General features: G+C 43.3%; 28 protein-coding genes and 2 long non-coding RNA genes across 36 annotated transcripts; 19 read left to right on the top strand and 11 right to left on the bottom strand.

The window, feature by feature from the left end:
- Positions 28,504 to 31,422, top strand: LOC110431828. Its single transcript, XR_002449293.1, has 3 exons — positions 28,504 to 28,870; positions 29,592 to 29,766; positions 30,220 to 31,422. It is a non-coding gene; the product is annotated as an uncharacterized LOC110431828 (long non-coding RNA).
- On the top strand, positions 34,129 to 38,000 carry LOC8057201 (tubulin beta-3 chain). Its single transcript, XM_002466670.2, has 3 exons — positions 34,129 to 34,688; positions 36,615 to 36,884; positions 36,975 to 38,000. Exons 1-3 carry the CDS (start codon positions 34,295 to 34,297, stop codon positions 37,646 to 37,648), a joined length of 1,338 nt encoding a protein of 445 aa, XP_002466715.1. The 5' UTR covers positions 34,129 to 34,294; the 3' UTR covers positions 37,649 to 38,000.
- On the top strand, positions 56,886 to 58,542 carry LOC8056758. Its single transcript, XM_002466668.2, has one exon. It carries the CDS (start codon positions 57,120 to 57,122, stop codon positions 58,398 to 58,400), a length of 1,281 nt encoding a protein of 426 aa, XP_002466713.1. The 5' UTR covers positions 56,886 to 57,119; the 3' UTR covers positions 58,401 to 58,542.
- Positions 66,632 to 69,090, top strand: LOC110436315. The gene is made up of 4 exons (XR_002454159.1): positions 66,632 to 67,028; positions 67,401 to 67,686; positions 67,875 to 67,926; positions 68,945 to 69,090. It is a non-coding gene; the product is annotated as an uncharacterized LOC110436315 (long non-coding RNA).
- LOC8057198 (alpha-amylase/trypsin inhibitor) lies at positions 69,878 to 70,958 on the top strand. Its single transcript, XM_002466667.2, has one exon. It carries the CDS (start codon positions 69,944 to 69,946, stop codon positions 70,637 to 70,639), a length of 696 nt encoding a protein of 231 aa, XP_002466712.1. The 5' UTR covers positions 69,878 to 69,943; the 3' UTR covers positions 70,640 to 70,958.
- LOC8056757 (protein P21) lies at positions 76,837 to 77,731 on the top strand. Its single transcript, XM_002466664.2, has one exon. It carries the CDS (start codon positions 76,942 to 76,944, stop codon positions 77,614 to 77,616), a length of 675 nt encoding a protein of 224 aa, XP_002466709.1. The 5' UTR covers positions 76,837 to 76,941; the 3' UTR covers positions 77,617 to 77,731.
- LOC8056756 (trafficking protein particle complex subunit 1) lies at positions 80,926 to 86,461 on the bottom strand. The gene is made up of 5 exons (XM_002464075.2): positions 85,916 to 86,461; positions 83,075 to 83,189; positions 82,128 to 82,246; positions 81,505 to 81,566; positions 80,926 to 81,216 (listed from the first exon to the last, which is right to left on the bottom strand). Exons 1-4 carry the CDS (start codon positions 86,164 to 86,166, stop codon positions 81,515 to 81,517), a joined length of 537 nt encoding a protein of 178 aa, XP_002464120.1. The 5' UTR covers positions 86,167 to 86,461; the 3' UTR covers positions 80,926 to 81,216; positions 81,505 to 81,514.
- On the bottom strand, positions 90,776 to 99,155 carry LOC8057195 (threonine--tRNA ligase, mitochondrial 1). The gene is made up of 20 exons (XM_002464074.2): positions 98,762 to 99,155; positions 98,308 to 98,545; positions 98,109 to 98,168; positions 97,911 to 98,000; positions 97,592 to 97,666; positions 97,349 to 97,477; positions 97,169 to 97,258; positions 96,574 to 96,662; positions 96,375 to 96,471; positions 96,197 to 96,283; positions 95,990 to 96,074; positions 93,827 to 93,921; positions 93,690 to 93,722; positions 93,328 to 93,414; positions 92,516 to 92,608; positions 92,158 to 92,250; positions 91,846 to 92,067; positions 91,452 to 91,523; positions 91,227 to 91,298; positions 90,776 to 91,083 (listed from the first exon to the last, which is right to left on the bottom strand). Exons 1-20 carry the CDS (start codon positions 99,076 to 99,078, stop codon positions 90,988 to 90,990), a joined length of 2,220 nt encoding a protein of 739 aa, XP_002464119.1. The 5' UTR covers positions 99,079 to 99,155; the 3' UTR covers positions 90,776 to 90,987.
- LOC8057194 (type IV inositol polyphosphate 5-phosphatase 7) lies at positions 114,803 to 119,777 on the top strand. Its single transcript, XM_021453512.1, has 14 exons — positions 114,803 to 115,802; positions 115,901 to 115,988; positions 116,288 to 116,353; positions 116,513 to 116,600; positions 116,700 to 116,804; positions 116,920 to 117,393; positions 117,551 to 117,686; positions 117,866 to 118,059; positions 118,147 to 118,255; positions 118,349 to 118,497; positions 118,604 to 118,877; positions 119,029 to 119,143; positions 119,270 to 119,304; positions 119,401 to 119,777. The coding sequence occupies exons 1-11, from the start codon at positions 115,773 to 115,775 to the stop codon at positions 118,833 to 118,835; spliced, it is 1,671 nt and encodes a 556-aa protein (XP_021309187.1). The 5' UTR covers positions 114,803 to 115,772; the 3' UTR covers positions 118,836 to 118,877; positions 119,029 to 119,143; positions 119,270 to 119,304; positions 119,401 to 119,777.
- LOC8057193 (putative cyclin-dependent kinase F-2) lies at positions 121,745 to 122,959 on the top strand. The gene has a single exon (XM_002466662.2). It carries the CDS (start codon positions 121,745 to 121,747, stop codon positions 122,828 to 122,830), a length of 1,086 nt encoding a protein of 361 aa, XP_002466707.1. The 3' UTR covers positions 122,831 to 122,959.
- Positions 127,237 to 132,960, top strand: LOC8056755 (nuclear poly(A) polymerase 1). Its single transcript, XM_002466661.2, has 12 exons — positions 127,237 to 128,118; positions 128,226 to 128,303; positions 128,392 to 128,499; positions 128,815 to 128,877; positions 128,948 to 129,109; positions 129,384 to 129,497; positions 129,584 to 129,646; positions 129,750 to 130,079; positions 130,687 to 130,851; positions 130,928 to 131,866; positions 132,385 to 132,458; positions 132,603 to 132,960. The coding sequence occupies exons 1-12, from the start codon at positions 128,014 to 128,016 to the stop codon at positions 132,652 to 132,654; spliced, it is 2,253 nt and encodes a 750-aa protein (XP_002466706.1). The 5' UTR covers positions 127,237 to 128,013; the 3' UTR covers positions 132,655 to 132,960.
- On the bottom strand, positions 133,868 to 136,176 carry LOC8057192 (globulin-1 S allele). Its single transcript, XM_002464073.2, has 3 exons — positions 135,423 to 136,176; positions 135,260 to 135,340; positions 133,868 to 135,166 (listed from the first exon to the last, which is right to left on the bottom strand). Exons 1-3 carry the CDS (start codon positions 136,086 to 136,088, stop codon positions 134,162 to 134,164), a joined length of 1,752 nt encoding a protein of 583 aa, XP_002464118.2. The 5' UTR covers positions 136,089 to 136,176; the 3' UTR covers positions 133,868 to 134,161.
- LOC8057191 (non-specific lipid-transfer protein-like protein At5g64080) lies at positions 139,732 to 140,758 on the top strand. The gene has a single exon (XM_002466660.2). The coding sequence runs from the start codon at positions 139,910 to 139,912 to the stop codon at positions 140,558 to 140,560; it is 651 nt and encodes a 216-aa protein (XP_002466705.1). The 5' UTR covers positions 139,732 to 139,909; the 3' UTR covers positions 140,561 to 140,758.
- On the top strand, positions 143,910 to 145,097 carry LOC8056754 (classical arabinogalactan protein 4). The gene is made up of 2 exons (XM_002466659.2): positions 143,910 to 144,538; positions 144,651 to 145,097. The coding sequence occupies exons 1-2, from the start codon at positions 144,196 to 144,198 to the stop codon at positions 144,962 to 144,964; spliced, it is 657 nt and encodes a 218-aa protein (XP_002466704.1). The 5' UTR covers positions 143,910 to 144,195; the 3' UTR covers positions 144,965 to 145,097.
- LOC8056753 (protein CDC73 homolog) lies at positions 145,227 to 149,287 on the bottom strand. 3 transcript variants are annotated; one of them, XM_021451472.1, is made up of 5 exons: positions 148,190 to 149,287; positions 147,126 to 147,208; positions 146,934 to 147,035; positions 146,822 to 146,831; positions 145,227 to 145,556 (listed from the first exon to the last, which is right to left on the bottom strand). In XM_021451472.1, the coding sequence occupies exons 1-3, from the start codon at positions 149,157 to 149,159 to the stop codon at positions 146,949 to 146,951; spliced, it is 1,140 nt and encodes a 379-aa protein (XP_021307147.1). In that variant the 5' UTR covers positions 149,160 to 149,287; the 3' UTR covers positions 145,227 to 145,556; positions 146,822 to 146,831; positions 146,934 to 146,948. The 3 variants fall into 3 exon arrangements, with proteins under 3 accessions (XP_021307147.1, XP_002464117.1, XP_021307148.1); XM_002464072.2 differs by lacking the exon at positions 146,822 to 146,831; XM_021451473.1 differs by lacking the exon at positions 146,822 to 146,831 and having other exon boundaries at positions 145,227 to 145,462.
- Positions 156,196 to 157,246, top strand: LOC8057189 (uncharacterized N-acetyltransferase YoaA). Its single transcript, XM_002466658.2, has one exon. The coding sequence runs from the start codon at positions 156,293 to 156,295 to the stop codon at positions 157,085 to 157,087; it is 795 nt and encodes a 264-aa protein (XP_002466703.2). The 5' UTR covers positions 156,196 to 156,292; the 3' UTR covers positions 157,088 to 157,246.
- LOC8056752 (uncharacterized N-acetyltransferase YoaA) lies at positions 157,325 to 158,412 on the top strand. The gene is made up of 2 exons (XM_002466657.2): positions 157,325 to 157,880; positions 157,984 to 158,412. The coding sequence occupies exons 1-2, from the start codon at positions 157,482 to 157,484 to the stop codon at positions 158,182 to 158,184; spliced, it is 600 nt and encodes a 199-aa protein (XP_002466702.1). The 5' UTR covers positions 157,325 to 157,481; the 3' UTR covers positions 158,185 to 158,412.
- LOC8057188 (protein MARD1) lies at positions 160,278 to 163,899 on the bottom strand. Its single transcript, XM_002464070.2, has 3 exons — positions 163,408 to 163,899; positions 162,385 to 163,273; positions 160,278 to 160,747 (listed from the first exon to the last, which is right to left on the bottom strand). The coding sequence occupies exons 2-3, from the start codon at positions 163,245 to 163,247 to the stop codon at positions 160,666 to 160,668; spliced, it is 945 nt and encodes a 314-aa protein (XP_002464115.1). The 5' UTR covers positions 163,248 to 163,273; positions 163,408 to 163,899; the 3' UTR covers positions 160,278 to 160,665.
- On the top strand, positions 186,830 to 188,322 carry LOC8057187. The gene has a single exon (XM_021459874.1). It carries the CDS (start codon positions 187,672 to 187,674, stop codon positions 188,164 to 188,166), a length of 495 nt encoding a protein of 164 aa, XP_021315549.1. The 5' UTR covers positions 186,830 to 187,671; the 3' UTR covers positions 188,167 to 188,322.
- LOC8056751 lies at positions 190,277 to 194,650 on the top strand. 3 transcript variants are annotated; one of them, XR_002450145.1, is made up of 7 exons: positions 190,277 to 190,497; positions 190,589 to 190,664; positions 191,091 to 191,198; positions 191,288 to 191,386; positions 192,531 to 192,656; positions 193,876 to 194,072; positions 194,175 to 194,312. XR_002450145.1 is itself a non-coding variant. In XM_002466655.2 (6 exons), the coding sequence occupies exons 1-6, from the start codon at positions 190,354 to 190,356 to the stop codon at positions 194,306 to 194,308; spliced, it is 687 nt and encodes a 228-aa protein (XP_002466700.1). In that variant the 5' UTR covers positions 190,284 to 190,353; the 3' UTR covers positions 194,309 to 194,650. The 3 variants fall into 3 exon arrangements, 2 of the variants coding, with proteins under 2 accessions (XP_021309528.1, XP_002466700.1); XM_002466655.2 differs by lacking the exon at positions 193,876 to 194,072 and having other exon boundaries at positions 190,284 to 190,497; positions 194,175 to 194,650; XM_021453853.1 differs by lacking the exons at positions 191,288 to 191,386; positions 193,876 to 194,072 and having other exon boundaries at positions 190,279 to 190,497; positions 194,175 to 194,650.
- Positions 196,515 to 212,657, bottom strand: LOC8056749. Its single transcript, XM_021464165.1, has 3 exons — positions 211,898 to 212,657; positions 211,590 to 211,783; positions 196,515 to 196,844 (listed from the first exon to the last, which is right to left on the bottom strand). The coding sequence occupies exons 1-3, from the start codon at positions 212,655 to 212,657 to the stop codon at positions 196,515 to 196,517; spliced, it is 1,284 nt and encodes a 427-aa protein (XP_021319840.1).
- LOC8057186 (11S globulin seed storage protein 2) lies at positions 215,691 to 217,446 on the bottom strand. Its single transcript, XM_002464067.2, has 3 exons — positions 217,132 to 217,446; positions 216,282 to 217,026; positions 215,691 to 216,180 (listed from the first exon to the last, which is right to left on the bottom strand). The coding sequence occupies exons 1-3, from the start codon at positions 217,355 to 217,357 to the stop codon at positions 216,024 to 216,026; spliced, it is 1,128 nt and encodes a 375-aa protein (XP_002464112.1). The 5' UTR covers positions 217,358 to 217,446; the 3' UTR covers positions 215,691 to 216,023.
- Positions 218,957 to 223,070, bottom strand: LOC110436346. 2 transcript variants are annotated; one of them, XM_021463225.1, is made up of 3 exons: positions 222,284 to 223,070; positions 220,456 to 220,566; positions 218,957 to 219,285 (listed from the first exon to the last, which is right to left on the bottom strand). In XM_021463225.1, the coding sequence occupies exons 1-3, from the start codon at positions 222,593 to 222,595 to the stop codon at positions 219,253 to 219,255; spliced, it is 456 nt and encodes a 151-aa protein (XP_021318900.1). In that variant the 5' UTR covers positions 222,596 to 223,070; the 3' UTR covers positions 218,957 to 219,252. The 2 variants fall into 2 exon arrangements, with proteins under 2 accessions (XP_021318900.1, XP_021318896.1); XM_021463221.1 differs by having other exon boundaries at positions 220,456 to 220,546.
- Positions 223,534 to 230,751, top strand: LOC8057184 (ARF guanine-nucleotide exchange factor GNOM). Its single transcript, XM_002466653.2, has 2 exons — positions 223,534 to 224,589; positions 226,945 to 230,751. The coding sequence occupies exons 1-2, from the start codon at positions 223,861 to 223,863 to the stop codon at positions 230,449 to 230,451; spliced, it is 4,236 nt and encodes a 1,411-aa protein (XP_002466698.2). The 5' UTR covers positions 223,534 to 223,860; the 3' UTR covers positions 230,452 to 230,751.
- Positions 230,936 to 235,269, bottom strand: LOC110432913 (switch-associated protein 70). Its single transcript, XM_021454128.1, has 10 exons — positions 235,050 to 235,269; positions 234,846 to 234,950; positions 234,132 to 234,193; positions 233,961 to 234,044; positions 233,837 to 233,868; positions 233,639 to 233,720; positions 232,781 to 233,012; positions 232,046 to 232,273; positions 231,677 to 231,969; positions 230,936 to 231,554 (listed from the first exon to the last, which is right to left on the bottom strand). The coding sequence occupies exons 1-10, from the start codon at positions 235,071 to 235,073 to the stop codon at positions 231,194 to 231,196; spliced, it is 1,503 nt and encodes a 500-aa protein (XP_021309803.1). The 5' UTR covers positions 235,074 to 235,269; the 3' UTR covers positions 230,936 to 231,193.
- On the top strand, positions 240,385 to 242,694 carry LOC8057183 (trihelix transcription factor ASR3). The gene is made up of 2 exons (XM_002466652.2): positions 240,385 to 241,669; positions 241,770 to 242,694. Exons 1-2 carry the CDS (start codon positions 241,063 to 241,065, stop codon positions 242,243 to 242,245), a joined length of 1,083 nt encoding a protein of 360 aa, XP_002466697.1. The 5' UTR covers positions 240,385 to 241,062; the 3' UTR covers positions 242,246 to 242,694.
- On the top strand, positions 253,287 to 257,300 carry LOC8056748 (ras-related protein RABF2b). Its single transcript, XM_002466651.2, has 7 exons — positions 253,287 to 253,572; positions 254,076 to 254,153; positions 254,232 to 254,399; positions 255,129 to 255,177; positions 256,070 to 256,143; positions 256,709 to 256,802; positions 256,920 to 257,300. The coding sequence occupies exons 1-7, from the start codon at positions 253,531 to 253,533 to the stop codon at positions 257,024 to 257,026; spliced, it is 612 nt and encodes a 203-aa protein (XP_002466696.1). The 5' UTR covers positions 253,287 to 253,530; the 3' UTR covers positions 257,027 to 257,300.
- LOC8057182 (transmembrane protein 56-B) lies at positions 257,542 to 261,606 on the bottom strand. Of its 2 annotated transcripts, none has more exons than XM_002464066.2 (9): positions 261,276 to 261,606; positions 260,472 to 260,608; positions 259,433 to 259,521; positions 259,202 to 259,337; positions 259,014 to 259,088; positions 258,709 to 258,830; positions 258,539 to 258,614; positions 258,058 to 258,117; positions 257,542 to 257,960 (listed from the first exon to the last, which is right to left on the bottom strand). In XM_002464066.2, the coding sequence occupies exons 2-9, from the start codon at positions 260,586 to 260,588 to the stop codon at positions 257,832 to 257,834; spliced, it is 804 nt and encodes a 267-aa protein (XP_002464111.1). In that variant the 5' UTR covers positions 260,589 to 260,608; positions 261,276 to 261,606; the 3' UTR covers positions 257,542 to 257,831. The 2 variants fall into 2 exon arrangements, with proteins under 2 accessions (XP_002464111.1, XP_021309872.1); XM_021454197.1 differs by lacking the exon at positions 261,276 to 261,606 and adding an exon at positions 260,691 to 261,110 and having other exon boundaries at positions 257,566 to 257,960.
- Positions 272,398 to 273,262, top strand: LOC8056747 (protein REVEILLE 8). The gene has a single exon (XM_002466650.2). The coding sequence runs from the start codon at positions 272,544 to 272,546 to the stop codon at positions 273,111 to 273,113; it is 570 nt and encodes a 189-aa protein (XP_002466695.1). The 5' UTR covers positions 272,398 to 272,543; the 3' UTR covers positions 273,114 to 273,262.
- On the bottom strand, positions 274,325 to 278,282 carry LOC8056746 (BTB/POZ domain and ankyrin repeat-containing protein NPR3). The gene is made up of 4 exons (XM_002464065.2): positions 277,248 to 278,282; positions 276,316 to 277,084; positions 275,496 to 275,681; positions 274,325 to 275,058 (listed from the first exon to the last, which is right to left on the bottom strand). The coding sequence occupies exons 1-4, from the start codon at positions 277,812 to 277,814 to the stop codon at positions 274,784 to 274,786; spliced, it is 1,797 nt and encodes a 598-aa protein (XP_002464110.1). The 5' UTR covers positions 277,815 to 278,282; the 3' UTR covers positions 274,325 to 274,783.

The following is a 283,174-nucleotide window of genomic DNA, read 5'->3' as shown; positions in this document are numbered from 1 at the left end:
AGAGGCCAGACGCGGGTTTAGGAAGCTGCTGCTGCCGGCGCCGTCGTTCGTCAACGGCGGATCTTGGGGGGCGTCATCCATGGTGGCATCATGGACGCCGAACACCTCTTCGTCGGCGTAGTGACCACCGGTGAAGCAGTCGCCGTGGGATCCGTCCATGGATTCGGAGGATGTGGCCGACAAGCGGGGCGACGGCGTGGATTGGGCGGCTAGGGTTTGTTCGCGGGGGAGATGGGAGGATGGCGAGACGGGAGGAGACGGGACGAATGCGGCTAGGGTTTGCGGGAGGATGCGGAAATGAGGGGGCCGCTGGCGGATCTGGATTAAAAGGCGGATTGGTGGGAGTGAGTAAGGAGAGGCAAGGGACCCCCCTAGGACATCATATTCTCTCAACACAAATCAATACAACCAGACGCAGGACGTAGGTATTACGCCAACTTGGCGGCCGAACCTGGATAAAAAGCTTGTCCGTGTCTTGCGTCACCATCGAGTTCGTAGTTCGCGCACCGTCTACCGATAAACTACTACCGTGGGTATACCCCAAGGTAGACTGCCGACCAGATTTCGTCGACAGTGGCGCGCCAGGTAGGGGGTGTGCGTGCAACTTCTCCGGCGAACAAGATGGTCACAATCCCAGCTTCCGCGACCGTGCCCGGAGGCCTCACGTTCACCGTCGGCCAGATCACGTGGACGACGCGTGGTGGTGGCCTAACGACCACGGTTTCGAAAGAAACTCAGATCCAATCTGAGATCACGTCATCTCCGACCACCCGGATGGCAGCACCGAGCGCCCGACCACCGTTCCCGCTCTACAAGGGAAAGAAGATCGACTGCTCGGACCTTCTCCAAGCGCTCGATCGCGCTGATTCCAAGCTACTTGAAGCCTCCCAACTAGTAGATGGAATCCTGCGCCAGCCTGGTCAAGCCGCTTCAATGGATTTTTTCAAATCTCGCCGGCCAACTCGTGTCGTTACACACGAACGGCTGGGAACGTCTCTGACGATAACCTCAACTCCATCAGGACGGACCGTCAAGCTCAAGGAGGAAGATTATCCTTGCGGCCTGAACAACTCGGCCTCTCTCTACTCACGGCACATCCAATCCATTTTCAGCAAGGCAGATTGGCCGCCGAAAAGGAACGATCGACCTGCTCGTCACTACATCAACATGGTGACGATCCGAGAGCCACGGGACGGTCAGGCTTCCAGCACCAACTCGAGCACCAGTTCCGTCCCCACCGAAGTTATAAACTCCGAAGACGAGGACTACAACCTGGATTCACCTTCACACCCTCCGGGTTTTCCTCGTTTCCCGGTATTTCCCCCCCGGCGAGGGGACATTGTTTTCAACGTCAGCGCCGACGAGCCGGTCGTTGATGGAGAAACGGACGAGCAGAGGCAGCTCCGCGAGCAGCGCAACGCCGATCGCGCCCGACGACGCGCACATGAACAACGACAAATTCCACCGCATAACCTCAGCGACGCTTTTGACATGGTCGGGGACCAGCCAGTCTACAAAACGCCAAGCGCCAACGTGGCTGTCGCCATGGCTAATCTGGATCGGCTTCTTGATACCCCTGAGTGCCAGGGAGTCCGAACCAGCGTCCGAGCGCACCTGATTGCCGTAATGGGACAGACAGCCACTCTGCTCAAGAGAGTCCAGGACGTCTCTTATACGGAAGCCACCTCCGACCAGACTAATCGTAGCCGGACCTCACCGCCTCCCAGCAGGCATCACCGCAGCCGCTCTCCCGACAACCATCGAAAAGATTCATAGCGTAACGATGGTGGTCGGGATACTGACGGTCACCGCAAGCGCGGACAAGAAGTAAACCAGCACAGGGATCTCCGATACAACATCCCTCCCAAAGATGCCCGGGACCGCATCAACAGGCGCGCCACAGAGAGGGCAGTCCACGAAAACCTGCGCCGTATCGAGTACGATGCAACGCACGGCCCCCCGGGCCTAAGACAGTTCTCCTCACACCTCCGCCAGGTCGTGTGGCCCCGCAATTTCAAGCTTGAAAAACTTAAAAAATACGACGGCAAGGAAAATCCAGAGAATTGGATCACTCTCTATGAAATCGCCGTCCGATCAGCAGTGGGAGATGAGCACGTCATGGCCAACTACTTTCCCGTAGTCCTCGACCAGGCCGGTCATCAGTGGCTCCTTGGCTTACCTGAGGACTCCTTCGACTCTTGGGAAGAACTACGCCAGGCTTTCATCGACAACTTCATCGCCACATGCGAGCAGCCTGGAAACAAGTATGACCTCGAAAGGATAAGAGACAGGAAGAATGAACCTCTGCACGATTACATCCGACGATTCTCGGATATGCGCCTTAAGATCCCGAAGATTTCCCACGACGAGGCCATCTCCGCCTTCATCAAGGGCCTGCGTTTCCATGAAGCGCTGAGGAACAAGCTGTTGCGCAAACGGCCAACAACGGTGACGGAGCTCCTCGCCACGGCTAAAAATTACGCCGATGCCGACGATGCGGAGAAACTAATCCGAGACGATGCGAGAGGTCCCGACCAGCCTCCCCGGCGAGATGACGGCCGCGGTCGCTACGACAACAGGAACCACCGCCGCCCCGACAACCGCGATCACAGAGAAGGTTGGGATCGGCGCCGCGACAATCGCGACGATTTCAGAGGAAAGCGCCCCCGCGACTACGACCATGAAGTGAATACGGTCAAGCGTCCCAACGGGCGGCGGGACTACCAACAAGACTACAACAAAACATTGAAGGGACCGTGCCAACTGCATCCAAAGTCTAATCATACCATGGAGGAGTGTCGTGTCCTCAAGAGCATCTACACACGGCGGGCCGCCCAAGACGACTCCACCAAGAAAAATGGCAAGCGAGACGGGCACGACCACGAAGACGAGGACGAGGACCAAGATAGGGACCCCCGACACCAATACGTTAGCCCCACTGACGTGGTCCACTCCATCTTCGGGGGCAAGGTCTCCATCGAATCTAAGCGAGAATGAAAGCTATTAAAGAGAGCCTGCCTCAACATAGACAGCACGGACGGGCTGATCGCAGACCCAAAATTTCCCCCGTGGTCGCACAGAGAGATCTCATTCAGCAGGAAGGATCAGTGGGCCGCTATCCCAGAGCCAGGTCGTTTCCCTTTGATCCTAGACCCTTGCATCAACAGCATCGGATTCGAGCGCGTGCTCGTAGACGGGGGAAGCTCCATCGACATCCTCTTCCGCAACAGTCTGCCCGCTCTCAAGATATCTCCTGCACAACTAAAACCCTACGATGCTCAATTCTGGGGGGTTCTGCCAGGTCAGAGTTCAGTGCCCCTCGGACAGATAACATTGCCTGTCCAATTTGGCACACCCGACCACTTTCGGACAGAGTTCATTAACTTCGTGGTCGTAGACTTTGACGGCACCTACCACGCTATACTAGGCCGACCGTCGCTGACGAAGTTCATGGCAGTCCCGCACTACTCATACCTGGTCCTTAAAATGCCTACGGAGAAAGGTGTCCTAACCGTCAGAGGCAATGTCTATACCGCGTATACCTGCGAAGAAGAGAGCTTCAAGATTACCGAGGCAATCGACCTCTCAATCCGCATGGCAGAAACAACAACTCAAGCCGCGCAGCTGCCTCCCGACCAGCTCCGATTACCCGAGCAGGAGACCGCCAGGAAGAATTCAAAATCCAAGGAGTACAAAGAAGTACAGCTGGTCGACGGCAGCCCCGAGAAGACGGCCCTCATCGGGGCCAATCTGGACCCAAAATAGGAAGACGCGCTCGTCAGGTTTCTAAGGGACAACGTGAGCGTTTTCGCATGGAAACCCGCAGACATGCCCGGCGTCCCACGAAACCTGATCGAGCACTCCTTAAATGTCTCGAAGACCGCAAGACCAATCAAGCAAAAGTTGCGACGGTTCGCTCGTGACAAAAAGGAGGCTATTAGGACAGAAATAACACGGCTTTTAGCAGCCGGATTCATAAAAGAAGTGTATCACCCCGATTGGCTCGCCAATCCGGTCCTTGTACGCAAAAAGAATAATGAATGGAGAATGTGCGTTGATTACACTGATCTCAATAAACACTGTCCTAAAGATCCTTTTGGTCTCCCTCGCATCGACGAGGTGGTCGACTCAACGGCCGGGTGCGAACTCCTCTCTTTTTTAGACTACTACTCTGGTTGTCACCAGATTTCGCTAAAGGAAGACGATCAGATCAAAACATCTTTCATCACTCCTTTCGGCGCATATTGCTACACGACTATGTCATTCGGACTCAAAAATGCCGGAGCCACTTATCAACGAGCTATACAGCAGTGCCTCCACGACGAGATTCGTGACGACCTCGTCGAGGCCTATGTAGATGACGTCGTCGTCAAAACAAGGGACGCAAGCACCCTAATTGACAACTTAGACCGAACTTTAAAGGCGCTTAACAGGTACAAGTGGAAGCTTAACCCCAAGAAGTGCATTTTCGGTGTTCCTTCCGGTCTATTACTCGGCAACGTCGTCAGTCGTGACGGCATACGGCCGAATCCCTCCAAAGTGAAAGCAGTACTCGACATGCGACCACCTAAAAATATCAAGGACATTCAGAAACTCACCGGATGTTTGGCCGCCCTAAGTCGCTTTATCTCAAGACTAGGAGAAAAAGGCCTCCCTTTCTTCAAACTCTTGAAAGCGTCGGAAAAATTCTCTTGGACAGAGGAAGCCGACGCCACGTTCACCCAGCTTAAGACTTTCCTCACTTCACCACCTGTTCTTACAGCGCCTCAGCCCAATGAAGACCTACTCCTTTACATTGCTGCAACCGACAGGGTTGTTTCCACGGCAATATTGGTCGAACGAGATGAGCCAGGTCATGTCTACAAGGTCCAGAGACCCGTTTACTTCATAAGCGAAGTCTTAAACGAGTCCAAGGTCAGGTACCCACAAATACAGAAGCTCATATACGCCATTCTAATAACATCAAGAAAGCTGAAGCACTACTTCGACGGCCATCGAGTCTTGGTGACCACCAGTTTCCCTCTCGGGGACATTCTGCGCAATAAAGATGCCAATGGCAGAATCGTAAAATGGGCGATGGAGTTATGCCCATTTTCCCTGGAGTTCCAGAGCCGCACCACAGTTAAGTCTCAGGCCTTGGTCGATTTCATTGCTGAGTGGACGGATCTCAACGAGCCTCCCGTTCCCGATGTCTCCGACCACTGGTCAATGTTCTTTGACGGATCCTTGAACATCAACGGTGCCGGCGCTGGGATACTGTTCGTGTCGCCTAACAAGGACAAACTGCGTTACGCCCTTAGGATCCTCTTTCCGGCGTCAAACAATGTCGCCGAATACGAAGCATGCCTGCACGGCATAAGGCTAGCCGTTGAGCTGGGAGTCAAACGCCTCTATGTTTATGGCGACTCTGCTTTGGTTATCAACCAGCTCAACAAGGAGTGGGACGCAACCCACGAGAAGATGGATTTTTACTGCAAAGAAATTCGCAAATGGGAAACCAACTTCTACGGCATAGAGTACATCCACGTGGTCCGGGATAAGAACCAGGAAGTAGATGCGTTGTCAAAGTTAGGGTCATCTCGGGCCCAGATCCCGCGGGGTATTTTCGTCCAGGACATCCATGAGCCTACCGTAGGCTCCGGCCCAGTCGAAAAGCAACTCACTGAGGCAATGCTCATAGACGATGCCACTCCGACAACCAGTGGTCGTCAGGCTTTCAGGACAAAACAGAGAACGAGCGCCTCATTCGACGGTCAAAGAACTACATCCTGGTCGACGGCAAACTCATGCAAAAAAATGCAAGTTCTGAAGTACTGCTCAAGTGCATATCCCAAGATGATGGTATCAAGCTCCTAGAAGACATACACGCTGGATGCTGCGGCAATCACGCCGCATCTAGAACGCTGGTCGGGAAAGCCTTCCGAGCAGGTTTTTATTGGCCAACCGCGGTAAATGACGCAGAAAAACTGGTCCGACACTGCGAGGGATGTCAGTTCTTCGCTAAAAGGACCCACGTACCTGCTCATGAAATTCAAACCATCCCGTCATCCTGGCCCTTTGCCTCCTGGGGGCTTGACATGATCGGGCCATTTAAACCAGCTCCCGGCAACTTCAAGTTTGTTTTCGTGTTAATCGACAAGTTCTCCAAGTGGATCGAATACATGCCTCTGGTCAAAGCAACCTCCGAGAAGGCTGTGGAGTTCCTCAATCAAATCATACTTAGATTCGGCATCCCGAACAGCATAATCACCGATCTGGGTACTCAGTTTACTGGCACCACATTTTGGGACTTCTGCGATGACAGGGGCATAGTCATAAAATATGTGTCAGTGGCTCACCCACGGGCGAATGGTCAAGTTGAGCGCGCAAACGGAATGATCATTGACGCCCTAAAGAAACGGCTGTACACCGAGAACGACAGAGCACCCGGTCGATAGATGAAAGAGTTACCGGCCGTGGTCTGGGGCCTCCGAACTCAGACCAGTCGGAACACAGGAGTGTCTCCCTACTTCATGGTTTACGGCACTGAGGCAGTCCTGCCGTCTGACATAACCTTCGGTTCTCCTAGGATTGAAAACTTCGACCAGTCAACAGCCGACAATGCCAGAGAGCTTGAAATCAACTGCATGGAGGAAAAGCGTTTGAATTCTTGTCTCCGAACAGCAAAGTATCTCGCGGCCGTCAGGTGATACCACAACAGGAACATCAAGGACCGTTCCTTCGTGGTCGGCGATCTGGTACTTAGGTGGAAAACAAGCCAAGAAGGAATGCACAAGCTATCCACTCCCTGGGAAGGACCCTTCGTGGTCGCCGAAGTCACACGACCCACGTCCTACAGATTGGCATACCCAGGCGGAACACGCGTGCCAAACTCTTGGCACATAGACAAACTGCGACGATTTTATCCATAAGTTCCAATAACTTTCGCTTGTAAATATCTTATAGCTGTCAATAATAAAGGTTTCTATTGTTTGCCTATACTTTGTTACACGCAGAACTCGGAAAGCCTTCTGTACCGGAAGCTCTTAGCGACTACAAAGTCAAATACAGTGGCACGTCACTCAGATAATTGTACAACGCTCAAAATACCAGTCATGACAAAAGCAAACTTTATTACAAACTTTACATACAAAGTTTACAATAAATACCCTGACGGGCAGATGCTAGTCTATTCCTACAGACTACCCTATTGGCCTACTGCTCGGGCTGATCCCCCGCCTGGCCCTGCTGCCCGGACGAAGGGTCGGGGCCACCGGCGCCTGGCTGGTCGAGACCGCAGGCGTCGACCGCCCATCTCCCGCAATGGAAGCGCTTGATAGCTCCCTGGCCGACCTGTCTGAACCTGGCTAGTCGGGGGGAGTGGCCGTTCCGCATAGATTGATGTCGCCGATCACCGTCGACGACAAGTCCAGCAGACCCCCCGAAGCTCGTCCGCCTCCTGCGGGCCGACCTCCTTGGGGTACCCCTTCTCCAGCCTGGTCAAGTCGACCAGGGGGTAGTGGGCGCGCACCATGCTAAGGACATGCGCGCCAGCAAACTCCCCGGCGTCCTTCACAAATTGCTGGAGCCAGTCCCACGCCCGTTGTGCCTTCTCCACTGGAGTCAACCTCGGTGCGCAGGGCTGGCTCTCCGGGAGCTCGGGACTGATCAGATCCAGGACCGGGGATACTCCTTTCCAGATCTTACAACAATTGACCTTCCAGGAGTCCCGGTCCCTGACCAGCTCATCCAGGTGTTTCTTGGCGTTCGCCTTGAGCACTGCAAATCAAGGAAGATGTTAACCTCGGCATATCAAACAAGAGCGGTAAGAAGCAAATAACAGAGGCAGCGCGCGATACCAGACAACTCCCGGTCCCTTTGGCCCAGCTCCTGCCCTGCGCGACGACTGGCCTCCAGTGCCCCAGCTAGCTCTCGACCGAGCTGCTCCTTCTCTTGTCGGAGGCGCGCCACCTCCTCCTCCAAGCCTACGTGAATCATAACCTGATCAACAAAGCCAACTACACAGCTACACAAAGCTGCTCGGAGCGCGTGACTGACCTGATCGCTGCCGGTACTGGTCGGCCAAGCGACGGGTAAGCTCGAGACGATGCTCCTCCTGGGCATTCATCTCGGCCACCTTCTCCCCAACCTCCGACCGCAGCCGGTCTACCTCCGTGGACAAGGCCTTATTCTCGGCCACGATTCCTTCGATCTGGTCGAAGCACCGTTTCCGGTACTTCGCCGTTCTCATTGCGCCCTGCAAAAAAGAACACATGTCGAATACAGGAACACTGCACAAAGTTATCCAAGCAACACACAGGACCACCTACCTTAACCTCGTCCACGAGGCGTTTAGCCACGCGCTCCGCCCTCGCGGCCTCCTCCGTCTCTGCGAGCTCCTCGTGACCAATAAAGTGGTCCCCGCGCTGGCGCCACACATAGACGTGCTGGCGACCATCACGGGGACGACCCTGGACCTCCTCCACGTCGTCATCGGAGGCCTCCTAGGGCTTCTCGTTCGCCGCACTGCCTCCGGCTGCGGTCGAGGGCATCACCGGTCCCTGGTATGGGCCAGGGGAGCCCACGGGCGAAGAAGCCCCTGCTCGGGGCGGTGTCGGCACCCTCCCTTCTGCTGGAGGGGTCGGGACTCTGCTCCCCTCCTCTACAATAGTACTCGGGGGAGGGGTCCCTGTTGCCTCCCCACCCCTCGGCTGAGTGCTCGGCGCGGCATCAGTCGGGGCAGATTGATCTTCGGCGCCCGCCGCGGCTGCAGTTTGCCCTGTGACCTGCGGTGCGGCGTCTTCAGCAGCGGCAACCGGAGCGGTCATCCCCTGTTCTGCGGTCTGGTCGGGGTTGACGTCCGACGTCGCGCTACATAACGGAGTGATATTTTCAACAATAACTCAAAAAAAATATAAAAAATGGCCAAAAATACGTAAGTCGAACACTTACAGGTCCGATCGACGGTGGGCCGCGGTGAACCTCCTTCTTGCCCGGCCGGTTGGCACCTGTGCCCCCATCTCCTCCATGCGAGGCGCAGGAGGGTCGCTGGCCACCCGATCAGCAGTCGGCGTACAGCTATGAGGCCTCCGGACCAACGACGGTACGGCCTCCTCCTCCTCCTCGTCGTCGTCGATCCGAACAAACCGACGACGCTTTGACACTCGGCTGCTCTCTGCCAGCAGCGTCGGTGCCGGCGACGGATCCGCGGGCATTGGCCTTTTCCCCGTCACTCTGTCCTCGGTGGTCGGGACGGGGTGGGCCTGGTCTTCCTCACTGCTGGTGTAACGAGTACACCGAGCAGCGTCTTCCTCTGGCGGATCTTCTCCCGCAGGATTCTCCATTTCCGGTGCCAGTGATACATACACTGTGCACCGGTCGACATCTCCGATCTGCAAAAGTAACAAAGATAAGTTAGCTGCAGACAATATACGGATGCTAAAGCGAAGTAATCAACAACATACTTTAGGCGCTGGTCGCCCCAACTTGAAGGCTTGCACCCGATCACTGCCACGGATGAAGCCTCCGTCCGCGAAGTTGAACAGCTCGTTCAGCAGCTGCTGTACCTCCGCCTTCTCCAAGATTTCAGGTCGCATCCTGGTCGAGTCCACGCTTCCGGCATACTCGTACGCCGAGTGCCCCCTCTTCTGACAGGGCATCACCCGACGACAAATGAAGTTGACGACCACGCCAAGCCCGTCCAGGCGCGACCAGTCGATCAGCTTCATGAGATCCGCCACTTGACCGTCGAACTCTGGGCGGTCGGTCCAGCTCACCCTCTTCTCAGGGATGTATCCCACGTCGCAGAACGTGGAGCTGCCCGGTTCCTCCCTGATGTAGAACCACTTCCTGTACCATTCGGTCAGGGAAGTGTTCCATGGACAGTGCAGGTAGCGGTTCTTCATTCCGTCGCGAAGGTTGAGGTATACTCCACCAGCAACCTTGGAGCCTCCAACTGCTCCCTTTTTTCTTAAACAAAAAAGATAGCGAAAAAGGTCGAAGTGTGGCTCTATGCCAACATAGGCTTCGCACAAATGGATAAAAGTAGAAATAAGAAGGATTGAGTTCAGGTGCAGATTGCAAATCCCGATCTCATAATAAAGAAGAAGACCCTGAAGAAAGGGATGAACAGGAACCCCAAAACCCCTCTTAACGAAGTCTTCAAACACCACGATCTCACCGGCACGGGGGTCGGGGAAGCTCTCTCCTTCCGGCGCTCTCCAGCCGCCGAGCTTCGGGCCGTGCAGAAGCCCCATATTGACGAGGTCACCGAGAGACTTGGCGGTGCTGCGGGATTTCTTCCACTCCTTGGCCATCAGCTCGGCCCTTTTCTTGGAGTCGCTCTTCGCCATTGGAGTTGGAGAAGTGGATTCGAGTTTGGAAGTTGTAGATGATTGAAGGAGGCAAGAGTGGAAGGCTTGAAGGCAATGGCAGGGTAAGCAGTAAAGGGAGAACTGTCGAGCTCTTATAACCCACAACTTCACCCCTCCCACTTCCCGCATCCTCGGGAAGTGGGCGGGCCATACGGCGGATGCGGCGTTTCGGTTTTCAATGATTATCGACAATTAATGTGGCGGAGTTTTCGTACAAATTGATGGTTTCCTTTTCTCAAACCGCGCAAAGGGCGGCTGTACAGTTGCCAGGCGCAACTTTTCATGCATCCATCTGACATCCCGTCAGAAGGACTCGTCACGTCAACTCTTTGTGTGGAAAAATTTTCAAAACAAGCAAACAAAACTGGTAGGGAGTCAACAATCCGAAGACTGCACCGACCACCGAGCACTTGATGCTCGGGGACTGGTCGCGCAGTCTATCGACTAGGAACTTCAAAGACTGCACCGACCACCGAGCACTCGATGCTCGGGGACTGGTCGCCCAGTCTATCGACTAGGAACTTCAAAGACTACACCGACCACCGAGCACTTGATGCTCGGGGACTGGTCGCCCAGTCTATCGACTCGGAACTTCAAAATATCGCACCGACCACTGAGTGCTCGATGCTCGGGGACTGGTTGTCCAGTATAGCAACGCAGAATTTTAAGAAGTGCACTTGGCGTTTGGGTTCTGGCGGACATACTATTGTACACCCGGGGACTGGTCGATTAGTTTATTCAATTGCAGATGGACTGGTAAATTTAATTTTTTAGACCTTGCTACAAGGCTCATACTTCGCCTTCCAGCAAGCTCGGGGACTACATCGGTACGATGCATCTGGCGATGCATCTCAGTTACAGAATTTCTTTGAAGACTTTTCTTTTGACCCTGGCACCACGTGCCTATGTCACCTACTACCAGGCTCGGGGACTAAGTGGGCACACTTCACCTTGCGGTGAATATGCTTGCTTTTTAAAAGACTATACTTTTCAGAAAAGTAAAGTGGGCACACTTCACCAGGAAAGAAATCTTTTTTGATTAAGAGCACCATGCATTCTTCGAACAACCTGCTTCTTCGATGTCAATGTTGATCAACTGTCTTTTGAGTTGGTCAAAATACCGTTGCAACTGTTTGGGCGACTTTCCTACTTATTGAAGACGTCAAGCCTCACTAATCGAAGAAGCTCAAGACGGCGTGTTACATCACAATACATGGTGCTCGGGGACTAGCTGTGGGGGTATAAACCCCTATACCCTTACGGCTAGACTTAGGCCAGGAGGCTTGGCCCATTACGAGACAAGCTCGAGGTTTGATCTGACAGCTCGGAGTTTCGTGCAAGGAAACGAGACGTGGAGATCAAACAGGATTCTAGTCGGTTAGAATAGGAATTGATATCGAACTATATATGGCAATTGTAACCGACTAGGATTAGTTTCTGGACCTGTAACCCTGCCCTCTGAACTATATAAAGAGAGGCAAGGGACCTCCCTAGGACATCATATTCTCTCAACACAAATCAATACAACCAGACGCAGGACGTAGGTATTACGCCAACTCGGCGGCCGAACCTGGATAAAAAGCTTGTCCGTGTCTTGCGTCACCATCGAGTTCGTAGTTCGCGCACCGTCTACCGATAAACTACTACCGTGGGTATACCCCAAGGTAGACTGCCGACCAGCTTTCGTCGACAATCATAGACCAGCTAGGCTCAAAAGATTCATCTCTTAAATTACAGTTAAACTATGCAATTAGTTATTTTTTATCTATATTTAATACTCCATGCATGTACCACAAGATTCGATGTGACGTGGAATCTGAAAAATTTTGCAGAACTAAATAAGGCTTGGACACAGACTAAGGCCTTGTTTAGTTCTAAAAAATTTTGCAAAATTTTTCAGTTCTTTCATTAGATCGAATCTTTAGACATATGCATGGAGTATTAAATATTTATAAAAAAACTAATTATGCTGTTCACCTACAATTTGCGAGATGAATCTTTTAAGTCTAGTTAGTCTATAATTGGGTGTGACTGATCAAATATAAACAAAAAGATTAATTTATCTATTTGTAAAAAAAGTTTAGAACTAAACAAATCCTAAAGCGAAAATCTATTTTTAATAAACGACTGACCCAGCGCGATCAATATCGGTGCATCAAACAGAAAACTGGCGGCGCGGGCCTGCTGCCGGCGACGAGTTAATGAGCAAGCGAGCCCGCGGGCGTGTTGCCATCACCGGATCGTTTCGGAGGTCGCACACGCACGCACGCACGCACGCACGCACTGGGCGCAGCGGGCAGCGGCAACTCATAAAGGCGAGGGCCGGTACGTGGCCGGCGGCTGCGGGCGGTGGCGCAGACGAGGTGGCTGGTCACGGACTCACGGGCCGGCCTCGGTATAGAGATCATGCAGCAGGAGGCCGAGGCCGAGGCCGAACCCGCGCAGCCGGCAGCCGCGTTAATGCGGCCATGGGGGCCACTCCGAGCGGGCCAGACTTGTCATCAATTGGGCCAGGTCGCCGGAGGCACTTGCGTCTCCGCAAAGCAATCATGCGCGCGGCGTTTCTGATCTGTGGGAGTACGTAAAAAAAAAAAAAAAAACCTTGCATTCATGCGTGGTGGCTGCTGGGTGGGCCTGGGAGGTGAAAAAATCGAGCGGCGTGCGGCGCACTTGGGTGGGACGGTCCATCAATCAGGTAGGCTAGCGATAGCATCATCCTGTATCCCTTGTCAACGCCAGCCAGAGCCGAGAGGTGCAAGCTACCTAATCAATGCAATGTGTCAATGTTAGGTCTTGCGAAATTTTTTTGGATTTGGGCCTTGTTTAGTTCCAAACTTTTTTTACAAAATAGGAATAGTAGCACTTTCGTTTGTATTTGACAAATATTGTTCAATCATGAACTAACTAGGCTCAAAAGATTCGTCTCGTCAATTCCGACCAAACTGTACAATTAGTTTTTATTTTTATCTATATTTAATACTCCATGCATACGTCTAAAGATTTGATGTGACGGGGAATCTGAAAAATTTTGCAAAATTTTTCGGGAACTAAACAAGGCCCATATCGTAGTATATTTTAATTTTATTTAGCAATTATTATCCAATCATAAACTAATTAAGCTCAAAAAATTTATCTCACTAATTATATGTAAATTGTACAATTAATTATATTTTTATTTATATTTAATGTTTATATATGCGTTTAAATATTAGATGTGATAGGATAAAAATAATTTTTTTAGAAACTAAACATAGCCCTAGTCTAGGTAATTGGATTGTGGATGAAACACTCGTGGACACCGGTGGGCACTTGCTACAAATTAATCATCGTTTTTGTTTGTTTGTTACAAATTTAATCTGATCTGTAAAAATACATTATAATATTTATATTTTTCAAATAAAATTATTAAAAAACTGGATTTCAAAATTTTTTTAATGATATATATATTTAGTCAAATTTATTTTTCAGAAAACAAAAAGGATAATTACTTTTGGGACGGAGAGAGTATGCTTTTACCATATTCTACACCGTGGCCATGAACAGGGTGACATTTTATTATATTTTAAGATAGATTAGCACTCGTGACAAAAAGAGTTAAGGATACTCCTAAGGCCTTGTTTAGTTCCAAAAAATTTTGCAAAATCGACATTGTAGCACTTTCGTTTGTATTTGATAAATATTGTCCAATCATGGACTAATTAGACTCAAAAGATTCGTCTCGTTAATTTCGACCAAACTGTGTAATTAGTTTTTATTTTTGTTTATATTTAATACTCCATGCATGCGTCTAAAGATTCGATGTGACGGAGAATCTGAAAAATTTTGCAAAATTTTCTAAGAACTAAACAAGGCCTTAAACCTAGAACCACGGATAGTTTTCACAATATTAATACGCCGTCATGTCATATGAAAGGTGATTTAATAAGAAAAGAGAGGGCAAGTTGAGGAAATCATTTTCTCCGTAAGAAACGATCTCGGCTCAAGGTGTGACGACGCAATCGAGCCGTTTGGTGGTTGGGGGCGAAAGACTCGTTTCTTTAAGGAGATCATTTTCTTCCTCATCACGGCATTCCACACTTGGCTAGCTCTTCGTCAGTAGCCCCGCTTTGGCATGCTATAATAATCATAGAAACTACTTCCTCCATTTTCAAAAATAAAATAAATCTTGCTTCACTTGAAATCAAAAAGTTCTAATTACATCATAGCTATTTTTGTTGATATGTAACTGTATATTGAATTAAATAATTTTCTACATAATTAGCCTAACTTGAGATTGTTTATTTATTTTTTTTATTTTTTTTGGGGGGGGGGGGTTGTTTGGAAGCGACGTTTATATTTTTCTTTTTAAAATGGAGGAAGCATAGTTCTAGAGTTCAGAACTGCTCTCATGTAACCGAAGATGTTGAAGCACTTGGGCCCGCCTCCACGTCGAGCCATGAGCGTTCGTAACGTGGATACACGTGTATTAACGACCCCGTTGCCGTGGTACTATGACTGCTGTACACCACGGCGTACCAAAGGGGGGAGTCCGGCCGGGTGAATGCCACGCAACGCACTACCCGGTGGCCGTTGTCGAGGGTACGTACTACCGTGTGGCCCGGCCAGCACAGGGCACAGCAGCGGTGCCGTGGACCGACATATTTCTGTTACCTTAAAAATGCTAATTAGTGTCTATTTTGCCAAAAAATTTAGAACTAAACGAGGCCCAAGTTGAGAGCGTTCGCACCGCTGGATATACTCTGATGACGCAGTTTGCAGTAGGCGGAGCCGTTGTGTATTCGTATACAAACATCCTGATTAATGTACGGGCCGGGGGTACGTACACAGCCATATTTCGTGAAATCATTTACACCCCGTACTACGTCGTGTACCTCCGAGTACTCCGCACGTTACTCCAGCATCAAAGGCGTTGTACTGGCGCTAATGTAGCAGGGGAGTATCACTATCCACAGCTTTAAGAGTGCGATCACAAGTACAGATATGAAGCACAGAGGTACTAAATGGTAAACGCTAGAGAGTACTCGTAGCACCGCAGAGCAATAATCCAATCACCACGGCATAGCTAGCCTGGCGGTAAGAGTAGTTATGGTTTTACTCCATCAACTGGAAAGGAAATACTAGCAATTCTAATGTGAAATCATTTGTCCGTTTTTTTAATCTTGAACATCGTATCAATTTATGGAAAATCCTCAGTCAAATTTAGGAGAAGTTGATTTGACTGAGCACCCGTAGAATCTACTACTGGTGTGAGTCACATCACACTGTGTGACAATTAAGGTTCCAGCTTTGGGCCTTGTTTAGTTCCAAAAACTACCAAAAATTTTCAAGATTCCCCGTCACATGGAATCTTACAACACATGCATGAAGTATTAAATATGGATAAAAATAAAAACTAATTACACAGTTTACCTGTAAATCGCGAGAAGAATCTTTTGACCCTAGTTAGTCTATGATTGGACAATATTTGTCACAAACAAACGAAAGTGCTACAGTACCCGAAGCCAAAAAATTTTTGCAGCTGAACAAGGCCTTGATTGGCAGCGTCAATGCCTTGTTTAGATACTAAATCTTTTTGGATTTCGCTACTGTATCACTTTTGTTTGTTTGTAGCAAATATTGTTTAATCATAGATTAACTAAAGTTAAAAGATTCGTCTCACGATTTACAGGCAAACTGTGTAATTAGTTTTTATTTTCATTTATATTTAGTGTTACATGCATGTGCCGCAAGATTCGATGTGATGGAAAATCTTTAAAACTTTTTGAATTTTGGTGGGAACTAAACAAGGCCATAATAATGGACGGACCGCGAGACAAGGGCAGGAGGGACACGAGAGTCATCAACCTGCAGGCGTGTGGTCTGGGAGGTCATGTTTTTTTGTTTTTTGACAACAGAACAGGGAGGTCATCGTTTTTCTGCTGGGCCTTGTTTAGTTTCAAAAATTTTGTAAAATTTTTCAGATTCTCTGTCACATCGAATCTTTAGACGTATGCATTAAATATTAAATATAGATAAAAATAAAACTAATTGCACAGTTTGGTCGAAATTAACGAGACGAATCTTTTGAGCCTAGTTATAATTGGACAATATTTGTCAAATACAAACAAAAATACTACTATTTATATTTTGTAAAATTTTTTGGAAGTAAACAAGGCCCCGGAAGTGCGCTGTGCGGCAACAGTGCAGTGCAGTGCAGCAAGCAGTGAGATCGATCTCCCGGCCCCGGCCCCCGGCTGCACTTGAATGCATGCATGCGCCCTGGGGCCTGGAACTCGTGACTCGTGCCAGCACCAGCACCAGCAGCAGGAGTCGAGAGATCTCACGGAATCCATGGCCGATCTGGCGACTGGCGTCCGCATGCATGCTATGCTACTGACGCTTTTCGGCTTTTGGCCGTCCAGCGATCCTGTTTTTTTTTTCTTTTTCATCAGCGGTAGTACTGTCTTTTTTTTTTTGACAGGAGCACGGAAAGATACCTGTCGCTATAGCGAGCTCAGTTATTATTCGTGCGACCAACGCAGGATCGGACTTGAACACGTCCATTGATTGCACTTGCACATCCATTTAAAGAAACGGTTTGGATTGAACATGAACTACTACTACGTGGGCTGGCCTTAGGCCTTGTTTAGTTCCGAAAAAATTTCGGATTTCACTATTATAGTACTTTTATTTGTATTTGACAAATATTGTCCAATCATGAACTAACTAGGATTAAAAGATTTGTCTCGCGATTTACAGACAATCTGTGTAATTAGTTTTTGTTTTCGTCTATATTTAATGCTTCATTTCGAGGTGAAAATCTTGAAAACTTTTTGGATTTCGAGGTGAACTAAAACAAGGCCTAAAACACATTTCCAGGCACTGCCCTAGGCCTTGTTTAGTTCCGAACTGTAGCATTTTCGTTTGTTTGTGACAAATATTATTCAATCATGGCCTAACTAGAATCAAAAGATTCGTCTCGTGATTTACAGCTAAACTGTGTAATTAGTTTTTGTTTTCGTCTATATTTAATGTTTCATGTATGTGCCACAAGATTCGATGTGACGGAGAATCTTTAAAAAATTTTAGTTTTCAGGGTGAACTAAACAAAACCCTAGTACAAATCGAGATGTGAAACCAGCCACACCTTCCATTCCAAAATGATTCAGCGCATGAGCCTGCATTTACTGCTTCAAAATCTCAAGACCCATGCATCCATAGAGATTGCAAACTCAGCTGCGATCGATCCCAGATAGAAACGCGATCTGGAGTAGTTCTCCTCGCTCGATTATATGGTGTTGCTGAACTAAGATACGAGGTTGTACGATTGTGCGGAACCGAACGCCGGCAAAGGTCGTGAAGCCGACGCCGTGGTACTCGCTGCCCGTATCCGCCGGCCGGAAGAAGTACGTGACAAGGACGCTGAATTCCATTCACAATAATCACATTCGGTACAGCATGCACCAGCTTATATATGTACCGATGACGAACGGCCGGCCATCGGCCGGCCGGCGGCCGTTCGACGTCGTTGTTGCACGGGTGGGCGGCCGCCCGCTCAGGGCGTGACCGCCTACGTGACGCCCCTGCAATGCTAAAACTACACACCGTTTCTATATTTATTAATTTCTATAAACACTATATATAGAAACTATAGTTTCAATTGATAGTTTTTGTAAAATATTTTTTATCTAATCACATTCATTCTTTCTATTTTCAGCCAATAATATCACTTCATGTTTTGGATTTCGTAGACTCAGTTTCTATGATTTTTACTTTCTCTTATTAATAACTACCTTGCCACATCAGTAAAATTCTTAAATGACAATACAATTAATATCTATAAAAACCATGATAATTTTTGCATTAGGAGTGCCCAGAGCAGCTCCATCTCTCCGCTAGTGGTCTCGTGTACTACTACTCCCACTGGCGCATGTGTGTCCCGTGTTCTAATCTTCGATGATATATATATATATATATACACACAAGTGGTAGTGCAGTTGCTTATCTTATTTTGCTCCTCCATTGGCCGTCGCTTTCTTTTTATCACGTGGAGCACATGGTCCACGTACACCAATGCAACGTTGTTTGCCTGCTCCAACTGAACAATTCTCGTACGCACAGTACTCGTCTGATAGATGGATGGGAGTAGTATACTCGACGACTAGCCCATACGCATCATGCGTCGTCTCATCATATCATAGCTAGCTGTTCTACTTGCGCAGGCACGCAGCAATGCAATGGCTGCTGCAAGAAGATTCAATTCCGTGATGTAGAGCTCACACGCTATCAGCAGCACGCTTCTTCTTTTCTTTTTTTTTGGTTGTTACGGAAACAGCTTGTTTGATTCATTGGCTTAAGAAATACTTCATCCGTCCCCAAATACTGCTATTTTTAGCAGATTTCAGACAGATTAGTGTGAGAACAAAAGACCATTCTACCCTTAATTAATTTAGGTTCCACCATTTAATCATGCACGTTAAGCCATGATTCTCTAGTTCCAACGAGTTGCATTTAATGTCAACTGAATAGACTCAACCAATTACCATGCGCCAAATTACTACTCCCTAGAAGAAATTAAATTAGTTGGTGAACCACGCAAGTTCCGAGGATAATTAAATGGGCTGGTGGACTGAGGGCCTGTTTAGATTTGAAGTTTTTTTGCCCAAAGAGAAAAATTTTTGTGGAATTGGGGCCTAAGAACTAAACAGGGCTAAAAAATTTTGGGGCCAAAATTGACGGCAACAATGCACGCACTTCCATAGAAGCCCATCAATGACAACTGCAACTGTATGCAGCTCAAATTGTCATTGGTGGGCTTCTATAGAAGTGCGTGCACAGTTGCAGCCTAAAATTTTGGCCCCAAATTTTTTTGGCCCTGTTTAGTTCTCAGGCCCCAATTCCACAAAAAATTTTCTCTTTAGGCCAAAAAATTTCAAATCTAAACAGGCCCTGAGTATGCTAGTAGAAATAGCAGTATTTGTGGACAAAATTTTCTCCTAAAAATAGCAGTATTTAGGGACGGAGGGAGTATACTACAGTGCTACTAATCCTCAGTTCCTAATCCCGATCGACGGATCGAGTGAACGGAACCACCTCTCACAACAAAAATGACTAACACTGATTCTTTTTAAAAATAAAAACATTATTAGCTGACCATAAAGATACTATGGCCTCGTTTAGTTCCGAAAAAAATTCGAATTTCGTTACTGTAGCATTTTCGTTTTTATTTGATAAATATTGTCCAATTATGAACTAACTAAAATCAAAAGATTCGTCTCGTGATTTACAGACAAACTGTGTAATTAGTTTTTATTTTCGTCTATATTTAATGCTTCATGCATGTGTCGTAAGTTTTGATAAGACGGAAAATCTTAGCCTTATGTACTACTACTACTCCTACCTGTCGCTAGCTTAGGTCATTAATATCTGCCACCATACTACAGAATTAAACATGCCTCATTAGTTTCACACCGTTTAAAGTCACGGCTTGGCTTCAATGCGCGAACTGACTTGTTTTCATTTCCGAGGGGACTTAATGACCCAACAGTACGTCTCCAGGTTCTAGTACAAAGCAATGATGAATTAAAAATAGTTTTTAAATATGTAAATACAATTCTCAGATTTTAAGTAGTCAAAAAAATACAGTTCTCAGATTTTAAGGAGTCAATAAACTTCGACTAAATTTATATTAATTTTTTATAATAATTTTGAAATATATTTAGTATCATTATCAGATTAGTTATAGATATATTTTCATAATAACTTTTTAGAGTATAAAGTTGGGTAATTTTTAGCTCGATTAATCGGCACAAATATCATAATTGCATTTTTTTTTCTTTTGGATGAGAGAGTAGCACTACAGCTAGCTGGACCATATACGGAGTACATGTACATGAGAGTAGTACGTGCAGAGTACTTCGCTTACAATTACAGTAGTGTTTTGAGGACAAACTCAAATACGCAAATTTCATTCATTTCCACACTGGGCCACACACTTGCAGTGTTGATGATATTTTATATGTTGTTCATATCCCCAGAAAGAGCACGATTCAAGTAGTCAAGATTTCATTCATACCCACAGAAAGAGCGCACGATTCAAGTAAGGCAAGATTTCATTCATTCTATACTTTGACTGTTAAATAATAAAACAATATAGATATACGGGCAACTTATGATCATCTCCGTAAATCTATTTTACTTGGCCAGCAAGCTGGCAACAATGCTAGTACGGCGGTGCTTATCCTATGGATCAGCTGTTTAAACTCATACTTGAAAATACTGTTCACCTATTTATTAAAGCATGGTCAATAATAGAGCCAAGTGCTTGGCTATAAGCCAAGTGATTAGAGCCAAATTATACAACAAGTTGTCTCATGTTTGTCTCTAAAACACATTCTCTTTTCTATTCCTTCTCACAACACTTGTTATTTAGAGCCCACCACTACCTATGTATCCATGTCGCAATTTTTTACTTTTTAGTCTTTGTTTTGAAAAAAATTCATATTTAGCCCCTTCTGAAACTTAAACTCATGTTTGGACCTAGTGGGTCAGCGTCAGGATTCGTGGCTCCGAGGTTACACATCTCGGCGCCACAGATCTTGGCTCCGAGCTCGGAGCCAAGATCTGTGGCTCCGAGGTACCAGCCACGTCATCGCCACGTATGTTGTCACTTTGTACGTGAGTAACCACCTCGGAGCCAAGATCTATGGCGCCGAGATGTGTAACCTCAGAGCCATGAGTCCTGGCGCCGACCCACTGGGTCTAAACATGAGTTTAAGTTCCAGAGGGGGTTAAATGTGATTTTTTTTAAAAAAAAAGGCCAAAAAGTAAAAAATTAGGTATCCATGTCTAGCTTGGTGCTTATATAAGAGCCAAGCTATCATCTCTCATCTTATCTCTCATCCACATCAGCATTAGTTTAGCTATAAACCCATTATTATACCTGCTCTTATTAAAAAATATTGATAGTCAAAAAAAATATATGATTTATAAGAGAAACTATCGGAGCCGAAGTTTTAGGATATGATGCTGACGCAACCTCGCAACCGCAAGCAAGTCGATAACAAGCATATGGACATGTAATTGAAGTTTAGTAGCTATTTATTTTGTTTCTTTACGATTCAGACCAGACCAGTTGTTTAAACCCCCACCCCTCTTCAACAATGCATTATCACAAAGTCTGATAAGGCTGATCTCAATGTATATTTTATGAGTGTGTCATGCACATTAAATAGGGTGCCACATAAGCAAAATTGTTGACTTGGCGGAGTCATTAAATAAAGAAGTTTCATTAGATGAGAGAGGAGTTTCATCCCTATAAAATTCATATGGCGGAGTAATTTATAGTCTTGGTAACTGTGTCATGAAACTATGCATTGAGACTGAAGCTAAGGCCAGTCTTAGTGGTGAGTTTCATAGCGTTGTTTCCAAGACTGTCATGTCTGAAACTTGAATGAAACACCCACTCTCAATGGAGAGTTTTATTTCATAGTTTCATGAGCATTTAATTTTAAGACTTATAGAGAGTTGGTAATCGTGCCAAGAGAGTTTCATCTAGATAAAACTTATTTCTTCTCTCTTTTCTTAAATACACCGGCATGTCACCAAAAGAGCCTATATGGCAACTTATTTGATGTAAATAAAACTTATATAAAATTCTTATTGAGACGGACCTAAGGCCGCCATGGGTACTGCTACGGTTGTGCTTATTAACTCGCCACTATTATTGCTGATGCGGCATGCATAGCCCACCAGCTGAAACCGTGGAAGTGAGTGAGCAGAACTGGCTCTGAATCGTTGTTGAACTATATCCATATATCGATGCTATGTTTGAATACAAGTATTAAATATAAATAAAAAGAAATTAATTATACATTTATATGTATTTTATGAGATAAATTTTTTAATCTAATATTCTAATTACCTATGATTAGACACTAGTTACTATAGTTATATGTGTTATACTATTCAAAAAACTTTTTCTTTTCACAAATTAAACACGACCAAAACTACTCACATCATAGGCCTTGTTTAGTTCATCATGAAAACCAAAAAAATTTTCAAGATTCTCCGTCACATCGAATCTTGTGGCACATGCATGAAACATTAAATATAGACGAAAACAAAAACTAATTACACAGTTTAACTGTAAATCACGAGACAAATCTTTTGATCCTAGTTAGTCCATGATTGGATAATATTTGTTACAAACAAACGAAAGTGCTATAATACCGAAATCTTTTTATTTTTTGGATAATATTTGTCACCATAGTCATACTGCAGGTCTGGTGAAGAAACCAAGGACAATAGTGCAGTACAGCATGAATGCATGATGACGAAGAGCAGAGCGCGAGCCCAAGCGCACCTCGACGTCGTCAGTGGCGCCATGACGGACAAGACCGCGGGAGGGAGATGGGATGCGCCGGGCCGGGCCGGGCCGGGAGCAAAGGCCTTGTTTAGTTTCCCGCCCAAAATTTTTTCATCCATCTCATCGAATCTTTGGACATATACATGGAACATTAAATGTACATAAAAAAATAAACTAATTATACAGTTTGGTTGAAAATCACGAGACGAATCTTTTAAGCCTAGTTACTACATGATTAGCCTTAAGTGCTACAGTAACCCACATATACTAATGACATATTAATTATACTTAATAGATTTGTCTTGCAGTTTTCTGATGAGCTATGTAATTTGTTTTTTTATTAGTTTCTAAAAATCCCTGCCGACATCCTTCCGACACATCCGATGTAACATCCAAAAAATTTTTATCTCCAATCTAAACAGGCCTAAATCCTTGGTGCGGTACTTGTTGCCGCCAACACCGACAGTCCTTGAATGATGACCGTTTGAGGCGGGCCACACGATCACCCGACGTGATCCGTCAGAAAAAATATTGACCTGGCCCAACTTTGTAGGCCTTATTTATTAGTTCCTGATTTAAAAAAATAGTTTCTAAAAATTTTGTAAAATTTTTCAGATTTCTCGTCACATCGAAAATTTAGACGTATGTATAAAGTATTAAATATATATAAATAAAAACTAATTATACAGTTTGTTCGGAATTGACGAGACGAATTTTTTGAACGCAGTTAATCCATTATTAAACAATATTTGTCAAATACAAACAAAAATACTATAGTGTCGATTTCCAAACTAAACAAGACCTTAACGTACTCGTGCATTGACACATTGGTGCACTCCAGCCATCACCAAGATACTCGGCTTTAGTTCGGCTTGTAATGTATAAAAGACGCATAACTGCGGTACAGTACCGGGACTATGTGTAGCACGGGCAGCTAACAAATTGAAAATGATAGGACAGTAATATGTGCACACGCGTACATGCGGTACGTTTACAAAACTGTGGCGAGCTGCCGAGCTGTACGGCTGTAGTAACTGAAAATTAAATGTGTGCTTCAATTCTTTGTGTTTAAAGGTTACCGGCCGTTCAATTTAGGCCTTGTTTAGTTACGAAAAATTTTGGAAAATGGACACTGTAGCATTTTCGTTTGTATTTGACAAATATTGTCAAATCATGGACTAACTAGGCTCAAAAGATTCGTCTCGTCAATTTCGACCAAACTATGCAATTAGTTTTTATTTTCGTCTATATTTAATACTTCATGCATGCGTCTAAAGATTCGATGTAACAGAGAATGTGAAAAATTTTGCAAAATTTTCTGGAAAGTAAACAATGCCTTAAGAAGAAAGCCTAGAGATGGAGTTAATTAAAGGGAACTTTGCTTTTTCTAAACGGGACCAAGAGTATCTCCACCAAATTGAGAATACTCGAACCGCAGATCCTCTTTCTCAATCATTTTTTTCTCAACCTCTCAAAGAAAGAAAAAGAAGCATGGATTTTTCTCGATCCCCTTTCTCTCCTCTTCTATCACTGAACTCTAGGGCCCACAACAAGTAGGTCTTGCTGAGGTAGGAAGCCTCCACCACCGTGCCGTGCGTCGGCCACGTGGTGCGTGCCAATTGGGACTTCGCCGCCAGGGCTCTGTCCTTGTGTCCAAAGTTTGACTGGGCGCTAGATATGAGCAACGGGCTGGCCCGGCCCGGCCCGGCACGACCCGATAGGGCACGGGCCCGTATGGCCCGCAGGCCACCGGCCCGTGCCTCCACAGGCCACCGTGCCTGCCTGACGGCCCAGGCACGGCCCGTGGGCCGATTTTCGGGCCGGGCCGGACCGAAAAGCACGAGGCCCAATAGTCCTTCGGGCCGGCCCGTGGCTCGCTATATGAAAAATACCAAATTTAATACAGAATTTAACAAAGCATAAGTACATTACATTCAAGTCATAGATATTAATACTTCACAATTCACATAACACAATATACTCTCAGATCATATTTCACTTGCCAAAAGTCACAAGTTTCACATGTCACAGAACCTGATACTTCAAAATTCACAAATTTCCTAATACCGGGCCATTACCGTGCCTACTGTTAAAAACGGGCCGTGCCATGCCGGCCAGCGGGCCGAGGGGTCGGCCCAAGCACGGCCCGCTACGTGCTTCGGGCCGGCCCGGGCCCAGTTAAGATCGGGCCGTGCCGTGCTCGGGCCGGGCTAAATCACCGTGCATTGGGCCGTGCCTTTGGCCCACGGGCTGCATGCTCAACTTTACTGGGCGCTAATGCTTTCGGACTTCTGTGTGGCATGAGAGAAGACGAGGGGGAGAAAGTATTAAGGAAGAAGAGGAATTTTCAGCTCATGACATATGGATCCTACGTATATAGGAAATAGATTTTTTTTCAATCTACTAGTTAATCTCCTGTACTAGGTTTTAGGGGATTGAGGAAAAACGAGATATGGTGAAGATGCTCTAACAAAACATTGCTGTAACTCAAAAGGCAGTACTACGTATTATTTATCAGTACTATATCTACATACTCCATGAATAGGAGTATACGATCGATCGATCGCGTAAAAGATGAACAACAGGGAGTGAGAAGACTAGTCAGCGAATCATGTCACGATACGTCCACATCAGGGCTGTGCAGCAATGAACACTTGGTCTGCTTTTTGATACTGTAGTATACAAGTGCAATGAGCTGCAAAATTAAATCCGCAATCATCAATTAATGACTCTGCATGGTGCATGCATGCAACCATATCGAATTATCGATCGTACGCCAGTACTCCGCACACACTCGATTCAATGATAGTAATAATTAACACGATATGATTTGAGTGACTCGTACCGTACGTATGCGGCAAACACCTGTCAGTACTGTCTGAGTGTCTGTCTACACTGTCTACGTGCAGTACGTAGGAGCCGGCCGGCTGCGTGATGTTACATGCACATCGAGCGATAAGTGTGACAAGCATATTAATTTATTTTATAAATCGTGCTTTTTACTAAGTAAATTATTTTTTTATAATAAATTAGTAAACAGTATTTTCAGATGTAACTTTTCAGCGAGAGACAATGGCTGAGCGATGGAAGCATCCGACCGTGAGACATCTGATAGCATGCATGCTTGCATTCAGGCACTGTTTGTGACGCAGTTTAGTTTGACGACGGACGAATCAAGTAATGGTCGGATGTCCCCAACAGCTGAGGAGCAGTAGGATCTGTGAACTGTGAGGGCGGGAGTAGTGCACGGCCGGCCCGATGGATGGCCGGCCGGCTGCGGGCTGCATGCCGTCCACGGACCACGGAGAAGCATATGCTCGCAGTGAGCCGTCCGCGGCTCCAGGCTGCGCTCAGCTCAGGGCAACCTTAAGTAGCAGGACCAGTCCCTGATCGACTGCCAGTTGAATGCACAGTTTATGCACTGGTATGTATGAACAGGCATTTGCATTTGCAGTTACTGCTGTAGTAGTACGTCATAGTGGTGGTGACAGACTGTCAGGATGTTTGTATATGTCACTCCTTCCTGACATTCACAATTTTTTTTTACTATTTAATTATTTTTTATTACCTCACTCTTCACTCTTCAGGCCCAGGCGCCCAGTAGGGTGTTTGGTTGAATATGTTAAAGTTTAAGAGTTATTGTTCTATTTTTGTCTTATTTGGCAATCAATGTCCAATCATGGGCTTAAAAGATTTGTCTCACAAATTACTCTCTAACTGTGTTTTTAGTTTCGTAAATAATCTATATTCAGTACTCTATGCATATATTTAAATATTTAATATCACAGGAGTTAAACTTTACCAATGCCCCCTTACATACCTTGAGCACAGTAGGCATGCAGATGCAGTTCGGTTTGGTGGTGTGGTTTCGAGACTGCTTGGAAACGGGCCTCGCTGTGTTCTATCACTTCTGGTACCGCAACGGCAGCGTCATCTTCCAGGCCCACAATCAAATTTGGATGCACAGCTACATATGACTGGCCCAGCAGTCCAAAAGGAACTAGGCCGGCGGCCCAAGGCATGCGCCTAAGCCTCCAAAAAATATGTAGCCCAGCCTCTTTGCCGTCTTGCATACTCCGCGGAAGCCCATTTGTTTCTGTTTATATTAGAGAAGGAAAAGAAAAAAGAAATCCTATTTACCTCCATCTACTATTGCAATTGTCCAATTTTCTCTCTATTTTGACCTTCCTCAACTTTAGAAACCGTTATTTCCTATCTTAGGTGGTTTCATGGTGGTTTTGCTTATGTGGCGCCATGTTAGAGACGGTAAATCGAACTTAAATGTTTTTCAGAAAGAAATCCTAGAAATAAGTTTTGAAAATCTTAATATTTTTACATGCAAAAAATAATACAATTAAATATCTTACAATCTGATTTGATCTTAGTAAATTTGTTTAAAGTCATGCTCTATCTTATAATGTCTAGCTTGAAATTGTTTTATTTTTTATAGACTCGTTTTGATGCTTATTTACTAGTACATGCTCTCGCTATCTATTATATTAGTTGATGTTGATCATCCAAACTACATAGAAGTGCCAGTTGAGCATCACCTGGACCGCGTGTGCGACAGGGTTCATGTAGCTATGCAAGTATGCATGCTAACATAACTATTTCAAAATTTATCAAGTGCAGCGACCAGCGCTCACCCTACCATACATACGTAACCCTAACGACTCTCCACGGGTGCTTCTACGATGTCGAATAATCTACATCGACTAACTATAATAGATAATAACGAGAGCTACTACTAGCAAATAAGCACCCAATTAAGCCTATCAATTCAAGCAATTTCAAATTAGGCACCATGAGATGCAACATTTTTTTTATAAAAAATAAAACAAGTTTCATAACTTTTCGAGCTAAATAAATTTTCCATGAATTTTCTAATATGAACCAAAATTTTATTACGTTCATTTTTATTATTTTCCATGTAAATATACTTGGATATTTTTTTACAAAATTTTTAGATACTTTTAAAAAAGATATCTGCAGTCTGAATTTTCAACTTCGTCCAATCTACCCCCTCTAACATGGCATCACGTCAGTAAAATCACCCAGGGTGGAAAAGCAAACCATTTTAAATGTTGAGAGATTAAAAAGAACTAGTTTTACAGTTCAAGAAGAAAATTCAAACTATCGTTGTAAATTGAGAGGTAAATTGGACTTCCTCTAAAAAATGATAAAGAAATGGATACTGTGCTGAACGGCCCCCCTTCCTTTTCAGCCGTATGGGTCCACGAGTGGCCCTCATGACCCCTCTTTTTATACAGCTCAACGGCTCCATCCATTAGTCAGGCATCCTATTCATCTGGTGTTGTTTCGCTTTTGATTGGAGAGGGTGAAGATAGGGAAATGCAAAAAAAAAAGATACTGAATGGGAGATAATTACCTTGGTGGCTTGGTGTGGAGTTTAGTACTCTTTTTATTTATTTGCAAATCATAAGACATATACATACTATACAATATACTCCTACCTTGGAGTTGGTTGGTCCAAATCAGACAGAGCATGTGGTTGTGCATGTGGACTCGCTGGGTTCGATCGTATCGGCAGAATTATTGGTTGGTGGTACTCCCCATTTGATCACTAGTATAAATGATTGACGACGATATATATCTCAAGCTGAAGAACACAAGAATATAATATCTACCTGGCAACATTGCTAATGCTACCTTCAATCTCCTATACAACTAAAAAGACTAAAGAGGGGACATTGTTTTGGTGCGGCATTTGGTTTCGTCCTGCCGTGCTCGGTCGTGCGTCCCCTGCGTCTCCCAGCGTCTAATCTAAACTTGGAAACCGGCGTCCCCTCCCCATCCCCTCCCCTCCCCGATCCCCTTCCCCTTTCCACCGTGAGCAGCCCCTCCGAGGACAGCGGGCATCGCAGAGGCATTCTCCCCCTCGCCTTCCTCCCGAGACGCAGCCTCTTCGCCCTCCGCCGCACAGGACGACGCTTCCGAGCACACTCTCCTCCCACGCACCGGGACTCCCCTGCGCCTCAGTGCCCTGAGAAGTGGCGACCTCGCCTCGGCACTCGCAAGCGCAACCCTTGTCGCCACAGTCACCGCCAGTGGCCTCTTGGCAGCAGGAGGCAGCGTCCATGGTCGGGGGCGTCGATGGGAAGGAGAAGCTGCGCCACGGAGGAGAAGCTGCGCCAGCGGCAGGCCGTCTCAGGTAATATCTGTACTCGCAATTTGGTCTCCATTCCAATTTACAAAAGAGCAGTGGTCGGAGGAAAGGGGCGAAGAGCAGTCGCAATTTGGTCTCCATTCCAGTTTTTATTTTTTTATTGAGGCCTCTATTCATCTTAATAATGATCAGTGGGTCAATGTAGAGATTAATATTACTTTTGATTTTGGGCAAATTTATTGAGGCAATTTAATCATGATTGTTTCGATTTTCTCCTGGGATTATTACATTTTAATTGATGCTTTACGATGATAGGAACTGTAGTTTCATATGTTGCAGACTGTATAACTATAATTGGTTAGGATGGGAATCAGATTCATTAGGACCTTATATGTTTTTTACCGGAACTATGGATTGTTCAGAATGCGTATATCATTCTTTAGTACTATATAGATGCTTTTCTACAAATGAGACTGACAGTGAAGGAACAAAAACGCTATAGTAAGAAAACTAACAGCTTACCTGCTTGAGCAAATTAGTAGAGCACGATACAAAAAAGTGAGTATGGTCTTGTTCTAACTCAACCTACCCTGGTACTTGCTTCCCTGATTGTGCAAATCAGTAGATGGTTTCTCAAAGAATGAGAAGGTATACTGTAGCTCAGTCTAATGCATTTAGAGGCTTGATTCCTGAGAATATTGTGTATGATCTAAATAAATATGGTTATGGATATTTCACTTGCACATTCTGGATTCCTGCTCTGCAGATAAACACAATTCATCCCCCGCCATCCTCACCCTTGCCATCATGTGCTGCCCTCACCCTTGCCATGGAGCCGGCGGTGCCTGCGCTGCTGGTGGGGCTCGGCAAGGACGACCACCGCGAGGGGCTACACCCGACGCCGAAGCACATCGCCAAGGCCTTCCGTGACGGCAACCAAGGTATGGCAGACGCACGGCTTCCACTTCCACTTCCTCCTCCCCTGACTTCTTGGATCCGTTAATAACAACCGTCTCAGTGCTTTGCGTGAAATACCGCTACAATCTGGTGAACCAACGCCACAACCCGCTCATGTGCATATGGACTCGATCTTGTAGTGTTCCTCCCCAAGGACTGCAGATTCATGCCTGTTCATTTACCCCTAATCTTTCATCATATGTCAGTTGTGGTTGTTGTCAAATAAGAAAAAGAATAATTTCAAAAGCTTATCAGGAGCCTGCAATGTGATTTCTTGGCCATAGATCTCGTTTTTTGATGTCTTGCTCGTCGTGGATTTGTGTTTTCTTGTTCATTTCTTTTGTTTTTGTTGGATTGCACGCTCTGCAATATGCTTTTCTTGCAGATCCTTTTAGTCTTCTGTCACTCTTTTGCTAACATGGTGAATTGATTTTCAGATCAAGAGTTGGAGATTGTGCTGCTCTGCTAAAAGTTTGAAGAAGGTGAAGTTGTGGTGTTTTGCTTGTTAGAGTTTGCACTTTGAGTTTCTGTTCAACTGCTCCTATGCGATTGTTGTCTTCTCAATCTGTCTCAACAACCATGGCTGGGCAAACAGGCAAGGTAATGAAATGAAATATGATAGATAAGAACTCAGTAGGTGAAGCAACAAAAGAGAAGCTACTGGCGTCTTATCAGCAGCAAGAGTCTCCAGCTTCTGTGATGGTCTGATACTGATGGACAATGATTCTTCAGTTGTCTCTTTACTTCTTTAGTTTCTAATAATGATGAGTCACCGGTTCTAGATGGGGACTCTGATGAGTTCAAAGTGGAGGAAAACTTGGATGGTAATGGGAATAAGGAAAAGAAAACGTCTTAGAAGATCAGTACAGGTGACGACTTTGCTTCTTCATAAGGCCATTTTTCATCTAAAAGGTACTTTTACCATCTCGTCACTGCTCTCGATAATACTTGTTAGCCTGTACTCTATGTTTAGCCTATGCCATCTTATCATTGTTTCAGAATAACTATTTTAATATTTTCTTTTATGCTCGTGTCTCTAATATTTACATAATACACAATTCCTTGAATTTGTCACAAGATAGTTATGAGACTCCAGGAATGCTGCTCCACCTGTAAAAGTGACAAATACTTATACTGATGTCCTACTGGGCTGTCTCAAACTTAGTCATGCCTATCACTTATCTGCATTCATTTGCTTTCAAGTAACATTACTTGTATTCTTGATATATAAACTTGTTTACTTATCAGTTGGAACTGGGCTGCTTGTATCCCTTACAACTTCTTATTCCAGCAACAAATCAAAGGAGAAACTAGGTCAAAAGGTATTAAAATTCTACACATTCACTGAAGCGATATCTGATGATTTTTGTTGTTACAGTCTGGCGTCTGGCCCGAAACCGTGAAGCTGCTAGGAAAAATAGTCTAAGAAAAAAGGTAGAAGAGAAGCAATATTACCCATGTGAGAGGCACATATATTTGAATCTGTATATAGGATGATATAGAGATATGATGGAACTTATTCGTAGAATTATTAGTGCACGAAAGAAATAGATATACTAGAGAAAGATTACAGTAGAGTTTGTGAGCCTACGACATCGCACTCTCTGTGACTATATTAATTTTACGAATTTTGTTTTTTATTAAATGTCACTTTAATAATGATATTTAATTTCACTATATTATTATCTTATTATGCGACCCACATGTTTTTAGTATAAATGTTTTGTTGTCCCGTAGCAACGCACGGGCACGCTACCTAGTCAAATGAAAAAAAAAATAAGCAATTTCAGTGTGACAGTGCTAGCGATCGAATGCGACCATGGGCAAGCGACATCCAGCTTACCAATTGGCCTGTCGTGTGTACACCAGCTGTCTTTGTAAGTACGTTAGCCCATGCAAGTCAGGCCATTTTGGAGATATTATGTTATATGTATGTGCAACGATCTCTTTTTTACATTATACACGTGACAGGACGCTAGTAGGATCATTACTGCCATTTGCCCTTTTCCAAGGGGGCTTAAACAAAAGAAAATGAAAATTTGTACACGCCGACGACGGTGGTTTGGACTTTGGAGTTGGACAATTGCTTGGCAATGTTGGCAACCAATTGACCATCCAGCTCTGGAATGCATCCTCGTCTTGGCTCGTGTTTGCTACCAGCAGCACTGCTAACAATGACCAAACAAGTAACCTTTTGGATAGTTCATATATAATTTAGGAAAGTTTGGTTGGCCAAATTCGGCATGCAAAAAGCAAGCTAGCTCTCAACATAGTACTGTAATCTCCTTTCCTTTTCCGGTGGATCTCTCTTGCGTTTGACGATTATCATTTTCATGCACCCATGATTAGGCGATTAGCTTACGCATTAGGAGGCATGGTCCCATGTTTTTGTAGAATGTTATTTTCTTTGACAAATTTAATTATCAAACAATCATTTACTTTAAGACAGAGAGAGTATCTTCTAAGTGCTCCCTCCATTTTAAAATATGAGTATAAGGATTCTAAAAGGACACTAGAGTGTGCTATGCCATCAAAATTTCTTACAATATATCATTATTTACTACAAATCAATGTCATAAAGATCTTTGGAATACTAAAATGTCCACATATTTCGGTACACTAAACATACATATGATTTGAGTAATTGTTAGTCAAAATCTAGAAAAATTTGATATTTTAAAATCCTACAATAAACCTAATAAAATGAATGGAGGTAGTACTCCACTACGTGTACTCCTCTATTGCGATTGTTAACACTTACCACCGAATTTAGAGTGTTCTACTTCTATCTAGAGATGTTGTGACCACTGCCACCACTTGTTGAAAAATGGAAGATCAAATATGTCTCATGTATAACTATTATATTGGAAAATACCACAGCAATAATGTTTATGAACACTATAGTTGTCATATCGTTTTGGTTTTGGAAAAAAATATAACCCCATTGCCGTTAATTTTTTTTTATGATTTTTACTTTCGTAATAAGTCAAAATGTTCCTCACTTTGATCAAAATTATGGATACGTGTATCAACAACTATGACACCAAAAAATGCACTATATATCAATACATATTTTATGGTGGATTTAATGAAGCTAAGCTAATATTTTGTTGTATAGATTGGTGCATTTTTCCAAAATGTGATAAAAGTAAAGAAGTTTGATTTGTGACAAAACTAAAATTGATAACCTACGTTTGAAAATTGAGGGTGTGTCCCCAGGTAGAAGTTGTGCTGTCATCTTGAATTGGAAGCGTTTCTATTTTAGTTGTGAATTGTAATGGTAACTGTCTTTTGTTTTTTCATGTGTGTAAGTGTGTTTATTACAAAAAGTGGAAAGTGTTTGCTTCTACCATTTAAGCGGCTTTATGTTGGGTTCAAATTAGTTAATGTCAAGTTGGAAACGTTAATGTGCATTCAAATGCACATACTACTGTACTATCTTTTTTTTTATCTGGCTGGAAACGAATAGCTATAAATGGAAAGTGACCCTTGCGAGGAATGTCAACGTGAAAAGGTTGGGGGGGGGGGGGGGGGTCATTAGTACTCTTGCTAATCTATTACTTTTTCCATAACTAAATTTTGAAGCATTTTCTTATGGAATGTTGACCCTTGCGAGGAGTGTGAACGTGAAAATGTTGAAGGGACATTAGAACTATTGCTGATTTACTTCTTTTTTTTTTCCATCACTAAAATTTGAAGCATTTTCCTTGGGTTGTCTTGATAAAGTTTTAATTTGAACATGAAACTTATCTTCCATTCTTTAATTTTTTGTGACCCGTGTTTGTGGTTCTAATTTTGAGGTCAACTATAGCACTACTGTATTCTTCTTCGTTTGAGGCACAAACCAAAAGTTGATTGGACATATAATCTCAAAAAAAATGGTTGCACACACTATACAACGTTTGAAAAGGTGATTATTTTATATTTTAAAATTTAAATCAGTGTGCTACATGAGAATCGCACCAGTCTCAATTATTCGATGACCCACAAGAAGAAAAAAAAAGCCGAGGCACGAGGAGGACAGCCAAACGTTGGCGTACCCCACCCGCAGGTCTCTGTTGGACCCACCTGCAGACACCATGTCTACGCTCCCATCTTGTATATTCCACACACCTGGGCCCACGGCTCCACGATCATGATCTGAAGCGCAGTTTTCACAGCGGTTCCGAATGGCATGGAATGGAAAACCGCACCAGCAGCGAAGAAGCTGTAGATACACCTGGTCCATGCACAACCGACGGGGGGGAGGACGAGCTACAGATACCGACAGGTGGGACCCAGACGACGTTCCGATCCCTCCAAACCGGGGGTGGCCAACTGGCCAATATAACTGACCTCCTCCCCACGACGCCCTCCGTCCCACCCGCTTCGGCTGGCTTCTCGCTCGATCGCTCGCTCCCACGCCCCTCGCCTCCCCTCCACAAACCACCACCACCACCGCCGCGATCCAAGACCGCATCCGCGGCGCATCGCGAGAGAGAGAGAGAGGGGTTCGGCAGGTCGGGGGGCAAGATGAGGGAGATCCTGCACATCCAGGGCGGCCAGTGCGGCAACCAGATCGGCGCCAAGTTCTGGGAGGTGATCTGCGGGGAGCACGGCGTCGACTCCACGGGCCGCTCCTCGGGGACCTCCCCGCAGCAGCTCGAGCGGATCAACGTCTACTACAACGAGGCCGGGGGCGGCCGCTACGTGCCCCGCGCCGTGCTCATGGACCTGGAGCCCGGCACCATGGAGTCCATCCGCGCCGGACCCTTCGGCGGCATCTTCCGCCCCGACAACTTCGTCTACGGCCAGTCCGGCGCCGGGAACAACTGGGCCAAGGGACACTACACCGAGGGCGCAGAGCTCATCGACTCCGTACTCGACGTCGTGCGCAAGGAGGCCGAGAACTGCGACTGCCTCCAGGGTATGATATGCACTTATACCGACCTACCTACACATCAATCAATCCCACGCTAGGCTTGGCTAGGTGTTCGGTGTTCCTTTCGTCGATCTCGTGTTTCCTCCGTGGATCGGTCGTGCTCTGTTTCGTGCGTCAACTCTGCTCCTTATGGCATTGCCTGTTTCTGGAATCTGTTTCATAGATCAGCCATTTGAGCGTGGTACTACTTAGAAAAAAGGAATACAAATGCAACGAACACCCGATTTCGTTCCAAATCTGTCACACTAGTTTTTTTATTTGTCACGTAAATTGTAAATCTGCAATCATCCTGCATTTCCGCCTCTTATAGCCATATAGAGGGATCAGAGATGCACGCGATCGTTGGATCAGTCAATGCTTGATCCCTTCTCGTGAGGACAGGAATAGCACTAACACTAATACGCCGGCTTAGCAGCATGTACAGACAGGCCTTGATAGGTAGCAGATCGTCCAGTACAGTTGGTGTCAATTTGGTGAATTTGAACTCTTCAAGGAATATAGATTCAAGGAAACTATATATTTTTATATCGATTTATTGACTGTATCCAAAGAATACCTGGTTTAGTAGCAGGATTCATTGAAAGATCAATATCATTTTTCCTTTTCTGATCATTCTTACTGCAGTAGTACTGTTCAACTGATAATTCCATTGAGATGGTTCAGCATTTATCTGCATTCATCTTGGATGCTTATGATCAGTTGAATGAAATTACTGAAGCTTTGTGATAAGGAGCCAAATATGACAATTTTCTAATTGTTTGCTAGACACACCCACGGACTTAATAATTGCAGATTTGAAGTAGAAACTCGATGCTACACAACATTCATAATATTAGATGAGCTCTGTCATTCTTTTTTATCTTAATTGACCAGTTGACAGTTACATTTGTGTGTGTCGGTGTAGCTATTTTTTAACCAAAAGTAATCATGAGGTTATTGCTTAATAGTTCATACACACACTGCAGTTCTGAAAAGAAGTTAGATTAGACCTGTCTCACCTGTTGCTCAGTTTTTCTCTGCAATCTGTGTACTGCAACTTTGCTAGTGGCAACGGGGCCATGTGTTTTCAACTAAAATATTTATCAGTGGGTACATAGAAACATGATCATGGCCAAGCGGAACTTATTGCCATGCATTTGTTGTCCTCGTACCAAGCTATGACTAGTTAAGCACAGATTTAGCTGGCCAAGTGCCCTGTCTGTGAATGTTAGTTTCATCGCTAGCTATATGTGAAATTTTTACTGAACATAAAAAGACACAAATTGCTGATTGTAAAATTTACTCCTCTGTTTTCTAGACTAGAGACTAGAGATATGGGTTTCAGTACTTTCAGGTACTAATGACCTGGTTTGTCTCGGTTAGAAACCAGTTTTCAGTACTGAAGCATGTTACATCACATGTCAACGTCTTCTTAGGCTGGTGAAAGTTCTTGAGATTATCTCAATAACACACTAATAATGGTATTATCATTCTCTGATTAATGACAATGCTGTACGACCTACCAAAATAAAAAAAGCAAGTATCTAGATCTGCTGCTACTGTAACAGTGTCGGTGGTGGTTGCAACGAATGAGACACTGAGACAGGCTGTACCCAGTGGGCTGGTGGTTGGGAGGATTACTCATGTGTTGCTTACTTGCTTAGTGTATATACTTGCATTATTGCATTTGGACTTGTATGAGGTGAAATGGATTTTAGCGCATCTAATCAAAGCAGCATGATAAAAAACATAAAGTCAGTTATACAATACATAACTTGACACTGTACTATATGATTATTGAGATCAAGTTTCCTGCGGTTCATGCCTTTTCGATGGGCTTTGTACATGATCGAAGTTTGCACAGGTCACAGCGTATCCAGAACTCAAACTGTACGTCTGCCATTGACCTGACATTGCTCGCATATTTGACAGGGTTCCAAGTATGCCACTCCCTGGGTGGCGGCACTGGTTCTGGCATGGGCACGCTGCTCATCTCCAAGATCCGGGAGGAGTACCCGGACCGCATGATGCTCACCTTCTCCGTGTTCCCGTCGCCCAAGGTGTCCGACACCGTCGTGGAGCCCTACAACGCGACGCTGTCCGTGCACCAGCTCGTGGAGAACGCCGACGAGTGCATGGTCCTTGACAACGAGGCGCTCTATGATATTTGCTTCCGCACCCTCAAGCTCACCAACCCTTCATGTAAGCATTATCTCGTTCGCTTTCATGCATGCTGCCAAAATGCCAACGCGCTAACAATTGCCGACGGATGGATCCAAAATGAATGTGCAGTTGGTGACCTGAACCATCTGATCTCAGCGACCATGAGCGGCGTCACGTGCTGCCTGCGGTTCCCGGGCCAGCTGAACTCGGACCTCCGCAAGCTGGCAGTGAACCTGATCCCGTTCCCGCGGCTGCACTTCTTCATGGTCGGGTTCGCGCCGCTGACGTCGCGCGGGTCGCAGCAGTACCGCGCGCTGACGGTGCCGGAGCTGACGCAGCAGATGTGGGACGCCAAGAACATGATGTGCGCGGCGGACCCGCGGCACGGGCGGTACCTGACGGCGTCCGCCATGTTCCGGGGCAAGATGAGCACCAAGGAGGTGGACGAGCAGATGATCAACGTGCAGAACAAGAACTCCTCCTACTTCGTGGAGTGGATCCCCAACAACGTCAAGTCCAGCGTGTGCGACATCCCGCCCGTGGGGCTGTCCATGGCCTCCACCTTCGTGGGCAACTCCACCTCCATCCAGGAGATGTTCCGCCGTGTGAGCGAGCAGTTCACGGCCATGTTCCGGCGCAAGGCCTTCTTGCACTGGTACACCAGCGAGGGCATGGACGAGATGGAGTTCACCGAGGCCGAGAGCAACATGAACGACCTCGTCGCCGAGTACCAGCAGTACCAGGACGCCACCGCCGAGGAGTACGACGAGGAAGAGCAAGACGGCGAGGAGGAGCACGCCTGATCGGAGGCCAACTGATCGATGCAAAGGACTTCAGAGACTTCGCTCCTATGGTACACCAATCGAGACTACACATTCCTACAATCCTACTACTACGTACCTTAAGTATGTACATTCAGTACTGCCGTATTTCCGTTACTGCTGCTAGCTTGTGTGTGTATCTACAGTCGTGTCACTCTCGTGTGTGTTAGTGTTTTGTGAACTTGTGATATACTGTCACCGTTGTCCAGGTTTTGTGCGTATGTTTATTCATATGATGGGATTGCTCTCTGTTCTTGTACGTATATGTTAGGAATATTCATTTCATTGGAAGATTGTTTTGCCTGTACTCGTTATTTACACTCATTCTGAAGTACACGTCCGATTGTCTCTACTCTACTATCTTGCTTTAATTTGGACGCTAAATTGCTCAATGCGCGATAAGTTCTTCACTTTTTAGATAAAGGAACAGAAGGTGCTAGCTGAGGCTCGTGCCTAGCTGTGTATGATAGCTCTTATTTTGACAGCTCGGTGAAGGACTTAATTAAGGGATATTCAGAGGTTGACGAGTGGGTTCAGTTTTTTCGAGTAATATGTAGATAGTATGTTTTAAAGATCAATATAAGTTGATCTTCTAGTTCTCGCAAATATCACCTACACACAACATACTTAGGCCTTGTTTACTTTCACTTCAAAACCTAAAATTTTTCAAGATTCCCCATTACATCGAATCTTTAGACACATGCATGGAGTATTAAATATAGACGAAAATAAAAACTAATTGTACAGTTTAGTCGGAATTTGCGAGACGAATGTTTGAGCCTAGTTAGTCCATGGTTGGACAAGAATTACCACAAACAAACGAAAGTGCTATAGTGTCTTTTCCTTTTAGAAACTAAATACGGCCTTAGGGCACTCACAATGCAAGACTCTATCACAGAGTCCAAGACAATTAATTACATATTAGTTATAGTATTTTGCTGATGTGACAGCTTATTTATTGATGAAAGAGTTAGAAAAAATAAGACTCCAAGTCTTATTTAGACTCTAAGTCCACATTGTTCGAGGTAATAAATAACTTTAGACACTATGATAGAGTCTGCATTATGAGTGCCCTTATTGACCTTTAGGAATGAACACCCGACCAAATCAAGGGAAACTAGTTTATCCTACTTTCAAACATGACTAGTCCTATTTTAGCAAATTTCATCCTACTAGTAATTTTCAGAAAAAGGTAAACCTTAACAAGCCCTCCAGATTTTGTGAAATTCTGCACAAAGCTTCCATACCACATGGTGAAGGTCTTCCCACAAGACTTGCCGAACATTTGGGATTATTAAGAATTTTGAAATTACTCTCTTGGATCAGGGTTTTGCTATGAAAATTGGAAAGCACAAATTCAAGGTGCTCATGGAAAATCTTCACTTGCGCAAATATAGATATATTCTCTTTATATCATATCAACCTAGGCCTTGTTTAGTTCACACCAAAAACCAAAAACTTTTCAAGATTTCTCATCACATCGAATCTTGTGGCATATGTATGGAGCATTAAATATAGATGAAAATAAAAACTAATTACACAGTTTATCCGTAAATCATGAGACGAATCTTTTAAGTCTAGTTACTCCATAATTAGACAATGTTTGTCAAATAAAAACAAAAGTACTATAGTGTCGTTTTCCCAAAAAATTTTGGAACTAAACAAGGTCTAGATTGATCATAAGAAACAACTACGACCACCGAAAAGAGAGTTTTTTAAAAGGCGGCAAGAACCTTGCCAGATTTTTATTAGATGAGAAAAAAAGAAAAACAAGGTTTACAAAGAAAAACACAGGCTAAAGGCCACAACTAACATGGCACTGAAGCTAACCAACCAACTGCAAACTACTAGCAAAATTGGAAAAACAACCGGAGCTATCTACTCTAAACTCACAAAAAAGGGCCTGAAAGACACCCTGGTCCATAGATACAAGAATGAAAATCCCCTCAAAACTCAACTAAAACTAACCGTCTTGACCATTTGATCAATTTTCCAACTAGTTTTGTTCTATGTCCTTTGCCCAGGAGTGCAACTTGTCTTGGTTGCAAGGCCGTGTTCTGAAAAGTTCTTCTATTTCTTTTCTTCAAATATTCCACCAAAAATAGATCATAATACCGTCAAAAGCTTTTCTCTAGCTAACTTCAATCTTAGAGTGGCGCAAATTTTCTCTGGCTAACTTCAATCTTATAGTGGCATTTGCGCCAGTGTTTTATGTAGGGATTTGTTTTGTGCGACTGAATCGAGTACTGAAAGACCAAGCCATTGCTTCAAGATAGACCAAACTTGATTTGAGAAGAAGCAATCTTTGCATAAGTGTGTCGGAGTCTACGGTTCGCATCCATAGAACTTGCAAATTGGGTCGCGCGGCCAATGTCGTTTCAGCAAGTTGTTGACGGTAAGAATCTTCTTATGTAACAAAGTCTAGGCAGAAAATCTACATTTGGGTTCCGCCTTCGCCTTCCAAATTGGCATAAGTTTCAATTTACTGAAGATGGTGTAAGCGCTCTTAGCTGTATATTCTCTATCTGACATCCAACGCCAGTAGATACTATCTTCTCTGTTATCAACCAATTGAATTTGACCGATGACTTCCCACAACGACACATCTTAATTTATTTCTTGTGGAGTTAGTAATGGGGTGATGTGAGATATCCAATTGTTAACCTATAAGGCCTTTTATACCGTAATATTTTTCCTTTTCTCTTTTTTGAACAATGTCGGCGCAATATTCTTGGGAGTACGCCCATCGACCCAAGATGATGTCACGAATAGTTCCTTATCTCTGTTGTTACAAGGAAGATTGAATTTATTCTAAGGACTTCCCCTTTGTTTCCATCTTAGCCACAGCCAGTGCAACCACATCGCCCTTGCAAAAGCGTTCTAGGTCCAGTACCTCTAAGCCACCTTTCTCATTAGGTCTTTAGGTTGGTAGGTCGTCGGCACGGAGTGACCCCCATAGACCCTATTTGGAGTTTTTCCCCTCCAAAGGAAACTCTGTCTTAGGCGGTCAATTCTCTTTATTAGCCACTTGTATTCCTCTAAGCTGAGAGCATGGTTTTGACAAGAGTCTCTCTTCTGGCTATGGACAAGAACCAACCTTTCCTCGAGGGAGCCTAGCTCCTATATTGTCGATCAGAGGTTGCCAGAAGAGAGTTTTTAGAGCGAGAAACTTAGTTCTTTCAACAAAGAGTGAGAAACTTAGGAGTTAAGTGTTCGGCTTCAAGACATGATAGGACTAAGTTCTAAAAGGGCCCAAAACACCAAAAGCATATCAAAATATCAGCTAAAGCATCAGATCAAAATCCACCAAAAGAGGATATGAAATAAAAAAGGAAGTATTGAATTCAAGAGTGGTAGAGATAGAAACACGGAACTGAAAGTTCAATTCAGCCATGACGAATTCACCTATACATCTCAGGTTTAGCCTTCTCCTAGTATCTCCCACGTCAAATCAAAATTCAATGGTGGAGCTTGTGTAGCACGTCGTTTCATCAGCTCAGTGCTATTAACTACAATCGATTGCTTTGTTAGTTTATATTACATGCCATACTTTAACTATAACCCCCCCCCCCCCCCCCACCACCCACCCACACACACACAAGACACGCTAGAGCCTTTTTGCCAACCGAAATGACACTAGAAAAGGTACTCCATAAGATGAGCTGAGTCGGCGCCATTTTAGGAGGGGTCAGAGTTCTGTCAAACTGACTCTTAGATTCTGCCAAATTAGAGGTTAGATATTCGAGAGGAAAGTACCTTGGTACCTTAAGGTTTTTTTCACCTTTTTCTATTTTTAAGTAACTAATTGAAAAATAAAGAGAGTATTTTGATAATTGAGATGTGCCATAACTACTGACTTCGACTCGACACTCCTCCCTATAGAGGCTAGTTCATGACTCATGACTCATGAGCAACACGATTACATTGACGTGGTACATAACTAACATGAAAATTCACAAAATTTTCTGCTATAATCTTCTTTAAATTATGCACCAAACCGCCAACCAAAGAGGATGTTTGGTTAGGGATGTTAAAATTTAACAAGTACTATAACATTTCCGTTTTAATACATATGTCTAAACATTCGATGCGATGGAAGTTAAAAAAAATCCGAAGAAACCAAACAGGGCCAAAGTCAGTCTGAATTCATCGCCATGCACCGCCCAAACCACCTGCTGCGCGTCAGTTTTCAAACACAGATCGTGTATGCCCAGGGACACAGCCGCTTTCACCCTCTCCAAACACGCCAAGATTTCTCCATCTGCGAAGGACTGCTGGCGAAGCACAGACGCCCTGAAGCTGACTGAAGTAGTGTATACTGCTGCTTTTGTGTAAAAAACTAAAATGTAGTGTATGTAGCGCTTCTCATCGGATTTTTTTTTTCCTGAGCAGATCTCATCGGACCTATATGTGTGGTGGATCTCAGCCCTTGGGCCTCGGCCTAAGATCTAAAGCCCATAAAAGTCAAGGGATGAAGGGCCCAGGAAAGAAAGACGCAGTGCAGCCCAACCTTGAGCTTGGCCTGTCTCCAGGTCTGCACCAGCTCGCCGTCGTTGTCGTTTTGGCTGAGGCCATCTATCCCACTACGAACTGCCTCACTGTCACAAGAACTGCACTCATTTTCCCAGTGACACGTTGTAGTTTATCCGCCAGTGGCATGCACGTCCATTCGTTAAAGTTTCCGCACTCAAGCTAGTGCAGATGTGATGTCCAGGAGAGATCGGCAGATCGAGCTGAAGGTGTCACCGAAAGAACTGGTCTGCCCTACACTGCACTGCACTGCACTTCCAATGGCCAGGACTTGCAGGGCCTTGCATTGCTGCCATTTGCTGAGCTGCAGTGTTGCTTCTTTGTCCCTATCACGGCACAAACAAAAAGACTGGGGCCTTGTTTAGTTCACCCAAAAACCAAAATCTTTTCAAGATTTTCCGTCACATTGAATCTTACGCCACATGCATGGAGTATTAAATATAGACGAAAATAAAAACTAATTGCACAGTTAACCTGTAAATCCCGAGATGAATCTTTTAAGCCTAGTTACTCCATAATTTGATAATGTTTGTCAAATAAAAACGAAAGTGCTACCGTTCCGAAAACTTTTCAGTTTTCGGAACTAAACAAGGCCCGGGTCTTAGTGCTCCATGCACTAGTGTTTTCCTTTGTTGTTGAGCAGGTCATCACTGGGTTTATTATTTATTTACGCGCCAATGCAACTTCTTCAGTAAGACGTCACCAAAACAACTCATGGTGTGTTTTAGTGTTTATTTAGCCGTGAAGCCTTCATTTCCTGATTTCTTTTGTGTGGTCGCCTTATATATGTTTGGACCGAACGGTATCTTCTGGAACCAGATATAAAATTTCCACGTTGTGCAGACCTTTTCTTCCCTTCCTTCCCGGTGCTGAAACTGAAAGTGAAATTTGCTGAACAGGACCTGCAGTTATCCGGTGCAATCCCCCCACTACTAATCTACGCACCTTACCGACAACCAATTATTGTCCTTTCTAATCTGCACTCAAGATTCAAGATCAACAGTACAAATTGCTAATCTTTCCCATGGTTCATGAGCTGTTTGAAGATACTTTTGCCCTACGGGGCTGAAGCTTTTTTTTTTTTTTTGCCCTACAAATTGGCATACGAGGTCAAATCTTACTCTCATATGGGAATCTCATTAAATCTCGTTCTCACATAGGAATAGAGTGAAATGAAACTAAAAATAATAAATTTTCATAGCTTCACCTATCACTTGTGGCCCCCGGCGTGTGTGGATACTGAATTTGCCCTAACGTGAAGGACCCCGACGCCGGTCGCCGGGCCAGGACGGGCGGGCACAACCACCACGGCGCTGGCAAGCAAGATAATAGGAGCACATTGGCTTGACCGCCGACGCGGGCAGCCACGGTCCGAGGCTCACACGAGCATGGCCATGGGGATGGGGGTGCATGTGACAATCGTGCATTTTTCTTACCAACTACTCAGCACCCATTTTAACTGAATGGAAGACTCGAATTATGTTCTAGATCCTAACTGCTTATATTTTTTCGGATGATTTATGTTCCAAATAAACCACATAGAGAAATGCTTTACCACTGCATTTTGGTGATCTGTGTGCCAAATCAGAAATTGTGCATTTGGGGTCATTTGTGCCGACACACATTTGGGGTGATCTGTGCTTGTTCGGCTGGAACAGAAATTGTTAGCTGACCGGCTATTTTCAGTTATTTTCTAACTTTATTCCATTCTCTTCATTATAAGTCTTTTGCCTTTTTTTAGAGTTTAAGGACCTCAGCATGATCCGAAGGCACTCGCGGTGCTGAACAGCCTGCTGCTCATGCAGGAAGGCTGCAGGAAGGCGAGCCACGTGTCCGACATGGCAACCAGTTCGGAGAAGAAAACCTAGGCTGCTCAAGGATGCTGCCCCAAGCGTGCCGTGCACAAGGAAGAAGAAATAGGGCCTTGTTTAGTTACGAAAAGTGAAAAGTTTTCGGCATTGTAGCAATTTCGTTTGTTTGTGACAAATATTATTCAATCATGGACTAACTAGGATCAAAAGATTCGTCTCGTGATTTAAGCCAAACTGTATAATTATTTTTTGTTTTCGTCTATATTTAATTTTCATGCATGTACCACAAGATTCGATGTGACGGGGAATCTTGAAAACTTTTTAATTTTCAGGGTGAACTAAACAAGGCCTAGAGTTTTGTTTATCAAAAAGTTTTGCAAAATCTTTTAGATTCCTCGTCACATCGAATTTTACGTTACATGTATGAAGTATTAAATATAGATTAAAAAATAAATAATTGTATAGTTGACTGTAATTTGCGAGACAGATATTTTAAGCCTAGTTAGACCATGATTACACAATATTTATTAAATACAAACGAAAGTGATACAGTGTCTATTTTGTCAAATACAAGGCCTAGGAAGAGGAGGGAAAAAGAGTATTAGAGTCATTTCAATCTTTGGTCTACCATTATGAGCTAGTTTACCGAACAGTCTATCAGAACAGTTTCATCTCTACCAGTACAGTCTCACCTCTACTAGTAGAGTCGGTCATATAGAGCTAATAAAGGAAAAAAAACGCGTTTTTTCAATATGCCAAATGGGTCTTAATTAATTATCGCTTGTGATCTGTTTTCATTAAGCTACACCTATCTTTGAAGGAGATGATAATGATACCTAGTCTGTCCTTCATCAATTTTTATTAATGCAATTCCTGATTCCCCTTTCATTCTGGAAAAAAAAAAGGAAAAAGAATGGAAAAGCTGCACGAGCGGCACAAAATGCAGCCACGCGCCAAGCTGCGAAGTTGCAATGGACCCAAAAGTCGCTCCCGATTCCGGAACAAACACCTCCCCGGCAACGCAATGTATGGATCCATCATCCATCACCGCTTTCGCGAGGTTCCTCCGAAACGTGGACGGCTTCAGATTCAGAAGCCGCGGTTGAAACGCGAGGGCGATCGACATGACGCAGCAGCTCGGTACCCACGTACTGCTGCGGTATTTTCCGCCCGGCCGGCGTCCAACAAGTTTGGTTGAGGAACCTCGCACCGGCTTTTCCAGGCGTGATCTGGTCACCGGCTCACCGTCGGCAAATGTTCCTCACGACCTCGACGTACCTCAACCGGCCAACCGTACCGTGATGTATTCCATAGACTCTTGCAGGCAGTGGTGGCCAAACCAATCGCCCATTCGTCGCAGGACGGGTCACAAGTTTCTGCTGAGATTTTCCTGTGGAAACAGCTAGAACCTTTCCGCTGAGAATTTCAGTGACAGGAACAGACCAGAGGGATCAGGGAATAATAAGAGAGCAAAGGAAGATGGCATAAAGTGCAACGCGAGTATTCACATGTCTAGTGGAATAAATACTTCGAATGATCGTATTGTATCGCCTCGCTGCTATACAAGTACTGTACAGGTACAGCTCTGCTACGACTGCATTGACAAAATTTGAGATATTTGCGGTGGCGTTCTATGAACGCGATATTTGTCGAAAGCATTTTGTGCGCTCAAAAGGTGGGGAAACAAATAAAAGGAGCAAATAAGTGTACCTGATGTTTTCCCTTTTGTTTTAGATGTGACAAAAAGCAACAGAGAAAAGAGGCAGCAGATTTAGTACACTCGAGTTTTACTTTTTTGCTGCCCTCCAAAGTTGTCCCTCGATCAACATCAAGATAAATGCTCCCTGTACGTGTCTTGTGCCTCGCCGTCGCAGCTCGTTTTTGACAAATGATGCGCTGCCGTGCTGTGCTGTTCTGCGCGAGTGCCTGACTGACTCACAACTGGACAAATGATCGCAAGCATGCACATTGCAGCATGCGAAGTACTCTTAGCAGGTTAAACCATAATACGTACACCACAGAAAGGCAAGGCATAGATTAATGTTAAATGGCTTGGGCATCGTTTGTTTGTGGCAAATATTATCTAATCATAGACTAACTAGGATCAAAAAAATTCGTTTTGCGATTTACCGTTAAACTGTGCAATTAGTTTTTATTTTCGTCTAAATTTAATACTTCATGCATGTGCCGAAAGATTCGATGTGACAGAGAATCTTGAAAAGTTTTTGGTTTTTAGATGAACTAAACAAGACCTTAGTACTAGTAGGATGATATATAGACAGCTGAAATCATGGGGAAGTTAGGGGCCGTTTGGTGTGGCTTCGGCTTAGCTGTTTAGGGCCTTCTATCCTCCCGCTTGAAGATATTCTAAGACTTGCGATTTCACCTTTTTTTCCGCTACGATTATGAGGGGGCGCAAGTGCAGGTTCCATCTTAGTCATTCTTAAGTTTAATTTGCCAGCCCCACGAGAACGCTTATTTTTATAGAATAATGAGGAATGCTTGTAGCCTGCCTGGTAGTAAAGCAAACACACCTTAAGGGCTTGTTTGCACTATGACTAGTTAGCGTCATCTACTATTCTAGGTGTCTCATTTTGAATACTTTAAGTTGTGTTTAGTTGGAGGGACTAGGTGGAATAGAATGTGATAATCCATCTCTAAAGGTGTTGGGTTGGGAGACTGAGCAGGATGAAGTCACCCCCACAGGAAATATTCACTGAGATTCGAGGATGACCATGCCCCTAGAAAAAGCACGGACCAACTCATCCCTGTGTCATGGGTGTGTTCATCTATTAGGCTTTGTTTGGATGTTGTCAGATTCACCTCAATCCACATGTGTTGGAGTGGTTTGGGGTAGAATTTAGTTCAAGTTCCACTCCAATCCACCCCAACACATGTGGAATGATGTGAATCCGACTACATCAAAACAAGGCGTTATTGGGTGATGGTGGCGGGGGCACGGAGCCTCGCAGTTTGAAGATGGTAGCCACGGTGGGCAGAGCTTTGCGGTTGGACGACCCGAACAACCTCGTCAAGCGAAGCAGGAGGCTATGGAGACAGCTATGTCAAGCGGAGACATAGTTAACGAACTGATAGGTAGTATCATACTACTAGTTAGCAGGTCAGATCGACGACAAGTGGCTCACCAAATCAGGTGGACTACACTGCTTCCCCGTAGGCTATGTGGTGGTGAGGGCTCCATCTCCAGCGAGGGCCGCAAGCTTTATATGAGGTGGTCATGGGGGTGCCTTCAGAGCATAGGGATGCAACAACCATGGTCTGGTCTCTAGAGTGGCGCAACTAGGGCTCCCTGCGCAGTTGGCCCGCCTAGACGCTGGCGCGCCTCGTCCTATTGCTAGCTAGCCTCAACGCCAATCTCCCTAATTCAGGCCTTGTTTAGTTCAAAAAAATTTATAAAATTTTTTAAATTCGTCGTCACATCGAATCTTGCGACATATGTATGGAGCATTAAATTTAGATAAAAGAAATAACTAATTGCACGGGTTACCTGTAATTTGCGAGACAAATCTTTTGAGCATAGTTAGTTTGTGATTGAACAATATTTATCAAATACAAACGAAATAGCTAAAGTATCGATTTTGTAAAAAAAAAATTGGAACTAAACAAGCCCTCAATAGCGATTTTATGCTCTAGTGGCAGAGGGGGAAGAAATGAGTAAACATATTTGTTAACAGGAGCTAAACGGGGACTTGTTTCTTTTTCCCATCCCTTCTACAAAAGCAAGGACCATTCCATGTCCTCAACCAAACGATGCTTGTCTGGTAAACAATGTCCGGTAAGGCTAGACTCCATCCAAACAGGTCCTGATAAAGTGCCTGCATGTCACGTGTCAAGCAAGTGCCTGGCTAGTAAAAAAAACAAAAAGACTTTGCGTTCGGATAATTAACCGTCATTTCATTCGCACCTGTTGTTGGGTGACCGATGTTGAGAAACTTGACATTTCCTTGCGTCGACTCACGTCACGATGGAGTCGGTTGATTGAGCGCGTGGCTCAGAATTCTCTTTACCTGACCTGCACTGCACGTACGCCGCACGGCATGGCCCTGTACCAAAACCGACTCGCGAGGGCTCAGAGTCGCTGCCCGTTATGTCACGAGACCCGCGTGATTGAGACGGGACGGACTTGGAACGGGTAGACAAGTCACAACCTCCATCCGTCTACACTTAGACTAGTCTCAATATAATTTCGTCAAAATTTTATGAATCAAATATATTGATTTGGTATTATTTTAATAAAGTGAGAGATGATAAAAATTTAAGGAAGCATAGAGATAAAATTCTTCTACACCGTTTCTAAAATAAGATGGGTTGTAAACTGGAACATAAAACTCTCTATTAAAACTGGTCTTATAAGGTCAATCTTAATGGATACTGTCAGTTTCACATACCAACACGTCATCAAAATTGAAATAAAACAATCTATGAAATAACTAGGCTCAAAAGATTTGTCTTATAAATTATAAATAAATTGTTTAACTAGTTTTTCTTTATCTATATTTTATAATACTATAGTTAGATTTAATGTGACGATGAATTTTGAAAAAAAAATAGATTTTAATTGTAACTTGACAAGGCCTCAGTCGAGAATCGCCCAGAGAGGCCAGAGGTTGCTTGCAGTTGCCGCAGAATCGTCTCGCTACGCGGCCAGCAGCTCCCACCCAGTCCAGAGAAGATCTCGTGATAATAATAATAATAATAATAATACTGAGTATAAGTACGGGTGGTATGTAGTACGATTAGTTAGCACATCGAATATTGAACATCGTCCTCGTTATTCGTCAACATACTCCACGAACCCCTGATTCTCTGTCGAAATCCACATTATTTTAGAGGATCGCGAAGCATATTAGTACTTCCCTGTATGTCAACCTGCCATCGTGTCTTTCAGATAAAGAGAACCACACAACTGCCCAAGATCTTGTTCGGCTTTCACGCGCAAGCATCCATGTGACGGCCCGGCTTAAAAAAAAACTGCATTGACTTCCTTTCACCACTTTCAGGAGTTTTCTTTTTTAGAGTTCCATTCCACAACATGCATTGCTTAAAATGTAAAAATAATAAGAAGAACATACCCACTAAACGCAATTGCATCTGTGCTGTGTGGTTGTATGCTAGTCACTTTATCCCAAATTATAAGTTACTAGCAAATATGCCCGTGCTTTGCAACGGGAGGAAAACATCAAATGGCCATAAAAAGTGATGATATAATGTTACATATCTATTTATATTTACCTTTTATATAAAATTTAAAGTTGTACAAAGATAGTGGAAGCATCCTTAAGCATAAATTTAGGTAAATTAGTAAATCAATAAGATATGTAGGAATGGTGCGAAAACTTTTACCATAAATCAAGCATCACATTAAATAGGCCACCATAAAATTTTCATAATAATTAGAGTAAGATAACTACAATTTCAATTTTACACTAAAAAGCATAGGCAAACATCTTCAGCAAAAAAAATGTACTAAAATTTGTGATATTTTTTGTTTACTGCGTGGATCTACATATGTGGAGCTGAATAAAATTTATTTTGTAATTTTTAAATTTTTGTATGAATTACTATGCATTTATCAATTTTCAACCGATCAATTTTACACTAAAAAGCATAGGCAAGCAACTCCAACAAAAAAATATACTAAAATTTGTGATATTTTTTGTTTACTGCATGTATCTACGTATGTGGAGCTGAACAAAATTTGTTTTATTGGTATTCAACTTTTTTTTCTAGCTCAAACAAGTTCAGATAATACAGCAAACTATCTAGTTAACTTTATGCCTTCAGATGATATTAACACTTTATAGACAATGTCTAGCAACAATTTATGATATCTGAACTTCTGAAGAACTATGTGCCATTGTAAGTAAAAAATTCAGATAGTGCAGTAACTATTCAAAGAACTTGGTACCATTCAAGTCGGATAGTGTCATTATAATAGGTAAAAAGAATCAGTAATGGCAATGCTGTTACTTCACAGAAATCAATCTCCCTAGGAGAACTTTGCAAAGCACAGTGATAAATTCATACTTGCGCTCTTCTCCAAGATCGAGATACAGAAAACTTCCATATAGACAGATACAAAACAGAAACAATTCTTCCCCAATATACAGTTCTTCACCAAAGTCAGCAAGAACATCAGAAAAAAACAGGAGCAACTTCTCCCAATCCACACTTCTTCCCATCCCAATCTTGTTTTCCCCTTCTCCCAACTCAACATCTCCATCTACAGTACCTTTGGGCGCAGTGGGCAGCAATTCAAAGGCTCCTCTCTCACCCCCAACACCGTCTCATTCGTCCCGAACCTCTCTTCGCTGCTAGACCCAAGCTCTTGCATTAGGAGGATATATCTTTCTCTAACGACTCCGACTTCGAGTGCTTTCCTTCTCCGTTTTTGAAGGCATTGCGCCGGTATCCCTCGGGAGGGCCTGTGTCGCTCCCCTAGAGTAGGAAAATGTCTCGACTGCCTGTGTCGGATTGGAAGGTTATAGAGCTTGAGCTGTTGAGGCCCGCCGGCCGCGATTCATCGTCCTCTTTTACCGCCTCATATTTCATCGCCTCTTTTGCTTGCTTCTCTCGGGGCCCTACTCATCGTGTCGCGGTGTCGCCCGTCTTTACTCATCTCCCCTACACGGAGATGCAGCCTGCTTGTGTCATTGCATCGTCGAGAGGTACATTTTGAGCGTCAGCATTTTTTTTCTTAATTTTGTGATGAGATACAGAAACCGATTGGGCTTGGACCAGTTGACGAATCACCCAGAGGTTGCTTGCAGTTGCAGCAGAATCATCTCGCTATGCGACCAGGTTGCTGCCACCGGGTGAAAGAGAAGATTTCGTGGATAATAATTATTATTTTAGAGGATCGTCATCCTCGTTATTCGTTCACATACTCCACGGACCCTGCCTGATTCTCTGTCAAATCCAGATTATTTTAGAGGATCACGAAGTATATTAGATTATTATTAGTACTTGCATGTATGTCCTGCTTTCACGCGCAAGCATGTGACGGCCCGGCTTAAAAAAACTGTGTTGACTTTTTCAACACGAAAGTTTTTATTTCTAAATTTCAGGAGTTTATTTTTCGCTTAAGGTAAAAATAACGAGAACACACCCAGTAAACGCAATTGCTTGTGTGATATGGTTTTGTTATCCAATTGTTCAGGTGTGAATTTTTTGTAATTTGACACTTTTTTGAAACTTTTTTCACAAAAAGATCCCTGGCGAAACAATTTTCAAAAATAGATCGTTTTTCGGCGTCTTGTAACAGTACGCCGAGGGTCCGCGGGTCGGCGTTGTGTCAGTTGACGCCAAGGTAGTGCCACGTCATCGACGACCATGGTCGTCGGATACACGTGGCCGGAGCCTCGGCGTTAACTAAGCTGACGCCGAGCCACAGACCTCGGCGTGCTGTATTAGGCCGCGCGGGGCTGGACGGCCCATTTTGGCCTGGCGGCTCAAACAGCTCGGCGTGCTGCCCTTTATCGTCGAGCCCCAGACCTCGCCGTTGAGTCGGGTGACGCCGAGGTCTAGGCTATACAGACCCGCGCGCGGCCTTCTTCCTCCTCCTTCCATTCAGTCTTGGCTCTTCCCAACTCTCTCTCTCTCTCCTTACCCCGCCGCCCCCTCAAACCCTAGCCACTAGGGAGTGGCTAGGGGCCCAAATCAGCCCCTTGAAGTTGCTCCCGAGGTAATACTCCTTCCCCTCTTCTATTCTATCCGTTTAGATTTTGCTGTATTGCTTGTTTTCGTTGGAAACCTAGGATGAAGGTGGTGGGTATTCATTTGGTCATGTATGTTCCTTGTATGAGTTTGATTGAAATGTACATGCTTTGGTGTTGTGGAGAACGTTAATTAGTATGTTGTTATGTTCAAACCTTAATTGGTATGGCTTATAGCGTAGTGTTAGGGTTTCTTAGTTTTTGATATTTGTTTTTAATGAAGTAGATATTTATATGATGATATATATATATGACAATATTTCGATGTGTGATGGTTGTAGATGGATAAATTAGTGAGGTTGCATCATGGAGGTCGTGTTGTTAGGACAAGAGATGATAGTGTCAAATTTGAGAAAATGAGTGAGCAATTGTTGATTTTTGGTGAATCGCCCACATTGACCCAATTGTTAGAGGAAGTGAAAGTAAAGTTAGGTTGGAATGATGTGGATTTTATTCAGATTCAAGGCGTGATAGATGTTGGGTCGGCAAATGGTCCATGTATCAAGCGGTTGTTGCCAATATCAAGTGAGTTAGAATGGAATCATTACAAAGCGGTTGTTTTGGCCTCTGAAGTGCGTTCTTTGGATTTAGTTGTTAGCAAGGACTCATTGGATAAAAGGCATTTCACAAATGACATGAAGCAAATCATGAATGACATATTCCATGAAAAATCCACCACTACAACAAGATCCCAATGGATAAAAGGGAAGAGGGGAAGGAGTAGTACCTTAGGAAACAGTTAAAAGCCTCGATCCGACACCTCTATGCCCGGTTTTAGGATTTAGGGTTCGTGGAAAGAGAGAAAAGAGGATGGGCACAAAGAAAGAATGAAGGTAGAAGAAGGGGCCTTGGCTCGGGCTGATAAGCCCCAGAGCTCGGAGTCGAGTCGTGTGACGCCGAGCTACGTGGCTCGGCGATAAAGGGCAACACGCCGAGGTATGTGGGCCGCCAAGCTAAACTGGGCCGGTCCGTAATACAGCAGACCTCGGCGCTTGATGACTTGACGCCGAGGTCTGTGGCTCGTGTTAGGTCATTTAACGCCGAGGTCCGGCCACGTGTTTTCGACGACCATGGTCGTTGATGACGTGGCACTACCTCGGCGTTCTCTGACACGACGTCGAGCCATATACCTCGGCGTACTGTATGAGGACGCCAAAAAACGGTCTATTTTTGAAAATTGTTTCGCCAGAGGTCTAATTGTAAAAATTATTTCAAAAAAGAGCCAAATTTCAAAAAATTCACTGTTCAGGTCCAAAAAAAAAATCTTTTAAAAGGCTATTGTATGGGATTTCGCATGTACTACGCGCTTGTATTGGCTTATCTTCTAGTTTTTGCATTTCCAGTGAGACCACAAAGGCCTTGTTCCCAAAAAAATTACAAAATTTTTTAGATTTTCCGTCACGTCGAATCTTGTGGCACATGCATAGAACATTAAATATAAATAAAAGAAATAACTAATTGCACAGTTTACCTATAATTTGCGAGACAAATCTTTTGAGTCTAGTTAGTCTATGATTAGACAATATTTGTCAAATACAAATGAAAATGTACAGTGTCCATTTTGCAATAATTTTTAGAACTAAACAAGGCCAAAGAAGAAGATTGGTGGGCCTTGGGAGCTGAAGAAGCATGGTGAGTATACTGTTAAATCGGCATATAGGAAATTAATTTCACCCCAAGTCTCCCAGGATGGGGCGTTAGGTGATGTTTCTTGGAAAAGAATTTGGAGGCTGCAAGTGCCACCAAAAGTAAAAGTCTTTTGGTGGAGAGTCCTACGTGAATTCATCCCAACAAAGGATAATGTTCTCCAGCGAAGGCACATTGAACCATTGGGTTTCCGTGACATTTGTGGGGCTGATAGAGAATCTATCAAGCATACGCTGTTAGAATGCACGATTGCCCGAATATTTTGGCAAGAGATGAGGATTTTGTCAGGTGCCAAGCTGCCACACTACACCCTCATACTTGGGCAAGTGACCTACTACAACCAGGCTTATCTTCGGATCATGACCGTGCTGTATTTTGCATAGGCATGTATGCCTTGTGGCTTCAGAGGAACAAGCACTGACACGGTGCTTATCGACTGCCGGTGAAGGAAATAGTGCAATGGACTATTGATACTGTGCACGACCTATACCTATTGAATAATGCGCTGAAGCCGAAGGGTGCCGCTGTCATTAGAAAATGGAGTGCGCCACCTGACGGCTAGATCGATTGTAATACTGATGAAGCATTCTACATGGACGAAGGATAGGGAGCAACTGGGGTGGTTCTCAGGGACCATGCCGACACTTTTAGAAGAGGAAGGGCGCAGTGGTACCAGCACAGGCTCAATGCTCTATCGATGGAAGTTGATGCATGTCGGAATGGCTTGGCCTTGGCTGGGGAGATGAATTTTCGCCGAGTGCAGGTTGAGACAGATAGCCAAGAACTGGTGAAACTCTGGGAGATGGGTGCGCTTCAGAGATCCTGCATTTCACCGATCATTTGAGAAATAAGAGAGCTGAGTGTTATTTTCCTTGACTTTTCTCTGGTGTATATCATAGAGTTTGTAATTCAGTAGCTCATACTCTAGCAAAGCAAGTCTCAGAGGGCAACATGATGGGTGAGTGGCAATTAGCCCCATCTTGTATTGCTGACCTGTTGACTGAAGATTGTAATCATGTTTCCCCCTAATTAATTGAAGTATCAAGTCACAAAAATGTTTAAACGTGTGTCATGACGTTGTTGTATGCTATTTTTTAATGCTCCTATTAATGCTTTTAAAAATCTCACCGACATATTTTAAGATTGATGAAGTTAATAGGAGTACATAGTGACAAACTAATTTGAACCCAAGTAGGTCTTTAGGTTAGGATGATAGAGCTCTTGAGTGATGGTATTTGAGATGAAATCTTCATTTCAACAATATTTGTTTGTACATTAGTATAAAGTAGCCGTCAAGTAGCTTTGAAGTTACATTTCTTTACAACATAACTCATGATTACATTTGGAATCACGATAAAGCCAACGTTGTTACTCCCTCCGTCCTAAATTGTAAGACATTTCAAGAACCTTAGAGTGTCAAACATCTTAAGTTTGACCAAAATTATAAAAAGAATCACAACTAATTATGACATCAAATAGATATATTATGAAATATAATTAATGAAGAACCTCATGATATTTAGTTCGTATTATAAATAATATTATCTTATCATATAAATTTAGTTAAGCTTGAGATGTTTTGACTCTCCAAAGTTCTTGAAACGGTTTATAATTTGGGATGGAGAGAGTATATCTCATAGCTATGATAGAACAATATGTTCCGTAGTAGCATTGCAATATGCATAGAGCAAAATAATTAGCTTCAGATGTAGATGGTAGAAAGGTAAGAGCTGAAAATAGCATTACAAATGAGTAGAACCACGTCTATGAAAAAAATTAAGCATGTCAATACATTGCACTACTACTTGTGCTATAATATTCCTATATTATACATAGAAATGAGAAACTATATTTGTTTTGCATAGACCAGGAACGACTTTGCTAAACTTTCATCTATATACCTGATGTGGCGAGATAGGACTTAGTAATTCCTCGACCAAACTATATAAAAGGTTTAGGTCGGATATTGTCTCTGTTGCAGATTTGGTAGGGGCAATTTTTACCAAACCTTTTTAGGCCTTGTTCAGTTCGCAAAAACTTTGGATTTTTGGCACTGTAGCACTTTCGTTTTTATTTGACAAATATTATCCAATCTTGGAGTAACTAGGCTTAAAAGATTCGTCTCGCGATTTACATATAAACTGTATAATTAGTTTTTGTTTTTATGTATATTTAATGCATCATACATATACCGCAAGATTCGATGTGACGGGAAATGTTGAAAATTTTTGGGAACTAAACAAGGCCTTAATTGATGCTATTTAGCTAATTGAATATACGACCCAAATATGTTAGGATCTCTAGCGTTACCAAGTAGCAATACCAAACACAATATGGAAAACTACATTAGAACGTGAACCTAAAAACAGTAGTACATAACAAAGGAAGATGACGAAAGGGTAATAAAAGGGTCTCAGGTATGTATCTCTAATTCTCTGTTATACTCCTTTATTCGGTCTTTTAGGAAGAAGTTTGAATTGATATCATGAATTACCAAATAAATAACTCAAATATGTATGGATCTCTGGTGTTACCATGTGGTATCAGTCAATCCTTAGCACAACTGTGCTTTAGTCAACTATTTTCTATTGTGGAGCACACAATTATTACAGTGCTCACAACTTCACTCTCTGCATGAGTCTTGGGAGCTTGCAAGGTAACAAGATTGATATAAATGGTTAGTTAGAGCACGAATCTCAGGAGCGTGGACGACGGTGCAATCGAACCATGGTAAATTGTGGCATGGGGAAGCCACAACACGAGCCGGTGCAAGGTGTATCGTGAGCTGTTGCACGAGGGTAATTTGCGAGGCACGATGTAGGTGGTAGTGTGGGGTTGACAAAACTCGGACCAATGTCAGGCATGGTGTAGGTAGTGCAGTGTGGGGTGTAGGTGGCCTCGGTTGCACATCCTCCTTGCCGAGAGGACTCCCCGTAGGGCATCGTGGGGCACTCCTATGGTCGAATTTACATGGAGGACGACTTCATATGGGAGCATGGTTCATCCTAGCGGCTCGAAGGCAAAGCTTAGAGGGAGGGACAAATTTGCCATTATGAGAAAAATTAGTAGTCATCCAGTCAAAAGAAATGTTAAACCTAACAGTATTAACGATAGTGGTACAAAGGTCACGCGGAAAAGTTGACGATGGTATGGTAGATACGGCAATTTTTGTAGTGGCAGTTACCAATTCTTGATCTTTTAGAGTGCCTTTTATAATGGCATGTACCAAAATTCATCCACATAATTCTGACATTTAGACCTATTAACATGTTTATGAGCGACATGCTGTTTGTTAGGAAATAGCATAAACGCGTGTTCCATGTTCTCTTCACAACACCGTGTTCTTCCTCAACCGCTCCCAGCAAAACCCTCCCAAACACGCTTCCCTTTCATCCATTTCAAACTTAGCCAATCACAAAAACCCGCCTCCATTTTACTTTCTTTTTCTAAGAGCCCCAAAAATAGGAATAAGACAAAGAAAAGTTGAAAAGAAAACAAAAAACCCACTGGGCACTCGCGCTCGCCGTCGCGCCCCTTGCTAATTCCCCCACGGTCTCCGCACGCCCCAAAAGCGGAGGACGACGACTGCGGACACGAACTCGGCCACCCACGGCAACCAACCCAGAGAGGAGACAGCACCAAACCGCACCGAAAAGCCAAGAACCCCCCCCTCCCAATCAACCGCCCCCGGCGTCCTCCTATGCTCTCCGTCGACGGGCGCGGCCGCCGATGCCCAGCCCGCCGAAGGACCGCCCCTCCGGCCGCCTTGGCCGCCTCCTCGCCGCGCTCCGTCCCTCCCGCGCCGGCCCCCTCCCCGTCCAGACCGGCTTCCCCACCTCCCTCGCCGACCTCGTCGTCAAGAACCATGGCCGCCTCAAGAAGCAGCCGTCCCCGTCCTCCAAGCGCGGGAAGCGCGGCGCCGCCGCTTCGACTTCGCCTTCGCTTTCCCCTTCCACTCCCACCTCGCCCGCATCCCCGTCCCCGCCGCCCGCCTCTCCGCCTCCGCCGGCGGCCGCCGTCGGAGTCTCATCGTCGGATCAGCCCAGGCCTGACCTCCCGCCGGCCCAGGACCCACGCCGCGGCGGCAAAGGCGGCGGCTTTGGCCTTGGCCTGGGCTTCCTCGCGGTCAGCGGCGTAGTGTCCCTCGCGCTCCTCGTGATCTGGAGCAAGAAGGTGGTTGCGGCCGTCACCGTCGCCTCCTTCTCGCTCTACCTCCTCGAGTCCGTGAGGTCGTTGTTCTCGCTCGGACCCAGGCGGCGGCCCCGGCCCCGGCCGGCGGTGACCGAGAGGCGGCTTTGCCTGGAGGACGGACGCGGCCGCGTCTCGCCGATCCGGGAGGTCGACGCGGACACCGAGCCGTCGCGGCCGAGCTGCTCGGATTCCGACAGGGGAACCGACGCCTGCATCCTGGCCGTCGAAGTCGAAGAAGAAAGCAGCGGCGGCGTCCTGGACGAATCAAGCAACCCGAAGGCGAAGGCAAAGGCAAAGAAGAAGTCCTGGAAGAAGCTGCTCGCGGCCAGCGCCAAGAAGCTGCACAGAGGACGGATGAGTAAGGATGCGGGTTCGTCAGGTTCCTCTTTCCGCAGCGAGGGCGACCGAGCGGATGACGATGCCACGGCGCGCGGCGGCAATGCCAAGGCGGTGGATTCCTCGAGCTCCCGCCGTGGCTCCGCTAGTCGAACCGGTGTCGCCGCGGAGGACGCAGACGCCGCTGCCAAAGAGGCGGATTCTTCGAGGGGTTCTCGCCGCAGCCAAGGCACCGCGCCCGTGGAAATCGATGCGTCGGTGGACGACCTCGACGAGGAGGAAGAGTTGGAGGAAGAGGAGCAGGCAGGGATCCGGTTCCCTGCTCTAGTTCTGGTCGCCATCGTCCTCATCGGCCTGGTCGCCGGTAAGCTCCTGGCCCTGACGCTCACGGTGCTCTGCGCCGCGTTCCTTGGCTCGGTTCATAGATCACCTTGCGGGGGCGGCGGCGGCTCGCAGGAGAGGCGGTTGGAGCTTTCCATGTAGTAATTATTGTAAATTAGTGGGGGATCAAATCAAATTTAAAGAGAGGAAAGATAGTAGTACTTGATGTTTGTTCAGTGGCCGTCATTGCTGTTGTTGCAATTCCATGTTCTATCCGACCAACAAGTGCGATCATTTAACTCAACTCGCCGCTCTAAATTCGTGGTGATTGGATTCGATGTACTCTAGTAGTCTCCAGTTACAATCTGCCGCCATTGTCGAGTTGACGGTTCTTCCGTGCACTTCCACCCTCGAGACCTCGGCAACCCATGCTCCAGTGACTGCACTGCCGCATTCTCCCTCCAATCCAGCGAAAGGCAAACTTTGATCATGCTCTTGCATTGGATGTTCGGTTCCCCAAGATGAACAGAGGCCATGGACTGTTGATGCTCGGCTGCCGGGCTCGTTCGCCCGACCAGAGCACCAGTACGTCGTGGCACAGCAGCAGCAGCAGTCAATCAGCGGGACAAGCAGGAGCTGCGGCCGCGTGCGTTGTCCGCGCCAAAACTTTGGATTCTTCTCCCTTTGGCCTTGTTTAGTTGCAAAAAATTTTGCAAAATGGGTATGTTTGTATTTGATAAATATTATTCAATCATAAACTAACTAGGCTTAAAAGATTTGTCTCGTCAATTCCGATCAAACTGTGCAATTAGTTTTTATTTTTTTAACTAAACAAGGCCCTTGTTCCGCCCGGGCGCTCGCCGGTGGACCACCATGAAGGTTGCAGGCGGGCAAAGCCTGATCTGACTGACCTGACCGAAGTTGGAGGGGCGCCATCATTCAATTCGAGGGCAGCAGACACCGGCAGCGGCGGCACTGCGGAAGGCCGCAGAAGCAGGCCCCCGAATCATGCGTTCGGCGGCGCCACTCTGCTTGGGTCTGCTGCCTGCGGCGTGCCCCCGCCGACCCGCACTCGGGGGCCACGTGAACCGTGTCGGCCCACTCCGCCACGTCTCGGCTCGCCGGCGAGGCCGCGTCCACTTTCCTGGCATGGCATTATGGGGGCCTTTTGGCATGGCTAATCATGGAACCGAACCAGATGTGCCGCGCCACTGTGGCGGTTTCATTGCCCTTTGCCCTGGCAGAAATAATAATGCGCAAGTATCGCGGTATGCTACTGTTGGGGGAACCTGAAACGTATTTCTCCTGCTGCCCTGTGGCTCCGCAAGATGAGACGCACGCGGCATGCGTTGGCGTGTAGTACTAGAGTGTGAGCCCAGCATTTGCGTCTGAGCGCAGCGGGTTCACGACGGGAACTGAAAACTGATAAGTAGTACATACCCAGTAGTGCAGCCATGCCATGCCGTTCTTGTGAGGAGAGATGGCTCTCAGTCAGGGACTGTGGACTCAAGGGGTCAGTCACCGCACCGGCGGGGGCGGGGCGGGGCGTGGTAGGCTAGCGTCTTTGAATTCCTCGCGCGGAACGCGTCAGGCCCGGGCCACGGACCACGCGCCGGAAGCTGGAATACGCCGTAGTACGTATCTGCCTGCTGCATCAGTAGCTGCCTCTTGTACTACTACTCTCCTATGGGTACTCCTGTAGAGCTACTTGTAAATTTTTTTTTTAAAAAAAAATCCTTGTAGCTATTCGGAGCTTTGAGCCAAATTTTCCTGCACATGATCTGGTCAGACGCGCATAGGTACCTGTAGGATGCTGTAGCCCTTTCGTTTTCGTGCCGTCAGCGTCTGAGCGAGCGGTGCAAATGCAAATGCTTCAACTGAATAAACGGTCGCTTTCCTTCTAGTCATTTTCAGAATCACAAGGTTAGTTATTCGCTGTAGCCTATAAAATCAAATCAAATACTTCTAATCGAAACCTATGCTGTTCTTAGTTTGCAACTAGCAAGTGGATGAGTACTATATGTTTATAAGTCTTTGATTTGATTTTTTTTTTGTGCGCTTACCTAAAAAAAAATCGCCGAAGTGTCTTCGTTGGCTCATCAAATGTTATGTGCTGAAAGAGTCACAGTTACGTAATACGAGCACTAATCTTCTTCTGGAACAAGAAAAGAAGTGGTGAAAACTGACTAGTAGGTAGGGATGAAAACGGTACGGATATTTTCCGACCGTATTCGAGACCGAATTCGTTTAGAGGGGTTTAGATCTATCCGTATTCGAGTCCCAATATTCAATATCCGATACCGTATCCATATTCGAATACTTAAATAGTATATTTGTGATGTCGACGTCCAATCATATCTTATCCGATCCGTTTTCATCCCTACTAGTAGGACAAGGCACCTGAAGAGCTTGGTAAGTCAGTGGCATCTGGCGTGAGGGGGGCGGATCGCCAACCAATGTCCAACCGGTTTGCAACCTATCAAGGCGAGCACGGCCCAAGTAATTTTTTTTTTGGAAAAAGGCGGCCCAAGTAGTAATACTCTGGAGTCTGGAGGTCTGGACGCAGTTATTTTTTCTATATAGAACAGCCGTCGTGGGTTCAGGTTGCATGGCCAAGCGAGGTGGGATTAGCCAGCCAGCAGGCGCACGAACGACACGACACAGCCAACACTTGAGGAGCCTAGGGCATATGCTGGCCCATAGGAGAGAATACAGAACCGTAGGAAAAGCCCATGCACGTAGCACTTTTCTTTTCTTTTACAAGTTATTTTGTTTTCTTTTTTTTTATAAATTTCAGATGATCTTAATTAGCTGTCGCCACCTAGAATTTGGACACCTATGGATTTATTTATTTAAAAACCTGCTGTTATCAAACCGTGATGCGTGGATGATGTAGACACGTCATCACCTCTCTCATGTGTATGCTTATAATAATGACTATATTATTTTCGGCCTCGGATCAAGCCGTGTTGGACAACCCCATCTGGCCACAGCCTAACTAAAAGGACCCATAATGAGCCCAAAATGTTGTTGGGCTTTGGGGCAAATTGAAGCAGCTAGAGGGCTGGCCGGCCTGACGTGCCTATTTAGTAGCAAGCACACAAGTAGCGGTGATTAGCTAACACTCTCAATCATGCATGAAGGCTACAATATATTAAATCAGTCCTCTCCTCTATACCTATTTATTATATGTCCATTGTTCTTTTCTCCAAAACTTTTATTGAAAAACTTAATTCTATTATGAGAAAATTCTGGTGGGCAGGTGTGCAGGAGGAAAATCAGACCACTCCTATTCCCTTTCGTTCGTGGGAGGACATCTGCAAACCTACTCAGCAAGGTGGTCTTGGGATCAGGGATTTGGAACTGGTTAATCAGAGTCTTCTCATTAACTCAGCTTGGAACATTGCCACTGAAAAAAAAACCCTTTGCTTTCTGATATTCTTAAGGCCAAATACTATCCTTCTACTTCCTTCTGGAAAGCCAGTGCTAATGTCTCCAAATCCATATATTGGTCTTCCATTCTCAAAGTCAGACACCACCTCAACTCCAATGTCATCTACCAAATTCACAATGGCAACACCTCTATTTGGTCTCAGCCGTGGTGCTCCATGTGGGAAAATATTCATGACTCCCTATCCTTGCCTATTGTTAACAACCCTTTGCCAGCAAAAGTTTCTGATCTTTGGAATCAGAACACCCAAACCTGGAATCACCATCTTCTTACCACCACTTTCTGTGACCGGGCTGTTCACAATATTGAATCTACCCCTATTGTCCCTCATACTGATAATGATATTCTCAGGTGGGCTGCAACCAAAGATGGAATTTGTACTACTAAAACTGCATACTCCCATCTATGTTCTTTGCAGATACACCAGCTTCCAAACCAAGGACCCAGAAGCATATCAGAGCAAGCCAACAAAATTCTTCATAGCACCTAGAAGTGTAAGTTAATCCCTCCAAATATCAAAACCTTTGCTTGGAGACTTATTAGAAGAGCTATTGCCACTGCGGTAAGAACTGGTACTTTCTCTATCCATATAGATATGAACTGTGCTTACTGTGGTCAGCAGGAGACAGATCAGCATCTCTTTTTCAAATGTATTGTGCCAGCCCAAGTCTGGTCTACAGCCAACCCTCCCTTCCTCTCTAATCACATTCCAGAAGAAGAGGATGGGGTTCAACTATCTTTATCATTCCTTTTTCAAAATGATATAACTGACCATGATTTATGTAATAAACTATTTCTTCTCTGGTATATTTGGAAAGCTCGTAATGATACCAAGTTCCAAAGAAAAACTTGGACTGCAAATCAGATTAAGCTAGCAGCAGCTGCCCACATCAATGCTCATTTGGATGCTCTCCAAAACCCGGTTTCTCTAGATATCAGCCTCCACACTAACAACACTTCTGCAGGAATTGAGCAAAGGAGCTTTCAAACTTCAGATCCTTTTCTGGTCTCTTTCCCTTCCTCCTTTCTAGGAACCAGGTGCTACACAGATGCGGCCACATTGCCAGACAATCATACTTCTGGCACTACACAAGCAGGCCTCGAAGTTTTTATTATTAACACAGATGAAAATCCTCCAACAAGTATTTTTGTTAAAGCTCTCCTGCAGGAATCATCCTCTGTTTTGATGGCAGAATCGGCAGCATTGACCTTAGCAACCAATCTGTTAAACCAGATCCAGTGCACGAGATACACCATTTTTTTTTTCTGATAATCAACAACTGGGGCATTTTCTCAATAAATCCAATCTCTCCAACCCGCCGGACTGGAGAATCAAGCCTTACTCTCAAAGCGCAGCAAATTTGCTGGCAATTTACAGTACACAGGTGCGCAGGATTAAAAGAACCCAAAACCAAATGGCGGATTCTTTGGCAAGGCAGGCTTTTCAAGCAATTACATCCAATCAGATTCAATATGACTTCAGCTGTTCCAATCCTAGTCATGCAAATGATTGTCTCCTTCTTAGGGCAATCAACTCTGTAACCATCACTTATGTAAATGTTCTATCAGCCTTGTACTGTTAATAAAGTTGATTACTTGTCAAAAAAAAAAGTTGGGTTTACTACTTTACTGTTGTCACTCATGGCCCGGTGATTAAAGTTCTGTACTTAATATTGCGTTATTGCTGACCGGTCAAAGCTTCTGGCTAAACTATTTTGACTTGGTCAGATGAGCTTGCGGACTGTTTCTCTGTGTTCTTCGCTTGGATAACTTCATAGTAAGGATACTTCTCTTTCGCCCTCTAGCTACTTAATGCAAAAGGAGTGAACTAAGTATACTTTTCAGTCAACAATTCGTAAGGCTATTATTTATCCCCAAAATCTTCTCATTATTAGGCTCGTCAATGTGCATTGCATCATGCACATTAAGGTTTTGTTTACTTCCACCCAAAAATCCTAAATTTTTCAAAATTCCACATCACATCGAATCTTTAGACGCATGCATAAAGTATACGTTCTTAAGTCATCGCATAATTCTTGTCAGAAAATGTGATGTTTCCCCCTTTCTTTTGGAAATTATATGATCTTTTTGCGAACTGATTATAGATCAGCTGGTTGAATTCTTTATGGTGGAACTTACCCACCCAGATTCAAGTTCCTCGACTTGCCACAGATATTTAAATATTTATTTATTTATTTTATGATTTAATGACACTATGCTAACATCCTTTTTGACAGAGAGGTGTTTTGATGACTTTGTGAATCTCGTCAACTGTCGGCTAGATCAATCCTTCCAAGATGCTTATAGAGTTAGGGTTTGCGCATATGTGTTCGTATGGGGTGAGTGTGTACGATGTAAGTGTCTGCATTGTACTGTGAACGTAATTCTTAAAAAAAAGTATAAGACTTTTTTTTCCTTATCACTCGAAGCTCCAAAGGCAAAAGATTACTGATTTTGCCATGCCAGTTACGTTGCCAGCGATGCACTCATGCACGCCACAATCATCGGAAGGACCAAGTATTTGGCGCGTCCATCATCCGTGCGTGCACCCATTTCAGCCACAAGTATGTTGACCAATTTGACGTCTACTGCACGCTGTTGTTTGGCAGAAATTTCCGAGCACATGCAACTGCGAATGTTCAAGCAATTCTGGATAAACTTTAGAGTCATCAGATGCTATAACTTCAGCGTAGAAGTCTTGTATGCACTCGTGTTGATTCGTCAACATGTGTGGAAATTCAACGTACCCGCGGCAAAACAGTCCATTAATTTCAACATTGTCCCGTATTTTCTATCTTGGCGTATTTTGACTTCATTTTTGGAAGAAGCGGCATATTACCATATCAAGTACTAGAGGGTAAAGTACATTTTTCAAAACTTACGGCATAATTCGATTTTCAACCTTAAACTATGTGACCGGGTAAAACACAACATTAACTTCGAAATCATACAAATTTGGTCTGCTGGCTAGCTTCAACTTCGAAAATGGTTTTATTTTCTAATAATAATAAGAATCTGGCTTGATATCTAGAAATTCATAATTAATTTATTTTAAATCATAAAAAATGAAACTAGCTCTAGTTTTGTTCTTAAAATGTCATCTATCCCTTGGTGCTATATTTCAAGTTATTAAGATCACATTTGTTTTATAAATAAATAATGAGTGCAAGTACAAGCAATCAAGCAATTGGAATAGAAATAAACCAATTCGAAATACCTATTAAAAAATAAGTAGATAACTTAAAAAAACAGTAGTAGTTCATATTTTCCTGGTTTAAAGTAAATTAATTTTGATTTTTTAGAAAGTAGATCAAATTAATGCCTAAACTACTTTTAAAACTAGCATGAGAACCAATTTTATTCAGTTTAATAACCGGAGGGTATTTGTTACCTTAAGGTTGAAAATTAGACGGCCGTGCAAATTTGAGTGTGAAAAATATACTTTACCCTATATTGTTTAGGTTTTATTCTAAATCAAATTTCTCTAACTTTAACTAAATTATATATACAATAACAACGACACGTCAAATTAGTTTCTTTGAATCCATCATAACATATGTCTTGATAGTGCATTTATTAGGGATTATGGATGTTAGCATAGTAAATTCTCTATAAACTTAGTTAATTGCAGAGAAGATTAACTTACAACATTTCGGAACGTACGAATGGGTACTGCAGAAATCGGATTTCGTCTATTCTCTATCTCTACCCCTAAAAAGCCAATACAGGGACGTCAACAACACCTCAACGTGCCTCCTCCCGCGTGCCCCTCCCGCTCCAGCGAACTGCGCCGATAGGTGGGCCCCACGCGCTCACATCTCACACGCAAGACACCCCCCGACCCCCAACCCTGACATGCGCCCCGCGTTGACGCCGTCGTAGGTGGGCTGGCCGAAGGAGGCCAGCTTCGAGGGGTCGGAGAGGGAAGGCATGGTGCGGACCTTAGACGGCCGGGACGCGTCGGTGTCGAGGTCCATGGAGTCCGCGGCCGCCGCATCGGCCTCCTCGCGGCGCTTGCGCTTGCCGCGCTCGCTGCCGAGACCCTCATCCAGGTAGCGGAAGTCGAGGTGGAAGGCCATGGGGAACCGGTCGGGTGCTTGGTGGTGGCGCGATTTGGGAGGAGAGGGAGGACGAGCGAGGAGGCGGCGGCGGCGGTGGGTTTATCTCTATGGCGGAGGCAGCGCGACATCCGGTGTACAGGAGGATGATGCGGCGCGGCATCCCGGTGGCAGAGTCAGGCAGGAAGGATTTGCTGGTCACCATGCCAAACCCTAGGCCGATGTGAGCACCTCCCTCCTTCCTCCACTCCCTGTCCATGTCCCTCTCCCTCACTATTCCTTCTCTGAGATCTGCGCTGTCCTCCATGAAGCAGCAAGAGGAGGAGGAGCTGCTCCAGGAGCTGCTCCGGTGGGTGGAGAAGCTAGAGAAGGCCGAGACATGGCTGCTCGGTGAGAAGGAGGCCACGGAGAACGCGTCATGGGTAGCTGCGCGAGGAGGACGAGCATTGGAGGCTTCCGTTTTTTTGGATTACTTAATGCTCTTCGATGACCTCATGCTGAGAAGTTGATGTCTGCTGCCTATTTGCTATTTCAGTAAAGAAAGGAAACGCTTATCAGGAGTATTTTAATCAATTGCTTTCATCAATTCAAATGGTAAAAGAGTAGTACAAATTTGCTTAATAAAAATTCTGACAATTATTTTATATACTTGCTGAAAACTCACACACATGAATATTGGATTTCCTTTCATTTTGTGGTGATGATGGTGTTTTAGTTCTATCAAAGATGCCAATGTCTTGAAGCAAAGATATTGAGGTGTATCTAATTTTTGTACAGATTTTTGCCTTGGATAAAGATAAAGACATGTATAAAAGTTTAGGTGACGAGTAAAGGTGAACAATTTTTCAGTGCCAATAACAGGTGATTAAGAGGTCTGTGGAACCTGCAAATTATTTTGGGAGGGCTCCAACAAATTTCAGTTTTATCTGTTAACTAATTATATTAGGGTTTCAGACACATGGATTGCTATTCTGATTGTATTGTTGTTTATCGTATCCTGCTGCAGAAATAGTTGTGCATTTGCTCTTTGCTGTGAAGACATTGCACAATGAAATGCTATTCTCAATCCTGTCGTTTTGCCTTCTGTGCGTGTGGAGGGGGAGGGGCCTACTACTGCAATGGATGCGGCGATACAAGGTTAGCACATTCTCTAGGTTGAACTCAGAGTCTATTTTCTATGCTTGGAAACCAGGAAGGGAACATACAATGAAGGACATATTGCCAACTTTAAAAGGGGGATGTGAACTCAGAATCGCAGGCTATACCACCAATCTCATGAAGGTATTTTTTTCTTTTCATTCCTCCAGTACCTTATATGCTGGCAATGATATTTAACTGTAGTTTCTTTAAGTAAATCTGTCTTGAATATCTAAAATTCTTGCCAAGACAAGATAATCAAGCCAAAACATAACTCCATGGAAAAAATGACTAGCAAGCACCCCTACATGAACTTTTTTTATTGCCATAAGCTGGCAGCATGGACAAATACAGGAACCAAATGAGCATGGCCATCAACAATCTTTTTACTGTAATTAGTATTAGTTAGTTCTTAGGGCAGTATGTCATATTATTAGATTATATGGTCCTTTTTATCTTTGTGAAAGTGCTCCATTTAATCGGTCTCTGGTTCTTAATCTTAGTCCTTTTCTGCAGGTAACGTAGATCAGAGAGTACAACAGAAAAGGATGGCTATTAGATGTGTCATGGAATCTATATCCATTGCAATGCACTCTATATTATTTTCTTCAGTGTCTGCTGTTTTACATATGTTGGGTGACCTGGTATTTTCTTCAGGAAGTATGAATATATTAGAACTGCTCTTATTGTTTCTCAAGACGAGACACGTGCCACCGCTGTTCAACACCATAATCCAAGGGTGTTTGGTTGGAAGTGCCCAGCTATTTTCAGTCATGCTGGCAACAGAGGGATGACTGAGGAGGTGCGTAGAGAATGCTGGTGGTGTTGCATGATCATTTAGTATAGATTGGTGTCCAGTCCAGTCTTAATTTGTAGATATTAGGATGGTACTAAGAATCCAGTCCAGTCTTCTATATTGAGCATCATACTCACATTGGGAATGTGTTAAAACCTACTTTGTAGCTCATGTTAAAACCTACATCTGTTCAGGGAGAGCAGGAGTGGGAGCAACGTCGCCGGCGGCGGCATGGCTAGATCCGAGGTAAGCCTCTCGGCCTCTTGGTTATTGAGCACTATTGTCATGCTATGTGGATTTCCTAGCATCAATAGCCTCTTCTTCTGAATGTCACTGCTCCTGTCGCCACGACAGAAAGAAAAAAGAACTTTTGTTTTTCTCTCCCTCATTAATTTGGTGAGGAGAGCTTACTGATTGATTCGTGCAGACTTGACTAGGCCTATTCTTGTCTCCCATCACTATGTAAAAAGCCTTGCATTTTTGGGTCTTGCTGAAACTAGCCATTGCAACCAGACTTAACTGAAAAAGGATGCAGCAGCACCTTGCATGGAATTTTATTTTATATTGTGATGCTATCTAAAACTTTCAACAATATTAATGTTAGCTGAAGTTTCGATCCATGTTCCGCAATTTCTAGAGAACAATCCAGCCTTGACTGAAAAAAAAGATGCAGCAACACTTTGCATATAAATTTGTCTCAACCCAACAACTTGCTTTCTGACCAAACTGAACCTCTGTAATTTCAATCCCTATAATTTTACCAGGTTTGTTTGAGATTTATGCTAGCTAAAGTTTCAATCCCTGTAATTTCAATTAAGAAAATTCATATGGCAGCAAGATCTTATTTTGTGTGAAACTGTGTGTTGAAAAGCCGACTTCACCACCTGTTGCTCACCTCTATCGCGCGCTACTGTCACCCAACCCAATGTTGTTTAGATAGCTCTTGAGATATCCACTATCTCAAAGAAAGGGATGATAAAATGTCTTCAGATGCCCCATACTGAACCTACTGTATATCAACGTTATTTGTTTATTTTTGCCCTGCCTGTTCTTCAAATATCCCTTGCCATATCCCTTTTCTTTTATATATAATATGTACATGATATCCATATTTAGTGTTATGGATACTAGATTACTAGGTTATGTATGGTACTACCATTTAATAAGACACATTTTTAGATTATTCTATGCCTAACTAACGTTTGCCTTGATCAGTAGTGATGCATCCAGTTCTAGGTTTGAGCTTTATCATATGAACCTACAGGACTGGAGGCTCACGTGAACTGCAGATTGGACGCTTTTACATTCGCAGCAGATGTTGCTCCCTAGGCATTTCCAGCTCTCTGCTATCATTTATGTATTTCGTGCTATCAAAACAGTTCAAAAATTAATACATTTCTCTGTTGTCTATTGATTGTTTGGGTATGGGCTTTTTGTTTCCCAAGTCATTTCACATGATTGTGAACTTCAGTTTTGTGCCACAGTTAGTTCTTTAAGGTGTGGTATGCAACCTCAAGTCTTTTTTTAGCTTTCCCATGTCAAGCCTTGCCATTTCTATCATTCACCTGACAATATATATAGGTGTTTGTAATGAATATTTTTTCAATAAAAAAGCCTTGTCTTTACTACTCTAATAGTTTGAGTCATGAATGTATCATTAGATATTTTGACCAACATGATAAATAAATACAGCGCATGAGACATGTATGATCCTACAAGTCGATATAATTTTAGATGCGCATAAGTAGTAGCTCTACTCGTGTGAAAAAAGTTTGAATATGAGATTGTCCATCCCGTTGCAACGCACGGGCAATCACCTAGTAACTACAGAAATGCAAGATCTTTACACAAGCAGTTGTGCGAATGAATGATGCATAAATTGTCGAAAGACCAAGCAGTAATTGACGTTTTAACGATCGACAAAATCCACATCAAGTTTGGCAGTGTAAATTGGATGGTCCAGTGCATTGCACACGTAGAGTACTCCTAATTAGCAGTTGCAGCCGACCGTATATATGCCAGCAAGACAAAGCTACGACGATTCGGCCGGGCTATATCCACCAATCAAGCTGCCTTGCCGAACTCGAGGAAGCTTAGAAACTCGGCGAGAAAATTCAAAAATTCCAGCACGCAAATGTTGAATTCTTCCATACCACATCCACCACACCACCACAGCTATATATACTCATCCGTTCCCTCCACTATATATGCATCACTGCAGCTTACTCGATCGATCGAGCTGAACGTAGACAGAGAAACAATAATGGCTTCCGTCCTCCACCTCCTCCCGCTCGTCGTCGTCGTCGTCTTCCTCGCGGCGGCCGCTGCCGACGCGGCCACCTTCACCGTGACCAACAAGTGCCAGTACACCGTGTGGGCGGCGGCGGTGCCGGGCGGCGGGCAGCAGCTGGACAACGGGCAGACGTGGAGCATCAACGTGCCGGCGGGCACGACGGGCGGCCGCGTGTGGGCGCGCACGGGGTGCTCCTTCGACGGCAGCGGCAACGGGCAGTGCCAGACTGGGGACTGCGGCGGCGTGCTGCGGTGCACGCAGTACGGGCAGCCGCCCAACACGCTGGCCGAGTTCGGGCTGAACCAGTACCAAGGGCTCGACTTCATCGACATCTCCCTGGTGGACGGCTTCAACGTGCCCATGGACTTTTTGCCCGCCGGCGACGGCTCCGGGTGCCCCAAGGGCGGGCCGCGGTGCGACGCCGACGTCACGTCGCAGTGCCCCGCCGCGCTGAAGGCCACCGGCGGCTGCAACAACCCGTGCACCGTGTTCAAGACCGACGAGTACTGCTGCACCGGCTCGGCGGCCAACACCTGCGGGCCGACGGATTACTCCAAGTTCTTCAAGGGGCTCTGCCCGGACGCCTACAGCTACCCCAAGGACGACGCCACCAGCACATACACTTGCCCCGGCGGCACCAACTACAACGTCGTCTTCTGCCCATGATTCCAATTTCCATGAGCTCCATCGAGCTGAACGTACGTATGTAGTTGACCCACGAGACGTGAAAAATAAATAAAACTAGCACAAATATATGAATAAGTTATGAATAACTTGTGCAAGAACAATTGATACACCATGCTCCACGTAGCATGACATGGTATCTAGTACACACGTGAGTACGTACGTCGGACATTTCTATGTATCCTTTAATTCCATTGTTCTAGTTTCAAGGTTGGCATGCAATTGAATATTGTGCAATGATATATCAGATACAAATTAAAGGCATTTATAAAGAATAGTTACACTGATAGTTTTGTTATAATTTATATCAAGTTTATGAGAAAGGAGTCTTGAGAAGTCATGTTTTTGTAGCGGACTCTTTAGTGGAAAAAAAAAGACTTCGACTTCTCTGAATTTCTTCATAAGAGTTGTTTTCAGGTGTACCGTTTGGCACGACAAATGACCCCTAGTATGTTATGTTATCATATAAATTGGTGGTGCCTTTTATTTTATCGAACTATACTAAAAAATATAAATATAAATATAAATATAAATATAAATATAAATATAAATATAAATATAAATATAAATATAAATATAAATATAAATATTAATATTAATATAAATATAAATATAAATATAAATATAAATATAAATATAAATATAAATATAAATATAAATATAAATATAAATATAAATATAAATATAAATATAAATATAAATATAAATATAAATATAAATATAAATATAAATATAAATATAAATATAAATATAAATATAAATATAAATATAAATATAAATATAAATATAAATATAAATATAAATATAAATATAAATATAAATATAAATATAAATATAAATATAAATATAAATATAAATATAAATATAAATATAAATATAAATATAAATATAAATATAAATATAAATATAAATATAAATATAAATATAAATATAAATATAAATATAAATATAAATATAAATATAAATATAAATATAAATATAAATATAAATAGAAATATAAATATAAATATAAATATAAATACAAATATAAATACAAATATAAATATAAATATATTGCTCGATGCACCAACCTCGTCACCTGGACAACCCTTCGAATGGATCAATGGAAGAACAGCGGGAATTAAAGAGAAGGCAAGGGAATCAGAGATGACTATTAGAAGCTTCCCTTGCTTCATAAATTAGATGACCGCACAAATTTTGGTACCTTAAGGTAACAAAACTACTAGTTTAACTATATTTTTATAAATGCCTTTTAAAACGGCTTCAACTCCATAAAAGGTGCCAGAGCCGGTGGACAGGTGAAGCTTTACCAGACTAACCCTAAATTTTGGTACTACCACCAGTCACAAAACTTGTTGGGTCAGATCTTAAAAATAAAAAAAATGTCAATATTTTTTTATTTTAGCAAAATGTTGTTTATATGTCTGGATTCATGTTAAACAATACTTGGAACAGATCAAGAGAAACCAGCTAACTGATAATTTCAATTTATATTAGATAGGAGAAACTAGCTAACGACTAATTAATTTTTAGTTGGGACAAAAGAAGAGACTAATAAGCCTGTCTATTTTGTGGATTTTTTTTTGTCTATTACAAAAGAGCACGTGTTAAGGCTCCATAAATTTTAGTTGGGACAAAAGAAGAGACTAATAAGCATTTCGATACCGGCATATCTATCACACCGACTTTGACCAGACAAGTCAAGGCTGTGGAAAAATCTCTGTGCATATCCTCTGCTCTGGCTGGATCAGATTATTACAATACTATATCTCCAAGAGATTAGCTAAATTATTTTTTAAAGACAAATTTTGCTGGAGGACATCTTTGCCTTTTCTAAAGGTAAATTTTGGCTATTGTGATTCCATTTTCTAATCTAGAAGAAGGAAAAACAATGGAAGAGGGCACTTATAGTAGCTAGTACGGTTATTGGGAGTTTGCTACATGAACCTGTGTTCGGCTCTCATGTATTCACGATATGTGGCAACGTGATACAATATCCGTTCCGATCAACAAAAGATGTGGCCTCCTTAATTTGAGTCTTTGACCTCCTCTCTTCGGTTTGAAATATATAATCGACTTTCCTAATTTGTGGTTTTTGTATGATTCAAGTAAAGATCTCTTGGTTTGAGAAGATCTGAAACGTGGCCTTTTTTACATTAGATGATCCAAGCAGTGTACACAACTTCATTCACACATATTCAGGCTATTCTGAATTTGAACAAGAATAGATCATTATCGATATGACTAATCAGACTGGTCATTTGCAGTTTGAAGTAGCATCTCCAACAACTTGGTATTTCAACATGCTATCCTACCAAATTTGCTAAAAGCATAAAAATTCTCCTCCAACAACTCCTTATCTCAACTTGCTAAATTTCCCAAGTTGCTATCCAGAGGTCTCTACTGCCAAGATTTGTCAAGTTGCTATCCCGAGCGCAACTTGTTGGAGACATATATTCTTTTACCAAGTGAGCGGGTCCCATCTGTCATCTTCTATTTTTACCAAGTGAGAATAGCAACTTATTGGAGACACATTCTTTTTTCTTTTGCTAAACAAGTTAGCAACTTGCTATAACTCAAGATTTGACAAGTGAATTTTACCAAGTTGTTGGAGATGCTCTTATAGTTTCAACTGTTCTAGACGATAAAGTGGAAGTCAACTAGTTAAAGCTAGTATATATATTCTGATTCTGAACTGAATAGCAGTATACAGCTTGCATTGTGATTTCTTTTCCTTTTGGGTGTCATTAAATTTGTAGGTTCACAGCTCACTTTGTACATCACTGCCACAAGACTAACGTGGGCACCGTTAAGGTTAAGCATCAAGATGCCTTTTACATAATCCAACTCGTGGAAGTTTTCAAGGTAAAATGCCTCCATGTAAATTCTAACTTCCACGCCCAACGCCCCTACGTACTAGCTATCTGCCATTATAAGTACCGATCCCAAGTCCGTCCATTTCACTACTCCACCGCACTACCTTCACAGAGCTGTTCCACGCACTCAGATCGAGCAAAATGGCATCCGTCCTGCGCCTCGTCGCCGTCCTGCTCCTCGCCGCGGCGCGGTCGTCGCGGACGCCGTGATCCACCGTGGCCACAAACAAGTGCCGGTACACCGTGTGGTCCGCGGCGGTGCCAGGCGGCGGCACGGTGCTCGACACCGGGGAGTACGTCATGGTCCATCCACGTGCCGGCGGGGACGCGGAACGGCCGCGTCAGGTGGGCCGCACGGCTTGCGGCTTCATCGCCAAGGGCATGCTGCTGGGGCAGAGCAAGACGGGCGACTGCATGCGGCGGCACGCTGGCGTGCAGCAAGGTCGGGTTCCCGCCCGCCACGCTGCTGCCCGAGTACTCCCTCGGCACCGGCGGCGGCGGCGGCGCCGACTACTTCGACGTCTCCCCCGTCCACGGCTTCAACGCGCCCATGTCGTTCCTCCCCATCGGCGGCGGCGCGGCAGGTGCGCCAGGGGAGGGCCGTCGTGCCCCGTGCAGGAGATCACCTTCGACTGCCCGTTCGAGCAGCGCGCCAAGGCTAAGCTTAAGTCCGGGTGCAACAATAAAATGTGTCATGCACTGCAATAAAACCCAATATATTTAGAATTAGATCTTGCCGTCGTTGGAGTAAGTCGTTTTACCTGGGTGCCCTCCTTCAATCTTCTACTCTTCCCTCGCCACTGGCGCAGCCTCGTAGAGGCGAAACGGGGCGTTCGCCTCCCCTTGCCTCTGACAAAAATGAGTGAACAAGTCTACTAATCCCTCAAGAACAAGTGAACTTGTACAGCTTACCTACCTTCAGCTATGACTTACCGGAGAAAAGTAGAAAAGGCTAGCGATGGGAAGCCGTACATGTCTGCCACTGCTACTGTCATAGCTACAGTAACACCACCCTCCGCCACTGTCTCTCGCACCACTAGACCACGTCAAGTGTTGTTGAACAGTCTACGAATATCAACTAGTGAAAGCGGTGATTGTCGAAACAAAGAAATATACTCTAACAGAGTTGGTTACATCATGTGTAGGGAAAGTGGTACTTTTCAAGGAATGGCAGAGTGAGCTATACTGATTGTTAGTCATATACTAAGTATAATGCACACAAAGAATAAAGAAATAACATCATTCCAGAAATAGAAAAAGAAAATATTAAATCTCTCGTACATCATTCAAGAAATAACAAAGTTTGGCTAAGGTCAATGTTCCGATTAACAAAAATGTAAGCTTGGACAAAAAAAACCATAGACTTCATTTCTTGGTTACACTACTAATAGTGTGTGGGTTATACATTCTTAATAATAAACTCTACAGTACTTAACACGCATGTTGGTATAATCATCGATTTCCTGAGATGCTACCACATCTACTAGTCAAGAATTAGTTTTATCTCATGAATCATTTGTTCCGACAGAACATGATAAGTAAACATTTGTGTATAATCCTAAGGAGGATCACAATGTAGGTTCTTGAAAGAGCAAAAGACAAACTAAGGAGAGTATGGCCTCACAAGCAACTATCTCCCAACATGAAGGCATTCACATGGAGGCTGATAAGAAGAGCTATTGCCACAGGAGTTCGAGCTGGGAGTCTTTCCACAAAAATTAGTAAAAACTGTGAAAATTGCAACATGTTAGAAAATGACTCTCACTTGTTCTTCCATTGCAGTTTTGCAAGGGCGGTTTGGTTCTCTTCCAAAACCCCGTTGCGCACCTCTTTACTTCCTTTTCAGCAGGATGGTATTCAGAAGAGCCTAGCTGCTATCATCAACAAAAAAAACTGCTGATGAGGAGCTACAGCGAATCATCCTAACTCTATGGTACATCTTGAGAGCTAGGAATGATGTCCGATTCAAAAGAAGGAAATGGTCTATTTTGCAGATTCACCATGCTATTGAGGCAGATATCGGTGGTGCTGCTATCTGTGCTCGATTTGACGCCAAAACTGAAAGTTCAAGGAGGGGCCAAGGTGTCCGACGAACACTCAATTTGCAGCAAAACATTTCACCAAATTCAGGAACCATTTCAGATGGAAGGAGCTCACTGAACACTGCTCCACAACACTTCACGTTGGGGTTGCCCAGCGACCAAGCTCTTTGCAGGTACCCCATGTTGCTACCCGGAGCCAGGTGCTACACGGATGCATCCATAGCTCCTGATATGACACAACCAAGCTCAAGGAAAGCACGTCTTGGGATTTTCATCCTAGATCTAAGAAGTAATCTAAAGCTCTACATCAAGGTGCAAATCTACAACATCACCTCGGTCGTCATGGCTCAAGCTGCGGCTATGGCTTTTGCAGCCAAAGCTTCTTCTATGCTTCAGATTGAGGAAGTTCCTTTCCTCACTGACAGCCAACTCCTGATGAACTACTTCAATGGTCCTGACCTCAACCATCCACCACATTGGGATGCAAAGCCTTTCACTCAAAGATTCATAAACTCAGTGGCCAACAAAAGGATCCAAGTGCTCAAGGTTCAAAGGAATATGAATGTTACAGCTCATACACTAGCTAATCAAGCTTTCAAATTCTCTGGAATGCTTTGTAATGTGGCAAGTGTTAAATGTTCAAATGTCTCTCATGCAAGTAGCTGCCCCCTCCTAATGGCACTACAATCTGTATCCTGGGAACCTTTCTCTATCATTGCAGGTAGTTGCTGCTAATAAAAGTGTGTATTTTGTCAAAAAAAAAAAAGACTGCAAAGTGTTTTTGTGATGATTACAAAAGACTATTCATCTTCTGAAGCCGACTATTGGAAGGAGAGGACCAAATGTAAAATGGATTATATTATGTCTAGTAGAACTTGGGAGATTGTTGATCTTCTTCAATAAACCTGAGGCCCCTCTTTATTTTGTGGAGGCTAGAAATTACTAGCCCATGAAATTCTTTTCTTTTAACACAATGCAAAACAATTCTAATGTGTACCTCTAAAGAACGTTTATGTATCCATGATGATAGTACTAATAGGTAATCATAATTATGTCGCAGAAAGAAAACGATTATAAATGAAAAACACAATTGCAGATTCGGAGACAGGGTGGCATATTAGAACTTTCAAAGACTGTTGCGACAAGACTGATGTGGTCAGCAACTGCGTTATGTATCAGCATCAAGATGCCTCACGCCGTCAACCAACTCGTGGAACAATACAGTAGAAGAAAATTCGCGCATGCAAATGCTGACTTGTTTGGCGTCCTACTCCTACAAATACCCATGCATACAAGACAAGCCCACGTCCAGTCCAGCAATCCACCGCACCAGTAACTGCAAGCTCTAGTCTAGCAACCAAAAACAATGGCACCCGGCCTGCGCGTGCTCGCTCTCCTCCTCGTGGCCGCCGCGGTGGCGGTGGCCGCGGACGCCGTGAGCATCGTGGTCACCAACAAGTGCGCGTACACCGTGTGGCCCGCGGCGCTGCCCGGCGGCGGCACGGTGCTCAACACCGGGGACTCGTGGTTCATCGACGTGCCGGCGGGGACGCGGAACGGCCGCGTCTGGGGCCGCACGGGGTGCGGCTTCATCATCAACGGCACGCTGGGGCAGTGCCAGACGGGCGACTGCGGCGGCACGCTGGTGTGCGGCAAGGTCGGGTCCGAGCCCATCACGCTGGCCGAGTACTCGCTCGCCGGAACCGGCGGCGACCAGTTCGACATCTCCCTCGTCCACGGCTTCAACGCGCCCATGTCGTTCCTCCCCAGCGGCGGCGGCGGCGGCGCCAGCAGGTGCGCCAGGGGAGCAGGGCCGTCGTGCCCGGTGCAGGAGATCACGTTCGACTGCCCCTCCGAGCAGCGGCGGGTGGCCGGGTGCGGCAACCCGTGCGACGGCCAGAGCAGCAGCTGCGGCCCCAACAACGGGACGGAGTACTTCAAGAAGGCGTGCCCGCAGACGGTCACGTACCCCAGGGACACCAGCAACACCATCTTTACGTGCCCGGCCGGGACGAGCTACGAGATCACCTTCTGCCCGTGAAAAATGACGAGCTTGCGATCTGAAAGTTTCATGTTTGCGTGTAGTACGTACAAACATAAGTTATATATATCTAGATGATAAATAAAAAGGTGGCCAGATGTGTGCTGTGTTTACATATAGTGTGATGTATAGTTGTATACTTATTAAACATATGTACTACTGTACGTATTGTGTAGCCGGTAAACACGTGAGTAATGAATGAAGTTCTCTTGTGTGGAATTAATAAGCTAGATCGATATGCTTCTGTCGTTGTGAGGATTGGAAGATGCTGTTTTTGGGGTGCTGACACTGCTTGCACGTAACTGTGTTCAACGGCACCCACACGAAGACTGAAGAAGAATGGATGCGGATTGTCGGCAGGACGACATACAAATCCGACGAGTTTAAATTCGATCGGCTTGTTTGGATGTAGTCGGATTCATACCCATCCACATGTATTGAGATGGATTGAAGTGAAACTTGAATTAAATTCCACTCCAATCCACACAGTGGCGTAGCCACAGGGTATGCCGGGTATGCACCGGCATACCCGAAACAGGACAGCAGTAGTGTATTAGTGTATATATATACTACTTTATTGTATATATGCTGTATTTGTTAAAAGAAAAAAAGAAAAAACATTCGTGGACACCATCTTGTTTAGTTATTTAGCAATGTGTTTTTTAAAATTTGTACAGTTACGAAGAGAAACTTGGATATTGCATCTAATTGTTTCTCTGATCTAGTTGAACCTTCTAATCGTTCAGCAGGTTGAACTAGTAGTTGAAGTGTGGTTGATCTGGTTGATGAAGATAATATATGTCTCATGAGCCGTACTATTTCGGCGAATGAACAATACTTTTCTCTCACAATTAATCGACGAATAGTACTTTTGGTCATGGCTTTTCAGTAAAGCGAACATAATAAGGCATTTATGTCGATTCAAAATGTCAAATAAAACAGTCTGAAAATAGCAACGTAGGTATATTTAAACTATCGATATGGTTTTTGAACTATTTATATTGTATTTAGTGAATGGTTTCAACTTAATCCTTGAATTTAAGCCTTATTATGTTACTTAGTGCATGTATATACTAAATCGTGTTGCAATTGTTGCCGAATTGCTAAAATAGATGTAGCGAATTGTATTGAAATTTTTTTGAGCGGCATACCCAAAACTAAAATCCTAGATTCGCCACCGAATCCACACCAACACACATGGATTGAAGTGAATCCGACAACATCCAAACAAAGCCTTAGAGCAAGTATTATGGTGGGCTGTAAGCTGGCTAAATGCTGATGTGGAAGAGAGAAGGGATGAGAGAGAGGAGAAGCAGGCTGTAAGCTTACAGCCAGCTTAGACACAAGAACCAAAAAACTTTGTGAGAGAGATAAGTGGGCCATGTATTAATAGTGAATAGGTAACTATTGTATGGTGGGCTGGGAGAAGACTGTAAGAAATCTTACAGCCAGCAAGTGGACTGTATTATTAAACTTGCTCTTAGTGATCTTGTGAACGACACGTACAAGTAACGACCTGGGACGTGGAAACTAGGTACGGAGTACACCTCTTCTGGCATTTGTTCACGTGTTGACTAAGCAGACCTCTCCGATTTCAGCAGACCGGTCCACATGAAATGTGGAGAATTTATGGCGAACGCGTACTTGTATGCGGATAAGTTTAGCACGCACGTATAACAACGAAAGGAATGAAGCTGGTGCCATGCGAGGAACAGGGAGAGGATAAAACGATTGGTGATCAATCAACTGAAAGAAGCCTGTGTTCCTTGATACAAATGACTCCTCACACACTCTGAGAAAATCCTCGAACCTCGCTCGCACATATTATTACCATGTGAGTGGACCAGTGCCATAAATCTATACTTTAGATAACACACACAGGATAGATCAAATAATTTTCTTTTCTCCAATACTGTAAGGCCTTGTTTAGTTCCGAAAATTTTTTGGTTTTGGGACTGTAGCACTGACATGTTCGCTGGTCTGAAAAGTTAAGGCTGAAATTACTGTTGGCTAATTTATTATGAGAGAAAAACACGGTTGGCTGGCAAAAAAATACGGCTAAAAAGAAAAGAGAACAAGCTTTCGAATTTATATGTAAACTGTGTAATTAGCTTTTATTTTCATCTATATTTAGTGCTCTATATATATGTCGCAAGATTTAATGTGACAAAAAATCTTGAAAAGTTTTTGGTTTTTAGAGCGAACTAAAACAAGGAATTCGCCTCGTGGAGGATCGAATTGAACAAGGCCGCAAAGGGTGTCTCCCGGAGTGCTTAGTATGATTGCGTTACGATCGTGGGTAGCGTGTGAGCGTGTCGCCGGCGAAGCGGTGCGGCTCACACGTCGGCACGTCGCACGTCAGGCGACAGGGCTATCTAGCTCGTGTCGTCCAGCGCACGAAGAAAAGGCGGCACACGCACCGACGGACTCGCGACGCAGGTGATAGGTTGCAAGCTTGGATCGTCTAGATCGATCAAGTAACAAACCACAACTCTATTTACTTTAAGTTTAACCATTTATCATCACAACAAATTAGTAAATAATACTTTCAATCATGACTTATCAGTCAAGCGAACAGAACGATAGAAGAAGAAATTAGAGCAAGCATACCCTTGGCTCTATGGTCGGAGAAGTCAATGATTTATAATACATGATATGTATTATTAGATAAATCATGAAATATTTTTTATAATAAATTTATTTATATAAATGTTGTTAATATTTTTTATGAAACTTTTTAAATTTTTTTAGGAAGAGTTCAATTTACCTCCCTTAACTATCATGGTCATTCGATTTTTCTCCATCTCTTAACTTTTAAAAAACCGTTCACTTTTACACCCGAGAGATTTTGATAGTGATCAAACTAAAAGAAAATTTTGATCTGCACAAGACTCTAGGCGAGATTATGCCTCTCCTATTTGCTGTGGAAGCATCCCAGGAAGTCAAATTTTTAAGGAAACGTACTTTCACAGAACGTTTCCTTTTGTGACGCCAACTACGAAGCTGAATGCTTCAAGCTTGTTTTAGACCATGACGTCGAAGAATGTACTCGCAAATTTGAACCTTATGACCTCTAAGTGGAGATTGTTTGGACGGCTGCGGGCCCAAGTTATACATCGACCTATCCGACACGATTGGTTACGACTTGAGCCTAGTAGGCCACTACACGTTAAAGCCGTAATGTCTCAAGCAGAAAATATGCTATTTCTTTTGTTAAGCTTCAGTCTAGTCATCTCACAAGGTGGCCGATTCAAACAGCCATGTAGTATAAGTATCTGATAATTAACTGACGAGGAACCCCTTGAACAGTGACGCAATAAATCATGGATTAATTATGTATATGGAGATTTATCACACTAGAAGCGACAATGCAGTTTCCCTGTCGAGTGCATCCGTCATGATCAAACAAACAACCGTTGTCACAGTAGAGCTGTCAAATTGAAGTCGGTACACAAGAAGACAGCTGCACCTTTGTATGAGAATAAAACAAATTTTACACCAGAAAAGTCTACCACCCCTGACCCTGAGACGGTGCTTCCACGAAATGGTGACATGATGAAATGGTCCCTTTTTTTCCCTAATGCCTCACCAACTCATAGTCTGCAAAGTAACATTTCAGCAGTGATAAGTATGTGAAAGAAATATGTAGATAGGCAGCAACGCCTGCGACCTGCCTTCTCGGTTATGCCAGTTCTAGACAAACAGTATGACCACATTGTGTGAAACCGGAACACAATACGAAGCTGAATATATAATCACATAAAAAGATTGGCAAACATTGATGCAAAATACATATGCAGCTCTATACAGCACATCAGTGATAGATTGTTAAGCATTCAAAGAACTACTATTTGAGGCACTGTAAGAAACACCAAGGATAGAAATTACCTCAACGACATCAAATTAATGTTCTCACGTATTGATCAAGATGTTTATTGAAAAGTTCACACCTGCAAATGAGAGATGCTCATGAAATTAGTGAATGAAACGAGATAAAGAAGAAACAATGTGACCAGTAGGCATGAAACAAGAAACGACTGGTTGTTTATGGTAATTGAGGTATGATCTCAACTCTCAAAAGTAATGACTATCCAGGGTTCATATCCACTACAAGACTGTTATCCTCAACTATAAAGAACACTAAGTTATGGACAACAAGAATCATGATGTTTAAGCTTAGATTCACATAGTTCTGTATGTTTGGGAGACTGAGGACTACTAGATGTGAAAAGATCTAACAGCTGCTGCTAGCTACATCTATCATGGTATCTTACTTGCTGCATCAATATGCCTCCCAAATAAATTATGCACTTATATCTGTCTAACGTCTGCTCATTACTTAGGTCAAAATGCTCAAATATGAATTCTTGATCAAATCATCCTTTTCTACAAATAGTCCCAAAAAAAAGGATCTCATCCTTCTAAAAGTTGTAATGTTAGCAGCGCAAAAACAACAATATTCTAGCTAAACATGCAGTAAAGATATTTTTCCATTAACCGGCAAAACTTACTTGATTGGTGTTCCAGGAGCATACAAAGGATTCTTTACAACATATTCCACATATAGATTGTAGATATGCTTTAGCGAGTCTCGCTGATCACCAGTCCTTGGATGTGTAATTAGTATAAGCTACAACAAGAGGGTAGAGCAAGTCAGAGTATAGTACTGGAGAAAGGAATATTGAGATCTATCTGCTCGATCACTACCATGCTAAAAGAAATGACCAAATTACAAAGAACATTCAATTGGTACAGCGCTGCAGAAAAACAAAGACTGCACATGTCTTTCTCTTTCATACTAAAAGTGAAAATGCCACATCATGCATTTAGTATATCAAAGGAAGGGAAATGGATTTAGCTTTTCAAAGGAGAGAAAGTGTAATCTAGTGTAAGAATATGTCACGTCAGCAGCTTTCCTGATAGAAGGATACTGACAGGACTAGGTAGACCCATGGTATCCAGTACGATACTAAATATGCCAATATTCTTACACTAGATTCAGTATACTGAATATGCCAATTAAATGAAAATAGTCAGCACGCACGTAGGTAGACCCATGGTATCCAGTGTCCTAAAACCTGTGATGCACAGATACTTAAGAGTGCTCATGTAATATGGCTATCAATACTGATACTTGTCAGACAAGCATCAGATATTTCAGCATTTTTAATAAAAAAACAATCCTGATACTTGTCAATACTTCTTCAATTCTTTCATGGGACCACCAAACCCTAAGCTCAAACCACCCTCTCCATGCTGCCCCCATCATTCCTCACAGTACAAAGGTACAACCCATTGGTCATACCAGGCAAATTATTAAATCAATGGCGAAGCAATCTGGTAGTTCGATAGCATTTAAAGCAATATTTATTTCTGCTTAAAAGAAACTTTGATCTTAACATGGTCCAAATATCCAAATTAGTTAAGGCAGCAGAGCAAGAACATAGGCAATACTAACCTTTATACCAGATGGGCTCTCCATGAAGTTCAGTTTGTATGTGTTTGTCTTGAAGCTATAAAACGAACAACCTTGGCCTGGCAGTAGTGGCACGCCAAGATTTCCCTTCTCAGCCCTGCATTTGATATGTGAAAAAGGTCAAGAGGAAAATAAAAGAATTAGGCATCTTAAAAGACTCAAAACATTTGCCACTTGGTACACAGTATAGGTTCTCCAGTTATTTGTAAGTATTAAATGATTGTATTTTACAATAACCCTGTTATCGATCGGGCAATGAACAGATTGGAAAAAAATATATAATACAAAACTAATGCAACTGGTGTGAAAATACAAAAAACATCAAGCTGTTTATGAATCCAAGTGAAACATCAGTGGCTCACCACTGAGCAATTCATCAACTTCCATCAATTTTTTTTACCTTTTGTCATATCATGTTAACACTCCAGCAATTACTATGTTGAATCATCAAACCCCAGCCCTTTAAATTGTTACAAGCTCATGTAAACTAACCAGAAAGTCTATATATACACAGATAGCTGGCAAGAAAGCACCAGCCTGTCCCTTTAGCAATGTTCATAAGAGATGGAGATACTTGTTGTATTACAAGGATATAAGCCTCTGTTACCCTTTCCAGCTCTCTTCTTCCATCTTCTCCACTACATTCTTCTACTACAAAAGAGCATGAAATCTTCTCCAAACTCATCATGCGGTGAACATTTGGGCAGCAGATCAATCCACGCCACCTGCTAACCGTCACATCTGGCAAGGACACGATGCAGACCATTCAATCTGGGTCATAGCGGGTCTATCGACCATTAATCCGCAAACCCATGCGCTCACGAATAATCGTAAACCTGCACAATTCCTCCGCCTCTGCTCCTGCTGGCATGCCCATCTCTCTCCTCCAGCTACCCTCGAACGTCCCCTGCTCTTCCCCTCTGCTGGGGTGCTGAAGAGACGGAATCACTGTCGGTCCCAACCTCCCAGGCCTCCAGCGCTAGTCCTCCATCTCCTGCCACTAAATCGCCACCTCCATCGCGCCCGCCCTACTCTCCTGCATGGCAGAGGTATGGGGCAAGGAGGTCGCCTCCTCCTAGTCCTAGGCAAGGAAGCCACAGCGAGCTGCTGAGCTGGATGTGTAAGGACAAAGCAACACCTGGGTGGTGTTATGAACGCGGTGGATATTTGGGAGATAGATAACTAGGCCTTATGCTTTGCCAAGAGCTTGGGATAACTAGGCCTTATGCTTTGCCAAGAGCTTGGGATAACTAGGCCTTATGCTTTGCCAAGAGCTTAAGAGAATGAGGGAGACTAGAATTGTTTCTTCATAATTCATTGCTTTTCCATTGTGTCCCATGGGCTGAATATAAAAGGTACATAGGACTAACACCTCTTGTGCCTAGACAATATGGTACTATTCCTATAGACAAATAACTAAGAGAGACACTAATTAACACTAATGGGCTTAAGGCCCAACTAGGACACTTGCGCCCTACGGCGCCCCTCTTTATGCCCATGACAGGTGGAGACTCGGCGGCCACATTGAACCCATCGTCACACTGCCACACACACACCCCCCCCCCTGCCTTTTCTCCCTGGCTCAGCATCACCCTCACCGCCGCTCCTTTCCTGTTCTTCTCCCCTACCTACGCAGAGTGGAGCCGGAGGAAGCAACGGCGCAGCGTGAGGAGGAGCAGAGCATGCATGGGTGGCACAGCACTGGCGGAGCCACCGCCCGGCCACCCCGGGCAGCCGGCCGGGCTCGTCGCCAGGTTCATTTCGAAAATTTCTTTATATTAAAGTAGATTTTTGTAATTTTCTAGCTAAATATTTTTATACAATAAATTTTGCCCGGGCTCCTAAAAGCTTCTGGCTCCGCTAATGTGGCACAGGCACATGGTGCAAGGAGGATGCGCTGATGGTGGGCTGGAGCTGCAAATGCTCAACGGACACCCCCATCATGTTCGATGAAATGGTCGTTTGGAACGTCATGACCTGCCAGCCGCTCAGTCTCTTCCTCTAGCACCTCCACCGTCAAAATATCATGTCTGGCAAGGGTGTTCGGTTTTTGCTGCCAACAGCACTGGACGTCGACCGATCAGTGTGCTTCAACAAGGATTTGTTCGGAGGACAGACTGCCTTCCTTTGCGAGAGGGATTCATTTTTGTATGTAGTTTCTGCTTCACAAGCAACATCTATCAGTTTAGGATGCTAAAAAAATATTTTCTGATTCACAACAAACCTCATGCTATCAGTTTAGACTGCTGAAAAATCTTTTCATATGCTCATTTATTTCTGGGCACTAGTTTCAATTTCGAGGTACATCAATTCTCGAAAATACATCACGAGGTCCTTGGAGGATGAATCCAAGAGTTGCTGGCATTAGGTAAGAAATGCAGATAGTTTACTTACTACTTTACCCATTTGTATCATCAATTAATTTATGTCTGCCTTATGGGCTTCAACGGTGGATGTTATGCTGTTCAATGTCTGTGAAGAGATATAGAATATTTTTATTTTCTGACCATCATATTCCATAAAACCATTGTGAGTTTTCGCTTTTTTTTTCAAATTGAACTATCAGATCACACAAAAGTTAGAGCTGCCACTCAAATATTCAGCCATCTGGTTAACATTCATATGTGATTTGGCAGGAGTATCGTGCTCTGCAGAAACGGTACTAGGCCATCGTACATTCTAAATGTGTGGGCTGATCAAAACTGGCCCAATCTAGGTTTGGCGGTCGCATCTGCCTTTCTAGTCTAGTTTCTAACAGAAGATCATACATTGGCCAGATGCAGGATCACAAGGAGTGCTAGAAGATCGAGAAGCAGGACGTACGTGGTTGGGTCGATCTTGGCGGTGAAGGAGCGAAGGGAGAAGAGGAGTCCGAACATGAGCTTGTGGTCCTGGGTGGGGTCGAGCGTGCGGAGCGGGCGGTGCCACTCGCGGTAGAGCAGGCAGACGCCGTTGCGGTTGAAGACGTAGAGGACCTGCGCGCTGGCGCCCGTGCCCGTGCCGGGGGGCGCCGCCGGGGCTGGGGTCGCCTCCGGCGCGACCGACGTCAGCGACGAGCCGCCGAAGAACTGCATCAGCCGCCGTTTGCCCGGATCTGTCGCGGAGATGCGAGGCGGATCTCCGGCCGGAAAGGGAGGTTGAAGTCTTGGGATGCGTTTTCAGGCGAGGCTGGGGTCTTCTTCCTCGCTTCTCGTCCTCCAGGCGCCGATGTGCAGGCGCGGCGAGGGCGGCGGTGTGCAGACGGGTGGCGCGCTGGGGAGGGGGCAGCTAGGCGACGGCGGCTCGGGAAGGGGCAGCACGGGAGGGGGCGCCGGTGAGGTGCTCTCGGAAGTCAGAAAGGGGAGGAGAGGGGAACGGAAGATTAATAAGAGGATGACATGTGGGGCCGACTAAAGGGTGGTGGGCCTATATGACTATCATCTCAGCATCCCTTTAATTCACCCAACCAAATAGTAGAAATTTAGGATGAACATGTCCTCCCGATCAAAACATTTCTAAAAGTAAGACTGTCTTCACTTCTAAAATCAGAGATGGGATGGTCTATCTCACCTCGTTCTCAAACCAAATGCACCTTAAAGAGGACGAAAATACGAGAAGAAAAGCAAAAAAGATAAGAACATTATGGATATTTCATCATTTGTATCTAATATGAGAAGTTGTACCAAATGTTCTTCTAGAGTAATTGCCTAGAGATAAAGAAAGTTGTTCCATAAAAAACTAGAGCAAGAGCAGTTTTAAGGGGTGTTTGGTTGAGGGTGATAAAATTTAGAGTAGGCATTGTAGCATTTTTGTTTTATTTGATAATTAGTGTCTAATTATGGACTAATTAGGCTCAAAAGATTCGTCTCGCAAATTATCCTCTAGCTGTTGTTTTGTTTTTATAAATAGTATATATTCTATACTTCATGCATGTGTCCAAACATTTAATGTGATAAATAATAAAAAAAAATACATACAACCAAACAGGGCCTTAGTTGAAGCATGCATAATTAATGTCCTTTTAGCATTGGCGAATTAAAAGCTCCAGGCCTGATGGACTTCATGCTATTTTTTTCAAGCGCTTCTAGAGTATATTGGAGAATGAGTTGGTAGAGGAGGTGTTGGGAGCACTGTAGAATGCAACGGTTCCGACGAGATGGAATGACACTACCATTGTTATGATCCTAAAAATTGACATCCGGAGAAGGTAACTCAATTTTGTCCCATCTTGTTGTTGTGTAACGTGGTGTATAAAATCATCTCCAAGATGCTATCAAGTAGACTCAAAGTTATTTTGCCAGAGATTATTAGTAAAAATCAGAGTGCATTTGTGCCGGGCAAATTAATTACTGATAATATTTTACTGGCTTATGAAAGTATACATACTATCAAGAAGAAGAAGAAGGGTAACAAAGGTCTCTGTGCAGTAAAAGTGTAAAATGTGATATGCATAAGGCGTATGACAGAGTGGAGTGGGTGTTTTTAGAGAAGATTATGGCAAAGCTTGGGTTTGATCAGAGATGGATTAAATTAGTAATGGTCTGTGTTACCTCTGTGAGATATAATGTTTGTTTTAATTTTGTGGAAACAGAGATTTGTTTTTTCACCATCCACAAGTTTGCGACAAGGTGATCCATTGTCACCATATTTGTTTCTGATGGTTGCTGAGGGTTTGTCCTGTATGATAAGAAAAGCTAAAGGTAGGGGTCATCTGGAAGGGGTAAAAGTGTGTAGGGGTGCACCAACAATCTCACATCTTTTATTTGCTGATGACTCACTTATTATGATGAAGACGGACAAAAGGAATGTGGACTGTTTAGCCGGCATTCTAAATAAATATTGTGAAAGTTCAATACAGAGGTGGAGGACAGGACAGAGGTTTGTCAAGCTCTTAATATCATGACATGATCTTTAAATGATAAATATTTGGGACTAGCATCGATGGTGGGAGTGGACCATAGTGATTGCTTTCGACATCTGATAGACAGAGTGATTACCCGAATTAATGGGTTGAAGGGAAAAACACTCAGCTTGGGAGGGAAGGAAATTTTCATTAAGTCCATTGGTCAGGCCGTCACAGTGTATGCGATGATGGTTTTTGAATTTTTTTAAAAAAAAATTGTAAAGGAATCACATATGCTATCTCGCGGTACTGGTGGGGGGATAATGATGAACACAAGAGGATTCATTGGCAGGAATGGTGGAAGTTGTGCTTACCAAAAAATTAAGGGTTGCATGGGATTCAGAGATTTGCAATCCTTTAACTTGGCGATATTAGCCAAACAGGTTTGGAGGCTTCTGTGTGATCCAGACTCGCTTTGTGCCCGTGTTCTCCGAGCTCGATATTATCTTGATGGTAATTTGTTGAAAGCTAGAATGAGGAATGGTAGCTCATATACTTGGCAAAACATCCTAGCAGGGCTTGAATGTTTCAAACAAGGATATATATGGAGAGTTGGGGATGGATCTCGGATCAATATTTGGGAGGATCACTGGATTTCGGGAAGCCACAATTTGAAGATTCAGACGGCCAGGAGAAATAATTTAGTGTCTATAGTTGATGAATTAATAAATCAAATAACATCATCATGGGATGTAGACTTGGTGAAAGCTATCTTTTGGCCGACTGATGTACACTGGATTCTACAAATTCCTTTAACCTTTGGAAGGGAGGATTCAGTGGCATGGCACTTCAATAGAAGTGGCCGGTTTTCTGTTCGGTCAGCCTATCATTGTCAGTGGTAGAAAAAATTTGGACAGAACCATCATCAAATTCAAGCTAGTACAGCTTCAGGAAGTCAATTATGGAAGAAACTTTGGAGATTAAAAGTCTCGGAAAAATCAAGATCTTTGGGTGGCGGGCGTTAAAGGGGTTGATGCCCTGTCGTGCCATCCTTGCAAATAGGATGTAGGGGAATCGAACGGATGCCCAGTTTATCAGCATGGAGCAGAAGATATCAAACATATGATGTTTACATGTGATCGTGCAAGGGAGGTCTGACAATCGCTTGGCATCTGGGAAAGATTACAGTGCTTCCTAACCTTTGACAGATCTGGTTCAATAATCATTGATGATATTATTAGAAGTGAATAGCAGATAGATGCATTAGATGTGGATCTGGCAGAGTTGGTGCTTACTGTTGGCTGGTATAATTGGTGGGAGCGTCGACAATATGTACATGGGGAATCAATCCAACGACCCTCAAGATCAGCTATGTCTATTGTAGCGCTAATGAAAAATTATAAAGCGGCAAGAAAGAAAGGGTCACAAATACGACAGGGATAGTTAAAGCCACCAGAAGGGAAAGTAATGGTGAATGTTGATGCGACCTTTGATGAGGATGAGGGGTGTGGTAGTGTGGATGTAGTCATAAGAGATAGCACGGGAGGAGTCTTAGCTGCTACCCATAGCTTTATGCCACACTTGGTAGATGCACCGTTGACAGAAGCCTATGCATTGAAAGAAGAATTGATGCTAGCGCAACATATTGGGTGCAACAGGTTAATTATCCAATCAGATTGTATGGAGGTCGTAGATACAATGAAAGATGGAGGTTTTACAGCGAATTCGGCAGTCGCCTTATATGATGAGTGTAATATCATATGGAGCAGTTTTTCAGGATATTATGATTGAACTTTGTAAGAGAGAGGCAAATCAAGCTGCGGATAATCTAGCAAAAAGAGCGATGCAATGTAAGCAGAGTTGTACTTGGGACGATGAGCCCTCTAGCTTCATACTTGATAGCCTAGCAAGTGATGTAACTATCCTGAATGAATAAAGAATGCTGAATTGTTTAAAAAAAATAGTCCATACCGCTATAGATTGATGATATAAAATTAAAAAAAAATCCCTTTCCACCTGAATGAATAAAGAATGCTGAATTGTTTTAAAAAAATAGTCCATACAGCTACAGATTGATGATATAAAATTAAAAAAAAATCCCTTTCCATCTTATCCCGTTGCGGTAGCTCTCAATGGAAGTGGTAACCATGGATAACGTGCGAAGATTGGATGTCATCTGGGTATAAGGGCATGTTTGGTTTTATGGGATTTTTTTATCACCCATCATATCGAATATTTGGATAAATATATTAAGTACTAAATATATAATATTTACAAAACGAAAATAATAGTTAGAGAATAATTTGCGAGACGGCTCTTTTAAGCCTAATTAGTCCATAATTGAACACTAATTGTCAAATAAAACAAAAATGTTACGGTGCCTATTACATTTTATCACTCGTGTACCTCATCAAGGAGCTGCAGCAACGGGAGTATGAACACAACTAGGCTTTATAGTGGAGTAAATAGGATTTTGGTGATTAGTGGAGCATAAATATGACTAATGTATGTGAGGCTTCAAACCTTGGTCTCTATCAATTATGGCACAAAGGAATTCGAAAAGATTAAGGATACTGTATAAACGAATGTAGGTTGCAAACATTCGTTAAGTAGTGAGTAATAGGTCTTTGTTCATACTATCTGAGGGAATTTGATGTGGTTCCGCACATAGTAGAGCCAGTAAAAAAAAGCTGATGTGCTCATATTTGCTAAGTTGTATTTTGACACAGTTTTAAGAGTTTCGAACCCTTTGACACGGTTTTAAGAGTTTCGAACCCTAACAGGATAAATCGCAACAAAAATGATTTTGATCAACGTGGCGATGGTGTTGGGTCGCAGGAAGGTGAAGATATCGTCCAACAGAAACGTAAATCACTGGAAGTCAAGTTTTTTTTTACTAGTGGCAGTATTTAACTTCACATCTGTAATTAACAAAAAAAAACAACCTTTGAGTAGCTTCCCACCATACAAACAAGAATAGTAACACGAGGAACTCAATGCTGATTACTAAAAACTCGTCAAAAGCACAAACGAGAGTCAACGACTGAAAGTATGAAATTATGCAGCATCAAAATCATCTGAAGGCTGCGATTTCCTCCTTCAAACGTGTGACGAAGCCATCTACGCTCATTGTGGCCAGGTCAGCATTGTCTCTTACCCTAACGCAGATCTGCAGTACACAAGGGATCTCCACGTCAAACAGCAAGGAATCAAATCTATTTTGACGTGCATCAATATCTGAGGGTGATACACTGGTACACAAGTACACGGCATGTAGAAGAAAAATAATGGCACGAGGTAAAGAGGACTTACATTTCCAGTCTCGGCCTCTTGTGCACCTACGACAAGAATGTAGTTGAATTGGGCTAGTTGGGCTTCCCGTACCTGCAAGATTTATTGAGAGGTCTCACGGTTGGCTACATGCAATTCCTTCTTTTTTTATTGAAAAATTTGCATAGGGCACGCAAACAAATATAAGAACAAGAAATTAAAAGAAACGGTGCCAAAGCCTAAAAGAGCTTGGTAATTGGGAAGTACCTTCTTTTGTATTGTCCTGTCACTCGCGTCAATATCAGCATGAAAACCAGCTTCATGTAGAGTGGCAAGAACCTGTATTAGAAACAAAAAGATCATCAGCATCATTATTAAATGAGCAAGGTCCAATTTTGTCTACAGCAGTAAAAGGGAACAAATATAACATGAACCCATAAGATAGTATGGTAAGCTATCAAAGGTAGCAAGGTTACATTAAAGGATACGTGTGGACTCATAGGCAATTCCACACAGCAAACCGCAAAGAATCATCTAAAATACCACAACTGGTGAGGACCACGAAGTGGAATAAAACTCAACAGAAGGGTTTTTTTTAAAAAAATCACAACAGAGAACTATGAAGTCAAGTCAGTTTTTATAGTTATAGACCGCCATTTACCTGTTTCGCATACTCCACTGAACCAGAAGAAACCGAGCAAACAATGGCCTGGCGAGGGCTTAGCCATAAGGGCCATTTACCATTGTAATGCTCCAAAAGAATGGCAAACATCCTTTCAACAGAACCTAGGATTGCCCTGTGTATCATCACAGGCCTTTCAATTTTGGCTTCATCCTCAGCAGAATAAGCCAGCTTGAACCGAATGGGCAGTTGAAAATCCAGCTGTAACAGATAATAATATAAGTATAAGATCAGATAAAAAGAGAACTGATTATTTTAATTATTTAATGACAGAATAACATTCAAGGGAACCTGTAAGGTTGCACACTGAAATTTCCTCTTAAGGGCATCAAACACACCAATATCAATTTTTGGGCCGTAGAAAGCACCATCGCCTTCATTAATCTGCAGGAAGGCATCTATATAAGTCCTCTCAATACAAGGCAATGTTATGGGAAAATAATGTTGCACAATGTGCATGCACTTCCTCTGTGATTTTAGTCAGAGCCAGACAATGACATGATAATTGAGTGAAAGACTTTTTAAATGCACCAAAAATATTGAATATTGTGTACAAATGCAAATCTAGTCTAGCTCTAGTATATATAAGCATAATAAAGGCATGGAAACATCAAGGTGAAAAAGGCTGTCATAGTCTTTGTGGAGGTACCTTCCACGGCTTCCCAAACTCATTCAAAGCTTCTGTCAATTGTTGCTCTGCTTTGTTCCAAGTTTCAATTTCACCTAAATACTTCTCTGGTCTCTGGAAAAATGGCATCATGATCAGGTTAGAGTATTAACAAAGAAACATCAAACTATCACAAGGTTATCAATATCCTTTGAAGCTCAGAGAATTCATTAAATCTTAGCGTTTTGCCCCAAAGATATGGAAATGGGAAGTAGCAAGGATGCAAAAACAATGGAAGTAACAATGTAACATACATAGTCATTCAAAATTTGGTTTTTTAGATCACCATAAGTCAATATATCAAATCCAATCAAGCTGTCTGGAATTAAAAACTCAGGGAAACATCAAATGCTAGAAGAGAGATTGCAAGATCTTGTCATGAACTTTACAAGTCAAAGTTTCAAAAAAAAAAACAAGATTGTATACAACATTATCTCAATATATTTCAATGAGGTAATAACAAGCAACTAGCAACCATGAACAAACATTAGAGTGACCGCCCAGATTTTATAATAATTCTGAAAAATATGTATGTGATAACATGCCCATAGCTACATAAATATCACGTATTCAGCGGTGATCTTGTGATTTGAATTTATCAGAGGTTAGCACATAAGTATAGTATAAGTAAGAATATATTAAAGCTGATTGTTAAGCAGTTCATCCTGCATATTAAAGCTGCAATTTACAGCTCCCAGATTGTCATCATTTCATACCAAATGTTAAGCATATATTCTGGTTCCTATCAAGCAGAAATGCCATCAGTATAAAAGATAAAAAGAATAGAAGAATACCGTAGACAACTCCAACTCATATTTGAAGCCAAATATCTCGTAAACATAATTGATGAAGTCCAAAACAGCCTTAACTTCATCCTTGATCTGCAACAAAAACAAACTTTTGACAAATGTAGGAATACATGTACTGTCAGAGAAAAAGGAAGAAACAGTAAACACACTATACAACTTGCTAATGCAAATTAGAATGTATGCAGGGTGCTGGTGTTAAGCACTTAAGCATGTAAAAGTAATCATCATAACATCATACACTTTATGTAGATTATACAGTATAATGATTACTAATGGAAGTACAACACGATTCATTCTATTAATGCTAGAGGATAATAAAAAGCATGGTTTACACAAATAAAACCTACTTGGTCTTCTCTGCAGAAGATATGAGCATCGTCCTGCCAGAGCATAATAAAACATCGGAAAATTAGTATGGAGAGAACACAATTATCATTGAATATAACTGGACTGAAACAAACAACTCACAGAATAGATGTCTTACCTGCTGGAATCTTCTAACACGTGTCAAACCTGTAAGAGCGCCACTAAGCTCATTTCTATGAAGCACTCCAAAATCAGCCATGCGTAGAGGCAACTCTGTAGCAAAAGGTAAGACAGCCAAAGGTTTGTCGAATCAACAAATGCACAGTAATGTTAGAAAATTAAGGGCCCCCTCGAAAATGAAGATACTACAGAAGGATGACTGGAACAGCATTAGTTAAGTTTAAATTGTTCATTTGGTTCCATTTGGAGTTAGTATCAATGACAAAGCGATAATATATGGGATCCTATGGATCCAATCAAGATTTGATCCAAGTTTGATTGGGGATAAGTATAAGAGGAGTTGGTTTGATTCCAAGCTGTTGTTAGCGCTTATGTTGTGTGCAATGTCATCTGGAGGCAAGCCGTGAAAATTCTCCAATACCGAAAGTCCAAAAAAAAACAGCAGAAGTCTCCCCTATAATGTTATTCTTGTGCAACAAAGTTCATGGTGTTTATAGTCGGACACAGACACACAGCAGTCGTGTTTGTTACATGCACATAGCATATCTTACCCAAGGACCATCTAATGTGGCATTAACATGATTCTGAGCACTTAATAAAGTGGGCTCATACTTAATCTCTTCATAATTCTACAGCTCAAATGCTTTTATACCTAGAAAATTGTGCTTAACAACACATAAAAAATGTGATTGTAGACAAGCTCAGGTACCAGATGATGATGAGACAAAGCACCAAAGATCAATTAAAAAGTGATGAACTAAGGATAACAAGGAAATAGACAGAGCATTATATTTGCCACGAAACTACAGCTCAGAAAGTAAGAAGTTTTAAGCCATGAGCTATATGGGACTAGGGCGTGGCCCACAAATTGGTTTGCCCACTGAAAACTTATAGCCAAATCCATGTGGCCCTAGGCATGGCCCAGTGAACCTCCCAGCCCAGCAAGACAGCAGCCTGCCTACTCGTGTTTGTCCTACCTCCAGCCTCTCCTCTTGATGTTTGACCTCTCCACTCACTCTTTAATACGTTGGTGCAAGCAGCACTCACATGAAGGCAGCTGCCCCCCTCCCTACTCCACAATGTGAAACCCAAGCGCAATCATTGGCATGGCTAAATTGGGCGGCAGGATGGCCAAATCAGACAAATGGGGATGACTGGCAAACACTGCCAAATCAATTAACGAGCAAGCCAAAGAGATGCAGGGAAGCAGCTAACAGAGGCTGGATGCATAGACGCCTGTGCGCAGAGCGCTATGCTTGTGCCATTGTGTACATGGACAACCGCTGGCCAACGTTGGAGAGCATGGCAGCAGCCTGCTCCAGCAGGTACTATTGAAGTCCCCATTCCTGTGGTCATGCCAGCTGTGAGCCAGCAGTTAGGACTAGCTCCAGCCGTGAAGAGAGAGATCAGCCTCACAATATAAGGTTTTACCTTCTAGATAGTGGATAGTTTGTCTTTGTACAAATCTTTAAGATGTCAGTATATTGTTTAGTTCTAGAAATGACTTCATGCCCAATTGATCACTGGTCAGCAGTAGTTTGCTGAAGCATACTTGTTCCATTCTAGTCTCTCAGTCAAATTTGTTGAGAAAAAAAAATCTCTCATTCGCATTTGTTTACAAGCTTCATAAAATGGTGCTGTTTTACTACCATTTGCAGTTACAAGTGTTGAGAGAATAATTTCAGCAGCGCATTTTGAGAACAAGCTAAGAAACAGTATACAAAAACAATATTTGAATGATTCTTGGTTATATATATCTATCGAAAAGGAATTTATTCTTTTTCTATAAGTGATAGTAAAGCCACAACCTTTTGTTTACGAAAGACCCCTCATCCAATTAACTTTGTAGTATCCATTTTTAGTTTGCAAGGTTATGATTCATGAACCATTATCTTGTATAGATAGATTGAAGAACTATTTAGTTCTTTTATGAATGTTTTTCATTAATGCAAAATATTTGGCTCTTATGTGTTTTGTACACCAAATGTGAAGTCGTTGACTATAGGTATGTGGGCCTGGTGTGAGTTGCTTAGGCGCTTAGATAGTGGCCCTAGGCATGGAGATTTATCAGTTCACAACTGCTTTAAGCTATTATGGTGAAAGCAGAAAGGTTCAATTAAAACAAAGCAATTTATAATACAATGATTAGGAAGAAACTCACCTCTGTATGACCGAACCCTATTAGCAAACATTAGACAGTGGCCTGGACAATTCATTGGCTTAAGTCCAAATTCCTGCTTCTCAATCTGCACAGGAATTGATCCAACAAGCACTCAGCAGATGTTGTAACTCAGTGATGAGTCTGGGACACATGTAATGTACAATAAACTGACATAGATTCTGCTGCATAATCTATGACTGCACATACCTCAAAAACAAACATGTTCTCCTTGTAGTTTGCAGCGTGTCCAGAAGTTTCCCAGAGTTGCATATTGTACATATTTGGGCTCAACACCTATAAGATCAGCATAAGGAACAAAAACAGTGGAATTGAACAGCGATGTCTATAATCTAACTGAGTAAGTAAATAACAAACTAATATAAACCTCTTGGTATCCTCTAGCTCTGTACTGTTGCCGCATGAAGTCCATCAGTTTGTTATATATCCTAGCACCATGTGGAAGGAAGAAGCAGCTTCCAGGACTGCACAATTGTAAATACAATCACTAATTCACCATTAACCAGAGATGTCACAATGAGATATGAAAGCAAGGAAAGAAAGAAACATAAACAAGTTCCGTGTACCTAAGTTCATGGAAAAAGAAGAGTTCCTGTGCTTTCCCTAGTATCCTATGATCACGTTTCTTAGCTTCCTCTAGAAAATGTTTATATTCCTGCAAAGTGTCATGTAATAAACATAGACACAAAAGATGAGAATAATAACAAAAGAAAATGCAAGCATATCATTCAGGGACGGTCCGACAGATTATATTAACACAGATCTGAAAGGCATGGCCTGTCTTGATATTCGTAATGACTATAGTTACCTGAACTTATCAGTGCATCAGAGACACGCTAAATTAAAGTTTCACACGATTACCATGCAGCGTGTTGAGCACATTATCCCTAACCCCATAACCCATGTTAACAAACAGGTTCCGAAAAACACAAGGAGATCTTAAACACGGTTTCAAGGTATTCATTCAGAGAAAAGTGTATGACCATGTTTGAAACTTTCTGCCAAGTCAGATGCAGCACATGAATCATGAACAAATAATTTATGCTAGTATCTAGAGTGCAAATATGACAGACATGTTCAGCAGGGTTATATATTAGTAAACAGATTGCAATTGTCCATGTCACCAGTGATAGCATCATAAGCAGAAATTCAATTATATACCGTGAGTCGTCGAGAATCAGGGAAAGAAATTCCATATACTCTCTGCAGGCTTTCGCGGTCCACTTTTCCTCTCCAATATGATGATGAAGCCTGTATATTTACATGTGTGTATACATATGAAATAGCCAGTTCCACTAAAAAGAGAACCAGAAGAATAGTGCACAATCAAAGAATTATTACCTTCAGACAAGCAAAAGCTTTGACGAAGGAAGTATTTGGGATGTGTGGCCCACGGCATAGGTCAACTAAAGGACCGCACCTGTATACTGTAATGGTCTTGTCCTCGGGCAACTCATTAATGATTTCAACCTGAACATATAATTCATTTTTTTGTAAGAATGGATGGAAGTCATATATATTTAACATAAGCAGAAAAATAATATAGAGGAATGAAACAAACAGGACAGAAACAAGGAAGGTTACCTTGAATTCATTTTCAGCAAACATTTCAAGAGCTTCTGCCCTGCTGACCTCGATGCGTTCAAATGGTTGCTTTTCCTGCACCAAGTGAGATTTAATAAGTAATCACCATCTAAGAACACAATGTTTCTAGCTAGAGTGCTTCACTGATGCCACAAAAACAATGCAAGACATGGATACATTATTAGCAATTTCAAAATCCTGAATCACCGCATGTACTTGGTGACCTATAACGCATTGAAATAAGCCATCCAGGTAGATAGTGCCCACAAAACAAGTTTGGCATAAGCTTAAATGAAATGAGTTAAAATTCAAAGCATACCGCAACAGCCTTTTTAGCTTGGCTTTCAATGATACCAAAGTGCTCCTCGTTCAATGTTTGATCTTTGTAGTAAGCATCATAGTAGAAACCCTTAGCATGTCAAGTGGAAACATTTCAGAAAGCAGTTCAACAACAGATAAGATGGTTACATTAAATTAATTAAGCTTTAAGCTGATGATATTTGAATCATTTTCATACCTCCCCTCTTGTGGTGCAAGGCCCAATACACAGCTTGCAGCCATATGCTCTCTCAATAGACTGCAAATTTACATGAAAAAATGAATTGTCACATACAAATACTGAAACTCATTGAATAACAAAATAGCATGAAAAGATACGACAATGTTTTAAATAAAAAACATGCTCGAAGACATGAACAAGCGAAAAGCCAACTCACTTCTCCAAGAATATGAGCACTTGAGTGCCAGAAGGTGTCACGGCCTTCATTGGTATCAAACTTGAACATTTGCAATTTACAATCACTTTCGAGTGGCCTCCCCATATCCCAGAGTGTTTCGTCCACTTGAGCTATCAAACAACTAGATGCGAATCCACTTGATATCTCCTTAGCAATATCCATTGGTGTTGTTATCCATTTCTTCCCTTCCTTGATAGCTCCATCAGGCAGAGTTACCCTGAAGGGCATGGCGCCAAACAATGGTTCCGAGTGAGAATCAGCATTATCAAGCAAGCAAACAGCAGTTGGTACAGCAAAAACTACGAAGAGTCAGCAGTTCAATTTCGTGGTGCCATATGAATTTCATAAGATATAAACTTAAGTGCGGATTATGATTCACCTGCATGACTCTAATTCGGGAATAACCCCGCAAGCAGATCGTTAGAACACTCACTTGATAACTTCGCCGCCGATATTCAGCCGCTCGACGGCCTGCCTAGCCTGGATCTCCTCGAACAAGCGAATCCTCTTCTGTGTGACCGCCTCTAGGTAGGAGTCGTCGCGAGCGACCAGGAGCGAATCCGCGGCGGGGGCCTTGGCCTTCCCCTTCCCCTTTCCCTTCGCGTCCTTACCAGCAGAGGAACCCTCACCCATCGCGTCGGCGGCGAAGTGCTGGAGGAAGAGGCGGGCAGGGTGGAGATACGGTCTGGCGAGGACTCGGGAGGTGGGCTGCCGGACGAGCAAGAGGCCTCGCCGGATGCACTCTAACATAAGCCTAGGCGGCGGCGTCGCGGGATATGGCGCTCGCCGGTCGCCTCTAGGGTTTTGGTTTTAGGCCCTGTTTAGTTCCACCTAAAAAAATTTCATCCATCCCATCGAATCTTTAACACATGCAAGAAACATTAAATGTAGATAAAAAATAAACTAATTACACAGTTTGGTTAAAAATCGCGAGACGAATCTTTTAAGCCTAGTTAGTCCATGATTAGCCTTAAGTGCTACAGTAACCCACATGTGCTAATAACAGATTAATTATACTTAATAGATTCGTCTTGCAGTTTCTGACAAGTTATGTAATTTGTTTTTTTATTAGTTTCTAAAAACCCCTCCCGACATCCTTCCGACATATCCGATGTGACACCCAAATAATTTTCATCTTCAATCTAAACAAACCCTTAGGCCTGTTGGACTTGTTTAGGCCTTGTTTAGTTCACTTCAAAAATAAAAAAAAACTTTTCAAGATTACCTTTAGATTAAATCTTGTGTATAGAGCATTATTACTTTTAAATAAAAATTAACTGTACAATTTATCTATTAGTCGCGAGATGAAACTTTTAAACATAATTACTTCATGATTGGACAAAGTTTGTCAAATAAAAAACGAAAATACTACAATGTCAAAATTCAAAAAAAAATAGATCTAAACAAGGTCTTAGTTTTTTTTTGCAAAATAGACACTATAGCACTTTCGTTTGTATTTGACAAATATTGTCTAATCATGGACTAACTAGGCTCAAAAAAATCGTCTCACAAATTACAAGTGAACTGTGTAATTAGTTTTTATTTTCGTCTATATTTAATACTTCATGCATGCGTTTAAAGATTTGATGTGACGGTGACCTAAACAACTTTGGAAAATTTTCTAGGAACTAAACAAGACCTTCCCAAAAAAAATGCAAAATGTTCAAGGTTTTCCATCACATCGAATCTTATACGACATGCATATAGAGCATTAAATATAGATAAAAAAAATAACTAATTGTATCGTTCTCATGTAATTTGTGAGGTAAATTTTTGAGTCTAGTTAGTCCATGATTGAACAATAATTATCAAATACAAACAAAAATACTATAGTAGCATTTTATAAAAATTTTCAAGAAGTAAACAAGGCCTAGATAAAAAAAATTACATTTTGACACCGTAGCATTTGATACTATAGCACTTTTGATTATATTTGGCAATTATTGTCCAACCATTAACTAACTAGGCTCAAAAGATTCATCTCGTAAATTATAGGCAAATTATATAATTAGTATTCTTTTAGTCTATATTTAATGCTCTATATATGTGCTGCAAGATTCAATGTGATGAGAAATCTTGAAAAGTTTTTGAATTTTAGGATGAACTAATCAAGGCCTTACTCTGGGTTCGTTAGACCAAATCATACCATATAAATTTGTTATAATTTGACTTTTCTTAGCGAGGCCGGTTGGATGATTTCTTTATTAGAAAAAATAAAATTACTTTATGGATGAAGCTATTCGGCTTAAAAATCATCGAACGAACTTTCCTAAATTTAGATATAGCCTTGTCTCAACTTCAAAAGGATAAGAGATATAAATAAATTCCATTGATTCCTATGCTCTATTTTTACTTTGCAACTTATACCATGTTCCTCGCTCTCTCACCTACAACAACACACACAGGTATCTCTCTCATACAAGTATGTTACACATCTAGCCATATTAACTTAATAGATATATACTTAAATTGTGATTATTGGTTTTAACTTTTAAGCATCCAACCTGGGATAATAGGTTAATATTAATGTATAAATAGAGTGTTTTGAGACAAAAATAAACCTCCAAAATAAAAACCCATCCCTACAAATACTCTATTTTATTTATTTTTTTCTATTTTTATTAAGGTTCCACGTCACCTTACTCTTAGTAAATTCAGAAGCTAATGTCTTTAAATCATCATCTGAAGTACCAATTATGACAGTTCTAGCTCCTTGCGTACAAAATCACTAACCGTGCATTGGAACCTTATTTTTATGAGAGATATATTTTTAGTTAAATACACGAGCGCTGCTTAAACTTATAATAATATGTCATTTAGGTTCACAAACTTTGAAAACATATTTTTGTTTCCTAAGCTTGTTGAGTGGTGCCAAAGTGAGCAACATAAACATCCATACACCAATACAAGGAGATAAATAAAAAAGAGGAAGAGATTTCGGAGTGTCTTGTCGGTTGACTGAGGTCTCAAAAAGGGATCCATTTGCACGCTAGCATTATACTCCATCCATTCGAATTTATAGGTCATTTTGACTTTCCTATATACATAACTTTTGTTATATAATTAGACATAGCATATATCTTTTTGTTAAATTAATATATCATATATATATATATATATGTATATAGAAAAAACTATGTATCTAGAAAAACTAAACGATATATAATTTGAAACAGAGAGTGTGTGTTTTAAAAGGCTTGACAGAGTCGAAATGATTGTAGACAGAAATTTGGGCCCATGAGCATGTATGCGGAAATTAGGCCTAGAACCGATTGCCTTGCCCGTTTGTTGACAGCGTTCTGGAATGGGCTAGAAATCTGCGAATCGAGGCCGGAGGAGGTTAAGCTGGGACGTCCCGGCCCAAACCTCTGTGACTGACCGCGGGGCTTCTTCGGCTTCCGCCGTTCCGCAACGGTACGCAGCAGCACGCTCGCCGGCGCAGCAGCTCCCATGCTCGTTCTCTCGTTCATGGCTCTACCGGCAACAAGGTAAAAAAAGTTCCCACCTAGTAGTTTAACATCGGCGACATATATCACTGCATCCACAGCCGCAGCACGACACCGGCACAGAAACATATCATTTCGCACGAATCTCCGTCAAAGCTTTCGAGGTTATCTAGCGCGGCACTAAATTAGGTAGCAAATCATCGCTTCCCTCCCTTAACCGAACTACGTAGAGTACTATGACTTTGTTTAGATGTGAAAAGATTTTGGATTTCGCTACTATAGCACTTTCGTTTATTTGTGGTAAATATTGTCCAATCATAGACTAACTAGGATCAAAATATTCGTCTCGCGATTTACAGTTAAACTGTATAATTAGTTTTTATTTTCGTTTATATTTAATGCTTAATGCATGTGCCGAAAGATTCGATATGATAGAAAATCTTAAAAAAAATTTGGTTTTTTGGATAAACTAAGGCCTTGTTTAATTTCGAAAAAAATTCAGATTTTAGCACTGTAGCATTTGCGTTTTTATTTGACAAACATTATCCAATCATGGACTAACTAGGCTCAAAAGATTCATCTCGTGATTTACAGGCAAACTGTGTAATTAGTTTTTATTTTCTTCTATATCTAAAGCTTTATGCATGTGTTCCAAGATTTGATGTGATGGAAAATCTTGAAAAATTTTTGGTTTTCGGGGTGAACTAAACAACGCCTAAACAAGGCTCTAGTCCTAAAAGTGAGAAATCACGTCAACCTACTGCGGGCAAAGGAGAGGGGGAACATCTCATCACGTACACCGCCGTACACGCATGGCGCGTCTGCATCCATCATCTCGTCCACCCTCACACCCCGGTACTCGTAGTTGGCGCGTCGCGGGCCTCGGTCTCGGCATCCGCGCGTGGTCACGCGGCTAAAACCAGAGCTCCTCCTCATAATCAAGTGCATCGCCAGTCTCATGCATGCGCATTCCCCTCCCCGACCCGCCCGATCGTGATCGATGAGCACAACAATAATCAGGCCTTAGTTTAGTTATTGTTTAACCGTACACTACCTAGATTCAAAAGATTCATTTTATAAATTATAAACATAATATATAATTAATTATTTTTTAATCTATATTTAATACTTAATATATGCATCTAAAATTTTGATTTGATGAAGAATCTTTAAAAAAAAAATTGGGAACTAAATACGCCTCGGCCACGCTCCGCCGAGCCCCAGCCGTCAGCCGGCCCCAATCGAGGTGACGAGGTGCGTGAGGGCCTGCACTGCAGGGGAAGAAAAGTTGTCGATGGATGGAGCCGCGGTGGCTTTTAGCTTTGCGAGCCCTCCTCTCCGGTCGTCGTCACGCAACCGGCCAGCCTCCTGCATGCGCGTCGCACGCCGGAGCCCGGACCGCCATGGCCCCCGGCGCGCTCGCCACCCCACAGGCCACAGGGCATTGAGGCAACGAGCACAGCACCAATACGACCGATCGCAGGCCGGCGAACCGGGTGTGATCCGTGCAGGAAAACGACCTGAGAGACCCCGGCACAGTGGCATGCATGCATAGTTTGACCTTTGAGAGACGAACAAATTAGACCAGGCTGCCAGGCCGGCTGGTGTGTAGGGTTTAGTTCCGAAAAGTGAAAAGTTTTTGGTACTGTAGCACGTTTGTTTGTTTGTGACAAATATTATCCAATCATAGACTAACTAGGATCAAAAGATTCATCTCGTGATTTACAACTAAACTGTGTAATTAGTTTTTGTTTTCGTCTATATTTAATGTTTCATGCATGTGCCATAAGATTCGATGCGACGGAAAATTTTGAAAACTTTTTGGTTTTGAGAGTGAACTAAACAAGGCGTGTGCGAATCGGATGCTTACCTTACCTGTAGTAACCGCCTGCGTCTGCATATGCTCTGTCACGCGCACAGTAAAAGCGCTTTGACCAGGCGAGAATCGTATAGTACTCCTAGTACAGTACAGTGCGTCAATATATCATGTGGGGAACTGGAGGGAGATGAGGGCATCCACGGCCATGCTGTACAGTACAACAAACTTTTTTTCAGCAAGACGGTACAGCACGTATATACACATACGCACCGTGTACAGCAGGTGTGTGGTCAGCACTGACTGAGCAAGTGAGCAGTGAAACAAAGGTCCAGGCCAGGTTGCTGACTTTACTGTACCCACGGCGCTGCTCCGATCCTGCTCGCTCTTGAACGGTAGCGGTTGGGGTGGGAATTTTAACCTGCCCTCCCAACCACGCTACTCCTGGCACCGTGCAACGACACGCAGGCATGGCTCCAACGTTCGTTCCTGTGAGATAAAGAAACCGTTACGGCAACTACTGCAGCTACGGGCCTGTAATTGGCGATTGGACGGACGTCGTCCCATGTCCGGCAAAAAGGTGAAAGAGCCGCTGGGCGCTGGTAAAGCTTGCCAATGGCAGTGCCGTGTGGGCTACCTGCATCTCCATCTGCATGCATGCCGAATTCCGCTGTATTCCGGACATGGATGGGCCTTGTGGAATTGCCTGCGACACCGCGTGTATTCCGCTGTATTGTCTACTCCCTCCGTCTCAAAAAGAGTGTTGTTTTAGGTTTTCGTACCACAAGTTTGACTCGATTTGTAGAAACGTACAATATTTGTATCTCTAAATAAATTTGTTAAAAAAACTAGACTTAAAGATCTTTCTAATGATACTAATTATATACTATAAGTATTAATATTTTTTACTATATATTTAGTTAAACTTATTTCTCGGAAAACTCAAACGACACTTATTTTGGGAAGTATATATATATACATGGGTGTGTGCACTAGGACGTGACACATTGGCTTGTTTATTTGGATTTACTGTACTGTCTAAGTGTTTATTATTGGTTTTCCAATCTTGGTAGATTTGCATAGCGGCACACCTTAATGAACAGTTGGTACCTAAAATGATCCACACACTGATCCATCCGATTGGCGAGCTAGCGTGGACATCACGGCGACCTACGTACACCACGTCCCGCGTGGCCAGTGACGTGGCACCCTGAGATCGAATCATTGCCCCGCTGTCGTTGCGGGCACACGTTAAATCATGATGCCGCATTTATTGAATGAAACGCTTTTAATTTGCAAATTGCAGTGCGTCCAGTCTGCAGTGGGCGCGGATCGATCGCAGCCTGCCCGCCGGAGAGTCGTCTATCGATCAACAGTTAGCGAGCCAGCGACTGTAATGCATGACCACACGGTAATAGTACGGTATGAGGATGCAAGTGGACGGCGACTGATGACAAGCAAAACGTTTGTGCCGCACTGCATGGGTGACGACGCGACGGATGCGGCAGTCCGATCTCCGTCGTCGTCTGTCACTGGCGGCGAGCGGCGACGATAGCGATCCTTGCAGCAGTCGTTCTCGTTCGTCGACACGTCGGGCGCGCGGGTCTCACGAGCGTGTGCGGGTGCCCTGTTACACGAAGAAGCGCGGCCCGGCCGCGCGCGCGTCGCGTGGCGTGCGATTTGACACGCGCGCTGGAGCTGATGTGAGGTCACGCAGCAGCGCCTGCCTAAAACAAACATGATGATGGGGGCTCCCATGTGCTTCTCATTAATTGCATTGCATCAGGTGACGGTAATGTCGATGGAACGAATGTTATCGCCGCTTTGTTCGTCGTCACTGCCAAGTCTTTTCTACTCCCTCCATCCCAAATTGTAAGTCATTCCAAGAATCTTGGAGAGTCAAAGCATTTTCACGTTTGACCAAAATTATAGAGAGAAATACTAAGATTTGTAACGTAAAATGAATATACTATAAAAATATAATTAAGAAAGAATCTAATGATACTTAGTTAGTACCATAATAATTATTATTTTATAATATAAATTTGGTCAAACTTAGAAAAGTTTGACTCTCCAAGATTCTTGGAATGACTTACAATTTGAGATAGAGGGAGTACTACAGTACAGTATGCCTTTTCCCCGTGAAGCAACGGGACAATAATTGATAAAATAAAAAACTAAAATATTACAGTATCTAAAAACTTTTTAACTCCTCAACTAAACATATAAGTCTTATAATAGTGTGTCTTGGTGAAGTAATCCAGCGGTTAGCAACGCGTTGGAGCCCATGATTTTGGCTAAAGAATATATAGCACGCGTGCAAGCCCAAGTAGGAGTTCGCTTTGCAGGATCGTCGAAATATGTGTTGAGCCAGCATCTCCAGAATATAATAAATATCCTTTCTTCCTCCTTTAATAAAAGCAAGCGTCAGTTCTTTTGTTTTTCGTTTATATATTTATTTATTTTACATACACATGTGGTTGTGGCACTAGCTACGTTGGACATGTCACGCACAAGATATATAGGCTCCCTTTGGCCTTTACCCACGATAATGGCATATACGTGTACACTCATCAGAAAAAAAAAACCATCTGACATTCATGCTTGCTTTACGACTTGAGCACTTTTGTAACGAAGTTATTATGGAGCCCAATCCAATCAAATAATTCAATCGGTGTGCTCGCTCTGCTCCACACCACACCGTGCATGCTCTTGCGCTCGATCGATCGGAATGAGTGTGCAAGCCACGTATGGCACGTCGTTTCTGATCAATGCCTCGCTTTGCCGGGGTCTGGCCAATGAGTAAGTAGTACGAATTCCGGTGTTGAGAGGGCATCAATTGCAGTGCATGGGACAGGGAGGCCAACTAATCGCAGGGACTAGCTAGAGTTAACAGGATCCGGCCGGGGGAGGTCCGGGAGGAGGATGGCGACCGGCCTCCCTTTTTCCGCTTTTAATGATTAGATTACGGGAAGTTTATGTAAAGCGCCAATAGATTTTTGCGCCGCTCTGCCGCCCCAAGCCCCCAACTTATCTCTGCTTTGGGCCATGCACATTCAAGTCCATTCTTTTTATTAGAAATTTTGCAACATATTCAAGTCCTTCATTCTTTTTATTAGAAATTTTGCAACATACTAAGATTGGTATATGTATAAACAATGAGAATATATAATCTCTTTCATTTAGATTAGTGTATTGTTACAGTTGTTGCTAGTCAAAGTCTCGTGGCAGAGGCCGTGTCAATGTCCTAATAATGGGTTTATGCTTTCGTTTGGAGGAAGTAACTGTAGCCAAAAAGAACTTGCTAATTAACCATTTCGAGTAATGATTGCGTTGTTCAGAGCTTCAGGCCACCGACTACTAGTCGAGGCTTTCAGTTCCAAGTTGGGCAGTCAGACTCGGCCACTCAGTGATGTGGATGCGTGGTTCATCCATGCTACCGAAGCTTCAAATCAGGCGACACATATGCCACTGTGGCAGGACAGAGCTTTCATTCATTCAGTTGCCGGGCCTGCATCCTCCTCCTCCCATCCATCCACCTTGTCTTGGCAAGGCATAGCATAGCAGCTTGTTTTCGCCTTTTGTTCTGCAACAAGATTCTCCATGTATCCGTGGAGCGATGCAAGGACGACATGGATGAGCTGGTCACTCAGAGACTTGCTCTAATCCAGGGAAACATCGTCCATTATTGGCCATGGAGCAACTTGCCGGTTAATCAAGTGGTGAACAAGAGTTAGTACATAGTGTTATTCTGAGCTATAGTACCAAGCCACAAAAAAAAGGAAGAAATGAAAAAGAAAATTGTTCTAAGTTGCACCACAACGGCCTGCAAGCAAAGTGAACCTCCGAGTGCTATACCGGCAGGAGTCCGCATCCACATACAGCCCCTTGAGACACACACAGACAGGGAAAGAAGCCGGCGGGCATAGTAATAGTTTGACCAAGGACACCTGAACAGCCCCATTTCCACATAAATATGCCTACAACAAGCACAAAGAGAGCAATACTACAAGGGAGGGCTACTGAATATATGTAGTGGGGCACATAATCTATCTATAGCAACAAACAGTATATTCCACACACCAACACTATATTGTTCGTGGATCCTTCCATGGACCTCCAATGAACCCATAAATTTTGTGTATCGGATCGATTGATGAGCAAATCAGGCAAAGCACTACTACTTGGCAAAGGCGCACTCAAGAAGGACCGGATCATCGGGCGCATCTTTAATGTGGTGTCCAATCCCTGGTCCAACCTGTTTCTACTATGCTCACTGATGCACCCCACGCACAAAAGGCGCCATTCCAAGTGAGTGGAAGCTTCACTAAGTACATATACATATATGCATATATACATATATGATATAAGTATACGTACATCTTTTGTTCTAGACCCGGGCCCCAGCTGAATCTATATCCATGCCAATGGCAATGCCATATTGGCATCGATCTCGCGTCCTCCACGCCCGTGTGTCCTCGTGGTCGTCGCGGCGCAGCACAACTGCAGATACACATGAATGAGTCTCCCTCATTCTCGATGGTGGTCCGGGTCCCCTCTCAGTCGGTCCCCTTGTTTGGGGGCGCTGGGCTGCCGCTTTACCAGCAGCTATAGCGCTAGCTCATCCTGATGCGCCGGCGGCCCCCACGCCGACGCCCACGCCCACTCGAAAGCGGCGATCATTGTTCGCGGTGGCGTCCCCAGCAAAGCCGCGCGCAATCATGCCCTGCACCAGCACCCAAACCAAACCGAGCGAGCCGCCGGCCGGTTGCGGGGGGAAAACACAAAAGAAAAGAGGGCGCCGCGTGTGCGCCGCCGACCGACGCGCCTCTCGCTCGGCGAATCAACTCGATCAACGGGACCGCACGGGAAGGTGTGGGTGTGGCCGGCCGCGGCGCGGTCCGCATTCTTGACGCTCCCAGTCCCTCCCAGTCCCTCCCAGGTCCCAGCTGCCTGCGTCTGCGTGCATGCACAGCGAGGAAGGAGGCCCATGCACGATGTGCATGCAGCGACAACAATGCGGCGCGCACAAGCACAAGCACAAGCACGACTGCACGAGCGCACGCCACCTTACTGAAAAAAAAGCTCCATTTTAGCTGAATATTTCTAAGCACCGTGCGTGCGATGCGAACTGTTGTGTGTCGTTCTCGACTGCTCGTCCAGCTATGGCTACCGAAATGACTGTCCGTTCCCAGCAGGGGATGCGGCCACGTCTGGCGGGCGGCAGGGCCGGATGAGCCCGGAAGGCTGGGCAGTGATGTAACGGCTTGCGACCCCTTTTGTCCCGGGAGCGCTGGGCATGCCACCGGCTGCGGCTGCCCAGTGCATCGACACGGTGTGTGACCGGGAGGGAACACGGGCTACACCGTAGGGGCCAGGGTTACTCGGAGGATAGGGCGCATCCGAACACATTCCCAGCCGGAGATCGACAGGTGCCAGGAGCACCCAGCACGAGCCCTATACGCTCTGTACACCCTTTCGCAGATTCTCTAGCCTCGCTGTATTTTGGGTACAGTACGAACTCGCAGAGATTGGTCTGTTGCGAATTTGCTATCCCAAAGACAGGAGTACATGCCGCAATGTTGTCAAAAAAAAAAAAAAAGACATGCCGCAACGTCGACCTCTTTTCTCGATCGTCGTCTACGTGACTGAATCTCCAGAAAAGCAGAGCCGTGCGCGAGTACCAAAGAGGGCAAAGATTTACGTACTCCTACTACTTGTTGTGCATCGAGTTTCGGCGAGACCGCATTTGGGAGATCCGGAAAAGCGGTAAAGCGCGCAAAAGAGGATCCTTCGGGTTCTTTTTTTTCATCCAAAACTCGAGTAAAATAGTCTTGCATCTTGATAGTGGCATAACTACTAGTACTACTAGTGAGGTCTATTGACGACGAAAGCAACCAATGGAAGTGTCGCGCCATGGTACTTGTGCAGTCGTGCGTCCATGCAATGCAATTTACATTTTGCAAAGAGAATATATTGCTCCATTGATCGAGGTTTTCTTTTCTTGGGGGTGTATAGAAATTAAAAAATGGGACCAGAGACCCTACCAATGGGAAACACTACGTTTTTGTACATTTATACTATTCAATTCAAAGTTCATAGTCATACAAGAAAACGCATACTACCAGTTTGGAAAGTGCAAAGCTCTCTATAATTTAGCGACTGTGGGAGAAAAAAATAGAGGGGGTAGTAGCAGCAGCACTAAAATAATTATAAACGGGTAGTACTATCCATGTTTTCAGAGTGCATTGCCTGCTTTATGCGGACATGGGTTCTTCTCCGTCGTTTTGCTTTCGTGTGGTAGCACGGCGCACGGATTTTGATGTGCCAAACCACATAGTACGAGCCAGTCTTGTGGTCAGAAGCCCTCCAACATAATTAAACAAATAAGCAATGTTTTGGAAGCATTGAGCTTCTAATAATCCTGTCCTTTGTATGCCGAGTAAGGCATCCTCTTAGGTCTTAGCATAGAATTTTCGAAATGCAATAACATGGAAAATTGGATTGGAGTGCCCTGCCACTTCTAATCCTACATGACTTAAAGAGACTTTGAAAATAATGTATGAAATTGTTCTCTATCCGTTCTAATACATAGTTTACTACGTATCTGACATACAATGTATACCTTTAGTTCATAGCAAAAGCGAAGAAAAGTAAAAATAACTTAAAATTTAGAACAGAGAGAGATACAGTAGAAAGCAAACCAATGAGGTTTGACCTCAAGTTTAGTGTTCGGGAATGCTTTGGAACAGCCCAAATCCATATTAATTTTAAAGGACTTTTAGGAACCATGTCTTTGTCCTAATTAAAGTTTTATCCCATCTAGGTATCAAACACTCAAAATGCCTATGTTTTCCGTTAGTTGGGAAGAGCCCCAATAAAGGCATAAAAATAGTGATATTTTTTCATGGAAACTAGTCCATATAGAGCATGAGCATGCTCTATGAATAGCGCGATACTATTGAGAGCATATAATTAATAAATACCAGCGATTGGACAGAAAACTGCACATCCTGAGTGGCATTTGCTACTCCACTCGTGCAAACTTGATGGGGACAAGAGGATTACGAAGACATGCATGCTGTTGATGCAGCACCAGACGGATGGGGACTACTTACATCACTACGGTACACTGTGGCGTGTGGCCCGTGTGGGTGTGGTCGTCACTGGTCAGCATGGCGCCGTTTGTAGGTTTTGAAAAAAAGGCGTTCCATGGACCATCGAAGAAAAGAAATCGGCAGATATATAATCGAGCTTCCAATAATTATCGTGACGTTTGCAAGAAAAAGATTTGCTTGACATGAAACCACACACGCATTGACAGAATAGACGCTTACAATTAAACCATCTGGAATCGACGAACAAACGGATTGCAACGCTAATACAGACAGTGCCCGTGCTCGTGCCTGCTGCTTCGACGAACACCGGATCTGTGTAAAGAATCCCTCGCCCCACGTTTTGTTTGGACGTTGTTGGATTCACCTCAATCCACATATATTGGAGATGATTGAGGTGGAATTTAATTCTAGTTCTACTCCAATCCACTCCAATACATATGGATTAATGCGAATTCGACTACGTCTAAACGTCTAACCGCATTCAGGAATCAGGATTGGCAACAGTTGGAGTGGAGGGGAGAAAAAAAAAAGGAAACAAAAGATGAGCTGGTGGTTTGGGTTGCAATGCTGGCCGGGATGTACAGATACGGACAGCGACGGTGGCATGGGTCTCCCTACTCCGTACACTACTAGTAGTAGACACTAGTACACACACCTGCCCTACACCGATACGTACATGCGCGCGCGCACACACACCGCTCAGCTAGCGACACCATCCAGATACTGCCTGTCCTTTCTTGGTTCTTGCACGGCAGCGGCATCCACGGCGAGGAAGAAGATACTCAGAGGCATGCAGCGGCGGGGCGGGGGCAGGCAGAGGCAGCAGACCGCCAACACCGCGGCTGGCGCTGGCGCTGCCCGCTGCCCGTTGCACGCAGCTTGCAGCAAGACAGCACGGGAGGCGAGCAGGAACAGTGCGAGTGCCATACAAGTCTGCCGGCCTCCTCTGGACTCTGGCTGCACTGCCGGCGGCCAGCGCTGCCATCCGCTCCGAGAAGAGGGGCGGCCAGCGCTGGATCGCTGACAAGTGGGTTTATGCTGGACCCACATGCCATGGAGCAGCAGCTCCTCGTCTCGTGGTATGAGGCGCCCGCGACCGCGGCTGCGAGCTCCTGGGATTTTTACGAGGCCCAAGGAGCAAGGATCCCAGTAGCAGTAGATGCCTCTGAGGACTGGCCACTGATCAGCACGCTCAAGTTTTCGTTTATCAAGGCGAGGCGATTCGGCCGGAAATTTCAGCATGTCTTTGGACGGATCCGGGGATCATCGTACTACAGTACTCATTGGTAGAAGCACGAGATATGACACGGTCAGTCGGTCACAGCAAATCAGAATACGGACTGTTGGGAAATACGAGCACTGTCTTGTAGCGCTACTATGGTTTTCATTGGAGCAAGGAAAACAGAGCTCGTGATGAGTTTACTGGATTCTATACAATTTTACATGACCAGTGATCTACTAGGGGCCTCCACGGATCCTGATTCCTGAAAGTAGCACAAAAGCCAACAAACCGTCTCTGCTTCATCGGTTCCTCCTTGTTTTTCCTGTGCTGCAAACGATGCGAGTGGCAAGTCAACAATGTTGTTGTAGCGATGGAACAGCCCGATGGATCGAATTTTGGTAGGCTTCAACAAAAGCAGAACTTAGTACTGAAGTCACAATGATCATTTTGATATATGTAATTCCTAAAGTAGAACTAGCGTAACTAAGGATTCGTGAGAAAATCTTTAGCCTATACCTGTCTTGCCTCTCGTCTCAGTGGCGTGGTGGATCCTTTCAAATCACATGATTTACTCGAGTGATATGGTAAAGCAATCATATCACTTGAGTAAGGAAATAACACACATCACATGGTTTGTTCACATCTATAAATTCATATGATTTTTACTGTGTTTTCGTTGGAGTAGAGTACATGATATTGATGCTTTGTCCAGCTACCCCTACCGAAACATTGACTCAAGAGCACCGTTATTTCTTCCCCTCCAAGAGTACCAGTGTACTACCGTGCTGCTGGAAACGATCACTATCTCCAGATACTGTTAGCAAGGAACATTCTAGGGACAACTATTTAAGATTAACTGGATATTTCTGTCGACTTGTGGGAATTCAGCTGTTTGAAAGCGATTGAGTTGATTGGTCTTGGAAAAAAATTGCATCCATCCTATAATACGATGAATTATGATTTTGTTATACGTAGTATAAGATTGGTCAAGTTTTAAAGAGGTAAAATATAAAATAATTTCTTTGTCACAGAATAAATCAACTCCTAGAATAAATCACCCTAAGTCAGTCAATCATGAGTTTAATCATTTTTATTGTGATGAGGAATAAAAATACTTATAGCACCAAATAATTAGCCTATGGAATACATTTCTTGGTGTATCTTGTACGAATAATACTAATTTAATATCACATATATTAGTGTTCTTTTCTAGATATTTTGATCAAATTTGAAATAGTTTAACTTATGACACTTTTAGGGGTTGACCTTTTTTTATTGTGAATGGATTCTACTTGTAAGGCTAATTTCATGAGGATTTTATAGAGTTTTATGGGTATTAGATATAATGATATGACACCATATTGATAAAGAGATAGATGATAAGAGTTTCATATGAAACTCTTCTCCATTGTTTCCATAATATAGGTATGTTGGAAATTGGGTTATAAAACCTCCATTAAGATTAGCCTAAGAGCAAGGTCAATAATAGAGCTAAGTGTTTGATTATAAGTCAAATCATACAATAGTTGTCTCCTATTATTATTATTATTATTATTATTATTATTATTATTATTATTATTATTATTATTATTATTATTATTATTATTATTATTATTATTATTATTATTATTATTATTATTATTATTATTATTATTATTATTATTATTATTATTATTATTATTATTATTATTATTATTATTATTATTATTATTATTATTATTATTATTATTATTATTATTATTATTATTATTATTATTATTATTATTATTGTTATTGTTGTTGTTATTGTTGTGGTTATTGCTATTATTATTGCTATTATTATTACTATTATTATTACTATTATTATTATTATATGGTATCATGTCTTATTTTCTTGTTCCTACTTCTCACAATGCACTGGCTCTACAAATGCCTACTCCCTCCGTCCCTTTTTAATTGTCGCTTGCGCTTTCCGAAAAAGAACCGCCGGCAATTATATATTAAAAAATATTAATATTTATAATACATAATTAGTATCATTAGAAAGATATTTGAATCTAGTTTTTTAACAAATTTATTTGGAGATACAAATGTTACATGTATTTTCTACAAATCAAGTCAAACTTGTGGCACACTCCAACGACGACAATTAAAAAGGGACAGAGGGAGTATGTTTGGTGCTTAAATAAGAACCAAACTTCCTTCTCTTCCTTCTCTTTTCTTCTCCACATCAGCAAAAATGCCGACTAGCTTGACTATAAGTTCATCATTATATTTGCTCTAATGGATCTAAGGATGGTCACTTGATTTTGTATTTTCAAAAAACATTGATAAAACTTAGAATATTTTCATTTGAAACAAACTCAGAATCATTTGAATTCGAAGACAGGGGAGTATACCTTGATAAAACGGGCATTGTGTTTCATTCAATGCTGCAGTGGTTCAGGAGTACTCCTACAGTCCTAGTACCAAAGTGTTTGGTCAGCACCAAAGGCTAAAAACTCTGGTGGGGTTTGACACGATTTATCTGCCAACGGTAGCAAGTCTCAGTTTTTAAAACGGGCAGTAACATATAAGAGCTTTACAATCTGGCAATCTTTTAATAGGAAGAGAAACAGTTGAAGCGTGAAGAAAACAAAGCCCACATACAGTCTGCAGATTACCTAAACAACTCCTGACCCGAATTTAGCAACTCGGTCAGCAGTTGCTGAAGAAAATAGTATCAGAAAAGCTCCATTAACCCCGGCCAGAACTTGCAGGGGTTCGCCTTGGTTTTGGAGCTAAAGAGCAAAGGCTATTGTAGGAGTAGAACCGTAGAAGGGGAAAGAAAGGGGCCCCAACGCTTTTGCCTTTATTCCCTTCATATTTCTCAGCTCCCTTTGCTGTTTGCTCCCTCCTCCCTCACTGCCGCCGCTGCTCTCCCACTCCCCTACTCTCCCTCTCCTCTCTGCCTCTCTGCTGCCCAGCCCAGCTCGTCTTCTCGAACAGCGCGAGCGCGCAGACGGGCGGGGAGCAGCGTGTCCGTCCGTTCGTCCTTGCACTGTCTGCAGCTGCCCGCCCCATCTGGCCAGGCCATCTTCAAATCCGCGGCCGCGCCACCCGCTGAGCTGCTGCCCCGGTCCTTGCATTGCTCGAGTCGAGGCACCCCAGCGCTGGTCGCCTCCTTGCCTTCCGCCGTGTTCGTGGGCGAGGCTGCTAGTTCTCATTTACTTCCGCTCCTGTTCTGCCTCTGGTGGGGTTTTCTTTTATGGCCCGGAGCAGCGTTTAACTGCTTCCGCCATTGATCCGGCGACCTCGGCTCTGGGTTTGCTCTGGTGTGTGTGTGGAACTGGAAGCCCTTCTCAGCGCTCAAAATCCCGCATTTGATCGAGGTTTTGCCCGTCTTTTCTCGCTTTCTTGCCTTCACCGGTAGCGATTTCTGGTGTTGGGGGTGGGGTGCCACCAACAGGTTGTTGCCGCACCAAGGGTGTCCTGCTCTTGGGTTCGTTCCGGAATCCTGCGTTCTCTGCGGCGAGCCGGCGACCGCTTTCCCTTTCCCATCCTCCCCCCGTGATCTCTAACGAACCGCTTCCCTTTGCGCCTTGCTTTCTTCTCTGCGCTGCCTTTGGAGCGTTTGCCGAACAGTAGTTCTTTGGGAGTTCACTGGTTCGTTAGCCGGCCCATTGTTCGTGGACAAACAAGGGCCGGCCAGTTCGGTCTATTTCATTTCACAAAAGGGGGTAAAAAATAGGTGGCGGAATCCTGTTCTTTCCTGATTCCTTTTGGAGATACCGTTCGAGAGGAACTAAAAAAGCGACCAGGCTTGGAGGTTCTGAGGAGGGAGGAACATATCCCTTGCTGCTGCATGAGGAAGCATTGAGACAATGAGAGATGACAATTCAAGCAAGAACAAGGTAAGCGTGTTCCCAGATTGGCAGCTCCCTCCATCATGTTCGTACTGATGTTTCCGTCTCTGATCGTGTGTTTTGGTTGTGATTGGTGCGCAAAAAAGCTGTCCTGGTCCAAGACCCTTGTTAGGAAGTGGTTCAACATCAAAACAAAGGCCAAGGACTTCCATTCGGATTATGCAGCGGACGAAGGTACATTCATCTAGCAACAACCCACCACATCTTTTCACTATCTGATCTAACGGCAAAGATTCTGCTCGTAAAATTCTGCATGATTTCTGTTGTTAAACATATTCTTACCACAGTAGGTTGCCGTAGGATCAGAATGCTTGTTCTTTTCATGTGCAAAATTGGCCTCATACTTCCTGCTCTCTTCAGTCAACCTTCCGCCCCTACGGTTGCAGAAGCAAGCACAATATGCTAGTGACCCCCCCGTAAACTAGGTTTCTCTTTTTCCTGTATCTTGCTAAAATTCCTTCTGAAAATTTCAGTCGGAGTGCAGTGGAGGACCAGCTTCTCAGATAGAGATGCATGCAAATCCAAGAAAAGTAGGACAGGTACATTTTCCTTGCCCCCTGACAGTAACTATGGTATCTTCAGATCTTTTTTGGCTCCCCGTTGTTTTGTTTCGTGCTAAACTGCAAATGTCAAGATCTAGCTATCTTTATGTTTCGTGGTGAGTGTGACTGAGTTAACTTTATGTTTACAATACATAGAGAGGTTGCCGAAGAGGAATGTGGAGCGAGATGGTAGATTAGGAAACGGATTTGATGGTGCTTATATCACAAACACACAGGACTACAGGTAAATAGATTGTTTCGTTTATAAGGCTTCTTGACCAATCTACAAATCATTGGTTTAAGGAAACTCCTGTGATATGACAATCCATATACTTGTGCATAGGGTCTTCGTTGGTACATGGAATGTGGGCGGAAGGTCACCATCTAGTCATTTGAATCTGGAAGACTGGCTTCATACTTCTCCTGCTGCTGATATATATGTGATAGGGTATAATTCTGCATTTTACTAAATCAGATCAGATTACTTCTCTCGAAACTAAGAAGCATCTCTAAAACCTAAAAACTCAAATAAAAAAAGAACCTAATACAGGTTGTTATGCCAGGTTTCAGGAAATTGTTCCCTTGAATGCTGGTAATGTTCTATTGACTGAAGACAATGGTCCAGCGAAGAAATGGGTTTCTCTTGTTAGAAAAACTCTAAATAATCTTGATCAACAAGGCTCTGGTGTCTATAATTACCACACCCCCTCACCAGCTCCAGATCCAATTGTTGAGCTCAATGTTGACTTTGAGCGGTCATCAAGAAGGCAAAGGAACTCGTCATTTTTCCATCGACGTTCATTCCAATCCTTCAATCGTAGTTCAAGGATTGACATGATGGATCCACACTCGTTAGTGGACCGTCGTTTCAGTGTTTGTGACCGGATTAGCTTCGGGAGCAGGCCAAGTGACGTTGACACAAGTATGAGGTGTGGTGGGTCATCTGATGATGAGAATATTGACGAGGAATCACCTAGTGGTATATTCTTCCCACCAATGCCATGTGCATATGGTGCTCCACTATGCACTGATTCTAGGTAAGTAACTGAAGATAAATAGCTCACCTTTCCTCAAAGTTAATTTGCTTTCTGAGCTAATTATATGCATTAGTTCCCTGTTATAGAGTAGTATTTCACTGAAGTTTCTGTCATTGAATTCCCCTGAGCTGAAATTATGACTTCAATGACAAATCAGGTATTGCTTAGTTGCCAGCAAGCAAATGGTTGGAATTTTCCTCATGGTGTGGGTACGAAGTGATATAAGGGAGCATGTGAAAAACTTGAAGGTTTCATGTGTTGGTAGAGGTCTGATGGGCTACCTTGGAAACAAGGTATCATTTGCTATCTTTTCCATTTCTGTTAGCGGTTCAATTACAATATTTACACCAAACTTTTCATGTACAGTGTAACTTTTTTCAACTAATATTTAAGATCTTAGCTTTATATCCATCCATTTAATTGAACTTTTCTTTGGGTAAGCCCTATTCCTGATTACAGATTTTTTTTTCAGGGATCCATATCAATCAGTATGTCTCTGCATCAGACAAGCTTCTGCTTTGTTTGCACTCACTTAACATCAGGCCAAAAAGATGGAGATCAACTTAGACGAAATGCGGATGTAGTGGAAATCTTGAGGAAGACCAGATTCCCACATGTTCATGGAGCAGGTGACAAGAAGTCACCAGAGACAATTCTGGATCATGAGTGAGTAATAGTGCTTCTCATTTTCTGCTATTTCTAGACCAGTTTGAAAGCACCAAATCTTATTGTATGAATTTTATTTCTTTTCAGTCGTATTATTTGGCTTGGGGATCTGAATTACCGGATAGCTCTTTCCTATCGCTCAGTGAAGGCTTTAGTTGAGATGCACAACTGGAAACAGTTGTTGGAAAAGGACCAGGTTAGCTATCATCATGCAAACTTATCAGAGTTATGCCTTTTGTTATGGAGATGCCTTTGTTTGGTTATCTTATGATTGAAATTTCTGTTACAGCTTCGCATAGAGCAAAGATTTGGCCGGGTCTTTGCAGGCTGGAAAGAAGGGAGGATTTACTTTCCTCCCACTTACAAATACTCATACAACTCTGATAGGTATGCTGGTGATGACATGCATCCAAATGAGAAGCGAAGGACACCTGCATGGTAAAATTCACAAAAAAAACTTAACTTCTCATAACATGTTTACTGTGAGCAAGCACCTCTTCTGCAAGCACACCACTCACCTCCTGATATGTATTGCTTTCTGAAGGTGTGACCGTATTCTATGGTATGGACGAGGTCTAACCCAATTATGTTACGTGCGTGGCGAGTCTCGGTTCTCGGATCACAGGCCTGTGTACAGCATTTTCACAGCGGAGGTTCAGATTCCGAGCCAGGCAGCTCAGTTTGGCGGCATCACTCGTTCTGCCTCCCTCCTGGGGCTGGACGAGCTACCATACCCGACTTATCCACGCAGTTACATGGACATAAATTTTTACTGATTGTGCGTCTCGATGAGGGATGGAGGATGGAGCCAAGCCAAGGTTTGTATTCTATGCACTGCTGCTGGCACCGGCAGCATCCTAGTGATAGGAGCAGTATTGTTTAAGCCTCGTTGCTCTGACTGATGCTCTGAATTCCATGTGAAAGCATTCCTTCTACTCATCATAACCCCCCATGTGGTGTTCACTGCAGAGTGCAGACAGACATTCCTCGTTACCTGAGTGGGCAGGGCACACCTTCTGATGACTGACTGACTGAAGTTCATTTCTCCCAAGGTTCCATCAGTCGGAATGTTTGCAGCTAACAGGTGATTCCTTTTGCCATATGTTTCTGTGCCCCTGGTGTCTGGAGTCTTTATACCCCATTTTTTCTCATGATGTCTGGAAATTTTGCTGCTACTGACGCCCCAATTCCTACCGTCTTCGACGTGCAGATACTCGAGGAGATGCTTTCTGATTGTAAGATTAGGTATGATCTGCTGAAGCATGTCAAGATCATTCATGTTAGATTTCAAACAAGCAGTACGATCAACTAATACATGCTCTCTTTACCATGAATGAGCAGGAATATTTGCACAGTTTTGAATCTAACCATCTGCGAGTCCCGATTCGCGGGGAAGAAAAAATCTAAAAAGGAGTGTTTTTGTGTCAAGACAAGCTGATCCCTAACATTCTGAAGGTAAATTGGTGTTGTGGTCCCGTTGGAGAATACCCCCTTCGTGACACGATTTCTTCCTTTTTTTTCCCGGCCGTTCGAGCTTGGAAGAAGGCCGGTCCTGGTTTCTTCTTCTTTTTGGTTTGGGTTTTGCTTTTGGTCTCCTGATTGTAATGTAACAAGAGCCGCGCCATGGGCTCAATCAAAAATATTTTCTTAGTCGAAATGAAATGAAATGAAATGATGGCTTGTACATACAGCAAACCGTTGTCGTCGCCTTTTCCACACACCATGGGTAGAATATGCATGCAGCCTCTGTCTGTCCATGCTTGGGCGGCGAAATGATCACCTGAACAGCATGCATGCAGATGCAGGCGTGGCATTCGATTTCTGAACGCTTGTGCACAAAGCAAGGACCCTGAAAACGCAGAGGCCACGGCTGCTTCATTGTGTTGGCCTCTGCTGGGGGCTGCAAGTTGCAACTAGGTCTTGCTTTGCTCCCTCTCTTTTTTTTTTCCCTCTGGAGAAGAAGGAAATGTATATACTGCTGCTATATATGCTAGGCGAAGGAAAAGCAAGAAGCGGTGTGGGCACGGCAGGGGACATGAAGGCAGCGGGGACCCCAGGGCAGGCAGGCAGGCCAAAGGAGGGCAGGCTCTGATGGAGAACAGGGAGTACTCATCTCCTGTCATCGGGGCAGGGGTGCATGCCATGGCATGGCAATGGCAATGCCGATGCCATGCCGAACAGACAGGCATGTACTGCCTCTACTTGTGGTAGCGCCACCCCCTGGCTGCTTTATCAAAAGAATAGACAAAAAAAAAAAAATGAGACGAGACGACGCGACGCTCTCCCGGTCCAAACTTCGACGCCGCCCCAAAGCGAGTGGACTCCTGACTAGCATCTCGGTCTCGGTAGGCAGGGGAGGACCACTCTCCGTTCCTTTGTTTCATTCACTTTTTCCCGATACTGCTGGCTGGTGGATGCTGCAATGCAATGCTGCCTGTGAGTACCTGAACAGCAATTTTGGATCAGCTACTACCGCTAGTCTACAGTCAGCAGTCAGTGCCATACCAGGGCCATACCGTACAACTAACGTGGAGAGGGCCGTACCGTACTCCAGGCGTCACGTAGGAGTATGTACGTGACAAAACGTATCATTTTCGTTTATATTTAATAAACATTATTTAATTATGAACTAATTAGGCTCAAAAGATTCGTCTCGCAAATTACAGTTTTTTTATTTTAACTAAAGATTTGATGTAACGAAGAATCTTAAAAAAATTTTGGGTTGGCAAGAAATTTTAGCCAGAATGAAACACGACGTGTCAGGCTTGTTTGGTTGGCTACCAAAAGTTGCCACACCAACGATTTGATAAAAAAAATGTAGCCAAAACTAGGACAAAAACTTTTACCATAGTATAACAATTGTGAGATATCAATAAAGTCTGACAGTGTTCCCTCAAAAAAAAAAATCTGACAGTAAACCAAATAGCTGCCAAAATTTTGGCTTCCCAAGTTTTGACTTTTGAACTTGATACTCTAAATTTTGATTCCAACCAATCACATCAGGCTCTTTGTGTCGGAGTCGGACGGACGCCGCAGCGAGGAGTCGTCTCGTTGCCTCCCAGTTCCACACGACCACACCACACGTCCCCTCCAGGACTCCAGGTCCCGCGATCTGGGCCGACTCTGAGGCCCAACCTTGTGGCTCCGTTCCTTCCTTCTTTGAAGGCCGCATAAGCAACCGTGATTTACGTCTCCCACGGCCCACAGCGCACAGCCCAAACGCTTGACGACGATGGAGCCCAACAACGATGAAATCCATCAGACCAACCAAACCCCGATCGGAACTAGGGAGGGACTGTGCTGTGCCGTGCCCGTGCGCGCAACGCAACGCAGGCCACCGCCCAAAAAGCTTTCGGAGCCGGGGGCCTCGTCGCAGTCGGAGTCGCAGGCAGGAACACGATCGCATGAACGCGCGCCAGGTGGTTGCTTTGCTGCTCCCATCCCCTTCCCCTTGTCGGAGAAGGGAGATCGATCATGCGGACGCGGGAACCGGAACCGAGTCGAAGTCGAGCATCCCCCTCGCCGTATATAGCGTATAGCCGCCGCCGCCGCTACTCGTGCTCGCGCATCCTCACCGACTTCCCGCCGCCTCCTCCCCCACCACCTCCCGCGATCCTCGTCCATCCCCTGCCTGCCTCCAGCAAGCAGCAGGCCGTCGAATCGCCCGCCTCTTCCACTCGCCCTAATGGCCGCCTGCGTACAGCAGGCAGCAGCACCAGCAGCAGCCGGCGCCGGCGCCGCCGCGCGACCGACCCGCAAGAGGACGCGCGTCGCCATGGGCAGCACCGACGACTACGAGGAGGAGACCAGCTGCCTCGGCGCGGGCGCCTTCGGCTCGGTGCGCAAGGCGCGGCACCGCGGCACGGGCCGGACCGTCGCCATCAAGCGCCTCGCCGCGGCGGACGGCAGCCAGGTGGCGCTGCTGCGCGAGGCGTCCCTGCTGGAGGCGAGCGGCCGCGACAACCCGTACGTCGTCGGGTTCCACGGCCTCGCGCGCAGCCCGGCCACCATGGACCTCTGCCTGGTCATGGAGTGCGTCGGCCCGAGCCTCTGCGACCTCCTCCTCGAGCGCCGCTGCGGCGGGATGCCGCCGCTGCCCGAGGCGACGGTGCGCGCCGTCATGTGGCAGCTACTCACGGGCGCCAAGAAGATGCACGACGCCCACGTCATCCACCGCGACATCAAGCCCGACAACGTCCTCGTCTCCGACGACCGCACCACCGTCAAGATCTGCGACTTTGGGCTCGCCAAGTACATGGCCGAGCCGCCGCCGTACGGGACCGCCGGATCGCTGTGGTACATGGCGCCCGAGGTGCTGCTGGGGAAGCCCGACTACGACGCCCTCGTCGACACCTGGTCGCTCGGCTGCGTCATGGCGGAGCTCATCGACGGGTCCCCACTGTTCATGGACCCCAACGATGCAGGCCAGCTCGACGTGATCTTCAGCGTCCTTGGCGTGCCAGATGAGACGACGTGGCCATGGTTCTCGTCCACGGAGTTCGCCACCAAGCTGAAGCCGGAGCTCAACAAGAAGCGGCGCAACCTGCTGCGCGAGGAGTTTCCCAAGAAAAAGCTGTCCGCGCAAGGATTCCAGGTACTCAGCGGCCTGCTCACTTGCAACCCCGACAAGCGGCTCACGGCAGCTGCCGCGCTCAAGCACCCATGGTTCGCCAAGATGAACAACGCAGCGGAGCTGCACCTGCCAAAGAAACAAGAAGTGCCATCATCGACGTTGCCCAAGATCAAGAGAATAAGGGTGGTGTGTCCGTGACTTGGAGTTGGAGGTGTGCTTCCACCGTTGATGTGTTTGTGTGGGTGTAAAACTAGCTAACTTGTTCTTCAGAAAACAGATTGTAACGCCTGTTGTATTATTGTTGCGAATATTGTGATATATGATATAGATTTCATCCTTCGACCTTCGTGCCGCTCTTTTGAATGAATTTGATCCCTATTGCCATAAATAAAAAGCACTAAACCCTGAATCGGTCTCTCTCTAAATATTGGTACGGCAGGAAATGGAATAGTATGTATACATTCTGGAATCGAATATGGATATTAGTTCAAGCACATGAGTTCGGTCGAGATTGATCTTCAGTCTCAAACTTAGTGCGCTGCAGAAATGTTGTGCCATGGTTTTCGTGTGCTTGAATGCTATGGGATTGCTATACTGCAGTGATCAAGGATCACACTCCGGTTCAATGGTTCTGTACTTCTGTTGATCTTTAGTTATCAGTTAGAGAAGCAGTTTATAAAGAATAGAGTATATAAAGTAAATGCAAAGTCTAACATGCAACACGGTCACGTTGGAGCACTACCGCGTGACTCGTGCCCCCACTCCCCACGCTCCCATTGACTCCGCGCTCGCCGGCGATCCTGTGTCTGTGGCGAGCTCCTCAGTCTCTCCCCTCTGGCGGTGGCACCGGCGAGGTAAGCCTCCTCCTCCTGAATCTATCTGCGCCAGAAACAAATAAGATGAAAGTGTTAGGGTTCTGGCAGCCTCCCTTTCTGTCTCTAACTCTGGCGGGCTATAGAAAGGGCCGACCGAGAGAGGCAGGCTGGTCAAGCGGTGGAGAAGGAGGTTGAATGGTTTAGGAGGCCTAGCGGAGGTAGTTGTGGTTGGGCCAGGTCAAGGCGGTGGCACTGGCACCATGGTCGGAGCTCGGTGTCGCTACTGAGCATTGCCATGGCAGAGCTTCGACTAGAGGGGGAAGGGAAGAAGGTGGGGCCGTGGCTGCGGCGGGCGCGAGGACAATGAGGAGGGCGGGATCAAGGATGACGGCTAGGGAGGGGGCGAAGAAGGAGGGGCACTGGGAGGGAGAAGGGGGTGAGGGAGTACACGACAGGTTATGCCGGAGTACACGACCTATCGCGCGTTAACCTTCCCCTAAAGTAAAATGAGTGGTGTATTACTAAAGTTGCCCCAAATTCGTCACTCAACTTGACTAAACTTGCACCAAATTCTTGACTAGATCATCCAAGTTGAAAACGAAACGAAGCACATCATCAAACTTGCCACAAGGTTTACCCAATGTCCTTTTCTAAACACCTAAGCACTAGCCATTCTATGTAAACATGTTTAATCCATTGTGGTAGTAAAGATTGTAGGAGGGCACGTGCGTCACCCGCAAGAGACAAGTGACATGTGGAGCTGGGCAGATTTTCACAAAAAACCTATAAAGAATGAGGCAACACCCTTGTTCTGTTTCTGCTCAACAAATGAGTGTTCTGGAGCATTTGTTTTTTAGCATTTTCCCAAGTGTGATATTTTGTTAAATAATGCTAGGGAAGTGATCGACAAGTGCATATTTACATATGTACTCTGTAGTAGCTAATTGTTACCTCTATAATGTATAATTTTCTATGTTAGTAACTAATTGTATCTCTTTCATCACTAAGTGCATATATATATTTATATATGTAGGTACATTCTTGATAATACAAGAGAATTGTCTATCTTAAAGCATGCTAGAAAAGATCACATCCCAATTAAAGAACAAATTCTACATAAAGGGGAGGGAGGCACGAGAGAAGTGGATAGAAACCTCTGCCCAAAGATAGTACTAAAAATGCATATTGGTTTGGTAATTTATGTCACTCTTAGAGCAACTCCAAGAGACTCTATAAATCCTTTCTAAATGCTAGAAATAAAAATTTTGGTAAAAATTACCCTCCAACAGTTTGTCTAAATGGTTATGCAAATATAATTATCTTCTATTCTGGATTTTTCACTAGTCAAAAATAGAAGACCAGAATGACTCTCTAGAGAGCAGATGAGAGATAGAAAAGCTATTGGAGAGTGAACAAATATAGAAAGTGATATTTATGGAAATACTTCTCTAAATAATAATTTAGAGAGTGAGATTTGCAAAGACTTTTGGGAATGCTCTTAGAGCATGTCCAAGAGAATTGTTATCTAACTTGCTATTACTATTTTTAGCTAAAACTCTAGAAAACTAGCCTCCAACACATTAGCTAACGCGAGTGCTATCCTATTCGACATGCTATCTCGTGACTCGTTAGCCTTGAAAGTTGAATTTGGCTAGCCTGCCTGCCTTTGCCATCTTGGTGTATGTGAGGCTGACAGCTAGTGTCATGTTTGTGTTTCTCCAAATTACATTCCTTTCTCTTGGAGATACAACTAGTATGCTGGAATAGTTAAATTATGGTGCGATTTGGTCCATAAACCTTTTGATTCATTTTCTGTTAGAACTCGTTTCGTCTATGATTTTTTGCGAACTTCACCATTGGACATATCTTAAACATCTGAAACTAGATGAATTGTAATTATTTTTTTAAGATGTGAGCGAAAGTTGAAGGCCCAATCATCCCACATAAGTGTCTGAGTTCTTCCCTAATCGATGCCTTGACCATTTGCCGACTCGAATACTCCGTGCTTGGATCCCAAACGCCAACCCTAGCTGGCGAGCATGGAGCACTAAAGGATTCCAAACCTATTGATGGGAGCATCATGTAAGCCTGCCACAATGACATCCGGCGGAGGTCAGACTGCTGGAGGATGGAGCCCCAACGCCTGAGCGTCTAAGCGCCAACACTTAGAGGGCTGAGCCGGCGCCCTTAGCGACTTAACGGGTGTGTTCGTGTAGTCAGTCGGCCTCAGTGGTTCTATGACCATTTCTCGTATAGTAGTATAGGTGACCAAATGGTCACTTAAAAAATTAGAACCGGTTCGTGCCCCACAGCTCCCTAATTAGTCTTCATACAATTTACATGTTAATTCATTTTCAACTTTTTCTATTTTGCAGTGCATCATATATGGACTAACTCATCAAGAACTATTAGTTTTTTCTTTAAATTTGGAGTAACATATTGTGTTGCTTATCCACTTTTTTTGCTATAATTTATGTGATCATAGTATGTGATTGTGGTACAATTTAGTCTGTAAACCTTTTAATTTATTTTTCATGTTGTAACTTGTTTCACCTATATTTTTTTCATGAACTTCGCCACTCGACCATCTTAAAACATTTGAATTGTATTTTGTTTTTTTATAATATAAATATATAAGTCTTTTTATTAGTATAATTGTAGAGATTGTATCCAATAGTAGATGATATGTCTCGCTGATGTGGATATCATAATTCTTGTGCTAGTGAATTTTGATGCAAATGATAGTAGATTGTTGACATGTCAAGAAAAATTATAGTGACAAATGATAGTGAACTGCTAAGGTGGACGCTTTGCATTTTAAGAGAAGTAGATAATAAGATTGATAGTGGACTTCTAAGGTGAACATATTGCATGTCAAGAGAAATAAATAGTGGTGTTTTGCTTTATGAGAGTTATAGATCCAATGAGCGAAAGTTGCAATGGCACCCATCAAGGCCTTGTTTAGTTCCAATTTTTTTTGCAAAATGGACACTGTAGATTTTTATTTGTATTTGACAAATACTCCCTCCATCCCAAATTGTAAGTCATTCCAATAATCTTGGAGAGTCAAACTTTTCTAAGTTTGACTAAATTTATATTATAAAATAATAATTATTATGGTACTACTAAGTATCATTAGATTCTTTCTTAATTATATTTTCATAGTATATTCATTTTTCGTTACAAATCTTAGTATTTTTCTTTATAACTTTGGTCAAAGGTGAAAATGTTTTGACTCTCCAAAATTCTTGAAATGACTTACAATTTGGGATGGAGGGAGTATTATCCAATAATGGACTAACTAGGCTAAAATGATTCGTCTCGTAAATTCTAAGTAAACTATTTAATTAGTTATTTTTTATCTATATTTAATGATTTATGCATATACCGCAAGATTCGATGTAACGAAAAATCTGAAAATTTTGCAAAATTTTTTAAACTAAACAAGACCCAATTTCCTTCTCTCGGCAAGACAGGAGACACAGGAAAACAATCCTCTCCTATCTTATCGTAAAAAAAAAATCCTCTCCTATCCGTGGGTCCCACCCCGTCCCGTCCTTCCCCGTCGCGTTTCCGTAGTTCTTGTCCGCGAGCCGCGCCACCGGCCTGCCGTCTGCAGCCCCGACGGGCCCATCCACATCCGCCGCCACACCGCCGTCCGGCGTCCGCCCACCACCACGCCGCCATCTGCGTCCGAAGGCGCCCCCCCGTCCGCCCGCCACCACGCCACCGTCCGCAGCCAGCGCCTCGCCCCTGTGCGCTGCCGCGCCGCCGTCAGCTCGGCCCCGCCCGCAGCCGCGGCCCCATCCACATCCGTCGCCACACCCCCGCCCGCCCATCACCACGCCGCCATCCGTCCTCTCTCCGTCCAGCTCCTCTTCCGAAGCAGTGAAGTAAGCCTGCGCATCCTCTACTTCTCTTTGATAAAACTGGGCTTGGGCCCGTTTCACCACGAAGGAACAAGGGAAGGGAAAGCAAGGAACAAACGGCAAGCGCTCCGCCGCCCTCCCCGGTCGCCGCACCGCTTTCCTCCCACGTCGCAGCACCAGACGCCGCGCCCGTCGCCCGACTCGGAAGAACGGTCCTGGCCCGGCGCTGGCCCTCCCGCCGTTTGCCTGTACCTCTCCTGCTCGGATCCGTGAGGGATTCCGGTATCCACGGCGTCTGAGTTCTTCCTGCTGTCGCCTTTGGCGATTCGATTCGTGCGTCTCGGATTGTAATTGGAAAAGCAGCCGCATCATATTCTTTTTTTTTTACTTTTAGCTATTTCTGATTTTCCTCATCTTGTTTTGAGGCCTGTTCCCGGGTTCTTGAGTTGTTAATGTCAAGTGAGAAACCGAGTATACCCAGACATTGGTTTAATCCCCCACCTTTTTTTTGCACATGCTGTTAATTCAATAGCTGTCCTTCCCTCTGACACCCCAGAGGAAAATAAAAGGAAAGGAAAAATAAGTGTTGAGGTAGTGAAGGGGAAAAAAGATCAAATTTACATTACAAAGGTTGAGTGTTAGGAGAATTTGTAATTCTCTGAGGTTGAGTGTTAGGAGAGTTTGTGAGGGCTGTGGAATGTCGAAGGCGAAGACCAATAATGGTTATCTTGGAGTCACTGAGCCAATCTCGCTGAGTGGACCGACTGATAAGGACCTTATGCAGACAACTGAGGTTGAAAAGGTTGGGGATTTGTATATCAGATGGACCCCCCTCCCTTCCACATTAGTTTTATTTTCCTTAGATTCATGCCATTTGTTTTAACAGTGTGGTTTTGTTTGTGTTGTCAGTACCTTTCAGACGCAGGACTCTATGAGAGCCAAGATGAGGCTGTCTTGCGAGAAGAGGTTTTAGGAAAGCTGGACCAGGTTGAACAATATCCATGGATGCTCTTCCATTTTGGATTATCATTCCCTTAGGCCTATACTGATTTGAAGATGTTGGATGCTGTGGCAGACTGTGAAAGCTTGGATTAAGAAGGCCACTAGGATCAGCGGGTATGGGGAGCAATTTGTGCATGAAGCAAATGCAAAGATCTTTACATTTGGTTCATACCGTCTTGGGGTAATCCACCTTACTGTTTCTTAAATATCTTTTTATATATTTTTTATAAAAAAACTATAAACTGCTATTGTGCATATACACGATAATTTTCATTATCTCATTCTAGATTACTTATTAGGTTATATGTATGTATATGCAGCCTCTGAATGAGGCAAGTGTGTTAAACATTGTGCGTATGGATTTTCTATTTCATTTTCCGCATGTACGATCTTAAAGTTTCAGTTATGTACAGATTTGATTATTGCTTCTATTATGCTGTTTATCACAGTGGCTTAAAGGAATTGCTCTGAATTTGTTCTGTAATCTGTTGTACAGGTACATGGCCCTGGTGCCGACATTGACACCCTATGTGTTGGTCCAAGACATGCAACTCGAAACGTAAGATGGCTTCACAAAGTTATTGTATCACTATGATGCCGAATGAACCTTTCACCTTTTGCCTCCACAGGAGTACTTCTTCAGATGGCTTCACGATATGTTAGCTGAGATGCCAGAAGTTTCCGAGTTACATCCAGTACCAGATGCTCATGTGCCTGTTCTGGGGTTCAAAATTAATGGGGTCTCTATTGACCTTCTGTATGCTAATCTTGCTCATGCAGTGATTCCTGAGGTAAGTTCATCTTACTGCATTGCTGTTTGAACAATCTTTCTATATTGCATACCATACTTCTCTTATACTAATTGTGACAAACAAGTAAATAATTGTACATTTTTGAGTAATTAATTAAAGAGTTGCTTGAGTGCAACTTAATATTTAACATATCTGTTTTTGTTGGCATGTGCTTTATCTTGTGAATGATGCCTTTGTATTGGTTGGTAAGTGAATTATTCATTATTTATGGCGTTTGATATACTCGTAATTATTGTACATTATTTGATACCAGGACCTAGATCTTTCTCAGGACTCCATACTGAATAATGTCGATGAACAGACTGTTCGTAGTCTAAATGGGTGTCGGGTTACTGATCAAATTCTAAGATTGGTTCCAAACATTCTGGTTTGTATTCTTGCAATACCTATTTTGAAGTAAATGTTCATAGTGTTTTCATTGTTGGACTAATACCATTTGTTTTCTCAATCCAGAGTTTTCGCACAACCTTAAGATTCATAAGATATTGGGGCAAGCGCCGTGGGGTTTACTCAAATGTATGTTTCTCTTCTGTTTTTTCTTGTTGCAGGAGTATGCATTACAGTGTTAACATGATCTGTTCATACATTATGTAAACAAATGCTTTGTGATCCTGTCCAGGTTATGGGATTTCTGGGTGGTATAAACTGGGCAATCCTTGTTGGTCGCATCTGTCAACTGTACCCAAATGCATCACCGAGCATGTTGATATCTCGTTTTTTCCGAGTCTACAGCAAATGGAAGTGGCCTAATCCTGTTATGCTTTGCCATATTGAGGAGGGTTATCTTGGTCTCCCTGTGTGGGATCCAAGAAGAAATTACAGAGACAGGGGCCACCAAATGCCTATTATTACACCTGCTTACCCATGCATGAATTCCAGCTACAATGTATCTGTTAGTACTAGGTATGTGATGACCCAAGAATTCACGCGAGCGTTTGAGATTTGTCAGGTACATATTCTTTCAGATCTTTTTTTTTCAATCCTCGGACCACAAATAGAAAAAAAAGCTGGAGTTTAGGTTAGCTATAAGTTTTCGTTTAATCATATGCAGGAACTCTGTGAGTGTAACTCGGTGCAAACATTAGGTTAAATGATAGTTGCTAGTGTAGAATACCTTTTGTTATCTTGATTTGGTCAGGTGCATATTGCTCATGTTGCAAAATTGGTTCATTTGCTAACTTTATTATGTCATACAGTTACACATTACTTATGCAGCACCTTTGAGATAATTTACTTCAACATTTCCCCAGCATCCTATCTTCACCGTCCATATCTTCATTACTACACAGTTAGATGCCATAATTATTTGGTGGTTGGCTGATTTTTGTCACTTATTACCTAGACTAGATCAGCTCACTTGACTCTATGGTATCTCATTATGTCAGGAATGACTTGTCCCCTTTAAGTAATAGGCAATGGAAGCATTTTCGGTATAATACAGTCAGTGTTGTGTAGAGTTAAGGGGGGAAGTTGTCATATAACTGCATCAACTAACAATGTCCTGTTATTGGTTTACGCTGTACTCTGCATCAAATTTACTTCGAAACTAATTGTAGGCCATAGATGAAGGAAAAGCAGACTGGGATGCATTGTTTGAGCCATATCCATTTTTTGAATCATATAAAAACTATCTAGAAGTTAATATCACAGCAAGAAATGAAGATGAACTCAGGAGTTGGAAAGGCTGGGTGGAATCTCGCCTTCGCACTCTTGTATTAAAGGTGAATAATAGATACATTTCATTGTTTTCATGAATGTGCACTGTCTCCTAAAATGCACCTTTTGCTTCTGATGCAGATTGAGCGATATTCACATGAGATGATTCTTGCACACCCTTATCCCAAAGATTTCTCAGACAAATCCAGGCCCTTACATTGCTTTTACTTCATGGGTCTTTGGAGAAAACAAACCACCCAAACTCAGGAAGCTGAGCAATTTGACATCAGGGGAATTGTAAATGAGTTTAAGAATACTATTTGTGCATATCAACAGTGGAAAGAAGGAATGGACATTGAAGTGTCTCATGTAAAAAGAAAAGAAATCCCTTTGTTTGTTTTTCCTGGTGGAGTGCGTCCTTCTCGTTCTTCTAGAACAGCACACAAGAACAGCCGTACTGTTCCAACATGTGATGTTTCAGCTGATGATCAGGTGGGAAACCTATTGGGCGTTGCCAGTTGTAGTGATGCTCAACCTGTATCATGTAAAGGCAGCTATATGAAACAACCAGAACCAGATTGTGCTGGAGGCTTTCAGTTGCCGGGAAGTACTTCTGTGTTGCCCCCTAGCTTACCCAATAAAGTAGCTTTGAATGGGTCTGCTAATTTTCATGCAGAATCTGTTGAGCATGAACATCCAGAACACTATCAGGAAAGCAAGTTTGCGACTGTGCAGAATGCTGTGCGCAATGTAGTCAAGCAACCTAACAGTTTGCTGCCAAATTCAAACAACGCTTGGCAATTGTATGGATCTGATTCCTCTCTTAACAATTCACAAAGGGAATGTGCAGGCAGTGCTGCAAACAACTTGCTGAACTTATCCCCAGCTATTCTAGCCACACCTGATGAACTTGATGAGCTGGTATCCCATCATCAAGTTAAAGTTAATCAGAAAGATGTAAATGCTGACCGGAGGCCATCTTTGGAGATCGGTTCTGAAAATAACTTGGAACAAGTATCCAGTCTGAGGCCCCAGGATTCTAATAATAATCTGAAGCGCAAAGCCAATCAAGAGCTCGAGGTATGATATTCTCTCTTGCATGATTAGTCTTTTAACTATATATTTCAAAATTGCTCAGGATGCTATTATGACCTTGACAACCAATACCTGTTGTTTTTCTCTGCCCTTCCCTATGAGCTGTTGCATTTTTCTATAGTTTAAGTTAGGATGCCCTGTTACTGTGATATAGTGGCAATCAATAAAATGTAAATACAATCTATTTACCTTGTTTCATTTTTCAGTTACATGCATTATACCTACATATGCTATGACAGCTCTAATGAACATTTTGTTGGCGCATAATTTGTTGAAGTAGTCATGTAACTCCTAATAATTCTGCAAATACTTTATGGACCAAATGTCTAGTTTACTACTTTATGGACCCAGATCAACCCAATTCGCAAGTTGGTGTTATTGTTGCAATTAACTCTTTTCTGGAAAACAAAACAGAAAACTTTCATTTATATTTTCTGATATTATTTCCTTTGTATTTTCTTATTAATGGTGTGTTTGACCGTTTGTTTTGGTGCTCACAAAAGCCACTTGAGCTTGCCGCTCCATCCACTGGTGCTGCGCCGCAATCGACAGCATCTGCCCCAAGAAAGCCACTCAGGTACTTAGTGCACCATCTGAGTTATCACTTGTTGTAGCCTGCTGTTTGTTAGTGTGATATTACACGTTAAAATGGAAATTCCTTGCTGATTATTTTATTTTATTTTTTTATTTTTATTTATTTATTTATTTATTTATTTTGAAGATTGAGGCTGACGACTTTGGGCAAACCAAAGCCAGCTGAAGGAACTTCCTGAATCGAATTGCCCAGGAGCCAACATGCCTAGAGTTCGTTTTTCCTTGTATTGAAGCAAGGATGTGTGGAAGCGCTCGGCACATAGCCTGCTTTGGCACTGCGAGTTCAAATGAAAGGGAAAAGGGTAAAAACGGAGGCCACCTGACGTAAATGAGTGCAATTGTAATAAATTGTGTATAGTCCATAGCTGAGTTGGCATAGATGTATGCAGTGGTACGTTTTCTTGACTATTTAGCTACGCTTGTAATGCAATGGATCTGGTAAATGACGTTAAACGGCAATGGATTTGAAGCATATGATCTTCTCATGTGTGTCACTTGTTTGCCAGTGGCCCCAATTTTTTTTGAATTTGACCCGTTTTTTCTTGAATTTGGCTCTTTTGTACGGCTTTCTGTGACAAACGTAAAATTCACCACCCACCACCCCAACTCTTTTTTTTTGGTGGTAATGCTGCCACTTTGTTTTACAACTCGTCGAGGCAAGCTTCACCAAAAGCCTATATTCAGTCACTGCCTAGTTATTTTTTAGGAACTGTATTGGAGAGCAAGCTTCACCAAAAGGCTATCTTTGGTCACTTGATGCCTGATTATATTTTAGGAACTATTGGAGGCGCTCTTAGCTAGCAAATTTTTAGGGTTACACAAGGGCTAGTAGTTAATTTTAAGTATGAGCTAATAGTTCATTGCTAGGGATTATCTAGCATAACACAAGAGCTAATAGTTAATTGTTAAGAATCTAATAGTCCATCGCCACGGATGAATACACCTACTAGCTATGGATCAAACATGTATGGTTAATAGTTACTCCATCCGTTTTAATCTGGTTGTTAAAATTCATAACTTTTAACGTTTACTAGTTACGTTCAGGGGTGGAGCTAGGATTTGAACATAGGGTAATCATGCGGTCAAAATACATATACACGACAAAGGTATATACATAACATCAAATAAACATTCGTAATGCGATATAAAAGAAAGCTGAACAACTAAAAAAAATGAAGGGAACATAACTAATTAACCCCAGGTCTCTAATCTTCATCCAATCAATCTAACTCTTTAGCCAGAAAAAATATCATGATAATTGATAATGAATGGTGGGAAAATGAATTAGCCTTAGATTCTAAACGTTGATAGGAACGTAGGAGATAAGAAAGATAATACAAAACTAATTCTAATAAATAATATAGATGTCACTGAAGATCAAAGGCAGAGAGATTATAGAACACGTGTTATTATTTTATTTATTGACATTGCCCTGCCTCGCCTCGCCTCAGTAGCTTACAGCATCATAGACGTACATACGGAGCCACGCTTATTGCACTGCCTGCCGCTTACATACATACATACATACTTACATACTGTACATAACATACATACTTACATACTGTACGTAACATACATACACGTTGAACGTCTCCACTCAGGCTCCTGCATACTACACGTACGCACGTCGCGCCCAGGCGCGTCATCCTCCTCGTTCGGTCGTCGATCAGCGCGCGCGCGGCGGCCTCACATCCTGGCGGTCACCATCCTCAGGAGCGTCTCCGCCGCCTCCTCGCGGCGCCCGCGTCCGCCGTGGCGTCCCTCGCGTTCCTCCTCCTCCTGCTTCCTCTGCCCACGGCCGCCGTGGCGTCCCTCGCGTTCCTCCTCCTCCTCCTCCTCCTTCTCCCTCTCCCCACGGCCGCCGTGGCGTCCTCCACGTTCCTCCTCCTCTCGCTCCCGCTCCTCGCGGCGGCCGCTCTCCTCCTCGGGGCCAGGAAGGAACCCCTTCTCGCGGCGCGCGCCGAGCACCTCGTCCACCTCCTCCGCCTTGGCCGCGAACGACAGCGCCTTGGCCACGCGGTCCAGCTTCTTGAGCACGTTGTCGGCGCCGGCCAGGAACACCTTCTCGTTCTTCTCGGCGCGGAGCTCGAAGCACACGATCTCGAGGTTGCTGTCCCGGGCCGCCACCGCGACGAACGGGTGGCCGACGGGCACCACGAACACCGTGCCTTGCGACAGCCGCGCCCGGATGGTGCGGTACCCCTGCCCGGCTTCCTCCTCCTCCGATGATCCTCCCTCTTCTTCTTCTTCTTCGCTCCTCCGCCTGCCCTTGCCGCCGCGCTGCGACTGCGACTGCTGCTGCTGGTGCGGGCACACGATCTCGGCGTTGCCCTGGCCTCTCGCCACGTAGGCGATCTTGAACGCACGGGTGTTGAACAATGGCGCGCTCATGGACCCCGCGGTGATGTTGGCGAAGGAGACGCTGACGTCGTGGTCGGCGAGGTCGCGGAAGCTGCGCGCGTCGGCCTCGTAGAGCTGCCCGTGCTGGTTGCCGATGCTGGGCCGCTGGTCCAGGAGGCTGTAGGGCCCGTGCGACTCGCCGAACGGCGGCAGGGGCCAGTGCGGGCCGTGGCCGCCCTCCGAGGAGGCCTGGTGCCGCAGCTCGCGGATCTGCTCCTCCGTGGCGCGCACGATGACCCCCTTGTCCTGCCCGCGCTTCCCGAACAGCCTCTCCAGCCGGTCGCTCGACGTCTGTACGCGATCGATGTGTTGTGAGCACACACAGAGAGGTCGTCAAAGACAATACGTTGCTGCAAGACACGTGTGTCGTGTGCGCGCGCGTACCTTGTAAGCAGCTCTCTGGATGCTCTTGCTGAAGCTCGACAGGAACGATTCCGGGTTCCTCCCGCCGGGGCCGAAGAAGAACTGCCAAATTAATGACACGGTCAGTCATCAGTCGATTCCGGGTTCCTCCCCTGTCCTGTTTAGAGCATGATTAATTAGTTACCTGGAACTCGCCAGGCACGGAGATGGTGTGGAGGATCTTGGCGATGACCAGTTTCTTCCGGCCGTCGGTGTTGGCTAGGTAGGTGATGGCCCCGGCCGGCGCCACGAAGATGTGGCCTTCCTTGATGGTGTACGACCGCCTCTCGCCGTTCTCGATCGTCGTCACCACTCCCTCGCCTTGCACGACGTAGCCGATGCAGTGCGCGTCGGTGTGGCTGGGCACGACGAAGGAGCGCGGGTTGGCCTCCAGGACGGCCACGCGGTAGTTCCGGATGCCGCGGAGCAGCTTGGACGCCTCGTGGAACGGCCGGAGCGCCCTCACGGACCCCTGCTCGCTCCGGACCACGCGACGGAAGCTGCGCCGGTCGAACACGTACGGCCGCCGCCCCTGCTCCTGCTCCTGCTCGCGCTCGTCACCCGACGACGAGCCCTCGCCGCGCCGGTCGTGCTCGTGCCGGTCGCCCCGGCCCCGCTCCTCCTGCTGCTGCCTCTCGCGCTCCTCCTCCTCCCTGCACTGCTCCACGCACCGGGCCCGCTGGTGCCAGGGCCGGTCCTCGCACCGCCGCGCGCACCTGTGCCCGTCGTGGTCCTCCCACGACGACGCGACCGCCGCGCCGGCGCAGAGGAGGGTGGCGAGGAGGAGGAGGACGATCCTGGCGCTCACCATCCTGGTGCCGTGGCACCTGTGTGTGCTATATAGCTCTCGGTGTGTCGTCGTGCTTCGGTGCGGGCCTTGGGTGGGGTGGGGTGGGTTGGCTGACATGCAGAGGCTGGAGTTGGCGGGAATTTATACGAGCGCCGGGCACTGGTACGTGGCGAGGGGGCGCGGCCGCGCCGCTACGTGGAGGGAGGGTGCGTGGCGCAGTAGGCACGCGGGTCGCCACGTCCCGCCGTACTAAGGTACCGTGCTTATCCGGTGGTGCTCCGGCTCGGTGCGGTGCGGTGCGGTGCATGCGAGCGCCAGGGTGTGGGCCGCCTCGGCGCAGACTTTTTGTCGCGTTACACGGTGGTGTCGTGTTCCTGGGACGGGGACTCTGATCCGCCGCGAGCGACGGAGAGTTGTGCAGGTAGTACGTTGAACCTGGACGACGCGCATCGGGAAATTTGCTGCATCAAAAAACAAGACATTTATTTATTTATAGACGGAGGAAACTGTAAAAAGCTGTGATCGAATCCACAAGTTGCAGTTTCTTTGTTTTTATATAAAATTTATTTCTTTATTTTAAAAACAAATTCACAATGCAGACTCTATCATAGAGTCTAAAATTATTTATTACCTTGAACAATATGGACTTAGAGTCTAAATAAGACTTAGAGTCTTATTTTTTCTACCTCTTTCTTCAATAAATATGCTGCCACATCAGCAAAATACCATAAATAATATGTAATTAATTGTCTTGGACTCTATGATATAGTCTTGCATGTGAGTGCCCTAAGAAACTTGCTATTTAGATGCATGAATTTTAATTTCCTTTCAGTCTTTCAGACGATGGTAATTAAGTATATTTTACAATAAAATTATAACTTTAGTTCATTATAATTTTTAGACACAACTCGCAATTTTCAGTTACGAGAAGAAAAAAGCTGTTCGTCAAAACCACAAACCTAATAAAATCTTATTTATTTTGGCACAAGGACAGCTGAAAATTTACAATTATTTCTATAGTCAGAAAGGACAAAAAAATCGATATATTATGACCCAAAGGTAAATAACAAATTACAAAAGCAACAATTTACTTGTACTAGTTCAAGTAGTACAACGACATTGCCAGAAATTATCTTAAATTTAGGCACCTGAAATATGAGATAAATGTACAACTAAATACACATAAGAAAGTTATATAACTTGTTATTCCTGATAGCATGCCGTCTAATTTTAAACGGCATCCAACAAAACCCAAAGGAATTAGATTTGCCTTTGGCATAAGCTCAATTAATCAAAAGATTAAGCGCCAAATGCTTCACGGAAGCTGTTGATAAATCCTAATAATCAGCTCCATTTCCATGGTTTAGACTTTAGAGGAACAAGTGTTGCAGTGGTGCATAAATAAACAGATTATATATTGGAATTGCGCATTCGAAGGGTGAGACCTATGAGAACAAGAATGAATGAAAGAAGCGAAGTAAAAAAAAAAAAGAAACATAAGTTTCATGTCTCAGCAAGGAAACTCCGCTTATTTGAGTGGACATGGTGGCTATTACTTTCTTTCATGTGGGGGGCACACGTGACGTTTCTCTTTTATTTTTTCTTGTAACCCAAGCGACACAAATATTCCATTCCTATATCTTGGCGTGTAGTTTTCTAGTTTTTACTCCATCTTATTTACCGTTTGTTTTCTATTCCTCTCTCTTTTGTAGAGATTCCATATCGTGTAGTTTTCTAGTTTTCTCCATCTTTCTAGTCTAGTTTTCTAGTTTTCACTCCATCTTATTTACCGTGACATTCCTCTTTTGTATAAGCGACACAAACGTCATCTAGTTTTCACTCCATACATAACCTCTTCTATTAAATCCTCCACAGACATGTAGTTTTCTAGACTTCTGTTTTTCTAGGACAAACGAATATGGTATATCAAAAAGGAGAAAATTAAATGTAGTCATATATATTATGATGGCTTGGGTACTTTTGGCTTTTTGAAGCAAACAGCAGGGAAGTTCCCTACCTACTTTTTTCTATTTGTGGTACTTTTGGCTTTTGATCTGATAAATAAGAAGATTGTTTTTTTTAAGAAAAGGCTAGATGATTTTTTGAATGAACAGGTACGAGATTGTGAAAAAAAAGAAACAGGGCAAATAAACCAAAACCATATTCTCTTGTTAACAAAACCGCTAAACTTTTTGCAGTCGCTCTAACCTAGTCTGCCACATCCGTTTTTATTTGTACAAAAAGGGACAAGCAAAAACCCTTGCCTCCTCTCCTTCCAGATCTCCCAATTAGGAGGGGGAGACTCCTAGTGCTTTACGTTGGATGCCACAGACCACAATGTTAGTTAAGGTGGTCCATCATTATTCTAACCTAAATATTATACATGCTTAAATGTGTGCTAACAATTTCGTCGAGCCAATTTAAGCACATATATGATTGAGATTAACTTCTACGGTTCTACCACATGCTTGATGATGAGACAACACTGTCTCACTTTAAGCACTTGTATTGGAGGAAGTTTTCGTTTAGTTTTCGCTCAGATGGAGGACTTTTCCTAAACATATGTATTGGAGGAAGTGTTCATCTGTCAAAACGGCTCAATACTAAGTTGAGATGACGTGGCCAACTGACCTTATTATATCTATGGATGTAGATGAACAAATGGGCCGCATGGGCTAGATTCGTTGAGGCATGCCCGATAAAGATCGGGCTAGTACGACCCTATTAGCAAATAGTGCCATATCGTGTCTGTTCATGAACTATGTCTTTGGTCTAGGCACGACCCTACAACATCTTAGTCGGGCGGCTAACCTGATGAGCCTACCAAGACCGAGCTATGCCTCCGTCGCAATTGACGTTGTGCTAGCCTACACCGCCATGGCACCTATGTGGATCAGGGGGACGAACGTGTCACCGCCGTCACGCCTGTGCCTATGTTGTTGCGCCTACACCGTCAGAAGAGAGGAGGAATGGAAGGTGGCCTGGTCATCCGACTCGACTAATGTTGTAGTTCCTCGGGATCCTGGGAAGGGAGAGATGGAAGGAAGGTGGGCGGGGAAGAACCTCATGGAGGTGGCGATGTTGGAGGAAGGACGGCAACACGGGATCCAAATTAAGGGATAAACGAAAGTTGATCGTGTGAAAAAATCCGATCTAAAAGGAGGAGGCGTGGGAAGTACAAGAGGTGATACGAGAGCTAGAGTTTAGGCCGCGGTTAGACTAATAATCATACTAGATCAGACGAGCACGACATTGCCAGGTAGCAGACTAGGCATGGCCCGCCCATTGGACCGGGTCAGGATGCGCACAACAGCTGTCGGGCCCATACCGTGCCTGGGCCTAGTCAAAACACCGGGTCATGGGCTGTGCCCATGGACATGGACCTCGGCTCAAATGGCCATCTATATCCACGACTGTGGCAGAGGAAGTGCTGGCTAGTGTCACTGCTAACTGCTTCCCCAGTGGTTGATATATGAGTATATGACCCATCCTACATTCCTACCTCAGATTTTTTCTCACCAAAGACGTCGCTGGAGAAAGCAACGCGTCTGTCCTGCGAAAAGTGAAATCTGCTATTGTATTGAAGCCAACATATATAAGGTATCGGTCTCAAACCCATATAATGTACGTTGAGGTGGATAGGGCAGTGCATCTACCCGACCACAAAGCACTCCAACTTTCACCTATACATTTCTCCTCGAGCAGCAGTTCGTTTATATATACTAAATGCGTATATATAAACCACCACGAGTCCACAAACACATGCATAGCTAGCTAGCAATTCCACCACGTACTCCCCGTCTCCCACCTGGGTGAACGACACAAGTCGTAGGCTCTCTCCGATGGCTCACCACCGGCAGCGCGGCTTCATCCCGTCGTTGTTCTCCGGGCCGTGCCTGGCCCTCGCCGTGATGACCCTGCTGTGCGCCGCCGCTTCCACGACGGCGCAGCAGCAACCACCGCCACTGCCACTGCCAACACTGCCACAGCCGACGACGACGACGACGACGCCCGCTATACCGAGCGTGCCCGCGTGCGCGCCGGCGCAGGCCACGCTGTCGCCGTGCTTCAGCTACCTCATGGGCAACTCGTCGTCGCCGCCCACGGAGTGCTGCGCCCAGATACGGGCCATGTTCCAGTCGCAGGCGCCGTGCCTGTGCGCCGCCATGGCGTCGGGGCCCGTCCAGCAGCTCGGGTCCGCGCTCGGCCAGATGCTGCCAGCCTCGTGCGACCTGCCCGCGGACGCGTGCTCGGGGGGAACGAGCGCTACCCCGACGACTGATCCGGTGACGCCGGTGTCAGGCACAACCCCTGCGGCGGCGGCACCGGCGGCGACTGAGCCCAACGGTCTGGACGACCCGACGGCGCCAGCCGGTGGCTCAGGAATCAAGTCACTTCCAGGCTTGCCTCACTCGGCTGCAGCAGCAGGCTCCAGCGGTGTATCTGCTGCTGCTCTCTTTATGTCCTTGTTAGTCGTTTATCTTCTTCGTTGAACTCTGCTGTGGTTATATATGTAATTCTGGCTTCTGGGATTGTTCGTTGTTTTGAGTCATGTCCATGGTGCATATACACGTTCAAGATGAGTTGGTTGGTAATATGCTGTTCATGTTTTTAGTAATGTTCTCTGTACTTATTGGGAGATACGATCAGTGGACGTGCGTGGACATGGATTTTAATGTGGGCATTTGACAGATTTTGAGTTTCAATAGAATGATTGGTGCAATATCAAAAACCGTTCTCACTATTCTAGCTAGTAGCTACCACTAAACCACTGTCATCTGTTATATAATCTCTTGGGCAGTTTGGTTGCGTTGTCTCTAATCCAACGTCTTCAGGCTCCTGGAGACGGCATATCAACGGAAATAACTAAGGCACTGTGTACTCACCACTGCACAGATGTAGTTTAACATTTTCGTGTATTTTGAAAACAACAATATAATCATCACATCTACTGCCCACATTCCAAATTATAAGTGGTTTGACTTTTCTATGTGTGTTGTATAGCATTTGTTTCTAGATACGTTATTTTTATTATGTATCTAGACAAAGCGTATATCTAATAAGTGTATATAAAAAGTTGCATATTTAGAAAAGTCAAAATATCTTATAATTTAGAATGGATGGAGTATTATTGTATCAAATATTGTTAAAGGAGCTCTGCGCTTGCAAGAAGATTCTGATAATTACGAGAATAATTACAAAAAGAAAAAAAATACAGCACAACGATCCCATTGCAATTCGATGATGTCCAGGATTAGATTCCGATAAACCAGGTCATGCAGTCAGGCAAGACAAAGGAGTATCATGAACCTAGAAATTTTTTTTCGGATATATTCATGCATGTTCTCTTGGATGATGTCATTAATATTGTTTGGTAGAGCTCTAGAGCTCTATGTATTTTTTTTAGAGCTGGTCACCTATAGGTCTAGAAAATCCTAGACTTGTAGGCATGTTAAGTATATTTACATAACGCATTTTATTTATATTTTTGATTAAATAAAATTCTTTAAACCACTTTAATTTAATTAGTGTATAATTATAGATGCAGGATAAATCTTGGAGCTAGAGCTGTGCCCATTAGGTCCAAGAGGCGCAGAGGTGTGACCTGACGGTATGAGCGGAGACCATCACAAGTAAACTCTAATCTAGTGGGCTTTGACGATGATACACATGGCGAATTAACTAGAATGGCGCTGCTCCTATAGAGAACAATCTCCATGGACATTACGGGTGTGGGTAATGGAGCATTCTTTTTTTTTTAAAAAAAGGTGGGTAATGGAGCCTAGGGTTTAAGAACATAACATAAACTTGTAATACCATCACTACTACACAAATTTTATTGGAGGTGGACATTTCAAGTTAATGGAGGCGAGCATCGCAACCACCTCCATTCAAAGGCCTCGGTAAATCATGTGAAGTGCCGAGACGGTTGGTACGGTATGCCTGCCTCCGTTAATCATTTAAAACATAAAAAAAATCAGCAAGCCAATCGGTGAGGCCAGCTGAGCCCATCGACGAGCCCATTAAGCCCATCCGCGTGGCCGTCGCCACCCGCCGAATTCGCGCATGCACCCCTACCACTCACCATGCGTCGGATCCACAACTCCCGAGCGCGAGCATGCCATGCCGTGCTGCTGAAGCCCCGCGTCACGCCACCAAGCCGGATACAGCACCGAGCACGTGTGTGCCCACCGCGCAGCCAAGCAAGGGTGTCCGCACCCCGTCGCCGGAGGGCCGAATAGAGTGCTCCGCGCGTGGATCCGTGGGAGGGAGGGAGCACCGCCGTGGATCCAAGCCGAGAAAGGGAGCGTCGTGCCGCCATGGATCTAGCCTTGGATCCTATTGCCGCATATCAGAATCTCACTGCTGCGGTCCAGCCTTGGATCCCGTGGAGGGAGCCTTCACCGTGTGCTTGCCGTTCAGAGAGGTCTGTTGCCACCCGTATCTGCCCTCTACCATAGGGATCTCTCTGTGTGTGTGTGTGTGTGAGAGAGAGAGAGAGAGAGACCGTCGCCATCGGTCACCACTGCCATCAACAACTGCGAAGAGGGAGGGACAGAAGGGGAAGGTACGCGCGGGAGAGGAAAGGCTCGCTAGCCTGCTATGTGAGGGAGAGAGTGGAGGGAGGGAAAGAGCTCCACAGAGAGGGGGGGAGCGCGCGACGTGTCGAGAGGAGCGAGCGACACGTCGGGAGGATCGAGTGGTGTGAGCTGACAGAGTGAGGGGTTGGAAACGCTATATCCCCAATTTATATAAGCCCGATAGAGAGCAAGTTGTGGGCTTTGGCTAGGCTCTAGCATTTTAGGAGGCAGACCTTACAGTGTGCTCGTCTTCGAAAATCAATTTATGGAGACGAACAATTTAAGATAACCATCTCTAGAAATTAATTTTAGGAGGCGGTTGGGCTATAATAACCATCTTGGTTAGTGGGTGATTAGAGTATAAAGATTTGGACGGCAAAATGCCTCCCTAGATACATATAGGGTTACGATATCCTAACTATCAAATGTATACTATTATTATCATCCTCGTAGTCTTAGTGGGATCATCAAAGATGATCACAGTGCGATGAAGCCCAAAGTACAAATAATCGGACAGACGATGGAAGGATCGCTTGATGGTCCGTTGTTTAACCATCTCAATTTCTCTTTCATGGATTCATCATAAAACAGTTTTTCTTAGAGGGGCAAATACTCCTAGCTGTAATGATCATTTAGGGTATGATTGGATCTACTAGTACTAATGGTTAGTTAGCTAATAGCTAATAGCTAATAGCTATAGCTATACTAATTATTAGCTAGCTAATACGTACGTAGCAAAAGGTTGTTTGGATCCACCCACTAATATGTTGTGAGTAGATAGATTACTAGTGGAACTAATAGTTAGCAGCCTCCTAGCTACAGTAATAATTAATTGGTCTATTAGCAAGTCTGTTTTAATCCACTAATACTACTTTTAGCTGCTAATTATTAGCACTATATATAGTGGATCCATAAATAAGCTCTTAGTTACACTCATGCATGTCGCGTTTGTATTTCACAAGAATTGCCGAGTACCACACGCGATTCACACAAGTGACACCACCAACCTACTCTGGAGCCGTTTTGAGTTTCCAAACAAGTTCTCCCCTAGAAAATGAACCTGGCAAGGTGCACAAAGGCCTCACGGTGACTGCTTGCCTCTAGTGGCCAAAACCATGAACTGAAACGCCTTCTTAGAGGGCCGATCACCAACCCGAGCGAGCTGAGGTCAAAAGACAAACAACCAAATTCTGGAATAATGCAAGAGACTGAGACAGATCGACCTCTCATGGAGTCATGGAGGCAGACATATATACATATATTCTCCCGTCAGTTCACCGATAAACCCTGGAAAAGAACACCGGGTCGCATTCGCAGCCTGCAAACCGATCCAAGCTCAGACACCCGTACCAAAGCGAGTTAGATAGACCGACCCATCCACCTGGGATGAGACAGTGAGGCACACAAATCTTTTGCCCCATACCCACACAAAGCCCCCATTTTTTTCCCAACAGCCTGCGGTATAAACCACCGTCGCCTACTACTGGCCCCTCTGTCCTCGCCGAAACCCCACCGTCAATCCCAGTCATCATCATTCATCGGCCACCATGGCCCGGCGGTGTCTCCGGGTGACTCTCGCCCTCGTCGTCGCCGTCATCACGGCGACGGCGACGACACTGTCCTCGGCCCAGCAGACGGCGGCGGTGGCGTTACCGACCTTGCCCAGCTGCCCGCCGGCGCCACTCAGCCTGTCCCCGTGCATCGGCTACGTCTTCGGCGTCGGCTCGGCGACGCTCGCCTCCTGCTGCTCCCAGCTCCGGGGCTTCCTCCATGCCCAGGCGCCGTGCCTCTGCGCCGCCTCCAAGCTCGCGCCCAGCCCCATCGGGCTCTTCCTCGGCCAGGCGCAGGCCATGATCCCCAACGTCTGCGACCTGCCCAACCCATGCGATGGTACATTATTACGCATGCATGATTTTCGCACAAAGACCAGTCGCTCGTTCCTGGTACAGTGTTCACCCAGCAGGTTGACAAGCTTGCCATTTCTCTTTGTGATGCTGTGCAGAAGCCGCCGCCGGCGAGGGCTCCACGCCGCCGGTGGCAGGCACATCGCCTCCATCTGCAACGACGACTCCGGCAGCCACCACACCGGCAACTGAACCGTCGTCGGGCACGCCGGCTGCTGCTGATCCAGGCACGTCAGGAGCACCGCCGGCACCCATAGAAGATGCTTCTGCCACTGCAATGGCGCCGGCAGGCACTGGATCGAAGCTCCCGGAACTGCTGCATGCAGCGGGCGCGACGCGCTCCACAGACATGGCTGCAGGCACTGTATTCGTCGCTGTGCTTCTTGCTTCGGTTGCAGCCATGTATGTGTAACTGTAGTCTGCTAAGCTGTCATTAGAACACCAAATGCGCTGATTGTAACATTATATATAAGCTGAAACTGCACCCTACTGTTGTGCAGCTACAATAAAAAACGTTTCCATTGTACAGAATGTACAAAAGCAAAGCAGATGCCCCGGAAATCAGATCATGATATTCACACATCAGTCCATTCATTTTACATTGTAACGCCAAACTGAAGCAGATTATTATATATAGAAAAAATGTAAAACTTAACGGCAGGAGCACGAAAAGATTGACAGCCAGCGACCAGCATAGAGAAAATATATTTTCAGGCGCAACTTGCAAAATTATCTCATATACTTGCCTAGAAATAAGAAGTTAGCAGTTTGCAAGTACAACATTACAAATACATCCTAGCGTACAAAGATTGCAGTCTTCATGTGCTCCCAGCCATTCCATTCTGCCATCTATGGTCAACGACCAATATTGAGATTGAATCTAGGAAAATGGTTGTCTTTTATCCTTCCCCTTTAAGAAAAATAAAGTCATTCTGCCGATCAGTAAATCAACAAGCACAAAGTCTGCCTCCAGCTCAACATAACATTTGGGTGTTTAACAGTCACTGAAAATAACATTGAGAAGCAAATGTCACTGACAAGTATTAGATAATGAGAAACGTTTCAGAAAATTTGACAGAAATATGAAGGGATACTGCCCTAACAATGAACAGGTGAAGGATCCTTCAGCAAGGATGCATAGCCAAAGACTATCAATTAGAAAAAGTTTAATAAGATATAAGTTGTAGAGTCCAGTGGTATCAGCAAATAATCATTTACTCCCTCCATCCAAATATATGCCATATTTTTCTTTCATTCTTACTACTACAATGCTTTGACAAATAACTGCCACTCCCTCCTTTCTAAGGCTGTCTTTGGCAGGGCTCCTGCCTGAGCGGCTCCGACTCCTCTGCCTCTACGGCAGCGGCTACTGTGCATTCCTGTGTGCTCCTTAGCGGCTCCAGCTCCGTCAGGCATTAGAGAGGAGCCGGAGGAGCCTGTGTTCGGCCACTCAAAACACGCCTTAAATTAAAAGCTGTTCTGGCTTTTCTAGAAACATAATTTTGCATATGTATCTAGACAGTGGATATCTAGATATATAGCAAAAGCTATGTACCTAGAAAATTCGGAATGACTTATAATTTGGAACGGAGGAAGTACTTAATAAGGGCCTGTTTGGAATCTGGATAGCGACCTGGCAGGCAGCTCGCAGACTAGGCAGCAATCCTAGCCCCAGGCGATCGAAATCCAACGCCTGAGGATGCTAACCAAACACGCCCTAAGTCTATGTTTTATATTCTTTTGAGATAGGGAGTGTTAATTATTATGAGCACCTTCCATATTGTCATTGTGGAATTAAAGTGGGGATAATTTGACTAGCTACTAAATTTGGCAAGTAACTTAATTTGCACAAAACCTAAGTAATTCAATCACAGGTGAATCAAAAACAAAAAGGGTAACATTTGCACAGTTAACAAATCCTTATAGTTATAGATTGTCACTAAAATAGTATAAATTGGCACTTAGTCACTTATGGACATGAGCTGTTGTCCACAAGCCAAACAAGGCTCAAAATCAAATAAATAACTTTATAATAACATTTAACAATCCCTATTTTACTGATTCATGACACATATTCTAACACTTTAAAGATGGAATAGATAAGAAAGTTATCCAGTTCATGAAACTAGCTCGTTCAATTACTATCAACAGAAAGTGCACATAACTAAAGGTATACCCTTGACTATGTTACCAAATTAGCTGATTATTAAAGAGTAATGTACTATAGACTCAATAAAATTTCAGTGAATACAAATGTATCGCTTATTACCTTATGGTCACTGAGCAGACAATTTAATCATACAGAACATGATATCCAATCCTGTTAGAACTTGCTGTGTAATTTTACAAGAACTCAGTAAAAGTGAAAATAGAAGGTTTACATGAGTGCACAACAATTATGTGCGTGCCCGCATAAATTCCTCCAAGCGCTCCCATACTTCAAGAGCAGCTGTTCTGTCTTGATGCCTTTTATTTTTGCTTATCTGCACCACAACATAACCATGTAGATGTTAGCATTGCAGCATTGGAACTGATTGTACCCAAGAATATACTAACTTTAATCCCAGACTTACAGATATGATTTTTACATTCCACTGTTTCACCACCTTGGCTGCCTCCACACTATCATCTTCGAAGCGCACATAGAAACCAATAACTGTCAAAGTTTCAAGATGTTAGACTACACAAATAGTATCCTACATTGTCTGCATGAGAATAAGAACAATCTAGTGATTTCCTTCTTTGCACTCAAGACACCATTTAATTACCAAGTTAATCATGTCTAGAAAAATGATGGTACATTTCAAGTAGTGATATAAGCATATAACAAGTAAATATAAAGTAGGGCGTTTGGTAATGCCTAGTATCTGAACTTACAGTTGTTACAGCATTTCTCCAGTACTAAATATAAATAGAATTAGACCCCTTCAGAAGTAGGGCGTTTGGTAATGCCTAGTAGCTGTGACTAAAAGATCAAAAAAACATCTAGGCAGAAAGCACTCTCCAGATAATAATGCTAATGCAAAACCTATCTAAGATCAACGAACCTCGCCCGTCTCATCCATCCTCCGCCTCCCTCACTCTCCTCACTTGCTGCCACGAACACAAGCATGCCCAACACCAGATGCTCGCCGTCTACATGACTACACATGTCCATTGTCTGACACCCCCAACCACCACACAGACGGTACCCTAGGTGCCATCACCGCACGTACGCACCACCACCCCTATTACCCAACCTCTCCTAACCACACCGGTGAGCCTCCCCAGCAGCCAACCCTTCTATCCAACCTCTGCTACTGCAGCAGGTGGTGCACCCACCACCTCACTGTCCTGACTGCTGCAAGCCATCGCCAAACTGGCAACCTCCCGAACCTTCAGTCTAGGCCTGGCAATAACAAATCACTATTCCTCATCCCCCACCTGAACCCTCACCCTGATCCCTAACCCTAACTGGAGCGCCACCATCACCATCACTTGGAGCATGCACAAATCCCTATCCTCATCCCCCACCCAAACCACTAACCCAAGTCAAATGAAGCTACAAACATAAACTTCAACCACACTGAAGCTACACAACCATGTCAAAAACAAATTGCATATACCATGTACAGTAATAAAGGAGCAAGAGGCACACCTCTGTTGAAGATCTCTACATGGTCCTTGAAGGGCCAGTCCTTGAACTGCCACTCCTTGCCAAGCACAAACACGGCCACCACCCGCCCCCAATCGTCTGACTTGAGCGAAGCCGGCTTGTCCCTAACCTCGAAGGAGACGGCGCCCCCAGCGCCGCCAGCTCTCTCCGTACGAATCAGCTTCTTCTGCACCGTGACGCTCTCTGGCTTCCCTCCCTTGGTCGCCCGCATCCTCTCCTCGCTAGGCACGAACACCCCGTCCTCGAGGAACTCCTTGACGTTGTAGATCGTAATCAGCGTCTGCGAGGCGCTGGGCACGAGGATGATGGGCACGACGCCGTCGCCGAGGGACCTGTCCAGCACCTTGGGCTTGGCCAGGGCTGCAGCGGCGGAGCCAGAGTCGGGGCGGGAAGAGGGCGCCGCGTCCTTGCCGCCGCCCTTGCGCTGCTCGTCCTGGCGGCGCACGGCGGCCTGGAAGACGGCGAGGAAGTCGCGGCCGCGGGCGTCGAGGATGGCGTTGCGGTCCTTGAAGGGCCGCTCGAGCGCGCGGATTTGCTTCCCCGTGGTGGCCTCCTCGGCGGCCGCGGGGTCCTCGGGCGGCGGCGAGGGCGGATGGAGGTGGGGCTCCTGCGGCTGGAAGGCGGAGGGGAGGAGCGGGTCGGCGGAGGGGAGCGAGTTGTGGCCGAAGCGGAGGAAGTCGAGGAAGGTCTTGCGGTCGGGGAGGGAAACGGGCGGGATGCGGCGGAGGCGCGCGGCCTGGATGAAGTCGGTGTGCTTGAGGTCGTGGTGCTGCGCCAGGAAGACGGCGGCGGAGAGCGGGTAGGGGCGGCCGGACTGCTTGGATGCGAAGGCGGTGGGGGTGGAGGCCGGGAAGGTGTAGTCGGAGCCGAAGTGGATCTCGTCGCCGGAGAAGATGATCTTGTCCAGCTCGTTGCGGGCGGCGTAGTCGCGGAGCACGGAGAGGGGATCCATCGCCGCCGGCGACGCTGTGTGCCTCCTGGGTTTGGGTTTTGCCGGTGTGCGTATGGATGGAATAGATCTGCCTCGGTTGAGCTAAGTAACTTGGTTGGGCTGGGCTGTATGTTAGATAAAAACATTTATCAGGCCCACTTGTAGCCCAATGAGAACGTTCGGCAACCGAGAAAGGCGAGCTTATCCCGGTGGCCTAGAGTTCAAGCGACTGGTTCTTTTGTTCCTCCAGCTCTGGCAACCGCGACGGTGGTGCCATGTTTTTGGGGATGGAGCTGTGAGGTATGTTTCCTCCTACCTTGAGAAATCGGGTTAGAGTCTTTCTTTTGATGTCATTTCGTCGTTGGTTGTTTGGAGGTCGCCAACATCAACATGTTTTGAGGCGCTGGATCTCCTTTCTCTCGGCGACGGATTGCTCGAGCGTTCAATGATTCAAGTGTGCATCGGCTTCTTCCGTGTGCTGACTGATGTAGCATTTAAAGTGTATGTCGCTTCTTTAGAAGTTCCTCCGTCGAGCTAAGAATCGGCTTCAAGTTGCAGCTTGGGCGCTCCTATCTTCATGAGACGGCGCATCGAGTGGCGACTCCGGTGGCCGGCGTTGAAGATGACCGGGAAAATCTTACAAGGACTTGGATGTAATTTTGCTTTTATCAGGGCTATCTTTGTAAGAAATGCATGTAAACTTTTATATCAATAAATCTAATGTCACCCGGTTTCTAAAAAAAAGAGAGAAATGCAAGGCCCTGTTCGACAATGGGGGTGAATTCTTAGGAGTTGCCTCGCTCTGATTAATGCTCACCAATCATTAGCCCAACATCAATGGACACAAACAAGCTATCAACAAACCCGTGCTTGCCTCTCTAGCCATTTAGGCATTGTATCAAGGTCACCAATCAAACAGTACTATATATTTGACATCTTCGGTCTGTTTAATCAATCACATTTGTCATGTTCTATCTTAGAATTTTGTTTATAATTCTTCCACGATATGCATAGGGGCCATGATCATTTTTGCAATATCAGCAACCAACCCAACAGCTCCATCACAGCCATAACAAAAATCTGACGACTACAACAGAACTGTCACCAGCTAGCTATTGCTACACATCAACTATTGCATAACGGTAACATAATACTGCAATGGCCCATAGGTTGTCTCTAGCTCAACTGCCAGTGAAACCCTTAGGTCACTACATGTAGGCTCGTCGTAATTCCCACCGCTACATCATCCACCACCGTTGTCAGCCTAATAATTTGTGTTCCTCATGGGACTTATGGAAATAAAAACTCAGTAAATGCTTGTTATTTTTATTCCTTTTTGCAATGCGTTCACGCTTGGGAAGGGGGTTTCCTAAAAGAAATTAGCATATTTAAACTGTATCTTTTTGTTTCTCTATGTATTTCTTAGCTCCAGATGTTTTCTTATTTTATTATATATTATCACATTCTCTCCATCTAGGGTTTACCCCCCTCCCCTCCACACCCCAATAATATGTTACCACATCAAATTTGGTTGCATATACTCCTTCATTTTTAAGTATCCTTATGGTATTCGTGCTAGTCAAAGAAAATACTAGCAATATTTATATCTCTAAATAAAGTTTATTATAAAAATAGATTCAATGTATCTAATGATATTAATTGTGTATCATAAATATTAATAATTTTTTTGTATATGCGGTCAAAGTTAAATATGTTTGACTACTCGAGAAGTGAGAACGACAGTTAAAAAGAGATGGAGAGAGTATGTAACAAAGAAATCAAACTAGGAACAAGATTTCATAGGTACAACAGAGTGTGAGAACTCTTCCATGATCGATACATATACTTTTGAAATGTTCTATAGGACAAACAAACGATGATGAGATGTTAAAGCAGGCAATAGCCCATAAGTAAACATCAACAAACAAAAATTAATAAGCACAATCGAAGATAATGAAAACGACATAACGATATAGCAAATGCGCATGAGCAAGAACCAAAAGTGCAAGAAAATCTAGTCTATAGAAAGTAAAATTGAATGACGAGGGTGATCATATCATATCCATCGTCAACCTAGACCCGACCTTGGCAGGCCTCCGCGGTGCGGGGTCCTACGGGAAGGACACCATCGCAGATGGGGTACATCCGCAGGATGTTGTGGATGTCGAGTCCTGCGACACCGAGGCTGCGCTCTTTCGCCACACGGCAAAGGCAAGGGACCTTCACCGCCTCGCCAAATAGACCTTCTCCATTGATGCCGACCGCGCCCACCACCCCCTCGCAGCACATCTCGTTGGGATGCTCCAGGTCGCCGTCGCAGTACCAACCGATGTACCAAGCAAGGAACTCCGGGTCACATGGTTCCCCCACCTTGACTCCAGAGATGCACGCGCCGGAGAGAAGAAGGCCAATAATGAGAAAAATGACAATAAGGAGGTGGTGCTGGAGGCCGCAGGAGTGCTGCATCTCCATGGGTGTGTGAGTTCTCAAGCTCTCTCTCTCAAGGGTGACGGCAAGCAGACAAGCAGTGTGCTGTATAGCTGGCAGCTTGCATTTTGCATGCTTCGGGGGTTGGGCTTTATGGAGGCAGAGGCCATCCTTATTCCTTGCTGTGCTTCATGCAAACAACGTGAGTTCACACGACTCGCATGTGAATGGAGAGTACTTCTCCTGACAAAGTTGTGCTTTGACTGTGCACTATGTACACTTGTGCTAGGCGATAGTATCTTTTATAATTTGTTAGATTTTGTTGTTATAGGACGGTTGTTAAAGTAGCGCAAGTAGATGTACTAGGTGGCTGTCTATATAAATCCAGCTTCGGTGATCAATAAAGAGAACCAAAGGTCGACGTCCACTTCTGAAAAATGATTCATAGAGACATCTCTAACTTTTTTTGTTCATGCATGGTTGAGAAAGCAAACGTCCCTCAAAATGTTGAAGATGGACCTAGCATAAAACCCGTCCATAAAATCAACTTTTAGAGACAGTTCACAAAAAGAACCGTGCTTATACCATGTTCCTCCTTACAACGTAGAACTCACTGGATTTTCAGGGACAATTAAAGAGGCCTGCCTCTCATGCAAAAAAAAAAATCTTAATAACATTTTTCATATGAAGACGGGTAAATGTAGACTTTTTTATATAAAGAAAGTTTAATGCTCAAAAGGAATCTAAAACTTTAGAGGTGGCATCCTTTCATCTAAGATGATTTAGGAATCTAAATATTTGATATAAGTTCTTATATTTTTAAAATTTTAAATTTTAAATGAACTTTGATGGAGACACATTGCATCTTGATGTATATATCAAAACTGTAGTGTTCAACGAGATTTAAAAATTTATAGTTGACTATATTTTATTTAAAATCATTTAGGGGGTCCAAATATTCAACAAAGAAATCCTAAGACTTAAATCATGGTTTGAATCCTCACTCACAAAAAATCTCTTGGTCACAAAAAGTTTCATATTTTTATATGTTATTATCTTTTATTGTCTTTTTGAGCCCTGGTTGGTTTGTAAGGAGGCTTGCACCTAGAAACACCCATCATTTAGTTACCCTAGGGGCGAGTCTAAGTCTAGGTGTTGATCCGATACAACATTCTAAATTGTAGCTACATCGTCATCTGTTGGGACTCCTCAGCACACACATATGGGTCCTTAGCCACACTTAGACCACATAATCAATTGTCAATATTAGGATTTTGATTTTGCTTTAGATCAATCTGTCATCGAACACTCGCCGTCCTCGGTTGTGAAACCTCACTTTTGAGATCCTAACCATACATCTGCAATTGTAACCTACATTGAGATGTGTGTTTTTTAGTTCTTTCTTGTGTTCTTTGTTTTACTGGCAGGTTAGCCTTCTTGGCATTGTCAACCGAAATAGTGAAATGGTTGATAACTAGAGAAGAAATGGTGCTAAGGTTATAATATTTGATTTTTTTATTTGAAGTTGTATCAGTGTGTCAATCTCCACTGCATGTCAATCTCCACCAAAATGATAGTAATCATTACCTGATAGAAAGATCGGGAACCTCGTCCCCATAAACTGGGGAGATTAACATCAAGGCAAATGAAGCTAAAAGCCTCGAGAGTTAGCACATGCATAGGCTAGATTAGTGTATGTGCTCTTTTCTCCATGCCATTTTTTCCAGAGGATTTTTAGGATTGAGTTTTTAGTGACGCGCACACATATAAGCTATGAAGGGCCAACCTCATGCCCAAGTTTCGAGTTGTATTTGTGCCTCTTCTCGTATGATCATCCACTAGGTGATATAGTAGCCATAACCTAGTAGCTGAGGGACTGCTATTAGGGGAGCCCATATGATATATGGGCCAAGCCTCCCCTAGACAATGCTCAGCTAGTGCTAGTGTAGTGGAATATAAAACCCATCTTCACCAAGGGGTCACTTGTAAGTATCCATTGCATTATATTGCCTATATATATTGCCCAAAGGCGGCAAGGGACTCTCACCGCCCCCACTCATTTGCTTGTCTCAAAACCCTAGGTGTCTCCTCTCCATTGTCAACCTATATCTCCCTTCAAATGTTCACTTCAAATGTTCAAGGTGTAGAACATGTTATGTGGCCAAATAAGGAGCCACAACACGTTATGTGGCCAAAATGGCCCAAAAGATGACAATGCAGCGCCCTGATAGATTCTAGGTGTAGAATTGTTTCGACGATTCTCGTTGACTCTGATGAATTTTTGATGTGGGACCAATGTCATTGGTTACCTTATGAATTTATCTTTCCATCCATATGTGGTTCATAAAAAATGGAGTACATATGTGTCCTATGCATCTATTTTTTACAGGCTTCTCCTAGAGTTCGAATGGAGCCGGACTTGATATGAGTCGGACCTTCACACCCTTGCTACCTCCTAAGTCGATAGCCAAGGTGGAGGATGCGCGGGGCTTTTTTGGTGTGTTCCCCATCTCTTTGGGGGCATGCCCTAACTTCAATATGAACCCAACGTTGAATATCATGCTCATAACGACATCGTAGCACCCGGTAGAAATAACAACAACTTGATGATTTGGAAGCCTTTTTGATGTTATATTAAGGTGAAATCACATCCATTTAAAAGCTTATCAAATAAGTTTTTTCATTAAGTGTTCACTGACCTGAGACACACTCCAATTGAAGGAGTTATGACCTTCCCAATAAAGTATCATCACTTACAGGTGAACCAAAAATAAACAGAGCAACTAGTGTAAAATTATAAATGTTATATTTTGAATATATCTATGCTTTTCGATTTCACCATACCTAGAATTTTTTCCGTCATCTGCCACTAAGTAGCAACCAATTCTTAATTTTATTATTATGCAAACATAGAAACGAGCTCACCTTATAATTAGTGGTTATATTCATAGATGTCATCTCATCGTCACTAGTGTCGTTGGGCCGTTTGACTCCCAGTCCCAGCCAACGCCTGATACGCCACTGTGGCTAAGCCTGGGCATTCGGGTTATCCGATTTTTTCGGATCGAGTAGTTCAGGTAATTCAAAATTCGGATAATAAAAATTGTTATCCGATATTAGTCCTGAAAAACACTACCCGTAATTTCGGGTATCCGATAATTCGGGTTCGGGTTCGGGTATTCCCGATTTACCCGAATTTTCAAAAACAATACACTATACAAAATTTCAATAGCAATTTATATATAATTTCAGCAGGAATTTGTATAGAATTTCAATAGCATTTTGTAGAGAATAATATATTACTATCACTTGTTCAAACAAAGAGAATTATGTTCTAACAAATTGATAAGTTCTAATATTTAACTAATAACACATGATAAATACAAAGATATAGACAAATATTTGGGTAATTCGGGTAGTTCGGATACCGGGGGATACTACCCGAATTATCCAAACTAATTTTGGGTAATCAAAATTGCTATCCGAATTTAGGATCGGGTACCTCGGGTTCGGATAATTCGGGTCCGGATCTGAATAATTCAGGTACAAGTAATGAGTATCGGGTAATTTGCCTAGGCTTAAATGTGGCAGACTCTGCCTAAGGTGTAACTGAAGCCTAAGCTGTGGCAAATAAATGAACTATAAAATGTGCGTGGCTACCAACATCTATTCATGAACCAAACATTCGCTTGAATATCTGTGGCTGCACTTCATTGTTTTGCTTGGCTAAAAAGTCACAACAGAAATTATTGTTTAATAATTTATTGTAAAAAAATCACTATTGAAGATAAATTTGGCGGATAAACTTAAATGATTCTACATGTTTTGTCGGCTTGGCTCGGCACGCAAGCTGGCGGGTCTTCGACTCCAGTACCTTCTCGCATATTAATAACGGGCTCATCTAAAGAAATTATGGGCTGTATCTTTTCTAGTTTTGAATTTCTAATAATGTTTTCTTGCTAACACGACAGCTAAGCTATGAAAATCATTTATTTAAATTTTAGAAGGGTCGGAACTGGCCTAAGGGCACTCACAATGTAAGACTCTATCACAGAGTCCAAGACAATTAATTACATGTTATTTATGGTATTTTGCTGATGTGGCAGCATATTTATTGAAGAAAGAGTTAGAAAAAATAAGACTCCAAGTCTTATTTAGACTCTAAGTCCACATTGTTCGAGGTAATAAATAACTTTAGACTCTATAATAGAGTCTGCATTATGAGTGCCCTAATGCGGTTATTAGACTATCTCCAACAATCCTCACCCAAAATACAAGACCCATTTGTCCTTTGGATAGCGCTACAGGTAAAAGGTTCCATACCTATTTTTAGTCTTCTCCAACAACAAGACCTAAAAGACAACACTCTCTGCAAATGGGTCTCGAGGAGAGAGGATACCCAAATTTGGGTTATGCCTCTCCTGGTACCCAAAGTGGGTCTTCTGTATAGGTTCTCTGTTGGAGGCTATAGGTATTGTGTTGGAGACCCATTTTGGGTTTGGGTTTCCAACTGGCTCTCCCGTTGGAGATAGCCTTATATGAGATAGCAAGCAGAAACCATGCTGACGTGTACCGTACCGCAGCCCCAAGAAACAATCGTTTATAGGCGGCGGCGCGTGGTCTCTGAATGCTCAAGTCAACACCATGGACCACTAGTACTACTGTACTACACCTCCGTCGTTTCTGGTCAAGCTTGGCTGCTCAATCAAGAGACCAAGACCGGCTACATGCATGCCTTGCCTACATATACACAAGCACAATCGAGCAGACACGCCGGAGAGTTTACGTTAAGTGACAGCCGGCGAGCTCGAGCTCGAGGCGTTGAGGTGACGATCGAAGAGGAAGAGAGCATGGAGGTCCAGCACCAGCACCAGCAGCAGCAGGGAGAGGGAGGAGCCCCTGCCCCAGCGGCGGAGCTCGAAGTCTCCCTCCGCGAGTTCACGCTGTCCGACGCGGACGCGGAGGCGTTCATGTCGTGGGCGTCGGACCCTCGCGTGGTCCTCTTCCAGCGCCGCGACGCCTACGACCACATCGACCAGGCCCGCCGCTACATCGCCGACCACGTCCTGCCGCACCCGTGGTACCGCGCCATCTGCGCCGGTACCAGCGCCGGCGCCGGCGCGCCCCTCCCCGTGGTCGGGTCCATCTCCGTGAAGCCTGCTGCCCCCGCCGAAGCCGACGACGACGGGCGGCTGTTCAGGGCGTCCGTGGGGTACCGCGTGGCGCACGCGCACTGGGGCCGCGGCGTCGCCACGCGCGCGGTGCGGGCGGCGGCCGCGGCCGTGTTCGCGGCGTGGCCGTGGCTGCTGCGCCTGGAGGCCGTGGCCGACGTGGACAACCCGGCGTCGCAGCGCGTGCTGGAGAAGGCCGGGTTCGTCAGGGAGGGCGTGCTGCGCAAGTACATCCTGCTCAAAGGCCGGCCCAGGGACATGGTCATCTTCAGCATCGTCGTCGATACGGATACGGATACGGACCGTCGCCAGCAGCAGCAGCAGAGTGACAACAAGCCCGATGGGCCGTAGATGATGGGCCGCGATGCTATGCTCTTCCTGGCCTTTTGCTGTCGCGTATCATGTGTGTGAGTGATACATAATTTGGGAAAAAAAAAAATATGAACAGACGTACCACCGTACTATATGAATTGGAAAGTCAAAAGAAGAGCAAAATAAGATGATTCGGTAGTGCGTGCAGTGCAACGTTGTTAATTACTCGAACAATCATGTTCTTATCCAAATGACGATTGACGACCGACCGATTGACCGCGACACGTACGTTTGACGCGAATCGCAACACATCAAAGTCGCACCTACGGTTGCAGCGATCGATCGATGCGCACACGCCTGCCTGGGCCTGGGGCTGGGACTGGGAGGCCAAATTGAGCAAAGCTCCGTCCTCCGTCGGAGCCGAGCAACGACGATGGACGAGCCAGCCGGCGACGGCGGCGTGCACGGGCAGCGACGGGACGGAGGGCGGCAGCACGCGCCGGCGGTGGTGTCGCTGCGGGAGCTGAGCCTGGCGGACGCGGACGTGGACGCCTTCATGTCGTGGGCGTCGGACGACCGCGTGATGCGGTACCTGGTGAAGCGGCCGCGGTGCGACACTCGAGAGCAGGCCGTGGCGCAGATCCGGGACACCGTGCTGGGCCACCCGTGGTTCCGCGCCGTCTGCGTCGGCGGCGGCGACGGCCGCCCCGTGCCCGTGGGGCAGGTGTCCGTGTGGCCGTACGCCGACGAGGGAGGACGCAGGGCCAACATCGGCTACGCCCTCGCGCACGACCAGTGGGGCCGGGGCATCGCCGTCGCCGCCATCAGGATGGTACTGTAACTAGCAGCTCGGTGTTCTAGCTTGGTCATGGCGTCGTTTGTGAATCGTGATCGTGTCAGTGTCTCCATGATGCCGCCCCCGTGCTGCCGTGCAGGTGGTGGGCAGGGTGTTCGACGACCTGCCGGGGCTGGAGCGGCTGGAGGCGGTGACGGACGTGGAGAACGTGCGGTCGCAGAGGGTGCTGGAGAAGGCCGGCTTCCACAGGGAGGGGGTGCTGCGCCGCTACATCGCCGGACGCGGCGGCGAGGCCAGAGACGCGGTGATGTATAGCTTCTTGTCGTCCGACCGTGCGTGATCGACTCGGTGTCGTACCGGGCGCTGATAGCTATGCCACCTGAACATGGTTGTCTGTTCGGTGATGTGCGTTCCAGAATTTGTGTATTGCAACTTGGTAGTGACGGTTTTATTACACTACAAAGAAACAATCAATTTCCTCGGGTGGAATGACTAGGCATGGTGTTCAAGCTTAATTGTACTATTGTGTAGTACTACAGTCCATTACTCCATTGTCCCCGTCAGCTTACATCTTTGAGTGCAAGTGGTCACCACATGCAGTTCGATGACTTTTGGGTGCAACCGTGCAACTCATCAGGAGTTCAGGACATACAACTTAATTTAATTTAACATCAATCAAGGTTATAAAAATCCCTGACTTCGAATTCTAGCCAACACCACTTCATTATGTCTATACGGAGTTCTGCGTGAAGCTAATACACGGTATTGGACGGACCAGATGGCTTTGTCCATGTTTCTGCAATATTTTTGTGAGAACATAGCATCTCTTAGACAGTACACACGTATGGCATCCCTCTAGCTCAGGTGGCACCAGGCCTCCAAAACCTCACCGGCGTGAGCCCGTCAACTGAACAAGAACAAGCACCATTTTCTGGTGATCGAAGTACAGAAGGTGCTGTTATGTGTAATCTTTCAGATTTTTTCCCTTTCTTTCTTTGTTTCTTGAGAAACAGGCCCAGAATGTATTTGTTTTGTTATCTTTCAGTCAATAAAATCCAGTAGGGGGCAACCCCTCCTGATTAAGATAAAAAAAAAACAGAAGGTGCTGTTACCAAAAAGGGGGGGGGGGGTACATAATAGTTAGTTAATTACGGAAGGCGTGTGAGTGAGAGAAATGCTTGTTTTGTGTAATACGCAGCCCCAGAATTTGTATTTGCTAAGTACAAGTAACCTGTCACTTGACACATTTTATACTCGGGTGTCATCAGAGAAATAATAGAGGAATCGTGTAGCTCCAATGGATGATATAGACAGGGTATCGGAGTAGACCAGATGACCTTGTCAACATTTCTGAAACATTAGTTTGAGAATGTTAGCATTTCTTAAGTAACGTTCAACATCATCAAGTACGAGTATTTCAGGCTTCTGAATAATGCTAGTCTGTCGTACTAGTACTTCATAACAAATGACCTGAAATGATCAGGAATTATTTGACCCATTAAAATATTTGTCCTCATATATTCTCTTCCATGAATACCGAGAATCTTATCATAGGTGCAATTAGCTGTCCGGAGGATTTTTTGTTTTTTGATAATTCTGTCCAGAGTTGATGGCCTGGCTTCAATAAACTGACGCCTTCATTTTAGAGAGAGTGACACACTAGCAAGCAGGAGCAGATGAAGTTAAAGCTGCATCTTTCACTGAGCCAGACCGGCCATACTGATGATCCCAAAGGTCACCCTATCACTCTACCAGTTTTTGCCCAAACGGCCGGCCACAAGCGTCCATCTGAATGTCTCCCAGAACAGTTCCAGGGTCAAAAGCTGCAGCGTCCTTTGCCATGATTAACAACTGCTAAAGCACGAGCGCTTGATTCATTCACAATAATTTCATACGCTGTGTGTGCCGACGCCAATAATGCAGTAGAGTAGTAGGAGTAGCAGCAGCAAGCAAACCAAAAGCAGGAGGAAAGGAAAGGAAAGCGAAGAGAGAATCAGACCGTCCGCTGGGCAAAGCGTGGAGATGAACTCATTAACAACGCCAGGACAAATCACAATCAGCTAGCATAGCATCGGTCCAGCACACTCCCTCCCAGGGCTCCATCCAATCCAATTACAGAAAACACCATGATGATTAGGGGGGTTGTTGAGATGTTAGTATACTTGTGGGGGGGCCTGCAAGTTTATTACAAGTGATTGGCTGGCTGGGCTGCTGGTTGGCCGGCTGGCCCCCCATGAGCTAGCCTAGCTGCTACACCAAGCTCCAGCTCCACCCTACCCCTTCTTTAGCACCCTGAATCACTGAAAAAGTCAGTGTTTCTTTTTTAATTCTGTGCATCATCCTTTTGGAAAATACTGCTGGACAGTACAAATCTGATTCTGATGGATTACCAAGCACAGAATGTGATGATGGACATATAGAAACAGGGCAAAGGAAGCTAAGTTTTTTTTTTTCTTTCAATTTACTTCAGAATCCACTCTGAATGAGTGAGTCACATGGACAAGCATTCGAAGAAGCACAGAACAGGAGCATCATAGCTGGGAACTAACTGGGAAAGTTGCATGAACAAGAAGCCCAGGTCATCAATCTTCAACCTCTTACAAAAGTGGGCGCCAAAGGTCTTTAATCCGCAAAAGACTAAATCATTCCCTCCTCCTCCTCCATGACCAAAAACAGCATGCAATCTCGCAAAGGTGACAGAACGAAAGGAAACAAAAGAAAGGGGCAAAAAAAGAAGAAGAAAGAAATCTCGTCTCGGTTATTCAGGATCATCATGGCTTCTCTTCTCCTCCACTAACACACCCTCCTTTCCCTTCATCGCCTAGCGCAAATTGTCCACTGCTTCGTCGAAAAGCATCATCTCCTGGTACCGGCACTCACTGCTGCAGAATGCTTTATCACCTCTGGAGAAAAGAGAGACAAAAAAAGGAACAATTATATCATAACAGAACAGTGATGACCTAACTGATTGGATTATAAAACGCGTACAGCTTTTCGAGAGAAGCGCTGCTCACGCTACGTCTTTGTGAACAGCACAGGCACAAATAAAAACTACTGTGCTCGAGGAATTAGAGAACCAGAAAGATGCGAACCAAAAATGTTTTGGGAGCACATCTCAAAGCTAGCGTTTAGCACTCCCATAGTCCCATGGATCATCATACACAGCAAGCAAGGAAAAACGAGAACAAGACAAGGCGGAAATCCCTTTCGCCGTCTTATCCAAGCAAACTCGGTATATCTTTTTGGTATCAAGAGGCTGTCAAATTCGCAGCTACGATGTTGAAACTTTTGTTTTGTCGATGATGGCTGGTCCTGCCATGGTCAGGAGTTAGGAGTAGGAGCACCAAAACCAGCACGGCTTGGGACGTGGACCTCATTTAGCAACATCAATGGGTGCAAATTAATTTAAAACCTTGCAAATTGTCAATATATAAATCCCTACCATAGGATAATGAACTCCTTTGTGTAGTTTTCGATGTGAAAGTGAAACGTAACAATCTGGAATTCTAAATCTTATAAGCAGCTGCTCCAAGTAAACATACAAAGGGACCCCTTGATGCACGGTGGCACTGTATTTTAAATATGTGGCTTAAACAAGGAGCAAGTTTCCCTTGAAAGCAACAGGGAATCGAGGCGTCACAATCTCAAATGGCCAGCAACATGTTTCCGATGAGCAGTGTATAGTAATAAATTTAAAAGGGGTATCAAACTATCAGTGAACATTGGTCACGTTAAAGCTGATATAATCTTGATAAGATCCACTAAATATGTACTGTATGATCCACACTCCAATCAGAAAGTCATAAATGACTCCATCGTTAGAACTACTCACAAGGTCCCCCAGGCAATGATGAAAGCCATCTTCGTGTCAAATAACAGTACATTATCAAAACTCTCCAGGGCACTGCTTTTACGGTACAGTAAAGGAACTCAACATTGCTATTGCTAGCCTAAAAAAATGTCCTAACCCGCCTTCGCTGTTGATGGGATTTTTTTAACTAGCCTAAATTCACTCCTATAGGGTGTCATGTGTCAAACCTATTTCAATTCACTTATTATCATCTAAGCAAGAGTTATGAAATCGGCATTATTTTACATTCCTGGGTCACTAATGGGAAAAATATTACACTGTGAGAACACAGGGTGCTGTCCATTTTAGTACAGGAAGCTAAATTCTTATAAACTGGTAACACATATACTGCGTGTCTGAATGTGTTATTTTGGTTTTGTTGTTGTGTGGTTCAGATCTAGCAGATCATGTTATCAAAGGTGCTGTCTTAACTCCTAACATCAAAAGATTCATTATGTATTTTTCATTCATGCTTCCTCTAGGACAGGCAATGGTCTGACAGCGATTTGTCCTTGCTCTCATATGAACATATCATTCATGCATCTAACTTTACGAGAAAGGAGCAGATTAGTTCTGTTCTCATATGAAAATACAGCAATTTGTTCTGTTGATCTACAGTGAACCCAAATGGAATTTCATTCAGAAAATCGTTACTGTGGAAACAAAAGGAAATAAGAGATGATTACTCACCCATAGATTAAGATGTCATTGCCATGTCCGAGTTGCTTGTTGCATGCATGGCAAGAGCTCAAGAAGCCACACGTCCCGGCTGCGCCGCCGGCGACGAAGGACGCGGCCTTGTCAGCCTTCTCGAGTAGCAAATCCCCGCAGCTCTCGACGATGCAGTCGTCGAAGATGTGCGTGGTCCTCGGATTCGGTCCGCGGGAGATGACGCAGGTGTAGTCCTCCGACATGGCCATTTCCCCGGGAGGCACAACGGCCACGCCGCCGGCGAACACCCGGGCGGATGGCGAGCTCACGACCTCCGGCAGGAACCTCCTGGCCGGCGACAGCACCGCGAGCTGCGCGTCCCTGTTCTTGGCGCCGAACTCGATCGGGGAGGAGACCAGCTCGACGGCCCTGCCGGATGGGACCTGGATTCTGAGCTGGGACCCGAACACCACCTTGCCCCCGGCGACCTTGGCGTCCCCGTGGTCCCGGAGCACGTCGGCGAGGCCGACGCCGGCCGGCTCCGGAGCCACAGCTGCGTCCGTGTGCGCCCGCCGGAGGCTCCTCTCCGACAGGAACGGAGGCAGCGCGGAGCAGCAGAACTGCTTGGTCTCGAGAATGGAGGTGGGGCTCACCGCTGACGAGGGGCCCTCGAAGGACCCGTCCAGCAGCAGCCCGGCCTGGGGCGGCAGCGCCATCGCCACGAACGGCCTCGGGGAAGGGAACACAGGAGCGGCAGCAGCAGAAGAGGCGGACGAAGGATGCCTCGGCGATTGGGCGGCAGTGGCCGCGGGGAGCTCAGCCATGAGGCCGCCGCCTGGTCCTCCTTGGTTGGCACCGGCACCAGCACCAACCGCCCTGCTTCTCGATCTGTTGCGCAGCATGGCGGGCGCCTCGGGAGCCTCTGCTTCTGCGTGAGTGTGAGCAGGCAGGCGATGCCATCAGCAATGATGAAAGGAAAAAGATGGCAACTTCTGCGACCGCTTTTGTTGCGTAGTCGCTTTAAAGAATGAACAGAGACGGCGCAGAGGCCAAAAAGCTCACCAAAAAAGAAAGCGGCCTCCTCCTTGTCCTTGGATGGATCAAACTCCGGCAGTAATGGCCGCTCCTACCACATTGCCCCGTCCTCGGATCCGATCAGAACCCCCAAGATTTCTGTTCTCTGTTCCTTCTGCTCTTTCTCCCCTCAAGTAACGGGCAGTAAACTCACTCGAGGAGCCCGCCGGGGACAGGCTCCGATCAGGGGAATGGGAAGGTAAGGCAACCAACGAGAACGAGGAAGGAATAGCGGACGGAAATCAGTGGAAACAACCACCGGGCCGGGTCAAAGAATCTCGCCGGAAACCGCCGCCGGATGGAAAAGCCCCCGAGTTGGAGAGGGAAAACCCCGGAAAGGCGCCTCCTTCCTGCTCGATTATGCGGTTCTTGGGTGCTGGGTGGGGTTAGGGTATTTATACATATACAAGCTGGGAGCCTGGGTTTGTTTCCTCTGCTAATCTCTCTTTCCCCCCGTGGGGAATGGGGGATAACTGTTCTTGAGCAGCAGAGACCAGAGAGGGGTTTTCTTCTTCCTCCTTCCGCTAAGGCCTTGTTTAGTTAAAAAAAATTTTGCAAAATTTTTCAGATTTTCCGTTACATCGAATCTTTAGACACATACATTAAATATTAAATATAGATAAAAATAAAAACTAATTACACCGATTGCTCGAAATTGACGAGACGAATCTTTTGAGCCTAGTTAGTCCATGATTGGATAATATTTGTCAAATACAAACGAAATAGCTACAGTGTCGATTTTGCAAAATATTTTGGAACTAAACAAGGCCTAATCCACTTCTCCGTCTCTCTCCCAGGGGAGGGGGGAAGGGGCGCACGCGCTCATCTCCAATCAGACTGGCAGCAAAGCAACAGGTCGTCAGGATTTTTGGTATTTTTTTTCCGGTCGAGTTGAATTCACGCTGATTGGCTCGTTCAATGTGACGCTTGTTGATTATGCGAGTGCAATGGCTTAATCACACCTTGTTAATTGCGGCATTTGTGATAGTACAGTCTTGTACGGTAAGCCGGGCGCAAATGCTTCGTGTGGTGAAAAAAGCTATCCGTGAACTGGCCTAGCTTTTAGCTAAAAACTTTTCGTCCCATCACATTCGAATATTTAGACACATATTTAACTGGGTCTAGCTTTTAGCTAAAAACTTTTCGTCCCGTCACATTCGAATATTTAGACACATATTTAAAACATTAAATATAGATTAAAAATAATTAATTACACAGTTTGTATTTATTTTGCGAGATGAATCTTTTAAGCCTAATTAGTCCATAATTAGACACATATTGCTATAGTTATAAATATGCTAGACTATCCAAAAACTTTTTTTCACGAATTAAACAAGAACTTAGACATTAAAAGATAATCTAGCTTATATAAGGTCCATGAGGGGAAAAATACTCTCGACCATGTTCCCTGCTCTTGTCATTAAAATTAGAGGGCCCTTAAATCCCCTCCCCTTCCCCCTCCCTTCCCATGTTCCTTCGGGTATCATTAGATTCATCGTTGTCTCTCGCATTGTACATGTCCGATCCGCCATCGCCCGCTCCTTGTGTACTCGGCATCAGCCTCAATCACCCATGTTGGTCTCTCTGCAATGGCTCCTCTCTTTATCCTCCATTCTCAACATCTACCACTTGCGCCTGCACCAACCTCTTCCATCGTCGCGGTTGCACCAATGAGGAGGGTGGGGACTCATTTTCTGCGCCTAGACAGTCTCCTCACGATGACTTCTCCATTCATGGCCTCCACCACACACACACCCGCACTGATCTCCTCACACTCATGCCCTCCACTGCCACACTTGCACCCATGGGGATCGAAGGAGCGCAGGGACTCGCACAGGAGCCGGTGTCATCAAGGCACCGAGGAGGAGGGTTATGCGATAGACGGAAGAGAACGGGCCGTGGTGCGGGGTGGTGGTGCCGATGACAGAAAAAGTGAGAGATAGAAGGAAAAAATAATAGTAATAGTGTGACTGACAAATGGATCAAGGAAGTAGAGATTTTGATTTAAGGATTGTTGCTGAAGTCGAGCCAGAAACAAAGCTCTCAAAAGTAGAGGAGCTCTCGAATTAAAAGTAAATGCTTTAGAGGCCCATTATTTGGGATGCTCTCAATCACGAAAAGGTTAGATAGCAAAGATCTTAATTTGAAAATGTAGCAGTTATTTACCAAATCTACCGGCGACTGGTTCCTAGATTGATAAAAAGAACTACTTGCCAAAAACAATACCCCTACATCTTAAAATAATTGCACATAGAGAAATCAATTTTTTTGAAACATGGCCATATATATTAAAATAGTAGAAAGCATAGTTTGACAAATATTTACATGAGTTAAAGAAAAAACAAAATACAGGAGGAAACTAAATTATTTCATTTTCTAGCATACATCTCTACATCTCATGCCCTAGCAGCAATAGGTGGACGATGTCCTGCTTGATCATAATGACAATCTGTAGAGGTGTAAGAGTAGTGTGATTAAAGACTTTTCTACATTGTTCTTTCTAGATATTCCAAATCATGTAGTAAATATTGATTTGTACCTGTTGTTTTGTCAAACCTCTTGTCCTTGCCTTCCACCATTCTTCGGGACCGTGAGATACCTAGAGAATCTTAATGGACATAAGCTAATAAAAGCTATTAGATCACATACAACACGTCTCCTCGAGTCGTCTGCGTCTCATAACACTTTCAAAGAACCCCCTAGCGAGCAGCAGTCCGACCGAGCTAGGTCATCGTCTTGCAAAACGCCGGTTTTCAGTCCATGCTCTGAGAAATCGTCAATGTGTTGTAGAGCATATTTTCTCCAAGTAACAAATAAGCCGATCTCGTGTGAGCGTTGCCTATTCCCTATGCTCTCCTTGCCTTCCCATTCTATTCTCACCGTAGAAGCACGCCATGGAAGAGGAGCCAAAGAGGTCAGCGATAACATGACCGTCCAAGGGCATGACTGATGGCACGGCCGTCGAATGGCGTGGTGGTGGCATGGTTAGCTTGGGCCGGCCATAGCTTGGTTCTAGGTGAAAAATGCAACAAAATATAAATGATAAATAAATTAGGATTTATATAAAGTTCAGGATTTCGAATACAGAGTGATTTGTTAATTTATTCTATTTTATATGCATTTTATAAGTTTCGGGTGATTTGCATGGTCTTTGGGGGAAAAAAGAACGTTCTTCTATTTTTTCCAAAGTTGATCAAAGATGAAAGTTGCAGATAGTTAAATAATTTCTCGCTTCTATTCATGTTTGATCATGGATAGATGGAAGCATAAAACAATCTGTAGATAATTAAACATGCAACTCTACAAGCTATTTGTTATTTGTCTATGTATAATAAAGTAGAGAAAAACTTATAGTCAACAAACTGTTTGTGGGTTGTATATGTTCTTAACCAATTTCTTTTTGTTAGCAGCTAATAATTTAGTATATATTGTGGTCTCAAACAAAAGAAGTAAACGAGGCTCCCAACTCGACTCCATGTTAGTCAAGGCTACACATGCTAGAGAAAAAAAATCTAGAAATTTTCTAAATAATTAGAAACATTTGACTTTTAGTTATCAGAAGTTGCATGGTGGATGAGGTAGATGTTACGATTGTTTTTTCCTAGGTTGCAACTTGGTTGCAGACCGCTTTGGATCAAGTGATCAAGGGCTATGCGGGACAGTGGTGGTAACTCGTCTCCGGGTTAGCCGTTGCAGGAATGCAGGGAACATGCGTTTTTCCGACTGTCAGGATTTTTGTTTTGCATGAGGTTAAAAGATACTCAATTCACCCCAAATTATAAGACGTTTAACTTTTCTAACATCAAATTTGATCACTCATCTTATTCAAAAATTTTGTATAAAATATCACTTTTTTTGCCGTGGCTTGGTTTATTAATAAAAATTCTTCAAAAATGATTTAAATTTGAGTATGTTTGCATAATTTTTTTAATAAGATGAGTGGTCAAACTTGAGGTCAAATAAGTTAAACATTTTATTATTTAGGATGGAGAGAGTAAGATTTATTTCAAACAGATTTGTCTGCGAATATAAGCTTAACTTTATGGGTTATCCTATTTACCATGTTTTCTCGTAAATTTGCTCTGCATTTCTTTGTTTTTCTGTGTGTCGTTTTATATAGTAGAAATCATATTTTGGAAAGTATTTACAGGACTAAAAGAAAACAAAATACAGGAAGAAACTAAATCATTGTATTTTCTAGCATACATCCCTACATCTCAGCCCCTAGCAGCAATAGTTGGATATCATGTTTAATTATAATGGCAATCGCAGAGGTATGGGAGTAGTGTGACTAAAGACCCTTCTACATGCGTTCTTTTTAGATCATGTAGACATTGATTTGTAGTTGTTGTTTTGTCAAACCTCTTGTCCTTGCCTTCCACCATTGTTTGGGACCGTGAGATCCCTAGAGAATCTTGATGGACCTAGCTAATAAAAACTATTAGAGCACATAAAACACGTCTCCTTGACCTTGAGCCATATGCGTCTCATAAAGCCATTCTTAACAGGATACAATTTTCAAGACTATCACGTTAGTTTTTGTGTCAATAACTCAATCTAAGAACAAGTTTCATCTAGATAAAACTCTTGCTATCTCTCTCTTTCATAATTAACTTGTCAATTTAGCAAATTTGCTGATGTGTCACAACATTAAATGAGAACGAAACTCGTTTGAAACCTTCACCGGGATTGGCTAACAATTGTAGAAAACTCCCTCACAAGTAGCGGTCTGTAGGAGTCGTCTCGTGAAATGCCGGTTTCAACCATGCTCCAAGAAATCCACAATGTGTTGTAGAGTGTCTTCTCCGGACGATAAATGGGCTGGTCCTGTGTGGGCATTCGTTCGCTTGTCTTATAAACCGTACTTTTTCTGCCAGTCAGCTGTATTTTTCTCTCATAATAAATCAGAAACAGTACTTTCAGCCATGTGCAGCTGTGCTCTCCATGCCTCATCCTATTCTCACCGTAGAAGCACACAATGAAAGAGGAGCCAAAGAGGGCAGCGACCAGCGATAGCATGACCGTTCCCAAGTTTGTGATCTATCTAAGCAAGGGGCTGATGGCAAAACTAGATAGAAGTGGTGGGTTCTAGGTGAAAAATGCAATAAAATATGAGCGAGAAATAAATGAGGATTTACATAGGTTTAGAGTTCTGAATGCAAAGTGGTTCAATGACTTCTTCTATTTTTTATAGATTTGATAAGTTTCTGCCGATTTGCATGTCATTTGAAAAAAATTGAACGTTCTCTTCTATTTCGAAAAGGTTGATCAAACATGAAAGTTGCGCACAGTAAACAATTTCTCGCTTATATATTCATGTTTGACTATGGATACATGAAAGCATTAAAAAATTTATAGAGAGTTAAACATGCAACTTATTTTACAAGCTATTTATTTAGTCGTCTTTGTTCTTTGTTGGTAGAGAAAACTTACAGACAACAAACTGTTCGTGGGTTTTGCGGATCCCTAATCAGTTTTTCTTGCTAGCAGCTAATAATTTGGGCTTTGTTTAGATTTTTTTTTAATTTTGACACTATAGCACTTTCGTTTTTATTTAACAAACATTCGCCAATCATGAAGTAACTAGGCTTAAAATTTTTCTCTCACAATGCAAATTTTTTTTGGTTTTTAGGGTAAACTAAACAAGGCCTTAGTAGCGTGGTCTCAAATAAAAGAACTAAACGAGGCCAAATATAATTTAGTCAAGGCTACACATGCTAGAGAACTTTAATTAAATATATATTAAAAAACAACTTTAATTAAATATATATTAAAAAATTTTTAATACTTATAATATACAATTAGCATAATTGAAATGATTTTAAAATTTAATTTTTTTTAATAAATTTATTTAAAGATATAAATATTATATATATTTTTTATAAATTTAATCAAATTTGTAGTATGAAAGTCTAAAACGACGGTTATTCTGGGAGAGAGTTAGCCATATTGCATCGATTGGTGATATACGTGCAGGGGACCTTACGCTCGCATATCGCTACACATACACGCACCGTGTACGCATGCATTTATAGTAAGGTCTGTTACAGTCTTGCAGGTACGTACAGGCTACCTTTTGTGTCATCGCCGGCCGAGCACAGGACGACGCATCGACTTCGTGACGGTTTCAGAAAATTTGAACGCCTTCTGAGGCCTTGTTTAGTTTCTAAAATTTTCAAGATTCTCCGTCACATCGAATCTTTATACACATGCATGAAGTATTAAATGTAGATGAAAATAAAAACTAATTGCACAGTTTGTCTGTAATTTACGAGACGAATCTTTTGAGCTTAGCTACTCCATAATTGGATAATAATTGTCACAAACAAACGAAAGTGTTACAGTAGCCAAAACCAAAAATTTTCGCGAACTGAACAAGTCCTGAGGTTTCAAACGCAAGTGCTCGTGCGTGTAGTACGTAGTAGTACGTCCCTGTTTGTTCGTCGTTTAGGCCCTTGCTGATGATGTCACTGCTGTACTCGATGTCGTAGTAAAAAAAAAGACTTTGGAAAGCCCAAAATTCTGTTTAGAAAAGTCTATTGATTTTGTTTGGTGAAAATCATATATGTTCCACATCAATTTTTTTATCTCTCTTAAGCCCTATCGGAGTGTCAAAGTTTTAATGAATCCTGTGTTCTCCATATACAAATAAATTAATTTCTGTGATTTTTTTCCTGGATGGTTCGTATGGATTTTTTATGTTTCAAAGGGCCCTTAAATTCTTAGGCCAGTCTCAATGCATGTTTCATGAGAGTGTCATGCATATTAAATAAAGTGTTACATAAGCAAAAATTACTGACTTAACATGATCATTAAATGAAGGAGTTTCATCAGATGAGAGAGGAGTTTCATCCCTATAAAACTTATATGGCTCGGTTACCTAGTTTATAGTCTTGGTAACTGTGTCATAAAACTATGCATTAAGACTGGCCTAATAGAACCATCCACCGTTCTGCTTTGTGACGATTATAGCCAAGCTAATATTGATATGGAGTAGAAAAGAGCGAAAAGAAATGAAAGCTTGGCTCCCATGCAATAATCAAGCAAGGTACAAAATCATATGCATTAATGAGTCCAAGTAACAAGTGTTGTAAAGAGAAATAGGAAAGAGAAACCTCTTGTAATTTGGTTTATATGATTATATCCAAACAACTTAGGCCTTGTTTGGTACATGAAGCATTAAATCTTGCGGCACATGAAGTATTAAATATAGATAAAAACAAAAACTAATTATACAGTTTGCCTATAAATCGCGAGACAAATTTTTTAAGCTTAGTTACTCAACGATTAGACAATATTTGTCAAATAAAAATGAAAGTATTACGATGCCAAAATCTAAAAACTTTTTAGATCTAAACAAAGCTTTAGCTCTTCTATGACGAGGGCTGCACAGAAAAGGACAAAGGACCCTATGCGCGATGTCCTCCATATTAATGCTTGACTATAGATAAATACTTCAGTCTTACATTGTCCGTACCAAAATACCAACAATCTCAAGTCTAACAAAAAAATATAGGTATTAATATTTATGATACCAAATAAACATTATTAGATTAATTATGTCATATATTTTTTATAGAAAACTATTTTAATATATAAATATTAATAATAATCTTTTTAAATCTAGTACTCTCATAGTACTTCTCAAAATTTGAATTAATTGACTCCTCAAAATGTAAGTGTACAAGTTTTGGGGTTTTTTCAATAATGAGGAGGTAGGAGTACGTACAAGGTTTGGAATTGACAAGTGCGTACTGGGGCGTACTAATAGTATAAGATCGTCTCTTGTAGTATTCTTTCTTTATGAAAAATGGTGTACGAGATCGTCTGAGCTCGTATTTATACGTGCACAGGCGGTAGTAAAAGCGTAGAGTCAGGAGTGGCAGAGTCCCTACTGTTGCTCGCTGCTGTTCCAAAATATTTTGCAAAATGGACACCGTAGATTTTTCGTTTGTATTTGACAAATATTGTCCAATCATGGACTAACTAGGCTTAAAAGATTTGTCTTGTCAATTCCGACCAAACTGTGCAATTAGTTTTTATTTTTGTCTATATTTAGTAATTCATGCATGTGTCTAAAGATTCGATGTGACGGAAAATCTGAAAAATTTTGCAAATTTTTTTGAACTAAACAAGGCCCGGTGGAAACGGACAGAACCGACGGCGTCGGAGCAAATATTATATTATAATACAGCCAGCAGCTGGCTGTAAGACTTCTTTACAGTCTTTTTTAGCCTATTCATATAATGGTTAGCTCATCACTATTAATACATGGTTCATTTGTCTGTCTCACAGACTTTCTTGGTTTTTGTGTCTGAGCCGGCTGTAAGCTTGCAGCCTGTTTTTACTCTCTCTCATCTTCTTTCTTCTCCACCTCAGCATTTTACAGCCTGCTATAATACTTGCTCTCAGTGTGGGGCACGCCTTCCGGTCACTTTACTGGGGCGCGGGTCCCGAGGCGGGGCAGTGGATAATTATGCCGTGCGTCCGGGCAGGGCGAAATGCTGGCTCGCTGTCCCCGGGACCTGGGCAGGGTTCAGCCCGACTGCCGAGCCCAGCGGATCCTTGGCCCTTTGGGTCAGTCACGGGCCTCCCGATCCAGCCCACGGCTCATGTAACCCGGCATTGATTTGTGATGATGGAAAACTTTTACGGCCAATTTTTCACCAAGGCCGGAGGTTTGTTCGGTAGAGTTCCTATGAAAAAAAAAATACAGAGCTGGTGAGGGCGGATTTTCTGGTTTTATCGGTGACCAAAGATACGATGCTATTCTTGTATATTTATTAGATGTACGAATCTTGTATTGAGTATTTTGACCTTTAAAGAATATTATTTATAAATAAAATATACAATTACAAAGTTTTAGATTTAGTCGACTGTAACTTTGATATAAAATATGTCTTCGTCTAGTGTTATTTGAATTTTTAAGAACAGCTGACTTAGTCGACTATTTTTGAAAAATCAATTTCTAGGGTTGATTGATTGGCCTAGAAATCACCCATTTTCAATAGTGGTTGATATAAACAACCGTCTCTAGAAATTATATTTTTAGGATTGGTTATCTTAAATCATATGTCTCTGAAAATAAATATGTTTTTCTTTGCAAATTAAAAAAGAAAATAAATATGTTTTTAAGGGTGGTTGCTGGTAAGTTACCGTGCTCCCCGGCCTTATTTAGAAAAATGATTTGCTAAGTAAACAATCTTTTAGGAAAAAATAGGAGATACTTTTTAAAAAAAATATAGATACAGTTAACCTTTCGACCTTTTATCCGTGAAAAGTAAGGACAAATCGAGTTATTCAAAATTCCTTGAGCTGCCAATTGTGCTGTTAATGATGCTATCTTTGCTCAACCACAAACCGTGAATGAAAGGCGAGAGCTCCATTCATGCATACTCCCTACACAGCCGCACTATACGTCTACTATGTTTGCTCATCCCATACCATACACGGTGGTATCGACAAAAAGCAGCAGCAATACCATACACGGTGGTATCAACAAAAGCAGAAGGCCTGGCCAGACTGTAGCTCGTGTTTTTTTCTCCTCCTATTTTTCTTCAGGTTGCTGTTTGTTTTTGCTTAACACTGGTAATGGATTACTGGTGACTGTGTTTGTCTCGCTGTAAAACTTTCTCTTGGCTTAATGAATTCCGTGCAAGATGCACGTTCGAGAAAAAGAATGAAAATGCATGGAATAAATATCATCCCATCTCATTCTGTTTTATATACTGTATTTATCATGTTCGCTTCTGTATTGTGGAAAAATATGGGAGACGGGATGAGGTGCTTTTCGTCTATTTTTTGTGAAGTCCTATTTTTAGGTTGGATAGACCCGTATTCATTACGCATTTATGAAAATATATTGAAAATCAAAATAAGCTTTAATAGTTGTTATTGTAGTAAACATTCTGTTATTTTTACAATGAATATTAGTTCAAGAAATTAGGCTGGAACTTTGTTTCCTTATTAGAAAAAGGCCTAAAGAAGCATATATGTAGGGACTTTAATTAGCAATGGTTCTAACATAACAAATAGGCATACTAAGCCATATGATAGTGTTAGATTAAGTTTTCTGTTCCCGTGTGTATTATTTATTTTTATGCATATCTCGCTTCTTTCCGTTCCCATTTTTCGGTGATAAAATGCAAAAACGAAAATAGTTAAGAGGTTTTGTTTCCATGAGTTCCATCTTAGCACCAGGTAGCCATAGCATCTTATTTCAATCCTAGACAATAGTCGGCAAGGCCTGTTTGGTTGGACGCCTCACAGACAAGACAACTCTTAAGACTAGGCCTTCAAAATTAGACGCCGGCCTTGGTCAAGTAATATTGCCTGGGCTGAAACTAAACATATGCCCTAAATCCCCGCTTAAAAGATTGATTATTGGCACAAATAATTTTTTCTTGCTACTCCCTAACAGTGACCAGAGCTATCAATCTAGAGATCTGACTGCATCAATATAGTATGCAACAGAATATTTCTGTTGGTGACCAGTATTTTAACAAGCTTTCTGTGCAGCAATTATTGCCACTCAGAGTATGACACTGACAAGGCAGTGAACCAAACCATTATAAGTATACCCCATGCTATAGATTCTCGAAAAAATAATTAGCCTGAGCATATTCTCAAATGTACTATCCTTAATTACTAGTTACTAGTTCTTTAGAAAAGGAACATCATGTACACCTGACCTTCAATATAATATATACTCCGTACTCGATAGTATGCTATTATGCACTTATGCAGTACTATTCTCTTTTTATCCCGCAGTTAAGCTAATATGGTCTCGACAAAATACTGAAAACCACTTTGTCGGCAGACGTTGAATAATTGCACGATCGGTGTAGCCTAGACCACACTATAGTGCGTTGCTACTATAATAATAATTCATCATTAATTTAGTCAGCAAGGGGCACGAGATAAATTAAACATACAGAATATGGAAGTTGGAAAAGTTCACATGCTTTGTATTGCGGAAAAAACAAGAGATGCCAATTCATGCACCGGAAAGTGGAAGTAATCTGAAGTGGTTTGTTGTCATATTGCCACTATTTCTCTCCAATCTGTTGCATGCATGCATGTTACCTGCTCCTTTTTTTTCTTTCTTGTAAGACTCTTTTTTATGATAATAAATGCTGTAGGGGTGCAAACCCCTCCAGATTTCTCAAAAACAAGGGCACAACCAACTGCAAGAGAATATATGTTTGCATATGATCATTTTGGGCACATATATATAATCTATGCCTTTGGTAGTTGATTCAACCTCGTAATGGCAGAGCTACCTGACTAATTTTGTATTTTTGTTATATATTTAAGTTGTGACATCCAAAGTCTTGAGGTTTGGAAGAGGTAGGTCTGGCAGTTGAAGCTGTGATGACCCTTGTATTTGCAATATTCTCCACACCATCGTCATCTGTAAGCCAGAGACTGTACATGACCCAGCAGAGAAAGAAACTTTTGCAGGAAACGGAGAGATCGTGCATGACACACTGCTTGCTGCTGCTGGTTTGTTGGTGATTTGGCCTTAACAAGAAGGAGATCGAGATTTTCTCTAGTGGGAGAGCAAAAGGGATAGGGCACCATTGTGACTACCACCTAGTGGTGTCTTATCTAGTGTGTTTTTGCTTGGTGCTTTAGCGTAGGCCCCAGGGCCCAAGAGGACAAAAGCTAGAGAGTCAAGTGGATTAGAATCAATGGCTACTGATGATGCCTAATGCTAACAAAAAGCCTTGAACCAGAAAGGGAGGAAATAAGAGGATCTAGGTTCTAGAAGTTGGGGCAACCTAGTTCTCTCATAGTGCTCCTGCTGCCTGGAGCCTACTCCATGTCTCATGCCATGATTTTAGGTAATTTTGACTCAATTTGAAAGTGATATTGTACACTGTGCAGGCTAAAACTTTGAATCAACCGGCATGGAGGATCGGAATCATGCAGATCGATGCTTGCTTGCATGCATGCATGCATGCACAGAAATGATTATGATCTGCCAGTGGTAAATATGACTGCAAATGCAAATGCATGCCATGTACTGGCTCATGAGTGATGTCGACAGTAATTGTTGATATACAGAAGGCAAGCTTTTCTCAAGCTTCAACAGGTAGTAATTTATTTATTAGGTAAGTCAAAAGATGGATGTGGACATTGTGTCACCACCATGACCCACGTACCATCTGAGACTCCCAGTGATGAAGCACGCCCATTTGTGAGGCTGTCCTCTTCAACCTCAGCAAGTGGTAAATCGGTCTCATGATGTTTGTTTGAGCAGAGTAATTAATTCTGAGGTAGTGGCTATCAATGCACGAAGCGTCCTAATCATAGAACAGAGTTTATATTGTACTAACACAAAATTGTCCTAGCAAATAACCCAGCTGATGAGATGGTAGACAGGCCATATATAAATGGTGCATCAGATGTTACTCTTGAAATTGTATAATAATAGATCCTTTTTTATTATACATATGTGGGATTGACATGATGATAGGCTGACATTGATGCAGAAAAATTAAGCAAAAGAAATAATGGGCTCGCTTTGTTTAACTCACTGATACAATGTCCCTTCAAAGAAGCCAGTTGTACATCAAGGCTTTGTTTAGTTTCGAAAAGTGAAAAGCTTTCGGTACCGTAGCATTTTCGTTTGTTTGTGATAAATATTATCCAATCATGGACTAACTAGGATCAAAAGATTCATCTCGTGATTTACAGCTAAACTGTCTAATTAGTTTTTGTTTTCGTCTATATTTAATGTTTCATGCATGTGTCACAAGATTCGATGTGACTGGGAATCTTGAAAACTTTTTGGTTTTCAGAGTGAACTAAACAAGGCCCAAATAGAAAATATAGAGAGTGTGGGGGATGTGACATCTGAAGCGGCATTGAAATGAAATGTTAAATATGTCCCACAAGAGGATATACACAGATCAAATATTAGTCCGGCCGGATAATTTGCCTGAACCGGCTACAGATGTATTGTCCCAAATTAATTAGAAGGGACAATATTAATTATTACCACACAAAATTCTATCATTTCTACCTAATGCACAATATAGAGTATCACTTATTCACTTCTCATGAAAAGCATGGTCTGTTAGAAATGGATGAATGGTGTGCTTCAGCTGTATCCTATATATTGAGGCCTTGTTTAGTTCAAAAAAAATTTACAAAATATTTCATATTCCCCGTCATATCAAATCTTATGACATATACATAAAATATTAAATATAGATAAAAAATAATTAATTACATAGTTTACCTATAATTTGTGAGACGAATCTTTTGAGCCTAGTTAGTTTATGATTGAACAATATTTGTCAAATATAAATAAAAATCATACAGTGCTTATTTGTAATTTTTTTTTTAAACTAAACAAGTCCTGAGATTCTACTTACCCAGAGTTATTTTTTTTTTAAAAAAAAAAGAGGAAGGAAAAAGTAACCAGATCACATCGTGTGCACACGTTTTCTTTCATGACCCCAGTTTCTTCTGTGTCTGTAGCCTGCCTGGAAGAAAAAGCACTACTGGTTGCTGCTACACTGCAAGCCTGCAGCCACTGAACCATGCCATGCCGCGGCGTCAGTATATATTCCGTACTACGTGCAGGGCAGTGTCTCCGCGTATACGTACATCCGTACCGTGCGTGCATGCATGCGATGCCTGTCAGTGCAGTACCTGCCAGGAGCAGTAGCCATGGCCCATGGGCCAGGCACACCCCGGCCTCCTTTGATTTGTGTGGTGATGGCATGGACGCCGTGCCCCAACTCCCAACCTCCAGCCGAGCGTAATGGGATGGGCGCATGCAGCAGCAGCAGCAGCAGCTTTCGCTGGTCACCTTCACCTCAGGAGCGCATGGATGGACGTGGCGCTCGCGCGCGAACGCATCATCGCGGCTGCTTGGCACTCACTCTCAGCATCTTGTCCCCCGGACGGCACACCACACGCAGACGGCAGTGATGGAGCTACGATGGACTACTCGTGGACGCCTTGCTGCCATGCTTGCATGCCGATGATGCTTTTGGAAGGGAGGATCGATGTGCAACCATATATTTTGGGTGTATGTGATGGAGACGGGAGAGGGGGCAACGATAGCAATAGGCAAAGCAAAGATATGATGTTGGACGCCTACAGTTGATGAATCATTCAAAGAGTTTTCAGGTGAAAACGCAGATGAATCATCCTAAAACTCTTTTAAAAAGTTTTCAGGTGTATCTCAGCTATCAAGTTCAGAATTTCGAGCCTAATGAATATATAAAACTTCACGTTTGAAGATGCGCCTGTCAACGTTTCGGTTATACCAAGTTCTCCTACTAAGCAGGGTTGCCTGTCGTCTTTTATCATACTGCTAGGATGGACAGAACGGCTGCGTCGTCTGCACTGAAAATCTGAAATCCCTGAGACCCCGAAGCAACCATGCATGCATGAAACTGCTGCCTGCATGCATCTTGCAAAATCTTGGCCACCCGGCAGCCGCAGGTATGCAGATGCGCAACGCCATCGAATCGAGCCATCGATCGACACACCTCAAGCCTGATCCGGATGTGCAACCGCATCGGGAGTTCGGGACACCGAGCAGAAAAGTGAGTGCCTGATGTGAGGACGAAGCTTTGGATTTGGATATCACATCGCCGGCCCGAGAACGAAACGGATCAGCACCAGCACTGATGCCCTTTGAGAAATGGGCAAGATTCCCTTCGCCAGGGCTGTCCTGGTGTCCGGCCTGTAGGTTTTTTACGGTTTTTTTTTTTAAAAAAAACAGAGTTTGGGAAACACACGTACAGTACACGCTCAGTCCCACCCACGCACCCACGAAGAATAAACACACGTACATTATGCTATTGGAACTTACTAGCGTGTACTACGTGTGTTTCCCACCCACGGGAAAATACTAGTACACGGTCAAGATTTATCTCCAAAGACACTATAGCATAGCACTATTTGATACAGTACACTGCATTGGCATTCTTCAGCATCTTTTATCACTTATCAGTGTGCACTAGTATTTTTTAGGGGTATAAAAGTTATTTTTTGCCTGATCTTTAATACGTGCTACAAATCATATAACACCTTTCTTTGTGGGGCAGAGGAAATGTGTAGTAATTTTTGCAGGTGACGCCTGAACCTGGTCGAAAAATTCCCAAAATAACTGGCCTTGTTTAGTTCCGAAAATTTTTTGGTTTTCAGAGTGAACTAAACAAGGCCTAGCCTCTTTCTCAACCTTTGCCCAAAAGAGTACACGAAATGATCAGTTTGCTTACTGATAAAACCATTACTCATCCATGTCCGAGAAGAATGCCTGCATTTCTCATGCCTGTTGGCTGTTGCTGATTTTCTGAAAGTTCGTCGTAGGTCCAGTTACTTTTGCACTGGAGGAGGGAATCATCACAAACAGTAGGCCCTAGCTTGAACGGAACTGCTATGGATGCAAGTTGCCGGCATCACTGTTGATCACAATCTTAATATGAACTGAACTGTCATGAGCTCTCTCTCTCTCTTTTTACCACTGTAAACAAACAGATCAATGGCATCATGAGGCTGACAGGTGCTCTTGGTCGAAGAGGACAAGGATTGGTCACTTTTACATGACCTCACTCCAACTGCTACGCTTTTATTGGGATTTGTGGATCACGCCCGTCTCCTTTTGGCTCCGGGGATCCACCTCGCATGCATGTCTCTTCCTCCATCGTCTCTGCCAACCATGTCTGCTGTACTGACTGTCCATAGAGAGAGGCAGGCAGCAGCACTGAGCTCAGCTCAGCTCATCATGGAATCTCTAGCAGTAGCAGTAAAGGTTCTCGTGATTTTTCATTACACCTGGAACGGAAGGGCATGCCAGTCCTTTTCTTTGTAGAATTGCTGATGGAAAGGTTCTGAACTTCGTTTTTTGACAGTTTGAAACTCTGTCAGTTTCCCGATGTCTGTTTTTGCACTTGAAGGAAACTCTGGGAAATGGTTTTGAAAGTGTACCAATTCTGCTGAATATGATGATATTTTTCTTCTCAACTCTACTGGGAAGCTCATGAAACCTACGGCGTCGAGAAGCAAACTCTACTTCATTTTGATACCATGATGAGGCAGTGCACATCTCTCATAAGTAGCAGGTAATCATCTAGCTCAACTTTTGTAATGGGCCGGTGCCACAAGTCAGCTTTTTGTTGTGCTGCCTCCGCTGGGCTTCAATTTATTCAGAGATTATTTAGGCCCAGCCTAATCTTCGTATTCTCTTAACTGACGCCAGCACAATCTAGCGCGACCTGCCCTTTGGGGCCATATATGGGCCATCAATCCATCATCATCAACGGGACACATTTCAACAGCCCAGTCATCTGATTGGTTTCCCACAATCTTGTATCTTGCAAATACTCCACCATTCAAAAAGAGTGCAATTGAGCAACCAAACAATCTAAGTTTGACCAAATCTATATAAAAAATATTAATATATATGATACCGAACAAATAACATTAGATTAAAAATCTGAAAAAATTAGATTACAAAATATTAATGTATAAACTTAGTCAATTTTTTTTGACTTGATTCAAATCTAAAATTGCACTCCAGTCAAAAAAAAATATCTAAACTTGCATTCTTTTTTAAACAGAGGAAGTAGCTGTAGCTGATAAGAAGGCAATTACAAAAACATAACAGTTGTTTTATCAGGAATAAATGCACAACATCTAAACTACGAATACCTAGTGGCACTATCTTCCTTTTCATTAAAAAGATGTGCAAAAAGAAACTGTTAAGGAGGCGTTTGGTTGCCTGCATCACGCCATGCATGGCTCACCGCATGCAACTTGCCGGCGTTTGGTTGCCTGGTCAAGCGGCAGGGCTAGGCTGCTGCCATGCAACCGTACAACGGCAGGGCTAGGCTGCTGCCATGCAACCGTACAACGCGAGCCAGGCTCGCAGAGAACGCCCAAATCGAGCGTTTCTGGCGGGCCTGGCTGGCCGGGTGCGAGTCTTAATCTCTTAATTACCTTATTACAGTATAATTAGTATGTATTAAGTGATATTAGTATATTTTAAAGAAGATTAGCAAATATTAAGATAAATAAGATGTATTAGAGTGTATTTATGTAACGTAAATATTATTTTGATGATTATTTAATATTTTTTATGTTATGCAACATTTCTTCATGTGGGCAACCAAACAACATATCTTCTCATACAAGCTCAGTTTATGCAACTAACCAAACAGATCGAGTTGCATGACATCAGCCTGGCTCCTTGATACGAACCAGGCACCTAACAAACACGAACCAAACAGGCCCTAAGACAGAGATAGGTAGCCTCTACATTATGTAATGACAGAAAATGAGCTTACACGAAACCATGGAGCTAAAATGAGCTAATGTATCTTTCACTTTCAGGACTAAGGACCCATTGGTAAAAGCCTGGCATTTGGTAGACACAGCTACGTGTGTATCCTGGTGACTGATGAGCCAGGAAACCAAAATGTTAGGCAAGAGCAAGAGCATGAGCTTTTTTTCTCCTAATAGAATAGCATGTGGATCGATCTTGGGGTTGCATGTGGCTGGGACATTAAAAAAATCATGGTCGACACGGTACTGAACCAATGATATCAAACGAGATAGAAGCATGATCACCTGTTTGGCAATGGTCAGGGGACCTTACCCGTAGCTAGCAACTCCCATGTGCCCACAGCCCACTCATTGCCCTGTGCATTGAAACATGGATATTGTCAAGCCGAATCAAACTAAAAGAAATGGAGCGCTGATGACAAAGCAATTAAAGAAATGCAGACCAACTAAACCTAAAAAGAAACTTATCAAATTCGTAGGGTATCAAGAAGAGGCCCTGTACTTACTATTTCTATTTATATATTTTTAAAGAATCGTACTTGCTAACTTCTAATGATTAGGAGACCAAAGTCAGATTAATCACTGGGGCTAAACCTCGTCTGAAAGAATAAATCCAGTAGCCATAACATGGATGATCATGTGATTGCTACTAAGTTGTTTACCTGGCATATGTAACGTAATGATTTTCATCTGTTTCTTTTTTTTTTCTCGAACAGAAGTCCAGTTTCTTTTTTTTTAACAGAAATTCAGTTGCCAGCTTGTCTGCTAGAAAGTGACAAAACCTCATAAATTCCTAGGCCCGGTCCCGGATAACCCCGACGATAAATGCAGCAGAGCAGCCTCTCATGCGCCTGTGGGAGGTCCGGAGAAGGACAAGCATCACCATTACCATGTGAGCCTCGGCCACCACATTCATTATCTCAGTATTATCAAAAGCCCAGAGCAGCCCCCCTTTTCCTGCAGCCCCTGAAAAATCCTGTGACCTGCACGCAGCCGCACACAGTAACATGAGGGTCACCAACACACGAACGAATGCATGGATAAAGATCAAAGACACTGTCCATGACGACGAGAAAGTATGAGCAGTTCATGTGCAGAGAGCATCAGCAGTTGCATTGCATATGCCTGCGTACCGGCCCACAGCTCACCGGAAAACCGCCGTCGTCCTGCGGGCAGCCGTCTTCCCCTTGCCCGACAACAGTTCGCTCACATGGCAAACGGCTCGCTCACGTACAAACACTGAACCCCACATGCATGCGTTGGTGGCTTGGAGTTGGATGCACGCAGTTGCGTGTTGCAACTTGCGGGCGCGTCCGAACACATCACATGCCCTCGATCGATCACTCGAACAGCAAATCTCTGCGTGCTGGTGGCCCATGGCCGCACAGGCTCGGAGCACATAGAGCGGCGACACGCCATGGCTGCGTGTCCGATCTCGTCTCTGAAGCTGAGCTGATGCACCGGGGGGTCCCTATCGGTGCCGGTGCCACAAGGCATCACTGACTCGTCTTGTCTCTGAAGCTGATGAACAGCAATGAATGGCCATGGAAATCTCGGATAACATGTTTAGTGGTGTTGCGGTCAAGCTCAAGCCTTGTGGCATTGGATGACGGTCAAATGCAGCCACCAGCATGGCAGTATATATCCATGATCTGTCTCACTGCCACTCTGTCTCTGTCGATTTTTCATTCCAAACCCCTGGAGAACATCGCAAAACGAATGGTTAAGAACATTTCAAGTGCTAAGATTGATTTTTTTTTAAATAAAAGTGCTAAGGTTGATTGGCACGGTGTAAGCTTATTGTACATAGAGGCTGTTTTTCTTCTCGTTTTCTGGAATCAAATAACTAGATATTCGCTATTATCTATACCTACTAATAAATTGTGAAAATTTCAGTCTGCCAAAATTTTCTTCTGCCTCCGTCTCGGCCAGAATCGGTCTCTCCGTCCGTTTAAGCCTTGTAGGAGAGAAAAAGAAAATAGAATATTTTTTAGGGTTCCCAATGCAAAATCTCCGGTTTACATTTTCTATCTGCTCTCGGCTAGCCTCGACCGTCCGCTTGTAGAAGAGAAAAAAGGAAATAATTTTTTTTAGGGTTCCTAATGCAAAATCTCCTATATCCTATTAATTTTCTTTTTTTTTATTCTTTAATTTGGCTAAAAATTAATAAATGTATAGTAATTCATAGAAAATCTAAAAATTATAAAACAAATTTTGTTCAGCTCCACATATGTAGATTCATATAAAGTGTTTGTCCTATTAATTTATCTTTTCTTTTATTCTTTATATCGACTGAAAATTGATAAATGCGTAAAAATTCATAAAAAAAATCTAAAAATTACAAAACAAAATTTGTTCAGCTCCACATATGTAGATCTATGTAGTAAACAAAAAATATTACAAATTTTAGTATATTTTTTTGCTGGAGATGCATGCCTATTCTTTTTAGTGTAAAATTTAAATTGTAGTTATCTTGCTCCAATTATTATAAAAAATTTATGGTAGCCTATTTAATGTGATGCTTGATTTGTAGTAAAAGTTTTAGCACCATTTCTGCATATCTCATTGATTTACTAATTTACCTAAATTTATGCTTGCTAAATAGTTTAGCATCAATTTAAGTGTGTAAAAATATAAAAAAAGATATTTCCACTACCTTTGCACGATGTGTTTTTATATCATATGAACACTTCGTAAGCCCATATATTTATAATCTACATACATTTAACTGATATATCATATTTTATAGGAATCCTAATCTAAATAAAAAAATAAAGCTAGCAACAAACTTCTCATATTTTAATATAATACTATTTTTATTATTAAATAAATATGTCTCCAAGCTACATAATATTGTAAATATTAACTATCTCATACCATAGATGTCATGGTTATCAATAAAATAAATTATGGACTTTAAATTTTATAAAAAAGATAAATATAAATAGATATGTAACATTATGTCATCATTTCTATGACCATTTGATGTTTTTCTCCCGTTGCAACGCACGGGCATATTTGTTAGTTAACCTTAATTGACACATGGTGGGTAATCACCCTTTTTCACAGGTAAAAATATCCAGCAATATTTTCTTTAAATTATAGGTATGAATGGACGATCATTAAGAAGATACCATATCAAATAAATAAACTACATGTATATTGTCAAAAAAAACTACATGTATACCATGCCAAAATGATACTAAGAAAAAAAAAGGAAAAACAGTAATTGGGAAAAAATGATGTATGATTGTGACCTCCATTGTATCGATGATGCGCTTTCAAACACGACTTCCAACCATTGCGATTCAAGTGATTATTACAGTCAGACTTAGCCACCTAACATAGGCTTTTTGACCTAGATTGTAATTTTTTCCCCTAGCTCATTCGATATAGTTTCCACCTGTTCTTACATTATGCTATTGAAACGTAAAAAGGGTAAGAGCAAGTATTATAGCAGGCTGTAAGCCAGCTAAATGTTGAGGTGGAGGAGAGAGAAGAGGAGAGAGTAAAAGCGGGCTGCAAGTTTACAGCCGGCTCAGACACAAAAACCAAGAAAATCTGTGAGACTGACAAGTAGGTCATGTATTAATAGTGATGAGCTAACCATTATATGAGTGAGCTAAAAAAGGCTGTAAAGAAATCTTACAGCCAACAGCAGATTGTATTATAATACTTGCTCTAAGCAGTCCCATGATAGAAACAGACTGAGTAGATGCACCAACCAACTCAGCTGCCAGAGACAGTTTTTTTTGGAGCGCTGGAACGAAAGTAACTCAGCTGCCAGAGCGGCCTCATATGTTTGATAGTTTCAACTTACTTTGAATTTGTGCTTAGCCATAAAAATACTTCAGCATGGCTGCTATCAAGCAGAATGTTTATAAAGCGTTCATGCAGGGACCAAGCAGATACCAAACATTAGAGCTCATACCAAAATGAGTTTCATACATTAATCATTCAAGAATGAACTTATACGTGATCACACAGGTACCTAAACCTTTGGTAGCACTGGAGCATATAATAGAACTATCTGCCTTAAATAGTGTAATTTCCATGGAAATTGGTCTTTTGTCGATGTCTTATCATTGGTCTATATCCGTTCAATTATCTAATTTCAATAAAATTGAAGAATCTTCCAATTTTTATTGAACTAAGTATTAGAGTAACACATGGACAGACCACGTTACCTCTAAGTACTTGAGTAATCTACCTGAAAACCGATAGGCAATCTTACTAACTGATGATATATTTAATATTCTCCACAGTTACATGTATGGTATCCAATAAAAAAAAATACAATCGACTCACAGAAGATGATATGCAATTGAGTAGCATCATGTGCAGGGGAATGGATGTCATAGGGCATGACAGGGACTACAAAATTCATGACACCACACTAAAATTGATTGAAAACTACATTCGTACCGTATACAACACGATGTGCCAATGTGGATGAGCATCATCTCCGGGAACGAAATCATTACATGGAGCGGATGAGATTGCCTATGGCCAACCTAAAATGCAGCCTTTTATACTAGTGGTCAATCAAATTGCAAAAAGAAGAAGCACCATGTGCATATAAATGATATTTAAATGGAAGATTGAGACAGATGGTTTATGACTTCTTAACTTATCCAGCAACCAGAGCATGGTTAACATATATTGTGATATATGAATTTAGAATGCCGGTTACACAGTATCAAGAATTCAGAAAGTTTACCTGCAAAGATCAAATAGGCAGTTCTATTTAGTCAGCAAGAAAAGGGTAAGATAGTATGGCAATAGATAATGACTCCTCCAGCTAGCAATAAAAAGCTCTATTTCTCTCTTTCTTTTTTGAGCACCACTCTATTTCTCTTGGAAAAGTCAGAAAAAAAAGAGACAAAGGTAACTGGATAAAAAGTCAACAAGCACTGTAACCTTCACCGAAAGGTAGTAATTGGAAACAAAAGGTAATACTGGCAGCATAATATGATTTCCGAGGACCTGACTTTTTTGTGCACTGTATAAAGAAGAATAATGCATCCTTAACGGGAAAGGAGTATAGATTGGATTGAATAGGCAGTACAAGGACTATAACCTGAATTGACTTTTTTTGGGGGGCAGGAGTGGGGTGGGGGTGTTGTCAGTTTCTGATTGCAATCAATTGTATTTTTGCACGTTCTGACAGTCATCTATTGACCTTATACTTTAGTAAAAATACGTGTTTACACATTTTTTTTCACAAGAGTTCAGTATTTTAAATTCTAATAATTGTGGGGTGTGTTTCAGCTTAGCGTTTCCTTAAGGCTAAGCCACATTGTATTTCTCTTAATTGTTTTTTAGATTAACCTAATAGCCTCTTTGCATTGTATTCAGTCATGGCCTAGCCTTTGTCGTATTCAGTATTGTAGACCCCATGTCTATATATGTACTATGCAGAGTACACGGACACTTTGGCCCAAAGCCCCCTTCAGAACGAAATATGGTATAATACCACCCTTGCAAAAAATATACTGACTATTGAACACAAAAAATTATATCCCTAACAAGACGCAAGCTATATCGTCTCTTATTGGAACTAGCAAAGGAAATCAATCTTCTCCAAATAACTGGATGCTCAGCATAGGGCCAACAAAGAGGAAGATCAGCCCCGGAAGTATAGATTTTGATTCAATAATCTCCCAAGATAATGGAATTCTGATGATTTACAGTGCATTACTTCTACCAAATGTATCAAACTTCAAAACCATGAACATCAAGTCAGCATCAAAATAAATGGGGCACTGAGGATTTCAGTTTCAGTCATTAGCATTAACCCATGCTGCCACAGTGAACCATAAATACAGGAAATAGAATAGCCCTAATCTGGCTGTAACACCTGATATGTAACATGAGATTATCAAACAACAAATAAACCAAAAAAATGATGATACTTAAGTAAACGAACAGGCCATCTTTTGAACTTTCAAGTTGAAAATTGAAGAACTAAAGGGGCCAAATAGCCTCACCTTTTCATGAGGATTCTTCTCTGAAGTCTGAAGCCTTCATTTATTATTTTTTCCTTTAGCTCTCCAACCACTTATTTTGAATATGAGTTGCTTAGAACATAAACTTCAGCTATACAGTTAAAGCACAATTATAGTGAATGTTCCCTATCACTCTACATACTTCCATAATGCAGTAGCTAATTCAATCTGATAAGAAAAAGGTAGAAGACACTCAACACGGCACAAGATTCCATGGGACAGTCCAAATCGTAGGAGCCATCTCTTTCCATCCTTCAAGAAAAGAAGCACCAACCGACTAAAGCTATTCATAAACCATGTCACAATGAAAGGCTTCCAAAAGATAATGCTAACATGTAAGTCCTTTTAGGATATCCAGGCTCAGAATTATGCGGAGGACCACAACAGGTTATCTCAGGAACCAACTCTGAATCAACTTTGTCTTAAACAAAAAAAGGATGACCAGTAGGTTGACAACAACATCCAGCCTAAATTTCCTTTATGAATGATGACTGCGCTCTACTATGAATCTCTGACAGGAATCTAATTAGTTCATAGAATCTAATCTGGTAGCAGGGTGAGGTGTCCTCAGCCTGACAGATGATTGGCCTTTATATTATCAGGAACAAAAAGTTTGAAGTTCAAATATTACAGGAACAGGAATCCATGAGTGAAGAAAACTGAAACTTGAAAAAGGGCCGGAAAAAAACTGTTAACCAAGAAAAGTACAAGGTGGCATGGTGGGTCGATTTGCACGGGAAAGCGTACTCTTTCTCAGAATTCAGCAAAGGGACAAACTTTGCATTTCGTGAGGCCCCCCATATTCCCACAGCACCAGCAGCCCCGTCCCCTCTAGCCACTAACCGATGCCAAAATTTTTTAATGCCAGGAAAAGGCCAGCAAATGAGGCTCACACCCAACTAACTCTGTCTCAAATCTCTGACCTCAGAACATGCACCAATACCTCACCATCAATAAATACCCTCCTCCACCCCTCCCCACCACTGCCCCTCACAACCATAATAACCTCCCTACAAATAGCCTTCAGTCCAAGGAATCAAGACACATACAAAGCAGCAGCAGCAGCAGCAAGCAAGCAATGGAGATAGAGTCGGTCAAGTGCGAGTGCTGTGGCCTGAGGGAGGACTGCACCCTGGACTACATTGCCAGCGTGAGAGCAGGCTTCCATGGCCAATGGCTGTGTGGGCTGTGCTGTGAGGCCGTCAGAGATGAGGCATGCAGGAAGAAGGTTCACCCAGGAGTAGAGGAGGCTGTGAGGGCTCACATGGCATTCTGCAAGATGTTCAAGTCGAACCCTGCTGTCCGCGTGGCTGATGGCATGCGCCAGATGCTCCGTAGGCGGTCTGGTGATATGTCAAAGCCGGAATCAGCCAAGAAGTACAGCACCTCGCAGGTTGGAGACGAATCATCAGTGACACTGTATTGAAGAGTTCATCCATCCTAAGACTTGTAGACCGTCTAGCCCTCTTCTCAAGCTGAATCCCTTGCACCTTTTGTCAGTTTGCTGTATGTTCTTATCATGTTTGGAATGTACATAATATTCATGCACATAGAAGCTAGTAATGTCTGTCTTTTTGATGAATTGGCCTTCTTTCTGTGCTCACAACACAATCGTTGAGTTGATAAGATATGCTTAGATGCACTAATCTGTTTCTGTCTGGGACCTAACAAAAGAGGGGGAGATGGTTAGCATGTGCAAGCAGTATTGTTCACACCTCAGGTCGCCAAGCTTTGCTCTATTTGACTTGACGCGTGATGTGGACAGTACACCGTCAAGGGATCCATGATATTACCTAGCTGGTGGTTGCACGTTGCACCACAATGCTCTTCTCTTCTCTCTGAAACTCCTCTGCCTTCTGATATTCGCAATAGTGATGATAAACCAAATTTGTTCGGAGAAAATATTAACGGACTGAATTGAATTTGCAATAATAACACTACCATTGCAATAAGACTTCCTAAAATTGTACTCAATCCATCCCAAATTGTAAGTCGTTTGACTTTTTTAATATCAAGTTTGACCACTCGTCTTATTCAAAGTTTTGTACAAAATATTACTTTTTTTTGTTGTGTATTGGTTTATTAATAAAAGTTATTCAAGAATGACTTAAAATTTGATCATATTTGCACAAATTTTTTGAATAAGACGAGTGGTCAAACTTGGGGTAAAAAAAGTCAAACGACTTATAATTTGGAATGGAGGGAGTAATATTGTGGCATAGCAGTGTAATCCATGGTCACTTTTTTTAAGAACCACCAATGCTGTTTCTGTAGTGAATAGAATACTAGTATTAATTTGAAGATAGTATTGAGTTAATATGCACATTGAAAAAACTTGATTGTTTCAACATCCCTTCTCAAATTAAATAGTTCAACACCAAAGGCATTCATGTATAGTGGATAGGTAGTATTTACACAACTATAACCTTTGGAGAACTCTCTTCCAGTGTGCAATGGCAACTGATGATTCTGGATAAAGTGAAATTCTAGTTAGCAACATAGTTGTGAAACTGTGATTTTATAACAGTTCAACTTGTGGTTTAGTTATCTGAATAGTGAATACTGGACAACTGGTATGGTTTGGGCACCATTATGTAGTTCAAGGAATTGTAGCTCATGGAACAGAGTAGTTTATCTTCTTTATGATCTTGCGTTTGTCATTTATTCACGTCCTATGGCCGCAAAACTGTTACCTAATTTTTCTAGTGTGTGATGCCCAGTGAGATCAAAGGTGAAAATTGCAGACCTAAAAACAGCACTAGAGGTGTTCACAGTCAATTAATCACAGTTGGACGATCCATTTCTATTGCATATCTACCGTGCCATCACAGCACTGACAGTCTGACACAAACTGCAAAACTATATGGAAGCTAATTTCAGGGACGTTGATTGAGAATTTCAGATGCTAGCTGCAGCGGATAGAGTAGTTATCATATAAACTGTAGAACCGGCACAAACGGTCGTAACTGCACTGGCACTGACCGACGCGCAGTGGCAGTGCAGCGTTGCAAACGACCATGCCGTCCAGAACCCAAGCACCATAAGCCATGGGTCATTTCGTAATGATTTCGCATGATTAAGAAAGGGGAATACTAACAGAGGAGCGAGACAGTGCATGGTGCGGTCGCCACAAGTTAACGCTCGAGTACAGAGAGCAAGCACCTGCGGTGTGCGTCGGCCGGTGCCCGCGCAATCCGTCAAGCACCTGGCGGGCGCGCATGGTCCGGGGACGCCTGCATCTCCTGCCGCCACTTTCAGACGGCGAGCTCCCGTCACGATCGAGTGACCGACACATGCATCTGCCAATCCAATTGATGGATCGCGAGAGCAACATGGCGTCAGGTGTCGGAGAGGCAGCGTCGTCGCCGCGCGAGGAGAGCGTGCGCGGCATGGCATGGCACGTGGTCCGTCGCCGTCGCACTTGACCGCGCAACGGCCGACGGGGATGGGGAGTGGGACTTGGGAGTTGGGAGAGCGAAGCCTTGTTCATGGGCCGTGCGTCCTCTTTAAGTTCACACGGGCCGCCCTAGGACCCCCGTGCTGCCGTGCACTCTGGCCTTCCTCAAAACCCTTGCGGCCCACTGGGCCTCGAACTCCACCACTCCGCGTCGCCATGCAGAGGGTCTCGCAGCTCGCGCTCCGCCGCCTCCTGTCGCCGCCGTCCGCCACCGCGGCCGCTCGCCGGGCCGCGCCGGTGGCTGCGGAGCCTGTTTCCGGCGGGGGCGGCGTCCTCCTACCTCGGGGTGGTGTCGCCGGGGTACATCTGGAATCCCCTCTTAGATTTTTGGGGGTTTTGGTCCATCCTTGCCGAACTCTGAGCTCCTATGACGCTTGCGATTTCGCATTAGGTAGCGGGGAACGGATGGAGTGGCAGCGCCTCGGGGCTCCGGTTGGCTCGAAGGCTCTGCACCTACGACGAGAGAGGTAGTACATCCAGGCCCTGGTGGCTTCATTTCTGTGGTTGATCGATCTAGTAGTGGAGATAATCAGGAATGCTTAATTTTGTCTTGAGAGTATCTCTTTCTCTGATGAAGCACATAGCCGATATTTTCTGCACAAGTTAGTTTTGAACTCTCCACCATACCCTGGTCTTCGTAGAATTTCCTCACTGGATCTCAGTGGCATGATGCAATGCTGTTTCTCTGGACTACACGTTGTTTGCCTTATTGTTAGGTTATATGTCCTTATTTTCGAACTACAGTCAGGTGTGATGCTGACATAACCGAGCTCGAAGTAATAGGATCAACAAGAATGTGTGAATTTTGTTATTTTTTCTGTTCTTTAAGTTTTTGTCCTGGGAAAACACTAATGTGGATTATGCCCTGTGGCATGAACTGAAATGGTGCACAGATGACAGGGCACTCGAGGAAGAAGCTGAGAAGAAGTTTGGATGGATATTGAAGATATTCTTCCTAGGAACTGCTGGTCTAGTTGGTTACCAATTCTTTCCGTACATGGGTACCGATTCTTTCTCTACTGGGATTGAATTACCTGCGTAAGTTATTTTATTTGGCCTCAAAATGTTACTTTGCCTGACAAGTTTTCAGGGGATAACCTACTTGAGCAATCTATCTCGCTTTTGCGTGTTAAGGATCCCTTGTTCAAACGGATGGGAGCTTCCCGTTTAGCTCGTTTTGCAGTGGATGGTAATTAATTATTTAAGTGTATTTACAGCTCTTGAGTTATCAAATGCATATTGGTCTTAAAAAACGATATTAACTGTCTAGAGAAATAACCAAACTTAGTACTTTAATATAATTGCTTTTGGATGTGTGTTACAGTTGTTACCGTGTTGGTGATGGTTTTCAGTCCATTGGTCAGTGGCATTGTTTCTTTATTGCATAGAACTAAGAATGTTAGTTAACTGCTTTCAAACAAAAAGAATGCTAGTTAATTAAGAAATATTTGAATATATATCTCCTAAACACTTGTATACAAATTTTTGGTTTCCTAGCTAGCCATGTCTTGTAGCAAAATTGATTTCCCCCCTACTGTTTTCTTGTCCTGGTGCTTAAGATTTAGGTCTAAAGGTTACATTGTTGGCTTTGATTGCATTTTAGAGCTGATAGGACTTTTTTTGCACATTTTTATTTTAGTCCAGATTCTCATTCAAATTCAATTAACTATGAAAGGAAAATTGTTTCTCATATTCCGGTGTGAAGCTATCTGCAAAATACCAGATCATTGCCTTTTCATTCTATATTTTGCAACAGTACTATAATGCACGCATGTGCCATGTATGAGAACAATCCAGAATTCCAGCTACCAGTTAGTTGGGTTTGATCAAATGGGTCCGTATCCCATGAGTTATGGGCTTCTTGACTAAAGGCTGTCAGCTATTATACTTAAAGGTTGCTATCAGTCTATCACATTGTCTGTTGCCATTCACATTGTCTTGTCTTAGAATTATCCACTTGCTGTGGTCCATAACTGTATGATCTTGGCCAAGTCCTGAAGGTTAAGCCGATTGCCCATACCTATTGATCACTGCTTCCATAATCTGAGTGTGATTGCTTTGATTGCCAATACCTACATATCACTGCTTCCATAATCTGACTGTGATTGCCAATAGCTACATATCACTGCTTCCATACTCTGAGTCCTAACCCTAACTAGTATAAAAATATAAAAATGGAGTCCTGTAGTTCCAAGTCTAGGCTAAATGTTCCATTCTATTTCCTATAACATGACATTTAACTTCAGTCTTCATTTGCCTTAAACATCCATAGCGAACTGTCTTTGGTTCTTTTTATTTTATGGAATGTACTTACTAATTTCCTTTGGGCACAGACCAAAGAAGAATGAAGGTGGTAGATATGGGGGGAGCTCAGGAACTTCTTAATGTATTGGAAGGCGCCAAAGATGATAAAACACGAAAAGAAACTCTAAAAGCTCTTGCTGCACTTTCAAAATCCGGTGAGTAAAACCATACTAGCCACCTCCCATCCCTATGTCCTAGTTTACTTTGGCTTCTCTGTCGCTCCAAAGTGGTTGGTTCATTGAAATATTCCTATGTCTTTGCATTTTTTCTTTACTTTATATTTACATATTTTGATGATTGGAATCATGTGGCTGTTGATTAATTTTTGACAAACGAGACCCCAGTGACAAACTTCCCACTAGTTTCCCTTTTCATATAGGTCGTCTGCAATGATTACAAGTTCAATTTTGGTGGTTGATGTTTTGAATGTCCATTCTAGATACTACACTTACACACCAAAGAAACCTAAGGTTGCCAAGAATATCAAATTCTTTGATTTCTACTTTCAACTTTGTGATCTTCTAACTGATCATGTGATAGGATTGCCAGTTTGGTCCAGCTCTCATGAGTCATGGCTGATGGCTCTAGGGCGAACGAGCTTGCTACCTGACTTGTTAGCTCAGGTAGCACTCAGGTCCTGGTTTGACTCTCCTTAGAGTGAATTTAAACAGGCCTGTGTTAAAAAAACACCCTTGTCGGCTGTGGTCCTGAGTTATATGTGTAACCACATGAGTCGCTTTTGGCGAGATGCACATGGCCACAGGCATTTGCCCTCGACACTTGTTGGCATGTCCAGGGCAGCCGGCCTTTGGGGTGCTTCTCGACCTTCACGCGGGAAACTTCTTATGTTGTGGGGGCAGTCTTTCCCATGCAGGTTGAGTTTTTTACTCATGGCTCTAGGAGTGCATGTATTCATCATTGTTGCTAAAATGACACTATTTTGTGTTACTGAACATTTAAAACTTGTTGTATGTGCATACTTACTGTGACCCATTTGTTATTTGTTATTTAGTTTTCATCAAAGATGCAATAGAAGCACCCAAAAAAAAATGGCAACATCAAAATATGCCAGAAGAACACAACAGAGAAACCACAACAGTTTAAATCTCTAGGAAGAAAGCACCAGGTCATCCTGTGGTAGTAGAATAGGCTAAGGGCTCATTTGGATTGATGTCAATCGCTGCCTTGCCACATTTATGCAATTGAATATGTTTGGCTGTCTGTTTGGAAACACCAATAATTGGCAACCCAAAACTCACTTCATGCTGCCGTTGGCTTTTTTAATATGTTTGGTGTCGTCTGTTTGGATAGACGCCAATAATTGGCAACCCAAAACTCGCTTCATGCTGCTGTTGGTTTTCTCGCCAACTGCAGGTAGAACTCAGGATGGCGGAATCCTCAGCCAATTTTGGTGAGCCATCAAATTTGCTTGTTGAGCTGGAGCCAAATACACACGAACCTTAAGACATATGCAGGCCACCCATTCTGATCAAAGATTGCTCTCGCCATGTTAAAATTGGCACTTCAACATAGTTCATTTGGAAGGTCCATCTGTTCCGTTCCTTCCAAAGGTTTCAACAAACCTATATGAAGACTGCATTAGTACTTTGTGTTTTGAACTATCCTTTCATGTACAGTATTTCTGTAACATTTTTTTTTCTTGTAATGTGCAGAAGAAGCTGCTGGATTTTTGGACAAGGCAGGTGCCTATGCAATAGTCAGTTCCACTCCTAACTCTGGAGAATATGCTGAGATCCAAACTTACAAGACTAGTCTTCTGACGGCATTTGATCAACTGAAGTCATGACGTGCAAATGGCAATTGGTACATTCAGCAACATGTTAATTCTAAACTTCGCAGTGGTGGGCAATGCCCTAGTTTTTGAGTCGGCGTGTCGAGCACATCCTGGTGGCCCTTTGTTGGTCAAGTATCAGTTTGCTGCTGGAAATGCATGAACGGTTCATTTGTTTCGAACAGAGCATAATTTCTTGTCTTTTTGTGGGTCAATAACGAGAGCTTCATTTTATTGTATAAAGTGGGTTAGGGCACCCTCAACAGAACGAGATAGTTATTAGCTCTAAGACAACTTTTTCAATTGTACTAATTTTTAGCACAATATCATACTAGCTCTTGATCAAGAGATAAATTATTCTCTCTCTCTTTTACTAAAATATGAAATAATATGTTTAGAGGTAGCTTATAATTCTCCATTGGATGTCATTCAAAAATAATTACCCATTGGATGTGCCCTTACAATCCAAACATACTGGATTTGGAGACATTGTTACTATAGGGGATGTGCTAATTTAACAAAAACGGATCATAAAAGACTAGCTAGGTGTTTTTTTTAATCTCAACTAGCTATGTGTTTGTTAATGTTTATGCTATTTACCAAATAACCTGGTGGGGCCGTTAGACCCTCGAACCTTTGAGCCATAACCTGGTGGCCCTCACCTTCTCTAGCGAAGTCATTATGGTTGCCTTTATGTGAGGATATGCATAACCTACAAACGGGTTGTTGTTTACAAGTTCATGCCGCATCACTGCACATATAGCTAAATGGACAACTCATAAATGGGTCGTTCATTTAAATTTCTGCAAACATGACCAATCATGAACAAGATCTGCATATGCTATTTTGTTGCTTCTTTATATCAATGAGATTAAGCATAGATAAGATGAACACAGTTATAATATTTCCATAAAACCATCAGCCAGCATACCAAAGGACACAAGATTTCAAAACGGGTAAGAGCTTCAGTAGAAGATAGATAAAATTTATCGTGACAAAAATATCATTTCTGTTTATTGGACCATGTCGGTAATGTCCTTGCCCATACCCATTCGATGAATTGATGAAATCCCTTTCGCGTCTCTTCAGAACCCTGGGGCTTGTCGGCAAAGCAAGTAACCACTTTGTACAAGTTATTCACGCCTAATAAAAGGACACGGTCACACAAACATGTGTCAGATTCATCAATTCATGCCTATTATATAGTACAATATAAACTAAAAAATATATCGAAATTTAATAAAATAAGTAGAATTGTAAATATGATGAGACATGAAAGTAAACAATCAAAATTTCTATATTTTATTTACTGAAGTTAACCTGACATGTTGTTATATCTTGCTTGAAAAACCATTAAATATTTGAATGGTTTCTATACGAAAAGAACTATATATGTTACAGGTTGCAGAAAGTGCAGTGAGCTAGCTATATATCTAAGCAATATATATTTATATGCGTGCCAAACATACCTACAACCTCCAAGATCATTGTGTCAATTTTGCTCTTCATTCCTCGAGTAAGATTTAAGGCAAAATCATAGATAAAAGTCGAGTTGTACTCTCTGAAAAATAATTTTGAACTACTAATAGAAAAAAAATACACTTCGCCGAGAAAACATGTACGTGTCTCAACGTACATGCATATGTGTTAGCATATTTTTAATAAATAAATAAACAATGGATAAAAGGCTAACCCCTTGACGCAGGCCACGCAGGTCCCCCCCAGCTGTCCTCGGCCATCGAATGTTAATATACGGCCATTTTTTCCGGCCGATTAGTAGCCCTTTGTTCCTGTATACAAGCACATAATAATAAGCCAGTTTATACGGCTGCAGCATGTAATCATGTGGTGAATGAGGCTGCATGGACCCGGCTCAATGCCATCCATGCTGCAATGATCCATGGCTGGCGACCTCTCGCGTCGTTGCTAAGGTGGTATTCCGAAATGTAGGGTTCATTTCCGAAGTAATGGCTGAATATGATTGTGTCACCCTTGAGGTTAGGAAATGCCTTGGCTGAGGCACTGATACTCCTGTGTTTAATGAAGATGGCCTGCTTCCCTATGCTCGTCACTGGGATATACCTTCCCACGACAAGATCCGCGAGCCTGTAAACTAGCATCTTGAATAGGGCATATGCGTAGAACACCACCAGGATCTCTGAATCACACTCTACTACGGAGACAGCTTGGTAGCGTCGTCCTACTCCATTACACGTGGCAATCAGCTTTGGCCAGTGTCGAGGTTGAAGAAGCGCACGTAGCCGTGCAGCTTGGGGTGGCCAGGGTGGAGGCCCCCGCCCTCCGGCAGCATCATCCACCGCCGCGGATGGAAGCGTGGGTCGACCACGCCGCGGCCGCGCGGGGACGTCGTGCCCGATCGCCAGGAGGCGCAGACGGCACGGAAGCGGACGTAGTCCAGTAGGAGCGACGCTATCTGACGAACCAAATCGTCAGGCAAAGACGACGCCCAGAGTGACGTCGTCGTGGAGACGTCGGAGTACGTTGATGACAGCTGCTGTTGGCGACGACGAAGGTCCAGGCATATCGCCGCCTAATCGATCGACTTGATCTGCTTATAGAAACTACAATAAGCTAGGCAGAAGCAAATCATGGTGGGGCAGCCGGAACGGAATCCCAAATTAAATACAAAACCTATATAGTCCTATAGACGTGTGCTTCTGTAGTGTATATATATATATGCGCGGCTGGCCCCGGCGTATTCGTGATAATGGTGAACTCCAATGGGTAACTCAGCGGTAGGGATCGATGAGAAGGGTATGAATATTTTTATTGTATTAGAAACTAAATTCATTTAAAAAGTTTAAATTTATCTATATCTAAGATCAAATTCGTTTAGAGTGTATCCACTCTATTTTCATCCATACTCAGTGAGATTATAGGATCCGGTTTCACGGCCACTGGCCAGGACCTAGGAACAACACGTGCTTTGCTTGGCCGCATAAATTATGTTCCCAGTGCCAAGGCGTTCACGGCGCAATGGCAAAGGTCATTGGTTGGGGGGCTCCCACCCAGGGTTCAAATCCTGAGTGCGGCACTTTATTCTGGATTTATTCTAGGATTTTCCGGCGCTATGCATTAAGTGGTAGGCGACGTGCCCCTCGACAGCGAGGCGCCTGTGGTGACTTCGTAAACTTCAAGATTTGCCTGAGTGTCTAATTATGTTCCCAGTACTCACTGCAGGTTTTATGGTTCAGTTTTCAATATATTTATATTTTGGAAACAATGTAGAAGAGTTTTATCTCCATAAAACTCTCTCTACTCCCCCATGAAACTCATATAGCCAAAAGTGTATTCACATCGATTAATGTCACACACACCGGTGAGAGCTACCAAGTTCGAGGTCATACAAGGTCTAGCACGCTGCGGAGACAGGTCAAAACAACAAGGACGACTATGCCATGTAGACTCTGGCCCATTCTTTGACAGAAAAGCTTGTGAATCCTTCCCGGAAAGACCACCTAGAAGGATAACGAATGTCATCGAGAGAGACACTGGAGGACATGGGATTGGAAGAGCTAAAGTGAGGGAAGTTAGTAGTAGATTGATTTTGTTATTAAGTGTGTCTTAGGCACCGTAATTAATCGACCGTGATCCTTTGATATATATAGAGAGGGTGGCTTTATCTTAGTAGAAAAATCTTCTCAAAACATAATCTAAAAGGTTCCCACGAGATCGGAGGAGTTTACATCAAATTTGGCTTGGTTTGGACTGAGACAGATAAAATTGTCTTAGGTCGATTTACACCATCGTGACACCCACTTAGGAAAAGCTGGCCTAGTGAAAGGATGTACGGATGTCAAGAGAGAGAGGTGAATAGCCCATTAAAATTCCTTCAAGGGTAGAGACACCAAGCAAGTTGATTAGAATAAAAGACAATCTTAATAGTAGTCACTACTTGCCTAGCCTATCCAGTTCAAAGCAAGCATCTCTACATAATTCTAGTAGCAAGAAGTATTTCCACAACTAGAGCACATAAACTACTAGGGCCAAGCTAAACAACTAACCAAGCAACTAAAGACTAGCAACTACAACTAGTAAGCTGCACAAGTAACAAAAGCTACTCTACTCACTGGGAGAGTTACTACACATGCACAAATAAGGAATGTGAATACATGTGTAATAGATAGCAAACCAGCGAAGACAAGTGACAATAATTAATGTCATGGTTCATAACCATGACTATTATTTAGTGGTTGATGTGTGGGACTTTGGTTGATACTCAAAACATGAAAGGGGGTATCCCGGTTTGAGTCTCAAAGCCCTACGTCAAGCAGAGTTATTCGTGTTTGCTACGGATTTCTTAATTGTTGTCACCATCTCATTAATGCAAATTCTTTGATGTAGTTAGTACTTCAATTGTTCAACACTCAAGAATTCTTATTTAGGCCATTCATATCATCACGTACATAGTGTTTTGATCTAAGATATATTGCAATTTTTTCATGTTTCTGCGATAGCATATTGTTCCATGGAGGTAGGCTGCAAAATAGTAATCAACAATTGTTTCATGACTCTATGCCTAGGGTAAGACAAAAGTCATCAGTTCAAATCCTAAAGTATTTTTCTACTAAATTCATTCATTTCTTTTTAAAAATGACTCCAATTCTTTGCAATGTAAAATGACTACCAAAATAGAATTTGACATCTAGAATAAACCTATGAAAACATGATCATAGGTGGATACTTGGCATGTTCCACCTCGTCCAGGTATGTCGCAAGAGAAGCAAAAGCCAAAATTTTCTTTATCAGGTAGCATACGAGAATTGAGATCAAATAAAACATGTTTCAAAAGTATTAATATAGTCCCATAGATAATAAATATGTGAATGTGATGTGATGATGGCATTGGAGTAGTTGTGTTTCACTTGATACACTCAATTGAATACCGTGAGGTGATCAAGAGTCGTGGGCAAATAAAGAAGTGAAGAGAGTGACAAAGAATAGAAGGAAAAATGGGTTTTGTTCTAGGCAGTTTTCACCATTGGATCATAGTAGGTGGAGGGCAATGGCATCACCGCCTAAAAAGGATCGAGATGCCTAATTGGTGGTGGCGAATCAGGCTATAAAATTCTCATGAATTTAAAGCCTAGCATTTGTGCCTAAATAGTGTTTCTAGACTACCACGCAAAAGTTTTGCAATCTAGTTCCAACTCTAAACTAACATAGAAATTCTAGGAATGTAAAAATTTGTAAGTAATTGCGTAAATATAAATGCTCAAAGTAAAGAGAGGGTTAGGAAAGAGTCGATACTCCCCACTAGTCTTCATTGGAGCACCTCACAAGTTATTCCCCCCTTGATCCACGCAAGGACCAAGTGTTGTCTATGGGTTCATTCTTCGCCACTCCAGCAAGATGAATCACCCACAACCATTTACATAATGACTTGGGCCCCTCATAATCGCCTCCAAGAGATCACCAAGCTCCTCAATACCACCAAGCCATCTAGGTGATGCCGGTTAACAAGAGTAACAAGCGCAAAGTTTCACTTGACCTAAACAAGCCTAATGAGGAAGGTGGATGCACACTTGCTACTCCCTATGCACTAATGGAGTCCTTAATCTTGTAATTAGCAAATTTAATACACTATCCTTGAACTCTCCCTTGCTCTCCAATATGTCAAGCACACTGTTCTAAGAGGGAAGAGTGGTGCCATGGCTGAGATGGAAGGATATAAATAACCCCACTCCAAGAACTAACCGCTTGAAGTCTCCTAACAGAAAATGATAGCACTAGATTGGTTCATGGCTACTTTGAATTGAGCACCAAACTAGTTGTTGCTGTAAAGGCCAGTAGCTTACCGGTGACCATTTTTCCTCTCTAGATCCTTATTGGACAACACCGGTTCACATTTGTCCCCATCACCAAATGAATCTTGTGACCTCTTTACTCCTTAGCATAGAACAACAAACCCTGCCTAAGTAGCTTATAGTTCGGTGCCTCTCTAACCAGATCAACAGAACAATGCAGTACATGCAGGGCACCTCCATTCTCCACCGTTTCAAACACCTTTTGAGAATGTCATTGTTTCCAATTGAATTTTGGGCTTCCACCGAGCTACCTAGTGCTAAGTCTAACAAATGTGCACCACACCTACTTACTAGACTCACCTATATTAATTTGTTCATACCCTTCTTCATAGTAAGGTCAAAGGAAAAATAAAGTCCTAAACTACTCTAAGTATCTCATAATGGCAAATGATACTTAGAACTAGTCTATCTTTAACCTTGTCAATCTTCCTTTGAAAACCAAAATAAAATCCATCAATAGGAGCATGAAAACCATTGATTGCCCATTAATCAATCAATATTGTGACGAAACTTATAATGCCTTTGCAAAATACATGTTAATAACAAAAAATGTGTCATCATTAATCGTCAAAAACTGAACTAGGGGCCTAGATGCTTTCAACCGCCTACTTGGCATGCAACAAAAATTGTGGTGGTTATAACTGTCGATTCATACGTTGACCCGACAGTGATAGCAATTTTCACCATGGGCTCAAACAGACACTACTCTCGTCTACCTTCGAACTCATGGTGAAATTTCTTTCCTCCGCCAGTTTGTAAGTGGGTGGTGTAGTGGGCAAGAAACCAACAATGAAAGTTGTCTTCACCAACGAGTTGACATGTGATCCAATGATGATAACCACCATGTTTTCAACGCTTAACCATACATCGACCTAGAGGTGAAAATAATTTTCACTGCCGGTTTGTGCCCCGTTGCACCTCACTGACCTTTGAACCAGTGGTGAAAACATCGCACCGTCGGTTTTCGGCCAAAACCGAGGTGAAAACCATGCAACAAAAATGAATTCAGTAGTAGTACTGGTTGAAACTCTAGATATGCCCAATACTAAATGTACTTTAAGATTGTCTCTATTTTTGTACAACTTTTATTTGTTTCTTGTTTACCTCATTACATTTCTTTATCAATTATAAATCCATGCATAGATGAGATTGTACTTATGTGAAATTTCTTGATCTTTGAACTGAAATAATTTTGAGATGTTTTGAATTGAGATGTTAGTTGGGAAATTTCTTGATCTTTTGAATTGAGATATTTTAAGATGTTTTGAATTGAGATGTTATTGGAATAGTGTCGGGTACCATAAACCGGGATATCCTGATCTAGAGGGAGAAAAGCGGCAAAGGAAGACCTTAAGATTAACAATACCCACTTCCCCTCGGCCCTACGGGGAGGCCCAGTCGAATGAAGCAACAAGCGACTCGCCCGAGCTCTGGCCTCGAGCGTGATCCAACGTCTCGCCCGAGCCCTGGCCTCGAGCGCAATCAACGCCTCGCCCAAGCCCTGGCCTCGAGCGCAATCAACGCCTCGCCCGAGCTCTGGTCTCGGCGCCTGGCTTCCCACGCACGATGATCGTACTGCGGACGTGACATAAACCATGCCTCCTCCCATGTTACGGCAGGAGATGACCATCACTATTCCAACAACTCCCATCCCTGTTGCGCCTTATATACACCACTGTGAGTATGGCTGGACAGAGGAAGGGATGGGAGATGTTAACTCACGGCGCTGTTGTCATGCCCAAGCAGTCACTATTCTTAGCAAAGGACAGGGGACAAGGCCTCGGAAAGGATTGCCACGACCCAGAACAGGGCTCGACAACACAATCAACAGGGACAACCATGTTGCTGCCATTACCTCAAGGACGCTGTAACACCCTAGGTGTTAAGCATGCACTTAGCCTTAGCAAAGCAATGCATAAGCATTCTCATTAGGCATAGCATCATGAGCATGTCATATATCCCAAAAATATGATTTTATGTGCTTTATTCCATGTGCTTTAAATATACTAAAAATATGATGTTTGCTTCTAAAAATGTGAAATATTCAAACTAGGTTGATTTATGTGTAAGAAGAATTAAGAATATTTTTGTGCAAATTTTGGAGCAATAGAATTTTAGAAATGGAATTTATACAAAAATCCCCAAATTGAATTTATTTGAAAACCTAGAACTAGTTTTAATTTGTAATTCAAATTCTATCTAGAATTTGGTCTTGCTTATTAAAACAAAGTTGTAGGGTTTTTGTTTTGGAACAACTTTGTTTTTGGGAGCAAGAGGTGAAAATGATTGTATATTGGTCCAAATGAATTTAGAAAAGAATTTGAGAAAAGAAATTCAAAAAAAAATAGAAAATGGGACAGGCGCTGCTGGGCCAACCCCGCCTCCCTTTCGGCCCAGCGAGCGGCCCGGCCTGCCTCCCCCTCCTCTCTCTCCCGCGCGCGCGGCGCCCGCCTTGTCCCAGGCAGCGTCGGCCACGTGGCGGCCGTACGCCGGCGATGGGCGCGCCGCGGCCGGCCACCTCCACCCCCCCCTGGTCGGGACGCCGGCCCGGGCTCCTAGGCCACTCCATCCATTCTGTCGCGCGCCCCTCTCCCTCCTCCCTCCTCCCTCCGCTCACGCAGCGCAGCAGCAGCAGTTCCGCCGCGCGCCATTGCCGGAGAAAGCCCCGCCGCTCGCCGCCGACCGCACCAGAGCTTCAAGCTCACTGCCGAGAGCACCAGCGCACTCGCCATCGCTGCGGTAAGCCCCTGCGTGCGCTCTACCAAGGTGAGAAGCAACCGTGCGCCGAGAATCGCTCGCCGGAGTTACCCCGAGCTCGCCGGAGTACTCCGCCGCGACGAATCTTGTCGTTGCCTACCTCTTTTCGCTCGTTCTTCGGTGCGCTAGGTCGGTAGGGTGGTGAGGAAGCTCGGAGAGTCGTTTGCGCATGCTCTACCGCACCGGAGCGGCCTGGCCACGGCGAGCAGCGCCGCCGTGCCGCCATGCATGCTCGTCGGAGGTGCTCCGGCCATCCTCCGGCCAATCCGAAGGTACCGCTGGGTGCGCCTCGCTGCGGGGAGCACGATGGTGCTCACCCCGTGGCCGGGGACCTCACCGCCGGCGAGATCTGCTCGTCGGAGGTGCTCTCCCTCTCGGTCTCGCTGACCAGTGGGGTCAGAGGCCCACTGTCAGTCGCAGGGGGACCGTGTTGGGTGTAGATCTGGGTGTCTTTAGCGTTTTTTATCCCGATTTCGATTTGATTTTCAGAAAAGGTTTTCCAAAAAATCGATTTAAAACTTGTAAAATCCATATCTTGAGTTCTACAACTCTAAATCAGATGAAATAAATTTTGGTGTGCTCTATATTTTCAGATCTACAGTTTGATGTAATTGCCTGTCATGTTTGAACACTTTTTCTGGACAGAAATAATTAATCCATGCTTTTGCAACACTTGGAAAATGCATAGTAATTAAAATATGGATCAAAAAAAAGTAAAACTGATTTGTTGGCTCTGCATGTATGTTAACTCACTGGGAAAATATTGCTACATATTATTTGGTATATAAATGAATTTATAGTGATTTAAATGCTTGCATGACAGTGGTTTATGATTTTTAATAAAAATTTGGATCATGCAATTAGTCTGAAAATTTTTGTGGATGTTTCTTATGATATTAGACAAATTGTAAAAATGTGAAATCTGCTGTTTGACACTTATAACATAGTAGAGTAATTGTACTAGCCTTTATGTAATAATCTTGTGATTTTTGTAGCTCAAAATAAGTATCCAAAAATTATGAAAAATTTATAGTAGACTTTATGCTTGACTGGTAGTCTCCTGTAATTTTTGTGGAATTTATAGATGAACAGAACCGCATGCAAATTTTGATGGGCCTAGAAATGAATAAAGAAAAATTATGAATTGTTATATATGGGTTAAATAGAATAAGAAGGTATTTGGTGTATCTTTGAAGCATCATGTGGGTGGCTGGTTACACTTGAAAAACAATTTGTAGAAGAGAATGCAATAGATGTTTAATTCAATTGTCTGTTCTTGGATGATGTTGACTATCTTGTAATGAGCATGACCAAGTGAATCACCTATGCATCATGTCATGATCATTTGGTACCTTTTCGTACAAGCATCCACTCGGGCATCTCGCACTCCACTCATGAGCACACATGCATCATACAGGCTCGCAGGAGAACGAGGTGGGACCCGAGGAGCCAGAGGAGATTCAGGAGCAGGAACCTCCGGAAGCACAGGAACCCGGAGAGGAGCTGCAGGAGTGTCCGGATCACCGGCCCAGCACGTTTGAGAAAGGCAAGCCCCGGAGCATTCTAAGTCTCACTATTCTCGCTAACTTACATGATATATTATGCTTGTTCTATTATATTGCATCTAGGTGATAGGAGTTGGTTGATACCGTTGATGCATGGATATTCCTTGATATCACCCCTCGTTTATCTACCTTGTCCTATGTAGATAGGTACAGAGTCTATGCTTAGCTTGCTTAGTCCGGTAGAAGTCGGGTGATTTTCTGTCACCTGCGAGATATAGGTGGATACCTGCTTGATTAAGCAGTGATTGCTTTGGGAAAAGAATAACCAAGTGTGGAATGGAATTGGAGAACGGGCAGGGTCTTATGGTGGATTAACCATAGTGCCTCTGCCTGTGTCGATTAAGGACCGATCGTTGACGGCCCTTTTGTCATGTTGAACGCATGCCCCACACTTAGCTGGAAGGATAAGTCGTTCCGACCGCGAAGCCTGAACACTATCCGGGCCGGGAATCGAGCCGCCATGCGCTGTATTGGTGATGGTTGAGGAGAACGATGAGGGCGTGGCGCGCAACCTTGGTATACCTTGGATACCTCGGTCGCCGGAACGGTCCTCGGGTACTGGCGGTGCCTGCCGAACCCGCGAATTGGTCCTGGATAGTGTAATACGATGATCTGTAGCTCACTTGATCAGTGAGTGTGGTTTGTGTGGGGAATACCTCACAGCTGGTTAGAAATCGATTCGAATCGCCATCACTCCTGGATAGTGAGCACTTGACATGAGCCCTGTCCTCGTAGTAAGAACTATGGAACACTTGGGTTATAATGATAAATGGTTTTAAAAATGCTATGATGAGGTACTATCATATTACTATACTTGCTTGTAATAGTACAGGTGCAAACCTAGACAATAGGTAATGATACTTTCAACTTGAGCAAACTAAAAGAAGAAAGATCTATATAATAGTAATAGAATCTTGCAGTTTATGCAAAAAGATTGTCAGCTACCCCACTATATAGCCTTCATGATCCTTGAAGAGTCTTTATTTTAATTTATGACGGGTAAGTCTAGCTGAGTACATTCTCGTACTCAGGGTTCTACTCCCATGTTGTTTTGCAGATGGTCAAATGTACTATGGTTATTGCATCCTCTGTCTGTACCCAGCCATGGGTGATGACTAGACCAAGGGCGATGGTCACTCCGTCTTCTCTTTTGCTTTTGTGGGAATGACCGATTTATGGCACTGTATCAGACTAAGTGTGTGTGATGTATTTTCAAACTATGAAGCTTCCGCTACCTGTGAACTTGGGTTGTAATAACTTTAAGAACTCCGATGTGTTTTAAGAATGTTGTAATCTGGGATGTAATTGTGGATGGTGACCGCTAAACTTATTACGATCTTGGCTGTTGTACGATGTGTGGTTTGAAATCCTTCGAGATTTCACGGACTACCGAAATTATATGGGCTTAAGCCTGATGGTTTGACTATGCAAATGGTCACTGTTAGGCTTAATCTCTTATAATTTGGTCGGTTCTGTTACAGACGCGACGACCAACAACTACAGTCTCGACACCGTAATCCCTCTATGTACCAGGAGTAGAAACTAAGACTTACACATGTAAAACTCACCTCCCCTTGTGGCTATAAAAGGGGAGGCAGGGCACCTAGGGACAGATTCAACAGATCAAACACGATCAACACAACCACCAACTCAAGCACAACACTCACACGAGCACTCTGTCATCCTCCAAGCCGAGACTTGGGACTACTTTCCTCTCTCGCAGCTAGCTTGTACCCCTTACTACAAGCACTTCGGATGCAAGATAATACAGGATCCGATCCCACCACTGGACGTAGGGCAGCTGAAAGCCCTAGTTTGGTTTTGGATAATTGATGAAACCCTTATGCTAACCTCTATACTAAGTGTGTGTAGACTTAATGAGGTTGGTACATGCCAAGTGTTGGAGCAAGTGATGATCATGGTGATGATGGTGATGACCACAAGATGATCAAGTGCTCAACTTGGAAAAGAAGAAAGAGAAAAACAAAACCCTATGGAGATCAAGGCAAAGGTATTGCTTAGGGTTTTCGTTTTGGTGATCAAGACACCATAGAGGGTGTGATCACATTTAGGATAGATAGCCGTACTATAAAGAGGGGAATCCTTTGGCTAAGCGGTTATCGAGTGCCACTAGGTGTCATTGTTCATGTGCATGCATTTAGAACTGAGTGAGCTAACTTAACTCCTTCGAAGAAGATGGTTGTGAAAATGCTAACACACGTGCACAAGTTGGTTTACACTTTGTGGTGTTGGCACACTTTGAGAAGGAGGTGGAGTTTGAAAGGTAGAGAGAGGATGGGTTGCACTATCAACCGGGCACATGTCAACTATTGGGAAGATCACTTGTCTCATGGTCATCCAAGAAGCAAAATAGTGTTGCACTATCAACCGCCGAAGCGGAGTACATTGCGGCCGGTAGTTGTTGTGCACAAATTCTATGGATGAAGGCAACATTGAAAGATTTTGGAATCAATTTCAAAGAAGTGCCATTGCTATGTGACAATGAAAGTGCCGTGAAGCTCACCAACAATCCGGTTCAACACTCAAGAACAAAGCATATAGATGTCCGCCATCATTTCATAAGAGATCACCAACAAAAAGGGGACATTTGCATTGAGAGTATAGGCACCGATGATCAACTTGCCGATATATTCACCAAGCCACTTGATGAGAAGAGGTTTTGCAAGCTAAGGAATGAATTGAACATACTTGACTTCTCAAATATGTGTTGATGCACCCCCACTATATGACATGCCTCTCCTTCAAGCAAAGCAAGGTAAAATTGATTGACATGTCATTCATCCTATGCTAAGGACTTGCTTAGTGCATCTAGTCATTCCTTACATGTCTTAGTCTCATTCATGAAAATCAAATAAATTTGATGCTTGTATGGTACCACTATTGCTTCTATGCTTGACTTGATCTAGTGGTAGCATATGACATGTTTGTGGGCTTGCAATCCTAGTGTTTGATCTAGAATATGAGCTATAAGTGTTTAACTCAACATGGTACAAGATAACCCTTATTTGGAGGTGTGAAGAAGCTTGTCCTTGGATCAAACCGAGTTAAATATCTTAGGCAAGTAATCTAGATTGAACAAATTTGGTAAAATGATCTCACTTCACATGGTCTCACACTAACCTATCTAAAATTTGAGCTCACCTTTTGTGGTCTTTGATGACAAAGGGGGAGAAAATTTCGGTATTTGCTAGTTGTAAATTTGATTGATGAAATGAAAAACTAGCATGCATAGATAGTGTAACTAGACTTTTAGTTGTTTCACAAGTGGTACTAGAACCTTGTTTATAATGTTGATCTCACGAGGTGTTCTAGTTTTGTGAATGTCTAGTTACTAATGGTGCTAAGGATGGTATATATTGGCAACTCCGATTGGTATCACGCTTCAAAGGTCCATTCTTTACACCTTAGCATCATTTGGTAGAAATTGACTCCTATTTTTCCTATTCAAGCATATGTGCAAGCTTTCAAATCCAAACCCTTAGCACATATGTAGGGGGAGCAATTGCTACCAATTTGGGTTTATGAAACTTGTCCATAATCTTTGCACATGGTAAAATGCTTGGGCAAGCAACATGAATCCAGAAAAATTTTATTGAAAATCTTTGTAAAAAGGGTTGTCATCAATTACCAAAAAGGGGGAGATTGAAAGCCCTAGTTTGGTTTTGGATAATTGATGAAACCCTTATGCTAACCTCTATACTAAGTGTGTGTAGACTTAATGAGGTTGGTACATGCCAAGTGTTGGAGCAAGTGATGATCATGGTGATGATGGTGATGACCACAAGATGATCAAGTGCTCAACTTGGAAAAGAAGAAAGAGAAAAACAAAACCCTATGGAGATCAAGGCAAAGGTATTGCTTAGGGTTTTCGTTTTGGTGATCAAGACACCATAGAGGGTGTGATCACATTTAGGATAGATAGCCGTACTATAAAGAGGGGAATCCTTTGGCTAAGCGGTTATCGAGTGCCACTAGGTGTCATTGTTCATGTGCATGCATTTAGAACTGAGTGAGCTAACTTAACTCCTTCGAAGAAGATGGTTGTGAAAATGCTAACACACGTGCACAAGTTGGTTTACACTTTGTGGTGTTGGCACACTTTGAGAAGGAGGTGGAGTTTGAAAGGTAGAGAGAGGATGGGTTCCTCTCTCCCTCCCGCCGAGCTTGCGAGGCGGGATTCGGCGCTTTTCGAGAAAATGAAGTGCATATTTTCTATTGCGCCGGTGGGATATTTGGAGAAGTCACGGGAGTGTTTCTCGCTGAGAAAACACTCACCGGACGCTGACTTCTGGAGCACCGGACGTCTGAGCGTCCGGTGCAGACAGTGCCTGGCCCAGCTAGGGTAAGGCACCGGACGATAGGCACCGGACGCTGGCTTGAGCGTCCGGTGGTTAGCGTCCGGTGTGCGGGCGTTTTGCGACCCTCTCTGCGCGTGGGTCCGGTGAGCACCGGACGCTGAGGGTGCGTCCGGTGGCTTGCGTCCGGTGATCCTGCGAGTTTGCGGAACTCTCTGCGCATGAGTCCGGTGTGCACCGGACCGTCCGGTGCTCACTTGCTCAGCGTCCGGTGCACTGCAGGTGACCGTTATATTCTGACACGAGCGTGACACGTGGCTGACGTTGGAGCACCGGACGCTGGTGTTGAGCGTCCGGTGCCCCTTTAAGAGCGTCCGGTGACCCCGCAGTTTGCCCAGTGAAAGAGCCAACGGCTCTATTTGTTTGAGGGGCTATATATTCGTGTTTGGCTGGCTTGGGGCATATACTCTTGGCATTCTAACATACTTGACATCCTTGTGAGCCTAAGCAAACACCTCCCACTCATCTCCTTCATAGATTATACATCTTTGTGAGATTGGGAGTGATTCCAAGTGCATTTGCTTGAGTGATTGCATCTAGTGGCACTTGGGGATCGTTCTAGCTGTGGTTTTCTTGTTACTCTTGGTGGTTGCCGCCACCTAGACGGCTTGGAGCAGCGGAGGAGGATTGGCACGAGTTGGTGATTGTTCTTGGCCATCTCCCGGTGATTGTGAGAGGTTTGTGCCTACCTCGGCGGAGTGCCAAAGGCAACATTAGTGGATTGCTCGTGTCATTGAGCTACCTCACTTGTGGGTAGGTTCTTGTGGTGTCCTAGTGAGGACGAGGTTCGTGCTACACCTCTTAGCCACCGAACCACCAAGTGTTGGTCGACACAACGGGGACGTAGCGTGCCGGCAAGCACGTGAACCTCGGGAGAAAAATCAGTGTCTCAATTGTGTTTGATTGGCATTCTCCCGGTGCTTGATTGTTTATATTGGTGATTGATTCATCCTCTACGCGGCGGTATAAAGTTCAAACCGTCTCTTTTACATTCCCGCAAACTAGAGTAGCTTACTTACTTGTGTAGAAACTATAGGTAGCTTTCTAGTGTAAAGTAGTGACATAGCTCTTGTGTGCCTAGTGATTATATCAACTAGAATTGTTGGATAGGTGGCTTGCAAACACCCCATTAGGGCTAGAGCAAAAAGCTTCGCTTTGTTATTTACTAACCTCTTGCTCTAGTGAGTTTGTAGATTTTTAAATAGGCTATTCACCCCCCCCTCTAGCCATATTAGGACCTTTCAGCAGCGTTAGCCAGTATAAATCCTTTGTGTTCTTGCATCACCATCTGTGTTAGGGACACGCAAACTCGTTACTCGTTAGTGCCTGGATCACGTGTCCAGACGCCGACAAATAGCAAATTTTGCATGCAATTTGTGAAACTTGAAAAGGTGGGATTGTTTTATGCCATGCTAGGGGCGTAGAAGTAATATAATATGTTCATTTGTGCATGACAATGTAGGTATGGGAATCAAACTAACAAACTAGCTACGAAATACAAAATAATATGTAAACATTAATGATCATAATATGTTAAAATATAAATTATCTAATTCAGTTGGTTCATGGAAATCAAACTCTGACAACCTATGTACCCAATTTTAAAATTCTCTACCAACCACCAATAGTGTAACTGCACATGGATTGAACAGGGCAACATATGCACGCTCCTAGCCATGGACGCCCCCCTGTGATTCTGCCGTAGAGATATTGCTCTTGCCTTAAAATGTGTACGTTGAAACTCCCAATGTCCTTCGCTTGACACTAAAGTTCATTTATCTTGCAAACTATCGTGTAAATTGAGTTCACATCAAGCCCAATTTCGTTGCTATTGATGCAAGAATGTTCACGCCTAGTGATTAGTGAAAGGGGAAGGTTAGAAAAACTAGTATCAGTTTGCCTATACAATAATGGTAAAATTAAAAAAGAGAAACTATACAACAAATCATAAACAGAAAACATAAATTATCTTGCTTGAAATATTACCGAACTTATTAATGGTTTCTAGGAAAAAACCTGTAACAATTTCTGAAATAAGCAGTAAGCTAGCTCTGAGCAATATGCTTGACAACAATGGTTTTTAACTACTGCTATGCTAACAGGAAAAATAGAATTGCACGTACTGTTTGTTGTAGTGAAAACTATAATTAACAGACAAAAACTATTTGTGGACAAAAACAGATGCCTCACTCGACGAATGCGTTGCTAATAACTAGAAAGCGGTTTGGAAGTATTTTTGGTTTTCCAGACTCATATATAAGCTATGTATGTATCTAGAAATTAATGTCAAAACGTTTTATAATTTAGAAAAAAAAAAGAATAGTAAACATATACGAATACTAACCCCGCGACGACGATACCCTGCCACCGGCCATCGAAGCCATCGAATCCCATATCCAGCACGGTATTTTTTCCGAAGAATTAGTAGTCCTTTGTTCCTGTGAGTAAGTACATAAGCAAGAAAAATAAATAAATAAATAAATAAATAAATAAATAAATCCGTTAGTTCAGTAACATGAAATAGGAAAAATCAAACAAGGCAACTGTAATAAAATAAAAAACGAAAGGAGTGTAGGAAAAAAAATTGTATATAATATAAAAAAAACCTTACTTACCAGTATGCACGAGTGCAACATGTAATGATGTAGTGAATGAAGCTGCAAGGACCCGGTTCAATGCCATCCAAGCTGCATTGATCCTTGGCTAGCGACCAGGTGCCACTGCCAAGGTGATATTGAGCAAGGCAACGATCAACCTGATGGGTGCATACGATGGTGTCGCCCGTAACGGTAGGTAATGCCTTGGCGGAGACACTAAGAGCCCTCTCCTTAATGAAAATAGCCTTGTCCCCTATGCTAATCAGGGGAATATACATTTCCATGATGAGATCTGCGAGCTTATAAACTACCATTCTGGACCGAAAAACATCAGTGTGGCCTATTACCAGTACCTCTGAGTCGCACTCTACGAGATAGACAGGTTCACAGAGTTTGTCAATCGTGCATGTAGCAATCAGCTCTGGCGGCTGTAGTACCTCATCCGGTAAGGGTGTGTCTATGTGGAAAATATGTACACTACGTTTAGCTGTCTTATTATCCGTCTTCTCACACGCCACATAGATCTTGCCTTGAGATGATAATAATGGTTGAGAAATCCCGTGCCACCACGTTGGCACAGTCCACTGCCGGTCCTGTGAAGTTGCAAAGGCCACACGATACAGGTTCGTCATTGCAAGCATGACAGTGACGACACCATCATCAGCGAAGGTAGCAGCAGCAGAGATACGTCTAATGATCGGCAGCTTTTTTTGCTTGGGACATCCAACAACGAGCTCTTGAACCTGCGGGGGGATGGTGGAGAGCGGCGGGAGATCGACAATGTCGCCGGTGAAAGGATGGAGGACACGGACCGCGGTGTCGTGGTCTCGCTGCAGGACGAGGAGGCCGTCCATGGAGTCGAGCACGCAGTGGTCCTGGAACAGCGGGATGTGGACGCGGACGAAGGCGCCCGTGTCGAGGTTGAAGAAGCGCACGTAGCCGTGCAGCTTGGGGTGGCCAGGGTGGAGGCCCCCGCCCTCCGGCAGCATCATCCACCGCCGCGGATGGAAGCGTGGGTCGACGACGCCGCGGCCGCGCGGGGACGCCGTGCCGAATCGCCAGGAGGCGCAGACGGCACGGAAGCGGACGTAGTCCTGCAGGTCGCCGGCCAGTAGGAGCGACGCTATCTGACGAACCAGATCGTCAGGCAAAGACGACGCCCAGCGGGACGTCGTCGTCGACATTATGTCGGAGTCGGAGTTGATGACAGCAACCGTTGGCGACGACGAAGGTCCGGGCATCTCGCCGCCTTGACTTGATCTGCTTATTACAGACCACGGAGTATATGCTAGTGTGTATGTGCGGCGACTGTATCGTATCGGTGGCCCCGGCGCAGTCGTGATGACGGAGAACTCCGTGGGTTTTGTGGGCTAGGGGTTTCACGGCCGCCGGCGGAGACCACCGCAATTTAGATGCTGCGGCATCGATCTCACCAGTTGAGAACAAACTTCGGTTTTCTTCTGTCCCCGTTCGGAATTGGGCGCAGGTTTAATAGGAGATTTGGGATCTGTTTGGTTTCCTTGTTAAATTTTAGTTGCTAAATTTCTAAAGACATCGACTAAAAAGAAGCTAAAATAATTTAGTCTTATTAGTCATCTAAGACTAGCTAAAATAGTTTTAGCTAGCTAAAATTTAGCAAGAGAATAGTAGCAGAGCTAGAGAACTTCCACGATTAGGGCCAATACTATCAACCACCAACATCAGATCACATGCTAATGGATAAAAGTAATTCTAAACAAAGGGAATACTCTAGTATTTTTTTCCCAGGCCTAGGGCCATGGCCATATTAGCCCTAGGCTTATATCCGCCATAGAGAGGAACCAAATAGACCGTTAGTGGACTAGAATTTTGTGCCCAATGATTAGTGCAACAAGTTTTTTCTAGAAGAAACATTTAGTCTGAGTCCATGGCTCGAATCTGGACTAAAGGTTATCTTTCATCCCGGATAAAACCACCATCCGGGACCAAAGGTCTTGCTGGCCTTTTTATCCTGAGTAGTGGCTCCAACCAGAACTAGAGGTTGACCCTTTAGTCCCGGTAGGCTCCACCAAACTTAGAAATATGTGTTTCAAGTTGTATACTAGCAAGGCCACTGAGCACATACACTCACAACACACAGACAACCAAATAGATCGATGGAACCCCAAATCAAGCATGTACTCAAGATATTCAAACCAAAGCAAAGACACTATGATTCGTTTCTCGAAATTCAATTCCTTCCAATAAGGACCTACTTCTGTGTTGAGGAAGCTCGAAGCGACCTAAGGTCAAGCTTTAGCTAGATCTCTTTTAACTGCTTTCCTCGATGCACTATCTTGATCTCTTCCCTTGCGAAGATCGGGGCCTTCACAAACTTCATGCGGCTCACCACACGCAAAGGACTTCATTGGGCGATGCCTAGCTTCTAAGAGGCTTCACCTCTAAGAGTAATAAATGATTCATAAATGGTTGATAGATCCCACAAGCGCTTAAGGATTTGGTTGATCGCTCTTTCTCTTAATCACTAAATCTCTCAATCAACTCACTAGGTGAAAGCCTCATGTCTGGTTTTGGTAATTGAGAAACCTTTTGCTAAGTGTTGATTAAGCTAGGTTAGGTCCACACCAAGATGGTGAGCAAGGCTAGGAGTTGGATGAGGGGTGATCAATCGAAATGGATCAATCCCTTGAGGAGGATTTGGATACTCATGAGGCTTTGATTGAGGCTCATAAGGAATTGAAAGAAACTCACTCATCTCTCCTTGTTCAAAGGAAGGTGCCTATATATTGAAATAGCAAGCGTAGGAGTAACTTTTGATATAATTGATTAATCATTCTATACTCCTATTATTGTTGCTCATAATACCTCTTGTAGCACTAGCAAAGATATCCCTTTGGGTGATGGATTCACATAAGATTCATCTCTCATTGTGGAAAATGAGACACTTAAGGAGGCTCACTTGCTAAAATGCTTGGGTAGTCAAAGGCTCTCCCTTAATAAGGAGGGTCTTGGCTATACTCCCAACCCTTGTTATTCACAAGACATAATTTTTTAGGAGCAATAGTTGGTTTTTCAACAAGTGTGTTATTGGGCACTCTTAGAGCAATATTGCAGCAGAAAGACCCCTTTGGCATAGTGTGAGAATGATTGCCTTGTCCTTTCGAGATACCCTCTCACCAAACCATTTCATCACCATGTTATATTCAATCATCAGCAATGCAAAACATATATGTTCCTTTGATATATTCTATTATTATTCTATTTTCTTTCGTATACTCTAATAAAGTACATCTTTTTCCATCCGCTAGATTACGATGCACTACACATGGTAATGAAAGTTGTCTGTTGGCTACATTACTGTTCGAGTAATATGTAATTCATATGAACAATATTATAATAATTTCTATGTGAAAAAATACTCAACACTGAGCCTGTCATATTTTTATTTGGACTCTTGTGTTCTTATCTATATGTTTAAAGTTTAATTGTGTTTGTTCTCTCATTTATTTAACTTTGTGATTTTGCACGTCTTTTTCAATAAAGGTAGAGTTTTCCCCTATCCCGTTTAGAGGAGTTAATTGTATCAGTTGAACAAATAAAGAATAGTTGTCACATTTTTAGTACCTTGTCTGTGATTTTAACCTCTATTGCAACATAAAATATTTAGACAACATTTTGAAAGAATCTTTATAGGAACATTTGCAAATGTTCCAAATCTATAAACAAAGGTTGACAAGTTACACACTTGTTCTCTCAAAAAAACAAGTTACACACTTAATCAACCATCGGCGGAAGCTGAGATGGTTAGCACAAGGTCAGGGGTTTGTATCATAATTTTTTTTTTCTTTAGTTCATTTATTCAGCCTATCGTGAAAGTGTTTGGAATAGGGTGAATGGTAGATTCAGAAAAAAAAGAATAAGGATAAAATCATAAAACTGAAAAAAGATGAGGATGATATTACAATTGACCTTCAAAGCATACAGGGCCACCAACACCAATCTTCCTTTTAATTTTATTTATACGTGGATGCACTAAGAGTTAAATGTGTTATAATTTCCCAATTTAGATGAGTCATGTTCTACATGAAATTAAATCATTAAAATGCACTGATAAGTTGCTTTTTGAACTCTGTGTACACTCATATATATCATGCCAAATCTGTTTTTTTTAAAAAAAAGGGGAATATATTGATATCGCAATTTCTACATTGATCAATGCATATGGCTGTTAATTATTACAAAACCAGAAGAAACAGTCCACAGTATCTCAAAAAAAAAGTTTTACGCCATAAAAATAGCAAAAGACTGAAAATTAGTACTAGAATTCTATTATTAAAGTTCCAGCCAAGCAGTTGCATTGGTACGGTATTGCTCAAAAGTCGAAATCCAAGTTCGGTGTTTGTGTCTAATGAGAAATCAATAAAAGATACCAAGAGATCGAATTAAGAAACTCTCTCTACCATCTCAAGCTAATTATTACACGAAGTGCTATAAAACTGCTCAATGCAAAGCGATAAGCAGTTGATGATTTTAAACTGATCGATCGAAGCTAGTAATAAACTAAAGACGCAAGGATGGGAGCTATATATCTAGGCAGCAGCAGCACTGTTCCATCGGCGAATGTATTATTAGTTTGAAGCAGGCGCGAAGAAGATCTCCGAGTCAAGCCTCTTGGAACGGAACAGCTTCTCCTTCTCCGGCGTGGTGTTGAACGACGCCTCCAGGACCGCAGGAGATATTGCCTTCCACACCGATGTCCTGCCCGCCAAGTGGCTAAAGATTGGGCTGCAAACACGTACAGTTCATTCATGTGGTAAATAAATACGTACTCTGATTAGTTAACTAATGATTTATTAGTACGGATCGGAGTAATAAGTAGTTATTACTTGGGGGTGGTGATGATGGAGAACCACTCCATGCCAGTTTCGTCGGCGATCTTGGAGACAACGAAGAACCTGGGCACGATGAAGAGGCAGCCTCCCTCGGCGCGGGTCTCCAGCACCCGCGTGCCGTCGATCCCAACGACCTGGACGCGGCCACTGCCGCGCACGATGTAGGTGACCTGGTAGGCGGAGTCGCAGGAGAACCCCGGCGAGCACATGGAGTGCGCGTCGATCCTGACGAGGTCGGCGCCGAGACCGACCTCCTCCACGAGCGGCAGGTTCCGGGTGTTGAGGACGACGACGCGGCCCCCGTTCTTGATGTCGACGTCGAGCGGCGCCTCCAGGCAGTTGAGGACCATGCCCTCCCTGTCCTCGTCGCGGGCCTGGGGCATCCGGTGCCCGTCCTTGACCCTGATGATGCCGGCGCCGGGCTGGGAGGAGACGAGCTCGGCGGCGGCGTCCGGGGTGAGGTCCCATGCGCGGGCGACGAACTCGGTGGACAGGCCCGTGAAGATGCCCGTGGAGCCGGTGAGCTGGAAGTTGGTGAACTGGCCCCGCTTGTGGCCCGTGGACGTGTCGCCGAGGAAGAGGACCACGAGGTCGTCGGAGTCGGAGCTGCTGCAGGCGGCGTGCGCGTTGTGCCACCAGGTGACGACGCCGAAAGGGAGCGCGAGCGAGTCACCCTCCTTCACGGGGATCACCTTCTCCTTGGTCGCCTCCGGCAGAACCACGCCGCACGTACCCTTACCTGCATGATCGATGCCACGCATACATATATGACATATGGAGATAGATTTATATATTAGTATATAGGATTACAAAAAGAAGAAACAGAATATATATTTGCACTTGCCTTGGAGGACGTAGGCGACCTTGGCAGAGTCAGAGTAGCTAGGCAGAGCAAGGCCTCCGGCGGAGAGGCAGAGCTTGGCGGCGCCAATGGAGGCAGCGCCGAGCATGGGCAGGTCGGCGGGGGACCAGTCGTAGTAGGCGCCGCCATCGCTGCCGTAGGCCTTGTTGGGTTTCTTTGGGCTGAGGTCCATGGACATCACTTGGGCGGTGGAAGTCCGCTGCACCATGTTGATCGATGTCTCGGCTATCGCTGGGTATAGAGTGTGGACACGGTGTGTGCTGAGTGCTTGCTGAAGACAAATGCAGAGTAATGACGGCTAGGGTGGAGGCATACACCGCTATTTATAGCTCGTGGTGAAAGGGATCGCGAATTGGCCTTGTCGTCGTGCGCATGATAAGGATCACAGCGTTGTTATCCTGGTAACTAAACTAATGACCTTATCTCTCTCGACCTATTCTCGCTCGTTGGATAATGCTTATCTTCTTCCTTCTCATCTCAGCCTACAAACTTGCCAGATCGATCAGTTACGTTTCTTAATTACGTCGATGTATGGAGGCTAAATTTCTAATGATCCGAATTTACCTGCAGTCTCATCGGAACGTTAATTAGGTCCATGGTGTATATATACCAACTGTTCGTGAACGGCCGAATCACAGACGAACCAGAGAGATTTGGGCTCGGCGATCCGCCGGCTCATGACCGACGAGGAAGGCGCCGAGATGAGGGCGAGAGAGCTGGCGAGCTGAGGACGAAGGCGGCCACGGAGTGCACCGGCGAGAGGGGATTGATAAGCTCGTTCTAGACGCATGAACCCTGAACCATGAAGGACATAACCTCAGTTACGAAAACAGCCTCAATATTACAAATCATATTTAAGAATAAATAATGTTTCTCAATTAGTTGGCGAAAAAATAGAAAAAAAAAGGTACCTGGAGGTGTCAAGGTACTTTTTCCAACCATTCTAAAAAGATCTCATTTCTCTTATTTTTATAGTGGTGCTATGCCGTAAACTCGTGCTGTATAATGCAAGCTGGCAACTTCAACAAACTGTTTTAAGCTTTCAATACATATAGAAACAGGACCAATGGTCCTTGGTCTAGAAAAATCATGCAAAATGCTAAGGTACACCCTTTGCCTCTAAGGAGGTAATATTTTAAATAAATTTGAGCCGTTAAATTTTAGATTTTTAAATTCAATTAATTGATCTAAGAAAATAAAAAAAGAAAAACATATATCTTCAAATCCCCTCATGCATGGGACAGATAGAACCGGCTGCCCGACGCGCGGCCCTTCCTTGATTGCACGTCCTTCCTTTCAGTATGTTATATATAAATAAAACATCAACATATATACAACAGCTATTCAATTATTAAAAGTTACGTTACATATATAAAAAAAATATATCATTAATTAACACATTAATTGAGACGACGTGAACTTTGTAGCGACCTAAAACATGTCACGTATATTGAGCATGTAAGATGGCACGCAAATTTTTACACGTGTAATACGAGTTACTTAATAAAAAATATATAGTTTATGTTAATTAAATTATGCTATATCTAAAGTTGAAAAAAAAAACAAAAAGACTTACCACATTCAATGGATCATGAATGCATCAATTAGATCTAAAACGATCTTTATCTCTAAAGCTTTTTCTGATTTGTCATACTTTCTGAAATTAAAAATTAAATAAATATATATTTCATACTAGGTTCATGCCGTGCGTTGCTACGGGTTTAAAAAATATATATTTTCTAGTATTTGAAGAAATCAAATGATAACTCAAATTGTAAAAAGTAAATTACTGATGTACTCTCATAACTATTTTCAGAAGCTATTTATATATTTTGCCATTTTTCAAGCAAGCAAGAAAAAAAAGCAGCTTTGCAAATCTGTAGCATGCATGGTGCTTGCCATGCTTCCACTCAAGTTTTTGCTTTGATCTTGCAATCACAAACATACATTCTGGGAGCTTAGCTTCTCAAACTACTGATGTCGCCCTCCTCCAGAAGCCATATGTTACGGCCACCCTCCCTTTCTCCTGCACTTGTGTGGCAGTTTTGATCTCGCTAGCAGCTGTTTACATCCCTCCTAGGGCCCATCGAATCAGGAGCCCTCTTACTGTAAGCTCACATTGATGTTTGCTAAAGCCTGCTAATAGATAATCGGTTACAAGCCAAGTCGTAATAAGGTCATTTTATTTGCCCGTGCAATAAATAATTTGACTGTTGTAGTTTTCTTGACAAACTTGATGCTTGCAATTTGCTCACAGAGAAAAGACCTTATAGATAAGTTATTTGCAAAAGTTGCATCCAGGTGAATTCACTAAGTGCATTGTTTGATGCATGTAGTGAGTTGGGTGCAAATAAATTTAAAAACAGATTGCATACTACACTCCATAGTTCTTAAGGTGTAAAGGCGAGGCATGACAATGCGCCACCGCCTGGACGTCTAGGCGCCCGCCTTGCCCGCCTAGGCGAGCATTTTGCAAGGCGCTAGGGAGTCGTCTAGACGTCTAGGCGTTGCCTGTAGAATCACTTTTCTGAACGTAAAATAATTATTCAGAATTGGCTACAAAAGTGAATCTAAGAGATAGAGCTAAGAATAACAATGGAAACTTAAGCTGAATTTAAGAGAACTGCTTTTGTAATATGAACAACTGAACATGATTATTTCACATGTTGTAGTAAAAATGTACATGAGTAAAGCAGAATGTGCAAGTACACTAAAATCATAGTCAATGTAGTTGAAATAGCAATTCTTTTAGGGTAAATGAAAATGTGAAATCTCTGAATCTTGCATGACACTTAACATTACCTCACCACCTTCTCTGTATATAAAATGTTTTCTAAACAAAATAATACCGAGAAGGAGCAATGTGGATGGGAGATATTGATGCAAAGCTGCATGCCAAGACTGAAGACCTACACACCTACAGGCTGAAGCCATGCCAATCAGTAAATTTTGGAGCTACTCAAACATCACAGTATACTATGTTCAGGACCTACTTAAAACATATATATGACTAATCATTTCATCAGATCATTTTGAAGCTCAAAGCATGAAATCAAATTGCTTGGCAAAACGATAGCTTTCAGCTCCAAATATGTTTTGTTCATATGCAAAAGAGCTCAAAAATGAAGCTAGCAACTCAAAAATCTGGTTTACTTAGAAATTTGACATGGCTCTAGTGACCAATCAGGCTTCCTGAAATAAATTAAGCTAAATTCATTTAGAGTTCACAGTTGTTGTTGCTAGACTTCAACAGTAGTAGTGAGCACTGCAGGCAAATAGAGCTACAACATATTCCTTCCTTCTTACCTCCATCTTTGTTGTTCCCCCTCCCCGATCTGGTCGATGGCAATTCCATGGACCAGGGCAACACAGCTCCAAAGCTGACATATAGAAGTACCTGTAACCAAGGTATGCCGGCTGTTGCAATAAAAAAAGGAACCAAGAAAAAATATGTTTCGATCATACAGAGAGCAGCTTCTCTTATGATCTTATGAAACAGAAAAAATATTCTACCACTCAAGATGATCCAAAGTAGAAAAAAGGTGAAGTCTATGTTTTGTTATTTCAAGAAATCTGTAGTTGTAAGTAGAAGTGGAATTCTGCAAGCAGATATGATAACTAAACAATAAAATTATGATCTTGAAAATATTCAGGGAATGACCATTATTCCACATACTTGACTGCTTGTTTATGGGCAGATTGTGCTTTAGTTTATGCTTTTTATGAGATCGTTGCATGCCAACACTCGACTATTGGTGCATGGATTCAGACGGTGTATCCCCCAAGCAAGGTTGGTCCCTTAGGTAACAAAAAAGTAAGGAAAATGTTGGCTGTACTGGCAGAGATAACACTGCAGATATCCAAATGCCTAATAATGCCCTATAGTTGCAGTAGTGGCACAAGCAAGCACTATGTACTAACTCATTATCTCGAACTTGAGTACTCACTAATTTGCAGGATAAAAAGTTGACAAAAACCATATTAGCATTTTGTGCCCTTTTCATTTTTTTTCTACTAAAGACTTGCCATTTAATAAATTATTGTCACCTGTTATCTATCATATTTAAAGCAATTTGCAATCCAGTACGTTATGTGATACTAACTAAGCCATGTGAAGTGTTAGATACTAACTCTGCTGCAAAGCAAGAAACCAATATTTTATAAACATTGGATTTCTCTAAGATGTAATATGTAGAAGCAGAAGGTAGAATAATACAAACTATAGCCATACCAAAATTCTCATGTATCCAAATCAATTAAGTGATATTGATTCCCCTTTACACATCATGATTCAGGAGTAATGCTGATGTAACTATTATTAGGCTTAATTCACCTGTTCAATTGCTAAGATATAATTTCTAGTAATGAAGCCCAGTTGAAATATGCATCAAGTATGACTGAGAAAGAGTTAAAAGATCTTAACCATGGAGCACAACATAATTATCTTATACTCAATTTTCAAATATTCAACGGGCAATTGATCCTTGTTACAAAAAACACTCACACAGGGAATTAAGCATGCAAAGGTAAGCAGATCTTTCAGTAACTCATATCAGCAGCCCCCAATCACTAATTGCCTAAAAATTTTTGGTGGAAAATTCTAGAGGAAGTTTTTTATTGATCAAAGAATTCCACAGGGCCATTAGCAAGGCACCACAAAGCACTCTAATCAACAACGGACTTAATGATCGAAGAAAGATCTAGATTAGATTGACAACCAAATTATTAAATCTTAAAATAAGAAATCATTCTTATCCTATTTTGATGCTGCTGCTAGTCACATGGTAAGGAAACTTCAATTTCAACATCAGCATGCCTCTAATGCAAGTTCAAATCAGCACGTAAGCAATTTTTCAAAACTGCAGGCACAGATCCAGTAAAGGAGTAAAGGACATGAGTGTGCACATGACCACATGTACGCATGATAATCTTTGAAAGGGATCAAAGTTAGCAGGAATAATACTCGCATCCTACCAAGGTGACACCCCAGAAGAAACATTTGGTGAGCAGGTTGGGAGGAGTAACACAAGCAACAGGTTTTTCCTCAACGCCAAGTGAGGGAGCCATTATGGTCAGGACTCCATTATTGAGAAACCAGTGAGGAAGAAGGTTACGACGGGATCTGCTTGCTCACCAATGCCCTTGATGTGAGGAGCAACGATCGCCACCTCCCGGAAAGATCTCGCAGCAGCACAGCAACCCACACCCATGGCGGCACGGAGTAGGACAGGGCGGGGCAGGCAACACGCGAGTTGTGCGGGGTGGTGGTGGCACACTGGCACGTCGTTGGGCCGGCGGCGGCGTGCAGCATGGTGGGGCAGGGGACGCGGCCCCATGGGGCGAAGGCGAGGAGCAGCAGAACCATGGCGGCAGAGCGGAAGGAGGGGACGGCGGGAGGGCCTCTGTGATGGAGGCAGCATAGAGGTCGCAAAGAAGCTTTGCCCATCTCGATCTAGTACCTTTTGCGTCACGAAGCAGACTGACTTGGGAAGCTCACTTTGCTTGAGATGGCCAGCCATGATTCGGCGTCCACCCTTGGAGCGGAACCTAGGGTTCCAGCGTCCAGGTTGGTGCCCCCTGCACGGCGCACGACGGCTTGGTTGGTGGAGCGGTGGCGAAAGGGAGCGTTGGAGCGGTGGCGGCCGGGTGAGAGCTGGAAGGCGAAAGGGAGGAGAGCTCGCTGCCACCGCCGGGTACGGAACCGGCGCCGTTGGTGCCGGCGGGAAGAAGAAGAACAAGATGGGGATGGGGACAGAGCTGGCGGTGGGCGCGGCGGCGGGCGTGTTCGGAGGGTTGGCGAGGGTGGAGGAGAACTTGGAGAGGGAGGACTCGTACGAGAAACGACGGCGGCGGCGGCTACGGCGAGTCGCTGTGAAAGTTTTGGCCGCTGGCTACGGGAGTTGTTGTGAACGTTTCGAACGGGGGCGAGGCGAGGGGAGTGGTGTGGACGATTGCCTTCTGTGTGTTTTAGTTGTAGAGATATTTACCTACTAGGAGGTAATAGTTGATCATGACCATCCGATCAAAATAAATGTCATTTGGGTGTACCATAGCAAAGCCCCTTTATGAATATTTTTATTGGAAAATGCAAAACCTATCGTTAATTACAACGGGCTTCATTAGCACGCTATCATTAAACGTGTTTTAAGACCATATCGCAACTGAAGATGTTATCGTTTCCGTGATCGGCGACGGTAAACAAGCTGCTCTCATGCTAGTCAAATGGGTGATCAACTCCCATTAGGAAAGAGCAAGAACTCCAAGATCCCAGATACTCAGAGAGGGTTTGCGTAATTTTTCCTTTGATTCTGGAGCTCCCAAGCACGAGCCACGGGCCACGGGCACCTTGCTTGACGGCTGTCTTCACCTCCGCACAGCACAACCCCAGTCCCAGTCCATGCGCGACTGCACCTCCACCGATTTCTGCCGGCCTCCTCACGTCGCGGCGCCGGCGCTGAAAAATTAAAGCCGACACGAGAAAAAAAAGGCAGGCAGGCAGGCACGCCCCCGCACGAACTCCCGTCCTACTCCCAACACCTCCTCGTCGTCTCCACCGGGGCACGCCACGGCCCCGCTCTACTCCACGCTGCCTGTCTCCGATCCCTTCCTTTCCTCCTCAGATCCGCCGCCCATGCCGGCTCCCCGCACCGCACCCTACTAGGCACTAGCCTCTAGCCGCCCGGGCCCACCCGCCGCGCCCGCCCCCCGAAAATGGGCCGCCCCAGGATGCTCGGCGGCGGCGCCGGCGGCATCGATCCCATCGCCGAGGAGCCCCACCACCACGCGCGCTCCCCCGCCGACGGCGGGCTCGGGCTCGGGCCCGACCCGGCGGCCCTCGCCTGCGCGATCTCCGCCGAGGCTAGCGCCGTGCTGGCCGTCATGCGGCGCGGGCTCCGGCACCCGCGCGCGGACGACGCCGCGGCCGAGCACCCGCTCGTCGCCTCCCTCCGCGCGCTCCGCCGCCTCGCCTTCTCCCCGTCCCCCGCGCTCCCCGCCGCCGCGCTGCGGCCCTTCCTCGACGCCGTCCGCTCCGAGGACGCCGGCGCCGCCGTCACCTCCGCCTCGCTCGCCGCGCTCCACGAGGTCATGTCCCTCACGGGCGCCGCGCTCCCGGGCGCCGCGCTGCGGGAGGTGGTCGACGCCGTCGCCAGCTGCCGCTTCGAGGCCGGCGCCGAGCCCGCGGCGGAGGAGGCCGTGCTCATGAGGATGCTGCAGGCGCTGCTCGCCTGCCTCCGCGCGCCCGCCGCGCCCGCGCTCGGGGACCAGCATGTCTGCACCGCGGTCAACACCTGCTTCCGCGTCGTCCACCAGGCCTCGGCCAAGAGCGAGCTCCTGCAGCGGTTCTCGCGCCACGCCATGCACGAGCTCATCCGCTGCGTCTTCGCGCGCCTCCCGCAGATAGGCAGTGCTGATGGAGTTGACGCTGCTGTCAAACCAGAGGTAAAAGAGTGCTTGCTCCTGCTATTAATAGTCACTCTCCTCATGCCTTTGAGCTTACAAATGCCAGTCAACCCCGTATCTCACTCTTGACTCTGAACAAGTTTACTGGTTACCATTCAACATACAAAGTAGCATCCTATGAGCTGCATTTTTCACATTTAAGTAGCAAATTCAGTACCACCTGAACAGAGCCTTTGGGTTCGCTTGTGTAGGTTTAAACTTGCGTGGTACAAAATGACACGCATGGGATGGAAATGACCTTTTATGCAGTTATTATGTCTAATTGTTAGCTCTTAGAAACCAATGCCTTAACTTCAGATCTGTTATAACCTCTCTTAGCGATGACTCTGTAGTTCCCCGCATAGAGTGAAAATTGCAAATGAAACTGTATGGTAGAAACAGTGAGGTAGATCTCAGAGGCAGGGAAATGGTGATTGTTTATCTTTTATGCTTGATAAAATGTACAAACAGGCTAAATCTGACAATGTTGCTTCATATATGGCTATGTTTTAGTTTTTGCCACAACAAGTTTGGGAAGAAACATTTTCATCCTTGAACTCTTGAAAGTTCCCCCCTATTCAGAGCCAAAATCAGCTGATTTGAGAAACATACTTAAATACTCAGTCAGCTGTTGCTAAGCTAATAATTCCATTAGGTCAACTCTGCTAACATAAAAGAAATGTTTATAAATTGACATCACCACTGCAAGGGCATTGTATCTTTTGGTAATGTAGCTTTTCTCAGACAACAACATGCACAATCGACGAGACATTGCTGCAACACAGTTGGCCTATGTGGCGATGCCAGTCAAGCCTATATCTCATTCTTGACTAGAACAAGTTTACTGGATACTATAAGACATTAGTAGCATTCAACACAGAAAGTAGCATCCTATGAACTGCATTTCACAATTACATAGCAAATTCGGGACCATTCTGATCAGAGCCTTTGAGTTTTCTTGTGTAGATCTAAAGTTGCATGGTAGAAAATGGACGTTTGGGATGGAAATTACCTTTCATGCAGTTATTATGTCCGAGTACTAGTTTTTAGAAATCAATGCCTTGATGTAGGTTACAGTTTTTGAACCATGTAACTTGAGATCTGTTATAACCTCTCTTAGCGGTGCCTCTGTAGTGCCCCGCTTAGTGAAAATTGGAAATGAAACTATATGGTAGAAACAGTGAGGTAGATCTGAGAGGCAGGGAAATGGTGATGGTTTATCTTTTATGCTAGATCATAAAATGTACAAACAGACTAGATATGACAATGTTGCTGCATATATGGCTATGTTTAGTTTTTGCCACAACAAGTTTTGGAAGATCTAGGTCCTTGAACTCTTGAAAGTGCCCCCCCCCCCCCCCCCTAATCAGAGCCAGAATCAGCTGACTTGAGAAACATGCTCCAATGCTCAGGTGCTCCTAAGCTAATAAGCTGATCAGGTCAACTCTGCTAACATGACAAATGTTTAGAAATTGACATCACCACTGCAAGGGCATTGTATCTTTTGCTAATGTAGCTTTCCTCAGACAAAAACATGCACAACTGATGAGACATTGCTGCAACACAGTTGGCCTATGTGACAATGCTGCAGCATTCTTGGCACCCTTTCATCTTTGAGCAATTGAGCTCCACCCCTATAGTGTGCATGGCTACCCCTGTTTCAAAGGCATCGCCTAGTGTCTAAGTGTACCCAGCTCGCCTTGGGGAATAGTGGTGCCTTATCACCTAGGCGTCCAGGCACACCCAGCTCTCGCCTGGACACTAGTCACATTGAAATCATGGTACCTACTGGCACTGCAACTCTACCAGCTCACTACCAATTGATTTTGTATGGGTGGTTGTGAGAGGAGAGCAAGGTCATGCAGGTTTTAGTTTAGTGAAATGTTTTTATGTATTTTAACTTTCAACTAGCTTGTTGAATTTCCAACTGAAATCTTGTTCAGGCCATGGATATTGCTAAAATAAGTAAGTTGGTTTTACAGTTAAAGCCTTGTTTGGATGCACATGTGTGCACATCAATCCATGTGTGTTGAAGTGGGTTGGGGTGGAGTTTAAACTAAATTCCACCCCAACCCACTTCAACACACATGGATTGAGGTGGAAACATGTGCATCCAAACAAGGCATAAGTAACCCAATTGGTACTTGTATATATGTGTGCATATATCTGAGTTTTATCCAGGTGGAACAAAAACAAACAAGGTCTTGGTCTAACCGCTAATAAGGTTTCACTCATTTGAGTATCGAAAAGGGCTTTTAGATAATTGAAGTGTGCCTTGGTGTTTTTTCCCCTACTATGAACATTTTTGCTCGATGGAAAAGGTTTATTGATTTTTTTTTTGCATGTTATGGACAGATGGGTGGCATGGATGTGAACCATCCTTTTGGTATCAGGCAAATGGAAAATGGCAATGGAAGCTATGTGTCTGAGACAGGTGCATCTGATGAGAATTCTGCAGATGGCAGTGGTCTTATTGTAGAGCCTTATGGAGTCCCTTGCATGGTGGAGATCTTCCATTTCCTATGCTCTCTCCTCAATGTTGTTGAACATATTGGCTTAGATGAAGATCTTCCTTTATTTGCTCTTAAATTGATCAATTCAGCGATCGAGCTTGGTGGGTCTTCAATTCAGAAACATCCAAAGCTGTTGTCCTTAGTGCAAGATGAGCTTTTCAGAAACTTAATGCAGTTTGGGTTGTCAATGAATCCACTCATCCTTTCAATAGTATGCAGTATTGCATTGAACCTTTACCATCATCTCCGAACTGAGCTGAAGCTGCAGCTTGAGGCTTTTTTTTCTTGTATAATTATAAGGCTTGCACAACCTCGTTTTGGAGCAACATATCATCAGCAGGAGGTTGCAATGGAAGCTCTTGTAGACTTTTGTCGACAGAAAAATTTTATGGTGGAGATGTATGCCAATCTTGACTGTGACATAACCTGCAGGAATGTTTTTGAGGAGCTTGCAAATCTTTTATCGAAAAGTGCTTTTCCTATCAACTGCCCCTTGTCTTCCATGCACATTCTTGCTCTAGAAGGTTTGATTGCTGTGATTCAGGGGATGGCTGATCGTATCGGGAATGCAACCTCACGCCCTGAGCTCCTGCCTGTGGAGCTTGATGAATACACTCCTTTCTGGACTGTTAAGTGTGAGAACTTTTCTGATCCTCGGCATTGGGTGAAGTTTGTCCGTCAAAGGAAGTATGTCAAAAGGAGGCTAATGATTGGTGCTGATCACTTCAACAGGGATCCAAAGAAAGGTCTGGAGTTTCTTCAAGGCACCCATCTGTTGCCTGAGAAGCTTGATCCCCAGAGTGTGGCTTGTTTTTTCCGCTACACAGCTGGTTTGGATAAGAATCTTGTTGGAGATTTCCTAGGCAATCATGACGAGTTTTGTGTTCAGGTGCTTCATGAGTTTGCTCAGACCTTTGATTTCCACGAGATGAACCTGGATACAGCTCTGCGTCTATTTTTGGAGACTTTCCGGCTTCCTGGTGAATCTCAGAAGATACAAAGGGTTCTTGAGGCCTTCTCAGATAGATACTATGAGCAGTCCCCTCAGTCTTTCGCAAACAAGGACACTGCTCTACTGCTGTCCTATTCCATTATAATGCTGAACACTGATCAGCACAACATGCAAGTGAAGAAGAAGATGACTGAGGAGGACTTTATCAAGAACAACAGGAACATAAATGGGGGCAGTGATCTCCCACGTGAGATGTTGTCTGAGCTATACCACTCGATCTGTCGAAATGAGATTAAGACAACACCTGAGCAGGGTTTGGGATATTTTGAAATGTCTCCCAGTCGTTGGATAGACCTAATGCGGAAGTCAAAGTCTACGTCCCCATATATTGTTGGTGACTCTCAGCCTTTCCTCGACCATGATATGTTTGCTGTTATGTCTGGCCCTACTATTGCTGCCATTGCGGTGGTATTTGATCATTCGGAGCATGAAGAAGTTCTCTTGACTTGTGTAGATGGCTTTTTGGGTGTTGCAAAGATTTCTGCATTTCATCATCTTGAGGATGTTCTGGACGATCTTGTTGTTTCTCTATGCAAATTCACCACTCTCTTGAATACTTCTTTGGTTGAGGAGCCAGTTACTGCCTTTGGAGATGACCTTAAAGCTAGGTTGGCAACTGAGACATTATTTACTATAGCTAACAGATATGGGGATTACATACGCACTGGGTGGAGGAATGTATTGGATTGCATCCTGAGGCTGCATAAACTAGGGCTTCTCCCTGCTCGTGTTGCTAGTGATGCAGCTGATGATTCCGAACTTTCTGCTGAAGCAGTCCAAGGAAAGGCTGCTCCTAGCGCAGTTCCCCCATCTCATATTCCAGTGATGGGTACACCTCGCAAATCCTCTGGGCTTATGGGAAGATTTAGTCAGCTGCTCTCTCTTGACAGTGAAGAACCAAGATCACAACCAACTGAGCAGCAACTTGCTGCTCACCAGAGGACTCTTCAGACAATTCAGAAATGCCGCATTGATAGTATATTTACAGAGAGCAAATTCTTGCAGCCTGATTCACTACTGCAACTTGCCAGGGCTCTGATTTGGGCTGCAGGCCGACCTCAAAAGGTTGCCAGTTCGCCAGATGATGAGGACACAGCAGTTTTCTGCTTGGAACTGCTGATTGCCATAACCCTTAATAATCGAGACCGAATTGTGCTCCTCTGGCAAGGTGTATACGAGCATATTGCCAACATAGTTCAGTCCACAGTTATGCCGTGTGCTCTTGTGGAGAAAGCTATTTTTGGACTCCTGAGGATATGCAAGAGTTTACTACCATACAAGGAGAATCTTGCTGATGAATTACTGAGGTCATTGCAATTAGTTCTCAAGCTTGATGCACGCGTAGCAGATGCATACTGTGAGAACATCACACAGGAGGTTGCACGGCTCGTCAAAGCAAATGCGGCACATATAAAGTCACAGATGGGCTGGAGAACAGTAATATTGCTGCTCTCCATTACAGCTCGTCATCCGGATGCTTCCGAAGTTGGTTTTGAGGCTATCGTGTTTATCATGACAGAGGGGGCTCACCTTTCACTAGCGAACTATGGCTTCTGCATCGAAGCGTCACGGCAGTTTGCAGAGTCTAGAGTTGGTTTAGCTGATAGGTCTGTCCGTGCCCTGGACTTGATGTCTGACTCTGTCAGAAGTCTTGCCATGTGGTCCCAAGAGATAAAAGCAACATGTGAAGAAGGTGAGAAAGGGCTGGAGGCGATAAGGGAGATGTGGCTCAAACTGCTGCAAGCACTGAAAAAATTGAGCCTTGATCAGAGGGAGGAGGTGCGAAATCATGCATTGGCTTCTCTCCAACGATGCCTAACAGCAACAGAAGAAATCTGCCTCCAGTCCGCGACATGGTCTCATGCCTTTGACCTTGTCATATTTTCCTTGCTTGATGACTTGCTGGAAATCAGTCAGAATCACTCCCAGAAGGATTACAGAAACATGGAAGGGTCCCTTGTGCTTGCCATGAAACTAGTTGCAAAAGTATACCTTCAACTCTTGCCAGACCTTTTTGGCCTAAGCAGTTTCTGCAAACTGTGGCTGGGAGTCCTGAGCCGGATGGAGAAATACATCAAGATCAAGGTCCGAGGCAAGCGGAGTGACAAGCTGCAAGAGGTGATCCCGGACCTGCTCAAGAACATTCTACTCGTGATGAAGAACAAGGGCATCCTTGCGAAGAGGAGCACGATTGGGGGTGACAGCTTGTGGGAGCTGACGTGGCTTCACGCGAACAACATCTCAACTAGTTTGCTGCCTGATGTTTTTCCAAGTCAGGAGTATGAGCAACAGAGCAGTGCCGGTAGCCCAAGAGGGCCCAGTTCTGTAGAGGCGTAGTGCTAAAAGTTGAAGTTGTCTGCGACCGTGTGTGTGTGTAAGTTTTATGTGTTTAACTAGGTTTACTACTAGTCGTGCCCTAATCCATTGAAAGTGTAAGGGGTTTTTTTTTTATGCAAAAAAGTGTAAGGTTTTGATATTGTAATTGTGTTTCGCCTCCACTGCAAGTATGATAGCATGTGTTCATTCGGGCGAGCCCAAGACATGCTTATGTTCCTTGCTGGCGACTGGTGTTTTACGTTATATAAACATCTGCACGATCAAACTGACATGTTCTGTAAATTGAATAGTTTTGCTGTCTCTCTAGTGCACATTTTTAATCCTCATCAATCTGACCAGTCGTTTTTGGCTTTTTGCTAGGAAGCTGTCGTGCCGTACACGAGTACATCTGATATAGCTGATGCTATGCTTTCATACACCAATCGCTTTAGTTTATTTGTGTTAATATTACCATTGATTTTGCCTCATACTCCGCGCCCCACAATTTTTCTCATCGCGAAATGCCGCAGGTTAAGTTCCAAGTAAAGGGAACGAGGCGAATAATTTACAATCCCACAGCCAAACACAGCTACTATCTGTTTATTCAGTCGTATACTTAAATACAAAGGACATACAATCCGCATTGATGCAATACACCCTCAACGGCAATTCTCTCCAGATTTAGACATCCCTATATCGGTTTCTCAACAATCACATGAATCTCGGAAGGTAGCGGCAGGCCAGCAGCAACCTCATCAGGCCTTCAGGGATGGGTTGCGCCTCCCTGAATATGATCACTGACTGGTGGGGGGTTGACCACGGGAATATCCAAGCTGCCACCATCTGCCTCTGGGGAGACCTCGCGAACATCAGCGATCAGAGCTTCTGACTGCTGGAAGCCACCCCACTCAGCATCGCCAACAGGACGGATGTCCACCCCATCCACAGCCAGCTGGACCTCAGTGCTATCGCTCGAAACCAACACTGATCTAGAGTCACTTACGCAGGCTTTGTCCACATCATCATCCGATGCATCAACATGCTTTGTTAAGGGAGGCGAATTGTCAGCGCCTGAACATGATTCAGACCTCTCCTCACATACTTGCTTTGTGCTGCTCTGCTCTCTGCATCAGTGAATTTGTATTTTGGTCATTAGCCATCACAGATCATACTTAAAAAAATACATCTATATTCCATGCATAGTACACATTTTAACTGCACATCTGTTATAGGAGTGAGAACAAACCTCTGGACTTGTGATTGGAGAACACTGACCAGAGCTAGAAGCTCCTCCTTTTCTTTCTCAACAGTGTGCAATTTTTCAGCAGCTTCTTTAATCCGAGCTGCAGCATCTGCTTCAGAAACTCTTGCCTTCTCCTCTGCCCGGGCAATAGTTGCTTCCTGTATCACTGCTTGCTCCCTGGCTTTTCCTAGTTCAATGCGCCACATGTGAGCCTCTTGAAATGCAGCATCTCTTTCCTTCATCAACTGCTCCTTCTCTTTGCTCAGGCTGATAACCTTCTCTTCAGATTGTCCAAGCTGCAATGCCCACAAGACCATGTTAGCATCGTGAAATCAGAGGGTTAGCAAATCAAAAATAATATAAAAGTTTCACCTTAAGCATTGATTGTTCTATTTGTCTTTCCAAGGCTTGTTTTAGTCGCTCAATCTCCAAACACAAAAGTCGTCTCTGTTCATCCATTGTATGAGCTGCCGAAGCAGCAGCTTCTGCAGCCTCTGCAGTTTCTGTTAATTTGTCTGCTATTTCCTTTATTGTAGAATCTCGAGAGCGGATATCCTTCGCCAAATGTTGCAATTCCTCATCTTTCACTCTTAGAGTCTCCTGGGAGAGCAAAAAACAGAGTAAAAAGGATTAATCAAAGCATGCACGCAGATAAAATTTAGGATGTCCCAGTCATGACTCCTGCACTAATTTGTGTTTGTCACTGCACAAATACATCTGAAAAAAGTTTGGCAATGTAAATAATGAAATTACTAAACGAGTAAATAATAGGAAGTATGAGGCACAAAAACATTTTTAGCTTCCCAAAGAATGAGGATTCTGTTCCTCCAGTGACAATTTTTCTCTAAATTTGTTGAGTGCATTGTATTTCACCTCGGGCATCTCAACTACACTTAATGGCATCAAAATACTTAAGACATGATGCATGTGTAGTAATATAATTACAATAAAAGTAAACTTTTAACTTCTATAAGCAGCTATATTTCTGGGGTTGCAAACAAATGTAGATTCTATCACAACCTATCATTTAAAATTGATTTTAAAATGTTCTGCAGTAGTATTTTTGAACAAAAATAAAGTGAAGATCATGAAGAGATGAATGCAGACCTTCATGATTGTTAGGTCATCAAGTTGGCCCTCGTTGGAGTTATTTGTACCCAGCCCAAGAGCTGCCCTCATGGAAACCTTTAGTGCAGCTTCTATCTCCTTGGTAGCCTCCATGGCTGTTGCATTAGCATTAGCAACTGCAGTAGCAACTGTGCCTAATGTAGCTGAAGAGCCATTCCCAGCCAAAGAATTTACTGCCTCTTTATGAGCTCGTAAGACTAACTGGGTTGCACTGTTTAATAACAACAAAGAACTAGTCATGATGCAGCAATGAGATTGACTCCAATGCTGTGTTTTAACCATGCAAAGGAGATGATACCAATACCATAGCAACAAAGCACATAAAACTACAGTCAGCATGCAGCAGCAGGGATAGAACTCAACATTGAGTAGCTTAAATCACAGAAAGTAGATTTCCCCATAATACTACAGTAAGCCAGATTAGGAACTAGTAAAATGCAGCATGTGTAGCTGAAAAGAATAGATAGATTACACCACAACACATAAATCTGATCGCATTGAAGGGTTCTTCAGGTTATTTTATTATTAAGAGTACTGAAAAATAGAGAATCCCTAGTCTAAGCTTGAAGGCTCATATCGTGCAATATCAGATCAACATTGAAGTAGATCACATCCTTTAGATCTGCATCGTTGGAAATTACAAACAGTAGTTTCGACTTGGACACTGCTAGGATTTAATTATCAAATGGCACTCCACTCTCATATTGGAGTCTACTCTTGCACTGAGATAAAGGTTTGCTAGGTACTTTGCCTATTAAAGTATTAATATACAACAGACAGAAGTGTTAAAGCAATACTGTGGAATGTAATCCTTCTGGTCAGGGATCAGAAACTTACTGTAGTGTAGATACCCAAGCTTTTGCGGCACCAGGAGTTTCAGCACAAAGAAAGTAATCCTTCTTTTGAGGAGTTCCAATGTCTAAATACAGTAAAGGAACAGTAAAACCTTAAAACATGTTATTCCTCTATATACAACTATTTAAGAAACTCTTTCTAGAACAATCTCTTTGACCGAAATATAGGAAAATAGGATACAGAAGCAGCAGCCATCATATTTTGGCATCCCTCTGCAAAAAGTTGAGCAATCATTGTAGGTTATAATGCTAAAAATTTAGGTACGACGTACTAAGGAAATGTTACACTCATGAGGCAATCTTACTGAAAGTTCACAGGAGATAAAGTAATGGTGCTTGAGGCGTCAAACAGAATGGTCCCCTTAATAGCAGTTTCATTTCTCCGGAGTCTGCACCAATACATCAGTGACTGCTGATTAGGTACTAGTTGTAATTTACTTGGCATTCCCGGTTATTAAACGGGCAAGGTTCCATACTTGTATTCCATCTTTCCAGATGTCGGATCCAATATGACCCAACGTTCATTCCATTTCCGTAACTGCTTGAAAGGTCATAAGAGTTTGGAGGATGAAATTGTTAGATAAGACTCACAGGACAACCTAATCAGGAAAACATAAAAACTATGTTCACTAGGATCATACAGTTGTGTATACGGAAACAGATGGTCCCAGGTGAATCACCCAATAGTACTTTCTAACCCAATAGTACTTTCTAACAGAGTTCCTGTGCAATGTGTAGTCATACCAACTATTCACACTTCCACCCACACAATCTAATGATACATCCCTAGTGATAACAACATGCATTTCAACCAATTCCACTATTCCTAGAGCTCGGATAACAAAGGTCACTATACAGATACGATAATATTGACTATGTACATCCTACATAAGGTCCCTGCTGTGCTACTGCTAGAACCCAAAATTATAATACAAAACTGTCAGCAAAACACAATTCATTCTAAGACAATTACAAAAACACAAGTCATACCCCAAAGAAGCCCTCGCAACCAACCATACCAGTTACTACTACATAATCAACACATACTACACCAAAATTCAGCGCCAAAGCACACCTCGGCCAAGTGGTTAGCGAAATCTAGCACCAAGTTCAAATCTCCACACGCCTAATTAAACAAATACGATCCACCACCCTATGAACGACTTGACTTAGGCCAGGAATTATCATACCGTCTCAGATCGCTTGAGCAGGGGCCCTTGCAGCAGGTACCTCCCGGACCCCGACGACAGCTGCCGCTTCACCTTCTCCAGGCTGCTCTCCGTGTCCCGAACCCTCTGCAAAATCCCCCAAACCACCCCCAAAAAAAAAAAAAATCAGCCAAAACACCACCAATCTAAAACAGAAATAGACACGCTGGGCCTTGGCGCGCGTACCGCGGAGCTGCCGTTGGTGGCCATGGCGGGCGCGGGGCTGGAGGCTACAGGGGTAGTAGGGTCTTGGAGGGCGGAGACGGACGGCGAGTCGTCGACGGACGCCGACGGGCGGGGCGGGGCGGGGCGGGCAGGTAGGTTGGTGGAGGTGCGCGAGCGCGACCGGCCGGTGGGGAGGGCGTACAGATCGATGGAAGGAAAACCTCGCTGCCGGAAACGCTTCTGCTACGCTGGCGGGCACAACCCGCGAGCTGTAGTGTCGGTCATGTAGTGTGGGCCCTGCGGCGAGGTCGCGGGTGTCAGTGACCCAACTGTTGCCTGGCTTGCGGGACTGGGGCCACGGTGGGAGCGCAGTCTTGTTTGGGTGATCTATCTAGTTTCTTCTTATCCATGCCTGTTATTCAAGCATTTTATAAAAGATTAGCTAAATCATTTTTTAAAGATAAATTTAATTACTATTAAAAGAAAAATATCTCAGGCTCTATAAAGAATAAATGACTCCCCAAATTTAGTAATTCTCTATCTCATATTATTCACTCTATACTTTTAGATAGCTTATCACATTTTTTTAGTTATAGTAAGGTGACCCCCTCTATCTGAAAATAAGGTGACTCCCTCTATCTCAAACGTTTTTGGCTCGAATTTTTTTATTATGGCATAAACGATCATTTCAGTCGTATGCCATAGTAATTTAAGATGTTGAATTTTTTATTCAAGAATTATACTTCCTCTATCTCAAAATAAGTGACGTTTTTTGGCTCTTAGATATTTTATTTGACATTCGTCTTATTCAAAATTTTTATATAAATATTATCTATTTTGTTATGACTTATTATATCATTAGAGATACTTTTATAATGATTCATTTATTTTATAATTTATAAAAAATTTGAATGAGACGAACGGCCAAACAACATGTCTATAAGTAAAAGACGTCACCTATTTTGGGACGGAGGGAGTATGTGCAATAGTATTATTGATACTATATTTTAATATTATTTAGAATAACTTATTGGTGTTGGTGCATTATTATGTTGTTTTTTCTAAGGTAACAATTAGTCTTAGTGCATTAGAATATGAAAATGAGTTAAAGTAAATTATTAGTTTTAATATGAGTTTTCCCTAATCTCGAATGTAATTACTACCATCTTTAGTAAATCGTCTTGTGTATGAGTACAATACTCATTTATTATTTTGAGTATGCTTATATAGTTATTGTAAGATACTTGCAAATCTTACTATGTGAAAAAGGAACCCATTTTTTAGTACATTTTTATAACATCATCATAAAATAGTACATAGGACAAGTATAACTAAATACTCTATGTATGCTTGCATATTTGACATATACTACTCTTATTATTGAGCATGATCACATACTCCATATATATACAATTCATCAAGACATATACATCCTAAATCTTAAGATACACACATCGGGTAGCTATACCCTGAGGGTAGAAAAGTTTTTTCATAAAAGTAATGCTTTGTAGGCAGCCACATAATGACATATTCTATGGCCACTTTGAGATTACCATAACGGTTGTACTAATTTATGATGTTACTTCCACTTCTCTTGCGTGATTTACTATAACATTGTGATAATGTCACCATGAGTTATGATAATAAATGTATTGTAAATATATTTACTTTATTGTAAACTAGTCCAAACATTATCATAAATTGAGGTGGCTCTGGAATAAGTTATTCTAGGAGTGGGTATGAATTATGTGTGTCCCACTAATGTATGCATGTTACTTGTATAAATTGGTGAGACAACATCTCTGTTACATTGAATTTAACTATGTTATAATCAAGTATTTATGTACTTTTCACAATGCTAGAAATAGGCAGTCTTTTATAAAAACATATTTGATCCAATGGTCATTATTAATGATGATGATGATGATAGTCTACCAAATTAAAGACTAGAATTTATCTTCTTTTTACTATTGTGTCTAGTGAGGATTAACATAGAGACTCTGCTACACTAATTAGTAATATTAGAACAAAACAATCAAGATTTGTAATTTGCAACATATCCAAGTTTGAATAATCTTCTTGAATTATTAGATATTTCTCCATCCTAAATAATAGTTCAATTTAGCTTAATTTTGTTCTACGCCAATTTTTAGCTTTCGTGATCTACATTGTCAAATTAGTTTAATAAGAGTCTCTGTGAAATAGGTTTCAAGACATTGCATTTATTATTTGAACTTATACATGATAATATTATTTTCTAAAATCTATCCAAAGTTCAAGAACTTTAGGCCCTATTTTTTAGTTTTTAATCAGTTTCAGACTACTGCATTCTAGACTCTACAAAAGCCAAACAACTCCTAGAAACCAAGATCTCAAAAGCTCACTATAGCTTTTGGCTTTTGGCTTCGTTTCGGGAGCTTTTGAAAGGTGCAAAAGCTATCAGGAAGCCCACAACAGACCCTTAATTCAGAACAACAAGTAAGGAATATATATCTTTTTGCTAAAGTAGATCTATTAAACTTATGATTCGTTAGATCTCTGTTAGCAACGTCAACTAGGTATCGTTAATAGATCCCGCTTGAAACTCTTTGTCATTGAATCAGGGTATTCTGAAAGAATAAGTTCTTCGATCTAGATACCGTCAACAATTACTAACTATTCAGTTGTGCCACTCTACTCGTATACCTTCCCTCAGGGCCGTCTTTATAATTTTGAGGGCCCTTGTGCAAGCAAAAGGGTAAGGGCCCATCAAATATTTTTTTATATGTCAAATATATAAAATATATAGTACAACTAAAAAGAATTAATTTGCACCATATGTTTTAGTTTATAAAAGGTAATTATAGTACAACAAATAAATAAGTAGAATAGAATTAGAAATTTAGAACCCTATCACGGAATACTAATAACAAAATTGGTGAAGTCTCGATCAGCTATGCCCTTACTCTTCCTGCTCCAGTGTCTAGTAGTGACATCGTGTGCGGACGTGTGGTGTTAGCATGTCATGGAGCCACATTGTTGCATTGGATGATTGGGCAATAGGACGAGAAGACGATAAAGAGGAACATTGATTTGCTCAACTAATCGATCAAGCGAGAATATGAAGCAACACTGGCAATAGGTGGATGTGGATGACGTGCTGATTAATGGATTTCTTTTTTAGATTAATTGACAGATTTCTATAGTATCTGTATAAACCTCCAAAAATTAGATAAATATATATACTAAGTATTATATATATATATATATATATATATATATATATATATATATATATATATATATATATATATATATATATATATATATATATATATATATATATATATATATAGGCCCCTTAGCGCCGTGGGCCCCCGCCCGTCGCACCGGCTGCCCACCCCCTAGAGACGGCCCTACCTTCCCTATTCATTGCGGGTTTGTTATTTGTCAATACATGTTTAGCTTATGATCCATTTATGTGTTACAATATAGTATATTTTTGTATTTTTCTTGTAACATTAATTTTATGTTACTATAATTATTGTTAGTAACACATTTTTATATATAAAAAAGTGTTTTGTGTTAAAAAGCAAAGTTTGTAACACACTATTTTGTGTTACTATAAAATTTTACTGGAACATATTGATGAATATGTTACAAGAAAATGCTACAATATCCTTGTTTTGTAGTAGTTTGACATGTAAGTCCTCAACCAAACGAGTGTTTCATAAAAAGAGTTTATTAGCTTTATAACGTATTAGCAGGAAGTCCTCCCCCAAACGAGTAAAGCCAACAAAAGAATACATTATCTTAGACTCGTTTCACATTTAAATTACACAAAAGAAAGAATTTTCATCAAAAAGAGATATGCGAAGACTTTTGGTAAATGTCATTTCATCGCTTTCTACATCCTTCCTTGTTTATGGATGCTTAGATATTTGTATCCACAAAGTTTTTTATTTTTTGATGAATCTCATCATTAATTTAAGACTATACCGTATAAGGCGTGCTACTAATCAAAGGATTATGAATGAGTGAACTATAATTTAGAAGATGAAGTAGATCCATTTGTATTAAGGGTTGTTTGGTTCCTATCCATAGGTTGCCACACAACTAATTTAGGCTGACAAGCCACAAAACAGTATGACTAGAAAATTTGGAGCCATACTTTGCCCTGTCTTAGAGAATCTTACCACACCTTTTACTCTATGACATATAGAGTCTAAAAGAAATTTGTCAAAGTTTAGTTATCAACCATAAACTTATCAACTTAATAAAAAAATGCATAAGGTGAGATATGACTAGAAACCAAACACTCTCCTAATCTAGTTAGTCCCAAGTCCCAAGCATAACATCGAACACAATGCAAGTCTGCTAGAATCCATTGGATAGATATGCAGTAACTTTGAATATCTTATATCTCGACGTTTCATAAAAAAATATCTTATATCTTGTGAGTGTCTGCGTTGTACTGTGTAATTCTTTAAAAAAATAGATCTGGTTGGTTGTCTTTATTAGATTATTGACATACTTGTGTCGTGCAATTTTTCTTGTGTTTGGTTGCTAACTTATGCTCTTACGCATGCTTGCACACCGCTCAGAGCAGGCCCAATGATGTATTAGCTATTACACCAGATTTGGTCGTATTCCATGATACAGGATTGCATAAGCCAACGTGTACTAAAAAATGAAATATTCCCATCATCTATATCTCTTGTAGAAACATGAAACTTTAACGAGAATAGTTGAGGTAACTGATACATGCAACAAAATATAAACAACCAAATACAATTTTATCAAATATGTGTTTGTCTGTGCTATTTGTGACGTCTGCGTGAGAAAAAACAAAATATATACTATATTTAGATTGGCTTAGATTATGCAAATATCCAATCACACCATATATATATTTCGTGACTGGGGGCAGGGAGCAATGGTGTGAAATAAACCTTTGTCCGTCAGTCGGTGCATTGTACTTCCTACTTGAAAGATCACATGCACCTAAAAGCCTTGAGCTAGGTAGCTGCAATCAATCTACTACAGCCCAGCCTCCTTTTCTTCAGCCTTTTTCCCTGCCACCACACCCTCCATCTCCATGTGATGCCTCTGATATCGGTCGTACAATTGCTCCCCAAGGCCATGTTTAATTTAGTCACCTGCACATCAGCTCACATTACCAAAATAAGATGGCAATTATGCCTTAACATGGGGGGTCTGATTACTCCCTTACATGCATGACAGTATGACACCACTCTCTGCCCGGTCTCAGCAAATGATTGCAGTTACTCTGTGCCCACTTCCCAAAACACCAGTCCTTTAACAGAAGCACTGCTATCACACACAGTGATAGCTGATCAGTCTCCATTAAGCTGGGAGAACAAAAAAGACATCCAAATGCATATGCAGGAAACCTTAAGCAAATCAAGCTTCATGGCTTTTTAGCCTTAAACTCCTCCCACATGCATTTGCTGGTGAGCAGATAGAGCCAGGAAGGAGAAAGAAAAAGGCAGTCAAATTCAATAGGCCCCCACGCGATCTGGGTCAAAAATGCCCACAGAAAGAGAGAGAGAGAGATGTGAGGATGAAAAGGCAATGCATAGAGCCAAATAGATGCCACTTTTCTCCTTGGTCCTTGCTATCTCAATATGTCATGTGATTCTACAATCTACTATGCAATGCAAGCATGAAGTAGAAGTAGTTATTGGTGGTACCTCACCCTCATCACCGCATGCATGCAAGATCGATGCAATCCTCATCATATAGATACTCCATAGCTTAGCTTCCACCGACAATGGCACCACCACCTATGCTAACTATTGGAGCTAACAACAATGGCCGCCTAGCTAGCTAGCCTAGGAGCTCCGTCCATGGCTCCCCCTCCTCTCTCCTCTTGTGTGATGAGATCCTAACTTGGCATCACCATCAAATAATGCACTGATCAATCTCTCACCATGTCTGCCTTCCCAGTTGGCCATTTGACCATTTCCCAATTCCCACTACAAATAGCGAGTTGATCGATCGATCTCAGCACCTAGATCAGAGAGCAGCAGGCATGGACGACACCATAGGCGGCAACCGTGGCCTGCTCGGCCAAGCGCGAGACGACGAGCAGGCCAGGAACGTCGTGGTCGTCGGCGCCGGTGCCCTGACTGTGGCGAGGGACTACCAGAGGGGGAACTGGACGCTGCCGGAGACGATGCTGCTGATCGAGGCCAAGCGGAAGGTGCACGAGGAGCGGCACCCGGGGGACCAAGGCCTGGCGCGGTGGCGCTGGGTCGAGGACTACTGCTGGCGAGCCGGCTGCCGGCGCAGCCAGAACCAGTGTAACGACCGCTGGGACAACCTCATGCGGGACTACAAGAAGGTGCGCGCGTACGAGCTCAGCGGCGCTGGGGCCGGTGCCGGCGGCAGAGCGCCCAGCTACTGGGTGATGGGCAGGGTGGAGAGGAAGGAGAGGGGCCTCCCGAGCAACCTCCTCCGCGAGATATACGACGCCATGGGCGAGGTCATCGAGAGGAGGATGAGCATGGGCTGCGCCGGCAGCAGTGGCGGACCCGGCGCTGCGTTCACGGCGGCGGCGTCTTCTTCCAGCCTACTCGACGTCCCCATGCAAGCTTCCCCGCTCGCTCAAGTGCTGCCACGACCTCTGCTGCCTCTAGGTACTCGCTGGTCATCACTGTCTGATCAGTTCTATTTCTTATTGGGCGCCATTTTCTGTGGTCCACGATTATATGTTTTATGTTTCTCCATATGATCAAGAACAAGAGACGCACGGGCATTCCAGCCCCGAGTCGCCGGAGAAGAAGAGGAGGCGGCCGTCACTGGACGAGCTACGGCCAGGGAGCAGCACGCCGTTAGCGCCAGGAACGCACGGCCACCGTCAGGAACAAGGACGCCACCGCGAGGAGGAGGACGAGGAAGAGGACGACGAGAGCTCCGAGGCTGAGTACTCCGACGGCGACGACGACTACAACGTCCTGAGCGGCGCGATCGGCCGGTGCGCGGCGATCCTGTCGGAGGCGCTGGAGAGCCGGGAGGCCGCGGAGGAGCGGCGGCACCGGGAGGTGATGGCCGTGGAGGAGCGGCGCGGCCGCGCGCGTCAGGCGCGTCGCGAGGCCGGCGAGCAGTGCGTGGCCGGGCTGGCCGCCGCCGTGAACCAGCTCGCCGGGTCCATGCTGGCGCTCGCCGCCGCCAAGCACAAGGACAAGGGCGGCGGCCCCGCGGCGCGCAAGTGAGAGACGAGATCATCGTCAAGCGGAGAGCTAGCTAGGCAGGGGACCGGTCTCGTCTCTCATGATGATGCCGCGCGCCGTGTGTGTGCAGCTAGCTGCGCTGGAGCAGGATGCTAGCTAGCTAGCTGCCGCTCCGATCCGCGCACGCGGCGGGCCATCGAGTGGGCTTCGACCAGATCGAGATCATCCTGCTGCGCCTGCCAGAGCGCTGATGCGTGGGCGTGGTCGATGCTCTCGTCTCGCAGCTCGAGACCGTCAGCGCGTGTGCTGCGGCGAGTCCGAGACGCCCTGGCCCTTCTCCGATCCGCTTCTGCATGCATGTGAGCTAGCTAAGGTTGCTTTCATTCTGAACTTCTGATCGTCGTCCTGAATCTGACAGGTCTAGACTACTGTCGCAGGATATGCATCCATGGTAGAGAAGCTTTTGGTTAGTTAATTTGTTCGGTTAATTAGTTTATGGTGTCAAAAAACTGGTTCATGCATAGTTCATCATGTTAGTCGTCGGTAACATAAATCAGTTCTTCTGGTAACGATCTAGTTGTCCATCACGATAACACATATGATGAATGTTTTGAAGTAGCTTGCACTAATGTGGTAACAATAAGGAATATAATTGCTTTGGTAATTTCAGTAGGAATGTAATGTAGAATCAAACGATCAAGGAGCATTCTTTACAATCATTACCGTCTTGGAGGTGCAGTAAGTACCAAAATTAGTACCTCTCCTTGGATATAGCTTTAGTGGTATGAAAATGTAACTCATCAGATTTCGAAACATCAAAGCTCAAAAAATGTGGTCATACGGGTTTATTAGAGAGATCTTTTTCATCAATAATCACCCCCTCATTCATAGATCTTGCTACATACATTCAATGGTTATGGGATCATCTTCATTCCACGTACCTTTGATGTCTTTGGTGGCTCACACCAATGGATGCACTGCCACGCTAATTTCTCCCTCAATCCCCTTCAATCACCATGGGGAATGGGTGATCCAAAGGAGCCCTAAATAGTTGGAGTGAGCTGCCCATGCATCCAACCCTTCCCATTGATCCTCCTGAGTCCTGAGCCTTGTTTTCATTTCCCGCCCACTGATGATCTCCGGCCGCCATGTGGCAACCTTCTTCCATCCTCAAATATATAAAACTATGAACCCCAAATCTGCAACCCTAGCCCGCCTAAGAAGTTTCTCTCGCCAGAGAGTTGAAGAAGATGGTGAAGGGGGGAGAGAGAAACTAACACTTGGGTTTACCTCGCACATAAATTTCCAAACCGAGACATCAAAATTAAAGCTACAAACCATACATAAATTTTTGTTTACCTCGTGCACAGTTATGTTTACAGTGGCAAATAAGCTAAAACAACAAAAACTTAAAACAATAAGAATGTTATTACCCTCTCATGCATGTATTATATTTTAGCCTAAACGAGAGTTTTTATGGTGCTTCAAACACTGCACACATGGGTGGATTAAGCACCGGGTCGGCGTAGGCTTAAGCCCCAAGCCCCCGCTGCTCTTACTTGCAGCTATGATAGCTTAGAGGAAGAGGTTAAAATGGAAGATGGCGAGAAAAACCTCTCCTTCTTAGATGTGCATCCTGCACAACTCTAAAAATTAATACATATCATCAAGACTTTCGAGGAACTATATACTCCCTCCGTACCCATAAAGAAAAAAGTCGTTTTGGATAAGATTTCGGTCAAACATTGAGAATATAAATTATGAATAACTTTTAAGCTATTGAGTTTGTAAATGTGAAAACCATACGATTTGTCTTAAAAAATACTTTCATAAAAATATACATATATCACATTTTGATAAATATGTTTATAAAAATAAAGAGTCAAAGTTAGACTTTGTAGACCATATCGTTATCCTAAACAACTTTATTTTTGGATATGGAGGGAGTACTTGTTATGTTCCAAATTGATTTGTTTGGATTTTTTGTACTTTCTTCGTCCCTAAAAGAATATATTTCTAGCTAGGCTCAAATTTTGTTCTAGAATAAATCAACTTCTACACCATTATCATTCATCAGATTCATTTATTTCCTCAAAGTTTTCAGTGGTCAACATATCCATTTATTCCTCTTGGACATCATGCGCCAATAATGGTTGAGGTAGTGGATGCAACAGTATTTAATATATTATTCGAAACGCCAAAACTCATTTGTTCTAGCTTCTCGCTAAATGGTGAGTGTAGTTAAAGCTCAAAAGCTAAATAAGACATACTAGTAAGGTCTTTTCTCTTATTTATAATATATTCTAAACTTAATAGGAATCTATTTTTTCAGGAATAACGAGAGTACATAATTTTTAATATGTATTTGGACATAATATATAAATGTCTATATATATATATGTACCTAAATAAAAACATAATAACTAGTAACTAGATAGATAATACTCCGTAGAATCTATGCACCTAGACAAGCGCCTTACAAGTTACAATACAATGGAAGTACTAGTATATACGGAGTAACAGCTGGGGAACTCAGGTAAAGTTTATTTTGCCCTTGAGGCAATCTCACGAAACCTACTCACAAATAAGCATATATAAAGGACACAGGGCAGGACACTCAAATGGCCTTTCTGCATGGTACTCAGCATATGTGAAGTAAAGATCGATCTCTGTCATCGTCACAGAATATCAGCTGCTTTTCCTTTACTGATAGATAGATCCACGAGCACGCACTGTTGTCTCACTCCCATTAATTAATTGAAAAAAAAGAGAACTTAAAGAGCACTCATGCATGTGTGTCGATCTGTTACGTGCTGCCAATTAACCATGTCGTAGGTAATGATCGTCGTTATACATGCATATGCTATGCGATGGAAAGGCTGCAAAATGCATGTCGTCCGATCGAGGTCCATGCACGCAAGCTAGCATCATTGCCATCCATTGCCTAAAATTGTACATGCGGGCATGCGCAGCAGGCGGTGCTGCTAGTCAGCTATCGGCGATTGGATTGGAGTAATAAGATGATGAACAGGTGGTATCTAGAGAGAGGGACGCAGAGCCATGCAATGCACGCATGCCTTTAGATGCAAAAGAATTTTGAAGTTTGCATTGTAGCAATTTCGTTTGTATTTGACAAACATTGTCCAATCATGGGCTAACTAGACTCAAAAGATTCGTCTTACGATTTACAAGTAAACTGTGCAATTAATTTTTTTATTTATATTTAATATTTTATACATGCGTCTAAAAATTTAATATGATAGAGAATCTTATAAACTTTTGGAATTTTGGATGCATCTAAACAAGACCTTAGTCATCTACTCATCTCATTCTCTCAAGTAGCTGTGCTTTGCATGGCTTGCACGTATGCGCCCTACATGCATGCATGTGCCACATTCTCTTGAATATCTTGATCGATCGGAGACGATGTTATTTTGTTTCAAATTTGCATGTAAAAGAGCAGAATAAAGTTTAACGCACGCAGCGCATCAGTAACACAGTTTAATCTTTTTCTTGCGGTAACCGTTTGATGAACACACCGTACCACTTGATCAAGCTAAGATTCAACGAGTTGTTACACTGGGTCATAAAAAAAGTAATGCTTTCCAGAGTATTAACAATTTTGAGGCTGCAGTGAAGACCCTATCGGGGTGCGATTTTTACCCTAGGTCATCTACCGTTGTTGTTTTTTTTTTTTGGCTATGTTGGCTTTGTGGGGATGTTCCATTGTGGTTATAAAATTTAGGGTATGTTTGACGTTTGACAGACTCGTCCTCAAGTGCTCCTCTAGGTCACTTTTTGGAGCTCTAGCTCTTTGCCAAAAACAGCTCGGACTCTTCTAATGTACACCAAAAATATTGCTATTATATTCTTAGTGTTTGGTACAACTTCTCTGATTCTTCCACACAACCGTTGCCAGAGCTAAGCTGTGACAAATAAACTCTTAGTGGAAGATATATAACCCTTTGTTTGAAGAACCATACGTCAAGGGCACTGGCTGTTGAGAGACTCTAAGGGCGTGTTTGGTATCCCCACCCATACAAGCATCCCCGGATGCAACTTTCGTGTGTTTGGTTCCTTGGTCTGCTCTCCCAGTTTGACTGACCTTGTGCAAAACTCCCCTCCTGGCTTGGTCGAGAAAGAACGCCTGATTTCTTCGTTCCTCCTCAGCCTGGGCTCGTTCGGTGCTGGTGCTCACACGCGTGCTTGGTGATTCTGTGCGCGGGGAGATGGTGGGAAGCTCCTAGGGTTACCTCCCCGGTTCACGCCATTCACCGCCAATATAGCCCGCCTCCCTCTCTTCTTCTTCCTGTCGCTTGCCGTCTCCGCCGCCGGTTGGTTTTCTTTCACTTCTTCCTCTAGTCCTCCGTCCATTTTCTTTATTCGTGTCGTGTTGATGCCTCTCTCTCTCTCTCTCTATTTGTTGAAGGTCTCGTGGATCTGACTGTTCTTGATTTAGGTGAGCTCCCCCCCCCATTTTTTTTCCTTTATTTTTCTTCCAATTTGTGAACCCTAGGTAACATTTGTGTCTGATCTCGATGTAGGGACATCAGATCCGTGTTCTTGGTTGTTATTTCGGTAAGAATCCATCTTCCTCACCTTCCTGTTTTTTTCCTTATTTTTGGACTATAAATCGAAGCATGTGTGTGATAATCCCTATTGTCTTGTTTGTGTTCTTGCAGATCTGAGCACCCTCACGTGAGCTACTGGCCTTTTGCTGCTACTGAGGCTCGTTGACGTGGGTTCTGAGGCAATGGCTCTAGCAATGATGTTATTTTCATATGATACTACACTTGTTCTGAGGCAATGGCAATAGTAATGATGTTCTTTTTCTTATGATACTACACTAACTCTGAGGCAATGGTGATTACAATGATGTTCTTTTTTTCCCATGATACTACTATTGTTCTGAGGCAAAGGCAAACACTTATGCTGAGGAATGGACTTGTGCAATGATGAATTCTTTCATGTTTTACTACACTTATGCATGTGCAAACACCTTTGCTCCAACCACTCAACCCACCAGTGCTAGCAGCTGTTGAAAATGACCATTTTCCTTTGTGGCAGATTGCATTTAAATTTGTAATAGTGGTAGTTGTAGCCTTGTTAGTTGGTTTTCTTATTTGGAAATGGATATAGTAGCAAATGGGCTGCAGATGAACTAGAGGGTGGTAATGTTATCACTTCATGCAGGAGGTAGCTAGAACTTGTTGTATGCAAGCAACCAACCAAGGCCTTGTTTAGTTCCGAAAAGTGAAAAGATTTCGGTACTGTAGCACTTTCGTTTGTTTGTGACAAATATTATCCAATCATGGACTAACTAGGATCAAAAGATTCGTCTCGTGATTTCCAGCTAAACTGTGTAATTAGTTTTTGTTTCGTCTATATTTAATGTTTCATGCATGTGTCATAAGATTCGATGTGACGGAGAATCTTGAAAACTTTTTGGTTTTCAGAGTGAACTAAACAAGGCCCAAACAAGGCTGCATCTATGAATTCAAATATTGAAGAACATGTGTCAAACCAACAACATCTCAGCTCAGTCTGGCTGAACGCATGCAGGCAACCAAATAGCCAGCATTGCATGCATTCAGCCTCGCCAAATACAGCGTGGCTAACTGGAGCTGGTCTGGCTGGACGTGCTTGGTTCCTTTTCTAGCCTTGCCTCACCCAGCAGCCTTGCTCCATTTTGGCTCTCCATTTGCTAGCAATGAAATCCTTGCTCACATATATCCTGAGACATCCTAGTAAGAAATCCAAACAAGCATTTTCTCTTTGACCTTGTTTAGTTCCCAAAATATTTTGCAAAATTTCTCATATTCCCCATCACATCGAATCTTGCAGCACATGCATAAAGCACTAAATATAGATAAAAGAAATAACTAATTACACAGTTTACCTGTAATTTGCGAGACGAATCTTTTGAATCTAGTTAGTCTATGATTGGACAATATTTGTGAAATACAAACGAAAGTGTTACTATTCCTATTTTGCAAATTTTTTTGAACTAAACAAGGCATATCTCCTCGTTTGGCAAGAGTACACGGTATCGAGTGATGGATCCAACTCGGTCTAGGGTTCGCTTAAATTTATCAGCACTGTGCACAGTAAAATGTTTTCTTATTACAACAAATCAGTATTATCAGCTTGAGCATATGGATTTAGGATATTTTTATATATACAGGAGTATAGCATAGGTGTAGGAGTAGTATATCTGTTTTGGATGCATGCATGTAGGGCCTTGTTTACTTTCCAGAAAATTTTGCAAAATTTTTCACATTTCCCGTCACATCGAATCTTTAGACGCATATATAGAATATTAAATATAGACGAAAATAAAAACTAATTGTACAGTTTGGTCGAAATTGACGAGACGAATCTTTTGAGCCTAGTTAGTGCATGATTGAAAAATATTTGTCAAATACAAACGAAAATGCTAAAGTGCCTGTTTTGCAAAATTTTTTGGAAATAAACAAGGCCTAGATGTAGGTGAGGTGGAGTACAAGAGAAAAAGCGAGCATATATGCATGCGGGGCAGCGATTCTAAGCATGCAGTCGTGGTCGTGCCAAGGGGAAGGGACCAAGGAAACGGCCAGCACCGCAGCATGGGTTGCAAACAACTGAGCAGCGATCAGAGTCGTCGATCAGAGAGACAGAGAGCTAGGGAGGGGGTCCGGCAGACGCACTACAAGGGAAAGAAAGCTTTTGTCCAAGTCCGTTGCTCAGACACAGCCAGCAGCCCATCGATCAGCTCAGCTCAGCCGGACAAAAGTTTGTTTTAGCCTAGGCCTTGTTTAGTTCCGAAAAGTGAAAAGTTTTCGGTACTGTAGCACTTTCGTTTGTTTGTGACAAATATTATCCAATCATGGACTAACTAGGATCAAAAGATTCGTCTCGTGATTTACAGCTAAACTGTGTAATTAATTTTTGTTTTCGTCTATATTTAATGTTTCATGCATGTGCTATAAGATTCGATGTGACGGGAAATCTTGAAAACTTTTTTGTTTTCAGGGTGAACTAAACAAGTCCCTAGTTACCAGCCAGTGACAACTGGCCGAGGATGGAGGATGGAGCCCAGCCACGGCCACGGCCAGGGAGTGGCGCCTGGCTGCTGGCTGGCATGTGGCAGCATCGCCAGGGACGAAAAACCGATCGATCGCGGTGGGGGAGACGAGATAGAGACTGTGACGGGAGGAAAGTTTACTGTGGCGCTTACCTACTGCACAGTAACACGACTGGGCAATGCGGCGCAGGGCAGGGCATGCATGCATTGATGCAGCGGAACCAGCAGGAGAGAGAGAGAGAGAGAGAGTCTCCGTGCTGGATCATCAGTTCCTTGACGTTGATGCATGCAAGAGTACTGTACTATGCTCCGCAGAGCAGAGGCTGTGCGCTGCGCGCAGAGGGTAGCTAGGGCCTTGTTTAGTTCAAAAAAAAAGCAAAAAGTTTTCAAGATTTGCCGTCACATCGAATCTTGCGGCACATGTATGAAGCATTAAATATAGACGAAAGCAAAAACGAATTACACAGTTTAACTGGAAATCGCGAGACGAATCTTTTGATCCTAGTTAGTCCATAATTGGATAATATTTGTCACAAACAAACGAAAGTGCTACAATACCGAAATCCGAAAACTTTTCGGAACTAAAGAAGGCCTAGGAGTAGCTAAGAGCACAGAGGTGAGGAGAGAGACGACGACGGAGGGGTGGAGGACTGGAGCGCGGTCAAAGGGATCAGCCCACAGCCCCCTAGACACACTGTCGTCATCCGTATAGCCCTGCCCCTGCCCCCGCCGCTGCCGCTGCCGCGCGATGGCGAATGGCACGTCAAGCCGCTCAGCGAGTGCCCTGCCCCCAATCCCCATCCATCGTCCTGTCCTGCCCGCTCCCGCTCGTGTCCAAAACAGCAGCGGCGACCGCGACGCCTCGTCCTCCCCTCCTAGCTCGGTTCGGTCCGGCGGTCCCTCTCCACCACTCCCGTCCCGCCCGCGCTCTGCTATCGAGTATCGTAAACGTCGACGCATGCGGCGTGGTCGTGGCTGGGCATCTTCGTTCATAGTACGTGCCGTGCGCGGTGGTGACGACTACTGACTGGTGGTGGTGATCCACCTAGCCGTGCCGTGCGCGTACAGCGCGGGGCATCCGGCTCCGGCCGGGCGGAGGCGGTCACAGTCGTCGCGGCCTGTGTTGCCATCTCTGGCTTAGGCCTTGAAACTTTATAAAATTTCTAAATCTTGCGGCACATGCATAGAATATTAAATATAAATAAAAAAAATAACTAATTGTACAGTTTACCTGTAAATCACGAGACGAATCTTTTAAGCCTAGTTACTCTATGATTGGAGAATGTTTATCAAATAAAAACAAAAGTATTACAGTGTCAAAATCAAAAAAAATGGATCTAAACAAAGCCTTAATTTGCTCCCGTTGCTACGTTACGTTACTCTGACTGATGTTTTTTTATTCGGGGAAAAAAACACATCGTCTCGGCTGCACTGCACATATGGCACTATCCTACAAAACGTAGAGGGGGGGGGGTGGTTTGCGTGGAGTGAAATGGAATACATAGCGGATACATCGCATCGCATGGTTTAAGGCCTTGTTTACTTCCAAAAAAATTTATAAAATTTTTCAAGGAATACATAGCGGATACATCGCATCGCATGGTTTAAGGCCTTGTTTACTTCCAAAAAATTTTATAAAATTTTTCAAACCGTCACATTAAATACATGTATAGAGCATTAAATATAGATAAAAGAAATAACTAATTGCATATTTTACCTGTAATGTGCGAGACAAATCTTTTGAGTCTAGTTAGTATATGATTAGACAATATTTATTAAATACCAACGAAAATGCTACAATATCTATTTTGCAAATTTTTACAACTAACCTAAGTTACGGTTAAATTTACCTCATGGAGTACAGACGATGCCGATATGTAGGTGAGATTTCTAAATCTTGATGGTACTCGCCATCTAAAAAGAAGCCGTGGAAAACTAGCATTTCTGCTATGTGCTATAATAGCTAGCAAAAGATAAACTCATCACTCTATTTTTTCTATTTTTCTTTTTTTGCATCGGTAAACTCATCACTCTATATGCCAACCGATAGAGCTCGGCTGCAGTACAACAACTACTTGTACATTAGTACTGCAAGACAAGACAATAATGCAAAATGCCTTCATCAAGTTAAGATTAGTGTTAAAAACTCAGCTCCACAAGATTCTTTTACAATTTCTCTCCTCAAAATTATTTCTCAATCTCACAAAATACTCCTTGCCTCTAAGGATGGCAGTGGGGCGGTTTCGGGTCGGATATCCGCGGGTTTCGGTTCTCGTGGGTTCGGTTTTGGGGATAATTTTCCACCCACGGTTTTCGGGTTCGGTTTCGGGTTTGGTTTTCCACCCGTGGATATCCAATGAATATCCGAAATAAGTCATTAGAATTAATTTTCATATTTTATAATATGATAATAATAACTTTTTACTTAGATTATGAAATTTATTTTAAGCTAACTCATGAAAATATTTATGTTTTATTGCCTCTTGTTTATACATGTAAATATGTGTATATATATTTATAGAAAGTCCTTATTGCTATTATTATGTTGACATAGAAATCGGGTTTCGGGTATCCATTCGGGTTTCGGGTATCCGCGGGTTTGGTTTTGGGGAGGGTTTATTATCCGAATCGGTGTTCGGTTCGGTTTCGGGTTTCGATTTCGGGTTTCGGGTGCACATAGACTTAACCCGATCCGAACCCGTCCCGTTGCCATCCTTACTTGCCTCCCTTAAAGAAAGGAGAGAAACCAGATTTCTTTCCTTCTAAATCCTCTTTCTTCCTTCCACACATTGGCGTAGCCCTGGGCGTTCGGGTAATGAGAATTCGGGTTCGGGTATACCCGAAATATATAAAATCATAGCAAAAGTGATAACATCATAGAATTTTGCATAGAATAGATGATAACTCATTAATGTAACAGATAAAGGAATAAGTTCAAACCATGACGTATTCAAGTTTTTAACCGAGGTGCAAACCAAGACAAGTACCGAGATACCGACTACTTAATTACTACTGACGAGATACAAGAGCAAAGATCAAGTTTGCCGCTTGCCATCACAACAGTGCTTGTTTCACACGAGAACAAAATAATCGTGCTGCTGGAGTCAGGGTGACGGAAATTAAGAGGTTGAGTTAATGAGGAACCAAAGCTGAGGAGGCATGGGTATAGGAAATCGGGGATGCTATGCTTTGTTGACCAGCCTGGGATCGGATACTTCGGGTATTGGGGTATGCTACCCGATTTACCCAAAATAAATTCGGATTTTAACATTAACTATCCGAACTAGAGTTCGGGTACTGCGGGTTCGGGTTTTTCGTGTCCGGGTATTTCGGGTTTGGGTATCGGGTTTTGTGCTCAGGGCTACATTGGCGTCTCGACCCTCCCATCTCGATCCATTGGACGTGACTATCACATCCCATGTCAAGATGTGGGTTGCACATCGCTGCCCTGCTCCACCCCAATTCACGTTAAGTTGTTGGGCGAGCCACCAACACCCACACCGAGCCGTGGGGGGGCTGCCTCGTCCTTGTGCCACACCTTGTCAAGCCATGGGAGAAGGAGAAGGAGAAGGGGGGGCGGGAGGGAAAAGAGCCCTAGTTAAGGACTATTGATGGAAAAATGACTCACTTACATGTGGGTCTCGTGTGCAAGGATATAAGTGAGATATATTTTCCTAATTCTCTATAGCACATTTTAATAGAAAAGAGAAAAGAGAATCTTGTGGAGATGCTCTAGAAGGATAATCAAAAGTAAGTGCTTTGAAATGTTTCATTCAATTAAAAATTAATGATCGGTGAAACTTTGACTAGTAGTTTATCTTTTTAGATTATAAAGTTCAAATAGAGATAGTTAAGTAGGAGTATTAATAACGTATTTTTTATTGACTAGCATCAATCTCAATCAATCTATGTAATTGTTTTCATATTGCTGGTCAATTGAAATAATGTGGGAATCATAGACAAACTTATATTTTTGAACAATTGAATTGAATATAAAACATTGGACTTGTACTCAGTAACGCACTGCATATGTTAAGCTTTTCAGTAGGTTGAACAGGACCTGCGCAATTATGTAACTTACAAGGGTTAGAGTGGAAAACCCTTTTTCTTAAAGGGAAAAAAAGAAGGGAGAAGCATATAGCACCAGCGGAACACGGGAACGGCGGAAGAAGCAAACAACTAGAAATTCCCCAGCTCTGTTCCTTGCGTGCGGTTTGATCTCGTCGAGGCCCGGCCGAAGTTCCCCAATCCGCCATCGAATTCGATGGCGGCCAACGCCGGGAACAAGATCCGCAACGCCAAGCTGGTGCGAATTCCTGTCCCGACCGCTCAATTTCAGTTCTTGGTTTCGCCGCAGATCGAAGCCGGCCGGCCGGATCTTGATCGCCAGTACTGGGATACATGGTGCTTAGCGCGTGGGGTTGTTATGATCGTATACTTCCTTTGCCTGTGGATTATTGCGTTGCGCCGGGACCAATAGATGGGGTCCTTACTTTTATGGTTGTTGGTAGAAGTTTTAAGAATTTATGCCCTTTTCTTTTGCGAATTCTATATGGATATAAGTGTTTTGACTTCTTGGTAATTTATCCGAAGAGAAATAGTAATCGTAACTTTAGCTGGTAAGGTTGTCAAATGTAGAGTGATCAGTTTAGTTGACCTTTGATACTGGTGGTAACTGAACTCCTAAATGGTCCCTGTTCAAGTGTTCATGAATAAATTCCGTTGCTCGATGTTTTAGGGAGCTTGCAGTTTGCATTTTAATCATTCGTCATGTGAATGCTAGTGTTTTATTGTATTTTGATTTGTCAGGTTCTTCTTGGAGATGTGGGTGCTGGCAAATCTAGCTTGGTTCTTCGGTTTGTTAAGGGACAGTTTGTTGAATTCCAGGTGAACCTATTGAAATACTTCTCGCGCCGAGAGTGTGGACCAATAGTTTTGTTCTGATAAACTGGTCCATCTTTGTAGGAATCAACAATTGGAGCAGCTTTCTTTTCTCAGACCTTAGCGGTCAATGATGAGACTGTTAAGTTTGAAATCTGGGATACTGCTGGGCAGGAGAGGTATCATAGCTTGGCCCCCATGTACTATAGGGGTGCCGCTGCCGCCATTGTTGTCTATGACATCACAAATCCGGTTAGTAATACACTAATGATCTACCTGTATTATAGATAAACGAATGAATTAGGAATTCACAGTAGTTTTCCCAGGCTTGTAATTTTGTTGATGACTTTTTGTTAATGCAAAATGGTTAAAACTTTTTTTAACTGAGATGCCATAAATGCTAGCAGTTTAAACTTTTTTTTTTAGCAAAAGTTATCTGATGGTTGCATTCATGGTGTACTTGTGAGCAAACAGTTTAAACTAGATGTTGATTTTAAATATGGCAAGTGACAAGTTCTAGTTTGTCATCCTTACGGTAATGCAAAAAATTGTTGAGCTTTCAATGTAGGTGTCTAAGAGGTACCAGTGGTGTAGCCTATGATTATGCATACTTCTATTTGTTGCCAAAATACTTTGACACCCAGTGTTCTGCACTAATCATTGTGTATCTATGTGTAGCTTATCTGCCCGAAGAACGATTAACACTTTCTACCCTGATTTGTTTGTACATCTCTTATTTTGTAGCCATATTCCAACTCAATTTCTACCCTGAGATGTTTGTACATCTCTTATTTTGTAGCTACATTCCTACTCAATATGTGGGTCCCTGTTTGTTCATACTCCATAAAGGAGTTGAGAAGCAATATAGCATTCTAATTCAATCATTCAACTGTTATATTCCTTATCCCTATCTTAAGTGCAATTACTCCACCCAAGTTCATTTCTTTCTGTGTACTTAAATATTATTGTGTTTACCTTTAGGCCTCCTTTACCCGTGCCAAAAAATGGGTTCAAGAACTTCAAGCTCAAGGTACATTATATTTCTACATGAATACTGAGGATACTCTGTCTATGTTTAGTTTTTTTTTCCTGCCAAGAAATGGTTTGTTATGTTAGAAAATGAAAACGTGATCCTTCCATTGCTCCTTATAGTTGATAGTTAACCTATATGGCATTCATCACCCAGTGTCTCTGGTTTTCAGTATTCACTGATTGGGTATCTGGTGGCCTTCTTTTAAATTTTAATCAACAACACAGGAGGACATAGTAGTGTTTAGTAATTGGTGGATGAAGATCAATGGAATGATCACCAAACCATTGAGGAGGGGTCTGAACTCGCTAATCATCTTGGGAGATGGATGCTTTGAAAACATTGAAAAGGATGTATTTTTTAATGGGGCTTGCCTGATGTGCTGCGAGTGGCTGCAATTAGCTAGAGAGGAAGCAAATCTCTAGGGTCTGACTGGTGCTAGGGAATTAGCACAACTTGACATGGATTCATTACAGTGTCCTTGCACGTTCAGTTGGTTGTTTTGTTCTTTTTTTCAGTGGCACGTCTGTAACTTTGATAGTTTGCTGTCTGGTATATTTCTAGGACTTTTTTCCCCTTAATTAATGCAGTAATGCACAGATCCTGTATATTCGAGAAAAAAAATCTCTCCACTCTAACTTTTTCAACCTGTACCTGTTCATTTAATTTACCCCTTGTATGATGCTCCATTTTTAAATTTCATAGTTCCTGCACTGCTAAATCATTTAGGAAGAAATAGAGTTAGTGCATTTGCTTGTTTACACTGTTGTGAAATTATTTTTCCCTCAGCACTTGATTTTCCCTTACCCCCCATTTCATGTTTGAGTTTTTCAGTATAGTTACATAGGTTGTTCATACACAAGTAATGCTTTTTCCCTTTGCTTTGGTGTAGGAAATCCGAATACAATAGTGGCTCTTGCTGGAAACAAGGCTGATATGCTAGATGCGAGGCAGGTGCCAGCAGAGGTATGCGATTCCTTCTTCCCTGTCTTTCCTCCTTTCCACATTCATTCCGCACTATCTTATCTCTAATATGTGTAGTTACTAATTGGTTACCTTATATGAAACTAATATTTAACTATGTAACCAATTAGTCATTAAGGTCTACTTTTCCATTATAGCAGTGCATGCACTCATCACCGTGTCGTAGAATGTAATTGTTTTTTTTTTGTGTGTGTATGACAGTTTTGGCCACACTATGATAAACCTGTTTGGGAGTGGATTTTAATGCAGCCTGCCTATTTTTGTTCTTTAGGAGCTCTTTACAAAAATAAAAAATAAAAAAAATCATACTGTACTAGATGTACTGTAGCATATCTTAACTTCTATTCTAAGATTCGCATATCGGCATTCTTTGTATATTTGCTGCATCAAAACGAAGTATGGTTAAGAGTCATGCTATTAAGTATAGCTCAGCTATGCTGCCAACTTCTTCATGTTGTTTGTAAAATCTGGCTCGCTTGATGTAGCCTATGGGTGTTACAACCAGTTCGATTTTGTTGATTTGTGGCATGGTATTGGTTTGATGCAGGAAGCAAAGACGTATGCCCAGGAGAATGGGCTCTTCTTCATGGAGACATCTGCTAAAAGTGCAATCAATGTGAATGACATATTTTATGAGATTGGTGAGTTGAGTACCGTCCAGGCAGTACATCAGCTGAAAATCAGTTGTACAGGTGGATCTTTAAGCTGTAGTACTATCTAACTTTTTACACATTAATTGTCATCTGTTCCCATTGCAGCAAAGAGATTGCTTCAAGGACAACAGGCTCCAAGCCCACAGGCTGGAATGGTTCTGAATCAGAGACCAAACGAGAGGATGGTCAGCTCTTCTTCATGCTGCTCTTGAAGCTGTGTTTCAACCTCATAGTGCTGTTATGAAATGTATCAGAGGAGGTTAAGCAAAATATCCCATCTCGCCTGTGTGGCTGACTTCCAGGCTGATGTGCTCCCCTTCTCCTGCTCCTCGTTTCTTTTCACATGTTTGTCATGTAAATGCCAATACTAGAATGTCACTGCATGGACAGAAGTGTTACCAAAGTGTTGATTGTGCTCTTATCATTTGAGTGTGCCCCTCCTTAAGTTCTCAAATTTGCATATATACAAGGTGGAGTTTTATTTAAGTTTTTAACTTGGTTACTGAGCGGATGCTATGTCCACCGTGAGTTCCTACTGACTTTGTAAAGCACGGTAAATTCAGGTACAGTTTCACTGCTGCCGCAACCAAGAAAAGAAAAATGTCCTGTTAATAATGTTTCCTTTCTAAATGGCGTATTGTCAGTTTCCAAAACAGTATATTTTAGGATAATCGTATTGTCGTGGGTACTACTGAATATAAAAAATGCGAAGTACAAAGCACCGGGATTGTACTGTTTAACAAACCATCCATTAAAATGCTCTTCAAATATACACATGGCACAGATGGGGTAAGCAGAACAGCATGCTGGATCTCCGGTACAAACCAAACTGGTTATAAACTTCCAGCTTTGCTAAAAACGGGGCAATTTCACCTAATCTAGCTTGTTTGCTAATACTTTACATATTAACTTTCTCTAGTTACCCTGATATCCATAACTTTACAGATTAAGGTCACGCACTGATGCCAGAAAGACCAAATCCTGTTGATAGTTCTGGGATCCTCTTGGCTTCATCCATCAAGGCCATTTTGCCAGTGTTTTCATCACACCTTTTAAGATCTTCATGAACCACATTGTGTTCATTACAAAGAGCACTGATGGCACAACAAATGTCAGGTAGTACCCAAAGGCATGCATCTGCATTATCTGTAGTTAAGTGTCAGATCGCAAAGAGACAAACATTTATACTTGAGTATAATTGTATAAAACAGATGAAATACATTTGGAATTAAGATCTTAGTACCTGACTGTAGTGCAAATAGATGTGGTAAAATACATACATGAACAAAAATATCCTTGCCACCTGAAGGAAATATGAACAAATGCTATGATGAGCCAGCAGCACCAACATCAGGGGATATGAATCTTCTCAACAAAATGGTTAGCCAGGTAAATGATGTTGTTAAAAAAACATCCTAGTACAACAATTGCTGAGACAATTCAAAATTCATGTCTCATAAAAAGAAGGCATTTTCAAATAAAAATGTGATTATATGGCTGCAGTGACTCACAAGCTCATATATGACCCTTTCCCACTTTATTTAATAGATATGACTACATTTCATGTGTTCTTTTCTTATATCTCCAGTAATTTTTGGTTTTGCATATCAAAGCTTCACATAGAAAATTGCATTATGTTTCCAACAAACAATCATTAGCTGTGAAAAAAAAAGGAAAGAAAAGCTCTTTTCAATTCAAGAAATACTATACTAAATGGTGCATACCAGCCATGCAACAAACATCAGAATTCCATTAACCAAATAAGCATTTGATTTCTTCAGTCCAGCAGTATCAAGAAACCTTAAAAGAAAAGAACAACATTATAATCAAATAATGTTGATGATTAAGATTTAAGAATTAAATTCAAGAAAAAAAAAACTATTCAATTTCTTACCATCTCATGTTGATCTCAGGGGTGGTTGTCTCTGAAATGAGAACCATGTATGTGTAAAACTGTCCTTCCCCAGACAACATTGTGTAAGCTATCGCAACCAAGGAAAGAGTATGGTGGAGGACCTGAAATGGCAAACACATAACAATAAGATAATGCTAGCTAGAGACCACCTCTGAATATTCTAACATGTTGGAAAACTGTTGGCATGTGAACTTATTCTGAAAAAAAAAATGTTATGTTAAATCAGACAAATTTATGAATATTGTTTGTTGTGCACGTAGTTTAATGCTTAAGTTGGCACCTACATATTCCATTCCACCAAGGGAAGGATACAGCCAGAAGATCATTGCAAGATCAGTGATGAAGTAGCCAACAGAAACCTGTCAAGCAATACATCCAGGACACAACTATGTTAACTCAAACATGAAATGTAAGTACATCATATAAAGAATAAAAGAAATGCTGACGTATCATAATAAATGATATTCAATACCCCTAATGCAGAAGTGGATATTATTGAATTACGGAATGTAATAGGTCCCTTGATGCGGTCGGAGAAAAGATCAGTCGACATGACAAGATATAATGATACAGCCGTGATAAAAATTGCATGTGCGCTGGACATACCCCTAAAACAAGTACAATTGGTCATCAGCATGAAGTTTCTGAAATGAAAGATGGAATATGAGTAATCTAGGTGTACTAGCTCTGACACAATACTGACCTATTGTTCCATTCGATGCGCTGTATCTTTGTCAATGAAGTATAGCCCTTGAAATAAAAGGAGCTCAGTATTCGAGTGAAATCATAAGCCTGAGGGAGAAAGCATGTCATTTGTCAAAACAACAAAATAGAAGCATGGCTATAGATAATTAAAAACTTACTACATGGCACACAAGGCCCAGAAGCCTGCAGCCATATATTCTGTCACATACAGAAATTACTCTAGAAGGTTGTTTTGTTGTTACCAAAGGATGGCGGGAGTTGGGTAATGGCTATAATATCCTTGATTCGCACGATCATTTTGACTAGGGATGAAAAATGACATGAGATGGATGATATAGTGGACTCAGCATTGCTCAACTTTGGGCAAACTGATTTAAACCACTTGTTTAAAACTTGTTCGAGTATATCCTTATGTAAAAAATCAAAGTGCTCAGTCAACATTGCTGGTTAGGAAATTACAGTTAGCATTAATTCATCAACAGTACAACAACTTAAGTGAGAGTGAGAGGTCTGAAGGTTGTCAACAACATTGGTGATGAAGTTACATTAGAATAAATGGTCAATGGTTTAAAAGAAGGAACCACTAATTGTGGTTGCATCGCATTTCTTCTCTATTAAAAAGCCTTGCAAGGGAGAAAGTCAATGTGTTCAGTCAGCATTGCTGGTTAGGGAATTACAGTTAGCAGCAAACTTATTGATAGTGCAATAACTGAACTGAGAATATGGGAGACAAAAACTACATTTAGTATATTGTAAGCTCAGTTTGTCTCCTTTCCATTAATAAGCCAGCAAGTAGTCACATCCATGGTAGTTAGCCTTTCACACCATTGGGTACAAGTTACAACAAGCTGATATTACTCCTTTGGGTTAGTACAAAAAGTCTTCCATTTGGTGTAAATAATCTCTAAGAAGGTACTCATCCTGGGCAAACTAGTATGCTACAAGCATGGATCGGCATTCACATGAAGTTTGATTACCCAATGCAATCGTGAACCATAAGTCAATCACTTGGGCATCGGAAAGGTAAATTAGCCTACCATCTTGCAGAGGACAACGCCAATGAGCACAGAGGTGTAGGGAACGAGCGGATCAGCTAGCAAGTAGTCTCTCATCATCGCCTGAGCTTGATACTTGTAAGCAGTCATGGCCGCCATCTTCAGGGCTCAAACAGCACCTGCACCACCACAAGACATATGCTAAGATAAACCCAAACACAATTGCTAAAAGTAGATCTTGTGGTGCTCTCAAACATCAACCAGAATTGGCCGAGCAACACAGTTTTTAATGCTGATTGATCAGCAGCATTTCCTAACAGGTATTAGCAACTTGGTCCAACATTTACACCCCCCATAAAACTCGATGGCTATCAAAAGGACAAAGCGCACGCCACTGCGCAAGCAACCCGTGTCAATGATCACACCGACGAACTCTAAAGCAGGCCGTCATGGCACAAATACTACAAGACATCATCAGGTCGGCTCGGTGTCGGTGACAACACACAAGTAGATCTCCATGCACAGGCACAGCAACACCAAACCTAAGCGCCACATGGTAGGCAAAGGCAATGTACCTAACCTGTAACCTGCCACCAAATGGTGACAGCACAGAGACTCGATACATCAAGAAACACCCACCGACGACAAGAACCCAAGAACAAGAAATCCCCCCAAATCGCAGGAAAGCAAGTAAAGCCTAAGATCCGTCGGAGAGGGTCAACTCAAGTACTGAACCCAACCCCACCAAGAAAGAATGGAGGGAAGAACAGAACAAACCAGAAGGCTCAAGAAACAAACACCAACAAACGATCCGCACCGGGGGGCCAGCAGAACAGGGGATATTACCTCGCGCGGGGACCGGAGCTCGCGGGCGTGTTTTTAGGACTGGGAGGTGCGGCGCGGCTACGCGCGCGGAGCAGGAGGAGCTTGGGAGGCGGCGAGGAGGAGGGGGAGGCTCAGCTCCATTTCTTGCGTGGTGCCCGGTTGTGTTGTTGGCCTTGGCGGCGAGGGGGAGGGGAGAGGTAGCTGCGGCGTGCCACTGCCACCATCCGTCCGAGCCTTTTGCTCTGCGGTTGCCTCATTTGCAAATTGCAACAACCCTCTTGATTAAAGTTTGCGCCTTGGTTAACACACCAGCATTAAGTGCTTAATCTGCTGGTTGAGAAATTATTTTTGAGCGAAGACACACACTGACACACACAGCTTTTTTTTTCCTCCTCAGACCAAGAAGACAGAGCTTTTATTCGGCAAGAAGAAGCTAATCATTGCCTTGCAAACCGAAAATTCTGGTGAGTGAGAGGGACGGAGCGAGGGACAGAAATGTCATTTGACGTGGCAATTTCAGCTGTACGAGTAGTTCTTTGGGCGTCCAGTATGCCAGTAATCCAGTTCCAACCAGATTGTCAGCGTTGCTGTCAGCTGGTAGTGGAGCTTGGTCACTGTGATAGGCTGGATCCGGATAAGCTGCATTCGGTGAGCAGCTGCATACTATGACATGTTACCATTCAACAACCAAGATTCTATATCAAGGCATCTAAATTGATAAACCGGACAAGGTAGACACGTATTAATTTCTCGTACCACATCTTCATCAAGTCATAATTCTCTAGTACATGCATTTGAGTTTTATAGCAATCTTGTGACTCTAGTCATCTATGTAGCAATAAATCTATACTTCAAATCACCCGAGCCCCTATGAGACAAATAAGTCGTCTCATGTAGCAATAAGTCTATATTTGAAATCGTTAGAGCTCCTATGAAACACAAAGAGGTTTCATTGTTTCTATAATTCTATGTGCCCTTTAAACCCGTATGTCCTTATCAAGAAAAAAAAACTTGTATGCAATTTCTTTGTTTCGAATCCCTATTTTCATTTACTCGTCGATCAAAGTCTAACAATAGAGCTGCTAAAATATCTAATTATGTGCCTTGTAAGAGGCATATATTTCTAACTGAAAATATTTTGTTACATCCATAGATTTTACGGCGCTTAAAACTCAACAGTTACCCTTCAAATAAATACACGTCTAAGTCAACTAGGTCAAGTAAATGGAGATAGAGACTCATGTGTGGAGGGTAGACTATTCTATGCATCTTGATTCTTGAACGGCTAACCTAAACATACATATGTAAATCACTAACACCCCTACACTAATATTACTAATTACTAATAATATAGTACTACCTCCGCCTTGAAAAGATGCAACTTTGGATTTAGATTGAGTCATGTTTTTTCTTAATTTTAATTAAATTTATATAAAATCTAATAGTTTTATGGCTCAAAATTGATATACTATAAAAATCATTTCATGATTAATATAATGATTTGTTCCACACTATATATGTTATCATTTTTATAGGTATAGTTAAATTTTAAAGTGTTTTAAAATTTTGAAAAGTAATAATTGTTTTTTCGGACTGAGAATTACATCTTCCAGAATGAGAATTAAATCTTCTTTCTTGAACGGAGGAGCACATCTCACATGAGTGGCTCTCATCACTTTGACGAGAGAGGCTCATCAGGGTGTAAGGGCAGCCTCAATGTGTACGTCCAGTGAGTACGACTGTTTTGACTCCACAGGTGAGCGTGAGCGGCCACTGTTTTTTTTCCTTTTTTTTTTTGCACGAAAAGTGCTATTCTGCGGTTACACCTACGCTTCACTTCGAAAACCAAAAAATTTTCAAAATTCTCTGTCACATCGAATCTTTCGGCACATGCATGAAGCATTAAATATAGATGAAAATAAAAACTAATTACACAGTTTACCTGTAAATCACGAGATAAATCTTTTGATCTTAGTTAGTCTATAATTAGACAATATTTGTCACAAACAAACGAAAATACTACATTATACTACAGTAGCGAAATTCAAAATCTTTTGCATGCCCTGCTCGGTCGGAGACGACGAACAGCGCCGGGTGGGCATCACATGCACCGTACTACTACTCTGGTCTGGGGCACGCAGCACGCGTTACAAAGCTGCTTGTTCCTGTCGCAGATTTTGTTCGTACATCTAGGACTTATTAAAATAAAGGTATGACTATTTTTTTAACTATAGGTAAGATAATAGAAAAAAAACTTTATCCAGTGGGTAAAGCGGGTAAGTGTATGAGACTATATTGTCTATATCCGTTAACCCACGGATAATTTTAACCCAATTTAATAAGTTAGAATCATAGGCCAAAATCACCATACACAGCCAAAGCCCAATAAAAATCATATATAATGTTGTCAAACCTAGGTCCACACCTTAATACCTCACGCATCCGCTCCCTCCTCTTTCCCCTATCTCCTTGCGGTGGCCGCACAACACGGAAACTTGTGAATTTTATCACTTGTTATCTAGTAATGATGGATTTATCTATTAGATTACTTGAACAGGTGTTCATGGAGCTTGTATATTTGATGATTTTATTAATGACTTATGAGTTATGATGCTTTGGCTGAAATTGGGAGGCTGAAATATTTAAACATATATTTATTTTTTGTAAGTATTCTTAGAATCATGGATAAGGATAACCCGTGAGTTACCCGTTACCTGCGTGGGTAAGGATATGGAAAAAAACTCTTACCCGTACACAGGTATAGGTAAATTAGCAGATAAAATATTTTTTTGTGAGTAAAGATATAGGTAGCGTATACCCAGCGCGGGTAATTACCTATTGCCATTTTATGCGACGCCAATACCAGGTACCAGCCGCATCGCGTTTTCGTTTTCCCCGGCTTGCGGCTTTGCATTGCATGCACTTCCGTTGGTTGTGCGGTGCCGGTCACACAAGCCAAATCCTCTGGTGGATGTGGATCAGTGCTGGTTACGTTGCGTGGACTCGACGGCAGCACGTCACCTTGCTTCCTCCCCTTCTTTCGGCCAACGACGCTGACCTGCTTTATTTTATTTTATTTTATTTTCCTTGATCAGAATAATAAAAATAATACTCCTTCCATCCAAAATTATAATATATTTGAATTTTTTAACTTGAAGTTTGTCACTCGTCTTATTTAAAAATTTTGTAAAAAAATAGTCAAATTTAAGTTATTTTTAAAGAATTTTAATTAATAAACTGAGGCACGATAAAAGAAGTGATATTTTATATATTTCTTTAAATAAGATGAGTAATCAAATTTAATGTTAAAAAAAATTAAACGTCTTATAATTTGGGATAAATTGAGTAATAAGGCCTTGTTTAGTTCCCAAAATTTTTCAAGATTTCCCGTCACATCGAATCTTGCGGCACATGCATGAAGCATTAAATATAGACGAAAATAAAAACTAATTACGCAGTTTACCTGTAAATCGCGAGACGAATCTTTTGATCCTAGTTAGTCTATGATTAGATAATATTTGCCACAAACAAACGAAAATGCTACAGTAGCGAAATCTAAAATTTTTTCCAAACTAAACAAGGCCTAAATATCGTGAACTGAGAATCAGCTGCAAAAGGCCGGGGAGCTCAAAACTCAAAACATCAGTCTCCCGGGCATGCTATGCCACGTGACATCGGTGTCGGTGGAGTCATGGAGCTTTGCTTGAGACCGCTGTTTGACCATTATTTATTAATAGTTAGTTGGTTAATAGCTCACATTTAATATTAGTTAGCTAATAACTACATATTAGCTACCTACATATTAGCCTGAGGGCACGTATTTGGATGCACAACTAACAAAAAAATACTACTAAAATAACTTTTTAGTTGCTACTATCTTTTTTTTCCTAAACTGAGAACTGTGGAGCATTGCTCCCTAGCTTTTATAAGACCGAAGAGAACAAAATACAAAGTAGTTGTTATTATCTCATTTGGTTCAACTAGTAAAATAATTAGTATCTAAAGATCAAACTAACAATTAGCTATTTTATTAGCTGCACAGCTATTATCTATAGGGATCCAGATATAGCATAAGTTATTTATTAATTTTTCCATCTCAGTTCTTTTTCGTTATTTTGGACCTAAATGTTCTTTTTTGTTATCGTCTTCATTTAATTAAAATGTAGGGTGTTTTAGTTTCGCTTTAACTTGAATTTGCCTTACTTCGACCAAATTTATGAAAACGTCATTGAACATCTACACAATAACCAATTAGTTTCACTAAATTCATGATGAAATGTCATGATTTGTACGCAAATACTACATTTATTTATTTATTTATTTATTTGTCATCGTAGAGTTAATATTTTCTTATAAAGGTATTAAAGTTAGATAAATTCGGGTTAGCAGCACAACCTGAGACGACTTATATTATTCTGGTATCAATACAAACAGAGTGTAGCGTTTGGTGGAACATGCATGGGTGCTCTATCCTTGTATTTTTCTAGATTTAATTAATCCAACAAAAAACAAAGCTATTTATTTTGCGGTGGACGTCATGGCAGCTGACACTGGGGTGCTTGTGGTAATTATGGCTCTGTTCGTTTTTTAGCCGTGACTTTTCAGACAAACGAACAAGCTAGGTCTACTACCAATTTAATCAGTATTACAATATATTGAATGTGATTATTTGGATACTATGTGTATAGGTGCAAACAGTGACACGTGTGTATGTATTGTTTGGTGAAGAAGAAAAGGGTGCCCCAAGTCTTACATGAAGCTCTGCTTACGCAACAAAAGCAAAGCCTTAACGCTTAGGCCTTGTTTAGATACACCCAAAAACCCAAAACTTTACAAGATTCCCCGTCACATCGAATCTCGTGGCACATGTATGGAGTATTAAATATAGATAAAAATAAAAACTAATTACACAGTTTGTCTGTAAATCGCGAAACGAATCTTTTAAGCCTAGTTACTCCATGATTGGACAATGTTTGTCAAATAAAAACGAAAGTGTTACAGTGTCAAAATCCAAAAAATTTTTGCATCTAAACAAGCCCTTACTCGTGCTAAAGAAAAGGACCTGATTGTTCCTTCATTTTTGAGCAAACAAAGTTTCTCTGCATCAAACGCATATTATTTCGTCGAAATGTGGCATGCATACTTCGTTATACTCCACTTGGAATTTTGATACAAACGACACTTGTGGCAAATTCTGCTAAACTATACTACCTCGGTCCTAAAAAACTGACATTCTATAATTCAAATATTATCATGCAAAACCTGACATTTTAAATTAACTGCCCTCACATATAACTGCTAGTGTCCACAGACCACATACCTTGAGAACTCAAACAATCCCTAATGAATAGGGACATCATTTCACATATCTCTTAATTTGCCTAAAATTTTCTAACCATTTTTAGGGGGAGAGAGTAGTAGTCACTCACTACTAGAAAAATGATTTAGTAGATAGCCTCTCTAATTAACAGAGGCTGTACATATAGAGACCACTTTCGTAAATAGTGAGCCACAACCCGCCACTGTTAACCATTTCAAACCATCTCTGTTAATCAACTATTAAGATAGGCAGAGATCTAAGATCGATCGCCTCTATTAAGCGATCATCATAAGTGGCCCGCCTCTAGAGTTGTATAAAGAAATAATTCATATTTTTTATATGAACCTAGATGAAAACCAACTTTATATTAAAATTGTATCTATTGATGAGATCTACAACTTTGTAACTAGATTTATTTTATTTTGAAAACTATTTAGAGTCCCAGTTATTTTAAGTTCTCAGATTGTGAAATTTAAAACTTTCAAACAAACTTAGATGTTGACATGGTCTTTATCAACGTTGTAGCTCTCAATACAATCTACAACTTTGTAGTTGAATATTTCTTATTTCAAGTTGTCTAAAGTCCTAAATACGTGTTTTAAGTTTGAAGATTTTGAAGTTTGAAATTTAGAATTTCTAAATGACCTTAAATGTTCACATAGTTAATATCAAAGTTGTAGTGGCCGATCTAATCTACATGTTTGCTGTTGATAAGTTTTTATGCAAAAATTTTTGAGCATCTCAATCTCGGATGGAGACATGTCCTATACTTGTAGTTCTTGACAAGATTTAAAACTTTATACTTGAAAGTTTTTTAGAAATCATTTAGGACTTGAAATATTCAATATTATAAGATTTCAGAATATTGATTATATATATAAACTATATATATATATATATATATATATATATATATATATATATATATATATATATATATATATATATATATATATATATATACTCACAAAAGAGTTTGTGGTGTATTAGTAGGGATGTTATTCGTAGGGATGTGTTATTGCTGAATAGTAGGTCGTGGATTCAAATGTCTTTGAAAATGTTTTGTGTAGTAGTGAGTAGTTGAGTAGGCAATAACTTGTATCTAGGATTTTGGATTAGTGGTCTAACTTATGTCATGTTTGGCAATTTTTTTTTTGCAAATAGCTTCACCTAACAAGCCAAAGAAATGTCATGTTTATATGACTTCACCCTTCTCGTAAAAAAACAACTTCTCCTCTTGGCTGCTTTTTTTAATATGTATAAAAGGTTTGCGTATCTTTGTATTAAGATGAGAAATAGAGTTTAGTATAACGACACGCCATAAGAGGGGCACACTAGGGGGGAAACAATATGAAATTATAGAGATCTTCCGCCCACCCTAGCAAAATGAGGACTTGAGGTATTATGTCATACCCCAAATTTTTTTTGATTTTGGGTTATGCATAGAAAATAGTAATTAAAATAAATATTTATATATTGGGATAAAATTTTAAACATCAGTTTAAAATAGCGTCAATTAGTTACAAGAAATATATCATTCTTTAAAATTTTCTAAATTAATTTGATGGGCTTTTGTTGATGTGGTGTGATGCTTGCTTGCTGCTTGGCTTATGTTTGGCTAAAATTTAGACTCCGTTAGTAAGTCGTTGTTTTTTTTTATCCGACATGTCTCTGTTTTTTTTTATAATCAAGTCTTCTCTTTCTTGATCTTAATCTTCTTATTTGGAGCTTTCCATATCATCTTATTCTACTCTAAATTATTTCTTTGAGCTCATCTTCCATCAACCGACCTATTAAGACTTATCAGGAATTATTTCAGCATTTTTCTAGAATTTATTTCCACTTGAATTTGAGCATAATCTAATTTTGAGATACTCCTAGATATCTTTTTATTAGCTCTAAATACTTTATTTGGGTTTCTCATGTTCTAAAATATCTCTAAGAATTTTCTCATAATTTTTATAGCCTTTGGAGTATTTTTCGGACCTTAAATATCAATTCTGGACTTTCTGGAATTATTTTTATTCACGAAATTAATTAAATCCGAAAATAATAAAATATCCAATTTTTCTACGACGTCAAACCCTAACAATATATATATGCCGGCGTAGCCCTCGACGCCCTGATTTCAGAAGTATAGCCCGATTTGTGAGCCGCCACTCCTATCGTCGTAGATCTAACGCCGAAGTTTCGAAACCTAGAACTCCGGCGAACCTTCGGCGAGCTTTTCCGGCCATCTTCGACGTCCCCTGCGAAAACCGTCACCACCTAAAGGTTGTTCTCGTCGTTCTCTTCACCGGCACGCTACTCCTTTTATAAATCCATATCTGCTTGATTGTTTCCCTAACACATCTCATTACCGATAAGGATTCCGGTGAACTCCATGGTCTTCCGATCTTTTTGTTTTGATGTTGCTGCTCGGTCTCTACCGAACTAGCCCGCTGGGCGAGTGTGCGTGCAGGGCTGCACTCGCCGTGGCCGGTTCCCCATGCTTGGCTCAGCCGTTGCCAGTCCGACGTGCCGATCCAGCCCAGCCATCCAGCTCCATGCATCCGTCGTCGCCCTGGTCCGCTCGGCCGTGCCCTGATGTGGTGGGCACCAACCCATGTTGTGCGAGTACGCACGGAGCACGGGTGGATGCTGCTGACGGTCCAGCCTGGCCTGGCCGAGGACCCCTCCCTTTCCTACGTCGAGGATCACAGCAGCCTCCATGGCCTTTGCCGTTCGGTACCTAGACGGACCAAGGAAGATGAAGAGGTATTTACAGTTTTGCCACTCATTCGTAACTTGCGCAATTTGATTATCCTAACACCGATTCGGTTCGTTCAAATTGTGTTAGATTTGTGCCATCATGCTCTACGCAGTAGAATAAATGTTTATTACATAACTTCCTTTTAGATTTATTTATTTGAATACAATTTGTTTATCATTTATTAAATAATTTCTAATTAAAAATTAACCTCAATTCTCGTTGCATGCAATCGTGTAGACCGAAACTACTTGTTAGCGGCGATGTTTAACATATATCACATCATTAAATTTCATAAGTTAAATATTAATTTAATTTATGCTTACGCAATTATATTCCTAATTAAAAGCATAATAGGTTATATTTCGGTCCTTCATAAATTAATGTTATTTGAACTAGTATTAACCATGATGTCTTTTGAATTATAAAATGCTTAGTTCGACCTTAAAACATAAGTGCTTAAGTTTAATCGCCACATGTTTTTCTATACATAGTTAAATAATAAATTGAATAATACACTTGCATCCAGTTTTATAACTAAAAATCAATATAGGTTTTATATTTATGGATTTTATATATAAATGTTAACATGATTAATCGCTAACATAATCATGTACCTAAACTATAATTTGTCTAGTCTAAATACGCATGTTAAACCCAATTCAATGCGCTCCAATGTCAATTGGTATTCACAAGTTAGTGTTGAATTGACATAAATGAAATCTAAATATTTATAAATAAAATATGATTAGTTTTAGCTTGAATTTTGAAAATAAATATGTTCACATTAATCTGAATTAATAACTTTTACATTATTTTATTTACTTAAATAAATTAAATGTTTAAGCTTCTCTTTTATAGTATAAAAGTACCGTTATTCATTTCTTTTAACGATAGGTTCCGTTTCGGTGTTTGTTGTGATCTTGTAGCGTTGATTCTCTTTTAGTATGCTCTTTTGTCTTGTATGGTGTATTGTTCTTAGTGTTCTGTTTGTTGCTTGTATGTTTGCCTATGTGTGGTGCTTGATACGAATAGACAAGAACTGTCCGTGGACGCGGAAGATTAGAAGATGATGACCAAAAGCTGATGGTGTGAGAATTGAGCAAGTCTTTAAGGCAAGTATAACTTGGGATCATCCTTGTTACCTATTCACTTATAACTACACATATATATCATATGCATGCTATCACCTTGTCGACCTTAGCAAAATCATAGATGATTGTTACCTGGATTCCTTGTTACCTACTTGATATGCATTTGGTGTAGATGTGCTAGTGCTTGATATAATCCATGATCGTGTAAGGTGATTAATAGCTATGCAATGAACGTTAAAAGATGACAAATAACTATATGAGATCTTGTCTGTAAGTGATCATCGGGACAACAGTGCAACCATGAGGGCTATAATGGCTCTGGCTTTAGCTCAGTATGAAGACCTTTTCTAGCTTGTTAGAGGTTACCCGAAAGGGCGGAGGGGCTGAACCGACACGGGTATAGTGCGAGCCCCTGTCCCTATGTGTATAGGCTGCGCGTCATTGTGCCATTCGGAAGGGGGGTATCTATATCTGCTCGCAAAGGAAACCTTGCGGCCCTAACATGTTAGACGAACTTTTGAAAGGCTTCATAGTGATCCATGCCGACCTCCCTAGGAAGGGGGTTAAGAGATTAGCTACCTCGGGCGAAAGGGTAAATCATGACTCATGGGTAAAGATGTACAACCTCTGCAGAGTGTTAAAACTAGTATACTAGCCGTGCTCACGGTTATGAGCGGCCTTGGGGGTTCTTGCATCGACGACGATGAGCTTGTTAAGTTGTTATGTTCATTTGATTATCGTTTATGCTATGAGATTAATTATGCTTACACTTGATCATGTGATTAATGGATTATTTCTACTACCTTGACATTTGCTATTAATTAATGAACATGCTACCCACCATTAAAAGCTAAATGCAGTCAAACCAGTGTCAGCTATTTGAGCCTCATGAACCCCTGGTTATACTTGTTGAATACGATATGTGCTCACTCTTGCAATTTCCCACCACTCCAGTTTACTAGTAAGAGTTGATCAGAAGAGCGAGGGAATCATGAAGGATGTTCTCAGAATACAAGAAGTGCTAGGCATATGTTACCCCAGTCAGCCGTCCCTGTGAAGATTGAGCCTGAAGATTAGTTATTGTGTTATGATTCTCTGATGTAAGTGTTAATTATAAGTATGTTTCCGCTATATAATATTGTTTTCTGATACTATTTCTTTCTGTTGTTATATGTGTGGACTTCCTGGGCACACATATGGCTAGCCTGGTTTTGTTCTTTAAAACCGGATGCGACATATTACTTGCCAATCAGTCAACCTAGACACGGGGGTTCACGCGCGTCCTCGAACGGCCTCTTTGTAGCTTCCATAGCAAAGTCGTTTTATGGTGTTTAGTAGAATTTCATCGAAAGAGTAAGAACAGTCAGACTTGAACCCTTGCCGAAGAGAATCTGAATCTTATTATAAATTTCTTAATAGCCAGATATAGTATACCAGTATTTAATAAGGTCATTCAAATATCTTAAGATTAACAGTTAAACAGTCCACAACCCTTCCTTCCCCACCACACCATCCCTATCCTGAACTCATGTGCGCTGAACATGATGCATCCCGTGGTTTCATACATACCTTGGATAAGAGCGAAAATGAGGTCGGTCACATATATTCTCTTTCACGTCCATCTGGCGTCCATTCCAGCACAGACGACTACATATAAAAACGGCAGGGATCAATGCAAGCACGTTTCCTGCATGCAAAGATGCAACACGCGCGGCAGTTGGGATGTTCTTGCATGCGGAATCGATCGAAGCTGTGGCCCGAAATGCTGCGTCGTCCATGGCTTTGCCTAACTCCACATCACAGATCCGCCGCATAAACCCCGGCATCGCACCCTTACGCTTACGCTACGCGCGTCTCACGGTAGGCCGGCCGCGGCCGGCGCACGCGCGACGCGTGCGTTTGGAGAATACAACAACGTGCGCTGCAATGGCCACGCGGTGTCTCTGTCTGCTTCCATTCCGGCACTCCATCGTCGCCGCAACTCGAAAGCCTATATATCCATTCGAACACTGTGATCACTGGCAAGCAGCTCGATCACTCGATCGCCAAGGACTCTCAAAGTCTCAAACCTCATCCCATCCCATTGCCTGCGGCGGCCTCATCAAGGAGGAGATAGAGAAACAAATATGGCGGCGGCAGCGAAGTCGTCGGCCGGGACGGCGGTGAAGAAGTGCCGGAAGCCGTACGTGATGACCAGGCCGCGGGAGAGGTGGACCGCCGACGAGCACGACCGGTTCCTCCACGCCCTGCTGCTGTTCGGCCGGGACTGGAAGCGGGTCCAGGCGTTCGTCGCCACCAAGACGGGCACGCAGATACGCAGCCACGCCCAGAAGCACTTCCTCAGAGCCGAGAAGAAGCTGGGCCTCGCGGCGGCGGCGGCGGCGGCGGCGCCGCACCCTCGCACCTCTGCCGGTGCCGGTGCAGGCCCCGGCCATCGGCAGCAGCGGCCGCTCAGTACCGGCTGGTGCGCTGATGATGATGGTGCCTCGGCGCCGGACGTCGAGACGGTTCGGCTCCCGTTGTCTCCGGACGACCTGCGCTTCGCTCAGGTGTACAGGTTCGTCGGCGACGTCTTCGGCTCTGGCGCGCCGCGGCCGGTAGAGGCGCAGCTGCACAGGCTGCTGGGCGCGGACCCTGTCATCGTGGACACCATCCTACGGGTGCTGGCCAACCTCCAAGACAACTTGTCGCTATAGCTTGTTGGATTAGCGTCCTTGTGTTCGATCACATTTCGTAGCTAGTTAATGTATAAGGTACAATGCATAGCCCATTGCATTTATTCTTGAGTATTACACTCCTCTCCGCATTTGTTCTTGAGCGTTGGAATAGATCTTCGTCTTCTGGTCGTTCTCGAAAATAATCACACAGCTTACGCTGATACACATACTGACATCAGTCTTCACTGTCGCAATCAGTGACCGGTGGAGCGTATAAATTAAACCGCAGAATTATTCATCACATGAGTACAGACTCTGGGTTGCTGATGAACTGAATTGACTCGTGTTTTGCTTTTTGTCCAGTCCTACTGCAACCGCACCACTTGTTTTGCCTTCTCCACGAGTTCTCCAGCGTAGCTCTCCAGTTCTTGTCTTTCTTTCTCCGTCTAACAGTACCACCCATCTTCTTAGCATCCTTGCCATCTTGCCTATAACACAGTTTGAACATCCTTCCGTAGCTCCCCATGGCAATGCAGTTCTTAATTTCCAGACAGACCATAAAGTAGCAGAAGTACACACATTCATAATGTCAAGTTTTTTCTTAATAATTCATGGGCAAGCTTGCAACGGCATATGATGATTTTAAAGATCAGCTCATCTCGGAGGCTCAGCATCCGAAGACGTGCGCCCTAGACTTTTTCAGTTCCATTGGATGGTTTTCTCAAAGGCATGTTGGCTATGTTTAGTCAAAGACTTTCTTTCTTTCCAGTTTCTGTGTATATGGTTGTAATTTGCTACGGCCAAACTTTATGCCCGTTTTGAACTATGTAATAATTGATCTGATTCTATCTTTGGATACATGAAGCCAGATAATATATCTTTTATCTAAAAAAAACAATACTTTCCAAATTTACTCCTAAATGGAGATCAACTATTTCTGAGACCTCCTTCCAGATCACTTTGCCAACACAACACTAAAAAAAAGAGATGGATAATGGATTCAGGTTCAGAACAGAGCAAACATGTGACATCTTCAACATGTTTTCTTTTGCTCAGATTGTCTCTGGTCATCAACTTATTGTTAGCCAAAAGCCACAAGAAAATATGAACTCTTGTCCTCAAGAGTTCGCACAGATAGATAACAGGATGATTTCAGTAGTCCTTTGTAAAGAACCATGTAGTGAAACCAACTTTCTTCCAGTTGGGAGAACTGCTTTAATGAGAAGGTAGACAGTAGACTGCACCTGCCATTTTGCCTTAAAAGCACTAGTATAACACTGAATAATTCTATCAAGTTCAACCACTGAAACACACGGTTGCCAAATTCTTCTATTTGACTGCAATAATCTTCTGGTTTCTATAAGGACGTATATCCTTTTACATATCGACAGGCACACAACTATTTCCTTTGAGAGGATCCAGATACATTAGCACAATAGCACCAATGTTCTACTTCCCACCCCAAAAGCAGTTTTAACAAGCAAGACAAGTAGTGCCTGCAAAGATGACGATCAGCACGTGGAAATTATCTACTGAAACAGTGTTACATGTCAAAACACAACAGCTACTGGGAATTCTCGTCAGGCTGGGCCCAATCGCTTCACTGTGCTACACGTCGTCAAAACAACATACTACAAAGCCGTCCTTCACCGCGGTCCTCAGAGTCATGTGTCCTGACTACTGAACAGATTGCGCCTCAACTACTGATATCACCGAGATGGCCTCAATTTCCTATTGGATCTACCCCTCCCCTCACACCTCGGAGATGAAGACGAGGATGCTGAGGAAGCTATGGCTGCCACTGCAGCCTTATCTTTTGTGAATGCCTTGCGCACGTCCTCTTTGAGTTCAGAAAAGCGCATTCTCTTGACTCGCTGATCCTCTGGAGTCCCAGTTTCAAGGAAGATCAGATCAGTGGATTCTTCGTTGAGGAACTTGTCAAGAACGTCTGAACAATGTGGGAAGTATCGTCTCCCTAGCTCAACTGCAGAAACGAGAAACAGCAAATTTAAAATGATAGCATACTGGCCAAATACCCTGAAAGATTCAATACTGAGAAAACAATTTTTTTGACAGAGGTAAACCCAGCTTTTATAAACCTAGACATCTGTTACAGCAAGACAGGTGAAACAACGAGAAAGAAAAACAAAATGAAAAGCGCTGGCTACGCCAGCTTGCCAAAAGAAACAGAACCAGCTCATGAACATCCCGAACCGCCAATCGCATTACAAACGATTACAGACCAAACAGAGCTCAGAAACTCCAAAACAGGCTCCAGCTTGTTTTGGAATTAGTATATGGGTGTGTGTGCTTGTGTTTTAGCCAACCAAAAAAAACCTGGAAACCTTCAGTACTGAGAAATCTTATTATGCATGCACGATTTTGCATTAGAAACAAGGCATAGATAGCTATTGCTGGCACCTGTCTTTGTTAAGGCATCAAGGCGTTCACGCAACCTCCTATTCTGCATTGTTGGGGTTTCATTGAGATCAACTTCCTTTAGTTTGCTGAAATTGGTGATGCCGGCAAACTCTTCGGTTGAATCAGCTTGTGCAATGCGCATGACAAGCTTGGCTTCCGAAGGGAAGAATATTCGTGCAAACGCAACTGCATAGAGATTAACATCTATACTTCAGCAATGATTCTCAGAATACTATGCTTTAATTTCAATCAGGAAAGAGGCAAACCAACAGCACATACCCAGAAATACTTCTATATCATGCCAAGTATAACAGCATACTCAAATTTTTTTCAGTTAAAGGAAATAGTTATTCAGTAACTAATCTTTGATGCATACGTTATTCAAACGATAGAAGCAATGGAATTAATGCAAACAAAGCCTAGTGTGAATGTCGCAAACTAAGCCAGTCAAACCATATACTTCTCAACCTAAGCGGAGACACAAACAGAAGATTCTCAAAGCACCGTCTATCCAAGCTACGCCTCAGTGGCACAAATTGAGCTAAAATCAGTATCCATGAGTACAAATGTTAGACTAGTTCCAACAGATATGACTAACACCAAAATGGTAAAAGCAAGATAAATGCCCCCTGGGGTCTAGAATAAATAGTAACATTTTAGGAAGTTGATTTAATAGAAGTAGTTTTGATTTACAATGCGCTGTTTCCACCAAGTACCCTACTAATTGCCTTTTAGTGGTCTTAGAGAGGCAAATGGGGCAAATTATAAAGGCAAAGTATTAATCAACAATTAATTAAGACTAGAGGGATTATAAGCAAACCTCTGTTTTCCAAGTTTATGAGCCTCATGTGAAAATTATCAACCAACAAAGGTGTGGCAATGGACTCCTCTATAGAGATCGGGTCCAAAATAAAGGATTTCCTCTTAAGTTCTTGCTCCAGTATGTCGATACACAAGTAAGCCTTACTTTTCTCCTCGTACTTCTCCAACTTCCTATTGCAGTCTTTCTCTCTTGTTAGTCTCTTGCAGATAGTAAGAGCATCACGCCCATCTAGGGTCCTCTCCAGCACAGAGGCTCCCCTCTCCACAAGCGAAAGAATGATGTCTGGTTCTCTCCTCATGCAAGCTATATGCAGTGGTGTATACCCACTATTACTCTTCCGATTCACGTTAGCAGAATCCAGTTTCAGCAATTCCGCAAACACTTTGGGCTCACAGTAGGCTGCAGCATAGTGTATCGCAAACGCATCATCCAAGGTCACCGTCGACTCCTTTAACAGCAGGCCAACAAGATCAACATCGTCAGAATCCAAGGCCTTGAGGATGTTTCTGACCCTCTTGTCATGCTCAGGGTCCAGAATGGCACTCTCTGATGATTCGTCATGAAACGTGCTCCGGCGGATTTCCTTGATCCTGCAGTATATGTCATCTGGAAGTTCCTTCTCGAGGTACCGGCTATCGAGAGTGGAGACCGCAACCCTGTGAATACACTGATTGAGCAGGTCCTGAAGGTCGCAGGTGGAAGCAACATGAATAATGGGCACCACATCCTCATCCAGTGCTTCGCTAACGAAGTCAGAGAGACGGCGCTGCAGCAGAGCAGGAGAATTCGTGGTGGTTAGAATAGCAATTTTCGTCACAGCATGGAAGGACAAACAATTTGCAAGCACGAGTGGGTGTGGGTCAATGGAGTGTCTCGTTACACATTTTGCAGCCAAATGATATGTTTGGTCAGCGGCGAGGAGAGGGTACCTGGAAGAGGGAGATAAGCTCGGAGATCTGGAAGCCAGACGCGGCGTACATGGACTCGACGACGAAGTCAATCGCGGGGCGGCAGGTCCCGTGGCCGCACGCGTCGTCCATGCAGACGGTGGCCTCCTGCGGCGGCGACTTGAGGCGGCCGGTGTAGAGGTATCCGAGGACGGGCACGAGGGCGTCTTGGCCGATGTGGCGGCCGCCGGGGACGAGGTCGGCGAGCTCGAGGCGGGGCCTCTCGCCGCCGCCGCCGGCGGGGGCCGGGAGGGAGGCGAAGTGGTGGAGGAAGAAGGCGCTCCTGGCGGCGAGGATGCAGCGGTGGACGCCGACGGCGCCGCCGCCCTTGGCCGGTGCGAGCGCGATCTCGGCGTCCGCGCAGTTGAGGAAGGCCGGGTCCAGCAGGCGCTGCAGGTTGTCGCTGAGGCGGCGGAGGCCCACGGCCTCGAGGTCCGCCGGCGTGGCCCCCCGCGGCTGGTGCTGCTGCTGCTGCGACGGCGGCGGCGAAGGGGACAGGGACGGCGGCGACGAGGACGGGGACGAGAAGCTGATGGTGGAGACCTCCATGGAGGGTGGAGTTAGGACGAGGACAGCCCACAGCCCACGGCGGCGGCGACGACTACAACGTTGTGGAAGTGGAGCTCTCCGTGTGGTCCATGATTCAAGGTACCGAGCTTTGGAAGCGCCTAGGGAGATGGAAATCCTCCCTCGTGCTCCAAAGATTCAAGCCTTACGCACGGGGATTTTGCGGCTGCTGCGTCAGGCATCTGAGCCTAAACGCCGCGAATTCGCCAAGCGCAAGGACGGAGGGACGCTGCTCAAGCTGAACCCAGCAGGAATTTCAGATTCGACATGGAAATGAGGCTCTCCCAGCAAACAAACAGAAAAAAAAAAGATATTGGGGAAGCAGAGGGAGGGAGAAACCCAAACGCACGACAGCGCGGAGCCAAGTGATGGGCAGAAGCGTGTTCCCCTTTCTTCCCTTATCGAGAAATTTCGCGCGTTTTTTATCTATCGCTCCCCCCGTTCTTGGCCGTTTCCGAGAGAAAAGAACGTGCGCCTTTCTAGTGGCGGGCGGAGAGGGACGACGGTGAAGTAATCAAGCCGGGGCCGTCGTGACCAGGCGCGCGACGTCACGGCGGTGACGTCACGCCGTCGGGCCCGGGGGCTGGTCGGCACTCGGCGAGAGAAAAGTCGCCGAGCCCGTGACCGTAGGTAGGAAAGTCTAGGGACTAGGGTGGAGGTGGAGCTCAGCCTCGGCCGCGAATGGCGAATGCCGACACGGGGGGCCACCGGGCAGTGGGAGGGGAAGGTGTGAACGCGTCTGGGTACGGGCTGTGGTGGTGGTTTGGTCTGCTCGAATCAGCGCGCTCAACGGGGCGACGACTTGACTCGAGTATACTCCGTACGATTTCGTTGTGGAGGGAAGGCGAGAGACAAACGTGCGTATACCACGTATACGTATAGGGCCTTGTTTAGTTCCCAAAAAATTTTGCAAAATTTTTCAGATTCTCCGTCACATCGAATCTTTGGACGCATATATGGAGTATTAAATATAGACGAAAATAAAAACTAATTACACAGTTTGGTCGAAATTGACGAGACGAATCTTTTGAGTCTAATTAGTCCATGATTGGACAATATTTGTCAAATACAAACGAAAGTGCTACAGTGTCAATTTTGCAAAATTTTTTGGAACTAAACAAGGCCTAGGACTATGTAAATGAAGAAAGCAACCGCTGATTTTCGATTGGAAAAACGTTAGTAACTCTTTATGGTCGTTTCGTATATACGGGTTGTGTGGCCAATTTTAGCCACGGGACCGATAGTGCAAATAAAACAGCCTTGTCTGGCACTGTAGGGGCTGCAAGATACTGTACGTTTATTAAGACAAGATTGTTTGTTGATTAATGAGTGTGATACTATCTCTTTTTAAGGACGCGCACACACCAAAAGCAAAAGCGTGCCCTGCTTGACCCGCGCTCCGCCGCCTCTGCTGTATTTTTATCCATGCATGCTGAAAGTTGAAATTCTACATGCCCTTGTTAGATACCCACGTAGGAGTAATATTTAATGTATATGAAATAAAGACTATGTTTAAACTTATCAATTTGTCTTGTCAACCATGGTATATGTAGTAATTTTTTCTTACAGCAAATTAGCGAATAGTATTTTTTAGCCTAACTTATCAGGCAAATAATGGTTTAATACTATACAGAATTTGTGACCGGATGCTACGCAGGGCGTGTTGTGCTTGTGATATTTTGCCACTTAAGATGAGTATAAGTACGAGAGTTTCTCTTATCAACGCTAGTTAATATGGGAGTTTTGGAGTTTCTCTTATTTAACGCTGGTTAATGTAGGAATTTTGGAAGTTGTTAGGAGTTTTCGATACTATTGACATGAGTTATTTGACAGGAGTTTCTCCTGTGAACGTTAATTCCGTGACGTCTCTCCCATCTCCTGGTCTCCTACGTCTACTCTTCTTGCTTGGCTGTGAGATAAAAGTCTCATCTGATCGTCCATTCATTCCTCTTTGACACTTGCAAAAAAAAAAACGCAGCTTCCGCTGATCATAGTTCTCCTTGTCTCGGACCTTGCGCACACGAGTTATGGGAGAGTAGGCCTCGAAAACTTTTGTTGTCCTTGGGTTCACCTGTTCGGGTAAAGGACGACAATCATATTTTTAGGAAATGTCACTGATAGCACGACTACTCACTACATCTTCTTCTTTGCGGGGTGTCTTGGTCTTTTTCCCGAAGAATGGCGAAGGCTCTCGGGTGATTGGCACGGGTTTCCTTCTATACTATATCGAGCGGGACGACTACACAAACAGACACTATGTTGACTAGTGCATCCTACACTGAGTATGTTTCCGTTGTTTGCTATCCAATAAAGGTTTTGGATCAATATCTTGCTGGTTAGTATTATCTACACGCTACTCATACTTAGATTACACATGCACATATATGATGTAATAAATATATTGTTTATCATTTTCTGGATTGAATTGTTACTAAATTTGCCTAAATTTCTAAAAGCCGGAGCTAAACATTTTTGGAATCTTTTAAATTTTTGGAGCCCGGCAAGGCGTGCTGAATTTCCGGCAACATAACTATGCCGGGAACGGAACGGAATCATGGCCGTCTGAGCCGCCAAGACAACAGCAAGAGACAAGAGCCAAACTCGTTCCCAACTTTCGATTTTTGATAGATGCCGCGCACGCATACATACCTCACCCCCTTTCTCTTTTTGGGTTGATTGATCGATATCCACCTTTTTACGGCGGCCCGCGGGGCCGTCCCTCCTGATCCCAGTGAATCAAGCAATGATGCGATTGTGATGGCAGTGGCACAGTGCTCCAGTCCTCCTCGCGCTGCTATACGAGCTGATGGCCAATTGGGAATTTACAGTATGCGTCACGTGCTACATGAACAGGGGACCCAAAATCGTTGATTGCTTGCCTTGCCGACCACCCACCTGGCCACCTTGCCCCCCCACCCCCCCCGCCCCCCGCGCGCTTCCTCTCGGTCGTCGTGCGCTGCGGGGCCTGCTGGGGCTGACTGCTGGCTGCTACAGCAGATTCTTCTTGATCGCCGTCCGTCAGTTCGTGTGAGCCGCCCCGCCGCGTTGGGTTGGTTGCGGCCCTAGCTTGTAGCCCTCCGTCGTCACCCCTGAGTCCTGAGGACTGAGCGGCTGGCGGAGTAGTGGCAGAGCCCATCCGCCGTCTCTCACCCTCTTCTCACGTGGGCGGCGGACCTGATGACACGGTGGGCGGCGCCGCGCCGGACCTTTGGCAGCGCATGGGGCCAGGTCTTCTCGCGATCGCCAGACCGAGAGATGAGAAATCTACCACTCGTTTCCTGACGGCGATCAGGCTTGTGCATGCGCGCGGCCCTCGTTTGTTCAGTTGCAGCAACATTGCAGCCCGTCGTCGGTTTGTGCCCCCTGAGGACAGAGAAGGGATGCAAGGTGCTCGCCGAAAACATTGCAGTAGTAGTATGGCAGTTGTTGCCCGATTTGCTGCGAGTGAATGGATAGTAGATTTGGTTGATAAGCTAAGGCCTTGTTTAGTTCACCCTGAAAACCAAAAAGTTTTCAAGTTTCTCCGTCACATCGAATCTTGTGACACATGCATGAAATATTAAATATAGACGAAAATAAAAACTAATTACACAGTTTAGCTGTAAATCACGAGACGAATCTTTTGATCCAAGTTAGTCCATGATTAGATAATATTTATCACAAAACAAACGAAAGTGCTACAGTACCGAAAACTTTTCACTTTTCGGAACTAAACAAGGCCTAACTAAGTTGCAGCGTGATGTCCAGACTCCAAACCAAAACTTCGCGCCATTCAAAAATCAACGAATATTATTTTCAGCTATAGTTTTTTAGCCAAGCGAAAGGCAGTGCGTGTGCCGGGCGTTGCTAAGCAGAGAGCAACACAATCAATCGGCAGATATAACAGCATCTGCACGATCAAAGGTAGCAACAGCAGCAGATATACTGTCTAGGAAACATCAACTAATCAATCATCTTTTTTTTAGGAAAACTAATCAATCATCTGGTCAGCCGCTCTAGATTTTTAGCAAACCAAGTTGTCACTCGACAAAGATAGCAAACCAAGTTTTTCAAGTTATTAGCTTGAAAAAAAAAGGCTATTTGAGTTGCTCTTGAAAACTCCGGAAAGGCCCTCTGCTTGACTAGTAAATCAGGCCCAGGCCAGTTAGAATCTTCAATCAAACTTGACCCATGGGCCGACAGGATCCGCTACAGCTTTCATTCCAGGATTAGATACAAAATTAACACCTGCTTGATTGTTCAGTACCTTTTTTTTGCTAAAAAAATAGCTTTTCTTTTTTGAGATTGTTCAGTAGCTTTTGTTATCTTAGGCCTTGCTTAGTTCCAAATTTTTTTGGTAAATCGACACTGTAGCACTTTCGTTTGTATTTGATAAATATTATCCAATCATGGACTAACTAGGCTTAAAAGATTCGTCTTGTCAATTCCGACCAAACTATGCAATTAGTTTTTATTTTCGTCTATATTTAATACTTCATGCATGCGTCTAAAGATTCGATGTGACGGAGAATCTGAAAAATTTTGGAAATTTTTTTGGGAACTAAACAAGGCCTTATTATTCCTGTGTATCAGACAAATTTACATTTTACAAGTATCTCACCTTCCATAATATTTACAGCAACAATACTGAAGTCTCCAACATAAGTCTGTAAAACAAGTGCGCCCTCCTTCAACATAACCACTGGGCGAGCACGCCGTCGGACAGCAGCGCCGTCCATGCCTACGTCCTCGATCCGCTTTGGCCGTCGTTGCTTTTGGATTTCTCGTTCTATTTGTTGGGATATTTAACGGAAAGAAATGCAGGATCATCATCCCCTATTGATTTTTTAAAGGGTAATCATCCCATATTGATATTCATATTCCCATCGAAGGAATCAGAGATTTCAGTCGTAGCTTTTTTAGCAGAACTTCAGTCGTAGGCTCGTAGCTAAAAGGCCTTGTTAGCGAGGTTCCTGGCCCAACAGTGAAGTATCATGGCCCAGGGAAAGTAATTGGGCTTGGTGAGCTCTCCACCCAATTAATATCGCTATCTATACTCGTTCACGTGTCATAATTTGATTGGACATCCGCATGGCGCTGGATGAGCAACCGTACCCAAAGGTCCCCCCCCCCTAAACAAAATATATCAAAAAATAATTTTGAAGGTTATCTTTAGTTTAGACAGCTCTTCGAGTTGATCTTAAGCCTTCTTCTTTTTGACGAGAAAAACAGTGGAAGGACTAGTAAATCAGGCCCAAGCCAATTAGAATCTTCGACCAAACTTGACCCATGGGCCTACCGGGACCCGTTACAGCTTTCATTCCAGGATTAGATATACAAAATTAATGTCCTCTAAAAAAGAT

This window comes from Sorghum bicolor, chromosome 1 (assembly GCF_000003195.3).
Source record: "Sorghum bicolor cultivar BTx623 chromosome 1, Sorghum_bicolor_NCBIv3, whole genome shotgun sequence".
Taxonomy (NCBI): domain Eukaryota; kingdom Viridiplantae; phylum Streptophyta; class Magnoliopsida; order Poales; family Poaceae; genus Sorghum; species Sorghum bicolor.
The sequence above is the reverse complement of the archived record's forward strand: the minus strand, read 5'-3'. Positions and strand labels throughout refer to the sequence as shown.

Excerpts from the sequence above, each read along its gene's own strand:
- LOC8057201 (XM_002466670.2), top strand. The coding sequence starts at position 34,295 with ATGAGGGAGATCCTGCACATCCAGGGCGGCCAGTGCGGCAACCAGATC. Across the intron at positions 34,689-36,614 it reads GAACTGCGACTGCCTCCAGG|GGTTCCAAGTATGCCACTCC; the intron begins GTATGATATGCA and ends CATATTTGACAG. Across the intron at positions 36,885-36,974 it reads CAAGCTCACCAACCCTTCAT|TTGGTGACCTGAACCATCTG; the intron begins GTAAGCATTATC and ends ATGAATGTGCAG.
- LOC8056758 (XM_002466668.2), top strand. The coding sequence starts at position 57,120 with ATGCCCAGCCCGCCGAAGGACCGCCCCTCCGGCCGCCTTGGCCGCCTC.
- LOC8057198 (XM_002466667.2), top strand. The coding sequence starts at position 69,944 with ATGGCTTCCGTCCTCCACCTCCTCCCGCTCGTCGTCGTCGTCGTCTTC.
- LOC8056757 (XM_002466664.2), top strand. The coding sequence starts at position 76,942 with ATGGCACCCGGCCTGCGCGTGCTCGCTCTCCTCCTCGTGGCCGCCGCG.
- LOC8056756 (XM_002464075.2), bottom strand. The coding sequence starts at position 86,166 with ATGCAGTTCTTCGGCGGCTCGTCGCTGACGTCGGTCGCGCCGGAGGCG. Across the intron at positions 82,247-83,074 it reads AGAGCCCATCTGGTATAAAG|CTTATACTAATTACACATCC; the intron begins GTTAGTATTGCC and ends CTCTTGTTGTAG. Across the intron at positions 81,567-82,127 it reads GCTCCTGGAACACCAATCAA|GTGTGAACTTTTCAATAAAC; the intron begins GTAAGTTTTGCC and ends TCTCATTTGCAG.
- LOC8057195 (XM_002464074.2), bottom strand. The coding sequence starts at position 99,078 with ATGTTAGAGTGCATCCGGCGAGGCCTCTTGCTCGTCCGGCAGCCCACC. Across the intron at positions 96,284-96,374 it reads GAGCTAGAGGATACCAAGAG|GTGTTGAGCCCAAATATGTA; the intron begins GTTTATATTAGT and ends CTGATCTTATAG. Across the intron at positions 91,084-91,226 it reads AAGAGGCCGAGACTGGAAAT|ATCTGCGTTAGGGTAAGAGA; the intron begins GTAAGTCCTCTT and ends TGTGTACTGCAG.
- LOC8057194 (XM_021453512.1), top strand. The coding sequence starts at position 115,773 with ATGAGAGATGACAATTCAAGCAAGAACAAG. Across the intron at positions 115,989-116,287 it reads GGATTATGCAGCGGACGAAG|TCGGAGTGCAGTGGAGGACC; the intron begins GTACATTCATCT and ends TGAAAATTTCAG. Across the intron at positions 117,394-117,550 it reads CCACTATGCACTGATTCTAG|GTATTGCTTAGTTGCCAGCA; the intron begins GTAAGTAACTGA and ends ATGACAAATCAG.
- LOC8057193 (XM_002466662.2), top strand. The coding sequence starts at position 121,745 with ATGGCCGCCTGCGTACAGCAGGCAGCAGCACCAGCAGCAGCCGGCGCC.
- LOC8056755 (XM_002466661.2), top strand. The coding sequence starts at position 128,014 with ATGTCGAAGGCGAAGACCAATAATGGTTATCTTGGAGTCACTGAGCCA. Across the intron at positions 128,119-128,225 it reads AGACAACTGAGGTTGAAAAG|TACCTTTCAGACGCAGGACT; the intron begins GTTGGGGATTTG and ends TTGTGTTGTCAG. Across the intron at positions 129,647-129,749 it reads GCCGTGGGGTTTACTCAAAT|GTTATGGGATTTCTGGGTGG; the intron begins GTATGTTTCTCT and ends GATCCTGTCCAG.
- LOC8057192 (XM_002464073.2), bottom strand. The coding sequence starts at position 136,088 with ATGGTGAGCGCCAGGATCGTCCTCCTCCTCCTCGCCACCCTCCTCTGC. Across the intron at positions 135,341-135,422 it reads CCGTGCCTGGCGAGTTCCAG|TTCTTCTTCGGCCCCGGCGG; the intron begins GTAACTAATTAA and ends TTAATTTGGCAG. Across the intron at positions 135,167-135,259 it reads TCCAGAGAGCTGCTTACAAG|ACGTCGAGCGACCGGCTGGA; the intron begins GTACGCGCGCGC and ends GATCGCGTACAG.
- LOC8057191 (XM_002466660.2), top strand. The coding sequence starts at position 139,910 with ATGGCTCACCACCGGCAGCGCGGCTTCATCCCGTCGTTGTTCTCCGGG.
- LOC8056754 (XM_002466659.2), top strand. The coding sequence starts at position 144,196 with ATGGCCCGGCGGTGTCTCCGGGTGACTCTCGCCCTCGTCGTCGCCGTC. Across the intron at positions 144,539-144,650 it reads CCTGCCCAACCCATGCGATG|AAGCCGCCGCCGGCGAGGGC; the intron begins GTACATTATTAC and ends GATGCTGTGCAG.
- LOC8056753 (XM_021451472.1), bottom strand. The coding sequence starts at position 149,159 with ATGGATCCCCTCTCCGTGCTCCGCGACTACGCCGCCCGCAACGAGCTG. Across the intron at positions 147,209-148,189 it reads TGTAGAGATCTTCAACAGAG|TTATTGGTTTCTATGTGCGC; the intron begins GTGTGCCTCTTG and ends AAACTTTGACAG. Across the intron at positions 147,036-147,125 it reads GGAATGTAAAAATCATATCT|ATAAGCAAAAATAAAAGGCA; the intron begins GTAAGTCTGGGA and ends GTTGTGGTGCAG.
- LOC8057189 (XM_002466658.2), top strand. The coding sequence starts at position 156,293 with ATGCATGCCTTGCCTACATATACACAAGCACAATCGAGCAGACACGCC.
- LOC8056752 (XM_002466657.2), top strand. The coding sequence starts at position 157,482 with ATGGACGAGCCAGCCGGCGACGGCGGCGTGCACGGGCAGCGACGGGAC. Across the intron at positions 157,881-157,983 it reads CCGTCGCCGCCATCAGGATG|GTGGTGGGCAGGGTGTTCGA; the intron begins GTACTGTAACTA and ends GCTGCCGTGCAG.
- LOC8057188 (XM_002464070.2), bottom strand. The coding sequence starts at position 163,247 with ATGCTGCGCAACAGATCGAGAAGCAGGGCGGTTGGTGCTGGTGCCGGT. Across the intron at positions 160,748-162,384 it reads AATGACATCTTAATCTATGG|AGGTGATAAAGCATTCTGCA; the intron begins GTGAGTAATCAT and ends TCTTTTCTCCAG.
- LOC8057187 (XM_021459874.1), top strand. The coding sequence starts at position 187,672 with ATGCACCAATACCTCACCATCAATAAATACCCTCCTCCACCCCTCCCC.
- LOC8056751 (XM_002466655.2), top strand. The coding sequence starts at position 190,354 with ATGCAGAGGGTCTCGCAGCTCGCGCTCCGCCGCCTCCTGTCGCCGCCG. Across the intron at positions 190,665-191,090 it reads CTGCACCTACGACGAGAGAG|ATGACAGGGCACTCGAGGAA; the intron begins GTAGTACATCCA and ends AATGGTGCACAG. Across the intron at positions 191,199-191,287 it reads CCAATTCTTTCCGTACATGG|GGGATAACCTACTTGAGCAA; the intron begins GTACCGATTCTT and ends ACAAGTTTTCAG.
- LOC8056749 (XM_021464165.1), bottom strand. The coding sequence starts at position 212,657 with ATGCCCGGACCTTCGTCGTCGCCAACGGTTGCTGTCATCAACTCCGAC. Across the intron at positions 211,784-211,897 it reads GGATAATAAGACAGCTAAAC|AGTGCGACTCAGAGGTACTG; the intron begins GTAGTGTACATA and ends TCTATCTCGTAG. Across the intron at positions 196,845-211,589 it reads CCGTTACGGGCGACACCATC|GCGGCGATATGCCTGGACCT; the intron begins GTATGCACCCAT and ends TCGATCGATTAG.
- LOC8057186 (XM_002464067.2), bottom strand. The coding sequence starts at position 217,357 with ATGGTGCAGCGGACTTCCACCGCCCAAGTGATGTCCATGGACCTCAGC. Across the intron at positions 217,027-217,131 it reads GGTCGCCTACGTCCTCCAAG|GTAAGGGTACGTGCGGCGTG; the intron begins GCAAGTGCAAAT and ends TCGATCATGCAG. Across the intron at positions 216,181-216,281 it reads TCCATCATCACCACCCCCAA|CCCAATCTTTAGCCACTTGG; the intron begins GTAATAACTACT and ends ACGTGTTTGCAG.
- LOC110436346 (XM_021463221.1), bottom strand. The coding sequence starts at position 222,595 with ATGGGCAAAGCTTCTTTGCGACCTCTATGCTGCCTCCATCACAGAGGC. Across the intron at positions 220,547-222,283 it reads TCCTCACATCAAGGGCATTG|GTACTTCTATATGTCAGCTT; the intron begins GTGAGCAAGCAG and ends CCTTGGTTACAG. Across the intron at positions 219,286-220,455 it reads GGGGAACAACAAAGATGGAG|GCTTTAGCAAACATCAATGT; the intron begins GTAAGAAGGAAG and ends ATCTATTAGCAG.
- LOC8057184 (XM_002466653.2), top strand. The coding sequence starts at position 223,861 with ATGGGCCGCCCCAGGATGCTCGGCGGCGGCGCCGGCGGCATCGATCCC. Across the intron at positions 224,590-226,944 it reads ACGCTGCTGTCAAACCAGAG|ATGGGTGGCATGGATGTGAA; the intron begins GTAAAAGAGTGC and ends TGTTATGGACAG.
- LOC110432913 (XM_021454128.1), bottom strand. The coding sequence starts at position 235,073 with ATGGCCACCAACGGCAGCTCCGCG. Across the intron at positions 234,194-234,845 it reads TGCTCAAGCGATCTGAGACG|TTACGGAAATGGAATGAACG; the intron begins GTATGATAATTC and ends CCTTTCAAGCAG. Across the intron at positions 233,013-233,638 it reads GCTTGGGTATCTACACTACA|TGCAACCCAGTTAGTCTTAC; the intron begins GTAAGTTTCTGA and ends GTTATTAAACAG.
- LOC8057183 (XM_002466652.2), top strand. The coding sequence starts at position 241,063 with ATGGACGACACCATAGGCGGCAACCGTGGCCTGCTCGGCCAAGCGCGA. Across the intron at positions 241,670-241,769 it reads ACGACCTCTGCTGCCTCTAG|AACAAGAGACGCACGGGCAT; the intron begins GTACTCGCTGGT and ends CATATGATCAAG.
- LOC8056748 (XM_002466651.2), top strand. The coding sequence starts at position 253,531 with ATGGCGGCCAACGCCGGGAACAAGATCCGCAACGCCAAGCTG. Across the intron at positions 255,178-256,069 it reads TCAAGAACTTCAAGCTCAAG|GAAATCCGAATACAATAGTG; the intron begins GTACATTATATT and ends GCTTTGGTGTAG. Across the intron at positions 256,803-256,919 it reads TGACATATTTTATGAGATTG|CAAAGAGATTGCTTCAAGGA; the intron begins GTGAGTTGAGTA and ends TTCCCATTGCAG.
- LOC8057182 (XM_002464066.2), bottom strand. The coding sequence starts at position 260,588 with ATGGCGGCCATGACTGCTTACAAGTATCAAGCTCAGGCGATGATGAGA. Across the intron at positions 259,089-259,201 it reads TATCCACTTCTGCATTAGGG|GTTTCTGTTGGCTACTTCAT; the intron begins GTATTGAATATC and ends ATTGCTTGACAG. Across the intron at positions 258,615-258,708 it reads CCTGAGATCAACATGAGATG|GTTTCTTGATACTGCTGGAC; the intron begins GTAAGAAATTGA and ends TTTTCTTTTAAG.
- LOC8056747 (XM_002466650.2), top strand. The coding sequence starts at position 272,544 with ATGGCGGCGGCAGCGAAGTCGTCGGCCGGGACGGCGGTGAAGAAGTGC.
- LOC8056746 (XM_002464065.2), bottom strand. The coding sequence starts at position 277,814 with ATGGAGGTCTCCACCATCAGCTTCTCGTCCCCGTCCTCGTCGCCGCCG. Across the intron at positions 277,085-277,247 it reads AGCTTATCTCCCTCTTCCAG|CGCCGTCTCTCTGACTTCGT; the intron begins GTACCCTCTCCT and ends GCTCTGCTGCAG. Across the intron at positions 275,682-276,315 it reads CATAAACTTGGAAAACAGAG|TTGCGTTTGCACGAATATTC; the intron begins GTTTGCTTATAA and ends ATCTCTATGCAG.